Source organism: Cololabis saira, chromosome 15, assembly GCF_033807715.1.
Source record: "Cololabis saira isolate AMF1-May2022 chromosome 15, fColSai1.1, whole genome shotgun sequence".
NCBI classification, from domain to species: Eukaryota; Metazoa; Chordata; class Actinopteri; order Beloniformes; family Belonidae; genus Cololabis; species Cololabis saira.
This window is the reverse complement of record NC_084601.1, coordinates 33,409,872-33,698,229: the sequence shown is the minus strand read 5'-3', so window position 1 is coordinate 33,698,229 and position 288,358 is coordinate 33,409,872. Positions and strand designations below refer to the sequence as shown.

The window sequence follows — 288,358 nt, the reverse complement described above, 5'->3', positions numbered from 1 at the left end:
TTTAATTGTCTCGAGCCAGCTTTGACTCTTCAATTTGATTGGTTGACATTCAAAATGTCAAAAGTTGGAAATCTCTCATCTTTGTTGGAAGTAACACCATTTGACATGCTGACTCGACAAACAAAGAAGACTGTCGCGTTAATCCGACTCTGGGCTCATACGAACGGCTGGTTGCCTCGTTAATGCTGATGTTTACAGATGAGGAAGTGATAACGTCTTGCCATTGGATGGGCTGACAGTCATATTAGAATTAAATGTAATGCTTGATATCAACTCTACAGTACTGGAGTTGAGGGGGGATGAGGGGGGACGGCATCCCCCCTGAAATAAAAACGGTCAAAATCATCCCCCCTGTAAAACTGCCATCCCCCCTTTCCATCCCTTATGTCATTTCATCAATGAATGTGGTTTTACTGCTATTTCAACATTTAGAGTCATCACCAGAAAAATAACACCAGAAAAATAACTTATTTGACAATTTTCACCTGTTTCAAGTAAATTTTCACTTGAAATAAGTAGAAAAATCTGCCAGTGGGACAAGATTTATCTTCTTATTACAAGCAAAAAAATGTTTCTACTTATTTTAAGTGAAAATCTACTTGAAACAGGTGAAAATTGTTGTTTTTTCCAGTGATGAGTCTTGTTTAAGTGTAATGAGATTTTTTTTACTAAAATGAGACATTTTAACTAGAAATAAGACAAATATTCTTGTTAATATTTTGAGTTTTTGCAGTGATCCATTTTACTTATCCTGTGAAGGACAGAGTTCAGAAAACTGTCAGAAAACAGTTTTTTATTGTTGTGTTTTGATGTATTTGATGTAAGCCCAGTGGATATTTAAAGCTTACAGAAGGCTGCATTTAACTGCTGCTATGTCATTCCTGCAGTATTTCTGCAGGTGTTTTGGTCACTCACTGCTATTATTTGTAATATATATTATTATTTGTAATTATTAATTATCTGTCCCCATAAATCCACCATCCCCCCTGATTTTTTTTTACAACTTGAGTACTGCCTGGCGTGTAATTCAAGGCCCTCAGAGTTGACATGGATGTAAAATCAAACGATTGAGACCAAAATGTTTTTTTTTGAACCAGACTGTAAATATGTTTATTCCTGCTCTAAAGTTGGACATTTTAACACTCCATCACAGAGTCGGCGGAGATTATTGACCAGTGCCCTACAGTCTTACATTACTCACACTGGTTGGGGACCACTGACTGTAAAACGAACTGGACAAACCATCTGCAACACCACCCACCGTCTTCTCAAGAGTTGGTCAGAGCCCAATTTTCAAGGTTCTGAACAACATATTGGCAAGAAGGCTAAATGGAAAAGGAGATTGCAGTATGTTGGAACATGCCCAAATTACTTTTTGTTGAACTTATTTTAAATAATCTGTCTGGGAAACCAAACACTTTGGGTTCTGGGGGAAGTATGGTTACTCTTACACTTAAAAGGAACTGATGGAAGAGAACCACCAAGAATGGAGCCTAAAGGTTAATTTGACTCATCGCAGAACACATTACCCGGCCCAAACATGGAAAAGATTGACAGATTGATTGTTATCTAACATTGTTTTAGATGCATTCTTTTTTTTGTATAGATATCTTTATTGAGGGCAATAAAAAAGAAAAAAATAAGATTTACAATAACAATGTAATTATCAATATTTCCCTCCCCCCCTTTTTTTTAACTTTTCATAACATTAATTAACCCAAAATAAATAAATAATAATAATAAGAGAAAGAAAAAAATAAATAAGTAAATAAAAATAAATACAACAACTCACCCCTCTCCCCTTACCTCCCTCATATGGTCAATAGATTACATCATTCAAGATCATTTAACTTCTTTTCACATATGTCTATCAATACTGGAACAAATTAATAATAAATTAAATAATCAAGTCCTGCATAAATAAAATAAAAAATTAATATAGTTGATGATTCAGATCATTAGTCCAGTAAAGGCAAAAAATCCAAAAAAGGTCCCCAAATAAGGTCAAAGTCTATAGTTTTTTTTTCTAACAGAATACAGTATTTTTTCTGGAGTACTATATGATCCAAGTTCATTGATCCACTGTTTCGGTGCTGGGGGGGTTTCTGATTTCCAGTTTTTTAGAATAGTTCCAGTTTTAGATCCATTCTGACTGAATCTGTCAATACGGCCGGAGCTTAAATGACTGAAATGAGCAGCGCTGGGATCCACGGTCCCCTAGCTAAGGGTTTCCCAACCCTGGCCCTCGCGGCCTGTCCTGCATCTTGATGCTACCCTGCTTTAGCACACCTGATTTCAGTTAATGGTCCTATTAAGCTCGTCATCAAGGACAGTGTGCCTGCAGGGCCCAGGATTGGGAAATACTGGTCTAGTACAGAGCTCACTAACCCTGGTTTTTGAGAGCACCTACCCAGGATGTTTAATATGCTTCCCCGGCTTGAACACAATGGTCATCAAGGTCTGAACAACTCTGCTGATGACAGTCATTTGTATCAGGGTGTGTTGAAGCAGGGAAACATCCAAAACAGGCTGGATAGGTGCTCTTGATGAAGAATGGATGATGAAATCAAACATAGCACTAACTCTACAGTTTAAAAACACATACAAGAAAGCAATTCTTGACAAGTATAAAAAATGGGGACCTCTAAAGAAAGTAATTGACCTTACATATGTATTTCTTTGATTATTATTTTGTTCATTGTGGATGGATTATATACGATACAAATATAACTGCCGACATTCAAGGCTGTTCGTGGATCATTGTAGAGGTGACTGGGAGATTGGACTCTTGAATTTAGGATATTGTAGGAGACCGGTTCAATTATGATTATAATTACTGATATTGCTTATTGGTTGTTTGTGTTGTACTTATTTATTTTTTGTTATTTTGTCTTTTTCCTTTCTTTACTTTTCTTTTCTTCTCTTTCTTTTCTTTTAATTTTATTTAATTTTTATAGGTTATATATGATATGATATTGTGAGGAAGGGACAGGACTAAATAAGCGTTCTGCTTCCTCCTGTTCCCTCTCTTTTTGTGATCAAATTTTTATTTCTTTTTTTCCTTTTTCTGAAAAAACAACATGGTGCAAAAAAACACCAATACATAACAACAAAAAATGAATAGATAAATGTAATAACAAAAAAAACAAATACAAAACAAAAAAAGTAATGCCCATATTATTAAGTATAACAATGCAAAATTAACACATAAATTAAGAGCAAAAATAAATAAATAAATAAATAAATAAATAAATGAAAATAAAATCATAACCCCAGACATTACCCACCCTCCTGTTCCCTCTCGAACACATTGTTTTGCTGTGTGTTTTATTTTTGAATGAGACTGTTAAATTGTTTTGCTTTTTTTAAATATTTTGATGCTTTTAATTTGATTGGGTTTTGTTGTGTTCGAGACAAAGCCAATAAAATAAAAAAATTAAATTAAATTAAAAAAAAAAAAAAAAAAAAAGTAGTTTAGTTTATTTGGTCGATCAGTTTCCCTTGATAAATACATTGCATTTCATTTCCTTTTGTAGGAAAAAAATAATAAAAAAAGAAGTAAGGAATAAACCAACCAAAAGGTGTAGGCAGAAGCCTGAGCTTATTGTGCCTTCCCTTTTTAACTTTGTTTACTTCATAGTACTACTACTGTACTAATACAACAAGGACAAACAATCTACAACAACAACAAAAACAGCAAAGTAAACACACATGCAAAACAAGAAGAAGGACAAATGTAAATATGACAGAAAAATCTAGTAAAACAAACAAACAGAAGACAGATCTCAGAAAAACAACTAACAGAGAAAGTAAATAATCAATGCTTAGAGGAAACAGAAACAATCTCTAGAAGAGTGAGAACAAAAGGAACCAAAGACCAATCATTAAATTTTTTTGGGTATATATTATCATTACAACAACTATATTATATAACTAAATATATATATTATCATATATATATTATCATATATATATATATATATATATATATATATATATATAGTTTTGTATCACACTAATGTTCTGTATCTTTCGATTATATTGGATTTATACATTGTTTTAAATGTATTTATTGAACTACAGTTTTTTAATTCATTATTTAGGCTGTTCCATATTTTAACTCCTGCAACCGATATGCATCTTTCTTTAGTATTTATCCTAGTTTTGGTTGTGTTATATACAACCTCTCGAGGACAAGTGTTGGTGACCTCTGGTCTCGTAGGATCCTAGAAGGGTCATGGTGGCTGAGAGGATCCGGCTGCAATGGCCCGGGGGGGGGGTGGGGGGGGGCGGGAAATTTTTTGAGCATAATGCATTTAAATGCATCAATCTGGTGCACTTTGGAAAGCTAGAATAACAGTAATAGGGTGTCTGCTGCCTTAACTTACCTTGGAAACATATCCTCTCCGGAGCTTCTCTACCCGGCTAAACTTATTATCCCCTCCGTTTGTGTGAGCACAGAGCATGCACAGCCTTCACCGCTGATTGGCTGTTTCCCGTGCCTGTCTCTGTGTGTAACCAATCACATGGTGCTGTGGGCGGGACATTGCTGGACACAGTGCAGTCACTGCAGGCAGAGATGCGGCTGCATCAACCCCAAAATAACGCAGTTTTAAATTGTACAAACACAATATTGGTATCGTTGGAAAGGGAAAAATGTCCTCTTAATTTTGGGGGGGCTGAGATCAAATTATGGGGGGCTTCAGCGCGTTTTTTTATTTGTAGTGAGAACATAATCCACAGCAACCGACACAAATCCATTCATGTGTATGTGCTCCGCTGCAGCTGCCCTCATCGCCGCTTGTTGCTTTTCTGATTCGTTTTGAAGAATCATGCAACTCTTCCTTCTTTTTGAAAAAAGACAGTAAATTCAACGTCTTTTTGACATGTTTGCGTTGCTCGCTGCTGGCTCCCCAGATCCAGCAAATTTCCAAAGTTTTTTTGGTCAGGGGCGTGGTTTGCTGGCCCATCTTTTCATTGCATCAACAAATCTCAGACTCTTTCAAATGACGTTAAATCTTTATAAACAACATGAAATGCTTGGGATTTGTTCTGTAAATAAATTTATGCATATTATTATTTTTTATACATTAAAAAAAAACTTTTTTATATTATTATTGTTTTATATATATACGAGAGGTGCCGGATCTGCCCAAATAAGTCCCGGAACGCAGGGAGGCCAAAATCGAGAGGTGCCGGATCTTGTTCCGGCAGGATCTGGCACAAATTAACCCCTGCATATAACCTTTGAAATAAGAATGACTGTTTTTTCTTTTTTTTTTTTTAACAATATCTTTATTGTTTTTTCATTTACACACAGAATATTATAATAAAGGACATTTCACATCTATTTCTGACTTAACAGTTTTAAAAGTTTTCCTGTCGCCCTCCAGATTCTTTCCCCTTCCGAGGTTCACCACTACTCTGAATTTTAGGTATCCTGCCCTGCATTTCCCTCCCGTAGAAGCTCCCCTACAGTATGTCTCCTTTTTTAATAAATTGATCAAATGCTTTCCAGATTTCTTCCTACATCCCGAGTTTGTTTTTTAATGTATAAGTTATTTATTATGGGTTTAAGAATGACTATGTTGCTCAGAAGTAGCTGAAGTATTTGAGTTGATAGCTACCTGCTTAGCACTTCTTTACTGGTTCACAGGCAGCTGCGGTTGCAGCTGCCTGTTCGTGCGTTTAACAACAAAACAACCATATCATCTTTAAAATAAGATTGGTTTTGTTCTCTTTACTCATCACAGCACACATATCAAGGTCAGCAAAAACGGGGTGCTAATTGCAACAATTTGTGACTTTGTATGATTTCACAGGTATATGATGAGGCACATAAAAACTCAGCACCCATTCAGCTGTCAAGGATGTGAAATGTAGTTATAAAAACCAAAAAATAGATGTTTTTTTATAAGGCAAAATACTTTTTTTTTTCTGCTGTAAAAGTGGAGATTTCAACATGAGGGGGTTGACTGACTCACACAAAAGTAAGCTGACTGGACTGTGCAGAAGCGAGGCTTCCCGTGCACAGGAAAAGTATTATTTCTGTTATTTGTTCCTTTCCATCACAGAATGTTGACGCTCTTGATGGATTTAGTCAGGGGAAAAAAAAACAACTCACAATATCTAAATTAAAAAAGCAACCCAAACTTAAGACGGAATTTAGCCTTTCCACCCACCTGCAGTTCCTTCGTTACAGAGGCGGCAAAAAGGAGCATTGCGGAAGAACACGACCAAGAAATAAAAAGATTAAAAATACACAGAGTGAGGTGTCAACAGGATGACTGAAGGTGATGACAAGTAAATGGAAGAAGAAGAAGAGGGACGTGACTACGGCTGAAGAAAAAGGAAACACTGCAGAGGCATGTGTAAATAAAAGAAAGGTTTCCATCAGTATAATTAATATTGCATCATTGCAATATGAGGGAACTAGATAGAAAGTAATATATAGTATTATAATGTCAGGTAAATTGTTTCCACAAAAAGCCTAAATTCATCTGACTCCCTTTACGTTTGAGGACGGCTCAAACCTGTTAGGTTGATAACTAGAACGGATTCAAAGTAGAACTATAACTATGATATTAAAATAACGATTAAAGGGTTTATTTGAAAATGTCCCTTTAAGATAATTACTGCTGAAAGATATGTCACTTGGGGAAAGCTAGTAAAAAAAAAAAAAAGATGCACGGCAGAGAAAAAGAGAAGGCAAGTGTCAGTTTCTTCTCTTCTACCTGTAACAGCAGCGGGAGAGATGAAAACAAAGACGCGTTCGCTTCCTCAGACGTATACTGTGTCATTAAATGCAGCTTTTTATAAACTCAGAACTTAATACTGTTGTCAGAACAGAGGAGACGAGGGGCCGCTGCGTCTCAGAATAACCATCTTTCCTGCAAACAACAAACTAAGTGACAAAAGTGCACTGAGACTTAATTTTGCTTTTTTTTTAATATCAGAAGTCGGCCCCTCTGTTGTTCCCACAAGGCTCTTCAGCTCCTGCAACACTTCTCCTCAAGTTCCTCTGGATCTGTTTTTTTTTATTGTTCCTTATCTAAACATGATTAAATCAAGACAATACTAAATTAAAAGTGAAAAACAAGACAACAGGGTGAGAAGTTTGATACAAGTCTCTTTGTTTTGGTTTCTGTCCCACTGAGGACGTCTGCTCCAATATCAGACTTAATCTTTTTTTAAACATCAAGCAGTTAATGTAACAAAATCAACGCAGCTTTAACACCTACAGTACTTGCAGCAGGGAAGAAAGAACATGACAGGAGGCCTGCAGCACAAATACACCTGCTTCTTAATCAATCGTATATTTAATAGAATAGAATAGATGTCTTTTACAGTCGCTAAACAAGTTTAGTAAAATTGACATTGCAGCTCTCGTTTGCAAAGAAAAAAGAAAAGAGCAACAGCAACTATACAATAAAATACTTTCAAGTACAATGTAATACAATACAATACTTTAAAATACAATAAAATACTTAACAAGTTAAATCTTTCCTCCAATTTCCAGTCCTCCAGTTCATCGGACAGTCCAATTCTTAATGTAAATGTAGAAATTATGCATTTTACCGGTCATATTGGGTACAAATAGTATCATAAGCACTATTTAAAAATGAAAGTTAACATTAATTTGTACGATCCTATTTTGTTGTTCAAAATTATTATTGTGCTTTAACCATTTGATCAATGACCATTATTGGATGTTTCATCCATTCATTCATCCGATCCCGGTACCCACTTGTTCCGGTTCAGGATGGCAGGGACCTGCTGGAGCACGGGTCGGCCAGCCTGGACCCCAGTACTGGAGTTGAGGGGGGGATGAGGGGGGATGGCATCCCCCCTGAAATAAAAACAGTCAAAATCACCCCCCCCCCCTGAAATAAAAACGGTCAAAATCATCCCCCTCTGAAATAAAAACGGTCCAAATCATCCCCCCCTGTAAAACTGCCATCCCCCCTTTCCATCCCTTATGTCATTTCATCAATGAATGTTGTTTTACTGCTATTTCAACATTTAGAGTCATCACCAGAAAAATAACTTATTTGACAATTTTCACCTGTTTCAAGTAAATTTTCACTTGAAATAAGTAGAAAAATCTGCCAGTGGGACAAGATTTATCTTCCAAGCAGGCAAAAAAATCTTGTTCCACTGGCAGATTTTTGTACTTATTTCAAGTGAAAATCTACTTGAAACAGGTGAAAATTGTTGTTTTTTCCAGTGATGAGTCTTGTTTTAAGTGTAATAAGATTTTTTTTACTAAAATGAGATATTTTAACTAGAAATAAGACAAATATTCTTGTTCAGAAAAGTGTTTTTTATTGTTGTGTTTTGATGTATTTGATGTAAGCCCAGTGGATATTTAAAGCTTACAGAAGGCTGCATTTAACTGCTGCTATGTCATTCCTGCAGTATTTCTGCAGCTGTTTTGGTCACTGCTATTATTTGTAATATATTATATTATTTGTAATCAGCACAAATTATCTGTCCCCATATGATAAAATCCACCATCCCCCCTGATTTTTTTTTTACAACTCGAATCCTGCTCAGAACCATCTATGAACCCACAGATGAGAAGCTGAGTTAATTTAAAAAGTAATAATAAATAAAACACTGAATCCATGTATCCACCTCCGCGCTCTCACCTAAGATCACAATTAATTACAGTTCAAGCTGGTGAAATCGTTATCACTTTTTAGATTTTTGTGGCTCTAGTGGCCTTTATTTTGAAATTGGCTCAATAGGAAACTCGGGTAGAGAAGACGCAACATGCCGGGATTTGAACCCGCACCGTCTGCACGAGGGCGAAGGGCTCTGAATTGGTCCATGAACCAACCGAGCTGTCTGGGGCGCTGTTATTATTGTTTTCCAACACATGTGCTGAGTTTGTAAAGCAGCAGCGTGTCGTCTCACTGAGAAGATCCAGCTAAAATGATTCTCGTACCAGATGAAAGTTCTCCCAGCCTCCCAGGTAGGGTTGCCTTTCAGAAATAGAAATAAGGGACGCCCTGATTTCAGCAGCACAGGAGCCAAAAAAAAGCCCCAAAACTTCTAAACTGCATAGAAATGTGTTCATTTTATATGAAAAAACAAAATGCTTTGATTTAAAGTTTAAAGTGCTTTAATAGCATTGAACTTGCATGACTGTACAGCTAACCATACTAGCAACTGAAATATCCTCCTATGCTGTGTATGTCCACATCAGCCCAGATGTATAATATAGTTACAGGTGAAGAATATGGTGTAAAAGTTAATTTATTTCAATAATTCAACTAGAATATGGTGTAAAAGTTAATTTATTTCAATAATTCAACTAGAATATGGTGTAAAAGTTAACTTATTTCAATAATTCAACTAGAATATGGTGTAAAAGTTAACTTATTTCAATAATTCAACTAGAATATGGTGTAAAAGTTAATTTATTTCAATAATTCAACTAGAATATGGTGTAAAAGTTAACTTATTTCAATAATTCAACTAGAATATGGTATAAAAGTTAATTTATTTCAATAATTCAACTAGAATATGGTGTAAAAGTTAATTTATTTCAATAATTAAACTAGAATATGGTGTAAAAGTTAATTTATTTCAATAATTCAACTAGAATATGGTGTAAAAGTTAATTTATTTCAATAATTCAACTAGAAAATGATGTAAAAGTTAATTTATTTCAATAATTCAACTAGAATATGGTGTAAAGGTTAGTTTATTTCAATAATTCAACTAGAATATGGTGTAAAAGTTAACTTATTTCAATAATTCAACTAGAATATGGTGTAAAAGTTAACTTATTTCAATAATTCAACTAGAATATGGTGTAAAAGTTAACTTATTTCAATAATTCAACTAGAATATAGTGTAAAAGTTAATTTATTTCAATAATTCAACTTAAAAGGTGAAACTAATATATTACCTAGTCTTATTACATGCAAAGCAAGATATGTTAAACCTTTATTTGTTATAATTTTGATGATGGAATTGTTTATTGATTTCATAAAATATTCTCTTATTTATTTTTTATTTTGGGTTTTCATAAACTGTGAGCCATAATCAACAAAATCGTAACAAATAAAGACTTGAAATATCTCACTTTGAATGTAGTGGAGAAATAATATATTTGTTTCACCTTTAGTTACATTTACTACGAATGACGTTTTGCAATATATTCAAATTTTCCGACCTTCATCTGTATATTATGACATCAATAAATAAGAGCATAATATATGTCCGTATTGGTTCAATACAGAACGCAACTTTTAATTCCCAATTCCCGCCCCCCACCTGGAGGTGAAGCCCGAGTCCTCCCAGCTGTCTGGTACATAGAAAGATCTGGGCACAGACGCAGCAGGTCCTGTTGTCCCGCCACAAAGATTTTGCTGGCCTTAATGTTTCCTGTGTTTTATTTTGTTCATTATTGTTAAATTTAGTGTTGATGTGTGTGTGACAGACGTGTGTATGGGGCGTTCATGAAAATACGGGAAAAATCGCGTCCCGTATTCAATACGGGACGCAACATTTTTTTCTCAAATAAAGGACAATTCCGTATTTTATGGGACGGGTGGCAACTAGGGATGGGCGGTATGGACTAAAAAATGTATCACGATAATTTCTGGCATTTATCCCGATAACGATAAAAATGGCGATAAAAAAAATACCAATTCTACTCCACCTTAACTATAAATCTATCACTACATTCAGTCTTTGGAGCCTCCAAAACACTGCTGTAAAAGAATACTAAATGCTACTAAACTACACCAATTAAATTGAATTAATAAAAACCAATTAAATTAGTACACCTGTACTGCAAAACTGTAATGACTGAAATGAAACAAGTTTGAAATGTAAGAACAGATTCAACATTAATTCAGACTGTATGGCGTAAACAGTGGGATAACAGTGCAAACAGCAAAAGTACCATTGTCCTTCAAGTTTTCTTAGCTTATAAAATCACAAAGTAGAAAAAAATACAACCTGATAAATAAAGAAACATGACAAATAAATAAAAGTTCACTGAAAATAAAACCCTATCAGTGATGACCTCTTCTAATATAAATAAAATGTGCAGATTAACCTGTGGTTGGAACATCCCACAAATTATATACTATTGACATTTTTTTTTTTAATAGTCAAACGTTTTATCAAAATATAACAACCATTTCCTTCTGTTTTTGCAGACTCTGCACATAATAAATTATGTTTGATCCTCGTCTCTCTTTTTAAATCCAAACCAGTTCCAGATAATGGAGCTGGAGCCTCGTTTAACAACGAGCTCCTCGCTCTCAGATCCGCCTTCCGCCATGTTTGTTACACAAAAACGTCATCAACGGGAATTTATCCTTTTTACCGCGAGATGACAAAATTCTTACCGTGGGGAATTATTTTGACGGTATATCGTGAACGGTAAAATATCGCCCATCCCTAGTGGCAACCCTACTCCCAGGTCCAGCTGGAGGGAGGCCGGGGCCAAACCAGGACTTGCTGGAGAGATTATGTCTCTAAGTCGGCCTGGAAGCAGCTGATGATCCTCAGAAGAGGAGCTGCAGAAGGTCGCTGCTCACGGAGAAGGTCACGTTATAACTAACATCTGCATTAGCAACATGCTGTCAATCATTCGCTGAGATCTGCGGGGCTCGTGGGGGCGGCTAGTAGGGCAGCCGCCTCGCAGCTAGAAGGACCCGGGTTCAGCTCTCGCTGTGGGTGTTGAGCATGTTTACCTCCTCATGCCCTCAGCATAAAGCTGCTTTCGTCAACCAAAATTATGACTAAATATTGTCGTCAACGAACCTTTATCACCCGAGGAAAACGAGACGCAACGAAAATGCTGGTCATGTGAGAATAAAGATAATTAAATAAATAATGCAATATCGTAGATGAATAAAAATTAGACTAAAATGTAGATTGCAAAATAAAAACTGCTAAAATGTGTCTTCATTTATGTTGACCGAGACGAAATGTTCTAACAAAAATCGTTAAAGTCCATGTTTCCAGTAGTTTATCTGGTTTAGTTCTGCTGGTGACGTCACGTCCTCAATCCCAGTCGCTGCAGCGGGGAATCAGATCCAGAAGATGCAGCTGCAGAATTAGAGGCTGATGCCGTTAACGCAGAGCTCTAGGTTCACGTCAGTTAAAAACAAAGTTCCATAGAGAAACGCAGGGATCTTCTCTGGGGCTGGAGAAGAAAAAGAAGAAGATCCATCTTTGGATACACTTTCCTACATAGACGTGGAAAAGAAAACCCAATGTGTCGTCGAAAAAGAAAAAGACGGGGAGAAATGCAGAAAAATAGATACGTTGTAAACTCAAATTAGAGTCTTCTGTATCTGGAATGAATGTATTCTTGAGTCTATAAGTTAAAAATATTATAATAATAAGATAACATTGTTTGAATTGTAAAATGGGTTTGGCTAAATACAATCTTTGACTAAAATGGTCCTGGACAATTCTGACTAAAATAAGACTAAAATGCTCGAGAATTTTAGTCGACTTAAACTTGACACGACTAAAAGGAGAATGAACGTGACTAAAACTAATAAAAACTAAAATGATAGCTTGACCCAAAGTCTAGACTAAAACTCAAATTGAAACAGGCTGACAAAAACAACACTAGTAAGAACTGGTTGATGAAATCGGAAAAAATTATAATAAAAATATTTAAAAAGGAAATCTCTATAGTTTTAGAGTTATAGAAAGTAAAAGAAAAAACCAAGACTGTCAGTCTTGCTGGATAATTCTCGGTAATTACCGTCTTAACAATGTGATGTGGACACATTAGTCACTTAAATCTAATTGCTCACAATAAACGGGATGTGAGGCTCGCTGAGTGTCACATACAACATCTCTACAATCCATGTGAAAAATTAAAAAAACTAAGAAAAAACACTTGCTTTGCTTTAATCAATGAATATAACTCATTTAGCAGTTATTTCAAAACAATTTGTCAAAAGAAATCTGACAAGCACATGAGGTTCCTGCGCATTTTTGTACAGGTATGATTTATTTACCCACTTCTTTGATGAATTTTCTATCTACTTTTAAGTATTTTTTTTTAATCTTGTGGATTTATTTGTACATTGAAATTAATTAGATAAATATTTTTTTTTTTCTAGTTTTGAATTGTGTCATTGAGCTCTAAGTTTGATTTGCTCCCATGTTTCATCTGAACTGTACACACACTGGAGCTCTTTGTTATTCTGAGTCTTTGAGTATCAGGGACATTTTATTTTGGAGTGAACTGAACTGTTTGTAGCGTTTGATCACGTTTTCTCCATTATAAGTCCATCATCCCACATGCAAGTGAAACACGATGTCTCCTCCTTCGGTGCCGTAAGTGCTGGATTACATTAACATGTAGATCTTCATGCGGTGCATTCTTTTCTTATTTGGGAAACGTTTTCCTTATTCTTGTTAAACAAGACGCCAGAAGCATGTATTTTATTATGGGTTTAAAAAATGCTTAGCCTTTTATTAACCTCTTAATGCTTCAAGTCCTGCTGTGTTTTGAAAGGACCACAAAAAGCTGTCTGGACTCCCTCTGAGATGTAAAGGAAGCTGGAAAATGGAGGCTGGATCCATATTGGCCTCAGGTGATTTGCCCACTTAAATTGTCTTTGTGTCGTTGGGCATAGTGGTAGATTATATTTTAGATTTACATTTTAAACCATTCTGAGCATAGTGAGAGACTGTGATCGTATTTAATATGCAATGTAACGTCCGTGCATACGTGAATGGTCTGTGGAGTGTACTTGAGGAGTTTGCATGCTCATTACTAGTCAAAATGATCTCCTGTCTCCACCAGTTCTCACACACTTTTAAGTTTTGGGGTGGCGTCCCTTTGCAAGGATTAGGGCTGGGCGATATGGACCAAAAGTCATATCTCGATATTTTCTAGCTAAATGGCGATACTCGATATATATCTCGATATTTTTTCTGTGCCTTAATTTGGGTTTCCCCCAAAGCATTATAGCATAGCATCTCTGTTAGCTTCATTTTTTTCTGATCAAACCCTTAAAAAAACGGTCAGCTTTAATACAAAGCCTCGTGCCAAATGTCACACAGGTTCCTTTATTAACAAAGGTCTGCACAATATCAAAATGTATAAAACAAATGAAATAAAAATAAACTGCCTGCATATATAGAATAAAAATGCTTCTTGAATAAAATAAAACAAATATCCCTTTCCTGCATAACAATTACATTAAAATACACTGTACAATTAATACAATGTAGACAGTAACAGGCAGACTTTTCCACTGAGGTTGACAGTTGTGCAAATAACAAAACATTTGTGCAAATCTCAAATAAAACATTCAAGTCAATTTGTCACAAAATAAGCTATATCAAAATCATTAAAAAAAAAATGTAAAAAAAAAAAATATATATATTTTTTTTTAAATCGATATAAACGATATTGTCTCGTACCATATCGTGTTTGAAAATATATCGATATATATTAAAATCTCGATATATCGCCCAGCCCTAGCAAGGATTAAGTTAGAAGCCAGAGAATGCTTTCTTTCATTGAAGTATCCACACAATATTAGAGAAAGAGACGTCTGTGTGTGAGAGGTAATTTAACCATTAGCAAATTACCTCCTGGTAAATTATACACAGCCAACCAGAGCATCAAGTGTTGGAGTGAGTGAAGATCAGAGTGTATAAAAGCTCTGCAGCTTCTCCATATTTAATTACAATGGCAGCTGAAAGTCCTGCATTACACACAATGTCATAACCACCTTGTACACGTGCCTGGGGTGGACTTAATAATAAAGATACTTGTTGAAATGTAGCACGCGGGTCAAACAAGTTTGTCATACTCATAAACAGAGGTGGGTAGAGTAGCCAAAAATTGTACTCAAGTAAAAGTACTGTTACTTCAGAATAATATGACCCAAGTAGAAGTAAAAAGTAGTCATCCAAATAATTACTTGAGTAAAAGTAAAAAAGTACTTGGTGAAAAAACTACTCAAGTACTGAGTAACTGTTGAGTAACGTCTAATTTATTTTTTTATTTATTAACGCAACCATTCAAACAGACAAAAGTACAAAATAATCATCTTCAGGCAAATTAAATCAAATAAATTAATTAAAATTAATAAAAAATAAAAAATAGCTTAAATTAAAATAATCTTAAAGTAAATTAAAGTACTTTAATAAATAATAAAATAAATAAAATAACAGAATAAAAAAATAAATTAAGCACAAGTAGCACAAAATTTCAAGCCTTTGTTCTTTTCTTTCAATGTAGCCTAATGTAGCAGAGTAAGGGCCCGATTTACTAAGATCCTAAATAAAGAGTACTAAATTGCGTGTGCACTGAAAAAGTTTGCACGTGCTGTTGTTGTGTGTTTTGCGGGTGATCAACTAAGATTGCGTGCGCAATTGATAACAGGTGCAAACCTCAGTATTTAAATGAGGTGTTGCGCGTCTTACGGTTTGCGGCGCAAACTTTGCGCCATGGAGAGTCTGGATGGAAAGCAGGCGCAAAATGAAATTTGACGAGTTGGAGTTATAGAGATATTAGTGGAAGAGGCAAATTGTTGTGCCGTATTCAGCACCCCTGCCGTGAAAAGCACCCCCTCGTATATTCAATGATAAGTAGACCAAGAAAAAAAACAACACACTGACACTTCAATATATTTATATATACACACTCACACAAACACATACTTAGGAGTTTATATTATATATATTTACAAATATTATGGAAGACAACACAGTAAGCAGGCTATTAATTAATGACATCAATAACCAATTACCCGATTTTTTTTTTTTTTTTTTACCCGAATCCATGAGCGCATTTAAACATGAATCATTAACACAAAACTGGACGCTAAACAGAACATGACACGGAATGATAATATCATTTTTGTCAGACGAGGGGGTGCTTTTCACGGCAGGGGTGCTGAATACTGCACAACACCGGGGTATGACTGCAGAACAAGTATAGGCGCACAATAAGAAACACTTTTTTCTCCATGAAAACACGTGATTTATTTATTATCACAAATAAAAAAATGAATGTGCCTCCTGTGGCAACCTTTTGCTGAATAATACTCGATTTAACATTCAAATTAAATATTTCTCCTTTTGCATGTGGAGATTAGCACCTTCCTTTCGAACGTATTAAATACAGACACAATCACAATCCACGCAAAAACTTTCAGGCTTGGTAAATCTCATTGCGCGTGGTAAATGGACCAATTTGCATCTTTCCCTCCCAGTATTTAGCGATTTCTGGCGGGTACGCCCCATATTGATTATTCATCAGGGCAAAAGTACTAAATGGATTGCGTGTGCTATTTTGCGCATTTGAGAGACGCAGTTAGTAGATCAGCTGGCACTTTGGTTTGCGGGTGCTGTCAAGTTTGCACACGTTTTTACACACGCAAACCTTTAGTAAATCAGGCCCTAAGAGTACAGTTTCTTCTTCACAAATCTACTCAAGTAAAAGTAAAAAGTATAGTGATTCAAAACTACTCCTAAAAGTACAAAATTTCCCAAAACTTACTCAAGTAAATGTAACGGAGTAAATGTAACTCTTACTACCCACCTCTGCTCATAAAGTAGCTTCATTAGCTAACGGACTGAAAAAGCTACTTTGTGTTATGTTAGTTTTTAGGGACTTGAGTTCCACTGTTGTTCTTTTTCATGTTGTGTCCTTCTGTTGTGTCCTGATGTGTATAAGGAGGTTTCTGTGTATTCAGAACAACTGAACTTGAAATGAGTTCTTTGTTCATTTATTGAAGCAACAACAACAAACAGCAGACAGAATGTGACGTGGTCTTATATTACTGAAACACATGATTTTAATGAGGGGGCAATTTACATTTTCCAGTTAACCTAAATAGGTTAACGGAGAAAACCCAAATATTTGGCGATCACGGAGTCGGCTGCACATGTAGAGACATTGCTGCCTAGAAAGGAAGAAAAAAGATTTAAAGAGGAGAGGAAGAGTTGTTGTTCTGCAGGTTTTTGGTTATTCTTCACTCTTTTCTTCTCTATCGTTTTTCTTCTGCAGTTCAACCATCTCTTTCTCAAGTTGGATCCTCAAATCTTCCATTTTCATCTTCTGCGTTTGTGAACCCCAGCTGAAACTTTTTCTTGTCTTTTTGGATCTTTTTCTTGGCGTCTTGCATGATTACCTTGGACTGACCCATGATAGTTTTCTCCACTTTCAAGGCTCTCTTCTTATCTTCTAGTTGTTTCCTGTCTGCCTCCAAGTTCTCCTGCTGCCGCTGCAGTTTCCTCCTCTCTTTCAGGACTCTCTCCAGTGTATGTCCGGTTGTATCATGGATCCCTCCATTTCCATGGTTCCTCTAACCTCTTCCAGGTGCCTCTTGTCGTCCTCTAACTTTGTGAACTCCTGCTGCAGTTTCATCTTCTGCATCTCAAGTTCTTTGTGTTTTTCCTTTGATATTCCGGGTTTGTGTTTTTTCCTGGTTCAGGTTTTTCCAACCCTCTTCCAGTTGTTTCTGATTGTCCTGCAACATGTTGACCACCTGCTGCAGCTTCCTGCTCTCCGTCTGTAGTTCTTGACTGTTTTCTTCCATCCTCTTCTTGATTTTCTCCATCTCTGTTCTCTCCTCATCCAGGTTTCTCTGTTTTGATTCCAGGAGTTTTATTTCCTTCTCCAAATCCATCTTTCCCTCTCTAAGTATTTCCATTTCTTTCTGATGTTCTTTCTTTTTCTCCAACAGTTAATTTTTCTCCATCTTCATTTTCTCTTTCTGCTCCACCAAGTCAATCTTCTCCTTCTCACTTTCTCGTTTGACTTCTTCAATCTCTCTTTTCGTCTCTTCCAGGATCTTATTCATCTTATCTGCTAGTTGTTCCTTCTCTTTCTGGAGCTCTCTGTTCTTATCTTCAACTTTTCTCTGCTCGTCTTTCAACTCTCTCTCTTTCTGCTCCAACATTTCCTTTTCGTTGTGCAGCTTGGTCATCACTTCCTGCAGCGATTGCCACGTCAGCCCCCGTGACAGCTTCCCCTCCAACGCCCCCCTCTCCACGTCCATCTCTACCTGAACGCCGTCTTGTCCTTTTCCGAACTTCAGCAGCATGAGTTCGTCCCACAGTAGGTTCAGTTTGGGTATACTTGGTCTCTCTGAGGCCTTGCATTGGTCGGCCAACTGGAGCCTCCGAACTTCCTCCTGGAGCTCTGAAACTCGTCCTCGCAGACTGCCGTTGTGTTTGTTCAGTAAAGCATTCTGTCTTTTGCAGTTGTCCAGATCTTTTTTGAGTTGCTTGAAATCATCCAGGATGTCCGATTGATCGACAAAGCGAGTTCTCACAAGTCCCAGTCTCTGTGTTAGATTTCTGGAGGTCATTGTACCGATAAACGTTGAACTGTTAGATTACACTTCTGATTTGACTGAATTAGGCTTCTGAATCGCAGTTCGTAGCTTTCACCTGAGTTACTTGCATGAAACAAAGTATTCGTCTCAAGGATGCAGGATGGAATGAATATTGTCATATTCTCTAGTATTTATAGGGCAGGAGTCAATGACATCACAGTTCCAGAATGGTTACCATGGTAAACTGAGCAAATTCCAAACATCAAAGGACAACCCCCACCCCCAAGTTGGGACATCAGAATGTAACCCCGTCCACGAGTTGCAAGACAAGCCCCCGCAAATTCTTTTCAGTTATTGTTAAACTTAAAATAAAACTGTAATCTCTCATTAAATATTACTCTTAATTTTTTTTAGAAATCAATTGCAATGTATGATTTATGATTATTATGTATTTTTTAATTACAAAAATAAGTTTAATGATACACCTGTTCACCTGGGCTGGTATTAAGGCTGCAACTAATGATAGTTAATGACTCGTCGACTAACGATTAGTCGACGAACGATTAGTCGACTAACCGGATTATAGATATCCTAATTATTAAATGGCTCTTATTTGGTTCTCAATTTATACATTTTGCATGAGGTTGTGTAAATGATGTGCTAATTAAAAATTAAAGGTGGACACGTCATTTAAAAATACATCTTTTAATGAACTTTGCTGCCTGTTGCCGCATCGGCCGCCGCCATATTGTTTACCTGCCGCTGTACTCTATTGCACATGTGCAACTCAACAGAGATGGGAAGGTAGAATATGGCGCACTCTGTTGGTTTAAAAAAAAATCTTTTGTCGTCAACAGTCGACAATTTCTCAATTTTTGTCCACAACGTTGACTAATCATTGCAGTCCTAGCTGAAATTTTTGTAGTATGTAGGCCTACTCCTCGTGCTTGTGTGGGTTCCCTCCGGGTACTCCGGCTTCCTCCCACTGTCCAAAAACATGCATACTTGGTTAATTGATGTTTCAAAATTGTCAGTAGGTGTGAGTGTCTTGTCATGGTTGTCTGTCTGTATATGTGGCCCTGCGATAGATCGGTGATCTGTCCAGGGTGTAACCTCGGCCTCTCGCCTGTAATGAGCTGGGATAGGCGCCAGCAGACCCCCCTGACCCTGCAAAGGATAAAGGGGGTATAAAAAACGTATGGAAGGTAAAATCAAACTGACCTTTTTTTAAGCTTCGTTAGGGCTGATGTTATAGATTAAACCCCCAGGAGAAGGTTTGGAAAATTCTCCAGTGTTTATATATCTGATGTTACAGTCGAAAGAAAAATGTCCAGCCTAGTGAAGAGAAAGTAAAGTGAAGAGCAATTGCAGTCGAACGGTTCAAACATATTGTCAGGACATGCTCTATTATTTGAGGGTTAATTAATGTGCTTGAGAATGTGGTCTAGAATGGCGACATCCTTGGCTGCCTTTAGATAGTACCTCATGGTCATGTTGTGTTTTTCTTGTACATCAACAAATATACATGGAATTATTTCATTCTTTACAAACTTCATTTACTAAGATTATATTTGTAAAAGATACTGATATCCCTGAAATTATTAGGAATTTTTTTATGAGGAGGCAGAAAGGAAATGGGCAAAATGAGTACAGAAGTAAACGGAGCCAGCACAGTATATGTGAAAATATTCATAAGAGAGCTTCTCTGTAAATCTGGACTAAATCAAATATATTTTTGTTCAGAGCAAAGGCATATTTGTCAGTGTACAGATCTTTTCAATAGAAGACCATCTGACACTGGCGTTCTGCAGTCCTGCACTCCCATCCTTGTGAGTTTGGTGAACCGTTGGCGCATCATGCTTTAAGGACACCACTTTGTAATGCTCTGTGAACTTTCAGTCACTGGACGTTTTTCAAGAAGTTAAAGTTGAAATCTGGAATCTTCAACTTACTCGCAACTCACTCCAACCTGACCAACTGTCTTATTGAAATAAAATCATGGCTGCATTCAAATTTCCTCAAACTCAACTGTGACAAATCAGACATAATCATCATCGGCCCCAAATCCCTCAACAACCCCGCCCACACCTTCAGTCTCACCATCGACAACTCCATTCTGTCTCCCTCCACTCACATCCACAACCTCGCAGTCATCTTTGACAACAACCTCTCCTTCGAACACCAGGTCAACCACATCAGGAAATCTGCCTTCCACAACCTGAAAAACATTGCATGCCTCCGCCCATCACTCTCCTTCCCCGCCGCTGAAACCCTCATCCATGCCTTCATCTCATCCAGACTCGACTACTGCAACAGCATTCTCTACGGCTCATCCTCCAAGGTCCTCAATGAACTTCAACACATACAAAACTCTGCCGCTCACCTGCTCACTCACACCTGCTCCCGTGACCACATCACCCCAGTCCTCCAGAGACTCCACTGGCTCCCTGTCAACAAATCCATTTCAAAGTCCTCCTCCTCACCCACAAAGCCTTCTACAACCAGGAGCCCTGCTACCTTACCAACCTGCCACACTCCCTCCGATGCCAACCTCCTATCTCCACCACTCAGAACCAAGCACCGGACCTGGGGCACCGAACCTGGGGAACCGGACCTGGGGCGACAGAGCCTTCTCCATAGCTGCCCCCCCGCCCTCTGGAACTCTCTCCCCACTCACATCTGCAATTGCACAGACTTACCCACCTTCAAATCGTATCTCAAAACTCACCTCTTCAAAACAGCTTTTAATGTGTGATTTGTTTCTTATCCTTCATCTTATCTTTTATCTCTTATCTTTTTATCCTGTAGTTTTTAATTTGAATTTTCTCGATCGATGTTTTACCTTTTGTGTCTTTGAAACATCTTTGAGATCTTTTAAAAGCACTCTATAAATAAAATGTATTATTATTATTATTATTATTAGGGCCCGAGCACTGACAGTGCGAAGGCCCTATTGTATCTGTAGGAATTTTTTTTTTCCTAGCTTTTCTCGTTTTTATTTTTCCGACGAAAGGAGGGCCTTTTTGCCCCCCTAAACGTGCCCCAAAAGTCACCAAATTTTGCACCAAGCCAGACAAAAATTTGATAATTAATGGTTTGCATTAATGGGCGTGGCAAAATGACTCAACAGCGCCCCATAGAAAACTTCATGCCTCAAGCCCCACAATACGGTTTGACGTACCTGTACATGCAAATCTGTACACATCTGTATCATGTCGCAACTTAAAGAAAAGTCTCTTGGCGCCATCACCAAAACTGAACAGGAAGTCGGCCATTTTGGATTAATCATGTAATTTTGGCGCAATTTATGCAATTTTTTCGGCCGCTTCTTCGCCCGAACCATAACGTGGACCCAGGTGTGTTATACATCAAAATGTGCGTCTCGATCCTGCGACGATTCGCATTACTTTTCTCAGTCAAAAGCGTTACTGACGATAGATGCCAAAAAGTGCGCCCCCCTCCTTCATCTGGTTGGTCCATATTTGATATTTCCTACTTTCTGCCATAACTTTTGAATGTTTTGACATAGAGAGTCATGGGTGGTGTCATTTCTGATATGCTTATGATGATAAGTTGAGTTTTATGTGAACAGCAAAGGCACTTTTTATAGTAGGCTAATATTGACCTATCCACCGGTGGATATGATGGGCCCAATATACTGACCGATAAATAAATCTGCATCATCTCCTTGTTTACCTTCATGATTAACCGAACCACCAACTCGCTCCAGCTTTCTTCCTGCTGAGATCTGATAAATAACAGGAGTTGTGACAGTTTCCTTAAAATACCATTAAAGTATATTCCTGTTCCTATAGTCCACCTTGAAATAACTGTCCTATTAAAACTGAGACAAGTAGACAGGTTACAAGATGAAATAAATAAATTTGAGCTTTAGTCAATGTAAGAATCCAGGAAACGACACATTTTTAAAGTAAGAAAAAAAAAGCAAGCAAGAGAAAAACACCGGCGACAAACACGAAGAAAATAAGCAGAGGAGGGGGAAGGAGTGGACCATAAATAAACAAGGAGGACTCAGGTGAAAACAATCAGACCGGAGGGTGGCAAGAAACCTGAAACAGGAAACCGACAACATAGAGAATCACAGGGGAAGCATGTAGACGGAGACGCGAGGGGAAAAGGAGAACACTTGTTTATCTCTGGAAAAACAAAGGATGAGGCGAGGACTTGGTAGAGATCACCACAGCATCGCTGCAACATCAACTTTTCACGAGGTCAGACAAAAACCCAGGTTCCTTAGTGTCGGGACAGCGGATTTTTACAGTGAATGCTACTTTTGCACCACTGCTGGCTTTGCTAATGTTTATAGTTTAACCAGTTGAACCTAAAGTATATTAAAACCCCTTTACGGCATAAAAAAGTAACATAACTGTAATTTATTCATCACAGGGAGATGTCTATCTCCCTCAGAGGTTGCACAGGAATCTTTCGTTGTCCGTCATTTTGACTGACAGGGTCATGAAAATCTCGTCATATTCTGTTTTTACCCATCACTTTAATTAAAACAATTATAATAATGATCAGCAGATGTGTAGCCTACATGTAACTTATTCTCCAGTTCAGCTGCGGTGGCCTGAACGCAGAGTCTCACACCTTCCTCCTGGACCGCATGGACTTGAATCACCTTCCCCACTTGTGGACAATCAAAGCTCTTAAGTGGGATTTCTGCAGAGGCTGTTGTCATGAGGTTTTGGACCTTTGCTTGGGACAGACTCGTGGCTCTCCACCAAGTTGTCAGGGGTGGGAATTGGGGGGAAACACAGAGGCATGCAATGAAGCACCAGAACTGCAAGCTTTGATGACACAGTTAAGTTCAGCTTTTTTGGGTGTCTAAAATTGTTCTCATCTGCGGAGGAGATGGCGAGAGCGCTCCAGTCCACAGACGTGTCACCAGAGACAACCAAGTCACTATAAAGGCACGAGATCCACTGAGGCGTTTCACAAGATAGTCGACGGATTGACGAACTGGTTCAGGAGCCACACTCCCTCCGAGGATCATCCCTCCGATGTCAGGATGAGCGTTTTTGGCCGGGTTGTGCTTTTGCAAAGCCCTGGTTTGTCAGTTTTGTGTCCAGTTGTTCAAACATGGACCGTCCTTTATGGTTCTGGACACACCCCGGTTTATGGTGGCCTCCGCCCTGAAGCTGAGTAGCTTGTAGATCTCCTTGTCTCCCCAGTTACTCATCTTGTAAATATTGACCTTACCTGGGACGTCCTGCTGCTGCTGTTACTCTCATCAGTTGTTTCCTTATTTTATAAATTAATAATAATGATAAATAAATAAAAAACAGCAGTTGAGGCTGGGAAAAATCACATCCAGAACCCGGATGATGAGCACAGGCGCAACCCAGGGATGTGTGCTCTCTCCACCTATGACTGCACCTCGAAAGACTCATCTGTCAAAATCCTGAAGTTTGCAAACGACAACAACGGTCATCGGCCTCACCAGGGACGAAGATGAGTCTGCAAACAGGCAGAGCTGGGTCTCTGGTGTCGTCAGAACAATCTGAAGTTGCACACGCTCAAAGCTGTGGAGGTGACAGTCTGTTCCTGCACCTCCATCATCGTTTGGTTTGGATCGGCCACAAAACAGGACAGGACCAGACTGAAATGGACAGTCAGGGCTGCAGAGGGAATCGTTGGCGTTACCCTGCCCTATATCCAGGACTTAGACATATCTAGAGTCAGGAAAAGGTCAGGAAACATCTCTGCAGACCCGTCACACCCTCTGGGCTGCGTTACAGAACACTGTCCACCAAAAACATCCCTACAAAAACAGTTTCTCCCCCCGGGCCGGATCAGTCACCCAGTGTCAAGTTACCCCCCGACTCCAAATCCAATCACTCACTTTGCACTTTATATGTCTCATGATGTCGTATCATCCTCAGGCTGCTCAGTATCCTGCCTGTATTATAATATTACTATATAACTATAATATTTTGCACAGTACACATCGATGGTGGAAGTATTTTTGCAGAACAAATCTCACGAGTCGTCACCTCCAGTTTCTGTCTTAGAGGAAAAAGAGATTAAAAATAAAGTCAAACTGAAGAAAACGCAACACAACTCCTTGTGGAGTCCCCCACATTGTTGTTGTTATTATGCTATTCTTGTTATTAACATCCACTGATCAGCCAGGGATTCGTGGGGCCCGACCACTCCTGTGGACACACTTTGCTCTGTGGTTTAGCGTTCATTTACAGGAGTCACACCGTCCAAATCTCCACTCGGGATCAGAAATAGTTTCCTGCCTCCACTGAGCCTCATCAACCCAAATTTGATGCCACAAGAGAAGCAGAACATGTCAGAGGCAGCGCAAGGACGGCGTGTCCTCATTTGACAGTTGGAGTTGACAAAACGAGCCGTTATCCGGCTCCTTTCCTGACGCCAGCGCCCGGAGGCCCATGGGCACGTCGGCAGACCCAGAGCAACACTGAGATGTATTGAAATCTACAACTGCGACTTATCTGATAATATATTTAAAAAAAGAAGAGAAAAAAAACAAGTTTGAGCATTTTATTGTTACTTGTTTTTTAAAGTGACACATTGAGGAGAAAAGAAAGAAGCCTGGCAGCTCGTTGTGCTGCTGGATGACTGTTTGTTTCGACAAGATCATAAATTAACTGTTTTCTATCAAATGGTTATTTTTGAACATCAGGAGAAAAGCTTGTTTTGTTGAGGTCGGAGAGTAATTTTTTGTGATAACAAGTAAACAAAATAACAGAAAAAAAACACTACATTTGATTTAAAAAGTTAGTTTTTTTTTTCTTTTACAACCTTTTCTGTTATACTGTTGTCCGTAATTATGTTTACAGAGGCACACAATTTATTTTATTGTGCAAGCGAGTTGGAAGATGTGTGCAGTGTGTGGAGGCGTGCGTTATGCTGCTCTGGTTGTAATTGTGGTGAAATCGTTTCGGCTCATGGAGGAGTTTTACGCCCTGAAAGCAATCGTTTGCTTTGTTTTTCTTAAATCTCTTTTATTTCAAAGTTTGGTCTCACATGTAGCAGACACCAGTTTCAGCATTCGCAGTTTGGAAAATCGGGGAGGAACTGGTGTACAGTACGTATCTGTGTCTAGGTTGACAAAGGAAACCCTTCTTTTATAAGTAGATATATGCAATTTGACCTTTTGATGTACGGTTTTGTGATAGAGAAGGATGAAAGTCTCCGACACCAGCCTTCTAGACTGTCTAATCTGACGAATTTTATCTGGACCTGAGACTGATTCTGTCAGAAAGGATGCACTAACGGAAAGCCGAATTGTTGCCTTAATCCGACCGATATCGAAGTTTTAAAAGCCATGTACAGTATACACCTTAGTTGTAGTCAGACCGAACTGAAGCTCTTGAGATCGAGCTACTGTATTAGTGCCATATAATGCGTCCTAATCCGAATTATTTTGGCATTATACGGAACCCACGCTTAACCGAGCTACTGACTGCCCTGGGACTCCCCCTTCTGGAAGTGATGGCATCACGAAAGCCAGAATATTCAATTCAATTAAATTTTATTTATATAGTGTCTAATACAACAAAAGTTGTCTCTAGGCGCTTTCCAGAGACCCAGAACATGACTCCCGAGCAATTATTACATAAACAATGGCAGGTAAAAACTCCCCTAATGGGAGAAAAGCCTTAAGCCAAACAGTGGCAAGAAAAACTCCCCTTTAGGAGGGAGGAAACCTTGAGCAGGACCTGGCTCATAAGGGGGGACCCTCCTGCCGAAGGCCAGACTGGGGGGTCGGGGACGTCAGCAGCACACAGCAGACATCCACGCAGGCAGGTGGAAGCAGCAACAGGATGATCAGAGGGGGCGAACCGCAGGCCAGCACGCAGCTCCTGAAGCTCCGGCCTGCAAACATGCACAAAAGAGATGAAAGGGGGCCAACACAAGAACCTACAGGACCGATGGACAAAAATGATGGCTATGAGATACTTATAATAAATAAAAATGGAAAAGGAGAAGAGAGGAAGGGAAGAGGAGAAGAGAAGAGAAGAAGGGTGAGAGGCACCGCCCAGCGGATCATGTCGGTGCCCCCTGCAGCATAGGCCTATAGCAGCATATCTACCAGTAGGAGAAGAAGAAAACGAACAACAAAGAAGGAACCGAAAGAACGCCAACGCAAAAGTGTGTTTGGCGCCACCTAGCGTCGCAGAGTCGAATGCACCTCACTCAATAATCGATTGTCTTCTCACGCATGTATACTGGAATTCTCTGAACCTCCAGTTTAATCCTCTGCTAGATTGTTGCCAATAACTTGATTTAGATGTGCGTGGAACCGCACTGACTGAAGTACATTATACGTCATAGCAATTCAATAGCTTTAGTGCATCGTCCCTCTTGTGCCAGAAGATCGTTAACTTTGCCTCTACATTTTATTGAATGCTGAACATCTGGATGCAAAAATCCACAAATCAGTCAAGCACGCCGTTAAAAAAAAGCAACCTCGAAGTTTCATTAAGAGCTGCATATTGGAAATGTTTCCATCCATCCATTAACTCCGGGCGAAGAGGCCCCGGCATCCCTCTCCCAGTGATGCTACTCCGAGTCCCTCCCGAAATGATTGAACTTCTCACCCGCCCTCCGAGGGACAGATCTCCTTCTTTCAGTCGATACCCACAGTTCGTGACCACAGTTGAGTGTAGGGACATTGATTGGCTGGTAAACTGACAGTCCTGCCTCTATGTTCAGCTCTCTCTGAGTCCACATCACTACAGACGTTGCACCGATCGCGCTGTCCATCTCCTGCTTCACTCTTCCCTGACCTGTGAATTCCCATAGATACATAAACCTCCTATTAGAGGCGGTAGAGCCACAATCTCTGACGAGGAGGTGCAGATTTTCATTCATATTTAAATTAGTGTAAATAACATACATGATCTTTAATTTGTGTTTTAAAGATACTACGGTCCATCCATCCATTTATACACTTTCAATGCATGCTTCAGTCCCATTCAGGGTCACGGAGACCCTTATGAGCCGTCAGCAGGGCAAGTGTTTGTGAACATTTTAGATAATCCTAAACACATAATAAGCAGAGCCGGATTAATTTTTGGGTTTTTTCGGGTCGGATTGGGTGTCTATATGCGCAATTAGCAAAATACTGGATACCTTCCCCTGCCTCATCATCATCTCTTGCCTCGACGCGGGGCCCCACGGCTGCTTGAGACCCAGTCGGATCGGTGATTTTTGTAACAAATTTATCAAACGTGCCTTTCAGAGAGGCATTAAACTCTTTTTCTTCAAACTTTTTTCTTTTTTCATCCCCTGATGGAAATTTCCTTATTCTGTCGTTCTCTCGACATTGTGTGACAGTTTGTTCCAACTCCACCCGTCTGGATCAGACTAGCTTGTGTCTGCGCTTGGTCTGATCAGTTGTATTGAACAACAGACACGCGTCATCATTGCACATATATTTATTGATATGCACAGAATAGTACATATTTAGGTCTGTAATGGAACGTGACTGTTGATATTTATAAGGAAAAAAAGGAAAAAAAAAAGGAAAAAAAAAAAACGGCCCATAGTGCGAGGCCCCTTGGGGCGCCAGGCCCCGTGAGGTCGCACGGTTCGCACATCCCTTGCGGCGGCCCTGTGCGTATGTATGCGTATATATATATATATGTATGTATACTAAATATAGTAATAATGCACATATATATATGCTTTAGGTTTTTACCGGCCTGTTATCAACCATTAATATGTGTGCAGACAAAAAAAAAAAAAAAAATATATATATTTTTTTTTTTTTCTTTTTTTTTTTTGTCCCTCTGTCTGGGCCCCCCCCTGTCAATCGGGCCCTAGGCACATGCCTAGTTTGCCTTTGCGTTAATCCGGCTCTGATAATAAGGCATAACATTCATATGAGACAGCAAGTTCTGAATGAAAAAAATATAGTTTTAAAGATGGACACGGCAGTGAATCTTAAAAGCTTTAAGTTTGGGGGGCAGGTGGCCCACAGACGCCAGGACTGTGTTTGAAGACCAGGTTTTCAGCAGATGGGGAGGAGATATTCACTGAACAAGGACGGAAAACACAACTCGGTTATCAGTCGGATGTAAAACGCAGTAGTTAAGGAGAGAGATGTGTCAAATATGAGCTAAGTATTAATTTCTGCTCTTGTATATATTCATCATCTTAATTCTGAATGCAGGTTTAATAATCAATTGGATTAAATACGCTGGCCATTGTCCAAATGGTTTTAAATTATGCCAAAAAGAAAAAAAAGGATGGGGCTAAATCTTATATTTCTCATCAAAGAAACGTCTCCACTAAGCACGAAAAGCACTTTACCTCGTCTCAAGGTAACTGTACTTTTTCCTTTTGTCTCTATTATATGCTCTTGTCAGATGCTCTTAATAAAACATTCTGCATCGGCAACATTTTTTTTTTCTTTTTAGCCGGAAAGTATTTTAGAGAAACAGCTCGTTTGAAAGTGAGTGTTTTGAGAATTCTCTTTCCAAGGTTTTTTAGATCTGTGAACACGTGAATTCCTGAACAGGGCTGAATTCAGAAAACAGCCATTATGTAAAAACAAAAGGGGGAATTCTGTTCGTTGTGAACGCCTGTCTCCCGCAACCAAGCCGGCCCATTAAATGGCGGCTGGGAAGCATTTTGGGTTTCTGAGATCAATAAGTCACTTGCTGGCTCAGAAAGCATTTTGATCAATAGACAAATTAACGACAAAGTAAGACACAAAGACATGTAGTTTATGTCTGAGGAAATGTCTTTCCATGAAATGCACAAGAAAGATCCGGCACAGATGTGGTCCTGGACCGTAGATCAGTGTGTGAAAGGGTTTGCCAGTGATGAATCTGAAGGAATATAACTATGGATGCCTGAAGGAAACAAATACACCCCCACAATCATTGACGATGATAAGGGGTGAAGGGCATGGGGAGATAGCAGTAATTTAGCTACAAGAAATACACAACAGTTAATTTTTAGTGTATGGACTGTTTGTTTCTCATTCCATCAATGGGATTTAGGTTGTTTTTTTTTGTGATGATGATATTTTTCGTGACGTTACTGTAGCTTGCACAGACTACAAGTCAGTGTCCAGAATTTAAAAAAAGGTGCATCTTGAGTAGGGATGGGCGGTATGGACTAAAAAATGTATCACGATAATTTCTGGCATTTATCCCGATAACGATAAAAATGACTATTTAAAAAAAATACCAATTCAACTCCACCTTTTGTAACTATAAATCTATCACCACATTCAGTCTTTGGAGCCCCCAAAACACTGCTCTAAAAGATACTAAATACTACTAAACTACACCAATTAAATTGAATTAATAAAAACCAATTAAATGAGTTACACCTGTACTGCAAAACTGGAATGACTCAGATCCGCCATGTTTGTTACACAAAAACCTCATCAACGGGATTCTTTCTTTCTTTCTTTCTTTCTTTCTTTCTTTCTTTCTTTCTTTCTTTCTTTCTTTCTTTCTTTCTTTCTTTCTTTCTTTCTTTCTTTCTTTCTTTCTTTCTTTCTTTCTTTCTTTCTTTCTTTCTTTCTTTCTTTCTTTCTTTCTTTTTCTCATGTCTCTTTCTTTCTTTCTCTTTTTCTCTTTTTCTCATGTCTCTTTCTTTCTTTCTTTCTTTCTTTCTTTCTTTCTTTCTCATGTCTCTTTCTTTCTTTCTTTCTCATTTTTCCTTCTTTCTTTCTTTCTTTCTTTCTTTCTCTTTTTCTCATGTCTCTTTCTTTCTTTCTTTCTCTTTTTCTCATGTCTCTTTCTTTCTTTCTTTCTCTTTTTCTCATGTCTCTTTCTTTCTTTATTTCTTTCTTTCTTTCTTTCTCATGTCTCTTTCTTTCTTTCTTTCTTTCTTTCTTTCTTTCTTTCTTTCTTTCTTTCTCTTTTTCTCATGTCTCTTTCTTTCTTTCTTTCTTTCTTTCTTTCTTTCTCATTTTTCTTTCTTTCTTTCTTTCTTTCTTTCTTTCTTTCTTTCTTTCTCATGTCTCTTTCTTTCTTTCTCTTTTTCTCATGTCTCTTTCTTTCTTTCTTTCTTTCTTTCTTTCTCATGTCTCTTTCTTTCTTTCTTTCTTTCTCTTTTTCTCATGTCTCTTTCTTTCTTTCTTTCTTTCTTTCTCTTTTTCTCATGTCTCTTTCTTTCTTTCTTTCTTTCTTTCTCATTTTTCTTTCTTTCTTTCTTTCTTTCTTTCTTTCTTTCTCATGTCTCTTTCTTTCTTTCTCTTTTTCTCATGTCTCTTTCTTTCTTTCTTTCTCTTTTTCTCATGTCTATTTCTTTCTTTCTTTCTCATGTCTCTTTCTTTCTTTCTTTCTCATTTTTCTTTCTTTCTTTCTTTCTTTCTTTCTTTCTCTTTTTCTCATGTCTCTTTCTTTCTTTCTCTTTTTCTCATGTCTCTTTCTTTCTTTCTCTTTTTCTCATGTCTCTTTCTTTCTTTATTTCTTTCTTTCTTTCTTTCTCATGTCTCTTTCTTTCTTTCTTTCTTTCTCATGTCTCTTTCTTTCTTTCTTTCTTTCTTTCTTTCTTTCTTTCTTTCTTTCTCTTTTTCTCATGTCTCTTTCTTTCTTTCTTTCTTTCTTTCTCATGTCTCTTTCTTTCTTTCTCTTTTTCTCATGTCTCTTTCTTTCTTTCTTTCTTTCTTTCTTTCTTTCTTTCTCATGTCTCTTTCTTTCTTTCTCTTTTTCTCATGTCTCTTTCTTTCTTTCTCATTTTTCTTTCTTTCTTTCTTTCTTTCTTTCTTTCTTTTTCTCATGTCTCTTTCTTTCTTTCTTTTTCTCATGTCTCTTTCTTTCTTTCTCTTTTTCTCATGTCTCTTTCTTTCTTTCTTTCTTTCTTTCTCATTTTTCTTTCTTTCTTTCTTTCTTTCTTTCTTTCTTTCTTTCTTTCTCATGTCTCTTTCTTTCTTTCTTTCTTTCTTTCTCATGTCTCTTTCTTTCTTTCTTTCTTTCTCATGTCTCTTTCTTTCTTTCTTTCTTTCTCATGTCTCTTTCTTTCTTTCTTTCTTTCTTTCTCATGTCTCTTTCTTTCTTTCTTTCTTTCTTTCTTTCTTTCTTTCTTTCTCTTTTTCTCATGTCTCTTTCTTTCTTTCTTTCTTTCTTTCTCATGTCTCTTTCTTTCTTTCTCTTTTTCTCATGTCTCTTTCTTTCTTTCTTTCTCATGTCTCTTTCTTTCTTTCTCTTTTTCTCATGTCTCTTTCTTTCTTTCTCATTTTTCTTTCTTTCTTTTCTTTCTTTCTTTCTTTCTTTCTTTCTTTTCTCATGTCTCTTTCTTTCCTTTCTTTTTCATGTCTCTTTCTTTCTTTCTCTTTTTCTCATGTCTCTTTCTTTCTTTCTTTCTTTCTTTCTCATTTTTCTTTCTTTCTTTCTTCTTTCTTTCTTTTCTTTCTTTCTTCTTTCTTTCTTTCTTTCTTTTTCTCCTATTTCTCTTTCTTTCTTTCTTTCTTTCTTTCTCATGTCTCTTTCTTTCTTTCTTTCTTTCTTTCTCATGTCTCTTTCTTTCTTTCTTTCTTTCTCATGTCTCTTTCTTTCTTTCTTTCTTTCTCATGTCTCTTTCTTTCTTTCTTTCTTTCTTTCTTTCTTTCTTTCTTTCTTTCTCTTTTTCTCATGTCTCTTTCTTTCTTTCTTTCTTTCTTTCTCATGTCTCTTTCTTTCTTTCTCTTTTTCTCATGTCTCTTTCTTTCTTTCTTTCTTTCTTTCTTTCTTTCTTTCTCATGTCTCTTTCTTTCTTTCTCTTTTTCTCATGTCTCTTTCTTTCTTTCTCATTTTTCTTTCTTTCTTTCTTTCTTTCTTTCTTTCTTTTTCTCATGTCTCTTTCTTTCTTTCTTTTTCTCATGTCTCTTTCTTTCTTTTCTCTTTTTCTCATGTCTCTTTCTTTCTTTCTTTCTTCTTTCTCATTTTCTTTCTTTCTTTCTTTCTTTCTTTCTTTCTTTCTTTCTCATGTCTCTTTCTTTCTTCTCTTTTTCTCATGTCTCTTTCTTTCTTTCTTTCTTCTTTCTCATGTCTCTTTCTTTCTTTCTTTCTCTTTTTCTCATGTCTCTTTCTTTCTTCTTTCTTTCTTTCTCATGTCTCTTTCTTTCTTTCTTTCTTTCTTTCTTTCTTTCTCATGTCTCTTTCTTTCTTTCTTTCTCATTTTCTTTCTTTCTTTCTTTCTTTCTTTCTCTTTTTCTCATGTCTCTTTCTTTCTTTCTTTCTCATTTTTCTTTCTTTCTTCTTTCTTTCTTTCTTTCTTTCTCTTTTTCTCATGTCTCTTTCTTTCTTTATTTCCTTTCTTTCTTTCTTTTCTCATGTCTCTTTCTTTCTTTCTTCTTTCTTTCTTTCTTTCTTTCTTTCTTTCTTTCTTTCTTCTCATGTCTCTTTCTTTCTTTCTCTTTTTCTCATGTCTCTTTCTTTCTTTCTTTCTTTCTTTCTCATTTTTCTTTCTTTCTTTCTTCTTTCTTCTTTCTTTATTCTTTCTTTCTTTCTTCTTTCTTTCTCATGTCTCTTTCTTTCTTTCTCTTTTTCTCATGTCTCTTTCTTTCTTTCTTTCTTTCTTTCTTTCTCATGTCTCTTTCTTTCTTTCTTTCTTTCTCTTTTTCTCATGTCTCTTTTTCTCTTTTTCTCATGTCTCTTTCTTTCTTTCTTTCTCTTTTTCTCATGTCTCTTTCTTTCTTTATTTCTTTCTTTCTTTCTTTCTCATGTCTCTTTCTTTCTTTCTTTCTTTTTTTCTCATGTCTCTTTCTTTCTTTATTTCTTTCTTTCTTTCTTTCTCATGTCTCTTTCTTTCTTTCTTTCTTTCTTTCTTTCTTTCTTTCTTTCTTTCTCTTTTTCTCATGTCTCTTTCTTTCTTTCTTTCTCATGTCTCTTTCTTTCTTTCTCTTTTTCTCATGTTTCTTTCTTTCTTTCTTTCTTTCTTTCTTTCTTTCTTTCTTTCTCTTTTTCTCATGTCTCTTTCTTTCTTTCTTTCTTTCTTTCTCTTTTTCTCATGTCTCTTTCTTTCTTTCTTTCTTTCTTTCTTTCTTTCTCATGTCTCTTTCTTTCTTTCTTTCTTTCTCTTTTTCTCATGTCTCTTTCTTTCTTTCTTTCTTTCTTTCTCATTTTTCTTTCTTTCTTTCTTTCTTTCTTTCTTTCTCTTTTTCTCATGTCTCTTTCTTTCTTTATTTCTTTCTTTCTTTCTTTCTCATGTCTCTCTTTCTTTCTTTCTTTTTTTCTCATGTCTCTTTCTTTCTTTATTTCTTTCTTTCTTTCTTTCTCATGTCTCTTTCTTTCTTTATTTCTTTCTTTCTTTCTTTCTTTCTTTCTTTCTCTTTTTCTCATGTCTCTTTCTTTCTTTCTTTCTTTCTTTCTTTCTTTCTTTCTTTCTTTCTTTCTTTCTTTCTTTCTTTCTTTCTTTCTTTCTTTCTTTCTTTCTCTTTTTCTCATGTCTCTTTCTTTCTTTCTTTCTCATGTCTCTTTCTTTCTTTCTCTTTTTCTCATGTCTCTTTCTTTCTTTCTCATTTTTCTTTCTTTCTTTCTTTCTTTCTTTCTTTCTTTCTTTCTTTCTTTCTTTCTTTCTCATGTCTCTTTCTTTCTTTCTTTCTTTCTTTCTCTTTTTCTCATGTCTCTTTCTTTCTTTCTTTCTTTCTTTCTCATGTCTCTTTCTTTCTTTCTTTCTTTCTTTCTCATGTCTCTTTCTTTCTTTCTCATTTTTCTTTCTTTCTTTCTTTCTTTCTTTCTTTCTTTCTTTCTTTCTTTCTTTCTTTCTTTCTCTTTTTCTCATGTCTCTTTCTTTCTTTCTTTCTCTTTTTCTCATGTCTCTTTCTTTCTTTATTTCTTTCTTTCTTTCTTTCTCATGTCTCTTTCTTTCTTTCTTTCTTTTTTTCTCATGTCTCTTTCTTTCTTTATTTCTTTCTTTCTTTCTTTCTCATGTCTCTTTCTTTCTTTCTTTCTTTCTTTCTTTCTTTCTTTCTTTCTCTTTTTCTCATGTCTCTTTCTTTCTTTCTTTCTCATGTCTCTTTCTTTCTTTCTCTTTTTCTCATGTTTCTTTCTTTCTTTCTTTCTTTCTTTCTTTCTTTCTTTCTTTCTCTTTTTCTCATGTCTCTTTCTTTCTTTCTCTTTTTCTCATGTCTCTTTCTTTCTTTCTTTCTTTCTTTCTTTCTTTCTCATGTCTCTTTCTTTCTTTCTTTCTCTTTTTCTCATGTCTCTTTCTTTCTTTCTTTCTTTCTTTCTTTCTCATTTTTCTTTCTTTCTTTCTTTCTTTCTTTCTTTCTTTCTTTCTCTTTTTCTCATGTCTCTTTCTTTCTTTCTTTCTCTTTTTCTCATGTCTCTTTCTTTCTTTATTTCTTTCTTTCTTTCTTTCTCATGTCTCTTTCTTTCTTTCTTTCTTTTTTTCTCATGTCTCTTTCTTTCTTTCTTTCTTTCTTTCTTTCTTTCTCATGTCTCTTTCTTTCTTTATTTCTTTCTTTCTTTCTTTCTTTCTTTCTTTCTCTTTTTCTCATGTCTCTTTCTTTCTTTCTTTCTCATGTCTCTTTCTTTCTTTCTCTTTCTCTTTTTCTCATGTCTCTTTCTTTCTTTCTTTCTTTCTTTCTTTCTTTCTTTCTTTCTTTCTTTCTTTCTTTCTTTCTTTCTTTCTTTCTTTCTCTTTTTCTTTCTCTTTTTCTCATGTCTCTTTCTTTCTTTCTTTCTCATGTCTCTTTCTTTCTTTCTCTTTTTCTCATGTCTCTTTCTTTCTTTCTCATTTTTCTTTCTTTCTTTCTTTCTTTCTTTCTTTCTCATGTCTCTTTCTTTCTTTCTTTCTTTCTTTCTTTCTTTCTCTTTTTCTCATGTCTCTTTCTTTCTTTCTTTCTTTCTTTCTCATGTCTCTTTCTTTCTTTCTTTCTTTCTTTCTTTCTTTCTCATGTCTCTTTCTTTCTTTCTCATTTTTCTTTCTTTCTTTCTTTCTTTCTTTCTTTCTTTCTTTCTTTCTTTCTTTCTTTCAGGTTCATTTCCTTCCTTCCTTCCTTCCTTCCTTCCTTCCTTCCTTCCTTCCTTCCTTCCTTCCTTCCTTCCTTCCTTCCTTCCTTCCTTCCTTCCCGTACGTTGTGGGTGGATTTAACACAGAACCATAAATCAGCTTTACACAAAAACATCATCAACGGGAATTCATCATTTTTACCGCGAGATGACAAATTCTTACCGTGGGGAATTTTTTGACGGTTTATCGTGAACGGTACAATATCACCCATTCCTAATCTTGAGCCTCTCTCCCGGTTATAGAGTTATAGAGTCGGTATGATCCATAACGATCTTTTAAAGCCAGTTTAAAGGTTCTGTATGCCCCACAGTCAACACAACAGTTCAGCCTCTTCCTCTGACGCTCCCGTCGATCCTCTCAATAAGACATGAGTTCCCCCTGAAAACAGGATCTATGACTTTTTTTTTGGGGGTGTTATAAAATATTTACAGAATTCTGGTTTCGGCATGCAGTCTCATTTTTTAATAGCTGATATCCATAAACCCGGCGTATAGAATAATACTGAAAATATTCTCATCATCTGCCTCCTTATCCATGCACACAGTCACAAGTTTCAATATTCTTATTTTTATTCATATTCACAGACTGTAAAGTCTGTGTTCATGCTCGTCGTGAGTGATTGGTGTGTAAATCAGGAGACGTGTGGAGACAGAGGAGGGTCTGCACTGGTGGCTCACGGCAAACAAAAAGGCCCAGAATGGCCCGAAAGACTCGGTTTAAGCTGTTGGAACCAACTTAACTAAAAACAACAACCACCAAATACAAAAAGTCCTAACTTCATTTATAAATCATCAAAGGGAGAGGCAGAGTGATCCTTCTTTCTCTCAGGCTTTACATGTCCAGCGCTAATGTCCCCAGAAATATTAGGTCATAAAAATCACAGTCAGTGCATTTAAATCAGCATTTAAAAGAGTGAAGCTCAGACGACATTCAAGTGCACTTTATGATGTCGAATAGTTTGATTTAATCCAGCAGTAAATAAGAAATGATCTCTACCGGAGTCAGATGTGTCTTAACTTCTGGTTTTCAGAGCAGATGCCAGAGCTGAAGTCGGGAAAATAAGTGTTTTTGCAAAAGCCAGTCAGTCAAACTGTACACCAAAAAAGCCAAATTTTTACCACCTGGTATAAAAAAAAAATGGTTTTGACTTCCATAGCTACATTTTACATCCATGAAAAATGAATGGTGGTTGAATTTGTCATGTATTTCATGGTGTAAAGTGTTAACCCCTCACTGGGCTATTTCAGATAAGTGACTGTATGTCTACACTCGGCAGTGACGTATCCTGCTTCAACTTTCATCAAAACGGATATACTTTTCTGTGGTCATTTTTTCTCCTTTCACTGCAAAACCCCAAAATCTTAAAAAGAATATTTGTCTTATTTCTAGTTAAAATGTCTCATTTTTAGTCAAAATAATCTCATTACACTTAAAACAAGACTAATCACTGGAAAAAACAACAATTTTCACCTGTTTCAAGTAGATTTTCACTTAAAATAAGTAGAAAAATCTACCAGTGGAACAGGATTTTTTTGCTTGTAATGAGAAGTTAAATCTTGTCCCACTGGCAGATTTTTCTACTTATTTCAAGTGAAAATTTACTTGAAGCAGGTGAAAATTGTCAAATAACAAGTTATTTTTCTGGTAATGACTCTTGTTTTCTAATGAGATTTTTTGACTAAAAATGAGACATTTTAACTAAAAATAAGACAAATATTCCTGGTAAAATGTTGAGTTTTTGCAGTGAGGAAATACATCTTACATTTCTTTTTCACTGATTCTCATTCTGGTCATTTTGACTCTGTGATAATTTGTTTGCTTTTTTTTTTTTTTTTAAAGAAAGATTATTATTGTTTCTTTTCTTTAAAAAACTTGTTCTCTGGTGTCTCTTTCTTTCGTGTTCCTTTTTTGTTAATCTAGCATTTTCTTTGGTCAGTTTTTCTCCTTTGTTTTGATTTTGGTGCTTGTTTTTCCCCTTTTCTGCATATATATTAATGCTTGCTTAAATGTTGCTAGGAGGGGCAGAATCTCCACACTTCATTCATCCAGTTGATGTTGCAGGAATTATCAGCATCAAACTATAAATCACTGGGTAAACGTGAGGTATAGGAAACACACTGCAACTCCCAACCTTTAACGCGGCCATAATATTATTTCATTATTTATGTTCCAGTTCTCCGTAAAAATCCACTGATCAAAAGCATCAAGCTGGTTTTTCATAAACTTATTCCAGCTTGTGAATATCGTCCTGTAAAGTCCATTTACTTACCAACTTTGTCATTCAAGTAAAATCTAGACTTTACCGGCCGTATCAATATTTTCTCCAGTCCGTGTATAGTGTTGTTGGGCTAAATACACAAAATTACACAAAATAGGTGGGTGTGAAGAGGCTACATATTCACACGTCTGCAAAATCAGGGACTTGTTCTTTTGAGAGACAGCAGCTGCTCGCTGCCACTTTAGCTTCGTAGCGTTTTCAGTGATCCTGAACTGTGAATAAAGGCCTAACAGAGTGTAATCTCTCACATTTCAAAAATACAGTTGTTTGTCGTGTATTTTACTGTCACTCGCTTCTGCTACATCAGAAGTTGATCTGTATTCATAAGCAGAAATAACTTTTTTTTGCTTTAATTTAAAGAAACGGGTGTAAATTGTCATCTTATTCAACCAATTTCCGCCTTCTTTTTGAAGAAGAGTGGAAAAACATATCAACTTTGCATTTCCTTCATTAATCTCGGGATGAGATAAATCCTGGATATTGTTTCAAAGTACCTTTTTTTTTTTTTTTTTTTTTTTTTTTTTTCATCCAAAAAAACATAAATTAGAGCTTGTGTTGTTGGTTTAAGTCTGCCAGAAACTGAAAATATATACTAAACTAAAAGTGTACTGAAAACTTTATATACAGTATATGTATTTATATCTTTTGTTCTGTGCATCTATATCCTGTAAATGATGTTTAAATGTAAAGTTCTAGGCGTGTTTAAATGAAAGTGTGTGTTTGCTTGCCAGTGACTGGGAAGAAATGCAAACACCGCCTCCATAGATCAAACTGTGCACAGAGTTCTGTTCAATCAGACCGTTGGCAGGAACTTCCTGCTCAGTGAAACGATGCGTCCTGGTGGAGGGATTCATCACACAAGCATTTTCAGATAAACTAGTATTTGTGAAACGTTAGTCCGCTTGTATCTTTGGCTGCGGCCCTAAACTTCCCCTTTACAGTACGTGTTGCAGGTTGCCAGGGATGGAAGTTTATCCGTAGAAATCAGGGGCTCACGCACTTCCTCGTTAGTCAAACTCAGACTTTATAAACTCCTGTTTTATCAAATAAATACTATTTCCATCTTTTTGAAGCCGGTGTTAATTTGCAGTTAATTCATCGATCATTGGAAGGGGGGGAAGAGTGTAGTGTGTATTAACAAAATGCTAATGGGGAAAGACGTCAGCAGTAATCCTGAAGAGGCCAATTTCTTTAAATTGCCACTTTATTAACAAACCAAGTGTATCATTGAAAAAATGCAATTAGGATGAGCATAATATGAAAAGACTAGCTCCACGGACTGAGATATGTGAGAGGAGGAACCGGGTAGAAGAAGAACTAGAGGGGCGCAGATGTAAGTGAGACGGAATACATGAGTGGGAATGAAAGTGAAGTTTATTTTTAGTGCACGTGCAGCATATTATAGGAAACAAAGTCCAGAGTTTATAAAGCCATTGATATGAAAAAATAAGAAAAAAAAAAGTTTTGCAGTTCTGTTTTCTCTTAAAAAGCACAAAACTGGACTCTGGATCCATCTGATTCTGGACGCGTCTGATTCATGTGACCGTACATGATCACAGGGTCTCAACAAAATGCTAATAACAATAAAAATCAGAGAGAGAGTTTATTTGCAGTTTGTTGACTGACCACTGGGGGCTGGCTCGAGAAATAAACATATTTACAGCTTTAAACGAACAAAAAAACCTAGTTTTGGTCTACATAGCTAGATTTCACATCTGCGACAGCTATACAGGAGGTGAATATTTGTGAACCACAGCAGATAAAATTATATGAAGCACACAATTTAAGGGGCGTGGTCTTTTGAATGACGGCGGGAAAAGCCAAAGAGGACACAGCCGCGACAAACCCCCGGGGGACTGCAAGCTGCTGTCATTCAGTGTTGGCTCGTCGAGGGTCCCGCTGCCAATCAGGCTGCCTTAAGCCGGGCAGACACTGTGCGATTGTCGGCTCGTTTTGAACCGATTTTCCAGTCGTGCGACTATTTTTTGGATCGGGCCGGATTTCAACCCAATCGTTGGTCGTGCCTCGTGCAGTAAACGTGGGGTAACGACGAGAGATTAACACCTCACAACGAGAGATTAACACTTCACGACGAGCTCCTGATCACGAATCGTGAGCTCGCAAGAAAATCAAACTTGTTTGAAATCCTGGTCGCTCCTCGTGAAGGAATCGCAGTTGAAGCAGCTACGACCCGATTGGCCTCATCCTTTCGCAGAGAGCATGCGCAATAAAAAAAAGACCGAAAAAGTGCCAAAACTTACGTATACAGTAGATAGTATTGGTCTAACGTGCTATATGTAGCCGCTGCTTACCTCCAGTTCCCGTTGAAGGATTGAAAGACCGTACTGCCCACGTCTGCCCAGCCAATTCCTTGTCCAAACACGACATCGTCTTTTCTTTTTTGATTTATCGCCACACAGAATGGCACAAATTGCCAAGGCAGCGCGTTTGTTTTTACTAAGCATCTTCGGTGTCTCCCACTTCCGGGTTCCTCCTCTTCTTCTACTTCTTTTTGACGTTGCAGTTCCAGTAACTGAAGTCCGACGTGAGGATTATGATCGTATAGCAGGGGTCGGCAAGTAAGTTTGGCCTCGGGCCAAATTTTTTCGGAGCAACTGAATGGTGGGCCAGAACATTACATCAATCAGGCGAAACATGTTTTTTTTTCTACTAAACAAAGCTTTTTTCCCCTTATCTATAGGCTACTAGTATTATTATACTATTATATCTTGTACAAAAAAGTAATTTAAGAAGGTCATTAGTTTAAATAAAGTAACTTGAATTTGCTACAGACTGTTATTAGTGTGTTATTACTGCTTTAGCGCTACTCTGCGGCTGCGTTATGAAACCGCTTATAAGTAACTTGGTGATAATAATATTATTTTCTGTCAAGCTACTAACAAATGCAGTCCTTCTTTAAAATACACAGAACGACATTAAACACATGAAAAACCCATGATATGAACAGTAGCACAGTATTCAGTACGTGCACACGGAGCAGCAGCTCTGTGTGTCTCCTGAAGCGAGTGAGAGGATATGCAAATGAGGCGGATTTTTCCGACGTATTTTTAGACATATAATGGACGTTTTACCATTTAAGACCAACAGCAAAACTCAAGGTAAGTTATCAGTTGTATTTTTCACAGTTTAAACCACAACAAATCACTTGACACATACGTCTTACCATTTCAACAGCTTCAGGAGTTTTGTTGGGAGTCTGTGCCTACGTTACTCCTGAATGTTTGTGTGCACCTCTAATTAAGGCCCCCCTATGCTACAGGTGACAGGGAACTATACACAATTGTGTGCGTCCGGAATCATGAAGATTCTACTTTTATTTTATTTTATCTTTTCTAAATAAAGGCTTTGAATTCTCTATGAAATTGTCGTTTTTGTGATAGTAAATAATAATTAAAAAAAAAAATTTTAATCAGATTTTCAATGTCATCTGGCGGGCCAGATATTATTGGAGACGGGCCAATTTTGGCCCGCGGGCCGCCAGTTGCCGACTACTGTCGTATAGTGTGAGCAGACGGGTCGGGACGTACAGTGTGAGACCATAAATCGTGGCTGTGAACTTTTGAACTCAGCGATCTAGTCGTGCAGTGTGAGATGGGGCTGAATCAAACGATTTAAAATATCGCACAGTGTATGCCCAGCTTTAGGAAGAAGGGATTCATCAGAGGGCCTGTATCTCGTTCTTTGTATACAGTCTGTAGTCTAAACGTTCTCGTCGACCAGATTCACCTGAATGAACACGTTCACAAAACCTCAACCCCTGTCAGCGAAACACCAGTAAAAACATCAGAGATATACAAGGAGAAAAGGGACAGATGTGTTTTAAGAAAAAGTATTTTAAAGTACAGCATTTTAAAGGAATCCAGTGGGAAGTTGAAGACCCAGGGAGCAGAGGTGAGTGTGCAGAACAGGCAGGTGTGTGGAAAACAGACGAAGAAGAAAGCGCAGGCTGGTGGTGGACGCAGGCGAACGTTTGGAATAATCTGCGATAGAAGAGTAAGAGGGAGACAGTGGCACTGACCTAGAGACAGGATCATCACCTGGAGATGTTCAGATTTTCTTCAGGAGTGACAGGAATAGATGGATATGAAAATAAGAGCATGGATGATGGAGATGGAGCTGGAACGCGGGAGAGGAAGAGATTTCTGCTGAAAGAGGATGTGATGTTGGCTGGCGGGATAGAGCAAAAGGCCGAAGATGGGAAAGACTGCATGAAAGCATCAAAATGCATCAACCCAAACATTTTCTGGTTTTGTGTTGGAATTTTCTAACACTAACCAGTTTTCCCTTTTTTTTTTAAAAGCGTGTAGCTAAAAGCTTCAGGAAAATACATTTTAGTAAATCTAAAAGCTAAACTTTCCTGAACCGCAAATGTCCTGGTCTTCACTTAATAATCCTCAAGTAACATTTAATATCTGTATATATTTAAGTAGTTTTTTTCTTTAGATAAAATGATTCATTATCTTGTAAAAACCTTTTCTGAATAGTAATACACGGAGACGAAAAACCCAGACATATTCTCTTCAGAAGCCTCCAGACGAGGAGGTTTTGTTCGGTGACCTAGTACATTCGGTTTGACACGACCTCCAGCACACTGAAGCATCCTTCAGTAATCTGCACAAAGAAAACCGCTATTCATTCATTTGTGAAGATGGCAAATGATTGAATTTTAGGGACCAGCAAAGAAACATAAAAACTCTCAGGATATACTTTTAAAAATAATTACAAAACAATTACACTCTAATGGTTGAACCGTCCGGGAGCTCGGGGTCACAGGTTCAAGTTTTCCTTCAAATCCCTCATGAGCAGTTTTCAGAGCTTACGCTGAAAAGCTGCAGCAGACGAGTGTTGAGGCATAAACGCATGAGCTCAATGCATCACACAGCTGCACCGCGCCGTAGCGTCTTTGAATCCAAGACACTGCTCCTGCTTTGACAATCAGGAGCCAACATCTGAAGGAAGAACTTGAAAAAGCTCTGGCTCACAAAGACTCAATGGCTCAATCAGGAACGCAGACAGGTTTAGAGGTGGCGAGATCAAGTCACGTCTCCGCTTCTGAAAGGCTGTTTGAAGGAAAACGACAGGCTGAGACTGAACGACTGCCGGCACAGCGGCTGCTGGCGCGACCAGGATTCACGTCGGGTAGATGATGGGATGAAGGTTGTGGGTTTGAGTCCCAGTTGCTGTTCCCTCAAGCCAGGAGTTGTTCAGCTGGGGAACGAGAGGACGAGCAAAGCAGACCACAAATGAAGAAATTACTATACAGTAATACCGGAGACACAGAAATAAACTTGGGGAAATAATTAGGGGAAAATGCAAATCAATATATGAATAAGTCTAAAAATATTATGTGTGTGTGTGTGTATGTATGTATATATATATATATATATATATATATATATATATATATATATATATATATATATATACACATATACAGGACTGTCTCAGGAAATTAGAATATTGTGATTTTCTTTAATGCAATTACAAAAACAAAAATGTCATACATTCTGGATTCATTACAAATCAACTGAAACATTGCAAGCTTTTTATTATTTTAATATTGCTGATCATGGCTTACAGTTTAAGAAAACTCAAATATCCTATCTCAAACAATTAGAATATTCTGAGAATCTTAATCTTAAACTGTAAGCCATAATCAGCAATATTTCAGTTGATTTGTAATGAATCCAGAATGTATGACATGTTTTTTTAATTGCATCACAGAAAAAAAAGGACTTTATCACAATATTCTAGTTTTCTGAGACAGTCCTGTGTGTGTATATGTATGTATATATATATATATATATATATATATATATAAAGACCTGACCTGAACTGATTTGTCGGTCCATTGGTAATTTTTTTAATCAAATTTGATCGTAGCTGTACATTTGATAAAAAGATTAAAATATCAGCAGAGGCCCCCCACCAGGTAATTCCTGTAGGCCAATCTGAGTACGTCTTCTACTACAGGGACTTTTATTTTGCCCCATTGAAGGTTGATGGACAACACTTTTGCCAGACTTTTCCTGGAGACTGTAGGTGTGTTTCCACCAGCAGGAGTTAATCAGGGTAAATCTGCTGGACAGGAAACTTTATTACCCCTTTTTCCACCAAACCGGTTTCAGAGCTGGTTCTGGACCAGTGCTGGTGCCGGTTAACAACTCGTTCAACATAGGAATCAGCTGAGAACCAGTTTGATTTTTAATAGCGTGGGTGCTAAGGGGAGCCACGTCCTTATGTCGCTGCAAACGTCAATTACATCGCTGTGTTTGTATTGGTGCGAAAGTTGAAGCAACAACAACATAATTGCTCTAATATGGACTTGGTCCACGTAGCACCTCCATGGACCACATCTCTAAAAGACAGGTTGTCTCCTCCTCAACCACTGCTGCTCTGCTGTATCCAGATTAATACTTATTTGAAAATGGCACCGTTTTTCTATTGCCGTTGGTCTTAACAACTCCGCCCACCTCCGCTTACTTAAGCGGTTCTTTCCTCTAGACCAGCAAAGAGTTGGTGCTACCTTGGAGCCAGTTTTTCTGGCCCAGAGCCAGTTCTTTGTCAATGGAAACAGAAACACTGTTTCCAAACTCAGCACTGGCCAAGAACCAGCCCTGGAACCGGTTTGGTGGAAACGGGGTATAACAGGGCCCACCGTGTCCTCGGCCCCTTAAGCCGGCGTGTCTCCACTACACCGTAGCAACACCCAAGAACGTTTGACTGAAAAAATAGCACCACCGGTAATGTGCATTTTTAGCTGTTCGCAAACTGCCAGCAGGATAAAATGAGACAAAAAGAAGGATAAAGAGTAGAAGAAACACGTTATCAATGGATGCTACCGCAGTTGTAACCCCCCCCCCCCTGCCGGCCTCTTTATTGGTGCAATACGCCAGCAAGACCTGAACCAACTCGTTGGTCCGTCCATCGATTTTTCTCTCTAACTTCAAATGTTCTCGTAGCAAAATGTATCTGATCAAAATGCTTAAATGATTTATGCTCACTTGGGATTGCTGAACGTAATTTAGAAATCCCGATCAGCAGAGACCCCCCACCAGGAGGTTCCTGTTGGTCAACCTGAGCATCTCCTGCTACAGGGCCGTTTTTCACCCCGTAAAGGTTCCTGAAGGCCACTTTCACAGCACCGTTCCTGGTGATGGAAAATCCACCTGGATCTCCTGCTAGTGGAAACGCCTCTCAGAACATCTACCCAGAACCCCCCACTGATGACCTATACAGATTTCGGACGTTTTTAGCTCAACCTGTCCCCTCGTAGCTTTTACAACTCTGTCTCAGCTCAGTCACTCTCTTGGTTTCTCCTCCGTAATTGATTTCTCTGGAGTCTCTGAAGCCGCGGTCCCACAGGGGGCAGAACAAGCTGCCGTCCTGTTAGGCAGCGCTTCTCCGGGCCTGGTGCTCCGTCTTCAAGGCTCACTGCGAGCGTCTCAAAGCGAAGCGTTTCCCGCTCAGTTGGAGTCGTGATAATCACACAGTAGTCTGCCCGCTTAAAGGTCATCTCTCAAGGAATCCTTTCAGCTAGAATCGTACAAATGAAAAGAATGAAAAATGTTTACAACTTCTAAACTGAACCTCTCTCTTCCTCAAAAACCCTCTGACGTGTTCACCCACATCTACAGGTTGAGTTTATGCCGATGTGCCGATGGTGTCTGACTTTCTGTCAGCTCCATCTGTTGTGTATAAACTGATATATTGGCGGCGTTGAGCGCTAAGATACATTCAACGCATATTTTTAACAGCTCAGACGACCTGGACCAGGACCCATAGATGGATTGGCTGGTTTTTGCCAAAAGTAAGGGCGGGATAATGAAATTGAAAGCTGATATTGTGGTGCTTTAAAGTAAACAAACAAAATGCTGAAGACATAAACTAAATATCTGTAAAAAAAAAAAAAAATCATTTGATGCTGGGTTGATTTTTTCCTTGATCAGTATTTTTAGGGCCAGAGCACCTTCAGTGCGAAGGCCCTTTTGTATCTGTAGGAATTTTTTTTCTTTCTTTCTTTTTTCTTCTGACGAAAGGAGGGCCTTTTTGCCCCCCTAAACGTGCCCAAAAAGTCACCAAATTTTGCATGCAAGTCAGGCCTGGCGAAAAATTTGATGTTTAATGGTTTACATTAATGGGCGTGGCAAAATGGCTCAACAGCGCCCCCCGGAAAACTTTGTGACTCAAGCCCCACAATACGGTTTGACGTACATGCACGAAAATCGCTACACACCTGTATCAGTACACAACTTAAAGAAAAGTCTCTTGGCGACATGGCCGAAACCGAACAGGAAGTCAGCCATTTTGAATTAATCGTGTCACTTTGGCGCAATTTATGCCATTCCTTCGGCAGTTAATACGGCCCGAACCGTAACGTGCACCCAAGTGTGTTATACATCAAAATGTGCGTCTCCATCCTGCAACAACACGCATTACTTTTCTCTTTCAAAAGCGTTACCGTGGCGACGCTAGACGCCAAAAAGCGCGCCCACCCTTCATCTGGTTGGTTCAGACAGAAAAAACTTTGCGCCTCAAGCCCCAGAATACGGTGTGACGTACATGAACGAAAATCAGTACACACCTGTATCATGTTGCAACTTAAAGAAAAGTCTCTTGGCGCCATGGCCGAAACTGAACAGGAAGTCGGCCATTTTGAACATTCTGAATTAATCGCATAATTTTGGAGCAATATGACCCATTCCTTCGAGAATTAATACGGCCCGAACCATAATGTGCATCCAGGTTTGTTATACATCAAAATGTGCGTCTCTATCCTGCGACTACGCGCATTACTTTTCTCTTTCAAAAGTGTTACCGTGGCGACGCTAGACGCCAAAAAGTGCGCCCCCCTTCATCTGATTTGTCCATATTTGATAGTTCCCTAAAAGTCACCAAATTTTGCATGCAAGGCAGGCCTGGCGATAAATTTGATATGTCATGGTTGGCATTAATGGGCGTGGCAAAATGGCTCAACAGCGCCCCCCGGAAAACTTTGTGACTCAAGCCCCACAATACGGTTTGACGTACATGCACGAAAATCGCTACACACCTGTATCAGTACACAACTTAAAGAAAAGTCTCTTGGCGACATGGCCGAAACCGAACAGGAAGTCAGCCATTTTGAATTAATCGTGTCACTTTGGCGCAATTTATGCCATTCCTTCGGCAGTTAATACGGCCCGAACCGTAACGTGCACCCAAGTGTGTTATACATCAAAATGTGCGTCTCCATCCTGCAACAACACGCATTACTTTTCTCTTTCAAAAGCGTTACCGTGGCGACGCTAGACGCCAAAAAGCGCGCCCACCCTTCATCTGGTTGGTTCAGACAGAAAAAACTTTGCGCCTCAAGCCCCAGAATACGGTGTGACGTACATGAACGAAAATCAGTACACACCTGTATCATGTTGCAACTTAAAGAAAAGTCTCTTGGCGCCATGGCCGAAACTGAACAGGAAGTCGGCCATTTTGAACATTCTGAATTAATCGCATAATTTTGGAGCAATATGACCCATTCCTTCGAGAATTAATACGGCCCGAACCATAATGTGCATCCAGGTTTGTTATACATCAAAATGTGCGTCTCTATCCTGCGACTACGCGCATTACTTTTCTCTTTCAAAAGTGTTACCGTGGCGACGCTAGACGCCAAAAAGTGCGCCCCCCTTCATCTGATTTGTCCATATTTGATAGTTCCCTAAAAGTCACCAAATTTTGCATGCAAGGCAGGCCTGGCGATAAATTTGATATGTCATGGTTGGCATTAATGGGCGTGGCAAAATGGCTCAACAGCGCCCCCCGGAAAACTTTGTGCCTCAAGGCCCACAATACGGTTTGACGTACATGCACGAAAATCGGTACACACCTGTATCATGTTGCAACTTAAAGAAAAGTCTCTTGGCGTCATGGCCGAAACCGAACAGGAAGTCAGCCATTTTGAATTAATTGTGTAATTTTGGCGCAATTTATGCCATTCCTTCGGCAATTAATACTGCCCGAACCGTAACGTGCACCCAGGTGTGTTATACATCAAAATGTGCGTCTTCATCTTGCAACTACGCGCATTACTTTTCTCTTTCAAAAGTGTTACCATGGCGACGCTAGACGCCAAAAAGCGTGCCCCCCTTGATCTGATTGGTCCATATTTGATAGTTCTCCAAAAGTCACCAAATTTTGCATGCAAGCCAGGCCTGGTGATAAATTTGATATTTCATGGTTTGCATTAATGGGCGTGGCCTAACGGCTCATCAGTGCCCCCTAGAATACTTTTATCTGCCATAACTATTGAATGGTTTGACATAAAGAGTCGTGGGTGGTGTCATGGGACTTGGTATTGAGTCCTTGACCATAATTGGTGAAAATTAGCCCCGCCCCTTCTTCTGATTGGTTGTCCCTTTTTTCTGCTATAACTTTTGAATGGTTTGATATAGGAAGTCGTGGGTGGTGTCATTTCTGATATGCTTATGGGCGGCGGTGGCGGTGAGTGCGAGGGCCCGTTCATCGCTGCTTGCAGCTTTAATTTATTTTTTATTTTTTTATTACTTTTTTCTTGAATCAAATGCTCCCCTGTTAGTTAAAGCCAGATTTGAATCTGAAAACATAAGAAAGTCAGACATTGTTATCTCTTATATCTCTTATATCTGAATGTTGGTCTTCTTGCTGGTCGTTGATGCATTTGCACGATTCCTTCAGCAGATCACCTGACAACGCTCCTAGATGAGTCAGTGCTGTCTGAGCAGCCGTGATCAAGTCTCTGCTGCACATCGACTGCAGAAGCTAATGTTGGTGAAGGTGATTTTATAATTCACTATATTTTCTTTCATATTTCAGCTTCTACCAGTTTTGTGAGTTGCTATTAGGAATGGGCGATATTTTACCGTTCACGATAAACCGTCCAAAAAATTCCTCACGATAAGAATTTGTCATCTCGCGATAAAAAATGATAAATTCCCATTGATGACGTTTTTGTGTAAAGCTGATTTATGGTTCTGTGTTAAATCAACGCACAACGTACGGGAAGGAAGGAAGGAAGGAAGGAAGGAAGGAAGGAAGGAAGGAAGGAAGGAAGGAAGGAAGGAAGGAAGGAAGGAAGGAAGGAAGGAAGGAAGGAAGGAAGGAAGGAAGGAAGGAAGGAAGGAAGGAAGGAAGGAAGGAAGGAAGGAAGGAAGGAAGGAAGGAAGGAAGGAAGGAAGGAAGGAAGGAAGGAAGGAAGGAAGGAAGGAAGGAAGGAAGGAAGGAAGGAAGGAAGGAAGGAAGGAAGTTTATTTGTTTATTTTATTGAGATCCCCATTAGCTGCAGCAGAAACTGCAGCTATTCTTCCTGGGGTCTTAACAAGAAAATGCAATACAAAAGAAAACAACATAGAAAAAAAACTTAAAAAAATAAAAACACAGAAAGAGCAAGAAGAAAAAAAAAATATGTATACAAAATCAAGATATCTTAAGGATCAAGACAAGAACAGAAACCAAGTCAACTATATCCTCCCCACATATGCCTAATATATACCTCATATATACATTATATATACACACACACATATACCCATCATATAATACTCTATCCTATTCAACATTCCAAGTCAAATTCTATATTATATTCACAGACATATATATATATATATATATATATATATATATATATATATATATATATATATATATATATATATACACATACACATACATACACATCCACACATACATACCTACATATGTATACACACATACATACATACACACACTCATATATATCTATTCTATAATAATAGAATATAACATATATACTATATATATAATATAACACTACTATGCAATAATACCATTATATCTCATGTACTAAAAACAATCATATTACATACACAACTATTACACACCGAAACCATTACTTGGACAGATATTTTTTAAGTAGTATTCTGAATTGATTATTGTTAGCAAGTTTTACATGATTGGGTAAAGAATTCCATTCTTTCATTCCTCTATACAGAACTGTACGTTTGATGGCATTAGATCTAACCTTAGGTATTGTAAAATTTCCAACAGTTGCATGTCTAGTGTTGTGACAGTGAAGGAAGGAAGGAAACAAGGAAAGAAGGAAGGAAGAAAACAAGGGAAGGAGGAAGGAAGGGAGAAAACAAGGGAAGGAGGAAGGAGAGAGCAGGAGGAAGGAAGGAAGGAAGGAAGGAAGGAAGGAAGGAAGAAAGAAAGAAAGAAAGAAAGAAAGAAAGAAAGAAAGAAAGAAAGAAAGAAAGAAAGAAAGAAAGAAAGAAAGAAAGAAAGAAAGAAAGAAAGAAAGAAAGAAAGAAAGAAAGAAAGAAAGAAAGAAAGAAAGAAAGAAAGAAAGAAAGAAAGAAAGAAAGAAGGATAAATGCCCGTTGATGACGTTTTTGTCGTTTTTGGTATTTTTTTTAATCGTCATTTTTATCATTATCGGGATAAATGCCAGAAATTATCGTTATACATTTTTTAGTCCATACCGCCCATCCCTAGTTGCTATTAATCTTATCAGCTGTCATTTTCTGGTACAGGCTAGTGAGAGTATGTCTGCTTGAAATCACTATAAAACAATCCGTGAAGAATAGCACATGAATGAGCGTACAGGATAATAACAGCATCGCTTCTAATTTTAATGCCCTTCAAACACATCTGCATCTAAAAGGCTCGTCATAATCTGTGTTTACTGACTTTCTTTTAATGTGTCATCTCCGTTAGCCATATATGAATTAATCCACACTTTTTGTTTCACATCTGGGATCAAATTGATGCTGCTGATTTATGATTTTTGACGTGAGGCATATTTAAAGGTTCAAATAAGATAAACATCCAAATAAATGTTTTATTTTTAGAGAGATTCTGTGTCCTCTTAAGCTTTTTCTGTCGTCCTCCTCTGGTAAACAAGCGACGGGAGCTCGCTGAGTGTCTTGACAGATTTACAGTCCCGTAACGTGCACGTTCTCCAACTCTTCCTCCAACTTCTGGAGGCACCAAACTCAATTATGGGAAAGCTTCATAATCCAGTCAGTCCGCTCACACGTGAACTGAAGTAGTTTTCACTCAGAAGATTGTTTTTGTGAGTATTATTATGTTTGCAAAGAGGTCAGATTGAAATAGAGCACATCAGTCCATATACGTATGATATGAAGTGAACAAAAACACTCACTGGAAGTAACAGGCTAACCAGATGTGTTGCAATGCAACGATATTGTGATGCCACTTGCAAATTTTGGAAACTTTTTTACTGTTTTTTTTATTCTGTTGTATACCATAATTAATGTTTTTGTTCCAGAGGGGGAGTCAGTTTGAACCATCTCACTATTTGTTGCACAAAATATTTTCACTTTTAAACTTTTAAACACTGTTTTTATTAACGTTTTCCACATTTTCACATGTATAAAGTACATTCAGTACAATTCCAGGCAATGATATCAATTAAACACTCTCGTAGACAGAATGATCCAAAATATATTTAAGTATCAGGGTACCTACACCTTTAACAACAGAAATAAATGGTCCCCAAACCTTCTCAAACAAGTCCTGCCTCCCTTTCAGCATATATGTGATTTTTTCCAAAGGAAAGGCTGCCAACATCTGTCTAACCCAGAATGTAACACTCGGCCTGATGGTTTTCTTCCAAAATAGTGCAATTGATTTTTTTTCACTAAACTTTTAATATCTTAAGAGTATCTGCAAATACAATATTGATCACTTTAAAGACACTTTTCTTTTTTTATGAAGAGTCTGAAGTTGATAACGTTACTGTTAGATGACATTTCTTTTTCCAGCATTTGCAGTTCCTCGTTCCCACTAGGGGCTGGCTCCATCAGCGAGTCTACCTCCATATACAACTGTGTCAAAATGTCCAGCTTTACAGCAAAAATATACATATTTATAGCCTGGTACCAAAAAAGAGGATTGCTTTTTAATAGATCAGTTTCAGTGAACCTGGAAAGGTCCCACTCACACCTGTACATGTTAGATCCAACAGTCAAGGATGTGCGCTGATTATACACCGTATTGGCCCGAATATAAGACGACCCTGATTATAAGACGACCCCCTGTTTTTCAAGACTCAAGTTTGAAAAAAGACTTTTTGAACACCAAATTAAATTTTTATACAGAAAATAATGACAGTACATCTGAAACAAATGATTATAACAATATATTAGAGAGAAAAAGCATGTTATTTTGCCTCATTGAAATCATTATCTTGACGTTTGCATCATAACTTCTCCTCAGCTGCCGGTTTACCTGCCGATCTTCGACCCACTTTTCTCCAGATTGTCGCTACGTTTCTCCATTTTCTGTTATCTCTCCTCTTATTTTCTTCTCTTTTCTTTCTTACTGCTATTTTTTATTTTTCTTCTTCGCGACAGGGCTTTGGCCTGGGGCGTTTAGTTCAGCATTCGCTTTAAAGATATCTGGCGCCATCTAGCGGTGTAAATGGGTATAACGTCTAGACCCCGAATGTAAGACGATCCCCACTTTTTCAGTCTTATTTCTGCAAAAAAACCCCGTCTTATATTCGGGCCAATACGGTAACTGCTACTACTGTCATTTAGTAGTCGCTTTTATCCAAAGCGACTTACATCTGAGACACACATGGAGCAATTACTGTAGGGAACTGTTGGTTCATCTTGGTTGCCATTCTGGAGCTTGAACCTGGGTCCTCCAGACCCAAGCCCACCTCTGTAGCCACTAGACTACCCCCCCAACCTCTTATTTTTACATAACAAGGTTGTTATAAAGGTTAAAGGATCCACATGATGCTTGCTTGACTGTAACATATAATTAAATCAGTGATGATTGTTACAGTAGCCGTAGCAACATCTGCCATGAGGCCGTTCCCGGTGAGAACACCATCATATTTAGACCCTGACACGAGCCATTAACGACATTATGGAAGTTCATGCAGCCAAACATAGTGCATGTTGAGGAATATAAACACTGTGATGTAACCCATCAATAACATGTTGTGGTTAAAGTTAGTTGTGCAGCTGAAGGCAGTTTTATTTTGCCAGGATTTATTGTAAATGCCAGCTGAGCAGTGGCCTGATGAACTGGAAGTGGGTTGAGATCAGCTGTGACAGTAAGTGTTGAATAGATGGATCCAGTACTGGAGTTGAGGGGGGATGAGGGGGGATGAGGGGGGATGAGGGGGATGAGGGGGATGGCATCCCCCATCTGAAATAAAAACGGTCAAAATCATCCCCCCTGTAAAACTGCCATCCCGCCTTTCCATCCCTTATGTCATTTCATCAATGAATGTGGTTTTACTGCTATTTCAACATTTAGAGTCATCACCAGAAAAATAACATATTTGACAATTTTCAGTCAGTCAGATTTTTCTACTTATTTCAAGTGAAAATCTACTTGAAACAGGTGGGAATATTTGTTTTTTCCAGTGATGAGTCTTGTTTTAAGTGTAATGAGATTTTTTTTACTAAAATTAATAGGGGTGGGTTAAAAATATCGATATATCGATATTTTATCGATATGCATGTGTAGGAACGATTATCGATACATAAATCCAAGTATCGATTTAAAATTTTTTTTTTTTTTTTTTTTTTTTTTTAATCCCGATTTTTTTCCCCCATTTTATCAACCAGTGCTCCTACCTAAGTCAGTCCTGGGCATTGCTCCATATACCAACCCCGGGAGGCCCTGCACTGAGCTCAAGTCTCCTCCTTACTTGAGGAGTGAGCAGGCTGCTTCTTTTCACCAGTCAGGGTGGGGTTTCTCTGGCCGGACGTGGCGCGTGGAAGGATCATGTTATTCCATTATTGTAACCAGAATATCGATATCGTATCGAATCGTATCGTATCGGAAATCGTATCGTTTTGGGACCTAGTGTATCGGAATCGTATCGGGAGGTCAGTGATGATACCCAGCTCTAAAAATTAACCTTTATTTTACCAGGGAAATCCCTTGAGACTTAATCTCTTTTGCGAGGGGGAAAATTAGACATTTTAACTAGAAATAAGACAAATATTCTTGTTAAGATTTTGAATTTTTGCAGTGATCCATTTTACTTATCCTGTGAAGGACAGAATCATATTGATAAGTTCAGAAAAGTGTTTTTTATTGTTGTGTTTTGATGTATTAGATGTAAGCCCAGTGGATATTTAAAGCTTACAGAAGGCTGCATTTAACTGCTGCTATGTCAGTCCTGCAGTATTTCTGCAGGTGTTTTGGTCAGTGCTATTATTTGTAATATATTATATTATTTGTAATCAGCACAAATTTTCTGTCCCCATATGATAAAAATCCACATTCCCCGTGATTTTTTTTTTACAACTCGAGTACTGGATGGATCACTGTCAGCAGAGCGGCACATCTTTGGGGGGAACAGCGTCGCATCAGGAACAGCGGGGCCGTCCCGTCGATCAGGCTGATTCAGGAGTTTAACCATCAAAAATAAAAAGGCAGAAAGCAGAACCAGTTCTAGAAATGATTATTTGTGTAAGGTTACCTTGTTACATCACAGAAAACTTACTTGTGGAGGTATGGGGTAACACCTATAAAACAAATACAAACCCTATTTTCCTGTTACAGAAAAGAGCTTTAAGGATAATTAATAGATCTGACTATTATAAACCAACAAATAATCTCTTTATTCAATATAATACTCTAAAATTCCATGATATAGCCGAGCAGAAAACTGTTTTATTTGCCTTTAAAGCCCAGCAGAAACTACTTCCAAACTACATTCAGGACCTGTTCCAAATAAAAGAAACCCGCTATGACCTGAGAGGGAAACTCATGTTTGAGATGACGACAGCAAGAACTAATATTAAAAAGAGATGTACATCAATTAAGGCTAGAGAAATTTGGAATAGTTGTAATAACAACCTAAAAATTTGCAGTTCTATCTTCAAGTTTAAGGAAATGTTTAAAGAAAATACTGTAAATAAATATAAAACACTATAACTATAAAGTACATTATCAAAAACATTCTAGAATGTGAAACGTCAATTTTATATTTTGTCTTACTTATTTTTGTCTTCTTTATGCATTGTTTGTTTCCACGGAATAATGCTAATGTCATAAGATCATAAGATAAAAAGGGTCGGAACTATAAGCTACGGCTTCAGCTACACCTTTTCGGCAAAAGAAATGTTTATTTTACCTTTTCATCTTGTTTTGAAAAGAATGTGTGTACAAGCCGAAATAAAAAGAATCATTCATTCATTCATTCATTCAAAAAAGAACTAGTGGAAAAAAACAAATAGATGGAGCTGCATCTTCTAGCTTTTGGTCGCTGAGGGAATTGTGGATTGCAGCTGGCGGGGGAACAAACCCTGACGGAGCGAAGACTGCAGCTCCCCGACTGCAGCGAGCTGGTGCAACAAGCTGCGTGGCTCCGGCAGCAGCAACGCGGATCCAGCACATCAAAGCTCACTCTCACAAGTGAACAGCACTTAAATTAAGTTTTTGTAGATAAGGAGACGATTCAAAAGCTCTTCACCGTTATTAGCAGATGAAACTGGAACCTTTCAGGAAAGTACCTCCTCCAGAATGTGATCCATGAGTCACCTGGAGAGACGAGTTGACCTCAGCTGCTATAGATGTGACATGACCGAACTAATGAGCACAACAGCGAACGGATTCGCTTTCTGAGTCGGGCAATAAACAATTCAAATAGTTGACCTTGAACAGAAGTGTCAGACTCTTTTTTTTTTTTTTTTTTTTTTTTTTTTATATACTTGCAGACATAACAATGATAAAAAAAAAACTTCACATTATGCAAATTCACGTCGAATTATAACACATAAAGAGTACAACACAAATAAAAAACACAAACAAAAAGCACAACACATTACAACCAGCCAGGGGGGATGAAATTATAACAGAAAGCCAAAACATTTACATACATTTATGGTTTTGATAGCCTTTGAATTATTAGAAAACTTAATAGAGTCCAGATACTGTTTTAATTCACAATGAAAAGTAAAAAAAGAGGGTTTTTTGCGTAAAAATTTAGATTTGTGGATGTGGAATTTTGCGAGGATAATTAACAAATTAATAATAAACGTTTCCTTTGGCTTTGATCTAATTGTTACATGGTCAAAAACACCAAACAACACATCCTTCCAAAATAAATTAAAATCAATATCAATTCTTTCAGACACAAAATTACACATATCACTCCAAAAAGTTTGAACAATGGGGCACAGCCAGAATAAGTGAGTCATTGTTTCAGAATTTGCAGAGCAAAAAGTACAGTTTGAATCAATATTTTTTTTGAATCTTTTTATAATGTGATCATTTGTAGGATAGAATTTATGAATTAATTTAAAAGAAATGTCTTTAACTTTGTTAGTCACCAGGTATTGGTTGGGTGAGAGCCAGACCTTAGAAGTGTCAGACTCTGCTTCTTCATGGGTCACGTGAGCGTCATCGTTACCACCGAAGAGATGACCTCCTTTCCCCTCCAGCCAGCCGTGTTGTCACATTTTCCTGGAAGGTCTCGGTCTGAGATGCTGCGTCTTGATAAACTGACATTAAGAGCCAGTTTGTGCTCAGGACACATCTGTTTATGCATGTTCACCATACATATATCACATAAAGGATGTCCTGAAGGACCCTTGGAGGCTTGTTAATTATTCAGCCGCAGTAAAGATGCTTTTAACTCCCTTTTCTTTGCTGCATAACTTTAACTTCTTCCGCTCCCTATTTGGCATCGCAGCACAAACATAAAACTGTATTCTTTGGAAACTGTTGCGTCGAAAAGAAAACATACTTGTCTCTGTTACGCAGAAACTAACTCTACTTAAACTGTCTTCACTCTTCATACATGTTTCATTTCTGGGACATTTTTGTTCCAAATCCATCACTCAGCCACAAAACTGTTGTAAACGGCCTCATTTGAGCTCCTGACGTGTACAGACTAGACTCCAGGGCGTAGACGCCGTCACGGGTCCACCAACGCCTCTAAAACTATTATTATAAACTAGGGCTGTGCGATTCATCGATTTTAAATCTAAATCGGATTTATTAATCAAAATCGATGTTAAAAAAAGGAAATCGGAAAATCGATTTTTTTCTTTTTTGCAGCTGGCTGCATTACAGACAGAGCTCGTTTAGTCATCTTTGTTTTTTTTTTTGAAAATTGTAAATGTCACTTATCACAGTATCTTTCAGTTGCACTTCATTCCCAATAGGGAAATTTGTTTGCCATTTTTCTTTGAAAAAAAAAGATAAAATATTTGAAACAATTTATTCCATTGTCTTTTGTAGTTTTACCAAAAAAATCGAAATCGAAAATCGGGTTTTCAGAGAAAAAAATCTGGATTTTATTTTTGTCCAAAATCGCCCAGCCCTATTATAAACGTATTTAATTCAGGCAGAGCACGTTTGTTTGTGGAACACAATTCAACAACAAGGTAATTCCTTTTCAGAGACATTAAAACATCACATAGGAGAAATAAAAAGCACGATTAAAAATTAAAACAAAAACAAAGAAAGAACATTTTAATTCAATTCATTATTACTTTATCTCTCCTAGCAGGTAGCGTTTATGTTGCAGGTACTGTTACTACTCTGTCACAAGAGGGAAAAAAGGCTAAAATGGTTCGGAGCTGTAATGACGACGACTCTGTCTGCGTCCAGATTATTCAAGGACTTCCACATCCGCTGTAAACGTGTTTTACCTGGGATCTTTTTCTTCTTTTCTAAAGGCTTCATGTGCAAACTTTGAGTGAATATCAGCTGACGGAGTCAGAAGCACTTGCTGTTTCTGGCTTAGTGTTTGCACCGGCCTTGAGGCAAATCGGTGTGTTGTCTTCTGGCGATGGTCATTTTAAAAAAGGGAAATACGTCATTCTCATTTTTGTCTGCAGTACTTAAAAAAAAATGTCCAATTTTCTTTTGAAGGCCAAATTGGTAGCAAATGTTTTCCAGCTTAAAATTAAAAAGTATTAATGGAGATGTGTCCGTAGCCGGCTCAGTAGGCGGTTGTTGTCCATTTATGTCACTGAAACAGCCACAAACTAACCTTTAGGTGTAAGGAAAAGGTCCCGTTTTAACCCCACGTCCTGATTTTATTTATTTTTCCTAATCCTAAACAGACAGTTGATTACCAAAACCATCTAATATGAAGAAGAGCAACATGGATAAACATCTGTCCTGTGCAGAACTTCACCTCCAGTCTACAGATCAGACGTCTGACAAGTGACACGTGATTGACACTCAGAATTGATGGAGTCCAGGGGCCTCATTTAAAATGGACTGCGTAGGAGTCATACTAAAAGTGCACGTACGCTCAAAAGCCGAAAATGCCGGGCGCAAAAACAAATCCGGATCAATAAAACCATGTGCACGCAGATTTGCACGCAACGTTCCTTTATGAATCACAGTCCAGCTGGAAGGTTGCGCAGCTGAATATCCCGCCCTCTACACGCCCATAAATGCATATGGATGAGCCTACTGAGCATGCGCAGTGGCTTCCTCCAGCCTGTTAGGCGTCAGAGAGGGTGTCAGCCACCGTGAGACTGACTTTCACGGAGACAGAGATGTTGTAGATGATGTGGAGGACAGGAAAACCACATTATTTGGTGGTCACAGTAAAAGTTAGAATAAGTATATAAATAGTATGCAATAAAATAAAGCGAGTGAGTGGCAGCATGCCGTTGCTGCGCTAAACGCCGTGAGTTCCCCGGCGCAATAGGGGGACACACGTCCCCCCGTCTTTTCAAAATCATGTTTTTTTTCCCCTTACTTTTTACAGTTTAAAAACTAACGGTAGGCTCAGCCTTAAATTGCAAATTATCAAGACACTGTATGAAAGCGATACGAAAACGGCCCCGCAGCCCCCGCTTCACCCCCCGCCCCCCCTCCTCCCCCCCGTCTCCCCTCAGAGCTGCTCAGGGCGGGTTTATGGTTCTGCGTTACGCCAACGCAGAGCCTACGGCGTAGGTGCGCGTCGCCGCGTACCCTACGCCGTAGGCTCTGCGTCGTTTTAACGCGGGACCCTTATTTAGGCACCATACACCCGCACGTAAAGGTTTCACGCGCGCGTAAAACTCATATATATATGAGTTTTAAAGGGACTCATATATATATATGAAAAAAAATCTGAGTCCCTTTAGGGAAGAAATGAGGGGCTCCGTGGGGCTCCCTAAACGCAGCCCCTCATTTGTTCTGTCCTAAAGCGGGCGAAGAGGAGGCTGCAGCTCCAGCAGCACCAGAGTCCTGACTGACTGAGCTTCACACACAGAGGACACGATCAGCGCTATTTTATTTTATTTTATTATTTTATTATTTTAAGTCTGATATATGTTGTGATATGTGATGACATTATTAAGAGTATGACATGAATCTGGCTTCATTTCACCACCTCACAGCCTGCGTCGCCAGTTCCCCGTGTCTTAAGTAAATTCTTACGGGAGGGTCCGAGTTGCCGTAAAGATAAGCAGATTTTTCGGTTAGTTTTTTCTTTTTAGATCCGAGGATTTGCGTAGAAGGTGGCTTCCGCAACTTTCAGGCGCTTTTTCTGCGCAAGCAAGCTTTATAGATGAGGCCCCAGGTGTCCCATTTAACCCATTAAATGCTCTTTAATACGTTCTTTCCAACTAGGTGAATAACTGGTGTGAAACTGAGTGTCTAAGTTACAGTACCAAGAATAAGATTTGAGATGATTCGGATTTCAGTAGATTTAAAGCAGCACAACTTTCAGCTTTTGTTGAGTTTGGCGGCTCCTTTGGACAAAAGCGGTAGTGCTTTACCAGAAAGAACACTACATTTCCCATGAGCACCAGCGCGTACTGCTGGAAAACTCCTGTCCCCGTCACTGCATTTGTTTTGATAGTGAATGAACGGGACAGACTTTCAAAACTACTTTTCTGTTTTCAGCGGTCGTTTGCAGGATGGATAGTGAAGAGGTAATCTATCTATTTTTGGCTAAACAATATAATATGACGATGTTGAAAATCACTAAGTTCAATTTGGTTTTATTAGTGAAGTCACCCCCGCCCCCCGTCCTGTTTCAGCGAGAAAATGCGCCCTACAAACTCATACGCTAGTCCAACATACTTACTGACAAAATAAAAAAATATTTTATAACCTGTGAATAACTGAATGCCCATTCCTTATATTTTGCAGATCAGCCCTGCACAATTTTACAGTTCTCAGGAAAAATACTAGAACCCAAGACGAATCCCCTGTATGTGAAAACATTCTAATTTTGATTCTTATTGAACATAGAACTCTACATTTACATTTGTATCATAACAATTCTGTCTCACTTGTCGGACATCCTTCCTCGTCTTTCAGCTCACGCCAGCGAGTGAACGCCGGGCCAATGTTTATTCTTGTCCGGGCATTTCTTTTTTTTTTTTTTTGTCCGGGCATTTAGCTTGTTACTCTCCCGCTTTCTTTTTTCGCCTCCTCCGATAAAACTTTTATTTTATTGTTTTTTTTCGCTGCTTCGGCCATGATACCAGTTTCTCCTGAGCTCTGCGCTCCACGCCTCGCCCAGCTTTCGTCTCGACTACGAATCGGGAAGGAGGGGGAAGTGACGTATGCCGTAAAGCAGTCAAAGCCGTAAAAATGTGTAGTTTTTTAGTGTGGAAGGGTTCCTACCATGCTCCTCAAAGTTACATAGTGCCAGTGAAGGTGATACAGACCCCTCAGACCATGACAGAGGTTCATTAAACCTGTTTGAAGTTGATGTACCATCACAATGACTCTGGAAATATGAAATTAAGGTGGAAAAGTTACATAGTGCTGCTTTAATTAAACAGTTGCAAAAGGGTCAGAACAAACATGAGGCGTCTCGATGCAGAAAGACAATGAAACAGAGGAAGCATACTGATTTTAAGGCACAAAGGATGATTCATTGTTACAATTCGAGTAGACAAAATCATATTTTAAGGTCAGTGTTAATCTTTTTCAGCAGACTACCAGTCTGCACACTTAGTTGGGCCAAGGCTGTATTTTGCTGCTCTCAGCAGTTTTGGTTTAATCAAGTGGCCAAGGCTGAATTTTCCATCACACACCTAAGACGTTTATGTGATGACAACCAGCAGGGAGTACATGGAGATGGAGATAACCAGCGGCAACGTTATTAGAAAAGCCCCAACATTATTTGGAATATTAATTTATTAGCAAGCAGTTATTGATGGTTGGTATAACAAAGCCGTCCTTGTCCGGCTGCTCCTCTGTTCTACGTCGGCTCGTATTCATGCACGTGAGCCACTGTTGGCAGGTCCATTTGACTTTTCCGTCGCCGAAGACCGTTGCTTTGAGATGCAGAGCCACACGAGCTGCAAATGGACTATTTTTTTTCCTTTTTGTTCAGAGCAAAATTGAATCAATTGGGATTTGTTTTGATGTGAAGCAAGCGAGCCTTTTAGAGGAGGAGTCACGCGCCCAACCAAACATGCACCCCGTCTCACGGATTCTTTTGATGACTGCTGTAATATAGGAAAATCACCAATATTATCCTTTAATGTGCTTAAAATGTGTTGTATTGAAAGTTGCACTTTTCAACTCCAAGTGAAATTGCAAAACACTAACAAGATACTTATTTTTTGATTCAGCAACACACATTACCTGAGGATACAATAACCTCTGCGGCTCACTCGGAATAAATGTCCATAAATCTGCATAGAAAAAAAGATTTCCATCCTCCTGACTTTACTTGGGATTCAGTGCAGTTCAGAGTTATTCTGAATGTCAGAATCGAACGTGCTGCTATCCTAGATGTGCATGAGCACACTGCAAACAAGAACTTCTGCTGGTTAATTTGGCACACTTTTAATGGTGTGCAGCCATTCCAGTTTTTGCATAAAAGCAGGAATGACATAGCGAGGGTACATTACTATCTTGACTCAAGAGCAGGATTCTTTTTCACGCTCAAAAATTTGACATCACATGTAAAAAGTCCCGGCTTGCATGTAAAAACGCTCTGCTGCGCCTCAGAACTGTGTGTCTGCGCTCAGATTCTCCTTTGCATGCACGTCCTGCTCTCCACTTTGAGTTTTCCTCCTTGCACTCACACATTTTCTCTGCGCTTGAGAACATATGTTCTCCTATTGTAGCTTTTTGCTCATAAACGTCGTTGTTAAATGTTCCAGGTGACAGAGTGCTATGTGCACCACAAATGGGTCGTGATGGGCTTGTTTTACTTCACAGTCTCCTCTCCAGTCCAGCTTCAAGGGAGGTCAAAACATTGCACATAATATTGTTGTATGGCTGCTCAGTTCAGTTGTAAAGAAAGTTCAACCCAGGTCCAGTAGTGGGCAGTTGAATTCATTAGGATCCAGTTTAGTTAAATTCAGTTAATAATGCTGTTAGTGTTTATGACCTGAAAAAATAATAAAAAATATAACATTGCTTCAGAAAAAAATTTGAAAATACAGATTTCAGAATTTGAAAATTTACCTGGATTGATTGAGCAAATGAATCATATGGGTTAATAAAATTAACCCATATGGGACAGCCCTCTATTAAAGGCTGTCCGGTCTCTGTATGATCAGAGCAGGAGCAGGAGTCTGGTTCTCCTGGTTCTCTTGCCGGCAGTAGATCAGACTTGTTCCCGGTGCATGTTGGACTCCGGCAGGGCTGCCCTTTGTCACCGGTCCTGTTCATAATTTTTATGGACAGGATTTCTAGGCGCAGCCAGGGGCCGGAGGGGATCCGGTTTGGGAACCTCAGGATTTCATCTCTGCTTTTTGCGGATGACGTTGTCCTGTTGGCTTCATCGGACCGGGACCTTCAGCATGTGCTGGGGCGGTTTGAGCCCGAGTGCAACGCGGCAGGGATGAGAATCAGCACCTCCAAAACCGAGGCCATGGTTCTCCATCGGAAAAGGGTGGCATGCCTTCTCCGGGTGGGTGGAGAAGTCCTGCCTCAGGTGGAGGAGTTCAAGTATCTCGGGGTCTTGTTCACGAGTGAGGGAACAATGGAGCGTGAGACTGACAGACGGATCGGTGCAGCGTCCGCAGTTATGCGGTCGATGTACTGGACCGTCGTGGTGAAGAGGGAGCTGAGTCGAAAGGCGAAGCTCTCGATTTACCGGTCAATCTACGCACCTACCCTCACCTATGGTCATGAACTTTGGGTAGTTTACCTGCCATTGTTTATGTAATAATTGCTCGGGGGTTTATGTTTATGTTTATGTTTATGTTTATGTTTATGTTCTGGATCTCTTTGAAAGCGTCTAGAGACAACATCTGTTGTATTAGACGCTATATAAATAAAATGTAATTGAATTGAAAGGACAAGATCGTGGATACAACCAGCCGAGATGAGTTTCCTCCGCAGGGTGGCTGGACGCTCCCTTAGAGATAGGGTGAGGAGTTCGGTCACCCGGGAGGAGCTCGGAGTCGAGCCACTGCTCCTTCACATTGAGAGGAGTCAGCTGAGGTGGCTTGGGCATCTGTACCGGATCCTCCTGGACGCCTCCCTAGGGAGGTGTTCCAGGCATGTCCCACCTCCCTAGGGAGGAGTTTCAGGCATGTCCCTCCTCCCTAGGGAGGAGTTTCAGGCATGTCCCTCCTCCCTAGGGAGGTGTTCCAGGCATGTACCTCCTCCCTAGGGAGGTGTTCCAGGCATGTCCCTCCTCCCTAGGGAGGTGTCCCAGGCATGTCCCACCGGGAGGAGACCCCGGGGAAGACCCAGGACACGCTGGAGAGACTATTGGCCCTTTTCCACTAGTATCTACTCAGCTCGCTTCTACCCGCCACGCCCCCGTCTTGAGCTTCTCCACTACGGGCCGAGGCGAGTGGAGGCTGGCCAAGTAGGTACTTTTTCTGTACCTATTCTGTCGAGGTTCTGAGCGTGCTGAGTCGGCCCTGTATCTGACATCATCACCCTCCAGGCCATCGATTGGTCGGGGGGCGGGGCCGTCAGATGTTCAGGAATCAGGAAGCGGGGAGTCAGCACGAGAACGACTCGCGGCTTGCAACGATTTTATCATACAGCGCAAACGTCTGTTTGGTGATCCAACTCTGAGGTGCAGATGTTCATAAACCTGGTGGCTGAGGAGAGAATTAAAAAGGGATGTAGACGGGCAATAAGGAACGATCAGATCCAGCAGGCGCTCTGTTTTACTCTCAGCCGGTCGCGGCTCCAGCTGATTTCTCATCAGCGCCGACACATGTCACAGCAGCTTCACCCCAACCCGCCCACTTCTCACCTGGGTGTCGAAAAACAAACAAGGACAAAGCGGGTGGAGGCGGGACGAGGCATGACGAGGCGTCCCGAGTCGGGGCGCGCGGAGTAGGTACTAGTGGAAAAGTGCCATATGTCTCACGTCTCGGACTCCCCTCGTAAGAGCTGGAGGAAGTGTCTGGAGGAAGAGCTGGAGGAAGTGTCTGGGGTGATGGAAGTCTGGGCATCTCTGCTAAGACTGCTGCCCCCGCGACCCGGTTCCGGATAAGCGGCGGAAAATGGATGGATGGAAAATTAGGGGTGACAAATTAACGCATTAATCGCGATTATTTAATTATAGGCCTATTTAGCGCGTTATGTTTTTTAATCGCTTAATCTATTTTTTAATCCCCAATTTAACTTTTTCTGTCTTTATTTTGAAATCTATTTGTCCGGTGGGCGGTCCCACCGTGAAGTGGACAGTGATTGGCTGTCCCTGTGTGTGGGCGTGTCCAGCAGACGCCGGTACAGGTGAGTAGCGGAGAGAGGGGAAGATGGAGGAGCATGTGAAAGTTGTCGGTCCAGTAAAAGGGGAATTTACATTTCTAATACGCCCTGACCGCATTATTGATAACGGTAGAGGGATAGTTTTTCTTTGTGGAAAGGAATTTGCTTTGTTACCACCGCATGTTACCACACCAACGCTCTAGACTCGAGGGGAGCACGCCGCGCATGCGCACGTCTGCGAGAGAGAGGATGGTTGATGTTGTTGCCAGGTGGATGTAAATGTCTAGGACTGCATCTGCTCAAATCTGTTAAAAAATACATAAATAATTCTATAAAGACACTTTTTTTTGTTGTTATATATCAATCTTTTGATCTGCCACAGTAATGTAATGAACATTTCAAGTTGAGGACTTTTCTCAGCAATTTTTAGGTGAGATTAAAAAAGTGATGAATTAATTACAGATCTTAATTAATTTATCCTTCAATTTTTTTAATGGCTTGACAGCACTAAATCATATCCCTGTCTTTAATGGTTGGTCCTTTTGTAGGAGTCCTTTCCTCCATTCCTTTTTTAGCCGCTCCAGCGACCTGATGGTTGGTGCACTCGGCCCGTGGTGGGAGAGTTGCTGGTTCAACTCCCGGCTGCCGGGGTTTTCCTCACACGGCGGCATCAGGGACGGCGTCCAGCAGAAACCGCAGGATCAAATCAGAGGAAAACCCTCTTCACGGGAAGGATGCAGCCAAAACGTGAGTGATTATTTAATTCCTACATTTTTAAGTCAAATACAATCACGTGTTTTATCTGATTTCTCAAACTTGTGGGATTTAATCAACTCTTGATTAGATCTTGAATATATGATGTTATAATTTTTCCTCCATATGAACACTGTATTGAGTTATTAAACTCTACAGTCTTAACATCGATCTAACACAGGGGTCGGCAACCCAAAATGTTGAAAGAGCCATATTGGACCAAAAACACAAAAAACCAATATGTCTGGAGCCGCAAAAAATGAAAGCCTTATGAAGAAAAATGGTGAAAGGAGAAATGTCGAAAAAAAAGTCAAAATGTGGAGAAAAAAGTCAAAATTTAGAGAAAAAAGTCAAAATGTTGAGATTAATGTTGAAGTACAATCTCGAGAAAAAAGTTCAAATGTTGAGAAAAAAGTCGAAATGTCTTAAAAAGAATTAAAAAGGAAAGGAAAAAGGAAGAAGAAAAAAGGAAAGAAAGAAGAAAAAAGAAAAAAAAACAAGAAAAGAAAGAAAAAAAATTAAAAAGATAAAATAAAGACAAAGGAAAAAAAGGAAGAAAAAAAGAAGAAAAAAGGGAAAAAAAGGAAAAAAATAAGAAAAAAGCAAAAAAAAAACAAGAAAAGAAAGAAAAAAAGGAAAAAAAGAGAAAAGAAAGAAAAAGAAAGAGGAAAAAAAGGAAGAGAAAAAAAGAAGCAAAAAAGAAGAAAAAGGGGAAAAAAAGGAAAAAAAGGTGAAAAATTATTGAAAAAGCTCCAGGAGCCACTAGGGCGGCGCTAAAGAGCTGCATGCGGCTCTAGAGCCGCGGGTTGCCGACCCCTGATCTAACAGCACTCCCACCTTCTTTAAAATATATTTTTTCTCCTTTGTCTTGTTATAAATATTGTGATTATTATCACTGGTATTACAACCAGTCAGAAACCATAAACATCTTTAAATTAAGCCTGCTGATGTGTATATGTACAAACATAAATACTTACGCCCAACAGCTTGTGGAGGAAGTTGTAAAAAAGGAAGACAGTAATTTAATGAAGCCATCGTTGATAGCGGGTTAAAAACAGCAAGAACGAGGAATCAGGGTTAAGGTGAAGCACCGATACTTGGAGATCATTAGATAACTGAACTGAACTGAAAAGGTAATAAGACCTGAAGTGTTTAACATGTTTTAAAAGTAAAGTGTAGCTAATAAGTAGCTAATACTCTTGTTTAAAAAAAGAAGACTTGCGCCGAAACGCGTGGGTCTCTAATCCCATGTTTTTATACTTATTAGCCATGTTTCAATAAAGGCTTTTTATATTTTTCCACAAGAAGAGTGCCTTGGACTCCCTTTTTTTGACTAGATATTGTTTTTTTTCCCCAACACCAAAGAGCACCTTCAAGATTTTTTCTGAACAATTCCCTGAGCACTTCGGATTTTCTCTTCACTTGATGAATACTCTTGTTTATTTGTCTTTTCTTTTTTGATAAAGTTGTTTTATAGAAGTCTAAAACCTGAAAAATCTGTCCTGTGCGCAGTGCAGCAGAGCTTTTTGGACAGTTTTGAGGGAGAGCTGAATGTTAAAACAAACAAATCTGCACTCAGCTTGAAATAAATATGCTCTTAACGAGAGACGGCCACAACATCGACACACGTAGACACTGACGGGGAAAAATAAAACTCAAATGACCGAACATTCAGTCACATCTCCCGGTAAGAGTGCTGCTTAATTTTACAAACGAGTACGTCTCCCGCGTCGTCTCCACGGCTTCATTTCTCCAAATCGTTCCAGTCTGCGGAAGCTGCGGGTTAAATCTACCAATTTGTTCATTTTCACTCCAAATAAATAACAATCTCAGACAATCTGAAGGCCTGACAAGCACCGAGACATAAAAACACATTATTGCATTCTTGTCAAATTTGAGAGGAGTCACCTGAATCAAACTGATGACAAAAATGTGACATCCGGCGTGTGCGACGGGAGTCGGAGTGAGAATGACCCGGACCTGTTCTGTCAGAGCCATTTAAAACATCACGGCACGCCGGCGCAGGCTTCCAGGAATAGACGGACACATTTCTGTCAGCTCCGTTCCCGGGACAAATTGATGTGAAAGTACAGTAAACCAAGCTGAGATGCATCATCTGACCTCCTCCTGCAGCTCCCACTGCTCCTCCCCAGGTGAGCCGGGGGGGGGGGGGTGGAGGAGATATCCTGAGCGCGGCGAGGACACGCTGTAATTCCCTTTGACAACATCTTAAAGGGCTGACGCGTCTCGGCTTCTCGGCGGTTGAGTGTGGATGTGGGGGGAAACGGTAGGGGGGGGAGTTGATGTAACGAGGCTGAAATCACAGTTTTAACATCCCAATCTGTCAGAAAATCTGAAAACGAGACATCTGACAGGCTGCAGCGCAGCAGAAGGTGTCAGAAACGCCAAAAAAAGAAATCACACACGAGCTGCCGGCGCTCACACATACACATATTTATTCTGCCGCCTGCTGAACTTGCTGATTTTAGAGGTTTTGCTGGATTATTTGTCCTTTTACTGCAGCTGTGACTTCTCTATATTTGGGGATTTGGTTAAATGTCTTCTCCTCTGATCAAATACTCCTTTGAACACATGGTTTATGGTTTGTTTTATGTTTCTTAAAAGCACCTGAAGTCACTTCAGTCTGTCTCTGGTGGTGATCAATGGCAGAACTCGTGTCCTGTACAGTCATTAGAGTGCTGTTTCTGTCGTGTGCTTTCTGCTTTTTATTTTTGGGATTCAGAGCAACGCTTCTCGATGCTGTGATCTCACACTGAGGGACCGAAAAATAGAAATACGAGCCGAGAGGAATGTACGGCGGCACATCAGCCCGGCTGGAACAAAGTGGTGCTCGGTTTAAAGCTGTAACTGCAAACTTCATCAATCTGCCCGTCCATTAACCAACAAATTGTTGCAGCTTTAAGGTGCATTTTCTTTCTGCTAAATTGTTTTAGCATTCCGTGGCTCAGTTATTTGCTCCAAGCATAGTATAAAGTGTAAAATGAGCTGGACAAATCCTGCCTGACATCACCAGCAGCTTTTCTGAAGAGTGCGTTTTGAAGTCTGTTTTGTTCAGGAGGTGACTGTGATCTCGGCCAATCGTAGCATTTTCACTTTGAGCAGATTCTTTCCTGTGAAACGGGTCTGGTACTCCACCCGTTCAGACATTTCCATGGGGAACAGAATGTGGACTTGTAGTTTTCAACACCAGTCTTTGTCTCAAGACCACTTTTTTGTGGTCTTGTCTCAGTCTCGGGTCTCCTGGCCTCGCCAGGTCTTGGACTCAGATAATTGAGATGCCGTTGCAAACAGCAAAGGTGAAGAAATCTAGTGATCAGCAGTTCTTCCTCTTGTTAAAGTACAGTTTTGTAAACTATTTATATTTTGCATTTGATTTAATGTTTTGGTGCATCTGCATGTGTGTCTGTATTAGGGATGGGCGGTATGGACTAAAAGATTTATCACGATAATTTCTGGCATTTATCCCGATAACGATAAAAGAAATACCAATACAAAAAGGGGAATCTTTCTTTCTTTCTTTCTTTCTTTCTTTCTTTCTTTCTTTCTTTCTTTCTTTCTTTCTTGCTTTCTTGCTTTCTTGCTTTCTTTCTTGCTTTCTTGCTTGCTTGCTTTCTTGCTTTCTTTCTTGCTTTCTTGCTTTCTTGCTTTCTTGCTTTCTTTCTTTCTTTCTTGCTTTCTTGCTTTCTTGCTTTCTTTCTTGCTTTCTTTCTTTCTTTCTTTCTTGCTTTCTTTCTTTCTTTCTTTCTTTCTTGCTTTCTTGCTTTCTTTCTTTCTTTCTTTCTTTCTTGCTTTCTTGCTTTCTTTCTTGCTTTCTTTCTTTCTTTCTTTCTTGCTTTCTTTCTTGCTTTCTTGCTTTCTTTCTTTCTTTCTTGCTTTCTTTCTTTCTTTCTTGCTTTCTTGCTTTCTTTCTTTCTTTCTTGCTTTCTTGCTTTCTTTCTTTCTTTCTTGCTTTCTTGCTTTCTTGCTTTCTTGCTTTCTTGCTTTCTTTCTTGCTTTCTTGCTTTCTTGCTTTCTTGCTTTCTTTCTTTCTTTCTTTCTTGCTTTCTTGCTTTCTTGCTTTCTTGCTTTCTTTCTTTCTTTCTTGCTTTCTTGCTTTCTTGCTTTCTTTCTTGCTTTCTTTCTTTCTTTCTTTCTTTCTTTCTTGCTTTCTTGCTTTCTTTCTTTCTTTCTTTCTTTCTTGCTTTCTTGCTTTCTTTCTTGCTTTCTTTCTTTCTTTCTTTCTTTCTTGCTTTCTTTCTTGCTTTCTTGCTTTCTTGCTTTCTTTCTTTCTTTCTTGCTTTCTTTCTTGCTTTCTTGCTTTCTTGCTTGCTTTCTTTCTTTCTTTCTTGCTTTCTTTCTTGCTTTCTTTCTTTCTTTCTTGCTTTCTTTCTTGCTTTCTTTCTTTCTTTCTTTCTTTCTTTCTTTCTTTCTTTCTTTCTCATATCCTCAATTTATCGTTTTTACAGCGAGATGACAAATTCTTACAGACTGGGGAATTTTTTTGACGGTTTATCGTGAACGGTAAAATATCACCCATTCCTAGTCTGTATTTAATTACAGTATTGTGTTTATAATGGCCTTGTTTGAATAAATATATGGCATCATTGGCCTTTGAATAATATTTGCATATTGTTGTGATTCATTAAGCATTAGGTCTATTCCAGTGATGCTGATATACAGTGTAATTTGGCTACTATAATGTTAAATAATGTAATTTCAGGTCGATAATTGTGTGTATCTTTAATATTTAAAATTCACGTTCAATTCATCTACAAATTAAGTAGAATTTAAATCAGTAACATTTTACTATTCATTACTTTTCTGAGGTGGTGGTGGTGTTGGAGGCTGGTTATTTTGTTAGAGGACTTTGGGACTGGTTAGTAGTCGTGTCAATCCTTAATCAATCATCAAATAGTGTAGAAAGAGCAGTATTGCATCTACCACACATATTTGATCTCAGCTAATTGATGAAAACATTTACTCTCTGGTCTTGGTCTGGGTTTAGGCGGTCTTGACTACAAGTCTGACAGAAAACAATCACAGCTGGGTGGGAGTGGGCCTTATGCTGGGACTCAAAGGCCACTACTCCAAAACAAAGGGCAGGAAGCAGAATTGCTAATAATTTGGAGTTTCCACTCCACTGTGCACCTTTGCCTTTAGTGTGGTTGTTGCTCCGCCTTCCTCACACTCTTTCTCCTGATTGGCTGTTTGCCAGTCCAACGGTGTCCAGGGGAAGTTTCTTCTGTGTCCACTGTCTCTTCCCTGGGAACCAGGGAAAGATCCGGAGGAAAGAATTAGCAAGGCTGGCCAGGATAACTGTCTCCGTCCAACCCTGGATAGTCCAAAAACTGACGAATGTGCAGAATGAACGAGCCTAACAACTGGTTACTAGGGCTGTTCGATTTTGCCCAAAAATAAAATCTCGATTTTTTTTCTCTCAAAATCCGATTTTCGATTACGATTATTTTGTGAATTGACAAAAGGCAAAGAAATGATTTCAAATATGCTGTTTTTTTATTGAACATTTGCCCCATTGGGCTTTAAGTGCAAACTTTGCTCTTATTAAACCAAAAATGAATGAATAAAGTGCAAAACTCTGTAAAATAAGTTGAAAAAAAGTTTTAAAAAATATAATAAAATATAAAGTTTTATCTCTGAAAAAAAAAATCGGCAATTAAACTAAACTGGGTCTTTGCATGCTAAATAATAATGCAACCCATGAAGGAGGTAGAGGTGTGTAATGTCAGTCATTACATTTGCTATTCACATTTGCAAGTTTTTTGCAAGGAACACGAGCCGGTCTACCCGGTGGCATGTTCCAACGCCCCCTCCTACACTAAAGAGCCTCTCTGATGGGGCACTTGTCGCAGGTACTGAGAGGTATTTCCATCAATCATTAATATGGTATCAAACATAAATATGTGTGCAGACAAGGTAAAAAAAAAAAAAAAAAAAGTGAAAAATCGATTTTACGATTTTCAGGTTTTAACATCGTTCTAATTATATAATCGCGATTACGATTTAAAATCGATTAATCGAACAGCCCTACTGGTTACATCACATGTTCTGATTGAATCTATCGGTTCATCCTTACTTCAGATATCACTGCCAGAACACCACATGAACCCCCCACCCACCCCGACCAACCCAGAACCGGTCATAGTGAACTAAAGGCTTTATTATGTTTAAAATAAGAAAGATTATTTCTCTCTCAGGTCTTTATTCAAACACCACGCACCTAATATACATACATTTGTAGTTTTATATCATTTAACTTGAGGAAGTTCATAAAGAAATGCAGCTATGAAGACCAAAAACTTTCCTTTGTTGCTATTACGTCACTCTAAACATGTTTTATTGGCCATGGGTATGGGCTGGTTGGTGGCAGTGAAATCAGAACTAGGCCAAGGGTCGGCAACCCGCAGTGGCTTGGGAAAATAAATTACAAAAAAAAAAACAACTAAGTATTTAATTGAAGTGTCTTTAATTTTTGTTAGTTCTTTAATATTTTAGTTCTTTTTTTTTTTTTTTTTTTTTTTTTACACACATATTAATGATTGATACCATGAAGTTAGAAACCAAAGGTATATATATGTGCATTATTACTATATTTAATATATATACGCATACATATGCGTACACATACATAAATATACACATACAAACCCAGTGATTTTCTTTTTTTTTTTTTTTGGGGGGGGGGGGGGGGGGGGGGTGACGACATCCACTGCCAATCCAGGAAGCAGGAACACACGGAAACACACGTCAAGCACTGGAAATCTATTAAGGGGAAACAGGTTCCAGATTTCCAATATTTTAGTTCTAAATTGGAAGATTATTGTGATCTTGACATATTAGAATAAATATATTTTATTGTTTTTCGTCGCTCAAAATAAACGTCATACTCGCATAAGCCGGTATACCCGCCAAAACGCCATCCATTCGTCGCGACTTTCAACCCCAGCAAGGCCAGGTATGGAGAAATGTAAGAAAAGAAAAATATCGGAAGAAAATCGAACATTCAATGATGCCTGGGCAGATTCATTTGCATTTAATCTAACAATAAACGGTCAAATGTCGCAAGACATTTCAATAATACACACAGAGCCTTTGCTGAAAAATATCCAGAAGGAGAAGAGAAAAAAAAAGCTGTTTCGGAACTGATACGGAAGGCTGATCTGACGAAAAATCACTTCAAGCAGTGGGTGAAGTTGCAGCTCAATATTGATCCACAGATAAGGCACACCGGATTGTAAGGCGCATGGTCAGCTTTTGAAAAAATTGAAGGCTTTTAGGTGCGCCTTATAGTACGGAAAATACAGTACATATATATACATTATACATGTATATGCATATTTGTATATGTGTGTGGTGTGTTGTATGTATATATGCCCCCCAAATGCATATATACGTTGCCTCAGGTTTTGTAATCAGATTTATTGCATAATTTTATTGTTGTTTTAGTTCTGGTTGGTTTTCATTTAGCTTGAAGCTGTTTTGGTTTCAGGATTTAAAAGTGGAGTTGGTGACAGTGTTGCTCTCACAAGGCTCCTAGCTGAGTGTTGGGTCTGACCTCCCGGGATAAAACAGAGTCTGGGTTTAATACGACGGGCTGCTGTTGGTTTCCTGGTTCAGCTGACATTCAGCTGAAACGTCTTTTCATCAGGAATCAACATCAGGTTTTCTATCTTTTAACCAAACTGTTTGTTTCAAGATAAAATATAAACACCACGACGGGCACAGTTATTTCCATTCATGCACCTTAGTAGCACATTTTCTAAATTTCTTGCCAGTTAACTCTTTTAGGGCTGCAGCTATCGAATATTTTAGTAATCGAGTATTCTACTGAAAATTCCATCGATTAATCGAGTAATCGGATAAAACATATTTTTGTTTTGTTAAAGAGCAATTATAAATATACATAAGATGTTAGATGTTAATTGACATCACTAAGACTAAATTATATAATCCAGTAGGCTCATGTTTGTGCATTTAAAAACCCTGAATTTACACCAGTTGACCAAATTCACTGCCTTCTCTCAAAAAACTAAGGATCTTACCAAGAAATGTTCTTATTTCTAACCTAAAAATGCCATTACACCTGATAACACACATCACTTAAAATGTTAGGTGTTTCCCCATGTGTTTCAATTGAACTTTCATTTGTGTCAAGCAAATTTTAAGTTGTAGTTAAGTTTTAAGTTAGAGTTTTGGCAGTGTTCAAAATAAAATTATGAGACCTGCTGTATTGGAGCACATTAGGCACCAGTGCTGCTTGTTTTATCCATGAATGACTACAGAGATAAAATGAATTGAAAACTACCCAGTTTGCTTTATTACGTTTTTATTTTTCTGACATTTTCTGCCTTTTCTTTTAGTTAAAACTGTAGCGGGAACAGAGGTTTATATACCGGGTAAATGCTGATTTATGGTTCCGCGTTACAACAACGCAGTGCGCGTCGCTGTGTACCCTACGGCGTAGCCGTGGCAACGCCAGCCGGACCGGCGCTCTCCGCCCTCGCCGGAGAGCGGCGTAGACTCTGCGTCGATTTAACGCGGAACAATAATTTTGGCTTTAGAGGGGGGACATAGGAGAACGGACCAGAAGAAAATAGCGTGGATTAAAAATAAAAGTTAAGCACTGAACTACATGTGTCTCCCGTCTGGGCCATTGCAGACTGCCTGAGCATGGCATGTTACTAAAACCAAACATATCCACCGCCTCTTTCTCCCCCCTTTAACGGCGCAGCGTTAGCGTGTTGTGTCGCATTAAATGTGGTCCGGGCGTAATACGAGGCTTTGAGCTGGTGAAATTAAACGAAAAAAATAAATAGATAAATAAATAAATAAATAAATTAAACGATTCCTCGAGGCAGAGAAAATTCCTCGATCATTTTTTGTAATCGAATTACTCGAATTATTCGAGGAATCGTTTCAGCCCTAAACTCTTTAACTTAGCATTTGTAGCTTGACACTGACGTTTAACTGGACACAGCTTTGACTTCATAGCTGATGAATGAGTTTTGTCCAAGAGAGCTATTTTATTTTCTGTTATATGACTAAACAAGTTGATTGTCTGCATCTTTATTGTGACGCTCAACATGAGCAGGACAGACTGAGCTGCTCTGAGCTAAATCAGCTGATGTGTTGTCTGCACTACCGACCACTTTCCTGTCTTTCTTGTTGTTTTGCCTTTGATTTTTTTACCGCCAGCCCTCTTCATTTGATAGACCCACGACCCGCTCTCATCAGGTTTGTTGTAGTGGTAGCGAGAGGCAGAAGCGGGTCCTCCCTTTAGGGCAGGGGTCGGCAACCCAAAATGTTGAAAGAGCCATATTGGACCAAAAACACAAAAAAACAAATATGTCTGGAGCCGTAAAAAATGAAAGGTCTTGTATCAGCCTTAGAATGAAGACAAATGGTGAAAGGAGAAATGTCAAAAAAAGTCAAAATGTGGAGAAAAAAGTCAAAATTTAGAGAAAAAAGTCAAAATGTTGAGATTAATGTTGAAGTACAATCTCGAGAAAAGAGTTCAAATGTTGAGAAAAAAGTGGAAATGTTGAGAAAAAAGTGGAAATGTTGAGAAAAAAGTCGAAATGTCGAGATTAAAAAGGAAAGGAAAAAGGAAGAAAAAAAAGGGGAAAAAAGGAAAGAAAGAAGAAAAAAGAAAAAAAACAAAGAAAGAAAAAAAAGAAAAAAAGGAGAAAAAGAGAAAAGAAGGAGAAAGAAAGAGGAAAAAAAGGAAGAAAAAAAAGAAGCAAAAAAGGAAAAAAAGGTGAAACATTTTTGAAAAAGCTCCAGGAGCCACTAGGGCAGCGCTAAAGAGCTGCATGCGGCTCTAGAGCCGCGGGTTGCCGACCCCTGCTTTAGGGGGTTCTCCGCAGCCGACCACTGTCATTGCAAATTCTCTTTTTGAATCATAAATTGTTGGTCGGCCCTCAGACCCTCTGATGGCTCGCAGCCCCGAGCATTTGCCTGGTACGCCTGTTGGTAAATGGCACCTCTGATTATGCTAGCAGTGTCCAACCATTCATTTTATCATTCCTTCATACCCCCCCACCCGGCAATGGATCCCCCATTTCGTCACCGGAGCTGGTGTTTTGGTGGAGGGAAATGGGGCATAACCACATGTCGGGGCGGCAGTAGCTCAGGTGGTAGAGCGGGTCGTCCAACGATCGGAAGGTCGGCGGTTTGAATCCCGCTCTGTCCCAGTTTACTGTCGTAGTGTCCTTGGGCAAGACACCTTACCCACCTTGCCCCGTGTGAATGTGCTTGAATGTGTATGAATGTTGGTGGTGGTCGGAGGGGCCGTTTGGCGCAATATGGCAGCCACGCTTCCGTCAGTCTGCCCCAGGGCAGCTGTGGCTACAAAAACGTAGTTTACCACCACTGGTGAGAATGTGTATGAATGAATAATGATCTCTGTAAAGCGCTCTGGGTGCCTTGAAGGCAGAAGGGCGCTATATAAAACCAAGTCATTAAGTCATTAAGGAGGGGTTGATTATTTGAAAGTGTTTACTAGGAATGGGTGATATTGTACCGTTCACGATAAACCGTCCAAAAAATTCCTCACGATAAGAATTTGTCATCTCACGGTAAAAACGATAAATTCCCGTTGATGATGTTTTTGTGTAAAACTGATTTATGGTTCTGCGTTAAATCCACAACGTACGGGAAGGAAGGAAGGAAGGAAGGAAGGAAGGAAGGAAGGAAGGAAGGAAGGAAGGAAGGAAGGAAGGAAGGAAACAAGGAAAGGAGGAAGGAAGGGAGAAAAGAGGAAGGGAAGAGGGAAGGAGAGAGCAGGAGGAAAGAAGGTAGGAAGGAAGGAAGGAAATGAGCCAGAAAGAAAGAAAGAAGGATAAATTCCCGTTGATGACGATTTGTGTAACAAACATGGCGGATCGGAGAGCGAGATAGATTTATAGTTGAAAAGGTGGAGTTGAATTGGTATTTTTTAATCGTTATCGGGATAAATGCCGGAAATTACCGTGATACATTTTTTTGTCCATACCGCCCATCCCTAGTGTTGACTCAGCTCCTTCTCCACCAAGACGGTCCGGTACACCATCTGTCAATCTCACGCTCCATCTTTCCCTCACTCGTGAACAAGACTCCCAGATATTTGAACTCCTCCACTTGAGGCAGGACTTCTCCACCTATCCAGAGACCCTTTTTCCGGTTGAGAACCATGAACTCGGTGCTTGATTCTCATCCCTATCATCCACACCGTCACTTAAAGGGGACCTATTATGGCATCTAATACCTGAGCCATGTCTTTATCTTCCCATTCTCTAACCTCATTATCTATGCAGGATTCTGAGTGGGCGGGGCTATGATAATGAGGCTCTGTGCTGATTGGCTGCCTGAATGACGCGATACACCGCTACGAAAACATGGCGTTAGTTGTGGGCGTGGTTTCACGCATCGGAGGCCAACCTATGTAAATCGCAGTTCTATTGTGTTCATTATGTCTTCAGATAGATAGAGTTCTGACTTCGAAGAAAAGAAAAGAACATCAAAAGGAATGCGAGAAGGAGACGGAAAAAATTCTAAACAAGAGCAATAAAAGAGAAGGCATTACAAGAGACCCACAAGTCAGCCATAACAGACCACTGTAAAAGGCAAAACCATATCATGAACTGGGACAAAGCCAGAGTCATCCGCACTGAAAAAAAAAGACACCAGCGCTGGATTTTTGAGGCCATAGAAATAAGGAAACAAGGACAACAAACGATGAACAGGGATGAGGGAGCGTACATGCTCTCGCACACATGGACCAGCATCTTGGAGCGGTGGGAGGACAGGGGGGCGTGGCCTACCAGCGGGGGGCGTGGCCGACCTGTCAAACCTGGCAGGTTGGCCACGCCCTCATAGTAAAAACAGCTGATAAGGACATTGTCACTTCCCATCATGTAACACTCTGAGGAAGGCGGGAGAACTGCCGAAACTGTTAGATTGAAGGTAAGAAGTCAGAACTTTGTCTGGAAAAAAGAAACTTTAGGATATGTAAATCGCATTTTCGTTACGTAACGACAGGAGCAGAATCTTATTGGCTCATAGAAGCCACATCACACTGGACGATCATCCAGGCGGCTGTACAGACACTGCAGAATTTGGTTGCTTTCCTCCTTCTCTGAGTTGACAGGCTGAGGGGAGACCACTTTATATATGTTAAAGCAAGAGAAAACTTGTTTTTTTTGTAATAGGTCCCCTTTAAGTTTATTTTTGAGTCCAGTTGAAGGCTTAAAATAGCAATTTAGCCTGATTTAGCTCAGTTGTCCCAAGTATGCATCCATGAAACTGTAGCAGTTCAGGTTTGTACCGTATTGAAAGTGACTTTAGACGGTCTCGATTCAGTTACAGAGCGGCACAAAACGGGTTATTTGACAAAACTTTCAGCCGTCAGCAGATTAATGGAAAGCAGTGCACGTGCATAAATAGATTCTGTGGCTCTAATGTATGGAGCCAAATCAAGGCCAAAAGTTTTGCTAATTTGAAAATAAAATTTGAACCTGAAAATTCTTTTTTACAGTTTCAATTTTTTTTTTCAGTATCAGATCTTTTTTTCAGTTTCAGAACTTTTTATTTCAGTTTCAAATCTTTTTTTCAGTTTCAAATCTTTTTTTTTCAGTTTCACGTCTTTTTTTCAGTTTCACGTCTTTTTTTTTCAGCTTCAAATTTTTTCAGGTTCAGACTTTTGGCCCCGATCTGGCGTGGGGGGCGTGGCATCAACTGAGAGGGGCGTGGCATCATGAGTGACAGCAGAACAGAGAAGGCGGGGGACGTTCCTCAGTCATGTTGCCTTCAGGAAACGTAAGTTGCAGAAGTTATCAGTAGAAGTTTGATTCAACACTGTATATACACCATATTGACGTGATTGGCAGTGGAAAAAACTGATATTAGTGACACATTTCTGTTTAAAAAGCTGTTTTAGACCGTACTTGGTAGTATGTGGAAGTGGGAAATGTCAAACTTTAAAGTGTGGCGGTTGAACTGTACAGTCTGGCATAGTTTATTGCTTTTATACTGCGATTGGTGCCAAATACGGTCTAAAACAGCTTTTTAAACAGAAATGTGTCACTAATATCAGTTTTTTCCACTGCCAATCACGTCAATATGGTGTATATACAGTGTTGAATCAAACTTCTACTGATAACTTCTGCAACCTACGTTTCCTGAAGGCAACATGACTGAGGAACGTCCCCCGCCTTCTCTGTTCTGCTGTCACTCATGATGCCACGCCCCTCTCAGTTGATGCCACGCCCCCCACGCCAGATAGGGGCCAAAAGTCTGAACCTGAAAAAAAAATTTGAAGCTGAAAAAAAAAAGAAGTGAAACTGAAAAAAAAAGACGTGAAACTGAAAAAAAAAGATTTGAAACTGAAAAAAAGATTTGAAACTGAAATAAAAAGATTTGAAACTGAAAAAAAGATCTGATACTGAAAAAAATAAAATTGAAACTGTAAAAAAGAATTTTCAGGTTCAAATTTTATTTTCAAATTAGCAAAACTTTTGGCCTTGATTTGGCTGCATACTAATGTCCTTTATTGTAAATTGTGAGACGTGCAACAAGGACGGGGAGAGGAATACACACGGACCAGGATTCAAACCTGGGACGTGATGGAGGGCTGTAGCTCAGTCGGGGCAGCTGAGGATTTACACCGACTCCAGGATGTTTAGATCACATCTCTGGGGGAGTTAGGAGTCTTTACTCCTCTCGCATCCAAAGACTTGATAAAACCTCAAGTGCCTGAAACTTTCTGACACATTTGCTTTAAAGTATTACATCTAGGGAGGTTAATTGGGAGAAACATCTCGAGCACCGTACTCAAAATCTTCACCAGCGCGTTTCACTCGTCAACGCTTGAATAATTTGTCGATGCAGCAGCAAAATCTGACGTTTGCGTTTTTCTAAACATCAGACGAGCGCGTGTGTTTGAACCGGGCCCGTCTGCCGCCACGCCGGGGCCGCGCCGAAGCAGCCAGGAACGTTATATAACATTCGCCGCAGCATCACACATCTGCCGGAGGACTCTGGGGAGTTTGCATCCTGCTCCGGTGACCCGGCGGCGCGCCGGGAACGTAAAGGAAACACATTAGTCTAGTTAGATGAGACAGAGTCAAACAGCTGCGGCGTCTTTGATGCCGTAGAGGCGGGCGGTTCCCGCGCGGCGCCGCGCCGTGTTAATATAGGTTAATACGACACAGGAACATAAAGGTATACAGCCGAGAATAAACATGACAGCAAGAAAGCAGGGAGACGTCGACGCACTTGTCCAAACATGGCCCGACAAGACAAGTGGAGCTGACAGGAGCACGAGCACACGCTCGTATAGACACACACACACACACACACACACACACACTCACGTATATAAATAAATATATATGCATACGCATATGCAGAGCAGCGTTAAGAGAGAATCTGTGTTTGTGTAACCGTCTGTTCCTGCGACAACGCTTTCATTTCAGCTCTGACCCACATAGACCCACATGGCTGTGTGCGTGTATGTGTGCGTGTATGTGTGTGTGTGTGTGTGTGTGTGTGTGTGTGTGTGAGAGAGAGAGAGAAAAGAGAGAATGAAAGATTAAGTTTTCTGTTTTTGAGGTCTTAACAGTTTGAATAACCGTTTTATATTTTAGTCGTGAGGTTAGAAATAAGATTAGCCTGAGATCAAGGCGAGGAGTCACGCTCGCACGTATCAGATCCGTTAAGCGTGTGCATGTTTGTGTGTTTCGTAAATGCATGCGCACGACTTAAAGGTGGGCTACCAAACAAGTTTCCTATTGCAGTTTCTCCACAAGTTTTTAGCCTTGGTAGATTTTGGTTTGCTGCTGGTTTGCTGAGTCGAATCCCCGTTAACAGAGGAAAACACACACACACACACACACACACAGACACACAGACACACACGCTGAACATGCACGCCGGCCGTAAACACAGACAATCACAGTCTCTCACTCGCAGCAGATGGTAAGTGCAATTCTGTGCCGAGCCTGGTTCCTGAAAATTAGCACAGAGGTTTGAATACAGTCTTTGTGCCCCGAGACCTCAATAGCCTTGATGCAATTGTATAACGCAGCTCTTTTCACAGACGCGCAGCGCCAGAGACGGGATGTGGCACAGGAGGGAAAAAGTTTAGAATGAAGAGAGGGAGAACTACATGAGCAATGGGAACAAACAAAAAAGGGGAAAACAAGATCAGCACTGAGAGAAGAGAGGTGGATTGAGATGCTTCAGTTTAGAGAGAATGAGAGGTATAAAAGGAGGAAAGAGCTGCCTGAAGAGTAATGAAGAGATAGAATATACGTTAAAAAACGCATCACCAAACTGAAAACGAATCAAGTAACGAAGTACAAATACTTCGTTACCTTACTTAAGTAGAAATTTTGGTTATCTATACTTCACTGGAGTAATTATTTTTCAGACGACTTTTTACTTTTACTCCTTACATTTTCACGCAATTATCTGTACTTTTTACTCCTTACATTTTAAAAACAGCCTCGTTACTCTATTTCATTTCGGCCTTTAAATAAAAACTATCCAGTTAAATTGCTCCATCCGGATAGAGTGAATTTGGTTGTGGTTGTTTCAGATGTTCTTGTCCAGTTTTGTTCTTACATCCGTTCCCTCAGATTCCTGCAACTAAACTTGGATGTACATTCCAATAAAGGTTAGGATAAACGATAACATGCCTCTGAAGTTTGACTTTTTGCACCATTACAATACTTATAGGCAACTAGTCATCATATCTCCTGCTCTCTGAAACACATGTTAATGCTCAATAGTACACATATATGGTTCTTTAATATATTTGCATTATACTAAGATGCATTCATTTTCAATGACTTTTTTCCTTAATGGCTTTTTTCCCCCTTACATTACTTTTACTTTTATACTTTAAGTAGTTTTGTACGACGGAGTATTAGGGCCAAACTAAGACAAAATAAAATAGGAAATTACGAGAATAAAGTCATAATGGTGCGAGAATAAAGTCGTAATAGAATAAAGTCGTAATATTACGAGAAAAAAGTCGTAATATTCCGAGAAAAAAGTCGTAACATTACGAGAATAAAGTGGTAATTTATGAGAATAAAGTCGTAATATTACGAGAATAAAGGGTTTAATTTATGAGAACTTGTGAAGTTATATTTATATATTTATAATATATTTAATATTACGACTTTATTCTCGTAATATTACGACTTTATTCTTGTAATATTACGACTTTATTCTCGTAATATTACGACTTTATTCTCACAACATTATGACTTTATTCTGGTAATTTTACGACTTTATTCTCATATTATTATGACTTTATTTTCGTAATTTCCATTTTTTTTTTGTCTTAGTTTGGCCCTAATACTTTTACTTGAGTAAAAAACTTGAGTTGATACTTCAACTTCTACAGGAGTATTTTTAAACTCTAGTATCTATACTTCTACCTGAGTAATGAATGTGAATACTGAAGACACCTCTGCGAATCACCTAAACTGTTAGGATGAAGCAAAGTTCAAGAGTGACCTCCCATCACAGGTTGGGACTTTATTGTGGACACTGAATAAGCCCAAGAGAAAGAAATAAGAGAAAGAAAAGTAGATGAGGAGTTTATTTACTTCAGGCTCGCGGAGCAACAATCTGGGACTGTTGTTGGAGTTAAACACTGCTGACGTTAGACATCCATAATGTTTTACATGTTCATCTACTTAACTTCTTCTAACCATTCTAACATTTGCGATTTAACTGAAAACACAAAAGGGATTTGTTAGTTTTACAAATCTTGTTGTTAGTGTTGCCAGATGAAAAGTCACTAAATCAATAATCCTCAGAGGAACATGAAAACCAGCCTCATGATACAAAAGAACAGGACAAACTCTATGAATTAGGTTTAAGACCAGCCTCATGTAAAATCAAAAGTGTGCAAAAATATTTTTGTTTTGAACAAGGCTAAGTTTGTGTTAAATTATACAGTAATGAAAATCTTATATTGTTCATTAATTTTGCCTTATTTATCTTATTGTGTTGCAATCTGGGGCAACACATATCCAACCAATATAAATCCTTTATTTTTATTACAGAAAAGAGCACTTAGAGTTACACATTACAGAGAACACACCAACAGATTATTTTTTGAATCAAGATTACTGAAACTTGAGGATTTGGTTAAGTTACAAACACTCACAATCATGTACACAGCTAAATGTAAATTATTACCAGAAAACTTACAATACATATTTACTTTCAGTTTAAATAACGAAGATAGACGTAGAAAATTTAATTTTAATCATTTATTTGCCCGAACAACCTTAAAGCAGATGAGCACTTCAATTGTTGGAATTAAGTTATGGAATTCATTAAATTATGATTTAAAGTGCTGTATAAACATATTTCAGTTTAAATATAAATTTAAAGAGAAAAAAAATAGCAATGTATGTATGAAATAGTCTAAATATATAATATATGCGTATGGAGACAGACAATTTATTTTCTTGTTTTTCTTTTCTTCTGATATTAATTAAGTAATTGTGCAGCCCATCTGTTATTATTGTTCAGTTTTCTTTTGAGGGAGGGGCAGGTATAATAAGATTTTCTTCTTCCTGCTCCTTTCTGGTTCTGGAATATGTTTTTGATTGTGTTGTCATTTTACTTGCTTGCTTTTTTTCTTTGCATATTTCCATGACCAGAATAAATAAAAATGAAATGAAATGTGTCCAAACTCAAAACCACAGTAACTGATATTAGAAAGAAAACTGTATTTCATAGTCATGAAGAAGAAGTACAACCTCGTTCAATTCAAACATTTTACGTATTTAAAAAATAAAGTGCAATTAGACAACCGGAACACGAGGAAGCCGTGTGTAAAACACTGAACACACCCTGACGGCTTTCATGCCACTCAAATCCACTTGGTAAACCGATCACAATGACAAGGAGGAAAGACATCAGCAGTGATCTTAGAGGAGGAACTGTTGCACTTTGTAGACACGGAGTTGCTCATGAATTCCTCTGCACACCAAAGTGTTATGAGGTCAGATACGGAGCCGGCTGAAGCACGGCTGGAATCAAGTCATGCAAGGTGGCGATGATCCCCAAAACACAAACAAATCTCCAACAACAACTGACTAAAAGGAAATAAATCAAGAACATCATCTCATTAACGTGTAGGTGGGTACATAAATGAGTGTTTATGTCTCCGGTGGCCTGACCCAACTCTGTAATGGGGAGTCAGACTGAATTAGTCAACAATATCAGACCAAGCAACAACGTTCCAACTTCTGAACTGAAGCCGACAACGAACTTAGAAAAAAGTTGCAGTTCATCGGTTGATAAATCGGGGCCGGCTCCAAAATTACATTTGACATCCATGACAACTGTACTGGGGGTGACTTTTTATGTACCAGTTACTGAAGTTACTGCTTTATGTCATTTTACCTGATGTGGTACATTTGATTGACAGCCAACATAGCCAATGGACAGTAGCACTAGATTGACTTCAAAGTTGTGAATGCTGCCATGACTGGCTGAGAGTTGGTCTAGATCAGGGGTCGGCAACCTAAAATGTTTTAGAGCCATATTGGACCAAAAACACAAAAAACAAATATGTCTGGAGCCGCAAAAAATGAAAAGTCTCGTATGTATAAGCCTTAAAATGAAGGCAAATGGCGAAAGGCGAAATGTCAAGAAAAAAGTCAAAATGTTGAGTGAAAAAGTCAAAATTTCTTGAAAAAAGTCGAAATGTTGAGAAAAAAGTCGAAATGTCGAGAAAAAAGTCGAAATGTCGAGATTAAAAAGAAAAGGAAAAAGGAGGAAAAAAAGAAGAAAAAAAAGCAAAAAAAGAAAGAAAAAAGAGAAAAAAAGAAGAATTAAAGCTGCAAGCAGCGATGAACGGGCCCTCGCACGTGCAATTTGCACCTATTAAGATCAAGGACTCAAAACTAAGTCTGATGACACCACCCACGACTCTTTGTGTCAAACCATTCAAAAATTATGGCAGAAAATAGGAACTATCAAATATCGACCAATCAGAAGAGGGGGCGGGGCTAATTCACACCAATTATGGTCAAGGGATTCAAAACCATGTCCGATGACACCACCCACGAGTCTTTATGTCAAACCATTCAAAAGTTATAGCAGAAAATAGTGACAACCAATCAGAAGAAGGGGCGGGGCTAATTAAGGCCAACGAAGCTTAAGGACTCATTACAGAGTCCCATGACACCACCCACAACTCTCTATGTGAAACCATTCAAAAGTTATGGCAGAGAAAAGTATTCTAGGGGGCGCTGTTGAGCCATTTTGCCACGCCCATTAATGTAAACCATGAAATATCAAATTTTTCACCAGGCCTGGCTTGCATGCAAAATTTGGTGACTTTTGAGGAACTATCAAATATGGACCAATCAGATGAAGGGTGGGCGCGCTTTTTGGCGACTAGCGTCGCCACGGTAACACTTTTGAAAGAGAAAAGTAATGCGTGTTGTCGTAGGATGGAGACACACATTTTGATGTATAACACACCTGGGTGCACGTTACTTTTCGGGCCGTATTAACTGCCGAAGGAATGGCATAAATTGCGCGAAAATGACACGATTAATTCAAAATGGCCGACTTCCTGTTCGGTTTCGGCCATGGCGCCAAGAGACTTTTCTTTAAGTTGCGACATGATACAGGTGTGTACCGATTTTCCTGCATGTACGTCAAACCGTATTGTGGGGCTTGAGCCACAAAGTTTTCTAGGGGGCGCTGTTGAGCCATTTTGCCACGCCCATTAATACAAACCATGAAATATCAAATTTTTTGCCAGGCCTGACTTGCATGCAAAATTTGGTGACTTTTGGGGCACGTTTAGGGGGGCAAAAATGCCCTCCTTTCGTCAAAAGAAAGAATAAAGAAAAATTCCTACAGATACAATAGGGCCTTCGCACTGTAAGTGCTTGGGCCCTAAAAAAAGGAAAAAAAAGGTCAAACATTTTTGAAAAAGCTCCAGGGAGCCACTAGGGCGACTCTAGAGGGGCGGGTTGCCGATCCCTGGTCTAGAAGAAGAGGGCAAAGCTGAGCTAAGAGCAGACACCTCGTGTTAAGGTTTGGGTTATCAGTGGTCATTTCTGATTCAGTCATTTGAAGTACCGTTGCAAATGTTAGCCAGAAGCTCCTCAGCCATGGAGCGGCTGAAAGAACCAGGAGCCATGGTGGATCATTTCAGGACCCTTCAGACAGCCGTCTGCTGAGACGCACAGTAAATCTGGTACAGAATTGTATTATAAACTAAAGGGGGGCCCAAAAGAAAAGGTTTGGGACCCGCTGGGTTAGCATTTGAAGCATGGCACCGCACAAAAGCACTCTTCAGAAAACATGTGGATGGTCCAGTTCTTGTTATAGACTCTTCTTCTTATACACAGTACAAAACGCATCAAAAAGAACATTCTTAGTTCAAGTTATTCCATATAAAGGTGATTCAACAAGTGATGGGATCATGGGTTGTGATTGGCTTTTCTCCTGACTGTTCATATAATATATAATATAATAATACTTGGTTGTGATCCTTTGAGAAGTTTCTAATTTCAGGTCTGAAATTTAAGCTCCGTTCACAGGAACCGAGGGGCTCAGTCCAAATCCCGGAAAACGGCCCAAGGCACAGACAAAGAAGCATGTACTTCTAAATTTGGCCCTAATTTTGACATAAAAACAAAGACAGATTGAGAACGTACAGCTGTAGAAACAGATGGAAATATGAACCTGACGACTCTCAAACATATCAGCCCGTCAAACCTTTGGGTTTCAACTGTGAAATAACAGATTGTTGTCTCGCCTGGAAAACTGTCATATATAACACCGTAACATGTATAAATCATTATCACATTCAGTTTGAAACACAGTTGTCTCAATCTTCTTCTCTTTTCTTTGACAACTCGCCTGCGTTAAACATTTCACGTAAAGTTTTGAGAACTGTTGCAGTTTAGGTGATTTATGACTGAAAATGTTCGCAGTTTTTTGTGAGTAGAGACTGTCAATGTTTAATTCATCGTCCCCGCGGTATTCCTTCCCTCTTATAAGTGTTTCTCTTGAGAGGAGGAATGCTGCCGTCTTCTTTTGCCTCCAATTATAGGAGGTAAAATTAGAGCGGCCGTCTTTAAATTAGCAATTTTAGAACTTAGAAACTTAGAAAATTTATGAATTTAAAGAAAAACATTGATAACTATATAAAATGATATTTGTAAAGTGTCTAAAATAATAAATTATGTCTTGTTTGCTGATGATACAAACCTTTATTGTTCAGGGAAGAATTTGGAACAGCTGCTGAATGTGGTGGAAGGAGAACTGAAAAATGTGAAGGCATGGTTTGATATCTATAAGTTATCATTAAACCTAACTAAAACTATATATAAACTCATAATTTTTGGCACTAGAAAAAAAAAAGAATCATATAACAATTAAAATTAGTGGTATGGAAATAGAAAGAGTATATGAAAATAAGTTCCTGGGGGTAATAATCGATGATAAACTTAGCTGGAAATCACACATAAATAGTGTAAAATCAAGAATGTCTAAAACCCTAGCATTAGTAAATAAAACAAATTATTTTTTCTGTCAAAGAGCACAGTTTTTAATGTATAACACACTCATAGTTCCATACATGACTTATTGTGTGGAGATATGGGGTAACACCTATAAAACAAATACAAACCCTATTTTTCTATTACAGAAAAGAGCTTTACGGATAATTAATAAAACCGACTATTATGAACCAACAAATAATCTTTTTATTAAATATAATACCTTAAAATTCCATGATATAGTAGAGCAGAAAACTGTTTTATTTGCCTTTAAAGCCCAGCAGAAACTGCTTCCAAACTGCATTCAGGACCTGTTCCAAATAAAAGAAACCCGCTATGACCTAAGGGGGAAACTCATGTTTGAGATGACGACAGCAAGAACTAATATTAAAAAGAAATGTACATCAGTTAAGGCTAGAGAAATTTGGAATAGTTGTAATAACAACCTAAAAATGTGTCGCTCTATCGTCAAGTTTAAGAAATTGTTTAAAGAAAATATTGTAAATAAATATAAAACACTATAATTATAAAGTATACTATCAAAAACATTCTAGGATGTGAAATGTCAATTTTATATTTTGTCTTACTTATTTTTTTCTTCTTTATGTATTGTTTGTTTTCACTGAGTAAAAGCTAATGTCTCATATTTTTGCTGAACATAAGAAAAAAGGGTAGGCACTGTAAGCTACGGCTTCAGCCTACACCTTTTCAGCAAAAAAAATGTTGTTTTTTTTTCTTCCTTTTCATCTTGTTCTGCACAAGCCGAAATAAAGATTCATAACATATGTTTGGGACTGCAAACCTTTGCAGTCCCAAACAACCATCAACGACCGACGCCTAGCCAACAACCTGAACCAGTTCTACTGTCGCTTTGAAAGACAAAGGGACAGTCCTGATACCATCCCCCCAGACTACATTCACATTCCCCAGTCCCATTCCTCCAACAGCCCCCCCCCCCTCCCCAGCAGGGGCTGGAGCGTCTTCACCACTTCACACCCCAGAGGCCCCATCCTCCACCCCCCACACCACTGCGACGCCCCTCTCTATCCTGGAGAGGGACGTTAATAAAATATTCAAAAAACTGAACCCCCGCAAAGCAGCAGGACCGGACTCTGTCTCCCCATCCACCCTGAAGCACTGTGCCGATCAGCTGTCTCCGGTGTTCACGGACATCTTTAACACCTCACTGAAGACATGCCATGTGCCAGCCTGCTTCAAAACCTCCACCATCATACCTGTCCCCAAAAAACCAAGGACCACAGGACTTAACGACTACAGACCCGTCGCCCTGACATCTGTGGTCATGAAGTCTTTTGAGCGCCTTGTGCTGCCACACCTCAAAAACATCACCGACCCACTACTGGATCCCCTGCAGTTCGCCTACAGAGCCAACAGGTCTGTAGACGATGCTGTAAACATGGCCCTGCACTTCATCCTCCAGCACCTGGACTCCACAGGAACATACGCCAGGATCCTGTTCGTGGACTTCAGCTCTGCCTTTAATACGATCATCCCATCTCTGCTCCAGGACAAGCTCTCCCAGCTGAACGTGCCTGACTCCACCTGCAGGTGGATCACTGACTTCCTGTCTGACAGGAAGCAGTGGGTGAAGCTGGGGAAACATGTCTCTGACCCTCGGACCATCAGCACCGGATCCCCTCAAGGCTGCGTTCTCTCTCCTCTACTCTTCTCCCTGTACACCAACAGCTGCACCTCCAGTCATCAGTCCGTCAAGCTCCTGAAGTTTGCGGACGACACCACCCTCATTGGACTCATCTCTGATGGTGATGAGTCCGCCTACAGGTGGGAGGTGGACCAGCTGGTGACCTGGTGTGGTCATAACAACCTAGAGCTCAACGCTCTAAAGACAGTGGAGATGATAGTGGACTACAGGAGGAACGCAGCCCCACCTGCCCCCCTCACCCTGTGTGACTCCCCAGCAGACACTGTGGAGTCCTACCGCTTCCTGGGGACCATCATATCCCAGGACCTCAAGTGGGAGCTGAACATCACCTCCCTCACCAAAAAAGCCCAGCAGAGGATGTACTTCCTGCGGCAGCTGAAGAAATTCAACCTGCCAAAGACAATGATGGTGCAGTTTTACACGGCCATCATTGAGTCCATCCTCACCTCCTCCATCACCGTCTGGTACGCTGCTGCTACTGTGAAGGACAGGAGCAGGCTGCAGCGTATCATCCGCTCTGCAGAGAAGGTGATTGGCTGCAACCTCCCATCTCTCCAGGACCTGCACGCCTCCAGGACCCTGAAGCGTGCAGGAAAGATTGCAGCAGATCCCTCCCATCCCGGACACAAACTGTTCCAGACTCTTCCCTCTGGCAGGAGGCTGCGGTCCATCAGGACCAAAACCTCACGCCACAAGAACAGTTTTTTCCCGTCTGCAGCCTTCCTCATCAACAAGGCCCCGGTCCCCCCTCCCCCCCCCCCCCCGACTACCAAGGACTGCCCCCCCATCCCACTCTACGTTACATTAACGTAAAAACTCCAATCCCGTAACTTTTGCACAGACTCATATCCGGCACTTTACAAACCTCATTGTACATTTCTGTCTATACTTTTTACCTATCCTAAGTTCCTAAGTCACTTTTGTACAGACTCACCCGGCACTTTAAAACCTCATTTTGTACATTTCCGGTCTACATTTTATTTCACTGTTTATACTTTCTATTATTGTTTATACATGTTATTTTATTTTATCTCTTATATATTTGTTTTTTTATATTTGTATTGTGTTGCACCAATCCCCATAACAATTTCCTCGTGTGAAAACTTGGCAATAAACCCTTTTCTGATTCTGATTCTGATTCTGATTCTTTGTCATGAAGCATTTTGAGTGACGACACCATATGTGTTTGTATTTAATGTTAAGACTTGGAGAAAGTGACCTAAGTCAAAGTAAATTGGTATTTTAAGCCTCCGACAAAATAAAAGACGTTCCAGTTAGGTGACGGGGTCATTTATACTCTGTACGTGTTCAAAAAGAGACTTTTTGTGGAGCCATGTCCTTCTGCTCATCTTTACTACCAAATTTTGTGCAATCTGCCATCAATAGATGCTAAAAGAGCGCTCACGGCCTCAGCCTTTTATTTTGTGATGAATATTTGAACCCTGATCCAGGTCTGTGGAACCAAAGTTCACGAACTCTCCTCCTTCTGCATCGCAACACAACACATGGACCTTGAAACATGGAAGTGCCCGGCATGATAAAAGCTGATAAGTGAGCTTTATTACTTCCACTATTATCTCCTTCAGTGTTGGAAACTTATCACCAAGTAACTATCCAAGTCTTCCTGCAGATAAAACTCCTTTTTCATGCTTCCATATTAACATAATTCCCCTTTTGGCTTTTTTTTTTTGCATCAACAACCTTTGCAATTAAGTTATAATTTATCAGGCAAATATGATAAAAGACATAATTCAACATCGGTGAGATGTAATCCAAAAGCATTTGGTGAAATACTTAATGAATTTCAATGTTCATTCAATGATTTCTTTCTTGATTTCTTGATTTCTTGATTTCTTTCTTGATTTCTTGATTTCTTTCTTGATTTCTTTCTTGATTTCTTTCTTGATTTCTTTCTTGATTTCTTTCTTGATTTCTTTCTTTCTTGATTTCTTTCTTTCTTGATTTCTTTCTTTCTTTCTTGATTTCTTTCTTTCTTGATTTCTTGATTTCTTGATTTCTTTCTTGATTTCTTGATTTCTTTCTTGATTTCTTTCTTTCTTGATTTCTTTCTTGATTTCTTGATTTCTTGATTTCTTTCTTGATTTCTTGATTTCTTTCTTGATTTCTTTCTTTCTTGATTTCTTTCTTTCTTTCTTTCTTTCTTTCTTTCTTTCTTTCTTTCTTTCTTTCTTTCTTTCTTTCTTTCTTTCTTTCTTTCTTTCTTTCTTTCTTTCTTTCTTTCTTTCTTTCTTTCTTTCTTTCTTTCTTTCTTTCTTTCTTTCTTTCTTTCTTTCTTTCTTTCTTTCTTTCTTTCTTTCTTTCCACTTTTATCTCCTTCAGTGTTGGAAACTTATCACCAAGTAACTATCCAAGTCTTCCTGCAGATAAAACTCCTTTTTCATGCTTCCATATTAACATAATTCCCCTTTTGGCTTTTTTTTTGCATCAACAACCTTTGCAATGAAGTTATAATTTATCAGGCAAATATGATAAAAGACATAATTCAACATCGGTGAGATGTAATCCAAAAGCATTTGGTGAAATACTTAATGAAATTCAATGTTGAATGTTGTTTGAACAACTTTTCCTTCTGCAGACTCGTGTCAGCGTTTAATTTAAGAGCGATCACATTCCTGCGTGGCGCTGTTGTCTCCTCCTAAGTCTTCCTCCCGTCTTTTCCTGAACCTCATTATGTTTTCCAGGAAAATCAAAGACAGGCATTTAGGGAAATAACTTTGGGACCTAATTTTTGGACTATTCAGCCGTACCTCGTTACTATGATTTGCACGGTGCTTATGTGAAGCAAATGGACCGGAGCCGTCCCACTTTCTCAGGCCAGTTAGCTGGGATCAATGCTGCACAACTCTTTGTTTTCATAAATAAAATGATTTAACAGTTCTCACTATCAACTGATTATGTCTAACCAATATCAATAATCATTTGAATATTTTTAGCAGCTGACAAAAACATAATTCATGAATGATTTATAATATTGCAGTATTTCTTTGGAAATGTTTTTCTTTTGGCTTTAGCCTCTCTTGCACCGTCTCCGTGACGTTCTGCCTCCACTCTCTTCAGCTGTGCATTCACAACCATCCCACGAACGTGTAACGTTCCCTCCCCGGCGTGCTCTTTCACCAAGCATCGAAGCATTCAGCTCCTTTCTTTTACTTTGCAGTCCAAAGTCAGCGACGAGGCCCAAACGTCTCGCTCACTGGTCGCTTTGTTCAGCCTGAATAAAATACACGGTGCTGAATAAATAGTTAAGAGATAAAACTTTTACCTGGTCTTCGTGGCGGACATAGTGGGGAAACTGCATCAGCCGCAGAAAGAAGGCACTATGGCTACAGCGAGAAGTAGGCGATGGTCCATCTTTACCTGGTGGAGTTTCCTCTGGGTTGATAAGCAGCTCTGCCTCTCCGACAGGTGGAGTCATAAACCATCATTAGGGCCCAAGCATTTACAGTGCGAAGGCCCTATTGTATCTGTAGGAATTTTTTTTTATTCTTTCTTCTGACAAAAGGAAGGCCTTTTTGCCCCCCTAAACGTGCCCCAAAAGTCACCAAATTTTGCATGCAAGCCAGGCCTGGCGAAAATTTTTATATTTCATTGTTTGTATTAATGGGCGTGGCCTAACGGCTCAACAGCGCCCCCTAGAAAACTTTGTGCCTCAAGCCCCACAATACGGTTTGACGTACATGCACGAAAAATCGGTACACACCTGTATCATGTCGCAACTTAAAGAAAAGTCTCTTGTCGCCATGGCCGAAACCGAACAGGAAGTCGGCCATTTTGAATTAATTGTGTAATTTTGGTGCAATTTATGCCATTCCTTCAGCAGTTAATTCGGCCCGAACCGTAACGAGCACCCAGGTGTGTTATACATCAAAATGTGCGTCTCCATCCTGCGACAACGTGCATTACTTTTCTCAATCAAAAGCGTTACCGTGGCGACGCTAGACGCCAAAAAGTGCGCCTACCCTTCATCTGATTGGTTCAGACAGAAAAAACTTTGCGCCTCAAGCCCCATAATACGGTTTGACGTACATGCACGAAAATTGGTACACACCTGTATCATGTCGCAACTTAAAGAAAAGTCTCTTGGCGCCATGGCCGAAACCGAACAGGAAGTCGGCCATTTTGAACATTTTGAATTAATCGCCTAATTTTGGCGCAATTTATGCCTGCGACGACGCGCATTACTTTTCTCTTTCAAAAGCGTTACCGTGGCGACGCTAGACGCCAAAGAGCGCCCCCCCTTCTTCTGATTGTTCCATATTTGATAGCTCCCCAAAAGTCACCAAATTTTGCACGCAAGCCAGGCCTGGCGATAAATTTGATATTTCATGGTTTGCATTAATGGGCGTGGCAAAATGGCTCAACAGCGCCCCCTAGAATACTTTTCTCTGCTATAACTTTTGAATGGTTTGACATAAAGACTCGTGGGTGGTGTCATGGGACTCGGTATTGAGTCCTTGACCATAATTGGTGCAAATCAGCCCCACCCCTTCTTCTGATTGGTCGATATTTCATAGTTCCTATTTTCTGCTATAACTTTTGAATGGTTTGACATAGAAAGTCGTGGGTGGTGTCATTTCTGATATGCTTATGGGGGGCGGTGGCCATGAGTGCAAGGGCCCGTTCATCGCTGCTTGCAGCTTTCATTTTTTGTTTGTTTTTTTACCAGCATCTTTCACTTGCTAGTTAAGGGGCTGGACGTTCTGACGACGGGCCCTAAGCCTCCAGTCCCCGTCCTCACAGCCCAGTTGAGCCTCTGGTACGACTTCAAGATCTCTCTCTGTTTACACAGCAGACTGGAATAAAGGTGCTTCAGCAGCGCAACAACCCGACTGAGTTAACGCCAGACTGGGGGGGAAAGCTGGCACGGCAGTCAGGACTTTGTTTTGTCTGTTGTTTATTCTATTTTTAGTAACTGTCTGATTAGTTAGGCAAAAACAAGTAGTCGATATTCGGGCCACCGATGAACATAGATGCAAATAAAGACCACAATGTATGTACAATGTATTAGCCTGTATTTATCCAGGAAATGTATGGAGCCAAATCAAGGCCAAAAGTTTTGCTAATTTGAAAAAAAAAATTGAACCTGAAAATTTTTTTTTTTACAGTTTCAATTTTATTTTTTTCAGTTTCACTTCTTTTTTTTTCAGTTTCAAATTTTTTTTTCAGGTTCAGTACTTGGCACCAATCGCAGTATAAAAGCAATAAACTATGCCAGACTGTACAGTTCAACAGCCACACTTTAAAGTTTGACATTTCCCACTTCCACATACTACCAAGTACGGTCTAAAACAGCTTTTTAAACAGAAATGTGTCACTAATATCAGTTTTTTCCGCTGCCAATCACGTGAATATGGTGTATATACAGTGATGAATCAAACTTCTACTGATATCTTCTGCAACCTACGTTTCCTGAAGGCAACATGACTGGGGAACGTCCCCCGCCTTCTCTGTTCTGCTGTCACTCATGATGCCACGCCCCTCTAAGTTGATGCCACGCCCCCCACGCCAGATCCGGCCAAAAGTCTGAACCTGAAAAAAAAATTTGAAACTGAAAAAAAAAAGACGTGAAACTGGAAAAAAAAAGATGTGAAACTGAAAAAAAAAGATTTGAAACTGAAATAAAAAGATTTGAAACTGAAAAAAAGATCTGATACTGAAAAAAATAAAATTGAAACTGTAAAAAAAAAATTTCAGGTTCAAATTTTTTTTTCAAATTAGCAAAACTTTTGGCCTTGATTTGGCTCCATAGAAATGTCCCATTGAGATACATGATCTCTTCTTCCAGGGAGTCCTGGTCAAGACAGCACACATACGTAAGTTTCATAAGACAATAAAACATACATATACCATGAAGAAATAAAACACATAGAAGGACAATCTTAAATGAACATTGATTTAAAAACAGCTACATGTTTCCTGAAGGTCTGATTTTAAAATACTTATCCTCATCATTAGCAGCGCTATTAAGCTGTTTTCATCAAAACATTATAAACTAAATGGTACCTCTGACTAGGACTAAAATACAAGAATAAACTCAGTATAAATAAAATAAAACAAGATAAGATCAGTTCAAATCCATATAAGGAGATCGGATAATCCTGTATTAAACAAGATCTTTTCACTTCCAGATAACTCCTGGGTCTGGTCTGTCTTTCTTCTTCTTTTTTTCTAGTTTGTTCCCACCAGAAACATTCAAATACGTCATATTGGTCACATCGTTTCCAGCTTTGCTCCCTCTCCACCAGCGGAAACGTTGTGTTCACAGGGTCACTGGATGAAGCATCCAGTCAGGCGGTTCTAAAGAGTCCGTGTGTAGAGCCGGCTGGCTGCTCTCCGTCATTCACGGGGATAAAAGCGCTTCTATTTAAAGCTGCAGTGCTGGAGACGTAGTATATATATGTATATGTGTGTGTATTTGTGTGTGCGGTTTATTTTTCTCAGCAGAGGAACAAAGTGCGTCTGCATGGTGCACGTGTGCGTCTGTCTCTCCGTTTGCGTTGTGGTGAACACGGCGGCGTGCGAGTGTTTACGTTTCCTGCAGCGCTGACCCAAAAGGCCGACGGTGAATTTGAATTTGAACATTTATTTTGAACATGCATGTTTAATTAAACACTTATCCAGTCCTACCCCTGAATCTTACATACATTCTTACATATAACAAGAGTTTCAATAAACTTACTTATAAAACACACATAACCAAACACCCCTACTTTAATAACTATTCAATATAGTCAGTACTCGAGTTGTAAAAAAAAAATCAGGGGGGATGGTGGATTTTATCATATGGGGACAGATAATTTGTGCTGATTACAAATAATATAATATATTACAAATAATAGCACTGACCAAAACACCTGCAGAAATACTGCAGGAATGACATAGCAGCAGTTAAATGCAGCCTTCTGTAAGCTTTAAATATCCACTGGGCTTACATCAAATACATCAAAACACAACAATAAAAAACAGTTTTCTGAACTTATCAATATGATTCTGTCCTTCACAGGATAAGTAAAATGGATCACTGCAAAAACTCACAATCTTAACAACAATATTTGTCTTATTTCTAGTTAAAATGTCTCATTTTAGTAAAAAAATCTAATTTACATTTAAAACAAGACTCATCACTGGAAAAAACAACAATTTTCACCTGTTTCAAGTAGATTTTCACTTGAAATAAGTAGAAAAATCTGCCAGTGGAACAAGATTGTTTTGCTTATAATAAGAAGATAAATCTTGTCCCACTGGCAGATTTTCCTACTTATTTCAAGTGAAAATGTACTTGAAACAGGTGAAAATTGTCGAATAAGGGATGGCAGTTTTACAGGGGGGAGGATTTTGACTGTTTTTATTTCAGGGGGGATGCCATTCCCCCTCATCTCCAGTACTGAATATAGTAATATAATACTCAATTATATGTATATATAAATATAGTCAAAAACAAAACAAATCAAAGCAAACAAAAAGAAAACAAAATAAACGCCAGCATTTAGTTGTGATACTATGTATTCATGTAATAATAGAAGTAATTTATAGTATTACATTATCATTACTTTACAATAATACTACAATATAATAGAGAACAATAGACAGCAATGATATAACAATATTCTTAATTAACTATATAAGAGTAGATATGCTGGTTCATATATTTACCCCTAATTATATACATAAAAATAACTATAAATCTACATGGATCAGCATGGATGGATGGGTCTCAGAGCTGAGGACCAAAGTGGAGTGACGGAGAGGAACAGCCGCCTCTGACCCCATGACTCACACTCTGGGAGGCTCATTTATTTATTCAGTCCTCTCATTTATTTATATATCTTTTTAGGAAGGTCATATAGCCTCTGCGAGAGCGCACGTGCTGGCCGGGGGGGGCGTTTGCTCGCTCAGTGTGTACGTTTCCTCTGGCCGCTCGGCCCGGTGTCCAGGGAAGACCCGTCACGCAGGCCGGGTTTCCACAACATCACACTCTCAAATATTCACGCACACCGAGCCGCATTCCTGCGAGTTCAGAGGCCGTCGCACGTCCTCCGGACTCAGCCTTACCTTAAAAACATTGGAATTAAAAATTGAAGGATGAACATTATGGGGACTTGCTTTCTGCCTCCAGAAGAGAGAAATGCTCCCACATTGAGACGCGTAAACAGATGCATCCCCGCAGCATTAATATTAAAGCATTCACACATGTACACGGACTCACACTCACATATATAAATACGCATGTGCCTGCAGGGCTTTCTACTGTGTTACACGCTATAAATAGTTCATTTCTGCAGTCATGTACGGGTCAGGAGCAGACATTGTCATATTATATGTGTCTTCAGTCTTCAACTTTAGCTGAACTCTCTCTGCTCTGCAGCTACAGATTTTCTTCGTTTATGCACCACTCACCATTATTGAACGTTTATCGCAAGAGGATGCACTTTTATATGGGAAAATGAAAGAAACTGGGATTTAAAAACATTGAATTTCTGTTTTATGTAATGTAATGTACTTTATTTATATAGCAGTTTACAACAGCCAATTTGCTTTACAACAAGTAATAGACAAAAAGGAGGATAAATAAGAAGAATTAAAAACAATCAAGTACAACAAAATCTAATAAGATACATTTTCATCATCCTACTTCAGTTCATCAGTTTCATCACGCTACTGGGTGTTAAAAATAATCTGAAATAGGTGGCTTTTTAGATTTAGATTTAAAATGCTGAGGTCAGAAATAATGAAATAATGAATGAATGAATTAAGTTTATTCAGTCATTGCAACACAAAACAACACCAAAAAAACATTGTACACAGCATTAACTTTTCATACAAAACCAAAAAACTGTGTTGAACAATAACTGAAAAGGCATAGGCTGAAGCAAACTGCTTATAAAAGCCTATCCTATAGTACCAACTTTCTATTTTTGGCTACCGACCTCCAGAAAACCAAAAAGAAAATAGAAAAGCAAAGAAACAACAAAAGGCAAAGAAACAATAGAAAAGCAAAGAAACATTAACAGATGGTCAATTGCACTTATAAGATTCAAAAATAGCTTTACAAACCATTTTCTTAAATACAACAAAAGAATGACATGTTTTTAAATGTATGTTTGCATCATTCCAGAATTTAACTCCAATAATGGAGACACATCTCCTTTTCATACCTTTTTTAGCTATTTGTACTGTGAAATTACAGACACCTCTAAAGCCCCTTTCACACAGCCAGTTCGAGGCGGGAACGTTGCGCCTTTAAGCCGCCTCGCTGTTCTGTGTGAAAGTCACGGAGGCGGAATGGGGGGGCCAAGTGGCCCCACCAATAAGCCGGCAGCGGAGGTAGTCACAGAGCCGAAACGGGGTCTGTGTGAATGACACAGCCGGCATGCCGGCATGCCACTAGACGCTGACGCTGTCGTCACGCCTCTGATTGCGGAACGCCGGCATGCTGTGTGAATTTACAGACGGGAGCGGCGTTATGCCGGCGTTGTATGGTTCTGTGTGAACCAACAAAGGCGGCGTATTGGCAGGACTTCTTTACACCAATATTGCGGAATCTCTGTGTGAAAGGGGCTTAAGATTGTAACGAGTCTCCTGAATTGAAAAGAACCTCTGTATTGGGTCAGGGAGCATTTTTGATTTTGCTTTAAACATAATTTGCATGATTTTAAAATAAAACAAATCATAAAATTTAATAACATGAGAATTTAGAAAAAGTGGATCTGTGTGAGTAAATATAATAATGACATTATGTTGCAGAAATTGGTGGTTGAGCTGGAGCTCAGAACAAAAGTGAGTGTTGTTTTGTTTTTCTTTAAAGAAAATCTCTAAAAAATTATAAAAAAGAAAATAGAACCCCCCCCGACTCGAGAGCTTTATGTTAACAAAGCTGTAATAACACAATGTTGCCACTGTGTTTGCCGCTACTTCGTGACCCGAATCTGATTTTTCTTTCTCACCCATATGTGATTTCGTTCTTCTTTCTTTTATCTCCGAACAGTTCAAATGACACAGAATCTGGTCTTTTTTTTTTTTTTTTTACACCAGACCCCGGTCACTTTCATATCCTATGTATCTGATGTTTTTCAAAGCAACTTCAGTCTGAACCGTCAGTTTTCATCCGTCTTTGATGCCACTGTTATGTGATTAAAGTCACAGTTCTGCATTGGTGGGATTTCTATTTTTTTGGCTTCAGTTAAGCCGGTCACATCACGGTCCACTACCTGGCTCTGATCCCTCCTCCACGCCCGTCTCTGTACAGGTATTAAAGCCACGGCTCCACACGTTGTTAACATTTTGTCTCCTTTTTCCTCGGCTCTCCTCTGGTTATGATCAGTTCATGAATTAGTCCACTTCCACTGCAGCAAAACTTCAGAAGGAAATCATTCAGTCTCACGCTGACTGCATCCTTGTTTACCGCCGTACGCCTGACGTATGGCGTTTGACGTCACTTCGTCTTGCTGAGGATGCGGGTCGCTTCAAAGCAGAAGTTGTTCACACTGAAGTCTGATTTAAAACACCCGTATGAAAAACGGAGCTTTCAGACCTGCAGTGTGAACGGAGCCCATGTGGTTCTACATCAGATACCGATCCGATTTTGTAGAGCTGTTTCGCCTCTATATTTGTTTAAAGGGGACCTATTATGAAAAACAAGTTTTCTCTTGCTTTAAAGGAGCTTGAGGCTCCTTTTAAGAAATGAGACTCTCTAGCGCCACCCTTCACCACGACGGCCGTCGGGGGTACTGCAGCCAACAGTGAAGCCGGCACGGGAGAACGGGGAGAACGCGCATGCAGCGTCATGTGACGTCACATCCGCAGGGCAGCGCGGGAAATTCCGGTCACCATTGCAGCACATTTTGCAGCACACAGCCTGTTCAAGGCAACGGAGAGATACACTAGAGCAGGGGTCGGCAACCCGCGGCTCTAGAGCCGCATGCGGCTCTTTAGCGCCGCCCTAGTGGCTCCTGGAGCATTTTCAAAAATGTTTCACCTTTTTTTCCCCTTTTTCTTCTTTTTTGCTTCTTTTTTTCTTCCTTTTTTTCTCTTTCTTTCTCTTTTTCTCTTTTTTTCTCTTTTTTCCTTTTTTTCTTTTTCTTGTTTTTTTTGCTTTTTTCTTCTTTTTTTCCTTTTTTTCCCTTTTTTCTTCTTTTTTTCTTCCTTTTTTTCCCTCTTTCTTTGTCTTTATTTTCTCTTTTTTTTCCTTTTTTTCTTTCTTTTCTTGTTTTCTTTTTTCTTTTTTCTTCTTTCTTTCCTTTTTTCCACTTTTTTTTCTTCCTTTTTCCTTTCCTTTTTAATCTCGACATTTCGACTTTTTTCTCAACATTTTGACTTTTTTCTCGATATTTCCACTTTTTTCTCAACATTTGAACTTTTTTCTCGAGATTGTACTTCAACATTAATCTCAACATTTTGACTTTTTTCTCTAAATTTTGACTTTTTTCTCCACATTTTGACTTTTTTTCGACATTTCTCCTTTCACCATTTGTCTTCATTCTAAGGCTGATACAAGACCTTTCATTTTTTACGGCTCCAGACATATTCGTTTTTTGTGTTTTTGGTCCAATATGGCTCTTTCAACATTTTGGGTTCCCGACCCCTGCACTAGAGGGCTCATTCGTTTTGGTCTGGAACGCTTCATCTGATATTATTACTAGAAAACTTAAAACGTATACGAATATTTTTCATAAATCCTGCCTCAACCCTGCCTCAAGCTCCTTTAACATATGTAAACTGGTCTCCCCTCAGCCTGCCAACTCAGAGAAGGAGGAAAGCAACCAAATTCTGCAGTGTCTGTACAGCCGCCCAGATGATCGTCCAGTGAGATGTGGATCTACGAGCCGTTCAGATTCTGATCCCTGTTGTTACGTAACCAAAATGCAATTTACATAGGTTGGCCTCCGATACGTGAAAACACGCCCACAACTAACTCCGCCGGCCGGAGCTTGCGCCATTTTTTCATAGCGGTGTATCGCATCATTCAGGGAGCCAATCAGCACATGCCTCATTATCATAGCCCCGCCCACTCAGAATCCCGCATAGATAATGAGGTTAGAGAATGGGAAGATAAAGACTGAATTTCTAATTTATTTTTTAAAAACAATCAAAAGCTTGTTTTTAAGACATTCAAGGCCTGTTTAAAATAGGTATTAGATGATGATGTAGTTTATTTGGACGATCAGTTTCCATTGATAAATACATTGCATTTTCATTTCTTTTGTAGGAAAGAAATAATAAAAAAAAGAAGTAAGGAATAAACCGACCAAAAGGTGTAGGCAACAACAAAAAACACAGCAAAATAAACACGCATGCAAAACAAGAAGGAAGACAAATGTAAATATGACAGAAAAATCAAGTAAAAACAAACAGAAGACGGATCTCAGAAAAAAAACTACCGGTAACAGAGAAAGTAAATAATCAATGCTTAGAGGAAACAAAAACAATCTCTAGAAGAGTGAGTGAGATGCCATAATAGGTCCCTTTAAGACACATTTGCAGCTGTGGCTCATTTGGACCTCAGTCGATGTCTACAGGTTTCTCAGCTGAGCTTCACGTACGGATGTTGGCTAGGTGTTTACACGCCACTGCGGTGCAGAACATCATGAAATGACATATTAATTAATACAACTTTCCTCTAATCCCTTCCAATCATCATCATCATTAATAATACATTAATAATCTCTTTATTTGTCAGTATAGATGGAAACACACTGAAATGTGTCCTCTGCTTTTAACCCATCACTAGATAGGTTAGTAGTCTGTGGGTTGACATTATTCTAGTACCCGGGGAGTTAAGAGCCTTGCTCAGGGGCCCAAGGGTTGCCATCCTGGGGGTTGAACATGGGTCGTTCAGACCCAGGCCCACTTCATTTACCACTAGACCACCACCCTTCATCATCATCATTAGGGCTGGGAATCGATTCAAGTACCAATAATCGATTGGATTCCAATTCTTAAAGAGCATATTGCAGGTTAGAATTTTTTCAAAAATTATACCTGACCTTATGTGAAAATGACTATGTGAGAAGTTAATGTAGGATTTAATATGTTTTACAAGACATAAGGGCACCTATTCAGAGGAAAAAGTGGCTGATTTTAGCCAAGCTCCTACAAACGCTTTTTTTTTCGACCACCGCGTCATATGACGCAGCGGGAGGGAGACGTCTCCACAGCTGCCCCATCTGACTGCGCAGACCCCTTACACATGTAGCCGGGTATCTGCTAAACCCAAGATATTTTCCTACGTTTGGACCTGTCATCCACATGAAAACGCAAATAAATGAATGTTTAAAAAAAACTCCAGGCAAAGTGAAGATTTTTGAAAACTCTGTTTATGTAGATGCGTGTAGACCTGGTGTAGACAGAGACAACCGGAGTTTTGCGTATTCGAACGTCACATTATGCTCCAAAACAACAACAAATCTGCTCTGAGTCTGACGTCTAACGTGCGACCCAGAACTACAGATGATCCACCATCTGTCCTCCAAGCTATTTATTAAATAAATGGTCTCTGCTCTGGACAGCCGTTTACTGCGTTACACCGACGCGCAGCCTACGCCGTAGGTTACGCGGCGCACGCAGCGTTCTGTGCGTCGCCGCGTAACCTACGCCGTAGGGTCTGCGTTGGTGTAAAATGGAATTGGAAGTAATTGGAAGTAAAATACTCTCACAAAAACAACTCTGGAGGTCACTGTAGTATATATTTATGCGTATTTCAATGAAAATTCAGTTCCTACATTATTTTCCTACACATTGATTCACAGGAGTCTCCAACCTGCAATATGCTCTTTAAGATTCAGAATCGATTATCACGATTCGATTAAATCCAATCCGATATCGATTTGGGTTAGTGTTTTTAAATGTTTTTTGAGCTGTTACCTGAATTACATGATTGTAGTTATGCAACATATTAAAACTGGTATTAAACTTGACGCCATGTTCATTGTTTGATAGTTTCACACTACCTGCATGCGTGAATTAAATGAAACGACTACTAGGATTAACATTCACTGGGCGAAAATGGGATAATAAAAAAAAACGATCTTTAGACATACGAATCGATTTTTAGGAATTAATATGAGAATTGATTTAAAATTGGAAAATCGATTTTTTTATTTTATTTTTTCCAACACGGGCCTAATCATCATCATACCATTTATGATGTCAATCCCAAGATTCAACAAATCCACCTTGTGCTTTGGGAGATATACAACTGTAGAGGAGACATCCCCTGACTCCTGTGTAGATTTAGGAGAAACAGCAGTTTATTATTTAGCTTTTGTTTTCATCAGCGTGGTGTGAAGGCGTGTTTGCCTGTGCGAGCATAAATCCCCCCAAGTAAATCCCGTTCTGAACATACATGTGTTTGTGACTGAAATGAGAGCAACAGGACGTACAGGGGAGGATGTTACAGGCAGAGCGTCGATGTCATGGCTGTTGTTTTGCGTTGGTGCGTTTCAGATTAGCACATTACCAACATGTTGCATTGAGAGACTGAATCTTGTTAATTTGAATGTGCAGAAGACAAACGGCAGAATAGGCAGCTAGAATGGAGTTGCAGCTATGCACATCCCATTTATATGTACAACAATAACAAATAAAGAAACACTTAAATGAGCCAATAAAACATCAGTTATCTCTTGCTGCCATTACAGCAGTCGACACAAACAACTTGTCTGGATTTTAAGACAACCAGATAAATTCAGGAGGCCAGAATTACAGCAAGTTGCATCTCTGCTCAACTGTTTCACATTATTTCATGGAGTTCACATCACTGTAGGAGGTTTTGTGTTTCTAGCCACTGTGGTCATCTGGCTGGAAAGTACGTGCTGTTCACAACCCGTACGCCACTGAATCGTCACTCCTACACGGCCTGCAGTTCTAGTCAGTACTCGAGTTGTACAAAAAAAATCAGGGGGGTGGTGGATTTTATCATATGGGGACAGATAATTTGTGCTGATTACAAATAATATAATATATTATAAATAATAGCAGTGACCAAAACACCTGCAGAAATACTGCAGGAATGACATAGCAGCAGTTAAATGCAGCCTTCTGTAAGCTTTAAATATCCACTGGGCTTACATCAAATACATCAAAACACAACAATAAAAAACACTTTTCTGAACTTATCAATATGATTCTGTCCTTCACAGGATAAGTAAAATGGATCACTGCAAAAACTCAAAATCTTAACGAGAATATTTGTCTTATTTCTAGTTAAAATGTCTCATTTTAGTAAAAAAAAATCTCATTACACTTAAAACAAGACTCATCCCTGGAGAAAAACCAACAAATTTCACCTGTTTCAAGCAGATTTTCACTTGAAATAAGTAGAAAAATCTGCCAGTGGAACAAGATTTTTTTGCTTGTTTAAGAAGATAAATCTTGTCCCACTGGCAGATTTTTCTACTTATTTCAAGTGAAAATTTACTTGAAACAGGTGAAAATTGTCAAATAAGTTATTTTTCTGGTGATGACTCTAAATGTTGAAATAGCAGTAAAACCACATTCATTGATGAAATGACATAAGTGATGGAAAGGAGGGATGGCAGTTTTACAGGGGGGATGATTTTGACCATTTTTATTTCAGGGGGGATGCCATCCCCCCTCATCCCCCCTCAACTCCAGTACTGGTTCTAGTACTGGCCACTAGTCAATTGATCACAAGTGACTGGACGGGGAGGTCAACAAATGGTGGTTTTGAGGAGAGGCTGGCTGAGTAGGTGCTCTTATCCTCACCTGCATGATGTGATATTGCTCCTGCATAGTGACAAACATGCATGTCAGAACAGCTGGCGGCAAATCATTGCAGTTCTGAGTGCAGATATGGAGTCGTGCTCGCCGGTGATGGTGCTGATGGGTGTTTTGTCCACCGATCATCAAATGTCTGAGCTGATAACAGAGGTTCGTCACTCATCGCTCGACCGACACCGACTTTCCTCCTGATATTTCGGTAAATAATTCTCCTGACGACATGGGCATGCATGCTCCAAGCTTGTAACTACTGCTACAGCTCCATAGCTCGTCCAGCCAGCCGCTCTGCTGGGGTCTCAGACTCTCAGCCGGTGTTTCTCTTCATCTCACGCTCATCGAGACAAGGGTAACAGGCTCTCGACTCTCCTGATAAGTTTGGTTTAACGGCCAGACAAACCATCTCTGATGGAGCCGTTTCTGTTGCAGAGATCACAAGCAAAGCAGTGCAGTGATCTCCTCTGCATTATTCTGAAGTGTTCATCTGTGAGTCCTGAGCTGAATCCTGTTGAACATCTGTGAAAAGAGCTGACACATGCGGCCTGAGGACCAGAACTCCTGTCTACAGGTGCAGAAGTCTCATTGAGTTACAGAAAACGCTCGATTGCAGTGAAAAGGTCAATACTCTCATCACTTTTATCAATGGCAGATTCATTAGTTAGATTTTTTTTATTTTTTTTTAATCATTCTACTGAACCAGAATTCAAAACTAATGTCTGGTTTCCATTAAGCACCCTTCACTATATTATTATGTCAGTTTTAAGTTATTTCAGAGACCATTAATGGCTTTTCTTTCTTTAGACGGGTACCAACATACAGGACTGTCTCAGAAAATTAGAATATTGTGATAAAGTCCTTTATTTTCTGTAATGCAAAAATGTCATACATTCTGGATTCATTACAAATCAACTGAAATATTGCAAGCCTTTTATTATTTTAATATTGCTGATCATGGCTTACAGCTTAAGAAAACTCAAATATCCTATCTCAAAAAATTAGAATATTCTGGGAATCTTAATCTTAAACTGTAAACCATAATCAGCTATATTAAAATAATAAAAGGCTTGCAATATTTCAGTTGATTTGTAATGAATCCAGAATGTATGACATTTTTGTTTTTTTAATTGCATTACAGAAAATAAAGAACTTTATCACAATATTCTAATTTTCTGAGACAGTCCTGTATGTATCCAAGTGTGCATGATTCACTTTATGCTTCTGCTTCCATCTCACCTCTCGTCCCTGTATACAGGAAGGGTTGAGCTCTGAGACATCTGTGTTCAGAACTAAAAGAGTCTGCAAAAATACAAGTTTTGACCTCAGCTCCTTGGTCCAGACAGCTCGTCCAGCCGTCTCCAACTCTCCCCACCATCCCATCCATCTTTAAATCATGATCAAAAACCAGAATCTTACACTTTCCCCAAAACTTCACACTATTCTCAACATGACCTCAACATGCGGCTTAGACTGAAGACAGAAACTGCCGTCATGATAACATCCTCTTTCTGTCCACCTGGCTCCATCCTGCTCTCCCTCCTCTTCACCTCGTCTGTCCTTGTGTCTTCCTCTCCGTGCCGTCATCCCGGATGAAAACATAAAAAACAAAAACAAGCAGAATTTATAGTCTAATCAAGAACCTGCTATCATATCTGGCGATGTGACACCGGCAGTGAATCATTCAGGTCGCTGGATTTTAAGTGACATTAAGATCTGGAGCCTTTGAAGGTGAGATCTGGGCGTTTCGGTTCTTCCTGGTGTTTGTGGACCCATGAGCGGTTCTGGCTGCTGCAGAGAGCCGTGACCGGCAGAGGAAGGGTCTCTGACGCTGGTGTAGAGGAGCGACATCGCCGCCGGGGGGGCGTCTCGTCTTTTTGTGAGACATAAATGTCAGAGTAGTGATCTGGTGACGGCCGGGGCCCGACGTTTCCCAGGGCTGCTCTCTGTGCTGTTACGCAACCCGCAACATTTGATTTGTCCAGTTTTTAGGATAACGGGTCGTTTCATTATTGTGCGTTTCGTGGCTTTGAGTCTTTATACTCTCAACCTGATGGAGGGTCAAGGGAGACAATTAAGTAAAAGGTGTGAAAGGAACAATCTTAAAAAAACTAAAACAACAAGGAGTGTGAACTTTCACTTTTGCATTTGTCTGTTTGGACACAGTTATGGGATATTTTAAGGATCTGGGGACTCATTTATAAAAGAGTGTGTAGGATTCACACTAAAAGTGCACGTAAACCCAAAAGCCGAAAATGGCGGGCGCAAAAAAAAATCCGGATTTATAAAACCGTGTGCACGCACACTTGCGCGCAATGTTCGCTTTATAAATGACAGTCCAGCTGGAAGATTGTGCAGCTGAATCCGCCTCATATCCCGCCCTCTACACGCCCACTTCATACCATAAATGAGCAAAGCAAAGTAGTTCATGACTGAATTTGCATATGAATGAGCCTGCTGAGTATGCGCAGCGGCTTCCTGCAGCCTGTTTGGGCGTCAGGAAAAATGAGACGTGTCGAGCCACCGTGCCAATAAATTTCACTGAGCTCTGAGATCGAGATGTTGAGGATGAGGTGGAGGACAGGAAAACCACATTATTTGGTGGTCACAGTAAAAGTAGAAAAAGTATATAGATAGTATAAAATAAAGAGTGAGTGGCAGCACGTCGTTGCTGCGCTAAACGCTGTGAGTGCCCCGGCGCAATTTCCACTGGGGACACCCACTTTTCAATACATGTTTTTGTCCCCCCCACTTTTTACAGTTTAAAAGCTAACGGTAGGCTCATCCTGTAATTGCAAATCATCAAGACACTCGAAGTGCGAAGCGGCACGGCAGCCCCGCTCCCCCTCCTCCCCTGCCCTCTCCCCTCAGTGCTGCTCAAGGCTGATTTATGGTTCCGCGTTAAATCGACGCAGAGCATACGTCCTGACTGACGCTGTGCTTCAAACACAGAGGGACACGATCAGCGCTATTATATTATAAGTCTGATATGTGATGACATTATTAAGAGTATGACATGAATCTGGCTTCATTTCACCACCTCACCATCTGCGTCGCAAGTTCCCCGTGTCTTAAGACTGAGCCAAGGCTGTCATTGTGATTGACAGGTTCCATCGTTGAGCTCCTACCTTTTATATGTTCATGTGGTTAATGTGAGGTTGTTGCAGCTCCACTCTTGTGTAACTTATCTGGTGATGTGAGGACTGTCGTGTCCTTCATGTGGTCATGAACTTATTGATGTCACGTTGGACTTCACTGCATCGCCAACGGAGAAAACCTCAGAGAAGTGCGTACGCCAGACCTGACATGTGGGTGAAGGACCACAACTTTCCACGTTCAAGTCACTTTTTGAACCTCCGGCCGCGAGCGTAGAAAGTGGCGTAGGCACGTTTTTTGTGCACTGCACTCTTTGTACATGAGGCCCCTGGTGATTTGTGATGAATGGCTAATGTAAGAAAGGTTTCATAACGTATTTGAAGCAGCAGATGTGAAAACGTCTCCCTCACAGATCCCATGTGGTCACCCAGTTAGATCATGATGCAGCACATGTGCAGCACGTGTTGCCAAGCAGAGCCGTTATTCAACCGGGGGAATATTTACACATGTTGGAACAAGCGGTAACATACATGTGTTTTATACTCCAAATGTTCCTTAGTTGTTTTAAATGGGAGTTTTAGAGACTTAATCCCCCTGTTTTCCACATGCATGGGAACATTATGGGATTATTAATGTATCTTGGTGCTGGAACATCTTCTATTTTGATGGATTAAGCCTCAGGGTAAAATAGTGACACCAAACGCAGAGACTTCTTAGTCACTCAGACGTCACACGTTTGTTCAGGATCCGTACGGCTTCACGTGTAAACTGGTCATCTGGGGTTTTGGTTCTTTTCCAACATCTTTTTTGTGTTTGGTAGCTTTACTGCCGAGGTTTCAGTGGGATCGTGTTCTTCGTTTTCTGGGTTCAGACGATTCTTAATCGTCTTGCGTATTTTCTTTAATTAAGTTTCATTTTATCCATCTCTGTTCTTTCACGAGTTAACTGGTGGCGTAACATCCCGTCTGATTTTTGTTTGGTTTCTTGGTTCAAAGCCGTCCGTGATCAGTCGCAGCTGAAGTTCTGTTCCAGTTCAACGTCTGCATCTGGACATGGACGGCTGAACTCTGCAGATGTTTGTTTGTTGGTGTGTGCCGCCCATTTGACCAAACATGCAGTCAGGACTTGAGTCAAGTATCTCAGAATACATTTAGTATCTCTGAATCTAGTTTTGAGATGTTTTCATGGGAGAAAATTGTTCATCTGGCTTCAAATTTTTGGTTATTAAAACAAATCCATGGGGAAGTTTCTTCCAATGTTTTTGGAGTTTTATTTTCTTTTTTCCACCATTTAACTTTATTCATAAAATGGTTAAAATACAAAAGTATGAAACCCATTGAAAGCAGTTGTTACGGCCCCGGCCAAATAGGGAGTTATTTTTTCTTTTTCTTTAGGTTCCTCCTGATTGGTGCAGACTGACGGGGCAGAACCCTGTCCTTCACATCTGGAACCTCCCTAACCCTTGTATCTATTTGAACCCTTGTATTTATTCAGTCACCACTTGTAGTGAAGCGGTGGGGGTGAACAGCCTGTTGGTGATGGTGTGAGGTGTTTTTGGGTGCGCTTTTTGGCATCTATCGTCGCCACGGTAACGCTTTTGACTGAGAAAAGTAATGCGCATCGTCGCAGGATTATACATTTTGATGTATAACACACCTGGGTGCACGTTACGGTTCGAGCCATATTGACTGCCGAAGAAATGGCAGAAATTGCGCCAAAATTACACGATTAATTAAAAATGGCCGACTTCCTGTTGGGTTTCGGCCATGGCGCCAAGAGACTTTTCTTTAAGTTGCGACATGATACAGGTGTGTACCGATTTTCGTGCATGTACGTCAAACCGTATTGTGGGGCTTGAGGCACGAAGTTTTCTAGGGGGCGCTGTTGAGCCATTAGGCCACACTCATCAATGCAAACCATTAAATATTAAATTTTTCACCAGGCCTGGCTTGCGTGCAAAATTTGGTGACTTTTGGGGCACGTTTAGGGGGGCAAAAAGGCCCTCCTTTCGTCGGAAGAAAAATAAAAACAAGAAAACCGAGAAAAACAACAAGAACATCTACTACAGATACATTAGGGCCTTCGCTCGGGCCCTAACAAGACATACACTCACCGGCCACCTGGTACCGGGTTGGACCCCCTTTTGCCTTCAGAACTGCCTTAATCCTTCCTGGCATAGATTTAACAAGGTACAGGAGAGTTTGGTCCATATTGACATGACGGCATCACTCAGTTGCTGCAGATTCCGCACATCCCAAAGGTTCTGTTGGACTGAGATCTGGTGACTGTGGAGGCCATGTGAGTAGTGAACTCGTCATCATGTTCAAGAAACCAGTCTGAGATGGTTCTTTATGACCCGTTATCCTGCCGGATGTACAGGTGTACCTAATAAAGTGGCCGCTGAGTGTAGAAGAAGAGGAGCACTGTCTTTGGAGGAGAATCCTCCAGCAGTTCGACAGCCAGCAACAGCCATGCTTGTGTAGAGGCGTTGGTGCACGTGGGAGGAGGAAGTCACACGTTTTCTAATGCTTCCTTAAAGCTTGACAGTATGTCGTGGTTAAAAATCAACATCGGCTGTCATCAAGATGATGTTATTCCAGGAAACGGCTCGACAGCCAGGCCACATTCTGCACTTATTCCAACAGCGTGGCTCCGCTGGAGGAGTATCTGTGGGAAACGATCCTCTCTGCCATCCATAAAAAATATCTGGATATTTGGAAATGCAGAAATCTGTATTCTCAGCAGCAAAGATATCAGGGACGTTATGAAAAGATGACACAACACTTTTTAAAACTTACTCAGCGTGTCAAAGCCGGCTGTTCAGTTCATCAATGGCACCTTAATAAATGCTTAAGTTACGCTTGTTGCTTTTGAGAAACACATCTTCTTGGACAAAGGAGTTGTGCTATGGGTTGTTTTTTTTTACATCCATCACAGAAATAACAATTCATTTAAGTTGCACTGTGGTTGCAGAAGAAAGGACGACGGCGTAAATGCAGCCTGTCAGGGGTCGTCTGAGGACACGGCGGTCCGGCCAAGCAATCTGTCAGAGTGGAGGAATCCAAGACAGGCGGTCATTAGTTCATACCGGGAGGGATGGGCGGGGGGGCGCGGATCCGTTGGCCTGACACAGCAAATGTTCTCATGTTGGACGGCTTATCGCTATCAGAGGAGGGCGAGCACCACGGCAGCTGTTTCATCCGCTGGGGGGGCTGTATTTCACTGCAGCCGGACAGGAACTGTCGGCAGATACCAGAGTATTGATGGCCTTGTCTTTTTAAAGCTACCGCTGAGCACACGGGGGCAGTATTTCTCAGTGCTTCCTCTTCTTCTACACTCAGCGGCCACTTTATTAGCTACACCTGCACTTCCAACAGGATAACACGCCGGGTAGGGTTGCCACCCGTCCTGTAAAATACGGAATTGTCCTTTATTTGAGAAAAAAATGTTGCGTCCCGTATTGAACTAATACGGGACACGATTTGTACTGTATTTTCCTTAAATTTTACACCATATTCTAGTTGAATTATTGAAATAAGTTAACTTTTACACCATATTCTAGTTGAATTATTGAAATAAGTTAACTTTTACACCATATTCTAGTTGAATTATTGAAATAAATTAACTTTTACACCATATTCTAGTTAAATTATTGAAATAAATTAACTTTTACACGATATTCTAGTTGAATTATTGAAATAAGTTAACTTTTACACCATATTCTAGTTGAATTATTGAAATAAATTAACTTTTACACCATATTCTAGTTGAATTATTGAAATAAGTTAACTTTTACACCATATTCTAGTTGAATTATTGAAATAAATTAACTTTTACACCATATTCTAGTTGAATTATTGAAATAAATTAACTTTTACACCATATTCTAGTTGAATTATTGAAATAAATTAACTTTTACACCATATTCTAGTTGAATTATTGAAATAAATTAACTTTTACACCATATTCTAGTTGAATTATTGAAATAAATTAACTTTTACACCATATTCTAGTTGAATTATTGAAATAAATTAACTTTTACACCATATTCTAGTTGAATTATTGAAATAAATTAACTTTTACGCCATATTCTAGTTGAATTATTGAAATAAATTAACTTTTACACCATATTCTAGTTGAATTATTGAAATAAATTAACTTTTACACCATATTCTAGTTGAATTATTGAAATAAATTAACTTTTTACACCATATTCTTCACCTGTAGGCTATATTACATCTGGGCTGATATGGACATACATAGCATAGGAGGCTATTTCAGTTACTAGTATATGGTTGTCTGTCTGTACAGTCATGCAAGTTCAATGCTATTAAAGCACTTTAAACTTTAAATCAAAGCATTTAGTTTTTTCATATAAAATAAACACATTTTTATGCAGTTTAGAAGTTTTGGGGCTTTTTTTTTGGCTCCTGCGCTGCTGAAATCAGGGCGTCCCTTATTTCTATTTCTGAAAGGTGGCAACCCTAACGCCGGGTCATAAAGAATAATCTCAGACTGGTTTGAACATGTCAATGAGTTCACTACCCACATGGCCTCATGGATCTCAGTCCAACAGAATGTTTGGGATGTGGTGGGACGGGAGATTCTCATCATGGATGTGCAGAAGGGCTGGGTATTGTTAAGAACCTCACGATTCGATTCAATTTCGATTCTTTAGGATTTGATTCGATTTCGATTCGATATTGATTTAAATGTTTCGATATCGATTCAGTAAGACGTAGAAATACACAAATACCTGTTGGCAATTTTTCACTATTTTTATTTTCATGCCTATAACACGTGGCATGTTACTTCAAATAGAAATGAACTGAGCAATTAAACTTAGCAGCACCATAACGGCTCACTTGTGCATTTGTACTGTAGTACAAAAGTTAAAACACAAAACAAATTTGGGTTTTAGCCGTAGGTTGTTGCATCCGCATTAGGGGTGGGTATTGGGAAGGACCTCACGATACGATACGCATCACGATACTTGAGCCACGATACGATACACATTGCGATATCCCGATTATGCGATATCCCGATTATTATATTCTACATAGTTCACCGAAAAATGTAAAAATGCATTACACATCTTAAAATCCAAGTTGTATATATGTACATCAGATGATAGTGATGGATCTTAAAATCCGAGTTGCACGTTCATCAGATTATAGTGACAATTCATGGGACAAACTGAGTCAAAACAATGTTTTATTATAACTATACAAGCTAAAGTTACAACTTATTTGTATATGTTTTTCATATTATTTACATCATATAAAATTAACATTAAATTTAGTATGAGGTTGCTTTAATTATGTGGCAAATGATAATAAACACAAGAAAGATGGGTACTAAAACCAAGGACAGGCACAGTGATCAGTCAGTATAGATATAAATCCATAAATAAATAAACCTCTGTCCATTATTTTTCATTTTTTAAGAACAGGCAATTATGTTATATATAAAAATAAATTATAAAATGAAATAAAACGTGAAATAAAACCGGAGCTCAGTGCAGGGCCCTCCCAGGGTTGGTAGAGAGTGGCAATGCCCAGGACTGTCACTTAGGTAGGAGCACTGGGTGATAGAATGGGAAAAAAATTGGGGATAAAAAATATGAAAAAAAAAAAAATCGATATTCAAATTTTGAATATCGATATTGAATCAGCTGGAAAAGTATCGCGATATATTGCCATATCGATATTTTTGCCCACCCCTAATCCGCATGGTGTCGGCTTAAGTGGTTCCACAGGTTTGTTGTGTTGCTGTTGTATTGAATAAAGATCCTTCCTTCCTTCCTTCCTTCCTTCCTTCCTTCCTTCCTTCCTTCCTTCCTTCCTTCCTTCCTTCCTTCCTTCCTTCCTTCCTTCCTTCCTTCCTTCCTTCCTTCCTTCCTTCCTTCCTTCCTTCCTTCCTTCCTTCCTTCCTTCCGGCACAACTGACACACCACCCGACTTTTGTCCGTTTCTCGTGTTCCTTCTTTAAATGGGAATTCAAAATGAGTCCAAACGTCTGATCTGAAAGATTTTCCGCTTGCGATCGCCGCCATTTTATTGTTGTTTGGTGACGTGCAGCCACCGTCCACAAAACGCGAATCAGAAGAAAATGTTGCGCACAGCGCCCCCACTGGCCAGGAGGTGAATCCATTCAGAGGCTTTGCTTAATCGATATTGAATTAGGGCGGGGATAATTGAGATGCATTTTTCGATATTTTTACCACCCCTAATGTGCAGCCGACAAATCTGCAGCAACTGCATGATGCTGTCATGTCAATATACAAACTCTCCTGTACCTGGTTAAATCTACGGAGGATTGAGGCAGTTCTGAAGGCCAAAGGGGTCCAACCCGGTACCAGTTGGCCGGTGATTGTATATCCTTCTTGCTTTTTTCCTTCAAGACTTTAAACTATTATCTGTGGATAAAAAGACAAACTGCATTTAATGACGTTTTTTGAAATGATTCCCGAGTCCACAACACAACCCCGTCCTACTTTTTAAATGCAGCCTGAAGCCCTCAACATCTCCAAGGTGAAATCCTTGACTTCTTTGCACTTCCCCCCATTTTAAAATAGTGGAACTATATGCTTTTAGCACACTTTTATTTGCTAACAAGCAAATTCTTACTCATCTGTACTTCTCAGAGACGAATTATCATGACTAGTTATACTAGTTTTCTTCCTCTCTTTTGTTTCTTTAAAAGAAAATAACATTAGGAAGCGCCCCTCCTGTGGGACGACATGATATTACAGGAAGTGCCGGTGTCGTGCCAAAAAGGGATTGCCTGCCAGAATCTAATTTCTGGCCGCGGGAGTGCGCACAGCAGCCCGTTGAGCGATAGCGCTAAAACGTCAGATTTTCAGATTATGAAGCTCAAGAATGAGATAAAGTCATATTTAGGCAGAAACAACTTTTCATTAACTGTATTTGGCCTTCAATCAATTTTTGGCAGGTGAAAATGCCTATTTTGTGTTGTAATGGTCCTTTAAAAGAGTTAAAAGCAATCCTGTGAGCTCTAGTGTTTATATTATGAAGCTCAAGAATGAGATCAAATCATATTTAGGTAGAAACAACCTTTCATTAACTGTATTTGGCCTTCAATCAATTTTTGGCAGGTAAAAAGACCCATTTTCAGGGGAGAAATCAGATTCTGGCAGGCAATCACTTTTTGGCACGACACCGGACCGTCCCGCTCATCAGCGCCGCATTTCGGCTCAGTGCGCCCCCATGTGGCCAGGGGTGGTATTTTCTTTGGCTGATTGTAGGGTTGCAAAATTCCGGGAATTTTCAAAGTTGGAAACTTTCCATGGGAATTAACGGGAATATATGGGAATTAACGGGAATAAATAAGAAATTTACAGAATTGAAGGTTGGCCCTTAACAGGGAACTTAAATATAGTTGGGGGAAATATATTGTAGCATAGTCTTGCCTAAAACAACCAGATTTAATGCATGTACACTCCTCAATCACTTGCACACAGCACATTGCTTACTACAGGGCTATTGAGGCCACGCCCCCTACGTGCACTGTGCATTCCTCCATCACATGCACACAGCTTACTGCAGGGCTATTGAGGCCACGCCCCCTACACGTGATTTCTTGAAGCCTGGAGGCCACACATTTGAGCTCAAAGCACAAAACTATTGAAGCCACACATTTGAGCCCACGGACTATATAAAGTCAAGTAAGTTTTGATAATATTATGGGGTAAATATATTTGATCTATAATGGTATTAATGTTTAACTTGCAAATATTAAATTAAAAAAACATGTTGAATGGGACTTTTTTGGAGGGAGTGGGGCTCCTTTCATTTAACATTTTGAATGGGACGGTTTTTTTTTTGGGGGGGGGGGGGGGGGGGGTTGGGGTCATTTTACTTTTTGATTGGGTGGGGGAGTGGGGTGAGTTAGTATTTACTCAACATTCATGTTTTTGTTGTTCATTAAAATAATTGTTCATACAAGAATAAAAACTAAAGTTCTACTCAAATAAATCTGTTGAAATGTCATGTTTTTGTATTATCTTGCATGGATATCTGCTTATGACAAAATAAATATTTACATTTATGTTTGGATATGATACAGTTTGTTTAAATTACCCCCAATTTCCAGTTAATTCCCAATAATTCCCATAAATTCCCATAATTCCCATAATTCCCATGGAAAGTTTCCAATTTGGAATATTTCCAAAATTCCCCAGCTTAACTTCCCATGGAAAGTTTCCGGAAAGTTTCCAGAAATTTACCGGAAATTTTCCACCCCTTTGCAACCCTAGCTGATTGTCATTCATGCGGTCCTTTTGTAGTCGTATCACCCTCTCGAGCACTAAACCAGCCAGATCCAGCCGCGTTCACCCACACGTCCTTTCACCACCTTTTACATCATACACATTTTCACACACTGATGAACACATCAGGGGTAATTGGGTGTTCGCTATCTCGCCTAAGGAGACTCTGACATGCAGAGTGTGGAGATGCAGATCAAACCACAAATCCTCTGATTAATTGATGACCCACACTTCCACTTTGAGCCCGTCTATTGGCAAAAAAGTGCAGCTGTGTTTTTCCTCGGCGTGGAAACACCTCTGAACAAGGATAGGTTTATTATTTTGAAATGAGCCTTGCATACTGTAGGTTTAGATGACGCATCATGTCTTCCACACGTCTGCTGTGTTGCCGCTGTTTGAAAGAGGAAACAAGGCTTTTGAGGGGAAGGATGCTCCCTCTCCTTTTCAGCTCAGAACTCATTTATTTTACTTGATATGGCATGAAATGGCAACCCTATCTACATTTTATGCAAAATGCATAACCAGTTCAGTTCAACTTAATTCCACCTGAAGGTACATTTTCCTTTCAAAAAGGTGTCTAGCGAGTCCAGCAACAAGAAACCATCAGTACACATACAACACAAACCATAATCTCAACATAAAAGGCTAAAACATTATCTATTTGTTTGGGAGTTATAGCAGTACGTATAAAACTATGTTTAAAACGATTGGTTTTGCATTGTGGTGCTCTATATCTGCGTCCTGACTGACGTAGCTGGAAGCGGTCGTGTAGTGGATGAGAGGTGTCTTTTAAAATAGATCCAGACAGCCTTGTATCCGTCTGGAAAACAGCATGTCCAGATCCATCTGCTGCTCTCTCGTTCTCTTACTGGACCACTTCACTATCCGGCTCAGACAGTCCTTATTTCTAAGGGACAGATATCCAAATGAAGACCGTGCAAAAGGATGAATTTGATTCAATAAAAGCACGATTAAAAAAAGGGTCAACAGTGTTTTGTCCATGAAAAGACGACAGTTTTCTCAGGCAGAAAAGACGCTGGATACCCTTTTTCATAAACAGCCTCAGACGGTTACCATATTTTCCACAATATAAGGCGCACCTAAAAGCCTTTAATTTCCTCAAAAACCGCCAGTGCGCCTTATATAGGATCATTGCAGTAATTGTTGTTACTGTAGTTGGTGTCGCCAAAGTAAAGACGCTAAAAACGGCAGTAACCGCGGTTTCACAGAGGCAGGAATCGCCACAGACGTTCAAGACGACGGCAGCGACGCCGACTCGCATAATGGTGACTGTGACGAGACGGAGCCGGGACCGTTGCACGCCGCACTCGCCCTGTTCTGTTCCAACATGGAAGAAGATTTTGAGGGATTCAGGGACGGGGAATGAACTGGAAAAGTTTGACTTACAGTACTTGTTTGTTTTTTTTATTTCCTGTAGCGCAGCTCCATCAGGTAGATACGTAATTTAATCCCAGCCACTATAGTATTTTACCGTGTATTCCGTGAACTTTATAATGCCTTGTACCTTTGTGTGAAGTAAGTTTTAAAATTGGCCATTAATTGAAGGTGCCCCATATACAGGACTGTCTCAGAAAATTAGAATATTGTGATAAAGTTCTTTATTTTCTGTAATGCAATTAAAAAAACAAAAATGTCATACATTCTGGATTCATTACAAATCAACTGAAATATTGCAAGCCTTTTATTATTTTAATATTGCTGATTATGGTTTACAGTTTAAGATTAAGATTCCCAGAATATTCTAATTTTTTGAGATAGGATATTTGAGTTTTCTTAAGCTGTAAGCCATGATCAGCAATAATAAAATAATAAAAGGCTTGCAATATTTCAGTTGATTTGTAATGAATCCAGAATGTATGACATTTTTGTTTTTGTAATTGCATTACAGAAAATCACAATATTCAAATTTTCTGAGACAGTCCTGTAATACGATGCACCTTATGGTGCGGAAAATACGGTACTGTATAACTGTACTGATATGTTTGTACGTATCAACACATTCCACTATCCCACCTTTTTATACTTGTCAGTTCTTGTGCCTCTGAAGACAATCAGCATGTCTTAATCCCACATGTCCAATTCCCGTCACACGTGCATCATGTTTAGGAACAAAGTAATGGCACTAAACACTGAACAGAGGACAGAAGGCTGGACTCGTACGCAGTGGTGGACAGTAACGGAGTAAATTTACTTGAGTACTGTACTTAAGTACATATCCAGAGGATTTGTACTTTACTTGAGTATTAGATTTCTTTGGTACTTATTACTCTTACTTGAATACATTTCCAAGACAAATATTTTTACTTTTACTCGAGTAAATTTCTAGGAAGGCTGAAAAGTACTCGTTACTTTCAGGTCTGCTCTTTTTTCTTCTTCCCTAAAATCCTATTTTTAGACGGATATTGGGAGACAGGCACGGAGACAGACATGGGGAGACAGTTTGTTATGCTCTATATTGCTATATTGTACTGGTACATGTCCTTCCTGTAAAGTTAAGTGACTTCAACATTGAGTTATTGAAAGCAGAGATGTGGTTTTTTGTAAAGCGGTGGTCTTTAGGGGGATCCAGACTTAGTTGGATGGTGCAGGTTCATTTGGTTTCAGTTCATGATTGTTAATAAACTCTGCATCATCTGCTGTCCTCTTATGATCCCATTCATTTGATTTGTTTTTGGTGTTTCTGCAGGTTTTATATAACATTGTGGTTCTAAAAGCAGCACATCAGTGCAGCTGGTTTCAAAGAGTTAATTCTCAGAAACAAGAGTTAAAAGATCCTTAAATTAATTTAGAAAAAATAGCAATTTACTGAAGAAATTTACTCTTACTCTTACTTTTACTTAAAGTAAATTTAAAAGCATTTACTTTTGGATACTTAAGTACCTTTAAAAGCAAGTACTTTTCTACTCTTACTCGAGTAATATTTTGACTGAGCTACTTTTACTTGTAACGGAGTAAATTTTGACCAGTAGTATTTGTACTCTTACTCAAGTACTGGGGGCGAGTACTCTGTCCACCTCTGCTCGTACGGCGGCTCGACTTCAGGACTCGCTCACGCCCGGATTTGGACGACATAATCATGTCTGCTTATAATCCAAAGGCCTGAGGGCCAAAGGTCTCCAGTCTGTCGTCACTGGCTCTCCACCTCGACCCCGGCGTACAGAGATTCCTCTACATCCTCTGAAACATTAAGTGGTATTATTTATTGCAGGTAACATTTCTGCAGAGTTCCTTAACTAAATCAGGAATGTTCATATCTGGTCCTCAGTGGCCCAGTGGCCGTCCTGCATGTTTGAGATGTTTCCTGCGTCATGGCAGTTGATTCTGATGACTGGATCATCGTAGACTCACGATCAAGGTCACCTCGAGTCCGGTCACAACACATCTGTTTGCATTTATTTCTGTTTGTTAGTCTTTAATGCAGTTTTTCTTCTTTTTGGAGGGAGGGGGGGGGGGGCAATTACAGAGGTGACCTGACAGCAGGGAGCCATTTATTCTCATGTTGGAGCTTTTACCGCCCAGGAGGACGAGCAGAGCTGCTCTGACAGTCAACAGACAACTGGAAAGTTGTCGTGTGAGAAAAGCACGTCTGTCATGATTCTTGACCTTTTTTATTTCTTTTCTTTTTTTTTTTTCCCCCCTGAGTGCTCAGATATAACGAGAGGTGTGACGACTGTTAGCTGGTTGGCTGCCAGCGTGTTACCATGTTACCATGAATAATTACTCCTCTATTTATGAGAAACCTGTTGTTGGGGTATAAAAAATAAATCTGACAGCTTGAAATGAAAATGGAATACGTTTCCATATTAAAGGACAGCTGCCAGCTGCTGTCAGGGGCTGACGAGTAAAAGAGTATGGATCACTTATGCTGGCGTCAGAGGAGGGGAAGTTGAGAGGTTAAACCAGCACCGAGGACAAAGAAAGCTGCACAAATTCACACCTTTTTATTTCCCTTTTTGCTTTATTCCAGAGCTCGTATCAAAGTTGGTGAAAAGGAGCAACGTTTGCGGTTTTTCACCACCGTCTCTGACTAAACGGTGCAAGTAGAGAGAAGTGGGGCTGCAGATGACTCCCCATGCTTGACAGAGGTATGATTTCAGCTGACACCCATGCATGATCCTAACCTCACATCAGAAGAGTTATGGTCAGTACTGGAGTTGAGGGGGGGATGAGGGGGGATGGCATCCCCCCCTGAAATAAAAACGGTCCAAATCCCCCCCCCTGTAAAACTGCCATCCCCCCTTTCCATCCCTTATGTCATTTCATCAATGAATGTGGTTTTACTGCTATTTCAACTTTTTTTCACACTGCAATTTTCACCTGTTTCAAGTAAATTTTCACTTGAAATAAGTAGAAAAATCTGCCAGTGGGACAAGATTTATCTTCTCATTACAAGCAAAAAAATCTTGTCCCACTGGCAGATTTTTCTACTTATTTCAAGTGAAAATCTACTTGAAAAGGGGTAAAATTGTTGTTTTTTCCAGTGATGAGTCTTGTTTTAAGTGTAATGAGATTTTTTTTTACTAAAATGAGACATTTTAACTAGAAATAAGACAAATATTCTTGTTAAGATTTTGAGTTTTTGCAGTGATCCATTTTACTTATCCTGTGAAGGACAGAGTCATGTTGATAAGTTCAGAAAAGTGTTTTTTATTGTTGTGTTTTGATGTATTTGATGTAAGCCCAGTGGATATTTAAAGCTTACAGAAGGCTGCATTTAACTGCTGCTATGTCATTCCTGCAGTATTTCTGCAGGTGTTTTGGTCACTGCTATTATTTGTAATATATTATATTATTTGTAATCAGCACAAATTATCTGTGCCCATTTGATAAAATCCACCATCCCCCCTGATTTTTTTTTACAACTCGAGTACTGGTTATGGTATTATTATTATTATTTTGACTTTTTATCCCAACAAAACTCATGTGTTGGATCTCCCAAATCACCGCCCTTGCATTTCCTCTCCGATGGCTTTGGATGACTTTTGGGTTTGTGGTGAGAAAGTGATACTAGACTACTAGACATTAAAACTTACGTGAGAGCCAGGGCTTCCTTTCTCACCGCTCATTCTGCCGTTGTCTAGCTTATATGTTTTAGATTCCTGATATTATAAAGAAAAATCTCATATTCCTGAGTATTTGTTGTGAAGTGAGGACGTGCTCACTATGGGTGACATTTGTGATGGTTAAGATCCCGTTTAAATATGTCACAGTGGACAAAAACAGCAGCACTCATCAAAAAAAAAACAGAAAACAGAGAAGTCATCGGGGTAAAGATCCTTTCCTCGTGCAATTTCAGCTTCATATAACCAGCAAATCCGTTGCAACAGCAAAAGGATCCAACATTGTTGGCAAACATTTCTAAATGTGTGTTTGGATACCAAAGTTTAGATTCCTGATAAAATGTAACCGCTTTCAGCTCGATGATGGTGATTATGGAAGCTGCACCCCAGTTTCTGGAGCAGGAGTGAGAAATGTCCAGAGGTGTCAAAAGTATTCACATTCATTACTCAGGTAGAAGTATAGTAGAGTTTAAAAATACTCCTGTAGAAGTTGAAGTATCAACTCAAGTTTTTTACTCAAGTAAAAAAATAAAAGTACTGGTTTCAAAACTACTTAAAGTATAAAAGTAAAAGTAATGTAAGGGGGAAAAAGCCATTAAGGACAAAAGCCATTGAAAATGAATGCATCTTAGTATAATGCAAATATATTAAAGAACCATATATGTGTACTATTGAGCATTAACATGTGTTTCAGAGAGCAGGAGATATGATGACTATATAAGTATTGTAATTGTGCAAAAAGTCAAACTTCAGAGGCATGTTATCATTTATCCTAACCTTTATTGGAATGTACATCCAAGTTTAGTTGCAGGAATCTGAGGGAACGGATGTAAGAACAAAACTGGACAAGAACATCTGAAACAACCACAACCAAATTCACTCTATCCGGATGGAGCAATTTAACTGGATAGTTTTTATTAAAGGCCGAAATGAAATAGAGTAACGAGGCTGTTTTTAAAATGTAAGGAGTAAAAAGTACAGATAATTGCGTGAAAATGTAAGGAGTAAAAGTAAAAAGTCGTCTGAAAAATAATTACTGCAGTGAAGTATAGATAACCAAAATTTCTACTTAAGTAAGGTAAATAAGTATTTGTACTTTGTTACTTGACACCTCTGTTGGATACCAAAGTTTAGATTCCTGATAAAATTCAACCACTTTCAGCTCGATGACGGTGATTATGGAAGCTGCACCCCAGTTTCTGGAGCAGGCGTGAGAAATGTCTCGGTTTATGTTGAGTTTCCCTCATTTCAGGTTTCTGAATCCCAGACGTGCTGCAGAAGATCCTCTGACATCATTAGCCTGCCCTTATTAGCTGGTGTTAAGCCGGTCATGCTCCATGCCTCCTCCGGTTTTGGTAGTTTTCAAAACCCGGCGTATATGTGCTACACGTGGAATGCACCACTTAGGGTCATTTTCTGTCATTTCTCATGCAAGAGGAGCTTCTAAGGAGAGTTGTGTTCTTGCCTGACTGGCAGGTAGCTGCCGTCTGTTTCCTGGAGATTCCTTTCGTCTTTCCTTGTGTGTGTTCGTGTATCAGAACTCATTCACTTACTGATTCAAGTCATGTCCTACCTCAGACTTTAACGGGCTTTAACGGGCGCTGCCAGCCGGCCGTAATCTAAAAGTCGCCATATTATCCTGTTGTGTTTGTTTGTTCTCTGACTTAAGTTATGATAAATGATCATTTCAGACGTGACTGAAAACCAAAAAACAAGGTAAGTTGGACTGCTAAATGTTCCAGGTGCTGAGAGCGTTTTTTCCGTCACAGACGGGGAGAGTTGGGCCAAACCCGGTGAATAAGGAGCCTCTCCTTGTGATGCTCCGTCTTTGTCATCCAGAAGTATTTACAGGCTTTTGCTGCGTGCAAAGCTGCTGTAGATGTGCCAGAGGTAAAAAAATAAAGAGCTGAAAAAAAGACAATATTCCCACTTTTAAGGAAAAACAAACTCAGAACTTTCCACCTTTCAACCAAAACAAAACTCATGTATTGTGCACAAAATAGCTCCTTTTTAGGTTTTTCAGTCACTTTTTTGTGGGTTTCTGTATCCCTGTTTCTCCGGCCGCTATTTCCAAAGGTTTTTGACTCCATAACATTGAAGTTTTTGTTTTAAATATAGATTTAAAACCATAAGACTGAAGCAGCTGCTGGCTCTGTGCAGATATAGCCGTGCTACGACGCTCCTTTGGGAGAAAGCAGCGAGCGCCGTAATTCCTGCTCATGATCTCTCTGCTTCAGCAGCCGGTCAGGCCGTGCACGTGCTGCATGCTAGTGCACGTTTCCCCCCTTGTGAATAAGCCATTTTATTTGGGCTGAATTGTTTCCAGAAATGACTAAATGGGACGAGCGGGGTCCAATCTTCTATCAAACAATGCAAATCCATCACCGAAGTGGTTGTTTTTCTGTTTTCAAATTGAGTTTCAGGCGAAATCCAGACTGGAAAAGCAAAGAAAGGAGGGGCTCCACATACATAACGGACGACTAACGGATCCCACAGGCGTGCATGGATCATACGTATAGCTGTCACCTTCTCATTTACTTTTCACCCAAGTGTTTATCCTTGGGGACATTTCCTATGATAAAGTATTTGTTTTAAAAGCTGTGAACACCTCGCTGCATGAAGCCTGTCCAGCGTTTTCTGGATGATCAGCCTTTAAACTCTTAAATCTACGACTCAAATCAGCCCACTTGAATGATGTTTCATCATCTTGGGATACCTGAAGCGGCTAGAAAATAAATGCTTTAGTCAATAACTTGTCATAAGAGGAGCTGGAAATGTGGACATTTTTAAACGTAGACTAAAAACTCATCTCTTTGGTCTGGCTTTTATGTAGCATCACATTTTATAGTTTTAGTTTTATTCCGCTTAAACATTTTTAAAGGTATTTGTTTTACTTATTTATCTATCTCTTATAATGTTTTTATTATTTTTATTGTTGTGGACTGATTCAATTTTTTTTTAGCCTTAATCCTTGAACCTTTATCTTTTTATAAATTTTATATATTTTATATTGTATGTCAGGGTGCATTGGTCTCCCAGTTTTTATCTTTTTGGTCTCACAGTTTTTATTTGTTTATTATGCTTATTTTTCAATCAAAATGTCAAAGCACCTTGTATTTCATGTACCTGGACGAAAGGTGCTATATAAATAAAATTTGATTGATTGATTGATTGATAAATTAGTAAATGTTAGATGGTAGTCCAGAACCAGAAGGGTTTTCAGCTCGCCGTCTTCTAGCACGAGATTTCTGTCCAAAACCTCTTTGTTTTGTTTAATCCTGTTTGTAATGAGTCTCTTTGCTTTTACGCTACATTTTATTCACCATGTTTAGTCTCTCGTCTCTGTTTGCTCATGGAAACTTCATTTTGTCTTTCAATTTGACTTTATTTTTCTGAAATCAACATTGGTCTTTCTATTAAACGCGTTGTGCTCAGACTGTGCGGGTCTGCAGTGAGTCAGTGTAAATCCTCATTATTCATAAGGGAATTAATCTTTCAACAAAATTCCTATAATATCCGTGTACAGACAGTTTAAATCCAACTCCCTCGTTTTCATAATGAAAATGAGAGAATGCATGAATGAATGAGCAGATGACTAAGCTGCCAGATCCAGCGCTGCGGAGCTAAAGCTATGCGTTGGCGCCATAGTTGGCCCTGCATGCAGTTGTTGATGCAGACGGCCGGGCGTTTGGATATGTAGGGCGACGCAGCGAGCCGGCAGGAGCCGCGGGCACAGGCTGCAAATGTGCTGGATGGTCGGATGAGGAAGGGAGGGAGAGAGGAGGGAGGGAGGGAGGGTACGTGAAGGGTATAGGGAAAGCAGCAGCGAGGGGAGGGGAGGGAGTGTATAGGCAGACGAAGCGAGGGATGGGGTGAAGCGAGGAGAGATGTCCTCTGAATGACCCACACCAGCAGCAGACAGACTCAGCCACCCTCCTCCCACTCAGCTCCTCTCGTACTCTTTAACGTCCCGGACTTGCTCTCTCTGCGCTGTGCAATCAGCTGGAAAAAATATAGAAAGAGGGATTTAAAAAAGAAGAAAAACATGGCCAGGGCACAGGCAGAAAAAAAGAATCCTCTGAGGTTCAATAAAAACCCACAAACTCTTTTATGTTGATGCTGAATTCTGATTCAAGATGTTTCAGACTAAAGGACTTTAATTTGTTTTTTTGATTATTAAAAAAGCATCACCTTTCAAATGACGCGTGTAAACATTAGATGTGAAGATTCAGAGCTTTGGTAGTGTTTCCATTCGTCTTTTTTTCAACATTTTCAGCAGCTTACTGTATTTTGAAGCTGGGGTGGTCATTTCAAACCAGTCTGGGCGCAGCAGTGGTTCATGGGCAGAGGTGTCAAGTAACGAAGTACAAATACTTCGTTACCTTACTTAAGTAGAAATTTTGGTTATCTATACTTCACCGGAGTAATTATTTTTCAGACGACTTTTTACTTTTACTCCTTACATTTTCATACAATTATCTGTACTTTTTTACTCCTTACATTTTAAAAACAGCCTCGTCACTCTATTTTATTTTGGCCTTTAAACAAAAAACTATCCAGTTAAATTGCTCCATCCGGATAGAGTGAATTTGGTTGTGGTTGTTTCAGATGTTCTTGTCCAGTTTTGTTCTTACATCCGTTTCCCTCAGATTCCTGCAACTAAACTTGGATGTACATTCCAATAAAGGTTAGGATAAATGATAACATGCTCTGAAGTTTGACTTTTTGCACCATTACAATACTTATAGGCAACTAGTCATCATATCTCCTGCTCTCTGAAACACATGTTAATGCTCAATAGTACACATATATGGTTCTTTAATATATTTGCATTATACTAAGATGCATTCATTTTCAATGGGTTTTGTCCTTAATGGCTTTTTTCCCCCTTATATTACTTTTACTTTTATACTTTAAGTAGTTTTTGAAACACGTATTTTTTTTACTTTTGAGTAAAAAACTTGAGTTGATACTTCAACTTCTACAGGAGTATTTTTAAACTCTAGTATCTATACTTCTACCTGAGTAATGAATGTGAATACTTTTGACACCTCTGTTCATGGGGGTTTTACATCTCTAGATAAGACCTTGGTGTGCGCTGCTTTAGGATCGCTTCTACAAAAACTGGTCACTTTTCTCTTAAGCCTCTTCCACTTTTAGGGCTTTTCGACCGAAGCGGTTCCACTGGTAGTTTGGTGCTAAACGCCGGCTGCGAGGAAAGCACCAACTCGCTGAGGCCCAAACCTCGCTGGGCCGGACGTAAAAACCGCTACGTCACATTGGGGGTCTCGGTGATCGTAACCAACCAAAGCCCTAGAACCACTATATTAAAACAACCTCGGTGAGATTAGAACGTGTAAACCACACCAGGAAATCCTGGAACGCATGTTGATGTTGATGGTGGAAAGTTGCACAAAGTCAATTCCAGATTCCAAACAAGATTTTTAGGGCCGAGATCAAACTCTGCTCATCCCAAAGTTGGATTGCCATTAGTCGAAACCCAAGTTTGGTCTTTCCATTGAATGGTGTGCCGTCCTAGTTCTCTCTCCGTATGTCCATAACCCTCCGTATCCTCCTGCCAGACTTCTCAAAATAACACAGATGTTGGTCTTGACTTTGAAGAAGATGGACAAGAACTTCTCTAGTCTTTTACAAATTATTGCGATTTCAACGACCGCGGTTGAGAAAACGGAGGATGATGGCAGCGAATGAATGTTCAGAAGCAAAGCCCTTATGGAACACAGTAATGTATAATGAAGTCGTGTTATAGCACAAGTACATCGCATTAATGAGGCAAAAAATCAGCTGGAAAGTTTCATGTGACATTTGGCCTTTAGGTTTTGTGCTAATCTAGGGGTAAGGGGAAATGCAACTATTGTCGTTATTCTGAGGGATTTCCTGCTTCCACTTTGGTGACGTGATAAATCAAAACTACAATTTTTCCATTGACTACGTTTACGTGCAGTCAAAATTCGGGTTATTGCTAATATTCCGGTTACTGAAACATTCGAAATATTCTGTTTACATTTGTGAGCAAACAGGGTTACCCCTGTTTACAGGGTAATTAATAATTCGGGATATCCCGGTCAAACCAGCGATGCGCGGAGAATGTGATGATGCAATTACCGTCATTTCCGCTTCTTCTTCCTGTATCCAAATTCAAAACAAATGCTGCTTCGCGCAACTTTTCGTTCACTTTCTTGTAAATCTTGTTATCCCGGTACTTTCTACCGTCTACAAATGCCAAAATGTTCATATCCTTCATTACATTTATGAAGTGATTAGTCTCCTCCTGGTCTTGGTTTCTCCGTGTTTATAAGAACTTCCTGGACTCAAAATACCAGGATTCCTTGCTAAAAGAGCATGCACAGAAAAACAAATTCATGTTCCGTTTGATGGGGATATTCCATTTTGCGTTTACATGACCGAATATTCGGGTTTTAAAAGGAGTAACCCAGGGGTCATATTCGGGTTTTTAAAAACCGGAATATGAGCAAATTCGGGTTATTCAAAGGGGTTATTGGTGTTTACATGGCAGTGCAAATTCGGGTTATTGCCAATATTCGGGTTTTAAAAGGGTTATTGATGCATGTAAACGCAGTCATTGATGTGAACGAGAGAGACGGATTGGTCAGTCAGGGACCAACCAGAAGGCTGGCAAAAGGGTAAATTAAAGTATCTTTCAAACATCTTAGAACGTAATTCCATCACACAACAGAAATATTTGAACGTATAATATATGAATATTTGAACTTGACCTTAACCTTTTGATAAAAAGGCGTTATTTGGTGTATCAAGTCTCCACATATCTCCACTGGATGATTCCTCGCTGAAACGTCTGGGGATTTTAACTGCAGGTTTTAAATTTGGGATGGTACTCCGGCTGAAACCGATGGCCTTTGTTTCATGTTGAAATGTCAGTTTTAGTTTTATTTGAAGGAATATTTGCTTCCTTTTCGGGAGGCGTCGTTTAGCCGTTAACGTTTCTGTTTGTGCACCAAAGTAACTCTGGACTTTACTCAACTGTGCATCTCCTCAGGCACCATGGGAGGATGAATTTAGCTCACGGGGTTGTAGTGGACGCCACGGCAGAGGTGATAGAGACACTCAAAAAAGCAATGGTGGAAGAAAAGAAACGGGTGAGAAGTTTTCCCGGATGGCATCTGAAAAGCTGCTTAACCCATCTGTTCCCACTGAGCTGATAATAACAAAGGTTTCTCTGCGCTGCTTTAAAGATATATTGGAAGAAATGTGCACTCTCTTCCTCTCCTCCACTGCACAATATCTTAAGAAGTTTCTTAAGTTTTGAAAACTATGTAATCCTCGGCTGGAAACAATAATCATGTGGAGCTGTTACCATGCATTGTTGGGGTGTCGCACAGAAATCTGATTAAGACAAGATGCTGCAGTTATTTTAATGAGCATTTTACTGCATGTGTGTTAATGTTGCTCTACTGGTGATCAGATGATCTGAGCATGTGTGAGGCCGTCTTTACATTTTAATCCACTCACAGCTTCACAGATACATAAAAAAAGATTTTACTGCAGCACTCTTTTCTTTTTTTCTGGTTCTGGACCGATTTCACGGATTTAACGGGCCAACGGTGAGCCTACGGCAGCACTGCACCAGTAACGGCCGTTCATCAGTAGCTGATGGAACCACATGGGTGTAGTATGACATTAAAGCCCTCCAGGAGGTTACATTTATAAATACACCTGCCGGTGTCGACGTCTCTGGGTCATCTGTGATGGACCATCAGAAACAGACGCCAGCGGCTCCGGACCCAAATCAAAACGGACCATTCAGGCCGTTATTAGCAAACCTAACGGCTCGTTTCCACTGAGCGGTTTGGTACGGTCCAGAACGGTCCGGTCAACTCAGGCGAGCGTTTCCACTGAAGTCGGGCCGCCGTGGCCCATGCGGGGTGTAAACCAAATGCCTAGCGTGGCGTCATAGTAGTGCGACGACAACAAAAGCTTAGCTACCATACATCACCACCATTTTTGTCCGTATTGGTCTGTACCAGGGGTCGGCAACCCAAAATGTTGAAAGAGCCATATTGGACCAAAAACACAAAAAACAAATGTCTGGAGCCGCAAAAAATTAAAAGTCTTGTATAAGCCTAAGAATGAAGGCAGATGGTGAAAGTCAAAATGCAGAGAAAAAAGTCAAAATTTCGAGAAAAACGTCAAACTGTCGAGAAAAAAGTGGAAATGTTGAGAAAAAAGTGGAAATGTCGAGAAAAAAGTGGAAATGTTGAGAAAAAAGTGGAAATGTTGAGAAAAAAGTTGAAATGTCAAGAAAAAAGTGGAAATGTTGAGAAAAAAGTCTGAATTTCGAGAAAAAAGTCGAAATGTATAAATTAAAAAGGAAAAGAAAAAGGGAGAAAAAAAGGGAAAAAAAACAAGAAAAAAGCAAAAAAAAAAACAAAAAAAAAAACAAGAAAAAGAGGGAAAAAAGAAAAAATGAGAAAAAAAGGAAAAAGAAAAAAAAGAAGAAAAAAAGGTCAAACATTTTTGAAAAAGCTCCAGGAGCCACTAGGGCGGCGCTAAAGAGCCGCATGCGGCTCTAGAGCCGGGGGTTGCCGACCCCTGGTCTGTACAATCTACAGTACGCTACGTTGTTCCAGAGAAGACTGTGGGCGGGAAAGACTGTTTACAAACTCTGGCGCGGGTTTCGTGCTTGCTTTTGTCGTGGGTGGTCACGTTTTCTGCCCACCAATCAACGGATTGTATCACCCGTAGCTCCGCCCTTACCGTACCGTGCCATCTTTCTACGGCCCTACAAACAGCGGGGGCCTGAAAATGGTACAGTATGGTTCGGTTTGATGGGGCCATTTTATGATGGAAACTAGTGTTGTCCCGATCGATCGGGCCCGATCACGGCATTTTCAAAACATCGGTATCGGCCAAAAAAGTATCGGGACAAACCTAGTTATTAATGTTTTTAATATATATTAAATCGTTTTATATATAATTGCATTTAACGTCACTTCCGGCCGGCGGGCGGAAGTGACGAAGTAAGCAAAACTAACATGGTTTACATGTTTGAATTGTTATATCTGTTCATGTTCATTAAGCTGCTGCTTCATTTCATCCATTCAGAATGTTGCACTAAGGTTAAGCCAAAAAGTATTTTAATCTTCTTGTGTTTGTGAGTTTGACTGGATGTCATTCAACTACCTCTTTTGAAGTTAAATTTATTTATTTTAGTTATTGCACTATTATGCACTTTTTGTTTTAGTTTACAATTTCATGTTTTTACATTTTGTGGCACCAGGGCTGATAAGCTTTGTTGAAATATGTGTCCATGTTGTTCTCCAATGGACAATAAAAGAAACTTGGGATAATTTAGTTTTAGTCCTTTTTTTTTTTTTTTTAATTCATTGCCAAAATGTATCGGATCGGGAAAAATCGGGATCGGCAGATTCTCAAACTCAAGTGATCGGGATCGGATCGGGAGCTAAAAAATCCTGATCGGGACAACCCTAATGGAAACACACAAAATACCGTACTGGACCATACTGGACCGTACTGGACCGAACCACTCAATGTAAACGGGGCATAAAGGTCCGGGTCTGTGACGGTCTGAGCTCGTACACATTTCCACCTTTGTTATTAAGATTTTAGGGCAGTGATCTCCAATCCAAGCCCTCCAGGTTCCCTGCCAGGTGTACCTTAAGTGCTTCCCTGATCCCAATAAATGAATCACCATCAGTTTGTAAAGACGGTCTGCAAGAGTGTTATTGACCCATTGATTTGGATCAGACGTATCACTTTGTGCTGATGTCAGAACCCCTGAAGGTGATGGTGTCTGGTCTACCTCATACATTCAAGTGGAGAGGAAGTCTTTGCTATCTGTCAGGTCCGTCACATGGACGTTACAGACTGTTTTCTTCATCCCGCCCCCGCTGAGTTTCTGACCATTACTGCCCGCATCCGCAAAACTCAGAGAATTTATGCCACACAATGATAGAGATGCATTGATTTTGTGTCTTTTTCTGTCCAGCGAGAGAAATGTTGTCCTAGACAAATCTATCTGATTTAATGTTAACATGATAATTGTGGTGCTTGATGGGTAATTGACAGTTCATAGGAAACCTGACCGAAAGTTAGATGCAAATTCATCATCCATCACCGCACAAGCTATTTCGCCTTTCGCACATCAATTATGATTGAGGTTATAGCAACGAGAGTGGGCTGTGAGTGGCTCAAGTAACACTAATACACAACATAAAATAAACTAAGTTAACGAATGGAATGAATTAACTTAACAAATGAATCGCTTGGCCATTACATTGCTGTGGAGGAAGAGAATGTTTCTGACCGACTGAGGTCCCAATCCTGCGTCTCTTCCAAGATGCTCCACAGACACTAAACGAGTTTCTCCAAATATCTGACTGGCCTTGCTTTGTCTTTGTTTTGTAAAGACTTTGTTTGAGGTTCTTTTTCCACGTCATTGATTTCCATCTTGTCGCTAGACTACATCTCGATCCTGCAGTGGGGTTTTTTTTAGCCGCCTGCAGCAAAGTTCAAACCGCCCGCTCCCGCCAGATTTGCGTTGGGACCGGCGGGACCCGGCAGGACCCAATCCCAATGCAGCGCTCTAGTAGACGTGAAAAATGCCCTGATAAACCGTTCACCCGAGCTTACCTACTGGTCTGGGGGGAGGGTTCACCCCGAGCCTTAGCTGTTAAGTTTTTAATTAAAAAATACAGGAAATTTTCCTGCGCTGTCCCACCAGCCTAACGAGGTCCAGTATCTTACATTTTAAGTCAGATTTACGAGAATCTAAAAATATCTACCTTTCAACCACTTACAAACTACAATTATGTGCTCAGAATCTGACAGGCCGACTTTTGTTGACACTGAAACGCTGTGGACATTCCTGTATGTTATTCCGATAATAAAGCCTAAATGAAAACACAAAAGGGAATTAAAGCAAACTTATTTATTTTAAATATTTTCAGTTTATATACATATTGATTTTATTGTCTTCAAGTGAAATATTTTCATTTTATTTTAATTTGTCATTTTCACTCATGTGGCTCTCTGGCATTAATGACTGATGTTTCTGTGTCTCCAGCTGAAATAACTTTCACAAAGCGTAACTGAGCCCCGTCCTGCTCATCTTCAGGAAAGTAAATTCGGTTTCCGATTTTTAGAGATATTTAAACAAACACTGCGTTTACATGCACTCAATAACCCTTTTAAAACCCGAATATTGGCAATAACCCGAATTTGCACGGCCATGTAAACACCAATAACCCCTTTGAATAACCCGAATTTGCTCATATTCCAGTTTTTAAAAACCCGAATATGAACCCTGGGTTACTCCTTTTAAAACCCGAATATTCGGTCATGTAAACGCCAAATGGAATATCCCCATCAAACGGAACATGAATTTGTTTTCTGCACATGCTCTGTTCACAAGGAATCCTGGTCTTTTGAGTCCAGGAAGTTCTTATAAACACGGAGAAACACAAGACCAGGAGGAGACTAATCACTTCATAAATGTAATGAAGGATATGAACATTTCTGCATTTGTAGACGGTAGAAAGTACCGGGATAGAAGATTTACAAGAAGGTGAGCGAAAAGTTGCGCGAAGCAGCATTTGTTTTGAATTTGGATACAGGAAGAAGAAGCAGAAATGATGCTAATTGCATCATCACATTCTCCGCGCGTCGCTGGTTTGATCCAGATATCCCAAATGATTAATTACTATGTAAACAGGGATAACCCTGTTTGCTCACGCATGTAAACGGAATATTCTGAATGTTTCAGTAACCGGAATATTAGCAATAACCCGAATTTTGACTGCATGTAAACGTAGTCAAAGTCTTTGCTTTTTGGGCAGAAATGTCTTCTCTCTCGTTTTATTCATCCATCTCTGATTTGTTTTTCCGAGTTTGCTCCCGTAGTCGCCACTAACCTCGTGAGAACTGCCACCCGGCTACAGCAGGGGGCAGTTCTCGTGAGGCCAGTGACAATTCAGTTTGCCGTTTAAAAATTATTATATTATAAAACGGGAAATTTACGGGAAAATACTAATATGGGAGGACGGCGGGAAAGAGGAGTAAGATACGGTAGTTTCCCGGCCAAAGCGGGAGACTTGACAGGTCTGCACCGAGCTTACCTCCTGGTCTGGGGGGAGGAGGGTTGGCGAGACGTTGGCGCTCCATCACAAACACGTCCCCGAGCCGTCTCCGGTTACAGAAGGTGATTGTGGCGTGCAGAAATATCTCAACCCTTCAGGTAATCACCTCAGCTGTTAAAAGAGCCAGGAATGTGTCGCCAGCGCGAGCGAGGGACTCCTGCAGAGCGAGGAGGCGACGCCGTAAACTTTCAACACAGCACAAAGCACCATACTGCTATTCAGAGAGGAAAGTACTTTCTCATGACAGATTATTCTGGTTTCACTTCCTGCTCCCTGTGGTTTAAACATACAAATCAAAGCACAACTTGTTTCCTCTCTTGGTCAATTTTCAAGAATGAACTCGCGTTTTCCGCCTGGTTACATAACCTTTCCCCTTTTGGGTGACCGGGGCGGCCGGGCTGCTGGTCAATCATTTGGTGCGTGACCTTTACAGCTTCTTAGTTTCTTACGCTCACGTTGTGACACGGTGTCCCCGTTTGGTCTGGAGCGGCATCGCTACATACCGTGCCTTTAAGGCCACAGCTTTCACCCCATTCTGTTATTCTGAAGTTGTGGTTGAGGCAGAGGAAGGTGCACGTTCTGACCCGTTGCCAACAAAGAATGTGAAGAGAAATTAATAAGAAAACTGAGTGACATCGGCCCAGAACCTCGGAAATGTTTGCCGAACAAATGGAAGAAAATAACGTCTAAGCTGATGATTTCCTCCTCCTCAGCGATACGACGTCTTTAAACTCTAGAGAGACATGACAAAGCGGTGAAACCTTTATTCTCCCATTTTTTTTAAATAATTATCAACAAATAAAAAAGGACTAGACGGGTAAGCATGACGTACTCTGGGTTTCAGATCGAGCAATGAAATAAAACTCTAAGTAAATTTAACCCTGGTACTGTCTTTGGGTCAAAATTACCTAATTCTCCTGTTCCTTCTTTCCTCCTGCTCTCTCCTTCCTTCTTCCCTTCCTCTTTTCTCCCTTCCTTCCTTCCTTCCTTCCTTCCTTCCTTCCTTCTTTTCTCCCTCCCTTCCTTCCTTCCTTCCTTCTTTTTTCCCCTTCCTTCCTTCCTTCCTTCCTTCCTTCCTTCCTTCCTTCCTTCCTTCCTTCCTTCCTTCCTTCCTTCCTTCCTTCCTTCCTTCCTTCCTTCCTTCCTTCCTTCCTTCCTTCCTTCCTTCCTTCCTTCCTTCCTTCCTTCCTTCCTTCCCTCCCTTCCTTCCTTCCTTCCTTCTTTTTTCCCTTCCTTCCTTCTTTCCTCCTGCTCTCTCCTTCCTTCCTTCCTTCTTTTTTTCCTTCCTTCCTTCCTTCCTTCCTTCCTTCCTTCCTTCTTTTTTTCCTTCCTTCCTTCCTTCCTTCCTTCCTTCCTTCCTTCTTTTTTCCCTTCCTTCCTTCCTTCCTTCTTCCCTCCCTCCTTCCTTCCTTCCTTCCTTCTTTTTTTCCTTCCTTCCTTCCTTCCTTCCTTCCTTCCTTCCTTCCTTCCCTCCCTCCCCCAAAGACAGCACAAGGGTTAAGAATCAGTGTTTTTTCAGGTGAAATATAATTGAAATATTGACTTTACAAAACATGTAGACTTTCTCTCGGAGATGCAGAGAACTTGGACGAGAACGCTCAGATTTTTGCAGCGTTGCAGGAATCCGTCTGCGTAAACATGAGCAACGTGCAGTGATGCAGTAGTTCAGCACCGGAGAAGAAGAAACACATCTAATGTTTCTTAGTGTGAAACTAACATGTGTCCAGGTTTGAGCATCTTTGGAGTCATTCATGTGCAGAACCTTAACACGTTCTAAAAGAGGCATTTATTCTCAGTGTGTGTGTGTGTGTGTGTGTGTGTGTGTGTGTGTGTGTGTGTGTGTGTGTGTGTGTGTGTGTGTGTGTGTGTTAAACCCGAGACTTAGTCCTCATCAGCTGCCCTATAGATTGAATGGTGAGTACGAGTGGAAGTAGGTCAGTGGAGAAAGAGTTCTCCCAGTCCTCACACGGCCTCCGTTCAGCGCTCGCGTCAACTCTAATTTTCTCTTCCTCATCCCTCCATCTCCCTCCCCCTCCTCCTCCTCCTTCATCTTCCTCCCTGATCTGATTAGGAGGGGAGCAGGTCCCATCCCTGGTTCAGGCGGGTCTTGTGCAGGTTAACTCTTCAGTCACCATCTCTCTTTCTTTTCTTTCTTTCCCACTCTCGGATCATTTTTTTTATTCCTAATCCTAAACGATACCAACGCTTGCCTCCTGTACGGCTGTCGGACCGCTTGTGCTTTCCGAGAGGCCCCCTGCCAGACCATTTGTGGCATATAAACGGTGTTCCCGAGGGATTCCCGACGCCACAAAATGGGGCAGAGCTCGGTGTCGTGATGACGAACAGAAATCAGCTGTTTCCCACTAATTTGCCATTTATTTTGGGCAGAAAAGAAAGGACGGATGGATGTCGGTGAGGGGGGGACTGAGACGGGACACTTGGTAGTACTGGGTTTCAAGCCATCGGACTTCCAAGAAGGCTGGATGATTCCCAGATCTGTGAACAAATGGTGCATTACCTAACCCCAGCCAGATTTACATGACAGATTTACAGTAGCTGGGCGGGGAGCATGTGTGAGCTCACAGCGCCATCTGCTGGGGGGAGAGGGGCGAGCAGGGGGACGGCAGGAGCCTCACTTCACCCGCACATGTACCAATGTGCCAAAACAGCCCAACATGGCTCCCAGGAACGCTGTCAACCTGGTGCAGCCGCTCACCCCAAACTACGGCTCAGCAAAGACACGAGGGCAGAGCGAGGAGTGTTGAGCTGGAGGGGCATGACTTTCCCATGACTATACATGACCTCTAAAACATCAATGTATCAATGAAATATAGGAATAAAACTGTAAAAAGTCACCACAGTGGAGATGTAATGATTATGGTTTTATACAAAATCAACATTTGTTTAAACTAACACTGATATGCCAGCAATATGTTGTAGTATATGTAGTATAGTAATCTAATATTGCACATTCAGAGGTGTCAAAAGTATAGATACTAGAGTTTAAAAATACTCCTGTAGAAGTTGAAGTATCAACTCAAGTTTTTTACTCAAGTAAAAGTATAAAAGTACTGGTTTCAAAACTACTTAAAGTATAAAAGTAAAAGTAATGTAAGGGGGAAAAAAGCCATTGAAAATGAATGTATCTTAGTATAATGCAAATATATTAAAGAACCATATATGTGTACTATTGAGCATTAACATGTGTTTCAGAGAGCAGGAGATATGATGACTAGTTGCCTATAAGTATGGTAATGGTGCAAAAAGTCAAACTTCAGAGGCATGTTATCATTTATCCTAACCTTTATTGGAATGTACATCCAAGTTTAGTTGCAGGAATCTGAGGGAACGGATGTAAGAACAAAACTGGACAAGAACATCTGAAACAACCACAACCAAATTCACTCTATCCGGATGGAGCAATTTAACTGGATAGTTTTTTTTTTAAAGGCCGAAATGAAATAGAGTAACGAGGCTGTTTTTAAAATGTAAGGAGTAAAAAGTACAGATAATTGCGTGAAAATGTAAGGAGTAAAAGTAAAAAGTCATCTGAAAAATAATTACTCCAGTGAAGTATAGATAACCAAAATTTCTACTTAAGTAAGGTAACAAAGTATTTGTACTTCGTTACTGACACCTCTGTGCACATTCACAATAAAGAACAAATAACTGACGAAATTCACGAGTCATTCATGTTTCTGAGGTAAAAGGGTCTGAAAAATGAATAAGCACTTTTCGATACGAAATATTTATTGATCAATTTTAAATGTACTTTATAGGCTGTTATTACTAAATGTTATTATTAAGTGAGAAAAATAAATTCCATGACTTTTCCAAAACTTTTGGGGTGAACTCATGTTTCCAAAACTTGAAAACTTGAAAATTATATTTTCAAATTCCGTGACTTTTCCAGGTTTTTTCAAAACGTACGGACCCTGAGGGGACCGGAGCTCGCGGGCAAAGCAGCTTGTTAGAGGAGACTGGTTTCCGTGGTGCCGCTGATTCCTGCGGTCCTTAACCGGGCCTGCTGGGCCGGTGAAGGCACCGGATACCATCAGTGATTCAGGCGGTGGAAATAGAGCAGAGCTGGAATGAAGGAGCGAAGCAGCTGCTGTTTATGGGCAAAGAGCAGCTGAAGTGGACCGAGGACTAGTGTCGTGTTTCTGTTACAAACCACTATTTCTGATTCTTTTTTATTCATCTTTTATTTAAAAAAAAAAAAAAAGAAGCTAATTATAGAAATCTCTCTGGAATTATTGGAAATAAACTGAGCTTAAATATTTCTGTTAATTGTCACATAAAAGTGGTATTGGGAAATTAAAAGCAGCTGAAAATGATTGATATTCCCTTTTGTTGACCACTTTAAAATATTATTTTTCCCTCATACACTTTCTCTATTTTAAAGACACTTAAGATTGATAAAACTTAAATAAAAACAAGTTTTTTGTTCTTTTTAGTGTTGAACCTCTTTTGAAACGATAAAGAGTTGATTTGAACTCCTCTGAAAAGTGCGTTATTCTAGTTTCAGAACCGATCTCAGATGACACCGAGCAGACGTCCATCCCATTACACGGATTTGATTTCTTAAACCATTTTCAGACCGGTGCAGAAACACCGAGGTCTGTGTGATGCACCTGAAATGGGGCAGAACTTGTTCAAACCCGCTTTCTGAATTCCCCACCTGACGACTCACAGTTTGAACTCTTTCAGGCCGTTAAATTCAAATTTGAGTATTTTAAGTATTTTTGGTGCAGGAGTGCAACAAATGTTTCAGATGGTTTTTCACGAAAGTGTCCAGGTTTTAACCATAAAAAACAGGGAAAAAATAATTGGCAGAGTAAGGAAACACCAGTGCATCATATGCTGTCTGTTGTTAAAGAGCATCATTCCTACATCATCACTATCGTCATAGTCAGGTGTGGCACGGAGGGGTTGGCAGGCCTGGGAGAGTTAAAGACGAGTTTTCCAGTCAACGTGGCTTTCAGGAAGTGGAGTGGAGATTTACAGACATTTGGTGGTGAATTGTGGGAAGAAAAGACAAGAGTTGGGAGATAGTTGCAGCTGCAGGGAACGTAACCATCCTGATCCCTGAATGTCTTCAGTTCGCCAGCTGACCAGACAGTCACCAAATCCATAACTGCGTCAGGAATGTCGAGTTTTAGGAAGCACATCTGTTTCAGTGAGATCTATCGTCTTCCTGCTGACGTCAATCATGACGCTGCAGCTTTCGTGGTCGGATTCAGCTTCATCGAAGCCTCCGGGTCTTTACAACTCTGCAGCGGCAATAAAACCCTTCCCACAAGTTTCTCACCGACCGTAAAATGTCCTCTTAATCCCTCCTTGATTTATCTCTTAGTAGCATGCATATATAATATATATATATATATATATATATATATATATATATATATATATATATATATATATAAAATCGCTTTTTTATGTTCTTTCACCACTGTGACGGTTCTGACAGCTTTGCTTTCTTTGCCACTTGAACGTGATTTAAGCTGGAAAACAAATGCACTTGAATCTGCGTCTCTGGGGAAGCTCCGTTCCTGAGTTTTATTTATGACGCCGCCGGTCGGGACCACAGTCAGGCCACGTTTTTCCACAGCGATGTTCTCCGTGTTTCCTCCTGAACTATAACACGAGGTGAAGGACTCGGTACTTCCAGGGAGCTGAAGTCTTACCTGAACAGCCACTCAGAGCGAGAACTTTAGAGGGAATGTTAACACAAACCTTACAACGTCTGCAGCTCGAACTGAGCGCTGCATGAGCTAGACCAGGAGTCGGCAACCCGCGGCTCCAGAGCCGCATGCAGCTCTTTAGCGCCGCCCTAGTGGCTCCTGGAGCTTTTTCAAAAATGTTTGACCTTTTTTTTTTTTTTTTTTCTTCTCTTTTTTTCCTTTTTACTCTTTTTTTTCCTTTTTTTCTTCTATTATTTCTTCTTTTTTTCCTTTTTTTCTTTTTTCCTTTTTTTCTCTTTTTTTCTTCCTTTTTCCTTTCCTTTTTAAACTCGAAATTTCGACTTTTTTCTCGAAATCTTGACTTTTTTCTTGACATTTCAACTTTTTTCTCAACTTTTTCACTTTTTTCTTGAGATTGTACTTCAACATTAATCTCGACATTTCAACTTTTTTCTCGAGATTTCAACTTTTTTCTCGAGATTGTACTTTAACATTAATCTTCACATTTCGACTTTTTTCTCGAAGTGCATAATGAAAAAAAAAATCTTCCCCCAGTTATAACTAATATAGAAACATGCAACATGTGTTGCCTTCATTCTAAAGCTGATACAAGACTTTTCATTTTTTGCGGCTCCAGACATATCTGTTTAATGTGTTTTTGGTCCAATACGGCTCTTTCAACATTTTGGTTTGCCGACCCCTGAGCTAGACTTATAGCAGGATGCTTCTGACAGTGTTTTCCCAAATAGTGACCACATTGCTGTCCCCCCCAATCAAAGACTGACAAACGAGACCAAACAAAAAAAAAAATAGAATCAAATCCAACTTAATTTTCTCAATTTTTATTTTTGTTTGCAGATGGCAAAAAAAAAAAAAAAAGGATATCATGAAAGTCCAGGTATAATAAATAAATTAACTACTAAAACCGTTGGCTAATAAAGCAATTTAAAGAATGGCAGAAAGGCTTGACTTTGCAGAATTACAGAGCTCGTATGAGGATCCCGAGTCACAGACAAAATCATTACAAACCAAACCCAAAAGACTGATTTCAGTCGGCCGGGCCGGGCCGGCGCCGCCTGGCGAGTGTGCACACGCTGACCGTCGCATACGCTTCACAGAACACAGGAAGAGAGCCCAAAACAGAAAAGCAGAAGCTTATTTCTTTATTTTCTCCTGACATATGAAAGTTAAAAGCAGAGCCAAAAGCTTGTGGTTTCTTTTCCCTAAAATATTGGCTGTTATTCTCGTGGACAACCTGAAAGATATGAACTAGTTCACCCGTATTTTAGCAAATAAATGCAATAATAAGTGTGTTTTCTATGTTTATCTTATCTTTAAGTATCTCACTTACTTTAGTAGCAAGGAGGGGACCCCCTCCCCCCCCGAAAAACAAAAAAAACAAACGAAAACAATCTCCATCTATGTGTACTTGTATTATCATGCATACACTATTGACTCTAGTAAAAACGTTTGTAAATGTCACAATATTTCTGAGTTTGTAGCTTAACTGACTGAGGTAAAGTTGCTTGTTTCCTGAAGTAGAGCAGACATGTCTTTAGGTTGGTGATTATTTTTCTCTGGAACTGTAAACAAACTTTGTGAAATTGATGGAATAATTTACTTTCATTGCACTTTTTCTTTTTCTTTTAAAGTTACATAAAAATTTTAACAACCGATTTTGTTATTTTGGCATTTTAGAGTTTGTCTCCACTTTCTTTTCTTTCCTCTTCCTCCCGATAGATTCCCAACACTTTCGGCTAATTTATCAGACTCAACTTTTCCTGGTTTTCTAATCTTCTGAATTGTGTTTAACTTACAGTTTTCTGCAGTTGTTGGGGTGTTGGTTTCTGCAGGACCAGAGGGGATTACGCTGAGAAACCTTCCTTCCTGATTACTCTGCACGGCTGTGGGACTTTGGTGGAAGAGAGTCCCGCACTGACCAGGTCGTTCCTTTGAATTTTTACTTCAATGTTGTGAAAGATTGAAAAAGTGTCGGCCCCCAGACTGTTGTTCTAACCTCTGAGCGGATTAAAGGTTCTGTGATGCAGTGAGTTGCATTTGTCACACGTGAAGGTTGGGTAGGAGATGCTAGAGGAAACAAGACTTGATTTGGAATTAGCACAATTCCAGTTGTTCCAATTTTGATACCAACAATGGAAATAATTACTAATTAATAAGGATATCAGGAACTTTAGCATAGGAAGTTACACTGCTTTGCTGTGTTGAGTTGGCAGGTGGCACGTGATGGCGGTGATGGCACGTCAGCTGTTGGGCTGAGCTGTCTAACGTTAGCATTATGTTCGCATTAGGACGTTATTTGAGGCTGGAAAATCTCATCAGGAAGTTGCTCATTATGTATAGATGCGATTCCCAGACGTGGCACGACTGTTGTAACGCTAGCAAATGTTTTTAAAGCTGTATTGGGTTCATTATGTCTTCAGATAGATATCCTAAGGTTTATTTTTTCCAGACAAAGTTCCGAAGGTAAGAAGTCGGAACTTTGTCTGGAAAAAAGAAACCTTAGGATGTTTTAAAGCTATTTCCTAAAAAACGTGCGGGTCCGTTAAGCCAAAGGTAAAGAGGGAAAAATGGCAGCAGCAAACACGGAGTTTGCTTTTAAGAAATAAGGGAAACATTCCCTAACTTAATTGATAACCAGTCGCTGTTGGTTGTGAAGAATCTCTCCGATTTCACTGCTTGGATTTAGATTTGTGGTAGTTTTCAATCGCCGACGCTCTTCTCTCCCGACGGTCTGACTCTATTTAATGGAAGCTAGAAGAGGTGCAGACAATCAGCCCCAACCAACAGGTGTTTTTAGACCGGATACAGCTAATATTGCTGGATGAAGAACGAGTCGGGAGGAGTTATCCTCAAAACGCATGTAGAATGGCGTATAGTCCTACATGAGCAGCATTTATACAGCAGGATTTATACGCCCTCAGACAGGTGTAGTCCTCAAAACGAGGATGGATGAACACAAGGATGAGGGTTTTTGGCCGGGTTTTGCTGCCTTTCTTTTTGGCTTCTTCCGGTTTGTCATATTTGTGTCCACTTGTTCACACATGGACCATCGTCTTTTGTGGTTCTGGACACGCGCCGGTTTATGTCGTCTCGTCTCTGAGGCCGAGTAGCTCTTGCATCTCCTCGTCTCCACAGTTACTCATCTTGCAAATAGGGCTGGGCGATATATCGAGATTTTAATATATATCGATATATTTTCAAACACGATATGGTACGAGACAATATCGTTTATATCGATTTAAAAAAAAAAAAAAAAATGTTTTACATTTTTTTTTTAATGATTTTGATATAGCTTATTTTGTGACAAATTGACTTGAATGTTTTATTTGAGATTTGCACAAATGTTTTGTTATTTGCACAACTGTCAACCTCAGTGGAAAAGTCTGCCTGTTACTGTCTACATTGTATTCATTGCACAGTGTATTTTAATTTAACCGTTATGCAGGAAAGGGATATTTGTTTTATTTTATTCAAGAAGCATTTTTATTCTATATATGCAGGCAGTTTATTTTTATTTCATTTGTTTTATACATTTTGATATTGTGCAGACCTCTGTTAATAAAGGAACCTGTGTGACATTTAGCACGAGGCTTTGTATTAAAACTGATTGTTTTTTTAAGGGTTTGCCTCAGAAAAAAATGAAGCTAACAGAGATGCTATGCTATAATGCTTTGGGGGAAACCCCAATTAAGGCACAGAAAAAATATCGAGATATATATCGAGTATCGCCATTCAGCTAGAAAATATCGAGATATGACTTTTGGTCCATATCGCCCAGCCCTACTTGCAAATACAGATCCTACCAGTGACGTCCTGCTGCTGCTGTTACTCCCATCAGCTGTTTCCTTATTTTATAAAATAATAAGTAAATAAAAACTTCCCTGGAGGGTTGTAGCCAGATTAACACGGCCCGCCACCCTGCGTTAGTCCGGTTTACTAGTCCTGACCTGCGGTTAAGACGACTCGGAGGAGTTTTTCGCGGGGGGGCTACACATGCCAGCCCCGCTTTCACGTCGGTCGATGTAAAAGCGGTGCACGACGCGCTAGATCTGGGCGTTAAACACCGGGTATTCGCCAACGTAAAGGAGGCTACAAGATACATTTGACCTCCAATGTGCCAACATCCCTGAATACAAATGCCTTTATTATTCTACTTATTTGCACTTTAAGTTAACCCATGTGCATGTAATGTGAACATCTGTTCCCACATGATTGGAGAGCGTTGTAGAGTCCTCTCTTCACCGGCTGATGAATGTTTTGATCTGAGGGGATTTAATGAGCCGTTTGCCATCAGTGTGTGCGGAGAACTTTAGGAAATATAAGAAAAGTGCTTCAGAGAAAGATCTCCTACCCAACCTTGGTAGACCTGCAGTGTAAGTAGAGAAAGTGAAACCTTGGTCCTGAAGGGACGAGTGACGGGTCTGGGGTGAACCCGGCTGCTGTCTTGGGTGACCCTGATGAGACCAGTTTCCACCAGCGGGAGATCCAGGTAGAGTTTCCGGGGCCGGGACGTTTGTGCGTGTCTCCATCACCAGGAATGGTGAAAGTTGAGCCTCAGGAACCTTTACTTTTGGCTTTTCCTAGTGGGAGTTTTTCTCCCACTAGGGGAGATTTTACCTGACAGTGTTTGTTATGTTTATGTAATAAATGCTCGAAGTTCAGTTTCTAGGTCTCTGGAAAGATCCTAGAGACAACTTCTGTTGTAATAGACACTATATAAATGAAATTTAATTGAATTTAGGGGGTGAAAAACATCCCTGTAGCAGGAGAAGTGCTGGGGTTGGCCAACAGGAACCCCCTGGCGGGGGGGGGGCTCTGCTGATCAGGATTTCTAAATCACGTTCAGCACTCTCACGTGAAGATAAATCAAGTGGCTACTGGCAGAGACATTTTGCTACGAGTAGAGTTGATGAAGTTGGAGATTACATGAAAAACGATGGCTGGACCGACGAGTTGGTTCAGGTCGTGGTGCCACCTTAGACCAGTAGGCCTATAGACAGGGGTGCAGATCCGATGTCAGGATTGGGGAGGACACCAACGTGATTTTAATTTTTAATTTTTTGCCAATATGCAAATCATACCATGCCATAAATTGGTAAAGGCTCCCCAAAAAATACTGTACAGGGAATAATTTATTGTGCTTACCTTTCTTGTTTATTTGTCCTAAACAGCTCGACTCGAGCCCGTCAAAAATTTTAAAAATATTAATTCAGACTAAAAAAAAAAATGTATGGAGTAGCAATACTTTCAATCTGTACACCTCAAAACGGAACGTGGATGTATTATTTTTTTAGAAATATATTTTTAATAAATATTTTATATATTCAACCTTTAAGTCTGAAAATACTTTTGTTAAATTTTGAATAATTTAGGGTATTTTTATTGGTACCCCCAGGAATCTGCACCCATGCCCATAGAGGTCCGGCGGGGGGTTTCTTTTAATCTCAATCACCACGACTGCGATGTATGTTAAAAAAAAAAAAAAAAACAGACAAGTAGCCTCTGATGTTTATGTGTTTCTTCTCTTTATTCTTCTATTTTGTCCCATTTTATGCTGCTGGCAATTTGCAAACAGCTAAAAACGCACATTACCGCCACCTGGTGGTTGGTTGTGCTATTTTTTTTTCAGTCAAAGATTCTTGTGGGTCCGTGTACTTCGCGGCCATCCGTTTTTTGTTTATAAATGATAAAATAAAAATAGAGAAATAATCCAAAATAATCCGTTTCCCATCTTTTGTTTTGATAATAAAAAACGGAAAACGGAAAACGGATCGTTATCCGTTATCCGATTTCATTGATGTGTTTGAAAATCAAAATTGGGAACTAAAACAGCGAGTGGAAAACTCTTTTCTCTATTTCCTATTCGTTTCCAAGGATTGGACGAATGGGGGGATTGCACATGCGCAGTAATAAATGAAGAAAGTTGTTTCTGGTTCTTTTGTTGATCAGATTGAAAATTAACAGTTTTAGATTTTTTTTAATGTTGAAACAGAAAATAAATCAAATATGAAACCTGGGAGTGAAACATGAGTTTAATCTGTAATCTGTCTTCACTGCAGTGATGTTGTGACAGTCCGTTCAGCTGCAGCGTAAAAAAAAAGCATCGTCCAATCAATAACATAAACTGAACTCCAACATACTACCCCCGCCCTTTTGGAAACGAACAGGAAATAGAGAAAAGAGTTTTCCACTCGCTGTTTTAATTCCCAATTTCGAACACATAAATGAAATCGGATAACGGATAACGATGCGTTTTCCGTTTTTTATTATCAAAACAAAAGATGGGAAACTGATTATTTTGGATTATTTCTCTATTTTTATTTTGTTATTTCAAAACAAAAAACGGATGTCCGCGAAGTACACGGACCCTTGTGTGCCGCTACAGTGTAGTGGAGACACGGCGGCTGAAGGGGCCGAGGACACGGTCGGCCCCGTTAGAGGTTCCTGTTAGACAGATTTACCCTGAACTCCTGCTGGTGGAAACACACCTATAATCTCCCAAGACCCTGATCAGGATTATAGCAAATGAATAACTGAATATTAAATAACGTTGCATTTCCCTTGCTAACAAGTGTATTTTTAATTACCCGTGTAATTGTATATATACATATGAGCTTATTACGAGGAAAACGTCTTTAAAAATGAGCTGGAAAGTGTGAGACTATTGATGAAGCGGCTATGAGAGTGTGCTGATTCGGAGTGGTGTAGTCGAGACCCCCACCAGTCGCAAGATGCACTACAAAGACGCCTCCCTGTAAAATGGCTTAAAAGTCCAAAACAGCAGCACAAAAATGTAGAATCAAATGTACAATATAAGAAAGTCAGCACAGACGACAGCAGATAAATGATAAATGTATGGGCGAGGTCATCTAGAAGCACAAGCTTCTCTGTATAGCTCACTGAATTAAGAGTTTATTTTCAAGTTCGGTTGAAGTGAAGAAATATTTTGATCTTTTTATTTTGTGAATTCATGGTGTCTGTCTTCTTTTAGGATAATAAAAGTACATCACTACTTGTTTGCTTTATGGTCTTTTTCCCTTCATTGAATTGGTTCTGCTGGGTTCACGCCACATCTGTCGCTTTAATCCCACCCCTCAAAGTTTCACCTCACAGACAGAAATGATAGAATTGAAACTGAATGGACATAAACACCTGCAATCATGGAAATTATCACTATCTTGAAAAGCTTTGTTGACAGCGCCATAACAGTAGAATGGATTTGGTTTCCATTGCAATAAAGGTCATTAGGACTGTATCAAAGAACCTGGAAAAAATACAAAAAACCCTTCAAACTTTGACAGTGGAATTCATTCCAGCACTTTTTTTTTTACGTATTTAAAACACATATAAACAAAATGGCACTAAATTTTGTCATTTTCTTTTCACAAAAAAAAAAAAAAGAAAAAAATAGGTTTTAAAAACCTTTTCTTCCAGAATAACAAAATGTTTTCATTATTTGAGTTTAGGACATTCGTTAAAGAATCAAGGTTCTTCAATGATTCAGGATAAAAGGGAGGACACCCATGCATGATCTTACTGTTCTTAAAAAGTTTTAAATTGTTTTGATTTTATACATTTGTTTCTGTAAGAAAAATTACATAAAAAGGCCAAAGTAATAGCCCAGCCATCCTCACCCAGTCGTGTGGACAGGAGCGGAGTCCGGGGAGAGGCTGCGTCCTGCGTTCGGTTGGTCCCCACAGTTTCCTCTGCCAGAACAAACCAAATCCAGACACGCTGTCCTTGAAAACGCCGTCCTTCACCTCGGTGATTCTCAGCTGCATCACCACCCAAAGGGAAATTTAAAGGCACAAACTCATCGTTTAACGTCGCATGATTACTGTCTGAGCTCCCTGCGGCCGTCTTTGGGTTCCGATCCGGCAGCTGAGAAACACTGATACGGGTCCTGCTCCGCGCCGTCTCTGCCGCCGCGGGGGAATCTGCGTTAACTGGGGAAAATAGAAAAGAGTAAATGGAAGTTTTGCTATAAAGGGTTTTATTGGAATATCTTTATTTTTATTAGTTTTTATGTCTTGCAATTATTTTTATAGTCCACGTTTGTGTGTGTATACTACGACGGAGTATTAGGGCCAAACTAAGACAAAGAAAATTGGAAATTACGAGAATAAAGTCGTAAAATTACGAGAATAAAGTCGTAATCTTGCGAGAATAAAGTCGTAAAATTACGAGAATAAAGTCGTAACATTACGAGAATAAAGTCGTAACATTACGAGAATAAAGTCGTAATCTTGCGAGAATAAAGTCGTAATAGAATAAAGTCATAAAATTACGAGAATAAAGTCGTAAAATTACGAGAATAAAGTCGTAATATTACGAGAATAAAGTCGTAAAATTACGAGAATAAAGTCGTAAAATTACGAGAATAAAGTCGTAATGTTGCGAGAATAAAGTCGTAATATTATGAGAATATAATTTATGAGAATTCTAACAGGAAGAGCTTCTTCTCCCAGTGTTAAAATGAGGAATATTGAGCATCTTGTGAAGTTATATTTATATATTTATAATATATTACGACTTTATTCTCGTAATATTATGACTTTATTCTCGTAATTTTACAACTTTATTCTCGTAATATTATGACTTTATTCTCGTAATTTTACGACTTTATTCTCGTAATATTATGACTTTATTCTCGTAATATTATGACTTTATTCTCGTAATTTTACGACTTTATTCTCGTAATATTATTACTTTATTCTCGTAATTTTACGACTTTATTCTCATTACATTATGACTTTATTCTCGTAATTTCCTTTTTTTGTTTTTTTGTTTGGCCCTAATACTCCGTCGTAGTTTACAGGACTGTCTCAGAAAATTAGAATATTGTGATAAAGTTCTTTTTTTTTTTACAGTTTAAGATTAAGATTCCCAGAATATTCTAATTTTTTGAGATAGGATATTTGAGTTTTCTTAAGCTGTAAGCCATGATCAGCAATATTAAAATAATAAAAGGCTTGCAATATTTCAGTTGATTTGTAATGAATCCAGAATGTATGAAATTTTTGTTTTTGTAATTGCATTACAGAAAATCACAATATTCTAATTTTCTGAGACAGTCCTGTATATTATATACACACACACATTTTCTTTTTTAAATTGTAAAGCCCTTTGGTCAACCATTATTGATTAAAAGTGCTATATAAATAAAGATAGACTGATTAATTGATGGATGTATATAAACACCAGAGGCTAACATGGTTCAGACAATCAACAGTTTACCAGATCTTATTATTATATTCAATAAAACCCTGTTAAAAGTATTTGCAAATGCAAAACTGTGAATGAGAGGAGAGCAGCAAACTTCAGTTCCTCAAAACTGGAGCCTCGTGTGAAATGGTATTTTTGCTTCAATGGCTGTTTAATCATTCACGTAAAAGCCTCGACTAAACTTAATTAACCAATATAATTCCTTTAATGACCCATTTGTTCAGATTTTCACAAAGGCTTTTAGAAACTGCCGACCAGTCTGGCTCTGTGCTGAAGGTGGGCTCAGTACCGGGTCTGTATTCATGGTACCAGGGTTAAGTCCTACTCGTGGTACTCCACACTCAAAAACAAGTGATGTGCTCTTATTTCAAGTACATTTACAAGGCCAGGGATCCCTTTGTTTTGGACTTTCCACCGTGATGATGAGCCCTCTCTCCCCATGAACTATGTGCAGATATCACGCACTTCCTGCACTGCAGTTACAAATAAACATTTTTCTATTGTCTAAGACGTTTACGTGGCTTGATATCGCACATTGATGCTAGAATTGGCGTTATAAAACTTTTTTCTTTTGGATATATGTTTTTATTGGCAGATTTTTTCCACAATGCAGAGCAAAACAGATGAACATACCGTATTTTCGCGACCATAAGGCGCAGCTTTTTTTTTTTTTTTTTTTTTTATAAATGTGCCGGGCGCCTTAAGAAACGGTGCGCCGTGTCTATTACCTGAATTACGGTAATGTAAGGCCGGCCATGAGAACGGTAAAGGGAGAAGGGGGCGGGTGAAGCTGAATGAGACCATCCACTGAGCTGTTTAATGCGAAACAGAAGATGAAAACTTTTAAGGATTTGCTTGATGTGTAAAGTGAAATAAAATACAATCAAACTAAGTTTTGCTCCCGCTCTATTTAAATAAGCACACTTGTTCTGCAGCGCGCGTGTGTTTTGCATGTCGGAACCGGTGACTTTCCCCGGTTAAAGCAGCGGCTGGAGCAGCGCGGTGATGGGCGCTGCTGCAACCCGACTTCCTGGTTCCCCAAGCGGTCCAATCGACCTGGTTCCCGGCCGCTTTAAGAGCAGAGATTTCTGGGGTCTGTCTCAGGTCTGATCAGCTTCACCCTCCGAAATTTGCAGCCAAATCTGTCGGTTACAAACCTGGTACCGGACCCCGACATGCGCGGGTGTGTATTCGCGGCGCGACACACAGATTCTCATTTATGTAGCGCTTGACTGGCGCAGCTGATGGACAGAAACCTATGGTGATTTTTAAAAGAAAAACTTTGCATAAGACGTTTCCAGCCGGAGTCATTATAAGGACGAATGGAAAGGGGGGGCTGGATGAAGGGATGATGATGATCAGGTGGCTGAGACAGGTCTGGAAATTCGGACTGGAGCTCCTGTCGGATACAAACCCCGGTACCGGCTCCCCGACAGCGCGTGTGTGAGCGGGTCCAGCGCGGGGGAGCAGACGGGGAGCGGACCCGGGACCAGCGCGGAGCGGGACCCGGGACGCGGGACCCGGGACCAGCGCGGAGCGGGACCCGGGACGCGGGACCCGGGACGCGGGACCCGGGACCGCCGCGGTTGGGATCCGCAGCACAACGCAGCACAACGGGGTATGAAACGTTTATTTTGTTACCTTTATTTATTCAGGGGTCTGTCCCAGGTCGGAACAACTTCACCCTGCGAGATTTTCAGGCAAATCTGTCGGTTTGATCTCTGGTAGCCTAACCAAGATGCAGAGGATGCGCTCAGGAGCCGCCAGGCTCCCGCCGCGGGTTTGCCGGGCCAGGGCGCACCATCCCCGGGGCAGATCCGGCCGAAATGCCGCTGGTCTTTCCCCGGGAGCCCCTGCTCCCATACAGGTGGGTGGCTTCGGTCCCAGCCGGTCTGAACAGGTCACATTCCCGGTTAAAGCCGCTGTGACGCGCGCTGCTCCACCCCGCTGGGGAGAGACGGGCTCTGCGCGGTGGAGGATCCGCACAACGGGGTATGAAAAGTTTATTTACTGTTGTGCAGAAAGTGACTGACACCGAGGAAATTCGGACTGGCGCAGCTGAATTAGCGGAGCTCTTTAATGCAGAAACAGAGGTTTTGCTCCCGCTCTATTTTTTAAATAAGCGCTTGTGTGCTTGTGTGTGCGTTCTGCATGTGTGTGCGTTCTGCAGCGGGTGTGTGTGTTTTCCGGCCGGCGTGTTTTGCGGCACGCGTGTGTGCAGCTCTGCTCTGTAGACTGCGCCTTTTGGGTCGGTGCGCCATATGTATGTTTTAAATCTAAAAATGACACACAAAAATGAGGGTGCGCCTTTCCACACGGTGCGCCGAATGGTCGCGAAAATACGGTACCTTTTTTTTTTTTTTCCCTCCCCATCCCTCCCCCCACGGTTATCATTAATTTTCCTTTGGGAATAGCAAAAATAAATAAAAAATAAAAAATAAAACAAATAATAATAATAAAAAAAAAAAGTAAATAAATAAAAATAAAAAGATACTAATATAGTGACATAACAAAAAAGTAGTAGTAGTGCAATGAATGTAAACTTAAATAAGAAAATAAAATGAGAACAAAACCGAAATGGGTTATCTAGAGATTAATAATTATTTCTTAGATCAATAATTAGCAATTCCAGTAGTAGTCACAAGTTATACTAGTCGGAATGTTGTCGGAATGTTGTCATATATCAGCCCCAGAGTTATATACCAATGTAATTGGGCTGTTACTATTTTCAGGGATAGAAAAACGAAAAACAACAAAAAAAAACATAATTTTTAGTTTTTTTTTTAAGAATTGACATTTATAATTATGACTTCAGGTGAAATAAAACACCAAAAAAACACTAAGAAAAAGTAACTATTGTCTGAACGACAAAATATAGTTGATCTAACAGTTTGATGAAGCAGTGATATCATCTTGTTTCTGAAAAGGGCAAAGGAAAGACACTCACATGTCCACTCATGTCTGCTCTTCTGCCTGAGGCTGTGATTGGCTGATGCCTTCAGATTCCTCCTGGGTTGCATCACCCTCCTCCTCTCCAGGGAACCCCTCCCCTTCCTCCTGCTCCTCCTCTTCCTCCTCCTCCTCCTCCTCCTCTTCAGCCTTGACGAAGTCGTCATCCGATGCCTCCTGTCCTTGTTCTCTCACCTCCATCTCTCCTTCGCTGTCTGCACACTCCGTCTGTGGCACCGACTCCTCCTCCTCCACCTCCTCTTCCTCCTCCTCTTCCTCCCCGGCCTCCTCCACCTCGGCCTCCACCTCCGGCTCGGCCTCGGCCTCCTCGTCGCTGAAGGGCTCCTTGCCCTCCTGCGCCCTCCGGGCCGTCTCAGAGAACCAGTCTCTCACCTGCTCGTAGCTCATGCTGGACTTGGACACCAGGTCGTCCAGGTCTCTCTCGCTCAGAGCTTTGTGCTTGAGGTAGTAGTCTTTTAGAAACGTCTTACCAGACTTCACCTGCCGGGAGGAAACACAAAAGGCCAGGACATTATTACAAGTACTGTTATGTAAAATAATAGAATCTAATGTAATTCTAAAGAGTCATGTGGCTAATTGAACTCAGTGAATTAAAGTAAACTCCACATTAATAATAAGATAAACCATCTCCCAATTCTTGGTTGAAAGACCTGATGTCCTTTTTATATTTAGAGAAAATTAAATATGGTATTAGGGGTTGTTCTTATAAGTTTTCTTATATTTGGGAACCTATTCTTTCTTTTGTCAATTCTTTGGCATCCTTGGAAGATTAATTTAATATGATTTAATTTAATTATAGGGAAGTATGATATTGCTAACCTTGTCTATTTTTTTAGGGTTCCTCTTATGTCTGTTTATTTAAAATTTTTATTTATTTATCTTATTTCATTTTTTTTATTTATTTATTTTTTTTATTTATTTTTTTTTTAGTTTGTTGTTGTTGTTTTGTGTGTCCTGTATTTTATTTTATTACTTTATTTTTCCTATTATTATTGTCTTCAGTCAGAGTTTGATTGGTAATTGGTACTTACTTTGGGACCTGGAGGGAATACTGGAGAAGTAGGTTTTGTTAAAGGATAATCATGAAAAAATGTTTTAAATGTTTTTCAAAAAGTTAACATTTTTGTACATTTCTTAAATTGTCAAAATGATTAAAACCATCATGTGATCAATTTCTCTCCATTTTCAAAACTTTGCCAGGATTCTCTTTGTGGACTTCAGCTCTGCCTCCGACTCCCTACAGAAACACCTGTTGATTTAGAAGTAAAACCATCTCAGCAGCGCCCGCCATCTGATCCACCTCACCCACAACTCCCTCACAACCTGTGGTCCCACAAGGAAGTGTGTCGAGCCCTTTCCTGTACGCTCTCTACATCAATGGCTGCCTTAGCATCTCTCCCACCACATCCGAAATATTCAGACGATACAACTATTCTGGCTCTTTTCTGAGACAACAAATCCACTCTGGACCATCACAAGACGGTCACTCCTTTCACCAGACAATCATCTCCAAATCAATGCCAGTAAAACCTCCCTCACCCCAGAACCTCATCATAAACACCCAAATAGTTGAGACGGTGGACACTTTCAAATATCTGGGAATAACTGGACAATAAACTCACCTTTGCTCAGCAAACCATGGACATTCAGGAAAGAAGCCAACAAAGACCGTCAGCCATCTGCAAACTTAAAGCAGCATATACGTTGCACTGCACCTCCTGTTACTGCTCTACCGACGCATCATTCATCCCATCCTTCTGTACCGTTCAGCATGTTTCCTCAACATGCTATCTGTCACCAAGTGGGCCAAACTTACATCGCCCCCCCCACACCCGACCTCACAGAACTAAATAACACTGCAAAAACTCCAAATCTTAAGAATATTTGTCTTATTTCTAGTTAAAATGTCTCATTTTTAGTCAAAAAAACCTCATTACACTTAAAACAAGACTCGTCACTGGAAAAAACAACAATTTTCACCTGTTTCAAATAGATTTTCACTTAAAATAAGTAGAAAAATCTGCCAGATTTTTTTTTTTTTGCTTGCTAATGAGAAGATAAATCTTGTCCCACTGGCAGATTTTTCTACTTATTTCAAGTGCAAATTTACTTGAAACAGGTGAAAATTGTCAAATAAGTTATTTTTCTGGTAATGACTCTTGTTTTTTGAGGTTTTTTGACTAAAAATGAGACATTTTAACTAGAAATAAGACAAATATTCCTGGTAAGATTTTGAGTTTTTGCAGTGAAGTCCATCTCTCGCCTAGCCAACGCCATAGTACAAGACATCAGTCACCCACTGAAACAACACATCACCCCAAGGGCGCAGGTAGTCGTCCTGGTTGTTATGTATGTCATTTATTTATTGTTGGTGTAGATGAAATGTACTGCAAGTGAAGACAAATCTCCCTACAGGACAACTAAATCAAGCACATTCAGTCTAATCAGCAGCTACTTCATAAATGTGCTGTTTTTTAAATATCAAGCCTTTTCATCATCTAAGGCTTTTTCCAAAACACTTCAATCTTTTTCACTTTTGTTTATCAGCTTATGAAGAAACTTGACCTATAAAATAAAATCCCTTTAAAGCTATGAAGCGCTGTCTGCTGTTATGACTAAATACCTTGATAACGTGAGTGGTTTTATTATTTCGTACAGAGCAGCAAAGTTAAACATATGCACAGACCTTGATGAGGCTGACGCCCTCCTGCGGGGAGCGTTTGGAGGGGTACGGTCGGCGCGTCCTCCTCGACCAACCACGGAAACGCTTCCTGGATTTCTTCTGGGTCTTGGGCCCGCCGTTCAGAGCCTCGTCCACCTTAAAACCATCAGATACGGTCAGTGCCTGCACGGCAAGGAGCTTCAGACGACCACAAACATTACAGTGACTGCTGGGAAACGCAGTAAAGCGAAAGTAATAAGAGGAAGATCAGAAGATATTGAAGCTGTGGGATCATTTTAAATTAAAAATCAAGGTCCCGGTCCACATGGTGTAAGACTCTTGTTCCGAGTCCCGGTCCACAGCCATCTCTGTTTAAACGTGTTGGTCATGAATGTGAAGGTGCACAATTTAAAAGCTGTGTTTAAGAATATATTTTATTTAGTTCGATACTTGGAAAAAATAGTTTTTTTTTTTTTAATGTTTCAGGAAATGTTAAGTTTAAAATAATTGTATTTATCTTTATAGGAAAATGTAACAGTTTACTAGTTTGCAGAGGCTTTTAAACGTGACCGGAAAACTCACCTTTTAAAGAAAGCTTATAGGTAAATATATCTTTTATATGCTCTGTTTTTAAATGTATTTTCAAAAAATGTTCATGTTTTTTTCTGCTCTGTAGCTATTTGAGATTACTAAATATAAAGTGCGTTATACATAAAATGTATTATTATTATCATCTCATAATGTACATATATAAAATGGTATATATAATAATTATTATATTGTTTATGATAAGATGTGTGTGTGTGTGTGTATATATATATATATATATATATATATATATATATATATATATATATATATATATATATATATATATATATATATATATATATATATATACATATTTATTTATTATTTATAATTGCTCTGGTAATAACAGGTAAATTTTTTTGATAAAGTAAAGCTTGCCGTTTTATTTTTTCTTATTTTGATTTTCAAGCAAAATTGAAATAGAAACAAGGGGTAGGACCCAATACGTTTTTTACTTCCTCCTACTCCTTTTCGGGCATGAAGGTTTATTTCCCTTTGATTTTGTTTAATGACTGTTTATTTGTATTCTTTTTTGTTTTGGGAAATTGTTTTTTTGTATGCTCGAAATAAAGATTTCAATCAATCAATAATATGCAAATGTCAATTATTCTCATAAAAGAAACAAATTGGTTGTTTTTAATCAAGTAATCTTGTTTTCTATTGTATATTTAGGCTTTAAATCAAGCAAAAGTAAGTTTTATCCGATTAATCGATGGAATATTTGATAATGGTTGGATAGCTGCAGCCGTACTTTGCTGTACGTATGAAACAGAGAGCGCCAGTACCTTCCCGCTCTGGTAGAGGTAGAACCACTTCAGGTTGCTGTTTTTGCAGGCGTAGCGCGTGTCTCCGAACCAGTTGACGATGTAGCTCCTGGGCAGGCCGGTGTCCTCGGCCATCTGGTCGTACTCCTCCGACGTCGGCCACTGCGAGCGGACGAACGCCTTCTTCAAGATGTGCAGCTGCTCCGGCGTCTTCTTCAGAACCCTCCTGCCCTGCCGCTCCTGGGACGAGGACGGGGGCGTCCCCTTCTCCGAGCCGCCCTCCGTGTCGCTCTCCTTGGCCTGCGCCGCCGACGGCACTTTCCTCCTCTCCGTGAACCAGGCGTCCACCTCGCGCCGCGTCAGCTTGGTCTGCGCTCTCAGCCGGCTCAGCTCCTCGTCCGACGGCTGGTCCGACGTCTGGAAACTGGCCTCCAGGTTCAGCAGCTGCTCCGGCGTCTTCTCCTTGAACTTCTGCGGCGTGAAGTCGGGGAAGGCGTGGCGGAATTTGACGCGCCGGTTGCCGGCGGAGCCGGACGAGCCGGGGGTGTTGGCGGAGGTCGGGGACGAGTCGCTGGCGTCGTCGCTGGAGTCGATGATGATGGTGGTGTTGACGTCGGGGCCGACGCCTTCGCCGTGGTTGGCGGCGCCGCCCCGCCCTCGGCCCGATCCCGCCGCTCTGCCGGATAAGGTTTCACTCATTAGGAGGTTGTGATGATCCTTGGAGTTCCTCTGGTTGTAGCGCGTGTCGCTGAACCACTTCTTAATGGCCCGTTTGGATAACTTGGTGACCTGCATGAGCCGCGAGATCTCCGCCTCCGTGGCGAACTGCCGGCGGCCGTAGCTCGCCTTCAGCTCGGCCAGCTGCTCTTTGGACTTCTTGGGTTTGGACGCTCCGCCGTCCAGGCCGAGCGACGCGCCGGCCGAGGAGCCCGACATCTCGGTGTTGGACTCCGTCGCCGAGGGCTCGGCGGCTTTGGGCTGGTTGCCGGGGACGCCGGCCACCGTCAGGGTGATGGGAGACGCCACCGGGACGGTGCCGCCGTTACCCGTCACCTGGGTGAGGACGAGGCCCGGCTGCCCCACGATCTGACACGTCTGGAAGATGGACTGCAGGCCGTTGGTGGCGGCCGCCAGGTTGGCGGGGATGACGGTGATGGTCTGGGGGACCGTCTGCACGGTGCCGTTGAACTTCTTCCTCCGGGCCTCCTCCACCTGCACAGAGGAGCAACACGATAAACCATCACTTAGGGCTGGGCGATATATCGAGATTTTAATATATATCGATATATTTTCAAACGCGATATGGTACGAGACAATATCGTTTATATCGATTTAAAAAAAATAATTATTTTTTATTTATTTTTTTATTTTGATATAGCTTATTTTGTGACAAATTGACTTGAATGTTTTATTTGAGATTTGCACAAATGTTTTGTTATTTGCACAACTGTCAACCTCAGTGGAAAAGTCTGCCTGTTACTGTCTACATTGTATTAATTGCACAGTGTATTTTAATTTAATTGTTATGCAGGAAAGGGATATTTGTTTTATTTTATTCAAGAAGCATTTTTATTCTATATATGCAGGCAGTTTATTTTTATTTCATTTGTTTTATACATTTTGATATTGTGCAGACCTCTGTTAATAAAGGAACCTGTGTGACATTTGGCACGAGGCTTTGTATTAAAACTGACTGTTTTTTTAAGGGTTTGCCTCAGAAAAAAAATGAAGCTAACAGAGATGCTATGCTATAATGCTTTGGGGGAAACCCCATTTAAGGCACAGAAAAAATATCGATATATATCGAGTATCGCCATTTAGCTAGAAAATATCGAGATATGACTTTTGGTCCATATCGCCCAGCCCTACAATCACTCACCAGCTGGTTTTTAACATATTGATGTTTTATATTAGTAAAGATAGCTATAAATTAGGGTCGTCCCGATCAGGATTTTTTAACTCCTGATCTCCCGATCCCGATCACTTGAGTTTAAGTATCTGCCGATCCCCATTTTTCCTGATCCGATCACTTTTTTTGGCTCCCGATACATTTCCGATACTTTTTCCCCAATCAGATACATTTTGGCAATGAATTGAAAAAAAAAAAAGAAGACTAAAACTAAATTATCCCGTTTCTTTTATTGTCCATTGGAGAACACCATGGACATTTATTTCAACAAAGCTTATCAGCTCTGGTGTCACAAAATGTAAAAACATGAAATTGTAAACTAAAACAAAAAGTGCAGAATAGTGCAATAACAAAAATAAATAAATGTAACTTCAAAAGAGGTAGTTGAATGACATCCAGTCAAACTCACAAACACAAGAAAATTTTAATTTTTGGTTTAACCTTAGTGCAACATTCTGAATGAATAAATGAATAGCAGCAGCTTAATGAACAGATAGAACATTTCACAATTTAAACATGTAAACCATGTTAGTTTCGCTTACTTCGCTGGCCGGAAGTGACGTTAAATGCAATGATATATAAAACGATTTAATATATATTAAAAACATTAATAACTAAGTATGTCCCGATACTTTTTTGGCCGATACCGATGTTTTGAAAATGCCGATCGGGCCCGATCGATCGGGATAACACCACTATAAATAAAATATAAATGCATACTGGAAGAATATCTTGCTTTGTTTTGTTTGCATACATAAGACACATTTAAGATTATACAAACATTCTGGTTGTTGCTGGGTTTATTACTGTTGTGGAAATGTTTGTTATTGTGCATTTGCTTTTCATGGGCCATCAATATAAAGATAGTTGCAGTTTTGTTTTACAACATAATTCTGAAAATGTGTTTATTGGTGGACAAAATTAGCAAAAAGAAATTTAGATAAATAATAATACTCAAGCTACACTGTCTCTATCTCCTCTCTGAGAGGAGATACAGACTCATGAAAACGAGGACAAACAGACTCAAACACAGCTTTTATCCAACAGCAATAACCACCCTTAACAAAAACAGAAGCTAATGTGCAATAACAATAACAAAAAGGATTGTATGCTGATGAAGGTTCTTGTGGGGTCCGTGTGTTGATGTAGAAGGGTGAATGTGTCTATATATTTATTTTATTTGTTTATATTTTAAATTACATTTTACTGGAATATTTTTCAGTTATTCTATTTTTTATATATGATGCGTTGACTGGAGAGCACTTTTAATTTCGTTGTGCATAAGTTATACTGACAATAAAGAACTATCTATCTATCTATCTATCTATCTATCTACTCCCCCTGAACATCTTCTAAATGTATGTAACTTGTGTCTGAATGTCTGTGAGTCAGTTGTCTACTGTAAAGTCTTTTTTTCAGCTACTGGATGCCCTAAATTTCATCATCTATCTATTTAATCTATCTATTTAATAATATGTATTAATAATAATAAAATAAAATAATAATAATAATAACTTGGGAGCTGTATTGGGAAACATCTGGAAAAACATTAAATAAAAATCTGTTGTAATAAAGACATTTCTGTGTATCATTTTATTTTTTAATAACTCTGGTACATTGTGCTCACTTTCATATATTATGTCATGTTATTTAGAGATCCATTTAAAAAAAAAATCCAAACTGAAGGTAAATTTTACATAATATTCATATATATTTTTACGGCTGCTCCAGCCGAGCCGGGGAGACTGAGCTCCACATCGTTTGTTTGTCTGAGTGTGTAACTGCTGCTGAGACTGATGGTAACTGGGATTCTTGTCGTCTCGTTCCAGTAAAACAGGATCAGAATTAAGGGTTGGTGTAATAAGGTGACTTTCCTAAACGTGTTCGCTCTGACAACATGATGCAGCATGCTGGAAAGTTTCCTGAGAGCTATGAATATGCGATGAGTGACATCTGGAGAGGCCAACTGGGAGCATTTACAAGTGGGCTGCTTCAGTTCGGCGAAAAAGGTGACTTTAAATGTTTCATTATGCAAATTATCTGCTCAATACGTACTTGAAAACCTGTTACATAGTCATGTTTTTAGTCTCTAAATGTCTGAGTGTCTACTTAGTTTGACACCAAGTGAGACACAAGAAGGAGAAATATTCAAACACATCAGTATCTTCTTCCTTCTGTCCTTCACTTTAAGGGTCAGCGCTTTGGATCTTACACGGCTTACTTCCTACGTCGTCTCCTTCATTCAGAGATCTCTTCTTTGGGTGTCCTCTCTTTCCCTCTCCATCCTCCGGTGCGTTCACTAACCCGCCTCAGCCGAGCATTTCCTCCTTCATCCCCAGGACGTCCAACCCTGGCTGCTCCTCTAATGTGCCGTCTCCAGTCACATCCCTTATGTGAATGAAAACACTGACTGCTGCGGTAAACTGAGCTACCGCCGTAACGGGGTCACAAGGGCGATAAAAAGATGAGTGCATTGCTGCAGGTCTTCAGAAATTTACTTTATGAAGTGAAACGAGTCAGAACGAGTCTGCCAGGATCACGGCGCTCGTTCCAGACTGCCGGAGTTAATAAAATCCTAACAGCTTGTTTCAAACCGACAGTGAAACCAAAAGAGTTCACCTTCGTCGAGACGGACACAGCTCTTGTGAACAACTTTAGATTTTTTTTTTGCACCTTTCTAAAGTCATACATAAAAGTAGTGCTGGGCGGTATGACCAAAAATTTATATCACGGTATTTTTCAAAATTATATCGGTTTCACGGTATATCACGGTATTTTTTTTTTTTCATGCACAACTGGGTGTTAACCACATTTTCTAATGATTTGGAAAGGAATTGCTGCAGTAAATTGGCTTAGAATGGCCTATTTTACTGTCATGAGGAGGAAATATTGTAGAAAAACATTAATGTCCACACTAGTATAAATACAGGTTTGCATTCCCTCACAAAATGATGCCGTTTACAATGAGGTGGCTGCACTTATAATTCTAATGAAGTGAGAGAATCAGTCAGACAACACTTAAAGATTTAAAGTGTTGTCTGACTGATCTTTTACAAAATTACAAGGTAGAAAATATTTATTGAACATAAAAAACTGAACATTTTTTAATTTCCCAGCATTATGTTGTTTTGGTTCCTCCTCCTGGTGAATGTTAGGTAACATTCTTACGTGGTTACTTTTTGGTTGGCCAACGATTTATGTTTGTGTTGCGCAACTGTTACGGGAGCGGCCAGTCTATTTCCTTATATTACAACGTCGTTATTAATTGTTCGTTTTTTTTCCCCACTTATTCCACCGAACACCGAAAGTGTTTTTTTGCCATTTTCGGCCGAACAATTTTGGTTACTGAACAATCGGTGCATCACTACTGCCAAACAGTCCCCTCACAAACAGTGTCCAGCGGCGCTATGTTCCGCTGCGCGGCGCGGCCGAACGTAGCGCCGCGTGGCGTTCCCAACGTTGTGTACGCTACTGTACATACTCACCGGTATTACGGTATATGGAAAATTCATATCATAAGAAAAATAAACACTGGTATTCGGTATGAACCGGTATACCGACCAGCACTACATAAAAGTAAATGGAAATACTTTGGTTGTGGACTGTTTTTTTTTTTTTTTTTTTTTACATTTTAAAATGAGAAGATTAATGAATAAAGAAACTGATGGACACATAATCTATAATGAAAACATGCAGGCTGGACCAGGATACGCAAAAATAAAAACAGAAAAAAAAGAAATCAACAGCTTTCGGAGTCCTAAGAGCCTAATTTTTTACGAAATCCCCACTGGACGGCACTATTTCAGTCTTTTCCTTTGTTTGCTTCTGTACTGCAGGTAACAATGCTGAAGTGATGTCACGTCTGGCCAGTCACAGGTAACTCTGGAACCACACTGTGATAGCAAGACGTAGAATATTGTTGGGGTGGAAATCCCCAAAGCCTCCTTCTACTACCTTATGGCTCAAAGATATTATGGATTTCTTAAAATTGGAAAAAATAAAGTTTACAATTAGAGGTTCATTAGAAAGGTTCTTCTCGAGCTGGCAACCATTTATTACCTATTTTGAAAATTTGAGGGTACTTCCAAAGGACTGAGCTGATGTCTTTGTTTCTTGTTGTTTTTCATTTTTCTAACCCTAAAAATAGTAACAGCCCAATTACATTGGTATATAACTCTGGAGGTGATATATGACAACATTCCGACTCAAGTGTTTACTAGTATAACTTGTGACTACTACTGGAATTGCTAATTATTGATCTAAGAAATAATTATTAATCTCTAGATAACCCATTTCAGTTTCGTTCTCATTTTATTTTCTTATTTAAGTTTTTTATTTTTATTTTTATTCATTGCACTACTACTACTTTTATGTCACTATATTAGTATCTTTTTATTTTTATTTATTTACAATTTTTTTTAATTTTTATTATCATTATTTTTTTATTTTTTGCTATTCCCAAAGGAAACTTAATGATGATAACCATGGGGGGAGGGATGGGGAGAGGGAAAAAAAAGGTATGTTCATCTGTTTTTCTCTGTATTGTGGAAACAATCTGCCAATAAAAACATATATAAAAAAAAAAGAAGAACCACACTGTTCATCCTCCAGCTCGTACACATAAATCCTGGGCTTCAGACCGGCTTCATTGTTCCTTCTGGGTTTGCAGAAACTAACGCTTTTTCATATGAATTATTTTATATTCTATTTTGTTTTTATAAATCAGCGATGGTTCCTCTCATCCTTGACAAACCTCCACTCTGAGGTACAAATTGAAAAACAACAGTTCTGTATAAATTGTATGAAATACAATTTGCTTGTTGTTCCTGACAACAAAATAACTTTTTTGAATAGTTGCATGAATTATTCATTTCCAGCAGTCTGAAAGCACCTTGAAGGCCCTTAATGTGAAGTAAATTAAATGTCTTTTAAGACTTTGCAATGACAGTAGTACACTTTTTCTTTCTCTTTGAATTGACTTTTTGACTGCTCCATATCCTCCATCTTTACAAAAAAGTAATCAACATCAATGTCATCATTGAAGGTAAAGCTTTTAGCCCGTCACTTTAACTTTGTTTTCAGATACAAAAACCATTGTACGCTGCCATGTAAGGAAATAAAGTGTTGTTTGCGTGGGTGAGAGTTTGTTGCGTGTCACCGACCTCCTCTGGTGTCCAGCTGACGCCGTGTTTCAGCCTCTGAGCAGAAAACCACACTTTGATCTGCTCCTCGCTGAACTTCGTCTGGGACGACAAACCCATGATCTCAGACACAGACGGATACGGAAACCTGAAAGAAAAAAGAGAGGAAACCGTTTCATAATGTGGAACAAACAACAAAACAGATAATTCATTGGTGCAGTTGTCACTGAGCACCGTGACGTGTCTGGTGCTGCATAAACCCCCACATATTAGTGTTATATATCTTATAGTTAGCTAAATAATCAAACTTCCAAAATATAATACTGTCTTGATATCATTATTTTTGTGTAGTTTAGTTTATTGTTTTGCACAGTTTTAATTTGAAGCCTCCACCGAGGTTATTAAAATTTCATGTGTTATAAAGAACACAGGATTAACATACAAAAACAAAAAGTATAACTACACAAAAGTGATGGCAAACTAATAATGCAATATCTAAATAATAAAGAATAAAGACAGAAAAATAAGTGTGTGTGAGTGTGCATGGGGTATTGTTTTTACAACTTATTTCACTATATTGACTCCTGAGCAAATAAGACGGTACATGTCACTATGAGTGAAACACAAAAAAACAAACAAAAAGAACATGGATACATGTACAACATTACATTGGGAAAACAGTTACAAAACAGCAGTCAAGTTCCTTCAAACGTCTTTTGTAACATTTCAAAGAGGAAGAGCTCTTTGCCAAGTGGGAAAAATCATTCCACAATTTAGTCCCTAAATCTCACCGAAAATTAACCTCTGCAAGTGAGAAATTTAGGAGGATGAAGATCTGAGGATTGTCGAGTTGAATAAGAATGAACCTGTAAATTTAATTTAAAGTAAGTCTTGAACTGTCCAGGAATATTCCCTTCACTTGAATTTAGCTTATAAATAAAAACGCATATCTGAAAATATTGATATCATAAATAGTAAGAATCTGGAGTTTGTGAAATAAAGGAGTAGATGAAGCGTGTGACTCTGATCGAGTCGCAATCCTAACAAAACGTTTCTGTAGAACCAGAATTTTGTGAAGAGTTGTAGGAAAAGTATTTGCCCAAACTAGATAACAATATAAGAGGTAAGGATTAATTAAACTATAATAAAGTGTAAGGAGACAACTCGTCGTGACAAGATGACTAATACACCTTATAATGCCAATGGATTTATTGATTTTTTTGGTTACCCAGTCAATTTGTTCTCTCCAACTCAAACCCTCATCAACAATAATAACCAGGAATCTTGTAGTTGACACCTGAGGTATACTAACAGACTCAATATTAATTTTGCATGAATCCTTAGGGTATGATTTTTTGCCACTAAAAATTATGAAATTTGATTTCTTTATATTCAAGGATAGTTTATTTAATCTGAACCACATAGCATAGGCAGTTAAACCAGCATTGGCATCCTTAATCAGTGTATTCCTCCCTGCCTTCAATTTTTCACGTAAACTATGAATATCACTCATACCTAAAGTAAACTAGGAAATAAAATATGCTGATTAAAAAACTCAGGCTACCATCACGCCATTTCAATACTTAAAATTTAAATGACCGAAACTGATATTTTTGACTTATGAGTTGTAAATTCACACCAAAAGCTCGGTGGGTGTTTTAATTCCACTGAAGTCAAAGCTGCAGGTAACACAGCTGATAGTTTATCTGAGGGTTTACAGCATCAGACCCCTGAGGGTGTAATATTTAATGTGCATCACAACGTTCCACACGTTTATCGCTCGTGCTCATATTAAGGGGAAAGTTTCGCGCACAGAGATGACGTCATGCATGTCAGAGGTCTTGTTTACAAACTGATTTCCTTGTTGTTAGTGAGTTATTATGTGTTTAACTGAATAAAAACCTGGGGACTAAGATGTAGCAAGAGTGGGCAAAAGAAATGAACGAGTTTCGCGGCAATAATGTGTTATTTAGACGCTGCATCGTCTGTGTCCCGCTGTGCCCCCATTCGCTACTATTATAAGGATAAGCAGCTCGCAAAAAACTTCCTATATCTTCCGAAGGACTCCAAATGACACCAAACCTTTCTGGGTGAGTATACGACCATAAAAAATGCCAGAAATAAGGTCCAGGTTGTAAAAAATTAAACTTTCCCTTTACTTTAACTGCCCCTAATGATTTTTCAGCTGCTGCAAAAACAGCCGTGTTTGTTTCATAAAGCAAGTGACTCTTTTGCTGGCAGGACAACAGACTCCTGCAGAGAAGCAAAGCAGTGGTTTCTGCTCCGATGCTTGAGACTGACGGGGGAAAGATTTTAAACCTCCCTGATACTTTACACCCCATACGGACAAAAGTACGTGGCCACACCTGTCGAGTATTAGATTCTGGTTCCGATCAGACCTGTTCCCACAGGTGGACAAAAGCCCGGCCATTCTGTCTCCATTTGCAAACATTTGTGATACAATATGGGTAATTCTAAAGAGCGCAGTAATGCGAAGTGGAGTCCTCTGAAGCGACGCCGCCATCCCAGCGCACAAAGCCGGGACTGTAAAGACTCGGCTTGATGAGTTTCGTGTGAAAGAGCCTGATTGGGCGGCACAGAGCCGTGACCTCAACGCCCTCCCAGCACCTTTGGGATGAACTGGAATGGAGATTTGAGCGGCAGGTATTCCCGTCCGACATCAGTGCCTGACCTCATAAAAGCTCTACAGAGAGAACGGGCCCAGAATCCAGCGGAAACACTCCAACGTCTCGCGGAAAAAGCCCTTCAAAGAGAATGGAAGCTGTAATACGTTCAAAAGAGCGAGCAAGTGCACGTTGAAGAGAAAACAACTTCACTACAGTCCGTGTTGGTGTTATGGTCAGGCGTCCAACTCCTCTTGCCCACTGAGTGCATGTGGGTGCTAGGGATGGGCGGTATGGACTAAAAAATGTATCACGATAATTTCTGGCATTTATCCCGATAACGATAAAAATGACGATAAAAAAATACCAATTCAACTCCATCTTTGTAACTATAAATCTATCACCACATTCAGTCTTTGGAGCTCATAGTAAAGGCTACTAAACGTCATCAATGGGAATTTTTCTTTCTTTCTCTCTTTCTTTCTTTCAGGCTCACATCTTTCTCTCTTTCTTTCTTTCTTTCTTTCTTTCTTTCTTTCTCTTTCAGGCTCACATCTTTCTTTCTTTCTTTCTTTCTTTCTTTCTTTCTTTCTTTCTTTCTTTCTTTCTTTCTTTCAGGCTCACATCTTTCTTTCTTTCTTTCTTTCTTTCAGGTTCACATCTTTCTTTTTTTCTTTCTTTCTGGCTCACATCTTTCTTTCTCTTTCTTTCTTTCTGGCTCACATCTTTCTTTCTTTCTTTCTTTCTTTCTTTCTTTCTTTCTTTCTTTCTTTCTTTCTTTCTTTCTTTCTTTCTTTCTTTCTTTCTTTCTTTCTTTCTTTCAGGTTCATTTCTTTCCTTCTTTCTTTCTTTCTTTCTTTCAGGCTCACATCTTTCTTTCTTTCTTTCTTTCTTTCTTTCTTTCTGGTTCATTTCTTTCTTTCTTTCTTTCTTTCTTTCTTTCTGGTTCATTTCTTTCTTTCTTTCTTTCTTTCTGGTTCATTTCTTTCTTTCTTTCTGGTTCATTTCTTTCTTTCTTTCTTTCTTTCTTTCTTTCTGGTTCATTTCTTTCTTTCTTTCTTTCTTTCTTTCTTTCTTTCTTTCTTTCTTTCTTTCTTTCTTTCTTTCTGGTTCATTTCTTTCTTTCTTTCTTTCTTTCTTTCTTTCTTTCTTTCTGGTTCATTTCTTTCTTTCTTTCTTTCTTTCTGGTTCATTTCTTTCTTTCTTTCTGGTTCATTTCTTTCTGGTTCATTTCTTTCTTTCTTTCTTTCTTTCTTTCTGGCTCACATCTTTCTTTCTTTCTTTCTTTCTTTCAGGCTCACATCTTTCTTTTTTTCTTTCTTTCAGGCTCACATCTTTCTTTCTTTCTTTCTTTCTTTCTTTCTTTCTTTCTTTCTTTCAGGCTCACATCTTTCTTTCTTTCTTTCTTTCAGGCTCACATCTTTCTTTCTTTCTTTCTTTCTTTCTTTCTTTCTTTCTTTCTTTCTTTCTTTCTTTCTTTCAGGCTCACATCTTTCTTTCTTTCTTTCTTTCAGGCTCACATCTTTCTTTCTTTCTTTCTTTCAGGCTCACATCTTTCTTTCTTTCTTTCTTTCTTTCTTTCTTTCTTTCTTTCTTTCTTTCTTTCTTTCTTTCTTTCTTTCTTTCTTTCTTTCTTTCTTTCTTTCTTTCTTTCTTTCTTTCTTTCAGGCTCACTTACTCACTCACTCACTCACACGTACGTTGTGTAAGTGCAGGAGCTCTGATTGGACGATATGTGGTGCAGTGAGTAACTCACACTGAACAAGAGCCAGTTTCAAGTCCAGGAACCTGCTGTGTATTGGAGGAACTGAGGAGTTACAGTTTTGTTTCTTGTGAAACTATGAGGAATATACACCCCTGTAAGACATGAACCAGCTAACTTTTTAAGTTGCCTGACTAAATCACCGGCCCTCTGGGTCTTTCATATTATCCTGAATTGTTTACGTCATGGCTGCCGTGTTGTATAACCCAGACACTAAGGGGTCGTGAGCCAGAGCTTTTCGTAGAGTCAGGAAGAGCAGCAGACATAAAACCTACACCAAATCAATATGATTCAATTTCTCAAATTGGCTCCTCAACTCTGCAATAACTGAAAAGCTTTTTTTCCCCCAATATTGAACTTTTTCAAATAAAAGTAACCTGAGCTGCACAAGAAATGCAGACTAACACATTTTATGACCAAAAAATAAATAAAATATTTGCCTTCAAACACTTTCTGATCATCAAGAGTAATTACATTTACATCTTCTGTAGAAGCCAGTGGGCTTCCAACTGAGAAATAGAATTACCTTTTGCTGGTTGTGTTCATTGGTAACATAAAAAATATATAGATAAGGGAACTAAAAACGTACAAAACTGCAGTTGATCAAAGGCAATTTGATCAGATTTATGATAATGGATTGTATTAAATCTTTAAAATGTGTTGTTCAAAACCAAAAACGGATTCTGAGATCAGATTAGATCACGTAATCCAATCTTTCATCTGGATAAAACGCTCAGTTTGGGTTGTTCAAAACTTTTTAGGAGGATCGGGATAACATTGATCCAATAAAGTAGGATTATTCTGATCCCAGCAGTGGGTGGATCCAGGAACCAAAGTGTGAAATGCAGTTTACTTTAGAACACTCATTATCCTGTTTGGTATTCTTGAAAATTTGGATTTAGATCAGACGATCCTACTATGCGTTGAACAACTGGGATAAAACGTGATCCTGGATAACAAAAAAGGGATTTCAAACTAGATAGTAGGGATGGGCGGTATGGACTAAAAAATGTATCACGATAATTTCTGGCATTTATCGCCAAAACGTTAAAAATGACGATAAAAAAAAATACCAATTCAACTCCACCTTTGTAACTATAAATCTATCACCACATTCAGTCTCTGGAGCCAAATCACTGCTCTAAAAGATACTAAATACTACTAAACTACACCAATTAAATTGAATTAATAAAAACCAATTAAATTAGTTACACCTGTACTGAAAAATGTCTCTTTCTTTCTTTCAGGCTCATCCCTTTCTTTCTTTCTTTCTTTCTTTCTTTCTTTCTTTCTTTCTTTCTTTCTTTCTTTCTTTCTTTCTTTCTTTCTTTCAGGCTCATCGCTTTCTTTCTTTCTTTCTTTCTTTCAGGCTCATATCTTTCTTTCTTTCCTTCTTTCTTTCTTTCTTTCAGGCTCATATCTTTCTTTCTTTCTTTCTTTCTTTCTTTCCTTCTTTCTTTCAGGCTCATATCTTTCTTTCTTTCTTTCCTTCTTTCTTTCAGGCTCATATCTTTCTTTCTTTCTTTCTGTCTTTCTTTCCTTCTTTCTTTCAGGCTCATATCTTTCTTTCTTTCTTTCTGTCTTTCTTTCCTTCTTTCTTTCAGGCTCATCGCTTTCTTTCTTTCTTTCTTTCTTTCTTTCTTTCTTTCTTTCTTTCTTTCTTTCTTTCTTTCTTTCTTTCTTTCTTTCTTTCTTTCTTTCTTTCTTTCTTTCTTTCTTTCTTTCTTTCTTTCTTTCTTTCTTTCTTTCTTTCTTTCTGGCTCATTTCCTTCCTTCCTTCCTTCCTTCCTTCCTTCCTTCCTTCCTTCCTTCCTTCCTTCCTTCCTTCCTTCCTTCCTTCCTTCCTTCCTTCCTTCCTTCCTTCCTTCCTTCCTTCCTTCCTTCCTTCCTTCCTTCCTTCCTTCCTTCCTTCCTTCCTTCCTTCCTTCCTTCCTTATTTCAGGCTCATTTCTTTCTTTCTTTCTTTCTTTCAGGCTCATTTTTTGACGGTATATAGTGAACGGTAAAATATCACCCATTCCTACTAGATAGTTTCTATCCGGATTACACCTTTGGAAGAACGGGGCGGTGAGGACCACAGTAATCCTGGAGAAGGAGCTCCTGCCTGACAGTTACCTGTTGTAGGCGCTGACCAGCAGGACGTTGTTGTCCATGGCCGTGTTGTAGGTGGGGATGCTGCTGATGGGGATGAGCAGCTGCGTCTGCGTGTTGCTCTGCTGGCTCTGCAGGGCGGACAGGACCTGGGCCAGCGTCCCCGGCGGCAGCACCGCGCCCCCCCCGGCGGAGCCGCCCTTGACCTGCAGCATGCCGGGGCTGTTCACCACGATGCCCTGCGGGAGGCCCTGGATGTGCAGCGGCGCCGAGACGGGGATGAGGCGCGGGGCGGCCGCAGGAGCGCTCAGCGGGACGGGCGACAGAGTCGGCGGCTCTTTGTTTTCGTCGTCGTAATCGTTGTCGTAATCGTCCTCATCCTCACCGCCACAGTCGTCGTCCTCGTCATCGTCACTTTCCACTTTGATGACGTCGTCTACGGCTATTCTATGTGCGGCGGAGAACTTCTTAGGGTCGGGTCTGCTCCTGATCCTCATGATGGGGGTCTTGCTGAGCGCGATGGCTTTGCGGGACGACTCCTCCACCTCGCCGTCCTCCACTTTGACGAAGCTGCCGTCGAACGTGAGGTCGTTGACTGTCTGCTGAAAGATGGTCTCGTTGTTTCGTTTCACCATCAGCCGGGTGAAGTTGTCCTCGCCTGGGTGCAGCCGAGCGTTGTGGGCCAGAAGTGTGTCATAGCTGGAGGCAGAGAATACAAAACAATAAAATATAACATCATATTTGGACGTTTCTGATAACACTAGGGGTGTAACAATATATCGTGCCACGAAATTTCGCGATACAAAAACGTCACGAAACGTGTCCTGGAGGTGACAAACTGTATCACGATATTGGGTTATTAATATTAATCTATTGTGTTGACTAGTAACGCACATCCAACCACGCGTGCCGACCGTGCCTCGACCCGCGGACCAAAATCTTACTCCGCTCAGAAGAAAGTAGTACTGTTTTGCGGTCCCGTTTTGAGCTCTGAACTTTTACTTATGTAAGGCTGGTGTAGAGTTGAGCCTTACCTTATTAAATTAAACCTTTTTGGGGTCGTGAGTAGGATAAACATGGAAACAACTTCTGCTGAGTTCGAGTGTACTTTAATGTCCCTCAACAGTGTAGGATTTTAAAACATCAACACAGCACCTAGTGCCGTACTGTGGCGTATCACTCCGCCCAATCTAAAACAGACTAATCACTACAGATAAACTGACTAGTGTCATTATAGTCCCTGATTTACATCAGAATATAAAGAATATATTTATAAAATAATGAACCCTGAATTACCAAAATAACCTTCTTAACAAAAATAAATCTCCTCTTACACTTATAAGGTGAGCATGAATCAATCTTTTTATGATGTAAAATTGTATGTGTTTATTTACTTTTATTTATTTAATTTTAGTTGTTAAATTTCTGGAAAAGAAAAAAGTCAAATCATACATGAGAGAAACTATTCAGTTTGTGGCAAAACATTTGTACTTGTATGAAACTGAAGATGCATAATGCAAACCTGACATTTACTTTTAGTTCAGTTTGTGTAAAATGGTTGTCCTGGCTTTCTCTTTAAAACTTAAACAGTTATAAAGCATTACAAACTGTAACAATAGGGCAAACGCACAGTATTGTTTTGTATTTTGTGTCTTTCAAATAAAAGACAATTTTTTCCAGTCACATGTTCCTCATGCAAGGTTGTTAAAAAAATACTGCTATAATATCGTATCGTTATCGTGACCTCAATATCGTGTATCGTACCGTATCGTGAGATTAGTGTATCGTTGCACCCCTAGATCACACTGATGGGAAAATACATTTACGAGTTATTACAAGAAACAAGAGAGTCCAGCAGGTATCTGAGGTTCGGAGGTTTCCAAGCCTGACCCTGGATTCACACTGAAAGCGCCACAGAGGCGTCCGGCTGCCATTCCTTTTCTATGACATTGCGCTGCGAGAGACGTCGTAGGCCACGGAGGCGTTGGAGGCATCTGGAGCGTCAATTTGAAGTTGAAAAATCTCAACTTTATGCAAATGAGCAGCGGTGACGCAGCGTCCAATCACAGACCGGGGTTCCCGAAGCGAGAAGCCTCAATGCAGATTGTTCTTTCCTGTTCACACAAACGTACACTCATTCACATGCGTACAGGAGCAGAGCTGTGCACTAACAAACTTATTTTATCAGGAATTAATATATTTTATCCAACAAACTGGCATTTTTGCTGATTTGACTGCCGTTTTTACCAGAACTGCTCATGTGAAACACGTAACTGGTTTAGGGGCTGGATGGTCCGAACGATTTTATTTGCTACATTGATCCAACGAAAAATAATTAAAACCCGTGCTTATTAATCAAAAAACACAGTTTAAACATTATGACCAAATCCGCTACGACCCGGTGTGTCAGTGTTCACCGCAGACAGACTGCAGCTTCACCCGGACCAACAGCTCTGATGGTTGCTGTTGATCCAGGACCAACCTGGTTAAGGAGCATCAAACTCACTCTTATCTATGCGGAAATAACGCTAAAATATAAAGAAGGCTTCCCAAAGTCTGATCCATGGTGAAATAGGAAACTGAAGATGTGCACGCTATATATAGATATACAGGACTGTCTCAGAAAATTAGAATATTGTGATAAAGTTCTTTATTTTCTGTAATGCAATTAAAAAAACAAAAATGATTACGTGCTTATTCATCAGAGCGAGCCAAGGGCACTATATCCAGATTATATAAGGGCTTCATGATTAAAAAAAACCTACTCCACAGACTACATTAAAGATAACTGGGAGAAGGAAGGTAATTTTGAAATTCCCAAGGAAGAGTGGTATAGTTGTTGTGAGTTTCAGTGGAAATGCACCAACTCGCACACATGGAGAGAATTTGCATGGAAATGTTTAATCAGATTTTTTGTAACCCCTAAACAGAAAGCTCACTTTGCAGGAGGGGATTCACAATGTTGGAGAATGTGTGGGAGCAGCCGGGATGCAAACCATTGGCATATATTTTGGGAATGTCCAGTAATTGTAAGTTTTTGGTTAGAGATGCACAAAATATTAGAAAACATGTTTCATATGAAAATACCATATCATTTCAAAACTTTTATTCTGGGAGAAACTAATTTTCTCACAGGGCATCTCAACAAATATCTATTTGGTGCTCTGATTTCTGCTGGCAAGAAAACCATCACACGTCACTGGCTGCATCCTGACCCCCCCACAATGGAGGAATGGACTAATATTGTCAATGAAATATATAAAATGGAAAGGATTACTTTCTCACTTCGGCTACAAATGGATAAATTTACAAGGTCATGGTCAAAATGGGTCTCCTATATACAAAAGTCACAATTATCTAGAAACTGAATTACTTGTCTCCACTCACTTACTTTCTCGGTCATTTCTCTGTTGGTTTGATGGACTGCCAGGTTTCATGTGTTTTATACGTACATAATTTTATGTGTGTGTATACCCAAACCCTTATAATATCGTAGTTTGCTCTCCCTGCAACTGAATTAAGTCGCTGTTACAAGCCCATACATCCCGTTTTGATTCATCATTGTTCCCTTTTTTTTTTTTATTTCTCTGTGTTTGTCTTTCGTTAGTTCTGTTTGTTCGTTTTACCTTAAAAATATAAATATACGCAGGTTTTGTTTCTTTCAACATTACACAACTATAGGGCAACAGCTATGTTTTGACATGCTGATGTTTTTCTTTCTCCCTGACAATAATTGTAAACCAATTGTACATCAGCTGTGTAATGTAAGATGTGAGAATAATAATAATAAAGAAAATAAAAAAAAATAAAAAAAAATGTCATACATTCTGGATTCATTACAAATCAACTGAAATATTGCAAGCCTTTTATTATTTTAATATTGCTGATTATGGCTTACAGTTTAAGATTAAGATTCCCAGAATATTCTAATTTTTTGAGATAGGATATTTGAATTTTTTAAGCTGTAAACCATGATCAGCAATATTAAAATAATAAAAGGCTTGCAATATTTCAGTGGATTTGTAATGAATCCAGAATGTATGACACTTTTGTTTTTGTAATTGGGTCAATGACGAATAAGGATTTTCAACAGGTCAATTTTAAAATAATAAAAAAAGAATATCTATTGCAGTAGTTCAAACATTAAGAATGTTGTGTACACACACATTCATATAAAAATTTTAAATTAAGTGATTTCAGAGTTTTTTGTCAAGATGAATTGGCACTAGCCTTAAAAAGTCATGTGGTGCAACCATGATTCATATTAAAATAAATTAATTTCCTTAACATCTTGACATCTTTTTTTTTACTGTTTTCAGTATTATACAAAAATGGTTGTTTTTTTTTAATGTTCGCGCCACATGATATTTCATAAAATGGACATCAGTCAAACTTTGTTTGTATATTATGATGGAAATATGAATACAAATGTGTTGCAATCTTATACACTACAAGACACTTAAGAAATCATGCCAGATAGGGCAGAAGATTGATTTAAAAACATTTAGAGTGATTTCAAAAAAAGTTTTCAAAACAAGAGTCATGGTCGGACGGTCGCACCACATGACATTTTGACGCTTAAAACAACAACAAAATCCCAAATAACTAGTATTTTTTGTAAAATTTAAGTGAGTCCATATGTGGGACAGGTAGTTTATATATCTGGTATTTTTTTTATCCATTTAAACCTTTTTTGAATTGAAAAAAAATCTGTTTTTCAGAAATATAGGCGTCACGTCATTGACCCAATTGCATTACAGAAAATCACAATATTCTAATTTTCTGAGACAGTCCTGTATGTAGATATATATAGGTTATTTGCACTTTGTTCCCTCCAGCTCTGCAGCGCAGCGTGAAAGCTCCGCCCACTGCAGGCGTCGAACCACAGGAGATTTGTGACGCTTTCAGTGTGAATCCAGTAGGGATGGCGGTATGGACTAAAAAATGTATCACGATAATTTCTGGCATTTATCCCGATAACGATAAAAATGACGATAAAAAAAATACTTTTTCTTTCTTTCTTTCTTTCAGGCTCATATCTTTCTTTCTTTCTTTCTTTCTTTTAGGCTCATTTCTTTCTTTCTTTCTTTCTTTCTTTCTTTCTTTCTTTCTTTCTTTCTTTCTTTCTTTCTTTCTTTCTTTCTTTCAGGCTCATTTCTTTCTTTCTTTCTTTCTTTCTTTCTTTCAGGCTCATTTCTTTCTTTCTTTCTTTCTTTCTTTCTTTTAGGCTAATTTCTTTCTTTCTTTCTTCTTTCTTTCCTTCTTTCAGGCTCATTTCTTTCTTTCTTTCTTTCTTTCTTTCTTTCAGGCTCATTTCTTTCTTTCTTTCTTTCTTTCTTTCTTTCTTTCTTTCTTTCTTTCTTTCTTTCAGGCTCATTTCTTTCTTTCTTTCTTTTTTTCTTTCAGGCTCATTTCTTTCTTTCTTTCTTTCTTTCTTTCTTTCTTTTTTTCTTTCAGGCTCATTTCTTTCTTTCTTTCTTTCTTTCAGGCTCATTTCTTTCTTTCTTTCTTTCTTTCTTTCTTTCAGGCTCATTTCTTTCTTTCTTTCTTTTTTCTTTCAGGCTCATTCTTTCTTTCTTTCTTTCTTTCTTTCTTTCTTTCAGGCTCATTTCTTTCTTTCTTTCTTTCTTTCTTTCTTTCTTTCAGCTCATTTCTTTCTTCTTTCTGGCTCATTTCTTTCTTTCTTTCTTTCAGGCTCATTTCTTTCTTTCTTTCTTTCTTTCTTTCTGGCTCATTTCTTTCTTTCTTCTTTCTTTCTTTCTTCTTTCTTTCAGGCTCATTTCTTTCTTTCTTTCTTTCTTTCTTTCTTTCTTTCAGGCTCATTTCTTTCTTTCTTTCTTTCTTTCTTTCTTCTTTCTTCAGGCTCATTTCTTTCTTTCTTCTTTCTGGCTCATTTCTTTCTTTCTTTCTTTCTTTCTTTCTTTCTTTCTTTCAGGCTCATTTCTTTCTTTCAGGCTCATTTCTTTCTTTCTTTCTTTCTTTCTGGCTCATTTCTTTCTTTCTTTCTTTCTTTCTTTCTTCAGGCTCATTTCTTTCTTCTTTCTTCTTTCTTCTTTCAGGCTCATTTCTTTCTTTCTTTCTTTCTTTCTTTCTTTCTTTCAGGCTCATTTCTTTCTTTCTTTCTTTCTTTCTTTCTGGCTCATTTCTTTCTTTCTTTCTTTCAGGCTCATTTCTTTCTTTCTTCCTTTCTTTCTTTCAGGCTCATCACTTTCTTTCTTACTTTCTTTCTTTCTTTCTTTCAGGCTCATTTCTTTCTTCTTTCTTTCTTTCTTCTTTCTTTCTTTCTTTCTTTCTTTCTTTCAGGCTCATTCTTTCTTTCTTTCTTTCTTTCTTTCAGGCTCATTTCTTTCTTTCTTTCTTTCTTTCTTTCTTTCTTTCTTTCTTTCTTTAGGCTAATTTCTTTCTTTCTTTCTTTCTTTCTTTCTTTCCTTCTTTCAGGCTCATTTCTTTCTTTCTTTCTTTCTTCAGGCTCATTTCTTTCTTCTTTCTTTTTTTCTTTCAGGCTCATTTCTTTCTTTCTTTCTTTCTTTCTTTCTTTCAGGCTCATTTCTTTCTTTCTTTCTTCTTCTTTCTTTCTTTCTTTCTTTCTTTCTTTCTTTCTTTCAGGCTCATTTCTTTCTTTCTTTCTTTTTTTCTTTCAGGCTCATTTCTTTCTTTCTTTCTTCTTTCTTTCTTTCTTTCTTCTTTCAGGCTCATTTCTTTCTTTCTTTCTTTCTTTCTTTCTTCAGGCTCATTTCTTTCTTTCTTTCTTTCTTTCTTTCTTTCTGGCTCATTTCTTTCTTTCTTTCTTTCAGGCTCATTTCTTTCTTTCTTTCTTTCTTTCTTTCTTTCTGGCTCATTTCTTCTTTCTTTCTTCTTTCTTTCTTTCTTTCTTTCTTTCTTTCTTTCTTTCAGGCTCATTTCTTCTTTCTTTCTTTCTTTCTTTTTTCAGCTCATTTCTTTCTTTCTTTCTTCTTTCTTTTTTCTTTCTTTCAGGCTCATTTCTTTCTTTCTTTCTTTCTGGCTCATTTCTTTCTTCTTCTTCTTTCTTTCTTTCAGGCTCATTTCTTTCTTTCAGGCTCATTTCTTTCTTTCTTCTTTCTTTCTGGCTCATTTCTTTCTTTCTTTCTTTCTTTCTTTCTTTCTTTCCTTTCTTTCTTTCTTTCTTTCTTTCAGGCTCATTTCTTTCTTTCTTTCTTTCTTTCTTTCTTTCAGGCTCATTCTTTCTTTCTTTCTTTCTTTCTTTCTTTCAGGCTCATTTCTTTCTTTCTTTCTTTCTTTCTTTCTGGCTCATTTCTTTCTTTCTTTCTTTCAGGCTCATTTCTTTCTTTCTTTCTTTCTTTCTTTCTTTCTTTCTTTTCTTTCTTTCTTTCTTCCTTTCTTTCTTTCAGGCTCATCACTTTCTTTCTTACTTTCTTTCTTTCTTTCTTTCAGGCTCATTTCTTTCTTTCTTTCTTTCTTTCAGGCTCATTTCTTTCTTTCTTTCTTTCTTTCTTTCTTTCTTTCAGGCTCATTTCTTTCTTTCTTTCTTTCTTTCTTTCTTTCTTTCTAGGCTCATTTCTTTCTTTCTTTCTTCTTCTTCTTTCTTTCTTTCAGGCTCATTTCTTTCTTTCTTTCTTTCTTTCTTTCTTTCTTTCTTTCTTTCTTTCTTTCAGGCTCATTTCTTTCTTTCTTTCTTCTTCTTTCTTTCAGGCTCATTTCTTTCTTTCTTTCTTTCTTTCTTTCTGGCTCATTTCTTTCTTTCTTTCTTCTTTCAGGCTCATTCTTTCTTCTTTCTTCTTTCTTCTTTCTTTCTTTCTTTCTTTCAGGCTCATTTCTTTCTTTCTTTCTTTCTTTCTTTCTTTCTTTCAGGCTCATTTCTTTCTTTCTTTCTTTCTTTCTTTCTTTCTGGCTCATTTCTTTCTTTCTTTCTTTCTTTCTTTCTTTCTTTCTTTCAGGCTCATTTCTTTCTTTCTTTCTTTCTTTCTGGCTCATTTCTTTCTTTCTTTCTTTCTTTCTTTCTTTCTTTCTTTCAGGCTCATTTCTTTCTTTCTTTCTTTCTTTCTTTCTGGCTCATTTCCTCAATTCATCATTTTTATCGCGAGTTGACAAATTCTTACCGTGGGGAATATTTTTGACGGTTTATCGTGAACGGTAAAATATCGCCCATTCCTAGAATCCAGCATGAGAAATATACAGCAATGATATCATGTAAAGTGAGAGATCTACCTTTTGGTGTGGTAGTCGCACTCCATGCAGACGTAGGACGTGTTGGTGACGACGTCAGGATGTTCGGTGTCGACGTGCATGGTGAACAGATTTAGCTCTGACGTCTGGAAGTTGCAGTATTTGCACTCGTAACCTCCCTCCGTCATGTTGGAGTCCGAATAGTGGTCAGACACGTCCTGCCTGACGTCGGCGTCCTCGCCCGGCTCCTCGGCCAGAGCAGAGGCCTCAGAGGAAGCCATCGCCACTCCGTTTCTGTCCTCGGGTTCGGCCGTATCCATGACGTCCTCCATCTCCTCGTCTGAGTCTACGGCTTCGCAAGGAGGAACCATGCAGGGGATGGTGGACTTCCTCCTGCTCGCCATGCTGACTTCCACAGAGCGTAGTAAAGTATTGCAGTTAGTTCAAGCTGTGATGTTGTGGTTCCATAAGAAAGGTTGCTGTTTGTTGTTCAAATCCTTCATCTGTTATCCTAAAATCCTGCAAGGGGAAAGAAGTCGCAACCTGTAAGTGCATCAATGTCTTGTTCTAGAGTTTCTTTACATGACCGATTGTAAATATTGGTAATACTGGTAATACATTCTTCTCTACAATTTGAATGAGAATAATTTTAGAGGGCAGAGTGGCACAGTAAAAGCACTGGTTCAATATCCTCTCACAGTCTAAGGCAATGCACTCTTATCTCTTGTAATTTGGGGATTTATTTACATAAGCAATCACTCTTAAGCAAACACAGACACACTAATAATGGAGTTCCACCAGTTCTGTGCTAGGGTTTATTACTTTTATGATACATGTTTTGCACAGGCCAGTAATTTCCAACCACTGTACACTTGCGTCTGCTGGGAAATTATCCAATTTCGGTCTCAAAAAGTTACTTTGCATACTGAAAGTAAATTTGCCACTGTTGAAAGCCTGTGCCTAAAAAGTTGCGACCAGTAGAGTAATTAAACAGTTTCCTGTGTCAGTGGGTGGTGGTAAATAGCACCCTGATGACTCTGATCATATAAAATAATATTAAATTATGCAAGATGTGGAGGTGAAAACATATGTATTTCTGATTGTAGAAGTGCTGGTGGGATTTTTATTACCATTATTGTTTTTTATTCTTAAAAATGTGCTGTGCATCAAAAAAGGTTGAAAAACACTTCCTTAAGCAATATTACAGTGCTGTGCTGATGACATTCAGGTATATTTCATTGTATATATTTGTCTTTTTCCATTTCATACTCTTAATAAATACTTTGTAAATCCTCCTCATGACTTGGCTTTAAATAGCATTGCATAATTAGTTGCTTTTAACTACCTGTGCTCCATGAAAAGATGGTATTTATATGTGCCTCAATGCTGCATGCTTCTTCTAGCATATCTTTTTTAAACTTAATATTGAAATAACTTTTCAATATCATGACAACTTTTAGGTTTTTCAATTTTATTCCTTTATTTCTAAAAACTTTATCTTATTTATTTATTTATACAAAATGACATGTACTTTGAAAATTTTAATTAATAAATAACACATTTGGTTCCCATTACTTTGTCTAGTTGTGCCCCAAATAAAAAAAAAGATATTGTTATTGTTATTATCTTCATTATTATTTCCCATTCCCATCAGTGATTACCTTTTAATGCCTGTCATCATTTAATCTAAATATCTGAAAATGTTATTAGGAAAATATTTCAGTTCTGTAGCTCCTCATTAATACCAGACCCTGCAGTGTCTCCACATTTGACTTGAAATAACTTTCAAGGCAGATAATTGAAAACCTTTAGGTTTTTCCATGTTATGCCTTTACTTCTAAAAACTTTATCTTAATTTTTATTTATTTTTTTACAGAATGACATGTATTTTGAAGATTTTACCAATTAAATGAATAGATAAGACACTATTTTGTCTAGTTGTGCCCCTCAAAGAAAATTGATATTGTTATTGTTATTTTGATATTTATTATTTTTTCATTCCCACCAGTGATTACCTGTCATGATTTAATCTTAATATCTGAAAATGCCAATAAGTTTAGGACTAAAAGATTATTGAAAATCTTGAAGTTACAGTATTTTTAATCCTCCCATCACCTCTCTGTGGTTCTGCAGCTCCTCATTACCACCAGACCCTGCAGAGTTTCCACATTTGACTTGAAATAACTTTCAAAGGCAGACAATGACAACTTTTAGGTTTTCCAATTTTATGCCTTTACTTCTAAAAACTTTATCTTAATTTTTTTTTACAGAATGACATGTACTTTGAAATTTTTAATTAATAAATAACACATTTGGTTCTCATTACTTTGTCTAGTTGTGCCCCACATAAAAAAATAGATATTGTTATTATCTTCATTATTATTTCCCATTCCCACCAGTGATTACCCTTTTAACGCCTGTCATGATTTAATCTAAATATCTGAAAATGTCATTAGGAAAATATTTCAGTTCTGTAGCTCCTCATTAATACCAGACCCTGCAGAGTTTCCACATCTGACTTGAAATAACTTTCAAGGCAGACAATGACAACTTTTTAGGTTTTCCAATGTTATGCCTTTACTTCTAGAAACTTTATCTTATTCTTTTTTTTTTACAGAATGACATGTACTTTGAAAATTTTAAAAATTGAATGAATAATTAACACATTCGGTTCCCATTACTTTGTTTAGTTGTTCCCCTCAAAGAAAATTGATATTGTTATGATATTTATTATTTTTTCATTCCCACCAGTGATTACCTTTTTAACGCCTGTCATGATTTAATCTAAATATCTGAAAATATCATTAAGTTTAGGACTAAAAGATTAAGGAAAATCTTTAAGTTATTGTACTTTAATCATCCCACCACTTCTCACTGGTTCTGCAGTTCCTTAACTGGGAAGCAAGTCGTAATAGATTAGTACCCTGCAGTGTTTCCACATTTGACTTGAAATAACTTTAGAAGGCAGACAATTGAAAATGTATAGGTTTTTCAATTTTATGCTTTCTGCATTTACTTTTAAAAAGTTTATCTTAATTTACAAAATGTCATGTACTAACAGTTGTAGCAACTAGCAACTTTTAAGATTTAAAAATGTAAATGAATAAATAACAAATTTGGTCCCCATTATTTTGTGTAGTTAAAAAAATAGATATTGTTATTGTTATTATCATCGTCATTATTTTTTCATTCCCACCAGTGATTACCTTTTTAACACCTGTCACGATTTAATCTAAATATCTGAAAATGTCATTAAGTTTAGGACTGAAAGATTATTGAAAATATGATAGTTATTGTACTTTTATTCCTCCCACCACCTCTGGTTCTGCAGCTCCTCATTACTACCAGACTCTGCAGTGTCTCCACATTTTGACAACTCCAGCTTTTACTGGAAACCTGAATGTGTTCCTTTTTCCCTGGGTCTCGGGTCTTGGAGGGCTGGAGCAGAACCCCTGCTGGATCCGCCCGGCAGGACCGGGGTAAAGGGGGTAAACAGGGAGTAAAGGGGGTAAACGGGGCAGCAGAGCCGTGTTTTCTGCAGCTTGTTGCAGCAACAACATCCTCAGCTAACTGAGCTATGGAGGATGTTATTGTTGCTGCAACAAGCTTTAAACCCCCGGGGAGAGTTTACCTGCTGGCCGGTCCTTCAGCTGCACGGCGGGGCAGACGGCGGCCAGGTGGGGGGGTTAGTCGGGGGTCTGGTCGGGGACTGTAGCATCTCCTGGCCGCTCTGTTGATACGTAGTCTTCCGCCTTTCGCCCGCTTCCACCGAGGAGCCCATCTGAGAGCCACACAAACCCACCAACCCGCCACCACCGGAGGTTAAGGATGCCCCTCCGCCCCGGTTTCCACTCGCATTGTTTGCTCCGCGGCTCCGTTTACGGAAATTGAAGTTTTATTTAAAAGACATCGATAGTTCGGCGAAGGCAACGATGGCCATTTTTTTTTTTTTTTTCTGTGTACCACCGACGGCTGAGAAGCGCATCCGGTTGGGACATTTCACAATAAGAGCCGATGCGAACATATTTACGTCGAAATGTTGAGAAAAAAGTCGAAATGTCGGGAAAAAAGTCAAAATGTGGAGTAAAAAGTCGAAATGTTGAGAAAAAAGTTGAAATGTTGAGAAAAAAGTCGACATTTTGAGAAAAAAGTCAAAATGTCGGGAAAAAAGTCAAAATGTAGAGAAAAAAGTCGAAATGTTGAGAAAAAAAGTCGAAATATCGAGAATATTGTTGAAGTATAATTTCGAGAAAAAAGTCGAAATGTCGAAAAAAAAGATATTTTGAGAAAAAAGTCGAAATGTCGAGAAAAAAGTATAAAAGTCGAGATTAATGTTGAAGTACAATTTTGAGAAAAAAGGCGAAATGTCGATAAAAAAGTCGAAATGTAGAGAAAAAAGTCGAAATGTTGAGAAAAAAGTCGAAATGTCGAGAAAAAAGTCGAAAGGTTGAGATTAATGTCGAAGCACAATTTCGAGAAAAAAGTCGAAATTTTGAGAAAAAAGTCGAAATGTTGAGATTAATGTTGAAGCAGAATTTCGAGAAAAAAGGAAAAAAGGAGCCCATCTGAGAGCCACACAAACCCTCCAACCCGCCACCACCGGAGGTTAAGGATGCCCCTCGGCCCCGGTTTCCACTCGCATTGTTTGCTCCGCGGCTCTGTTTACGAAAATTGAAGTTTTATTTAAAAGACATCGATAGTTCGGCGAAGGCAACGATGGCCATTTTTTTTTTTTCTGTGTACGGGCTGAGAAGCGCATCCGGTTGGGACATTTCACAATAAGAGCCGATGCGAAGGGTCAAATGATGAGGTGATTACTGTATACAAACATATTTACGGAAGAGTATCAGGGCCAGGCAGGAGAAAAATAATACTTTAGATGAGGAAGATTTTTTTTCATTATGCACTTTTTTTCATTATGAAAAAAATGGAAATGTCGAGAAAAAAGTCGAGAAGCCGAGATTAATGTTGAAGTAGAATTTCAAGAAAAAAGTAAAAATGTTGAGAAAAAAGTTGAAATGTTGAGAAAAAAGTTGAAATGTTGAGGAAAAAAGTAAAAAAGTCGAGAGAAAAAAGTAGAAATGTCGAGAAAAAAGTCGAAATATCGAGAAAAAAGTCGAAAAGTCGAGATTAATGTTGAAGTACAATTTCGAGAAAAAAGTCGAAATGTCGAGAAAAAAGTCGAAATGTCAAGAATATTGTTGAAGTATAATTTCGAGAAAAAAGTCGAAATGTTGAGAAAAAAGTCGAAATGTTGAGAACAAAGTCGAGAAGTCGAGATTAATGTTGAAGTAGAATTTTGAGAAAAAAGTCGAAATTTTGAGAAAAAAGTCGAAATTTTGAGAAAAAAGTCGAAATTTTGAGAAAAAAGTCGAAATGTCGAGAAAAAAGTTGAAATGTCGAGAAAAAAAAGAGAAGTCAAGATTAATGTTGAAGTAGAATTTCGAGAAAAAAGTCAAAATGTTGAGAAAAAAGTTGAAATGTTGAGAAAAAAGTCGAAAAGTCGAGATTAATGTTGAAGTACAATTTCGAGAAAAAAGTCAAAATGTTGAGGAAAAAAGTCGAAATGTTGAGAGAAAAAAGTTGAAATGTTGAGAAAAAAGTCGAAATGTTGAGAGAAAAAAGTTGAAATGTTGAGAAAAAAGTCGAAAAGTCGAGATTAATGTTGAAGTACAATTTCGAGAAAAAAGTCAAAATGTTGAAAAAAAAAGTCGAAATGTCAAGAAAAAAGTGGGTGGATGGATGGATGGATGGACGGACGGACGGACGGACGGACGGATGGATGGATTCCCACAAGCCACCGATGCATGCGGACAACATAAAAACTCGCAGCTTTTATTTTGAAGACCTCCCTGTTAGGCGGAAGCACAAGTGGCCTCGCTGATTTCCATTTGTCACACTTATTTATCGAGTCCCCACAACACGAGCGTCGGGTTATGAGGTTCATGCAGCGCGTGACGTCAGGAGCGTCGAGAGCGTGCAGCGTGAGCGGAGTCGGACTAAAGTAGGACAAATTGGCCAACTAGGGTGGTGGCACAGATGTCATGCGTCATATTGTTTTTGTTATTTGGGCTGCTCTAGTATTCCTCCTTGGTGTTTATACTTAATATGAAGCCAGTTGTGTTTTAAACCGATATCAATTGTTATTATTATTACACTCAATAAAGGGATGATAATTCAAATAAATTACAAACATAACAAATATAATCTCTGTATTTTAATGTACTTACCAGGCATTTTTTTATGCTCATCATTAAAAAAATACAGAATATAAAGCATAAATATCCATCAAAGCAAGTAAAGATCATACACACCGTGAATGTCATATCACTCATCACTGTACACAAAACATCCTCAAAACAATTCAACAAAGTACAACCTAATATTTGGCTCAAATTCCAGAGAAAAATGAGTTTTACATTGTTTTTTTTTGGCAAAGTTTTCAAATCTAACTTAAATTATAGGAAGGACAAAAACTGAAAAGAATGCATGGCACACTTCGGTGGGCTGCAGCACAAAAAAACACTGTTGATAGGTTTAATCAACCCTCTGTAACACCTTCATTGAAGCTCACGTCACAATAAAATAAATGAACATAACCTGGCCAGCCATCCTGGTTCTTTTTCTCTTCAAAACAAAGACTTAGTCACATTCCTCTGGGTTTCACTTTTTGAGTCAAAGGAAACATAGAAGAAACCTCTGAAGAAAGCCTCTGGACCCCATTTGAAAAACATACGACTCGTCAGAGAAAGCAAGCTGTGGTGTAGACCAGGGGTCGGCAACCCAAAATGTTGAAAGAGCCATATTGGACCAAAAACACAAAAAACAAATATGTCTGGAGCCACAAAAAATGAAAAGTCTTGTAATGTTGAGAAAAAAGTTGACATGTTGAGAAAAAAGTCAAAATGTCGAGATTAATGTTGAAGTACAATCTCGAGAAAAAAGTCCAAATCTCGAGAAAAAAGTCCAAATGTCGAGAAAAAAGTCGAAATGGCGAAATTAACGTTGAAGTACAATCTTGAGAAAAAAGTCGAGATAAAAGTCGATATGTCGAGAAAAAAGTCAAAATGTCGAGGAAAAAGTCGAAATGTCTAGAAAAAAGTCAAAATTTCGAGAAAAAGTCGAAATGTCGAGATTAATGTTGAAGTACAATCTCCAAAAAAAGTTGAAATGTTGAGAAAAAAGTCGAAATGTTGAGAAAAAAGTTGAAATGTCGAGATTAAAAAGGAAAGGAAAAAGGAAGGAAAAAAAGAAGAAAAAAGAGAAAAAAAGGAAAAAAAAGAGAAAAAGAAAAAAGAAGAAAAAAAGAAAAAAAAAGGTCAAATTTTTTTGTAAAAGCTCCAGGAGCCACTAGGGCGGCGCTAAAGAGCCGCATGTGGCTCTAGAGCCGCGGGTTGCCGACTCCTTGTGTAGACAGAGAGATAACAAGAGGAACATCAACAAAAACATAGCCTGTTGCGATTGGTTCGGTACGTTCTGTACCAGTGGAAATGTTCTGTGAATGGGAGGGATAACAGAGCCTTCTTTCCAGAGGGAAATTTCATGAAGTGAATAGGAATGTCTGGCTAGGCTATATTCAACATTAAATGTTCAAATAAATATCTTTTTTTAATAAATTATCACACAAATAAATACACTCAAATAAAATAAATCTAAAATAATCTGACAGGATAAATACTGAGGTATTTTGGATGTTTCTATGCTTCAAGAATGCACCATAATGTAAAATAAAAACAATTAAAATGATAAACATTTAGATGAACAAAAGTTTGACATGTAAAAGTAACTTAGGAGAAGTTGTCGATTTCTGTCTTCATTTCCTAGAAAACACAAAAAGACAAAAAAAGAAATTAACATAGAAAGCAGACACCGAGCAAGTTGATATTTGCAACTTCTTTTCTTGTTCTCCCTGAATTTTTCTAACTTTTTTAATATTTCATGAGTACATGTGGAATTACAAGTCTCCAAGTTCACCTATTGTAGATAAACTGGTGACAGGACACACTTTTGTTTTGTGGCTCATGGCATTTATTATTTTTAGCAGGGCAACCAACAACATCACTTTTTTGCATTTAAGTAGTCAGACAAAGACTGAAATTTAAACAATTTTATGAACACCTATGAAATCTGGTGTCACTTCACCTTAATGAGCTCCGTCTTGTTGTAGTTGCTTCTGTGTCTGTAGATGCATTGAGCCAGCAGAGCGTAAAGCTTCTCCAGTTGGTCCACTTCAGCGTCCTCTGTTTTAGCCACAGCTTTGCTCAACAGATTCTTCAAGAAAAAAGACCGAGAGAGAGAATCAGACAGTGTGCATACCTCTGCATGTAATCTGTAGATCCTACAGCCTCTGGCTATTCAAGCTCCAAGTCATTTCTAGTTCAAATTTTTGATGTTTTAAAGGTTAATCATGTGGCACTTGTTTAAAATGTGCAGCATATTAAAGGGTGCAATGCATGAAATTAAAAATAAATGTTAAGAGGAGAAAAAAGCTGCAGTGAGTTGTTCACCACCTGCCAGTGGGCAGCGTTTCAATAGACGGTACCGTAAAAAAACAGCTGTTGACTGAAGGTTTCCACACAGCCGTTTAAATTCAGCCCACTGCCATCAGCGCTCTTTATTTTTCCACCTGATCCCAACTTTCATATGAAAGATAAGCTGCTAAAACTACTAGTGGAACCTTGGGATTAGCCTGAAGTCATGCATGTGAAACATGTAACACGTTTAAGTGAGATCCTTCCTGCTCACAGCAATAATTTCCTTTTGCGGATTAATGAACTATCTTTGAACAGAATTCAGATAATAACAACCTTCAGTTGTTTGCGATCAACTATCAGCGGAGGCTTTTCCTCATCCGAGACCTCTGGACGTCCGTCTCCGCTGAACCGCTGCATCTGCTTCAACGCGGCTGCGCTGGGTTTCGTCTTGTGCCGCTCTGAGAAAGACAGGAATGATTCTAGGCATGCTTAAATCCTCCACATACATCTGTACATATAACAATTGCTCATGTTCTGGGTCTTTGGAAAACACCTAGAGACAACTTCTGTTGTAATAGACGCTATCTTTATGATATATATATATATATATATATATATATATATATATATACATACATTACATTTTAGATTTAGTTTTTGTTTTTTTTAGTTTATTGTTTTGCACAGTTTTTAAGAATATACATTAAATATCAAATAGAAATACTACACAGGACTGTCTCAGAAAATTTGAATATTGTGATAGAGTTCTTTATTTTCTGTAATGCAATTAAAATAACAAATATGTCATACATTCTGGATTCATGACAAATAAACTGAAATATTGCAAGCCTTTTATTATTTTAATATTGCTGATTATGGCTTACATTTTAAGATTAAGATTCCCAGAATATTCTAATTTTTTGAGATAGGATATTTGAGTTTTCTTAAGCTGTAAACCATGATCAGCAATATTAAAACAATAAAAGGCTTGCAATATTTCAGTTGATTTGTAATGAATCCAGAATGTATGACATTTTTGTTTTTTTTAATTGCATTACAGAAAATCACAATATTCTAATTTTCTAAGACAGTCCTGTATATATACATATATATATATATATATGTATATATATATATATATATATATATATACACACACACACACACACACACATATATGATGACTGTTTCAGCCAGTTTAGATTCAATTTGCCTTCTGCAGCATAATCTATCATCACAAGGTTTTAGAGTAGCGGTGCAAAATGTCTCTTGACAGCCCATAATAACATTCAAAATATATGACATTGCATTTTTTTTTGCATTTTTTTTCTTATTCATTTCTAATACTCTCAAGGAAAATTTGAGTTGCATTGAATTATTTATCTTGTCAAAGTGAACAAGAAGCGGGTGTCACGCTGGCTCGGAGGCTGCTTGTGATCTCGTGTGAAACTAAAACAATGTCGTGCAGCAAAGAAAACTGTGCTCCTGAAGTATGTAAGTGCACACGTCTGTGATGATCTACGGCAGAGCTTCTGTCTGCAGCTCGGCTCCGTGACAGCTTGGCTCCAGGCCCAGAGCTCCGGCTCCAACTACCAAGCGCCGGCCTGTTCAAACGTGTTCAGCAGCAGCAGGAGCAGCAGCAGCACTATTCATTTCACTACCTGTTTGACACACTTTTCATCTGCAGCTGCTTTGAAACTCAGTCAGAGGAAACCAGTTAGTAGGACACGATTGCCACACTGGCACTTTTCCACTAGTACCTACTCAGCTCCACTCGGTTTGGAGCTTTCCCACTAGGGGTATAACGTGCCGAGTAGATACTTTTTCTGTAACTACTCTGCAGAGGTTCTAAGCGGCTGAGTCGGCTGTATCTGACATCATCACACTACAGACCACTGATTGGTCGGGGGGTTGGAGTCAGACGTCTGAGTCGGGCTGTGACATCATCACACTACAGACCACTGATTGGTCGGGGGGTTGGAGTCAGACGTCTGAGTCAGGATGTGACATCAGAGAAAGAGCGACTCTGACGGCTTCTTGTTAATTTTATTCAACAAGCAATGGCAGCGCAAAAGTCTGTTTGGTGATCCAACTCTGAGGCGCAGATGTTCATAAACCTGGTGGGTGAGGAGAGAATTAAAAAGGGATCTAGACGGCGATAAGGAACGACCAGATCTACCAGGAGCTCTGTCACCTCATAGCTGCTCACGGCTCCAGCTGACTTTTCAGCAGCGCCAAGACAAACAAGCCGCTTGAAGCTTCTCTCAATCTAATTTTTTAACTTGATATTGAACACAAGCCACAGACCCAGCAGCACATCTATCATCTCCTCCAGGTTCTACATCTTTAGTGTTGTTGTCTTCTTCGTTTAGATCAATGATTCCCAACCTGTGGGCCGCGGCCCCCTGGTGGCCGCGAAGGTATTGCAACTGGGCCACCAAATAATTTCCAAAAAAGTATGATTTTTGTGGGGGAGGGAATATAATTATATAAAAATATACAGAATAATGTTTTAAATGTTAAAACTCAGTTATGTTTAAAATGATATTAAAAATATTTAAATATTATTTTCATTATTTTGTTTTGTTTTCCTTCAAGTATTAGACATGTGACAATTAAATGAGCGATAGGAACTTTTGTTGTTATCGGTCGGACCACTGCATTGCACTTGACTTATTTACGTTTGATGCTGATACCTGAAACTGGAGTATAAAGATGGATAGCTGGCTAGCAACAATTCAACAAATTACAACCTAATATTTGGCTCAAATTCCAGAGAAAAATGAGTTTTACATAGTTTTTTTTTTTTGGCAAAGTTTTCAAATCTAACTTAAATTATAGGAAGACAAAAACTGAAAAGAATGAATGGCACACTTCGGTGGGCTGCAGCACAAAAAACACTGTTGATAGGTTTAATCAACCCTCTGTAACACAATAAGACAATTAAATGAGCGATAGGAACTTTTGTTGTTATCGGTCGGACCACTTTGCAGCGGGACTGCATTGCACTTGACTTATTTACGTTTGATCCTGATACCTGAAACTGGAGTATAAAGATGGAGAGCTGGCTAGCAACAGGGAGAATTAGAAAGTTCAGAGGTGGGCCGCGAACATTTTTGAGACATAAAAGTGGTCCCTGAGTTGGGAAAGGTTGGGAACAACTGGTTTAGATCACACATTCAAATACGTCACAGCAGCTTCACTTCTGATCTGGGTATTAAAAATAAACGAGGGCAAGGCGAGTGGAGTCGGGCTGAGTAGGTACTAGTGTAAAAGTGCCATTAGAGGCCCAGCTCCTGCTACAAGTATTCATCAGGCATACAGACCTAGTTTGACTAAACCACCCCTGTTCAACACGGGCTCCGGGGCTCGGCGTTTCTTGGAGGCCGGGGTTTGGTCCCTGAGGTTCGGCCTGCGTTTGGGGACGACGTCAGTCAGCTGGACGACGGGTCGCTTGGAGTGGTAGCCGTTCATGAAAACCCCGGGGCGATGATGGAAGCCGTTGACGGCGGCCGGCGGGGGGCTCTGCTCCCCGTCGCTGCTCTCCGACATGCTGGAGGAGCTCGTCCCTCCAGAACCATTAACCATCCGGGTCTTGGCTGAGGAGGAGGAGGAGGAGGAGGACGGGGAGGCCGGAGCAGGGCACTCCTTCTTCTTCTTGGGTTTCTTTAGGACACCCGTGCTCCACTTGGTCTTTCGGGATTGTTTCTTTTTCTTAGGTGCTGAGAAGAGAGGTCAGAGGTATAAAGACACAGGGTCATTAAACAGGTCAGTCAGTGCACGTGAATCACTCCTACTTTCTATTTGAGCTCATCTACTCTCGAGCTGTGAAACTAGATGTAATCTCCTGCCCCCCCCCCCCCCCGATAAACCTTTCTACTTTCAGTGCACTGCAAAAACTCAAAATCTTAACAAGAATATAGTCTTATTTCTATTATTTTTAGTTAAAATGTCTCATTTTTAGTAAAAGAAAATCTCATTACACTTAAAACAAGACTCATCACTGGAATAAACAACAATTTTCACCTGTTTCAAGTAGATTTTCACTTAAAATAAGTAGAAAAAACTGCCAGTGCTTGTAATGAGAAGATAAATCTTGTCCCGCTGGCAGATTTTTCTACTTGTTTTAAGTGAAAATTTACTTGAAACAGGTGAAAAGTGTCAAATAACAAGTTATTTTTCTGGTGATGACTCTTGTTTTAAGTGTAAAGAGATTTTTTTTACTAAAAATTAGACATTTTAACTAGAAATAAGGCAAATATTCCTGGTAGGATTTTGAGTTTTTGCAGTGTGACCACTGCTAATGCTGCCTCTTCCTCTTCCTCTTCCTCTTCCTTTTCCTCTTCCAACCTTCTGATGCCTCCATGTTTCATAAATCCTCTGCAGCTTCCTATCAAGTATGTATTTAAATGAAACTGAAATCGGTATTGGAACATGACGGGAAGTCTTTTGTGCTGCTTTAAAACCCGCTGAGGATGTTTCAGACATCACCTGTGTGCAGTTACATCTCAGTAGTGAAAGTGGGATGTTTCTTTGTTAACACCAAATGCTTCACTTTTAAAACAGCGTTCCTTCTCAAGAAGACCTGCAGGAGCGGCGTGATAAACTTACACTGACCTCTGGAGAAAGAGCTGTAGATCCCATCGTGGTTGTTCACGTCCCCATATGATAACCCTGCAACCATAATGATAAAGATAACAAGCTTTAGTCTGAGGCTCAGACGTTCTGATAGATCAGATATATCTGGAGAGTTTTAGAGGCACTTTTACTCTAAGTTTCAGATCAATATTCTGCAACATGTGGCTGAGACGTCACCTAGCACCAGCGTACAGTTAAAATCTCCAGCCTTAGACACGATAACTTGATGTAAACAGGAAGAAATCGTACTTCTCTTGACGCGGGAGTCTCTGATCTCCTGGCAGGCTCTCTCCAAGTCTCCATCCAGCTCATCTCTGATGACGGCCTGCAGCGTGCTCTTCAGGGCGCTGGCGGACTGACGAATGTTGCGGTCTGACACACGTGAACACATCGTTACACACATACTAAAATATATTGTTTAATAACTAAGGCCCTGAGTGATGCTCTCCGGAAACAGATGAAACCATCGCACTTCTCTTTCTACCTGGTCAATATGTGAAGATGCCATCAGGTGAGCACCTGTTGGCCTATCTCTCTGGTTTACCTTTAATGTTCTCGCGTTTTACCCGTCTTAGCCTCATCGCTCATCAGAGACAGAGATGAGGAAGCTCAACAACTCCACAACACCGAAGACAAGAAACCATGATGAACTAGAAACAACGGTTTATGGCAGGTGTCGGCAACCCGCGGCTCCAGAGCCGCATGCGGCTCTTTAGCGCTGCCCTAGTGGCTCCTGGAGCTTTTTCAAAAATGTTTGACCTCTTTTTTTCCTTTTTTTTCTTTTTTCTTCTTTTTTTCTTTTTTCCTTTTTTTCTTGACATTTCGCCTTTTTTTCGAGAGTGTGCTTCAACATTAATCTCGACATTTCGACTTCTTTCTCGAAATTTCAACTTTTTTCTCAACATTTAGACTTTTTTCTCAACATTTCGATTTTTTCTTTTTTTTCTTCCTTTTTCTTTTCCTTTTTAATCTCGACATTTCAACTTTTTTCTAGACATTTCCACTTTTTTCTAGACATTTCGACTTTTTTCTCAACATTTCGATTTTTTCTTTTTTTTCTTCCTTTTTCTTTTCCTTTTTAATCTCGACATTTCAACTTTTTCTAGACAGACCTTTTTTTTCCTTTTTTTCTTCTTTTTTTCCTTTTTTTCTTCTCTTTTCTTTTTCTCTCTTTTTTCCTTTTTTCTCTTTTTTTCTTCTTTTTTTTCCTTTTTTTCTTTTTTCTTCTTTTTTTTCTTTTTTTCTTCCTTTTTCCTTTCCTTTTTAATCTCGACATTTTCGACTTTTTCTCGACATTTCGACTTTTTTCTCGACATTTTGACTTTTATCTTGACTTTTTTCTCCAGATTGTACTTCAACATTAATCTCGACATTTCGACTTTTTTCTCAACATTTCAACTTTTTTACTCAAAATTTCAAATTTTTTCTCAACATTTCAACTTTTTTCTCAACATTTCAACTTTTTTCTCGACATTTTGACTTTTTTCTCAACATTTCAACTTTTGTCTCAACATTACAATACTTTTCATTTTTTGTGGCTCTAGACTATTTGTTTTTTGTGTTTTTGGTCCAATATGGCTCTTTCAACATTTTGGGTTGCCGACCCCTGATTTATGGTATCAGACGACCACAGTCCACCCACCTGAGGAGTTTCAGATACACGGCCTCCAGGAGAAGAACTAGAGTCTCTAAACCTCACAGATCGGGACTCGGGGGTCTCGGCAGGTTGTCAGTATCTCACCTTTTGCGTCGTTGTCCGGGTTGTACTCCAGCGCGTTCAGCCAGATGAGCTCTGCGTCTGACATGAACTCTCTGGCCGTGTCGTATCTCTGCTCTTGGATGTTGGCCAGGAGCCGTGAGAGGTCCATGGGCTTGTCGATCACCCCGAGATAGTCCGGGACCTCCAACAGACGAAAGCAGAGAAGATGTTGGACCCTTGGAGGTGGTTTCCTGTTTATGTGTTCACACACTTCCAAGAAACATCCGTAAACCTTAAAGAACCGGCCTTTTAGAGCCTCGCTATCCTCCTACACTGCAAAAACTCAAAATCTTAACCAGAATATTCGTCTTATTTCTAGTTAAAATGTCTAATTTTTAGTCAAAAAAATCTTATTACACTTAAAACAAGACTCATCACTGGAAAAAACTATAATTTTCACCTGTTTCATGTAGATTTTCACTTAAAATAAGTAGAAAAATCTGCCAGTGGAACAAGAGTTTTTTGCTTGTAATGATAAGATAAATCTTGTCCCACTGGCAGATTTTTCTACTTATTTCAAGTGAAAATTTTCTTGAAACAGGTGAAAATTGTCAAATAAGTTATTTTTCTGGTAATGACTCTTGTTTTAAGTGTAATGAGATTTTTGACTAAAAATGAGACATTTTAACTAGAAATAAGACAAATATTCCTGGTAAGATTTTGAGTTTTTGCAGTGTAAGAGGCTGCAGCTTTAGCTCTGTTTTTAATGTCTACTATCTCATTTTAGTATCATAGTATTACATATATATATATATATATATATATATATATATATATATATATATATATATATATATCAGGTTGCGCTTTGCAGCCACTTTAAGATTATTTGATGAAACCATTTCCGCACAGTGGCACGCTCTTCTGCTGAAATACGGGCAGCTTCAGGTCTGGAGAGGAAACCCGCTCACCTCGTCGGTGTCGACAGGTTTGGAGAAGACCTTGAAGCGTCGGTCCAGCATCAGGCGCTCGGTGACATTGCGGAGGAGGAGGCGGAGCTCCCTGAGCATGTCCTCCTCCTGCCGCTTCAGGCGGAGGCGGTTACGATGCAGCAGCCGCTGGGGGGAGGGCAGCGGCGCCACCGGAAGGATCTCCATGGCCTGAGTCACTGAGGGACGGAGGAGGATGTAGAAATGACCTCAGCTAACATGTTTCACATCAGCCCATTTGTTTTTGTGACCCTTCACCCGTTTTTGAGTGCAGTAAAGAAAGAATGAAAACATTTGGATAAGTCTGAGTCACATACGAGCTTTGTTCTTGGAGGGCGGAGCCTCAGCGGCCTGGTTCACGATGAGATCCCGAAAGAAGTCTGTTCTCTCTTGCCGGGTGGGAATGCTGATGGTGAAAACCTCCCCGTACTCCTCCCGAAACAGCAACTGGATCTGTGCGTATGTCAAAACAAACATCAGAATGATTAGTTACTTGTATCTATTCACTCAAAAACGTGAAAGGAAGAAAAAAGATGGAGAAAAGCAAGAAAGGAGGTGTAACCTCTGGGTCCATCTGCTTGTAGGGGACGTCGCAGGTGGCCAGCAGGAGGATGGGGGAGAAGGAGGGGATGCTGCCCAGCAGGCTGAGGAAGGACGCCCTCAGCTCCGACCGGGCCGTCTCCCACCACTGCTGGATGTGTGGGATGTAGAGGATGCTGGGAGACGTCCGTTTGGCCTCACAGAACACCTGATCAGGGGAAAGTCAGGCTCCTATAAGATAAGCTGATCTCTAATTTAGTCATCTATCATCTAGAGCAGGGGTCGGCAACCCGCGGCTCTAGAGCCGCATGCGGCTCTTTAGCGCCGCCCTAGTGGCTCCTGGAGCTTTTTAGAAAATGTTTGACCTTTTTTTTTCTCCTTTTTTTCTTCTTTTTTTCTTCTTTTTTTTTCCTTTTTTTCTTCCTTTTTCTTTTCCTTTTTAACATATCAACTTTTTTCTCGACATTTCGACTTTTTTCTCAAAATTTCGACTTTTTTCTCGATATATGGACTTTTTTCTCGACATTTCGACTTTTTTTTCAACATTTAGACTTTTTTCTCGAAATTGTGCTTCATCATTAATCTCGACTTTTCGACCTTTCTCTCGATATTTCGACTTTTTTCTTGACATTTAGACTTTTTTCTCTAAATTATACTTCAACAATATTCTCGACATGGCGACTTTTTTCTCTGCATTTCGACTTTTTTCTCAAAATTTCAACTTTTTTCTCGATATTTCGACTTTTTTCTCGACATTTCGACTTTTTTCTCGACATTGTACTTCAACATTAATCTCGATTTTTCTACTTTTTTCTCGATATTTCGACTTTTTTCTCGACATTTGGACTTTTTTTTTTACATTTGGACTTTTTTCTCGACATTTGGACTTTTTTCTCGAGAGTGTACTTCAACATTAATCTCGACATTTCGACTTTTTTCTCAACATTTTGATTTTTTTCTCGACATTTTGACTTTTTTCTCAACATTTCGATTTTTTTCTCAACATTTCGACTTTTTTCACAACATTTTGACTTTTTTCTTGAAATTTCAACTTTTTTCTCGAAGTGCATAATGAAAAAAAAAAATCTTCCCCCAGTTATAACTAATATAGATACATGCAGCATGTGTTGCCTTCATTCTAAGGCTGATACAAGACTTTTCATTTTTTGCGGCTCCAGACATATTTGTTTTTTGTGTTTTTGGTCCAATACGGCTCTTTCAACATTTTGGGTTGCCGACCCCTGCTCTAGAGAATCTTCCCACTGACTGCAGCACTGATGTTGATGGTAAGTGTGTTTAAATTCGTCTCCAGGGTGTCACATTAACACCCCTGGAAACAAAAGCCTTCAAGCAGGTTGATTAAAAACCTTCATAAGAGGAAAACTAGATAAATCCTCTATTCAAAGAAGCAATCTTCCACTAAAGGACTATAGGTGTCGCTGTCGCATGATTTAGAAATCTGAGCCAGATAAACAGAAAGAAAAACGGGATGGAGCCTTGGAGGCCTGTAAGAGGTGGCACATGTGGGAGGGGTTTCTGAGGGCTCACCTGTGCGCAGGTTTCCTCCGGAGAGCTGCTGCTGGCTCCAAACAGCACGGCAGAGTCCAGGCTGTGCATGGTGAAACGCTCCAGAGCGTGCAGGACCGCCGGGGCCAAGTGGGACGTCTGACCGGAGCCGGGGCGGCCGGCCAGCAGCATCCGCGGGCGGTAGGATGTCGGCTGCTTCACCGCACTCCTGCAGGACGCAGAGCAGGAGAAGGGGAGAAGGAGCTTAAGTCATACAACACCGGATGACTGTTGGAGTCTCGGGAAAGGACCCCGGCGAAGATGTCACCAGGAACTTGTCTTCATACTCAGAGATAAAGGTTTATATTAGTCTGACGGAGGTGTTGAAGAGACTCACCTGGCAAAGTGCAGGAAGTTTCTACTCTGGGAGGTGGAGGGCGCAGAAATGCTTGAAGTGTTAGCGTTCTCTTCTCCTCCACACATCAGACCGTCATCAAGGATGCCGGACGTCAGATCTGACACACAGGGAGGAGATATTAGTAAATAAAATACCAGAGGTGTCAAGTAACACAGTACAAATACTTCGTTACCTTACTTAAGTACAAATGTTGGTTATCTATACTTCACTGGAGTAATTATTTTTCAGACGACTTTTTACTTTTACTTCTTACATTTTCACGCAATTATCTGTACTTTTTACTCCTTACATTTTAAAAACCGCCTCGTTACTCTATTTCATTTTGGCCTTTAATAAAAACTATCCAGTTAAATTGCTCCATCCGGATAGAGTGAATTTGGTTGTGGTTGTTTCAGATGTTCTTGTCCAGTTTTGTTCTTACATCCGTTCCCTCAGATTCCTGCAACTAAACTTGGATGTACATTCCAATAAAGGTTAGGATAAATGCACACGCACATTGCAATCATTTTTGTAAATTTGATGGTGTATTTGTATGTATTCAGCTATTTATTTACATTTCTTTTTTTTTTTTTTCTCTTCATGTGCTTCTTTTGTAAAGTTTGATTACCTTGTTTACTTATTTGTATTTATCTCTGGTGAGAATCCTTCATAAGCCCACCTTGGGTTTCTTTTTTCTCACCTGCACTGCAGTAATTATTGTATTGTCACTATTTTTTTGTATTCCTTTAATATGTGCGAATAAATAAAACTAAAACTAAAACTAAAACTGAAGTTTGACTTTTTGCACCATTACAATACTTATAGGCAACTAGTCATCATATCTCCTGCTCTCTGAAACACATGTTAATGCTCAATAGTACACATATATGGTTCTTTAATACATTTGCATTATACTAAGATACATTCATTTTCAATGGCTTTTGTCCTTAAAGGCTTTTCCCCCTTACATTACTTTTATACTTTAAGTAGTTTTGAAACCAGTACTTTTATACTTTTACTTGAGTAAAAAAACTTTACTTCAACTTCTACAGGAGTATTTTTAAACCCTAGTATCTATACTTCTACCTGAGTAATGAATGTGAATACTTTTGACACCTCTGTAAAATACCGTCCTGCCTCACCTGGCTCCCTCTTCCTCTTCATTCCCTGCTCGGCGTGCGGGAACATCCTCTGCAGGGCGTCCAGGATGTGGGTGAGGGCGGCGCCGAGCAGCGGGTGGACTATGGGCGACAGCGGCTTGGCGGGGGAGGCGACGGAGCGGTGCGAGGCCGGCGACATCTTCCCCATGGCGGCCACGAAGTCGCAGCTGCTGACGGAGATGGAGGACACGTCCAGCCGCAGCTTCTCCGGGGTCCCGTAGATCTGCGGGTAGCGCCGGCGCAGGGCGCACAGCGCCGCCTCGGTGCACACCGCCCGGATGTCGGCGCCGCAGTAGCCTGACAGCGGGAAGAAACGGGTTTAATACCCTGGGGCCGGATTCACAAAACAGTCTTAAGAAAAAAAATCTTCTTAAGTGTCATTTTTTTCTTAAGAAGAAAAAAAGAGAAGACGTCATATTCTCCAAAAAAGTATATTCTCAACTTTCTTCTTAAGAAAAAACTTAAGAATAAATGGTATTCTTGAAATAAAAGTTCTCAAATTTGTTCTTGACTTTTTTCTTAACTTTAAGACAACCTTGACCTGTCTTAAAATTTCTTCTGTGAAAAGGTAAGACTCTTATATCACCTTTTTCAACACATTTTAGACAAGTTTAGACTAGTAGGTCGTAGTTTGAGGATATACTTTGTAATTAATTACACAAAGAGCCTGTTAACTGTATTTTTTTTTTCGCACATTAATCTCATCACCATAACCTTGAAAAGTTCCTGCATCTCTTTTTCTCCTTCTCCATGTTTAGTGAGTGACTGACGGTTAAGACCAAACTACCTGTATATATAATATATATATACATATATGTATATATGTTGTTTGTTGGCACGTGCAATGCAATGACATATTTTAAGAAGTTCTTAAGTAGGAAAAATAAGAAATTCGTAAGAAATGACGGTTCTTAAGAAAATATTGAGAATTGCACTTAAGAACTTTCTTTATGAACTTCTTAATTTTAGATCTTAAGACATTTCTTAAGATCGTTCTTAAGAACATATTGATGAATCTGGCCCCAGAACACTGGAAACTGGAGAGGAAGAGCTGATGAGGCTTTTCTTACCGACACATTTCTCGGCCAGTTCGTCCAGAAAAATCCTCCGAAGGAGGAGGTTTCCACTGCCGGGTGTGGATCTTTAGGATCTCTTTACGAGACTAAAACAGAAGAACATAGGAGAATGAGTCACTAAATTTAGTTTGACAAATCAAGAACACGTACAAGGATGTAAGAAGGAAAGATCAACATGTATTATTGATTGGATTGAGGATAAAAATGATCAACTCTGCTTACACATCTATTAGAAATCTTTATTTTGAATCGTTATTTTGAATCGTTTTGAATCGTTATTTGGAATCGTGAGAAAAGTGCCACCTCCCCCTGTCTTATGTACTTATTGATGCAGTCTGTTGCTGCTTTTTTGGATTAATTGTATTTTAACTTATAACATGTGTGTTTGTATCTTTTGTAAGGTGACCTTGGGTGACCTGAAAGGCGCCTCTAAATAAAATGAATGATTATTATTATTATTATTATTATTATTATTATTATTACTAAGTACTCGAGTTGTAAAAGAAAACCAGGGGGGATGGTGGATTTTATCATATGGGGACAGATAATTTGTGCTGAATACAAATAATAATATATATTACAAATAATAGCAGTGACCAAAACACCTGCAGAAATACTGCAGGAATGACATAGCAGCAGTTAAATGCAGCCTTCTGTAAGCTTTAAATATCCACTGGGCTTACATCAAATACATCAAAACACAACAATAAAAAACACTTTTCTGAACTGCTGTGCCAATCTCCAGTCCTCAGCACACGTACCAAACAAGAATCAAACCACTCATATTAGGGAAATGTCGCCGACATGTGCGCGCCAGTATGAGTGTTGCTTGCAGGGGGCCGCAGATTTGGAACAGGATTGATGATGGCCTCAAGGTGTTGCGTTATATCTCCAAGTTTAAAAGACAACTAAAAAATAATCTTTTTACTAACCTATATATAATTTAAAATGCTTCTTCATGGACTGCTGGGACGTATGTGTGTGACTGTATGTGTATGTAATGTTAAGTATGTATGTTAAGTGTTTTTTTTGTGTACTTGTATGCATTTATCAATCACCATCTCTTTACGGATGGTAACTGCTCTGTACCCTCACCCTTATATGAACTATGGGCCCCCACCTATAAGCTTTCCTAGCTTCTTGTATTATTATAATTATTATTCTGGTATTGTGAATAAACTCAAACTCAAACTCAAACTCAAACTCATCAATATGATTCTGTCCTTCACAGGATAAGTAACATGATCACTGCAAAAACTCAAAATCTTAACAAGAATATTTGGTCTTATTTCTAGTTAAAATGTCTCATTTTTAGTCCAAAAAAATCTCATTACACTTAAAACAAGACTCATCACTGGAAAAAATAACAATTTTCACCTGTTTCAAGTAGATTTTCACTTAAAATAAGTAGAAAAATCTGCCAGTGGAACAAGATTTTTTTGCTTGTAATGAGAAGATAAATCTTGTCCCACTGGCAGATTTTCCTACTTATTTCAAGTGAAAATTTACTTGAAACAGGTGAAAATGGTCAAAATAAGTTATTTTTCTGGTGATGACTCTAAATGTTGAAATAGCAGTAAAAGCACATTCATTGATGAAATGACATAAGGGATGGAAAGGGGGGATGGCAGTTTTACAGGGGGGATGATTTGGACCGTTTTTATTTCAGGGGGATGTCATCCCCCTCATCCCCCCTCATCCCCCCTCAACTCCAGTACTGAGTATTACCTCTCTGTCGGCAGGCTGAAGAGGAACTCCCGGTCGAAGCGGCCTGGACGCCGCAGCGCTGGATCGATGGAGTCCAGCCGGTTCGTTGCTCCAATCACCACCACCTCGCCGCGGCTGTTCATGCCGTCCATGAGAGCCAGGAGCGTCGACACGATGGAGCTGCACGGATGAAACGCCAGTTAGCCGGCTAGACTCAGTGTGCCGTAGAAGAGAGGATGAACAGAAAAATATCAACAAGTCTCGTCATCCTTAAATACTTGTCTCTCGGCAATAATTTGATGATGCTGAAGAGCCAGATGAAAAATCAGTGCCAAGTTACAGTAGTGGTCAGAAACCTCCAGAGAGCCGCTTTGCTCAGTCACCAAAGTTAATTAACTCTTTTAACCCTTGTACTGTCTTTGGGTCAAAATGACCCAATTCTCCTTTCCTTCTTTACTCCTTTCCTTCTTTCTTTCCTCCCTTCCTTCCTTCCCTTCTTTTCTCCCCTTGTACATACTTTCCTTGTTTTCTCCCTTCCTTCCTTGTTTCTCCCTTCCTTCCTTGTTTTCTCCCTTCCTTCCTTCCTTCCTTCCTTCCTTCCTTCCTTCCTTCCTTGTTTTCTCCCCATGTACATTCTTTCCTTGTTTTCTCCTTTCCTGCATTCATTCTTTTTTCCCTTCCTTCCTTGTTTTCTCCTTCCTTCCTTCCTTCCTTCCTTCCTTCCTTCCTTCCTTCCTTCCTTCCTTCCTTCCTTCCTTCCTTCCTTCCTTCCTTCCTTCCTTCCTTCCTTCCTTCCTTCCTCCTTCTTCCCTTCTTTTCTCCCTCGTACATTCTTTCCTTGTTTCTCCTTTCCTCCCTTCATTCTTTTCACCCTTCCTTCCTTCTTTTTCCCTTCCTTCATTCTTTCCTTCCTTCTTTTCTTCCTTCCTTCTTTTCTCCCTCCATTCGTTCTTTCCTCCCTTCCTTCCTTCCTTCCTTCTTTTTCCCTTCCTTCCTTCCTTCCTTCCTTCCTTCCTTCCTTCTTTTCTCCCTTCCTTCCTTCTTTTCTTCCTCCTTCTTTTCTCCCTCCATTCGTTCTTTCCTCCCTTCCTTCCTTCCTTCCTTCTTTTCTCCCTTCCTTCCTTCTTTTCTCCCTTCCTCGCTTCTTTTTCCCTTCCTTCCTTCTTTCCTTCCTTCTTTCTTCCTTCCTTCTTTCTTCCTTCCTTCCTTCTTTCCTCCTTTCCTTTCTTCCTTCTTTTTTCCCTTCCTTCCTTGTTTTCTCCCTTCCTTCCTTCCTTCCTTCCTTCCTTCCTTCCTTCCTTCCTTCCTTCCTTCCTTCCTTCCTTCCTTCCTTCCTTCCTTCTTTTCTCCCCTCGTACATTCTTTCCTTGTTTTCTCTTTCTCCCTTCATTCTTTTTTCCCTTCCTTCCTTCCTTCCTTCCTTCCTTCCTTCCTTCTTTTTTCCTTCCTTCCTTCCTTCCTTCCTTCCTTCCTTCCTTCCTTCCTTCCTTCCTTCCTTCCTTCCTTCTTTTCTCCTTCCTTCCTTCTTTCCTTCCTTCTTTTCTCCCTTCCTTCCTTCTTTTCTCCCTTCCTTCCTTCCTTCCTTCTTTCCTTCCTTCTTTTCTTCCTTCCTTCTTTTTCCCTTCATTCCTTCATTCTTTCCTTCCTTCCTTCTTTTCTCCCTTCCTTCCTTCTTTCCTTCCTTCTTTTCTTCCTTCCTTCTTTTTCCCTTCATTCCTTCATTCTTTCCTTCCTTCCTTCCTTCCTTCCTTCCTTCCTTCCTTCCTTCCTTCCTTCCTTCCTTCCTTCCTTCCTTCTTTTCTCCCCTCATACATTCTTTCCTTGTTTTCTCCTTTTCCTGCCTTCATTCTTTTTTCCTTCCTTCCTTGTTTTCTCTCTTCCTTCCTTCCTTCCTTCCTTCCTTCCTTCCTTCCTTCCTTCCTTCTTTCCTTCCTTCTTTTCTTCCTTCCTTCTTTTCTTCCTTCCTTCTTTTTCCCTTCTTTCCTTCCTTCCTTCCTTCCTTCCTTCCTTCCTTCCTTCCTTCCTTCTTTTCTCCCCTCATACATTCTTTCTTGTTTTCTCCTTTCCTGCCTTCATTCTTTTTTCCCTTCCTTCCTTGTTTTCTCTCTTCCTTCCTTCCTTCCTTCCTTCCTTCCTTCCCTTCCTTCCTTCCTTCCTTCCTTCCTTCCTTCCTTCCTTCCTTCTTTTTCCCTTCCTTCCTTCCTTCTTTTCTCCCTTCCTTCCTTCTTTCCTTCCTTCCTTCTTTTCTCCCTTCCTTCCATCTTTCCTTCCTTCCTTAATTCTTTCCTTCCTTCCTTCTTTTCTCCCATCATTCCTTCTTTTCTCCCTCCCCCCTCCCTTGACCCAAAGACAGCACAAGGGTTAAAATGCAGATAACATGGCGAGGTGTATGTAAGAAATGCTGCTAAATGTGACAAAGAGCAGAAACCTGTGCGTGTGATCCTGCCGGCTGGATCGGACGGGAGCCAAACCATCGATTTCATCAAAGAAGATGATGGACGGACGTTTCAGATAGGCCTGATGAGCAGACGAGAACATAATCAAACGTTACAGCAGCTGTATTTCTGACTACGCTTTATTCTTGGAGGATAGAAGTACGTTGCTGATGTAACACTTTATTTTGTTGCCTAAGGAAATCCAGCTGTTCCTGCTCTAGAAGATGATAAATATGTTCTTGGTGTTTTCTTAGATTTAACTAAAGCTTTCGATACTGTAAATCATGAAATTCTTGTCTCCAAACTTAAAAGATATGGCCTACAGGATGTTGCTCTCAAGTGGTTTTCTAACTATCTACAAGACAGAGAACAATATGCATGTATCAATGGTTGCTATTCCGCAAAGTTAAAAATATCAGTTGGGGTTCCACAGGGCTCGATACTTGGTCCTTTATTGTTTTTGATTTATATTAATGATTTAACCATGAACTGTAATACATTTCTTCCTATTTTATTTGCAGATGATACTAATCTCGTTGCCTCACACAGGGATTTACTGTAAATACCCTTGTCAATCATGTCAACAATGAATTATTGGATGTCTTCAAATGGTTTCAGCTGAACAAGCTTACTCTTAATATTAAAAAATGCAACTTCATGATTTTTAATAACAAAAACAAAACATTTCCCAAAGAAAAACCTAGAATTATAATCAATGGCTCTGAAATTTGCCAGGTTACTCATACCAAATTCTTGGGTGTCATTATAGATGATCATTTAAATTGGAAACAACATATTGATACTGTATGCATGAAATCTATTGAGATGCTTGGTATTTTGAGAAAAGTTTGTCCTTTTGTTCTTCCTTCCTCTCATTTAACTCTATTATAGCTTAATCTTCCCTCATCTTAATTACTGCAACATTGTTTGGGCTTCGACACATTCAACATATATTAATAAATTATTGATCATTCAAAAAAAGGTTTCTCAGAATGATATCACACGCAAACAGATATGAGCCATCTGCTCCCCTTTTCATTAAATATTCATTATTATCCATCAATAAAATTAACATTTTTCAAACATGTTCAAATTTAAAAATTATATACAAGATATTTCTTCTTCTTTTCATAATTTCTTTTGTGTTAATTCTGATATTCATTCTTATGCCACAAGGCACAAATATGATTTTAATTTACCGTTTTGTAGAACATGGTAACATCAATCTTTCCCCACTTGTGGAATTCACTCAATAAATCTCTTAAATCATCACCATCCTTGCCAATATTCAAAAAACATTTAAATAACTTTCTTATTGTTTCATCTTTGTAGTGTTCATTATTTGATCTGAGTTACATTTTCTTTTGTGTTTTTTGTTTTTTTTACTCCCCCTTGTGTAGCTTTTGTTTTTTATTCATATATGGAAACGATTCTATATAAGCCACCAGGCTTCTTCCTTTCCTTGCATATTATTTCAATGTTTTTTAATTTTTTGTTCAATTTGTCTTATATTGCTAAATAAATAAACTAAACTAAACTAAACTAACTTATGTTGCGTCAGGACCCGGTGTGGCCCTGGCCAGCAGGGGGCAGCACTGAGGGACCCGCCGACCCTTGAACTTGCCTGTTCGAACAGCAGCCGGAGCTGCCGCTCCGACTCGCCCACCCACTTGCTGAGGCAGTCGGCTCCTTTCCTCATGAAGAAGGAAACCGTCCTGTTGCCGTGGCTGCACTCGTTGGCCAACGCCCGGGCCACCAGGGTCTTCCCGGTTCCAGGGGGCCCGTAGAACAGACATCCTCTGCAAGAGCATACGGGCAGAATCAGTTTTCATGAATCTAAACAGGAATGCTTCCTTAACCACGTACCACGTTTGTACTTTTAGCTTTGACAGATGGGTTCATCAACCATTCATTTTGCGATTAAAGAATACATATACACTGCAAAAACTCAAAATCTTACCAGGAATATTTGTCTTATTTCTAGTTAAAATGTCTCATTTTTAGTCAAAAAAATCTCATTACACTTAAAACAAGAGTCATTACCAGAAAAATAACTTTTTATTTGACAATTTTCACCTGTTTCAAGTACATTTTCACCTAAAATAAGTAGAAAAATCTGCCAGTGGGACAAGATTTATGTTCTCATTACAAGCAAAACATTCTTGTTCCACTGGCAATTTGATTTGATTTGATTTATTTTATTTTTGTACATGTAAAAAAAAAAAAATAAATAACACTTCATGAGAAGTTCAAGAAAACAACAACAAAACAAAACAAAGAATTTCATCCTTTAAAACTTGCTAACTTGATTTACATGTTCCAAAAAAGGAGTAGGAAGAAGTGTAAACTTATTTAGTCCTAAACCCATTCACTGATCATTTAACCTGTATTTATAAATATTCACACAGTGTACTCACACTGCTAAGTAACAGTATTATTATTATTATTATTACTATTATATACTGTAATTATACTCACACACATCCTTATACATGCATACATACATACACATAGTTGCATATTTCTATATATTTGTACACATACGCCCATATAGATATTTGTATAAATATAAATTGTTGTTTTTTCCAGTGATGAGTCTTGTTGTAATAATAAGTAATGAGATTTTTTTTTTACTAAAAAAGAGACATTTTAACTAGAAATAACACAAATATTCTTGTTAAGATTTAGAGTTTTTGCATTGTAAACCCTGAACACACATATTTGTGTTCTCTGTGTCACCTGGGAGGCTGAATCTTGAAGTTGTCAAAGACCTCTGGGTAGATAAGGGGGAAGACAACCATCTCCTTCAGGGCTGAAATGTGACCCGATAAACCTCCGATGCTGTGAAAACCCACCTAGGAACGGAGGGACGGAGGGAAAGAGGGAAGTGACGTGAGGAGCAGAGCTGGCAGGAGGCCGACAGGCGGCTCCTCCCAGTTTTAATCACTGACTTAAAAATATGATGTAACTTACAGACTGATCGATGGCCATGGGATCAATATCTGCCAGACGTGACCTTCCATTCGCCACGTTTCTGCGAGTGTCAGGAGGCTCCTCTGCACGCAGGCTGAGAGGCCGACAGCTGTGAATGCAGAGTCAAAAACCGGAAGTCAAAAAGTAGGAAAACTGGCAAAATTCATAAATGAGTAGAAAAACATTGAAACACAAAGGGTTCAAAATGTTGGTACGTGTACTGTAGGTATTGGCTGTTTTCCATGTCATGTCTGTACAACGAGTCGTTTCATTCTCCTTTAAATGTGAGAAGATGTAGACCAGGGGTGTCAAATGTGCGGCCCGAGAGAGGTTTCCAACGCAAAAAAACGAAATGTTAATTTACTAAAAAGGAAGGCATAAATATTTGCCATGAATCGCAGCATATCCGATAATATACCATATTTTCTGGACTATAAGCCGCACCTGTATATAAGCCGCATCCACTCTATTAAAAAAAAAAGATATGCAAGCCGCAGATATTTATGTTGTTAGATTAGATATTTACTACATGTACAGAAGGATTTTGAACTGTAAATGATGTACATGTTTGTACCTAAATAGATCTTTCCTAACAGTGTCTTTTAACACGGCAGCAACTTTGCTGATTAAAACGGGACAGAACCAAGAGAAAATAACCGCTATTTATTTATCTATTTATCTGTTTGAAATCTGCTTCTACCTACTTCTATCTGCTAAAGAAGAAGTAGCGTATTCTTCTTTGCATTTATTTTGTCTTAGTTTTGATTCTAATTCTGGTTAGAGCGCCCCGAGTGGTGGAAGAAAAATCCACAGAATAGCCGCACCTTTGTATAAGCCGCACGGTTCAAAACCTATGAAAAAAGTAGCGGCTTATAGTCCAGAAAATACGGTATTTCTTCTACAAATCCATCGTTATTCCACAAAGAGAGCAGTTTTCGAATTTTTTTTTGTTTTCTAGAATGCATTTGCCGATTTTATTTCTTTGTCACTTCTTTTATCACTGCTAAAAAAGAGAGAGAAGATATTTATTCTGAGAATTTCAGTTTTGAATACGAGGATAGTGACAAAGTAAAACAGTTAAAAGAGAAGTGCTGACTTTTTCGGCACACTGGCATAAATATCCGCGCCAATTTTTAAAAATAAATACACTTAATTGTACTGGAAAAATCTCTAAATCACAAAGAAACACTCTCGGATGTAATAAGAAAGATTTAGCTTTTAATTAGATTTCCTATAAAAAAGCGAAATATAAAAAAAACATACTTTTTTCTGTTTATCTTTGTAAAATGATATTAAAAGTAAAGACATTTCAAGAAAAGATCCTGAAGAAATATATTTTACATAATTAGAGTAAACAAAGTGCATATTTCCTTTAAAATTAACTAAACTGATATTGGATTAGATCAGCGGTTCCCAAACTTTTTTAGCCGCGCACCCCCTTCTATGTCTCAACCCGGTTGACGCACCCCCGATCCCCCACCCAAAAATGTTATGCTTTTTTTTTTGTTTTTTGGTATAGTCTTACTAACATGTTGTATTTTAAATCTAGCCTATTAGTATGTAATCATGATGTTCAAAATAATTCAAAATAAAAAATCTTATTTTTGCATGTAATCCGTAAAACGTCAGGCGATGTGTCGCGGCAGCTGGACTGTTAAACCTAAATTATGGTTCCGCGTTAAATCAACGGCGTAGCCTACGGCGTAGGGTACGCGGCGACGCACAATGTGAGGTGTGCGTCGCCGCGTACCCTACGCTGTAGGCTCTGCGTCGGTGTAACGCGGAACCATAAATCAGCCTTCAGACAACTCATCAAACGGAGGGTGGATGGCGGACATGAGTTCCCGTCCATTATTGAAGTCTTAGACTCCTGCGACAAAGATGTTTTATCCAAGATTAACTGTTTGCATCGTATTCTGATAGCATTGCCTGTTACAAGTTGCTCCGTGGAGCCTTTTTTTAGTCGTCAACAGGACCAGAGCCGTCAGAGCGAAGAGAGAGAGACTGAGGAGCCTCTCGTTGCTCATGTTTGAAAAAGATTTGAAATGTGCATTTTCTGTATTTAACAGCGTTTGTGTGTAATGTATATGATTAATAACAGCAGCACGTCATTATAGGCGCCCCTCTGCTCCTTCACCCGCCCCCCCTCTCTCCTCCCCGACACACACACACTAGTATGAGCTGCAGCTCCAATGCGCGCCCCCTCGAGCACGCGCTGGAGCGCGAGTGTTTTGGATTGATGGTAACTTTATGGAGAGGTAGAAAAAAAGAAGAGAGGAAGAGAGAGAAAGAATCGAGGGAGTGATTGACTGCTCCTTGCAGAAAGAAACTTGCCACCGAGGCGACTATTTGGCTTAAGGTTGGCCTGATGGTTTTATAATAAAACCATCAGGCCGTTTTCTGCATTTTCTGCAAAACGAATAATGCAAACTACAGATCACGTTATTGGCATCCCAGAATAGAGCTTTGCCACCGAGGTGGCAAAGCGCATGTGGAGTGCGCTCTGAATTTGGGCACATCACCTCTACCAGCTTTATAGGTCTGGGTAACTCGCAAATATCCAGTGTAACAGTCTTTGTGAGGAAAGATCTATTCTTTGTCTTTGCCACCTCCAAAACCAGTTGTTGCGTCTTTCTCATGGAAGGTGCGCTCCTAAACTCGAATCGCGCAAACCCGAAGCGCGCACATGATGAGATGAGGTCTCTCCTCCTCCTCAATTTGCACAAATTGATGAAACCAAAACAAACTAAGCAAATGTAATTCATTTGGTAGATATAGTCCAGTTACTACAGAATAATTACAGAAAAAATTGTGGGCATTATTACATTGGCGGGCGTTACAGACGTGCATTTTGAATAGCCTGCATTTATTTATTCATTAAAATTACAGTTTTTGATTTAAAATTTTACAAAGGAAATGTTTATTTACACATCTTTATATGTGTGAAAAAAAAAAATTATCAGACCGCCATTACATTTTTCATCTCGCGCACCCCCTAGAGGCAGCTTGCGCACCCCACTTTGGGAATCCCTGGATTAGATAATAGTAAAAAAAAAGAATTAGAAAAAAAAAATTTCACACGGTTTTTGTTATTTTGAGCGTGTAAAAAAATTGGAGAAAAAAAATTGGTCAAATCCGGCCCGCCAAGCAAAATGAGTTTGACACCCCTGATGTAGACGAACTACTGCAGTCTTCACTTCACCTTAGTGTGACTTTTCCTGATCTTAATCTTTTACAGCTCGTGAACCTAAATCAGAGGTTTGAGTGCGGTCGGGTCTAGACAACTCGCGTCAGAGTCCTCTCTCAGATGTGTTTACTGACCTGCTGGACGCCTTGTCGTCTTCATCAGAGTCAGAGTCAGAGTCAGAGTCATCAGACAAATCCGGCCTTTGAGAGGATCTGGAGGAACAATAGAAACGTTCCTGATGAGCGTCAGACAGAGGGAAAGAAGACACCCATACACGCAGCACTTTCAATTAAGCAAACGATACTTTGCTAAGAACTGTTGATAAATTAAGATTTTTTTTTCCATTCAGCTCCAGTGAACTTATAACAAATGTATAAAATCGACACTGGCACATGAGGACATAACCTTGCTTTGCTTTTTTCAGTTTAAACCAACAATATTCCTCCTTTTTACGGAAGAGTATTAGGGCCAGGCAAGAGAAAAAAAAATTGAGAGTGGAAGATTTTTTTTACTGTGCACTTCGAGAAAAAAGTCGAAATTTCATGAATAAAGTCGAAATTTCGCCTTTTTTCTCAACATTTCAACTTTATTCACGAAATTTTGACTTTTTTCTCAAAATTGTACTTCAACATTAATCTCGACTTTTTTCTCGACATTTCGACTTTTTTCTCAAAATCTCGACTTTTTTCTCAACATTTTGACTTTTTTCTCAACATTTCGACTTTTTTCTCGACATTTTGACTTTTTTCTCAAAATGGTACTTCAACATTAATCTCGACTTTTCTCTCAACATTTCGACTTTTTTCTCAACATTTCGACTTTATTCACGAAATTTTGACTTTTTTCTTGACATTTCGACTTTTTTCTCGACATTTTGACTTTTTTCTCAAAATTGTATTTCAACATTAATCTCGACTTTTTTCTCAACATTTCGACTTTTTTCTCGAAATTCTACTTCAACATTAATCTCGACTTTTCGACTTTTTTCTCGACATTTCGACTTTTTTCTCGAAGTGCATAATGAAAAAAAAATCTTCCTCCTCTAAAATATTATTTTTATTTTTCTCCTGCCTGGCCCTAATAATCTTCCGTACTCCTTTCATTCAACATTTACGCTGAAAAAACCCTGAAAAACTAAAAAATGGAGCAATCTCTCTGGCTGAACTGATGCTGATTCAACACGCTGAAGGAAAACACCTAAGCTGAGTCTCCAGAGTCCAGACTGACCTGAAGGCATCTCTGCCGGTCCCGTTTGGACCCGGGGCGCTGATCCGGAAGGTTCCTCTCAGCAACTCTGCGCAACGGTGGAAAATAAATGATTAAAGCTGTAAATGTGAACGTTTTTAAGTTGTTTTTTTTTTTACTTTAAGCATATTGAGTAAAGCTTTTCTCTTAACACTGGCTTCTGAGCTGAAATACAACTGCAGTACTACATGTACTGACCACTGCGGGGCCGCTGGTACGGGGACGAGGCTCGGCTCTGTTTGGCACCAAACTTCTGGGGGCTGCTGCCTTTATCTGGGGTGTCTTTCTTGGCGCCGGCTCCGTTCTTGACCTTCTGCCAGAATATTACAAACTTTAATTGACTTTCTTAAACATGTAGAAGTGAGTGTTATTTATTTATTTTTTATTTATTTATTTGCACATAAAAAAAATACACAACCGCCAAAAATAGTATGTAGAAAAAAAGGAAACAACAAAAGAAAGAAATACAATGTAACAGAAAAAATGTGCAGGAGGAACCAAAAAAACCCATGAGGGCTTGTCGAGTGGTCCTCCTATAATAAAAACAACAATATTTACAGAGATATGTAAAACATAGGACAACTAAGGAGAATAAGCTAAATTACTAGAAAAACAGGAATCTGATGAGGATGTGCAGAGAAGTTCTGGAAAAAGTTGTTAAACTTTGCTAAGCTGGGTTAGCAAAAAAGTTGTGATTTGTTTTTTGAAATTATTTGTGCTCGAGCATTCTCTAATATTGAGTGGTAAGGTGTTCCAATAAAGAGGAACCTCTGAACCTAACTGAAAATTGAGAAAAAGTCGTCCTGAAAAAGGTGGGATGGAGATTGTTTGCAGACCTAGTATTAAAGTGATGAATTTGGGAATTGAATTGAAATAAAGAATGAAAACAGGTTGGAAGTAGCTTGTGGATGGATTGATAGACAAAAAGACAAATCTGAAAAACATTTACAGCATAAATTGGGAGAATACTTAGGGATTGGAACAATGGGGTGGATCTAGTAAATCTATTGGAAAATGTAATCATTTTGATAAAACGTTTTTGCAGGATTAAGATACAGTTGAGGTTGCTCATGAAGCTACTAGTCCAAATGACATTGCAATATGAAATATAAGGATAAATCATAGTATAATATAATAATATAATATAATATAATTAATAATTTATAATTATTATAATATGAATATTATATTATATTATATTATAATATAATTATATTATTAATAATATTATAATAATATAATATAATATAATATAATACAGATTTTCTTGGTAATAGATGCCGTATACGTCTGATTACTCCAATATTTTTTGCAATCTTGTTGGAGATGAGTGTAATATGATTTTTTCAAGTGAGATTTTCGTCAATCATAACACCTAGAAATTTGGTTACCGTAACTCTTTCCAAAATGTTATTGGAAATATGAACATTTGGAAGGGTGTTAGTAGCTTGTTGGTGTTACAAATTAAAATGCAAGAAGTAACCAAGAAAAACAAAACTGGAGTCAGCTCTGATTATCTGTAAAGTTAAAGGTAAGGTGCAGGGTAGACCAAGATCTCTACCGAGACCAAGACCAAGACCAAGTCATGACTAGTTCAGCTCAAGACCGAGACCAAAACGAAACCTAGTTATTTCCTGATCCTGTGTGATTGTAGAACATCATCCTGGTTCAGCTAGTTTCCATATGAGGTTGTATTCAACTGCAGCAAGGATTGACACAACTACTAACTAGTCCCAAAGTCCTCTAGCAGAATAACCAGCCTCCAACACCCCCCTCCACCTCAGAAAACTCATGAATAGTAAATGTTACTGATTGAAATTGGACTTAATTCGGAGATGAAACATGCATTTTAAATATTAAAGATACACACAATTATCGTTTACAAAACTGTACAAGAGGAAGAACTGGTGATCACCAGATTCTGTCACCTTGGTGTGCAAGAGCAACTCAAATACCCGAGACCGGGACAAGACCAAGACCAAAGACTGTCGAGGCCGTGACAAGAGACCGAGACCACAAAAAAGTGGTCTTGAGACCGGTCTTGAGGCCAAGACTGGTCTCCAGACCTATAAGTCTAGTGCAGGAGGTATTGAGACATACGGTATTTGGGCAATAACAGAGACTTGATGATTCTCAGGTGAGAAGAAGTGCAGCATTTTATCAAGTGAGACATGAGAGCCCAGACTCAAGCTGCTCTGAACAAGTTCAACCATTAATAGTAATTATATGGGCTCAAATTAATGCCATAAGTATTTTGTATCTGTAAATAAACTTTGTACTTGTAGAAATATTTTGTGCGCAACGTCAGTAGGTGATGCTGATTGGCTCTCCAGAAACGCTTTGAAACCCGTGCCAAAGATCGCTTATTGGCTCTTAGTTTTGGCACGTCAAAACACTGCCATAACTCGTAGTTGTAAAAAAGGTTTGTAGCTTTTGAAAAAAAGTTTGTAGCTTTGTATCTACAAATACAAATATTTTTTGCAAGTACAAATATTTTTTGCACACGCACAAAATATTTCTACAAGTAAAAATATTTTTTTCACATGCACAAAATATTTCTACAAGTACAAATATTTTTTGCAAGTACAAAGTTTATTTACAGATACAAAATACTTATGGCATTAATTTGAGCCCATATAATTAGCTGATGCTGATATTTCTCTGATGATGCTCGTTTTCACAAAGAGATGGTGGCAAAGACTTCTGGTGTTAATTTGAATGTTTTAAATATTGGTCTCTGCTAAAGACAAAAAAACAGGGATTTTTCACAGTTACTTCATCAAATCAGTCTGTCTGTCTGTCTGTCTGTCTGTCTGTCTGTATGATCAACCTCCTGTTAATAAAACCACTTCACAATCCTGCAGTTCTGCAGCACGTCAACTTCTGAACTTCATGAGACATAAACACACGAGAAAAACAAGTCGTGGTCCTCGTTCTGAATCTGCACGCTCCAATATGGTGGCAGCTGATAGAAGCGTGTAACCCCCCCCCCCAGACGCTGAGCTGGGAGCAGCACCTCCCAGGGAGCTGATAAAACAGGCTAAGCTAAGCCCACCCTGAAAGTTCAGCGTGTCAACACAGATTCTAAATATACGTGCTCAAAACCATGTTCACTGCGATATTTCTGCCTAAAACAGAGCTGCGCCCAAAAGGAGATAATAAGAGATAAGTGACACTTATAAAAAATATACTAAATAAGGCTGCATGGGAGGAGACAGAAACTATTTATCTTCTTTAGTAAAATGAAAAAAAGTGTTGCTGCTTTTTGAGATATATATGTATACAGGGTCTCATTCTTAGTTAGTCCCAATAACAAGCTTTAAGTAAATACATAAAGAAACAGGAATGTGTCTCTTTTTTCTTCTTGTATTATAGAAGATTAACTTCTCAGGAGTTTCGGACCTACTTTGTCAAATGTTCATCTCATAATTTGCCAAAAGCTTTGGGACAGGCGAGTGCAACGTGGCCAGAATGTGGCTCTGCAACGTACGTGAGGTCTTCCCCGACTTTTATTAAAACGGATGGACATTCAAGCTATGTTTCTCTAAAACCTGTCAGAGGTGTCAAAAGTATTCACATTCATTACTCAGGTAGAAGTATAGATACTAGAGTTTAAAAATACTCCTGTAGAAGTTGAAGTATCATCTCAAGTTTTTTACTTGAGTAAAAGTATAAAAGTACTGGTTACAAAACTACTTAAAGTATAAAAGTAAAAGTAATGTAAGGGGGAAAAAGCCATTAAGGACAAAAGCCATTGAAAATGAATGCATCTTAGTATAATGCAAATATATTAAAGAACCATATATGTGTACTATTGAGCATTAACATGTGTTTCAGAGAGCAGGAGATATGATGACTAGTTGCCTATAAGTATTGTAATGGTGCAATAAGTGAAACTTCAGAGGCATGTTATCATTTATCCTAACCTTTATTGGAATGTACATCCAAGTTTAGTTGCAGGAATCTGAGGGAACGGATGTAAGAACAAAACTGGACGAGAACATCTGAAACAACCACAACCAAATTCACTCTATCCGGATGGAGCAATTTAACTGGATAGTTTTTTTTTTAAAGGCCGAAATGAAATAGAGTAACAAGGCTGTTTTTAAAATGTAAAGAGTAAAAAGTACAGATAATTGTGTGAAAATGTAAGGAGTAAAAGTAAAAAGTCGTCTGAAAAATAATTACTCCAGTGAAGTATAGATAACCAGAATTTCTACTTAAGTAAGGTAACGAAGTATTTGTACTTTGTTACTTGACACCTCTGAAACCTGAGTATATAATGTTCTGTGTTGTTGATGTCTTGATGGATGCATGCGTTAATACACTCCCATACCATCACACGTGCCACCTTTTAAGTAACGCATTAACGATAACCCAGCTAGTGGATCCCGTTGGTCTTTCGTCTGGATGCAGCGTCCAAGATGTCTAAACAAAATGTAACTTTTTTATCCTACAGATGACAGTTTTCTGCTTCACCTTCTCATCTTAAATGAGCTAAAGCACAAAAGTCACAGCATCTATGAGGACAGTTATTCATTTAATATAATTAACCCGGCACACATCAGTTTTATTAAGGTGGAATTATTTAATAAAAGAACAGAAACCCAAAGATTTACTTGGAGGAGCACATGGCAACACTCAGAAAAACAAAGGAGAGAACTCCATGAGAGCGTTGGGCCTCCACCCGTGTGAGTGTAAATGCATGAATCATCTACTCCAACTACAAATGTGAACAACTATAAAAATCACCTTACTGCAATAAACATCTGTGTTACTCACTGCTGCTTTGTTGACGCGAGGACACACCTTCTTCTTCTTCTTCTTGACGTTGGCCGAACTCTTCAACACCAATCTGCTTGCTCTGCACAAGAAACAATGTCAAAGTAATAACTCTTGTATATTTTACAAAACAATGACAGAAAATTGTTCTTTAAATGATTTAGAAAAACCTGAGAGGGCGTTTACACCGGCTGTGTTTACATAAGAGAACATGTGATGGAGCTAGCAGCAGCTGAAATCAAATGTGGCTTCACTGCAGACGTCAACATGTCTGACCCAGATAAGCTACAGAGACGTTGTCCAACATTCACTTTAGCCCTTTAAAGATCTACACAATATAACATTAGTGGAAATTCAACACCGTGCTCAAATATTACATATATATCCATAAAAGCAGCCAGGATTGAACCCTGAAACTATTTATTGGGCACAAAATGATGCCTGTTTATGAACATTGTTCAGGTTTAGCTTCAAAAAAGACTAAAACAGAAGGTTCTGTAACACATTTCAATAACTTTACCATCTAAAACATTTAAAAATGGTGAGAAAGGCACCCCCTGATTTTCTTTTAAAAACGAAAGTTGGAAAAAAATAAAAATACCACAAAATTGTGCTTGAAGGTGAACAAATAAAACAAAAACAATGATTTTCTTAAAATCAGCTTTTAAGGAGTCCTCCAACTTGAATATCAGAGCTGTGCACAACTCTAAAATATAATATAATATAATTTCTAATCCAACAGCAACATCATGTTACGGTTATTATTTTATTTTATTTTATTTTATTTTATTTTATCTTATTTTATTTTATTTTATTCGACAGCTGTCTTACTTGGTGCCGGTTCCTTTCAGCCGGTTGGGGGTCTGGGATCTGGTGGTCTCTTTGGTTTTCCTGGTGCTTTTCGTCACCTTACGCTTCTTGCCACCTGAGACGTTCACATTTTTCCATACACATTTAAAAAAAACTTTTAACTTTTAGCTTCAGTAAATAACTCCCATAACTTTGTATCTCACATCTTACAGATATTCTTGGGTTGTAATGTTTACTGTAACTGCTGCTGTCCTTACCTGAAGGGCTCTGAAGCTTGGAAGATTTCCTATCAACACAAGAGAAATGAATCTGAATGAGAACACAGGAAGCAGCGGCCACAGAGGGATTTCTTTTATTAACTGAGTTAAGCAATTCAGTCTTAACTAAAAAAATACATTTAAAAATACTTTATTAATCCGCTTAGGAAAATGAATATAGTATATTATATTTTTCAAATCTGTACAGTAAATCCTCCTTATTTATGCCTACCTTATAAACAGCCACAACTTATTTAAGTTACCTTGTACCAGTTTGATGCACTCTGACCTCCAAGTTGGGAACCTCTGAACTGAATTTAAACTGAGACTACTGTAGATAAGAACGATACTGATGCCTCATTATTATTGAGTAACAATAGTATCATTTATTAGAAAGATTAGCTTAATTTGTTTTTTTTTATTACACTTTAAGCATTGACTATTCCTTTAAATGTTTTCATATCAGATTTCAAACAAAGGTATAAAGGTTTGTTGGTAGCTACCGGTACATGTACTGTACTTTGGCATCTTTTTTGTACTATTTGTAATTCATTTTCTAAATCAAAAAAATAATTATGGTCTGACACTGTTAGGGCTAAGGGGCAAAAGCACATCAACTCTTGTTATTCTGTCATTTTCTTAACATGTTTCTTTAATTTTGGCTCTTGGGACTTGTTTACTATCCACTCTCAAGCTACCAACATAGTTGCAGAAGTTATTCAAGTAGACGGGTTATTAACAGGATTATCAACATAACATTTAGACTGTGACCTGATAATTTTCTTTGGTCGTTTTGCATCTTTATGCTTTTGTTTCTTTCGAACGGTGCGACCCTTTTTTGCATCCTTAGCACGACATGCCTGCAAAAAAAATGAAAATTACATTGTAAAAAACATTAGTCTTCTGTAAATGACAAGCAGTATAGCATCGTACTCACACATTGATATTATTTCATGACAACACAACAGCTGCAGGATCTTTATAAATACTTCAAAACTAGTCATTTAAATCTAATAATTGTTTTCTGAAATATATTGCAAAATATTTCAAAAATTAAAAAAGTGCAATTAAATAATAATTTTTAGTTAGTTTAAGCTGCCACAGTTACAAAGTCTCAGCCAAAAACTACAGTTTTTGACGGTACGACTGTAAAACTGTTCAAGCCAAGAGAGGGCAAACATGACCTCAGGGGAACAGCAATGTTTGACACAACAGCAGTAAACAAATACAAAGGGCAGATGTTTATCCGTTTTAGGAGTAAAACTGTGGAACTCATTAGACAACGACCTTAAACTAGCAAACTCAATAAAAGCATACAAGATATTATTCAAAGAAAAGGTAATGGACACATATATAGAAGCACAATAAGCAAACAAAGAAGAATGTACACATGCATGAGATGAAATGACAAACTAAATTGTTTTTGTCAGTTTCTTTAGCATCTTTTCACTTTCTGTTTTCAGAGCTATCATTATTATCATTATCATTATTATTATTATTACTATTACTATTATTACAGTTATTACATCGATTATTATTATTATTATTATTATTACTAATATTACAGTTACTAACATTATAATAATAATAATAATAATAATAATAATAATAATAATAACACTTATTATTATTATTATTATTATTATTATTATTATTATTATTATTATTATTTTGTGCAACCTCATGATACTTAATTAGTTATTTTTGTATATTCTATTGTGTTAAAAGTTGGGCAAGATAAGCTTTATGCTTCAAGCCCAGACCTTTTAGGTCAAAAAATTACTATAAGTACTGTAAAAATGAATAAATAACTAAAAACTCGTTGTTTTGAGGGATTATAATGGTAGTTTTCTAGCCAACAGTGTTCCCAGTGATGGTCGGACTCTCATCGGACAGCCCCCCTTCCTCCAGCCCGTTTACCTTGCTCTTCCTCCGGGTTCCCTTCGCAGCCTGCGGCCGGGTCTTGGAGCTCTTGGCCGGCGGCCGCTTCCGCTGAGCCGGCCTGGCTCTCCGGTCCTTCACCGCTTTACCCCGCTGTGTCGCCATGGTAACCACGCACACACAATACAACACGCATTAAAGGTATTTAACAAATGCGAAAAAGTAGCACGGACATTTAAACCTTCCACGTGTTCATGTTTGTTTTTGTGAAACGAACTGCCGTCTTGCTGGGGTTGTTTTGCAGAGCAAAAAATAAAACTCAAACACACCCAAAGCACAAATTGATAAGATGACGGAGATCAGGCGTTTCAACTGCTGTAGATTTAAAAATAGCTTTGGCGCCCCCCAGTGGCGTCATGGCGCATTGCACACCATCCGGGTCCCTATCGAGGCCGCATTGACCATAGACATAAAATAACATTTGAACCATTTTTCTGACAACAAAATAACATTTGAACCATTTTCAGACAATAAAATAACATTTGAACAATTTTTCAGACGATAAAATAACATTTGAACCATTTTTCTGACAACAAAATAACATTTGAACCATTTTCAGACAACAAAATAACATTTGAACAATTTTTCAGACGATAAAATAACATTTTAACCATTTTTCAGACAATAAAATAACATTTGAACCATTTTTCAGGCAACAAAATAACATTTTAACCATTTTTCAGACAATAAAAGCTGTTACTGCTGCTCTGTAGACACGTCACCGTCTTCTCCAGCCCGCAAACAGGACCAGTATGTTAGTTTATTGTCTGAAAAATGGTTCAAATATGTTATTTTGTTACTTGAAAAATGTAAAATATGTTTTGTTGATGAGAAAATATGTTTCTCTATTTTTATTATTTTTGTGAGGGGGGATATATATATTGTTTTTCTGCACTACCTTGTTCTCTATAGCTGATATAACATGAATGACTCCTATGTGGGATCAATAAAGTTCTTATTTTTGAAAATTAAATATATTATATTTGGTGCCTAACTGTTTCCCAAGTATATTAGTGCGTGTGCGAATGAATAAATGAGACGTAACACGTAAATTTCTTTGTAGAAAGGCGCTTTATAAGTCAATTTACTTGTATCAGTTTACAGGGCAGTCTTACCACATCCAATATGGCGGCGACGTTGACGTATCGCAGCAGTGGGCAAAACCACTCGATGCGGCGAAACGTCGCCGCCATCTTGGAGCGGGCACAACTCAGCCAACCTACACAGCAGCTGCTGCGAATGAGAGATGCCTCCTTTTTAAAAATGTCTCTGTGTGGGCTCTCCCACATCTCCAGTGTCTTTCCATTGGGAAGGTTTCCCAAGAATAAGACGGACAGGACAGTGTGTGACAGTATGTGTATATATGTCTGAATATGTCACAGATGTATTTATTTATTTATTTTTTCCCCCTTGTCTGCACACATATTAATGATTGATACCATGATGATAGAAACCAAAGGTATATATATGTGCATTATTACTATATTTAATATATATACATATATATATATACGCATACATATGCATACAAATACATAAATATACACATACAAACAGTGATTTTTATTTATTTATTTTTTTTTTGGGGGGGGGGGCGGGTGACGACATCCACTGCCAATCCAGGAAGCAAGAACACACGGAGACACACGTCAAGCACTGGAAATCTGCAACAAAAACCACAAACGAAACACGAAACCGGCACGGAGCCGACCAAAACACGAACAGCAATCGACCTAAATCTTGAGATCTGATCGCAGTCTGAGCTAAGCTACCGCTACCTAACCACAAAAACTACAGAGCAAGCATGCAGGTGAACAAGCCAGTGTGTATGTCTATGTGTGTGTATGCGTGTATGTATATGATCATGCGTGTGTGTGTGTGTGTGTGTGTGTGTGTGTGTGTGTGTGTGTGTGTACGTGTGAGTGTACATGTCTTTGTGGCTATGTGTGTGTGTGTGTGTATGTATATGATTGTGTGTGTGTGTGTGTGTGTGTGTGTGTGTGTGTGTGTGTGTGTGTGTGTGTGTGTGTGTGTGTGTGTGTGTAATAAACCAAACAAAGCTCCACCTGAAGTGTATCTATAGTGGGGGAGGGGGGGGAGCAACCCCGCCACCCCGCGAGACCAGAGGCCGACAAGGAAGAACCCGGAACCCAGGCCACCGGCAACCCCACAGAGGGGAGGAGTAGGAGGGAGGCAACCCACCGCCTGCGAGGCCCCCCCCCCCCCACGGCGCGGAAAGAAGCAGTCAGGGATCCCGCGGCGGCGGACCGCGACCCAGGCAATCCCCGGCCACCCGGTCCGGGCCGGACACGTGTCCAGGAGGCCCTCACCCTTCAGGCCAACGACCCCCACCCGGCAGTTTTTTTTAAATGAAAAAATAAAAATGTAGACTAATCCATGTTTTCCCTCCACTTGTTTTTATTATCTGAGTATTAACTGTAAACCTAGACCCCCACCCTATTCCCAACTCTCGAACTGTTAATTGCACTACTAATAGCTTTTTATTTATGTATGCTGTATGTCTGCGCTAATACTGTATATTGTCCCTGGCACCTGTACCTTTGTATATTAGCTAATCAATCAATAACAGTAATACAAATAATTGGATTTGGGGACTTTTTCCATTTTTTATTCCTTTTTTCAAAATGACCCTCATTAGTTTAACTGTATAAGAGTATATAATAAATCTACAGGGTTAAATAGTCTAATTTGGTCCAAGTCTAATAGTCTAATATTGGGACAGGGCCCAAAACATCCTCCCAAGTTATACTTCAGCAATCATTGTTTTTGTTCACTTGATTACTATTGTTAAACACTGCGAACATATTCTATATTTGTAATAATTAGGTTTCCATGCCACACTGTGATCATAGGCATTGGTGTCATGGTGTTACCAATTTACGGTTACCAACCGTATAAAATCTTTCCTCTTTACAAAAAAGTCAGTCAGCTTGAGCATAAATACAATCTGAAAGAAAGCAGCAGGACCAAGTCCACCTGGTGAAAATGTTTTTATTCAGAAAGAAAACCAATCACATTTGTATGGTACATTTACTTTTACTTCATTATTCTTACAATCAATTATTTTACTTACAAGCAGTATTAACAAGTGTACTAAAAAAATACCACAGTGATAAAATGTAACTAGCCTCTTAAAGACAGAGAGAATATCAGCATCACGCACCTTTTAGCTTCAGGATTTAAAAGCAGATAACTTCAGGTTCACAATGACAGGAGTTCCTGTTATTTTTAGACAGAAGCTGCAGATATTTAATACATCTCTCAAATGTCTCACATCCAATATACAAATTTGTTTAATTCAAGAAAGCAAAAAGTTTCGACAATTTACAAAGACTCAAAAAAGTGACATGACTTTTAAGGTTCTTTGTGAAAAAGTGCAACAGACTAATGTGACTTGAAAAATAAAAACCCAAAATAAAAGAATTAAAACCAAGAAAACAGCTTTTCACAAAGAACACTATTTATATGATAGATAATAACTTCTTAAAACTCCATTACATTTTAACTCCCTGGTCAGATTATGACAATAAACTTTTAGAGTTTTTATCATTAATTATCTTTTTTATTTTTCTCCTTGTCTGCATGTATATTAATGGTTTATACCAAGTTTGGTAAAACCTAAAGGAGATATAATCATCATAATTCTATGCACTCAATGGGATAATTATAATTTCATCACTGAATTTATACAGAAGCACATACGATACTTCTTTTTTTAATCCCTGCTTTTTATTACTATAAATTATGGGTAGGTTTTACATGAATTAAGAGCATTAAGAGCATGATGTAAAGCATAAGTCGTAGTTAAAAAAAAAATAGATTGATAATTCAGCTTTTACCAGTGTTTTAGAGAAATTTGGATATGTTGGCATATGCTGGCTACACACACAGTTGTGTCTTCACAGACAACCACGCTTTGATACAGCGTCTTCTGGAAGAGCAGCTTAGCAACTGCTTTATTACTACTAATAATGTCATTTAGCAGTGTTCCCTTCCCACCCAACACAACAATCACCTTTATACAAGAAAGCTACGTCTTAAAAGACACCGTCATCAGAGCCGGATTAAATAAATGGACTACACTAGGCAGACTGTGATTTTTGGAACCCCCTCCATCGCTGTTATTTATGAAATCTTAAACTTACCAAAGTTACTAATAAAACTTAATTCACATTTTACATAGCATAGTCATAGTCAAGTTGGTTCTTTGTATTCCAAAATAAGTCATGTGTTGTATATTAAACAGTCTATCAGACTATTTTTAGATTTTTATTATTTATACGTTATTACACCGCTCTATTAAATGCTATTAAATTATCTTTATCTTATCGATTGTGAGCATTTTGCAGAAAATCTTAATTAAATGTGTTGATTAAATTGAATAGTTAAATAAGAAGTCAAATCTACAAATACCAATAAAATTTGCAGTAAGACAAAGTGTGCTGTAGTATGTATGTCTGTATGTATGTATGTATGTATGTGTATGCGTATGCAGAGCCGTTTGGGAGATTTGCGAGGCCCTGTGTGAAATGGCCAGGGGGGCCCTCGTGAAATTTTTGGGTTTTTCGGGTCGGATCGGGTGTCTATATGCGCAATTTTAACTCTCCAATTAGCAAAATACTGGATACCTTCCCCTGCCTCATCATCATCTGGGCTTGCCTCGACGCGGGGCCCCGCGGCTGCTTGAGACCCAGTCGGATCGGTGATTTTTGTAACAAATTTATCAAACGAGCCTTTCAGAGAGGCATTAAACTCTTCCATTTTCCTTCGTTTTTTTCTTTTTTCATCCCCTGATGGAAATTTCCTGAATCTGTCTCGTTCTCTCGACATCGTGTGACAGTTTGTTCCAACTCCACCGTCTGGATCAGAGCACCTTGTGTCTGCGCTTGGTCTGATCAGTTGTATTGAACAACAGACACGCGCATCATTGCACATATATGTATTGATATGCACAGACTAGTACATATTTAGGTCTGTAATGGAATTTGACTGTTGATATTTATAAGGGAAAAAAGGAAAAAAAAAAAAGAAAAAAAAAAAAAAATTGGGGGAAAAAAAAAACGGCCCATAGCGCCAGGCCCCTTGGGGCGCGAGGCCCCGTACGGTCGCACGGTTCGCACATCCCTTGCGGCGGCCCTGTGCGTATGTATGCGTATATATATATATGTATGTATACTAAATATAGTAATAATGCACACATATATATACCCAGGCAAAAAAGTAATATACTTTAATGTACTAAAAATGTACTTAATTTTCTGAAAGTACATTTCCAGCACATTTGGACTTAATGTGTTAAAATAAAGTAAACCAAAAATATATTATAAATGTATTAATTACAAATGTATTATTCCCTCAGTAGTACTTAAGTTTACTTAGATAAAGTACACTACTTTGTACTAATACTTAAATTCATATTAAGTATATTCATATAAAATATACTAACATTGAAATATATATAAGTGTTTTATTAGTATATTAATTTATTATGTACTTTGAATGCTTTAAATATAAGTTTAATTTTAGTATATTTGCATCTACTTTTATTAAGTGCACTTTTAGCAACCTTTTTATAAGTTTACTTTTATAACATTTTTTTCATATCATTGTTAGCATAGTAGTGTTAAAGTGCAATTAAAATAAGTGTATTAATAATTAAAAACTACTTCAGTGGTAAATTAGTGTATTCTTCATAAGTATACTATAAACCAGAACAAATTCATCAGTATTTAGCCATTTCTTTTAATAATTTTAATTTCTTTAGCTGACCCTTTCTCTTCAACCTTTTAAAATATTGTATTTTACTAGCAAAATGCAACATTGCTGTTATGTAATAATACCTTTTCTAATTGAAAAAATATCCTTACATTTCTATTTAAATTTTAAAATGTTAGCAATTAGTGATACAAAGTACATTTCAGGTTCAGGTTACTTTATTGATACCCAAGGGTAAACTGGTTTTGCAGTCGAGAGTTAAAACAAGCAGCAGAAAACAGACAATCAGTTCAGGAACAAGACATTTAAGAAGAACACATACACATAAAACAAGAGACAGCTTCGGCTCGACAAAAAGTGCTGCAGTTCATGAAATAAATATAAGAGATAAAAGACATGAGGCTAAAAAAGAATTAAAACACCAAGAGCAAAATTTCCTCCAAGTTAGGAATGGATAAGAGCAATATAAAAACATTGTAAAATACATCGTGCTCCGAAAAGTGACTTGTGCAACTTTTGTGCAAACTACAGCTTGTTCACCAGTGTTACTGCAGCTGGAACAAAGCTGTTTTTATAACGTTTAGTTTTTTGGATTACTTCAACACCACCGTTGTTTTTATGCAATACTTAAAAATCCATCCATCTATTCTTCAAATTTAATGGTGAATTATGAATAAACATGAACAGCAACAACATAGAGCACCTTTCAATTGACCATATGCTTTTATATAATGCAGTAGTCACCAGTATTTCTAATTAAAAAAACAGTACAACCTTGTGTATTTCTTATCATCACATGGAAAGTACATATTCCAAAACTTGGATTGTTTCACTTACATTTTACAGCAATCAAAAAACACATAACATAACTGAAAAATTAAGTCTTTGATTTTGCATGAAAACAGTTTGTTAAAGTTCAACATTTTGAGGCCAGGTACAGTGCCTTGAAAAAGTATTCACCCCTATGATTTTGTTTGTATTTTGTTATACCACAACTGTTGGACTATTACTATTACCATTTTTGTTTTAAGGCACACCAAGAATACACACTGATATGTAATCCCTATTTCTTACAATTTGGCAGTGAAGATTTGCATGTGGTGCATTTTCCACATTTTTCAAATTGACCCTGAAGTACTCGCGGCTGCGCTGCCGCTGATTGGTTTCCCCCGAATGCAACCTGCTTGAATGAAGCTGAAGGAAACCTCGTCATAGTCGACTTACAATGGCGCAATTCAAGTTCGGGATGTTTTATTTTAGGGACAACACAATTCACGTCGAAAGTACTGACATTGTGACACCTCAGTACGGACAGCAGCTTGTTCAGGTATTAAAACGGCCGGACCTGTCGAGTGAAGACGGATGGATACAAGTGTGCTGGGGGACCAGGAAAGCACCTAAAGACAAGGTGGCCGCAAAACCGCTCCTACTCGGAGGTTTGTACTGCTCGTGCATGGTGTGAAGTATTTTATGAATGAATATTATTTCTACAATGACTAAACAAGTTAATAGGCAAAGTTGTCATTCACATGCTGCATTAGCTAATAACTAGCTAGCTAGCTGTTGGCGACAGCTAATGCGTCAATTAGTGTGAACATTTGTGAGCATGCTGTGTGGAGCATGTTTAGCAAAAGTTTTGTGTGGTGCTAACCATAAATCGACAATTGCCACAATGTAAAGAAAAGAACAAGAACAAAATTGTTTGTACAAATTTGTTCTGCTAGCACTTGCCAGCCAGCAAGTGTTAGTGATTATTTGATAAAGAATTTGCCAGTGGCTCATGCTAATGATTGTTAATGTTAACCTTGTATGTAATTTCAATTTTTTTGTAACTGTGTTTATAAAAAGACTTAAAGTGACTTGTTGTGTATAATATTAGATTGACCGTGGTGCATTTCACGAGACATACAAAATATCTAAAATATTGAGCAAAAGAGGGAAAAAACCTGGTTTTGACAGTTTGTCTGATGTATGGTTGTGGTTACAGACAACTACAAGGAGTTGATGGAAAGAAAAGAAGCCTTCCTCAAGGACGAAGACATCTGGCACATGGCAGTTGCAAGGAGAAGGAGCTCACCTTGTACCACAACATATGACGGAAGCAAAGCAAAGGTTATTTTTGTTGCTTGTGTTGGTAGTTTATTTAGAAAATATACTTAGATTAAAACACCTGTAGGTTCAAAATGCTACTCCATTTCTTATACTTACCAGTCTTGATTCACTGAAATCCCTATTTGTAGGTTGGTTATGCTTTTAATATTGTCTCGTCATCTTGTTTATGAAAAATGATATGAAGTGAATGTCACCCACTGAATTATTTTTGTCTGAAACTATAGAACCTTGAGTGATGAAATAATCTGTTTGAATATCCCAAAATCCACTACAGTAGCTAGTAAAACATTGTGTTTCTCCTGCTGGCTGCAAAGATGAAAGGGAAGAAGAGTGTCATGTCATACACATAAAATCCTTAATGAATTTATGACACTGTAATACTATGATGTTTTATATTTGAAATGTTTTTCTAAAAAATCTGTGGTATAGTTCATATGTTGTTGTCATATAATACATTCTTTCTCTTCGGTACAGAAAAAAAGAATTACTGCAACTTCCAGTCTCACTTCAGATGAAGATGACCCATCACAAGTTCTTCAAACAAATGTAAGTATTTACAGGAATAAGGGAATATTGTGGGAGGATAAGACACATTTTTCATTATAAGTTTAACTCTATTTTTCCTTATTATCATTTGTTTTTCTGCCTCCACCCTTGCCTTGGCCATAGTCAGAAGCAACATGTTTCAGGTTTTCCTCGTGTATGTAAGCCCCCTTCTTGCTAATGTGATAACTTTGGAAAAGCATGATTTGTAATACCATTTTATTTGTCCTTTTCTATTTTACAGATACAGTTATTGCTGAATTTCCAGGAACAACTGTGTCTAATGTGAGAGCAGTGATTCGGAGAAAATGTAACAATGAGAATTTTGTGACCAAAAAGAAACAGTAAGCAGTAACATCAGTAACTGATTGTAATAGTTTTTGTTTGTTTATTTTTTGGTGGACATACATTTTGAGTTTACACAAACTGTGTCAATGTTTCAAAAGTCAGTTTAATGTTCATTTCTGTCATTACTAGCTTCTCTGCGGTGCACAGCTAGCACATCTATTGTTTCTTCTGAAGATCAAGCTGTTCAGGTCTCTGTAAAATTTGTTGATAAACTTTTTTCTTTTTTTTTGTGAACTTAATATTACTAAAAATAATTATCTGGGGTCAAATGATCCAAATTTGAAAAAAAAATGTTGATGAAGAGAAACTGTTTGAAAATGTTGTTTAGATGTACTGTACCAACACTAAACTTTACATCTTTAAGTTGTACTTAAATGTACTTGATTTATGCACATTTTTCCTGCAATGCTGTGCATGTTAAAAATAAACTTTTTTTCTACTCCAAGTATGTTCTAATTATTTTTTATGTTTACTTAAAAGTCATTCCAAATTCAAATTAATTATGAAAAAATTTTACTTTCTGTGTACTATTGAAGTGTATTTTAATGAAGTACATCTAGTATACTTCCTGCGCACATAATTAGTGTACTCGCAGTGTACTATTTTCGATGTGCTAACAATGTACTTAGTATACTAATGATATATCATTAGTGCTACTTAAGACATACTAAAGTACAACTTAGTGTACTTATCTGTACTATTTTGAGACACCGTTAAGATGAAATATAATATACTTAAGTACAACTTTTTAATTTTTATTACATTTTTGTAAATATATTTAAAATGCAATGGCAACACATTATGATTAAATTAGAAATACATTTCCAGTATATTCTAAATGTATTAATAGTAATCTGAAAAGTGGATTAAAGTATACTTTAAATCGAATTAAAGAACATTTTAAATAAGTACAGTATTAGTAGAGAAAATTGTACTTAAGTATGTGTAAGTTGATCTTAATCGTGTCTCAAAATAGTACAGTCAAGTACACTAAGTTGTATTTAAGCATGTCTTAAGTAGCACTAATGATATATCATTAGTATACTAAGTACGTTTTTAGTACTCGAAAATAACACACTTTGAGTACAATAATTATGTGCTTATGAAGTATACTAAGTGTGCTTAAATTTATTATGCTAAAGTATACTTTTTTTTCGCCTGGGTATGCCTTAGGTTTTTACCGGCATGTATCAACCATTAATATGTGTGCAGACAAAAAAAAAAAAAAAAAATGTTTTTGTCCCTCTGTCTGGGCCCCCCCCTGTCAATCGGACCCTAGGCACATGCCTAGTTTGCCTTTGCGTTAATCCGGCTCTGACCGTCATACGATCATCTTGTCATAAGTGCATGCAGCTACTCAGTGCTGAATCATGCAAAGAGCTGGACGAATCTTCTAACTAATTCTGATGAGCAGAGAAGTTTACTAGATGCAGAAGTGCTCCTCAAAGAGCTGAGTCTTTAGCTTGGTTATTTACCCAAAGTACTCAACTTGCAGTAAAGTGGCCTAAGAAACTGGCGCCTGCAGGGGCATTTTTAAAGTTGACCTCATCCCCTTGTTTTTGGCAATCTTTTTTTTTCTGGGGCTTCTTTACATTTTCAAATATTCACGCCAGATTAGTCTTTGTTTCACAATAACTTGACCAGTAAAGTGTTTCCGTTTTGTTAAAAACAGTCACCCTTTAATAACATAAACTCTGACTATGGAATTGGATATATCTGATCACAACACGACACGATCTGACAGGTGACAAATCCTGTCATTTACGCAGAGAGCTACGTGGTTAAATTACCATGATAACACTGAATTTTACTTTCATCCAGTCTAAGAATTTCTACAAAACCACGTTAACTACTATTCAGTTGAAATTTGGTTTTTGTGTCCTTTAATTTGGACACCATGAATTGGTGCTGGTTCAAGAGGCTTCAGATTTTTGGCTGCAGGTAAGATTATACGGGCCCAGAGACTCTTTCCTTTTCTTCACTTGACTTTGAAGACGAGCTTGCGTTGCTGCTGGCATCAGCTGCAGAAATAAAGATGTATTATTTCATGTTTAAATAAAAGAAAAGAAAAAGCACAGAGATCTTCAAACTGACTTTGCTAAAAATGATAAACAGAATGCTCTGCATGGACAGTTCCCGACTTATCAAAAAAACTTTAATACTTACTACCGAAAGCTGAGTCAATGTTGGTGGAGACTATGGAAGAGAAATCCAGTTTTACATTCAGGTTCAAGTCAAGTATATAACGATGCAGCCAATCACCGTTAGAACTACTAGAACAGTAAAACATATTTCAACTGCAAATAAGAGAATTGGGATGTTATTTAGAAAAAAAAGAGGCAATAATTCTTGCATTTCCTGCTTTTCATTGGCTTGTATTTAACTAAAGAACCTGATATAGCCCATGTTTTTGCTTGCTGACCTCATTTAATTTTTTCCAATTCAGTATCAATATGTATAATACACTCCTTCAAATGTAGGAGAAGGAGCAGTCTTGGCATGATAAAGTGTTTTTCTTGAAGCAAGACTGCAACATATATTCATCTCTTTATAATGTGTAATTACGTGATTAAATGCTCGTGACCGTCAGATGGCACTGCACCAGGAACCAGAATCCATCTAGAAGTCTGGAGAATCCTCCTGATCTCACGTATATTAGCTACCTACAGGACCGTCTCAGAAAATTTGAATATTGTGATAAAGTTCTTTATTTTCTGTAATGCAATTAAAAAAACAAAAATGTCATACATTCTGGATTCTTTACAAATCAGCTGAAATATTGCAAGCCTTTTATTATTTTAATATTGCTGATTATGGCAGAAAGAGAGAAGTTGTACTCACCAGAGCTGGAGATACTGGGAACAGAAGGAGAACGCTTACCTGTTGAAACCAAGATGATTAAAAGTTACTCTATGAAAGTGAAAGATTCTGAATGTTTTATTATAGTCTCATCTTTCTAAAAACACTACACTATTACAACTAAAAGATGAGGCATTACAATGATCATGTAAAAATAAATAAATAAAAAAATCCTGTAGGTTTCATTGAGAATGTAAATGTTGCAACTAATGACAGTAAATTTAGAAAAAGATCAGACGAACGGCTGTTTGAAAGACAACGTCTTTCTTAAATGACTATGGCAGCGTGACTCAAGTTTACAAAGTTTCATCTGGGCAAATATGAGTTCAATCAACAACATTTAAAGAAGATCCAAATGCATGTGGATTGATAAATGAAGTGAACCTGAAAGATGAATCTTTATGATAAGTGATTTCATGAATTTAAGTGCAGTTTGGTTAAATCGGTGGTGATGTTATGAACACAAAGACTTGTTTTACCATTCACAACACAAATATGACATTTATCCTTTCAGAAAAAACCTCAAGGCTGAAAGTAACAAAAACTATTGAAGTGATGAAAATGATTATCAATATTAACGTGTTGCAATATGTACTGTTATTCTTATGATCGTATATTTAAGCCCTCGAGATTACTTGTTTCATTTGTCCTAGTAAATTTGAATTTAAAACAGGTACAACTCCTTATAACAAAAAAGATTGAACAAAAAGTCAACTGCATTTGTCCAAAAAAACGTTTTAAATGCATTGTTTTCTTCAGAATTAGTCCTTTTTTTTGCCTTTCCTGACAGGATCATATGTTTGGTTGAACACTGACGGGCCGCTAAACTCAAATATTTGGCATATTAATGCTTATGTGAAGTACAACGCACTGGTTCAAAACACAAGGAGGTAAAACGATGAAATGACATTTTAATGTTTTTGTTTTGAACCAGCCATGAATAGGATTCAAGGTAAAAAAACAACCAAAAAAACCCATTACACCTGAGATCGTTATGGTTTAATGAGGCATTCATGAACATGTTGTTACCTGTCCCCACAGCCTGCTCATGCCTCTCTATAATGCAAGTTTTAAGAGGAGGGGTTTGTATTAGAAGCAGGAAATGACAACAAATCTGTGAGTAACGATTCTGATCCAAACATTGAACTTTGGTCGACCTCAACTTCAGTGAATAAATGATTGAAATCATTTTACTGGCAGTTCTAAAACAGCAGGTGACCTTTGAGTGCCTCATAAAATGATATATCTTTGTAACATAAACGACAACGCATCAGCAGTTGATTTTAATCTTTCTCATTCTTAATAATGAGCTGTGGAATTTTGGTAAAAATACTCTACTTTGAATACTGAAAATGCAAATTTGAAAATAAATTTAGGGACCTGTTGATGAGAACTAATCCTTTACAGTATTTCTACTCACCGATAATCCCATTTTTATACAAGAGACACAAGAGCACAATCCCCCCGATTGCGATCAACACAAGTACACCAGCCACAGCACCACCGGTAACGACACCGTTTCGAGCTTCAGCAGGAGGCTTGTAATCTAAAACACAGAAAACATTTGAAATGTTTAATGTTCCGTTCACTTTCAATACGATATCTATGCACCGTTATGGCATTAAAAAAATATATATATATAAATAAATTTGTTGTGAGCACAAGGATAGTCACATCTACAAACTAGGAAAAAATGGCCTTTCTTGGTTAAATATTGCAAAAAATGCTCCCTACAACATGAAAGAATTGAGTTGCATGAAATATCCAATGGATGTCGTAGGGCTGTCTTGGTTGACACGCCTCTGTGACATTGCATGGAGGAAGGGGACGGTACCGCTGGAGTGGCAAACCGGGGTGGTGGTCCCTCTGTTTAAAAAGGGGGACCGGAGAGTGTGTTCCAACTATAGGGGGATCACACTTCTCAGCCTCCCGGGGAAAGTCTACGCCAGGGTACTGGATATGTTGTGGTATGGTTTTCTAGGACCCAAGTGCAGGAGAGAGAGGGAGGCCAGAGGCAGGAGTTCTCAAAAAACAAAAGGGTTTTAATCCAAAAAAGGCAAAACATAAGGCGCTGCAGAGCAGGATAAACAAAAACCAGGAACAGGGAAAAACAACGAGGAGACATGGAGGAAGAACCAGTACGGACCGACAGGGAACCAAGGAATGACAAGACAAGATATACTGAAGGGATAACGAGACATGACGAGACACAGGTGCAGACACAATCAGGGCGGATGGGACACAGGCGGGGCAAGACAGAAACTGAAAGTTACAAACTGGGGGGAAGTGTCAAACCCTGACAGTACCCCCCCCCTCAAGGGACAGATCCCAGATGTCCCCAGAGTCCTAACCCAGGGTGGGCGGAGGGGGCCTGAAGGAGGGCCCAGGCCACACACGGCCAAAGCTCCGGGGGCCGCCCTCGGGACCGAGCAGACCAGCGAGAGAGCTCGGGGGGGCGTCCCCGAGGCCTAGGCCTGGGTCTTGGCGGGGGGGCGTGACGGGGATTCCTGGCGGGGCTCTGAGACTGGACGGTACTCGGGAACCTGACGGGACTCGGGAACCTGACGGGGCTCGGGAACCTGACGGGGCTCGGGAACCTGACGGGGCTCGGGAACCTGACGGGGCTCGGGAACCTGACGGGGCCCGGGAACCTGACGGGGCTCGGGAACCTGACGGGGCTCGGGAACCTGACGGGGCTCGGGAACCTGACGGGGCTCTGGAACCTGACGGGGCTGCGGGACCGCCTCAGGAACAGAGGGCTGCGGGACCGCCTCAGGAACAGAGGGCTGCGGGACCGCCTCAGGAACAGAGGGCTGCGGGACCGCCTCAGGAACAGAGGACTGCGGGACCGCCTCAGGATCCGGAGTCGGGGCTGACAGGAGGCGGGGAGCCGGAGTCGGGGCTGACAGGAGGCGGGGAGCCGGAGTCGGGACTGACAGGAGGCGGGGAGCCGGAACAGGAGCAGACAGGATGCGGGGAGCCGGAACAGGAGCAGACAGGATGCGGGGAACCGGAACAGGAGCAGACAGGATGCGGGGAGCCGGAACAGGAGCAGACAGGATGCGGGGAACCGGAACAAGAGCAGACAGGATGCGGGGAGCCGGAACAGGAGCAGACAGGATGCGGGGAGCCGGCGTCGGGGGGCAGAGGATCCCCGGAGCTGCCCGAGTGGGGACCCGGGTCCGTGGCGCTGGCTGCGGGGGTACCCGGGTCCGAGGTGCCGGCTGCGGGGGTACCCGGGTCCGAGGTGCCGGCTGCGGGGGTACCCGGGTCCGGGGCGCTGGCCCCCCCTCAAGGGACAGATCCCAGATGTCCCCACAGTCCACATCCAGGGCGGGCTGGGGGGGAACACGGGTCCTCGGAGCTGGCTGAGGGGGGGCACGGGTCCTCAGAGCTGGCTGAGGGGGGGCACGGGTCCTCGGAGCTGGCTGAGGGGGGGCACGGGTCCTCAGAGCTGGCTGAGGGGGGACACGGGTCCTCGGAGCTGGCTGAGGGGGGACACGGGTCCTCGGAGCTGGCTGGGGGGGGTCCGGAACCATCACCGGAGGAGGAACTCCAGCAGGAGCTGAGGCGTCCAGAACCACCGCTGGAGCCAGAACAGGGGGCGATGCGTCCAGGACCACCGCCAGAGCAGGAACAGGGAGCGATGCGTCCAGGACCACCGCCGGAGCAGGAACAGGGAGCGATGCGTCCAGGACCACCGCTGGAGCAGGAACAGGGAGCGATGCGTCCAGGACCACCGCTGGAGCAGGAACAGGGAGCGATGCGTCCAGGACCACCGCCGGAGCAGGAACAGGGGGCGATGCGTCCAGGACCACCGCTGGAGCAGGAACAGGAACAGGGGGCGATGCGTCCAGGACCACCGCTGGAGCAGGAACAGGGGGCGATGCGTCCAGGACCACCGCTGGAGCAGGAACAGGCTGGGGCTGGGGCTGGCGCTGGCGCCGTCGCTTCCCCTGGGGCTGAGAACCCCCGGGCCCGCCTCGAGCCAGGCGTGTTCCCCAGAAGGGGGGAACAGGCTGGAATGCGTCCAGGACCACCTCGGGAACAGGAAGAGGTGCGTCCAGGGCCCCCACCGGAACAGGCTGGGGCTGGCGCTGACGCCGTCGCTTCCCCTGGGGCTGAGGACCCCCGGGCCCGCCTCGAGCCTGGCAGGTTCCCAGAAAGGGGTCGCCATTTTTCTCTGCCTCTCGGCGGAAGAACTCAAAAAGAGTAATATACTCTCCCGCTGGGTCCATGTTGGTCGGTCCGTTCTGTTGTGGTATGGTTTTCTAGGACCCAAGTGCAGGAGAGAGAGGGAGGCCAGAGGCAGGAGTTCTCAAAAAACAAAAGGGTTTTAATCCAAAAAAGGCAAAACATAAGGCGCTGCAGAGCAGGATAAACAAAAACCAGGAACAGGGAAAAACAACGAGGAGACATGGAGGAAGAACCAGTACGGACCGACAGGGAACCAAGGAATGACAAGACAAGATATACTGAAGGGATAACGAGACATGACGAGACACAGGTGCAGACACAATCAGGGCGGATGGGACACAGGCGGGGCAAGACAGAAACTGAAAGTTACAAACTGGGGGGAAGTGTCAAACCCTGACAGGATAGGAGAATACGGCCGATAGTTGAACCTCGGATTGCGGTTTTCGTCCCGGCCGTGGAACACTGGACCAGCTCTATACCCTCCGCAGGGTGCTCGAGGGTTCATGGGAATTTGCCCAACCAGTCCATATGTGTTTTGTGGATCTGGAGAAGGCATTTGACCGTGTCCCTCATGTCATTCTGTGGGGGGTGCTAAGTGAGTATGGAGTCCGGGGCCCTCTATTAAGGGCTGTCCGGTCTCTGTATGATTGGAGCAGTAGTTTAGTTTGCATTGCCGGCAGTAAGTCAGACTTGTTTCCGGTGCATGTTGGACTCCGGCAGGGCTGCCCTTTGTCACCGGTCCTGTTCATAATTTTTATGGACAGGATTTCTAGGCGCAGCCATCCGGTGTGGGAAACACAGGATTTCATCTCTGCTTTTTGCAGATGATGTTGTCCTGTTGGCTTCATCGGACCGGGACCTTCAGCATGTGCTGGGGCGGTTTGCGGCCGAGTGCGACGCGGCAGGGATGAGAATCAGCAACTCCAAGACCGAGGCCATGGTTGTCCACCGGGAAAGGGTGGCGTGCCTTCTCCTGGTGGGTGGAGAAGTCCTGCCTCAGGTGGAGGAGTTCAAGTATCTCGGGATCTTGTTCACGAGTGAGGGAACGATGGAGCGGGAGATTGACAGACGGATCGGTGCAGCGTCCGCAGTTATGCGGTCGCTGTACCGGACCGTTGTGGTGAAGAGGGAGCTGAGTCGAAAGGCGAAGCTCTCAATTTACCGGTCAATCTACGCCCCTACCCTCACCTATGGTCATGAACTTTAGGTAGTGACCGAAAGGACAAGATCACGGATACAAGCAGCTGAGATGAGTTTCCTCCGCAGGGTGGCTGGACGCTCCCTTAGAGATAGGGTGAGGAGTTCGGTCACCCGGGAGGAGCTCGGAGTCGAGCCGCTGCTCCTTCACATTGAGAGGAGTCAGCTGAGGTGGCTTGGGCATCTGTACCGGATCCTCCTGGACGCCTCCCTAGGGAGGTGTTCCAGGCATGTCCCTCCTCCCTAGGGAGGTGTTCCAGGCATGTCCATCCTCCCTAGGGAGGTGTTCCAGGCATGTCCGGGTGGAGACCCCGGGGGAGACCCAGGACACGCTGGAGAGACTATGTCTCTCGGCTGGCCTGGGAGCGTCTCGGACTCCCCTCGGAGGAGCTGGAGGAAGTTTCTGGGGTGAAGGAAGTCTGGGCATCCCTGCTGAGGCTGCTGCCCCCGCGACCCGGGAACGGATAAGTGGCGGACGATGGATGGTTGGATGGAAATATCCAATTATTAATGTTTATTTGAATCTCTGTAATGAGTCAAGAGTCATTTTCAGAATGCTCCACACAACCAACGAAACATTTGGTGTGAAAACCTTTGCCAGAAAGGTCGAAAGAAGAAATTCAATAATATGTATATCCATAGTAACAATAAATGGAAATGACAACACTAATGATTAAATATTATTGCTGTATTTAAACACTGCTCCTGCAACTCGTAAAAATGACTTTTAATGTCTAGATTGTGATTGAACTTGCAATGCAAGTATCTGCTGGACAAACACAAACTGATGAACAAATATCAAACACACAAAAAAAAAAAAAAAATTCTTACCCCATTTCTTCGGAACATTCACACGAGAGGCCTCGTGTATGACTTCACAGATGTATTCGGAATGGTCGGACTTCAAAATCTCGACATAGTCTCTCCTCTGAAAGGTCTCGTCCCCGTTTGGTCGAACTCCAGAGCTGACCAGCCCGTCGCGTGCAGTGAGGGACCGGCCGTTCCTTCTGATCCGCAGGATAATGTCCTCTGGGTAGAAGCCGGTGGCCAGGCATTTCAAAATCACACTCGTCTCAGATTTGGCCTTGAGTGCAAACACGTACACCTCAGGTTTCTCTGCAAGGAGAAACCGTACAAACTCATGAGACAAGTACAACGAAAATGTGAAACAGGTTTGGTGCAAATGTTCATTTCCATCGGTGGTGTGTTAACAATGATTTGTTGTACTCATCTAACCAGAGTTACAAAGCTGGAATGCCGCCCAGGGTAAGACTGTTGCTAGGGCGTTGTCATGCATGAAAAAACATCCCAATAATGCACGTGAGTATCTCTTCTGGACACGAACATCCATTTTTTTTCCCTGACTTCATTATTTCTCGGCAAATCAAACATGCCTGCTCAGTAATCCACATCCAAAAATCTCTTAATGCCGAGCAGAAATCATTACGGAAAGTATTTAATGTTATACATACTGGCATTAAGCAGCTGCAACTGCCCGTAGTCTATGAACGCGCCCATCCAGTCCAAGCACTCCTTCTCCAGGTAGCCCTTGGTGTATTCTTTCAGGGCTGGGACATCGTCCCACTTCCTCTTGGTGGACAATGCTGCATCAGTCTTGGCAACCCAGATTTGGTCGTTATTATCAAACGACAGGAAGTCATCTCCATCATAATGGTACATGTGCACGCCATCGACAAACTTGAGATCATCACCCTGTTTTTCAGCCTCACAGCCATGCATCCACTGGAGGATGTGTAAATCTGATGGACAAGAGTCAAGCATTATAATTAAAACTTAGGTTGATTTGGACTTTTTATTGACTTAAATAGTAATATTTAGAGGTAAGGAAATTTACTAGTGTTGTCCTGATCGATCGGCCACCCGATCAATCGGGCCCGATCACGTCATTTTCAAAAGATCGGGATCGGCCAAAAAACGATCGGGACATACTGTTATTATTATTATTATTATTATTATTATTATTATTATAACTGTTATTATGGCTGGCCGGCTCGTCTCCGACTCCGCGACCTGGGAGCGCTGGAAGCGCGGAGTCGCCGCAGCCCCGCTCTGGCTGCAGCTGCGGCTCACAGCGGCTCCAGGCCAGTTTGTCTTATTTGTTTGCTTGTTGCTCTGTGCATATGTTTTAACATATATTAATTATTAAATCGTTTTATAATTGTATTTAACAATACAGACAGTTGATGTGTGTTTATTATAAGATTTTGGGCGGCGCCGGCGGCTGGAAGAGACGCTGGTGCTGGAGGGGAAGAAGCGTGGCTAACAGAGAGCTAACAACAGCTAGACTACGCTCAGATAAACAATCTGAAAGTTTTAAGCTGTCGGAGAAAAGTGACTGTAGTCTTTTGTAAATGATTATCCGCCACTCGTAAATCATCTTTTGGTCCACTTTATTGACTCGGTAACAACACAGGGATGACGGCCTGCTATTTTGCGGGACCGGTGTTACGGTCTAAAGCAGGGATGTCAGGGATACGGCCCGCGGGCCGAATCTGGCCCGCAAGCAGGCTTCATCCGGCCTCGGGTGGAAAGGGAAAAATAATAATGTAAAAAAAAAATAATAATAATTAAAAAAAACAAAAAAATAAAAATTATAAATTAAAAAAAAAATTATAAATCTCCTGAAAACAGGCCAGCTGGACTAACCATCTCAACAGACTATTCTGGACAATGGATTGCCTTTCATAACTACCAATAGAAAATGTAGCTTATTATTGTGTTGATCTGCCGAGAGGTGCGTCTGCGAGCGGGTGCACGTGCATGTGTATGCGCGTGTCCGAGCGAGGCACCGCAGCTCAGAGCAACAGGTGAGCGCAATTTGGACTAATAACAGCTCGAGCCAGAGACAAAGAGATGACACGAGTTGTTCATGGCGTGCTGACAGAAAGGCAAGATTATACAGGAATCACTAGGAATCACGGGAGAAAACGAGTGAAAACCCGGTAGCCTCTTTGGTCTTTTTTCCTCTTTCCCACGCGTTTTCTCCAGTGATTCCTAGTGATTCCTGTATAATCTTGCCTTTCTGTCAGCACTCGTTTCATCTCATTGCAGGCCCGGTTCTACGAGGGTGCATAAGCATGCATTGCACCCTCGGTTTATGTGTTTGCATGCTCAGTTGAAAAGACGAAAAGAAAACTGACAAGTGCGCGCGCAAGCCTGATTTATAGTTCCGCGTTAAATCGACAGCATAGGGTACGCGGCGACGCGCACCGTACGTTCGCGTCCCCGCGAATCCTACGCCGTAGCACTGCGTTGGTGCAACGCAGAACCATAAATCAGCCAGTGTACGTCACTCATCTGCAAGACGCTGCTCTCTGCTGCTCCGTTAACACAAAGTAACGATGGATATTCTGAAGTGGTTCAAGCACAACCACGCAAGCAAGTTTATATTTATGGTTATATTTATTTTTATTTATTTTTCTATGTTTTATTTTCTGTTGCTAGATTGTCTGATGAGTGAGATAGCCCAGACTAAATGTAGCATTTTCTTTGTTCTGCAGCAATATTGCTGCAAAAATGCACTTGAAAGACACTTTTAATATTATTGTTTGACAGGTATCATTCCACTTGAAATGACTGTCATGTTTAGTGATGGTTTTGAGCTGTATAGATAAAATTAGTTTGAATTTCTATGTTTTGTTTTCAGGGTAAGAAACATCTGTTGCTAGATTGTCTGATGGGTGAGGTAGCCCAGACTAAATGTAGCATTTTCTTTGTTCTGCAGCAATATTGCTGCAATAAAGCATTTGAAATACACTTGAAATATTCTTGTTTTGCTATTATCATTCCGCTTGAAATTATGGGAAAATGCATAATTTAGTGTTGAATAACGTGCCAGGCATGTGCACCCCCTCTGATCTGAGATGCACCGTAGACATCATTTTCTAGAACTGGTGTTCTGCCAATTTCTGCTGCTTTGTCAAAAAATGCTACCTAATGGTTTTCCACCTTTGTAGAGCTACAATTTTACTGTGTTTTACTCCCTAGCCCACTTCCTTTTCCCCCAAGTGGTCCTTGTCTTTTGCCAGGCCGTTATTGTAAATAAGATCTTGTTCTTAATGACCTGCCTGGTTAAATAAAGGTGAAGGACTGAATGAATATCAAATAAAGCGATAGAATTGTTTTTTTCTCTTTATCGTATAATGTTCACAAAGTGTAAAGCAATTCATGTCATGGTTAGTGTATTTTGAAGGATCAAATACTCAACATCCCATATTATCCATTTTACATCATGCAAGAAATGATGCAAACTTTGAAAATCGACTGTGCACATGCGCGGAACCACAAAGTAGCATTTCTCGGCAGGGAGCAAGGATTGGCAGAACACCGGTCCTGTCTCATTGTCTCTGGGTCGAGCTGTTATTAGTCCAATTGCGCTCACCTGTTGCGCTGAGCTGCGGCGCTGAGCTCGGACACGTGCATACACATGCACGTGCACCGGCTCGGAGACACCTCTGGGCAGATCAACACAACACTTATAATTAATGAGTGACTCAGATTCAAACACCATCTATAATTGTTTAGAGTTGTTTGATGGGAAAAAAGTTTTCTTTAGGAGACTATTTTTGTTAACTGTAAGTGACTCATTTAAATTTTAAAAAGTGTGGTATGAATAATAAAAAAAATGTTTTCTTTGGTAGATTATTATTTTTTTGTTAACTCTGAGTGACTCAGACTCATTGTAATTATTGTTAAGAGTAGAGTAGGATGATTAGGAAAAAAAAAATTATTTGGTAGGCTATTTTTTTCTCTACTACATTTGTAATTTTACATTGTGTTACCTGTGTTTTCATGTACCAACATGCAATTATGTTGGTTTGAATTATATTGATATTTAATTGATGTAAAAAAAAATATCGGGCCCCCTTAAGGTCTCATTTGAAGGAATACGGCCCTCTACCTAATATGAGTCTGACATCCCTGGTCTAAAGGGTCCGACTCTGAACAACCACACTTGGTTCCTACGCTCTGCGTAACATCATTACAACACAGTGACAGAAAACTATAACAGCCGTGATGAAAAGCTGCTGCTATTCATTTCATGCTGTTGAGAATTCTGGTTAAGCCAAAATGTATTTTAATTTTCTTATTGATTGTGAGTTTGACTGAATGTCATTCAACTTTTGAACCTAGTAGGTAAACTACCTCCTTTTGAAGTGAAATTGATTTATTTTTGTTATAAATCAATTACTATTCTGTATTTTTTTTGTTTTAGTTTACAATTTCATGTTTCTACATTTTGTGGCACTAGAGCTGATAAGCTTTGTTTTCATCCAATGATGCAGTCAGTGAAAAAAAATAAAAAAATGTCCATGTTGGAGAGAATGGACAATACATTATTTTTACTTAATTTACTTTACTTTTTTTTAACTTTAATTTTTTACTTAATTCATTGCCAAAATGTATCTGATCGGGAAAAAGTATCGGAAATGTATCGGGAGCCAAAAAAAGTGATCGGATCGGGAAAAATCGGGATCGGCAGATACTCAAACTCAAGTGATCGGGATCGGATCGGGAGCTAAAAAATCCTGATCGGGACAACCCTTAAATTTACAGCTTGCAGACCATTGTTATAGATTACTGCTCTTTCATACTTTTTAGATCTTACCTGTGTCATTCTGTCTCATTCGCTCCATCAGGATTTCGATGTTGACCTGGAACCAAAGCTGCTTGCTCTTCCGGGACACTGTGCCTTTGTCCCAATATTCTTTTTCCAGTCTCTCTTTCATCCAGGACGTTCTGGGAACTTTCTTTTGCTGTGTGCTGTCAAAGTAGTCAATGATCTTATTGTCAAGCATGCCCATGGCAGTGAACTTATGGATGCCAGGGGATACTGCGGGTTTGGAGAAGGCTGTGTAGATGTAAGACAGCTTGTGCCGATCTGAAAATTGTATGGGAGAAGAAAAAAAAATAAAAAATTCAATGTAAAACAATCTGAGGAATCGGAAGATTTAACTCATATAATGGACCTGTCATTCATTTTATTATGATTATAAGAATTTCAGAGAGCTTAAACTATCACACCCAATCTGAAATATATTCTCTCTCTTTTAGCCACCTTTCTTCTGGCAACATGAACACAAGTCAGAAACCATGATGTCATTAGTTGGCATGATTAAAAACAAACAAAAAAAAACGGATTTTTACTTGCAAAAGTTTTGCCTCAGACAGATAAATCAAAAATAAAAAAGGTTCCTGCCATTTATTCTTTTCCTCACTCGGGCTTATACAACACTTATCTTAAAACATTTCTGATATCCTTCAAAGAAACAGATCCCTTTCAGGTTTAAAACAAAACCTGCTAAAAGTTTCCTGTAAAGGCAAAGAACCAACGTTTAAAAAGGTGTATTGTGACTATGTGAGGTCAATATAGAGAAAGTAAAATATATGAACTTTGTGAAACTCTGAATTCAACATTTAGACTTGTGAATGAGGCTGTAAGTGTGAACCGGTGTACACTATGATTCACTGATTTTTCAGAAAGAATCACAGTCGGTGCATCCGAAATCCCGTACTAAAAAGTAAAAAGTATATACTAAAAAGTATACTTAAATTTGGCACACTTTTGAGTAAATATGAGTAGTGTGCATTAATTCGGACGTACTATTAAGACCCACACGTCACTTCCTGCCGTTGGGAGGAAGGGACGTATCACAGCAGCAGTAGCAGCGCACCGCTCCGCTATTTCCCGTTTATTCTGGCCGAAACAAGATGACATTATATAATATTATTATACACGAGTATTATAATATTAATGTTATGTAATAATATTATTATACTTAATATTATACTTATTACATATACGTATCACTTAGCAACCAAATGCCGCTGCATTGCATTGTGGGAAGTTTCTGCTCGGCTAGTGTGTCCATCAATCCACACTAAAAAAATTCCCCGGAATGAGTATGGATAGAGCTACTATTGAGTACGTTCTAATGTTTCGGACGCACTTAAAAATCTTGCACACTCATTTTGCATACTCATTAGGGTGGAAGTATGCAATTTCGGACGCAACCAATGTCTTTTGTTGTAGCTCCACATCAGCGGTCCAGCATCGTGACATGAGACCGATAAAAGACTATCTGAGATCATTTCATGACAGAACCATAAATCCTCCGACCTTTGCCCATCCATGTCAGAGCACACTGGTTTCATACAAACTAAAACCGGTGCAGATGAAAAACTGCCCAAGTTGTGAGGATGGCAGGTGTGAAAACACACCTGTGTGGACGGCGCTTAAAAGGAACAACAAGGCAACAATACTTCAGTTGTGCTTAACATGTTCTTGTTGAGAACATTTCTGAACAAAAATAGTCTGGAATAGAAGACTGATGTATTTCTGGGAAATGAACAATAATTAAATTAGCTGATATATCTTAATATTTTGTTTTCTTTTTCAATCTTAACCATTGATATGTGCAACTATCTGTCTTCAGCAGGAAGAAAACATGGGAGTTTTAATTAACAGGAAGACTTTGTTCATGACAGGCCTCACCACAGAGGTATTTCTGCAATGTTGTTCATCTAGATGTAGAATATGAAACCAGGACGCTTTTCTGATTAGTATATATATATATATATATATATATATATATATATACACACACACACACACACACACAGGTATGTATATAGCAGGTTTTGTTTTAAATCCGAAAGGGATCTGTTTCTTTGAAAGATAGACTTTTTTTTTTGTGTAAATAAGATAAGTGTTGTATAAGCCCGAGTGAGGAAAAGAATAAATGGCAGGAACCTTTTTTATTTTTGATTTATCTGTCTGAGGCAAAACTTTTGCAAGTAAAAATCCGTTTTTTTTTTGTTTGTTTTTAATCATGCCAAGTAATGACATCATGGTTTCTGACTTGTGTTCATGTTGCCAGAAGAAAGGTGGCTAAAAGACAAGTGTCATTGTCTGATTTAAAAGCTCTTACAAATGCAGTTGTTTTGTCTGTAACTTTTAAAGCTGCCATTTTTGGCCAGATCTCCCTTGAAAAAGAGATTCTCGATCTCAATGGGACTAACCTGGTAAAATAAAATAAAATACAAAATATTATATACCGGTATATCAACATGTCGTAATAATGTGACTTACCGCCGCTGACTGCCAGAGCTGTCCCCAAAAGGACCAAAATGGCAAACGCGAGCATTTTTTGTTTTGTTTGGTTAGAGTTTTTCCAAAAATCCAGTTATATCCGAGTTTTTGAGAGGTGTTTTTGACGCGAGGCGTCACCGAATGTCTGATCCGTTCACTGATATGCCACTTCCTTGCCCTTCAGACGCGTTCGAGGAAAAATCCTGTAGGACAGGTATGTCAAAGTCAAATACCACAGAGGGCCAAAAAAACAAATTTGCTACAAGGCGAGGGCCGGACTGGTTCAATGTTTATTAAAACATTCAAACATTTTGTTATGGCTCTGTCAGTACCTTCAATGGAAAACATTTTCAACAGGTAAACAGAAAAAAGTAAATGTCCTTTAAAAACAAAATATGTTTCTTAATATCAAGATAAATGCACAAATGAAATTGCATGCATTATAAACTGAAAAATAAACTATATCATTATTGTGCTGCTCTGTGATCCTACCAATCACTGCTTTCAAATAGTAAAATGAGAAAATAATAAAAAAAAAATAATCAAATCGGTTGTATTCTCATGGCTCTTATCTGCAATTTTGCCTGAGTCCAATCAATTGAAAAATAAATATAAATAAATAAAATACAATAAAATAAATAATAAAAATCTGGCACACAGACAAAACAATACTTGTAGAAACAAATGTAAAAATTTAACTGAATTGAAAACTTTTTTACTGTTCTGTGATGCTCACTTGTCTGAGGCTGAGCCTGATACTTGGTGGTGTCTCATCTTTTGTACCAGTTCATTAATGTTCGGGCTCTGAGCTGAGGAAATCCTCAGAATTGAGTGAAGATGGTTATCAGTAAGACGGCTCCAGTGTGATGTTTTGTTTAGCTTCATCAAAGAGAACAGTTGTTCACACAGGTACGTGCTGCCAAACATAGAGAGCGTCCGAGCAGCTTGGATGCGCAGCTGAGGCATTGTGTCGGGGATGAAACGTGCAAACTCAGCAGCACCCACTCTCATATTTTTCCTTCAGTGTGTCATTGCACTGAAGCTCAACCAACTCCATTTGTAGATTTGGTGATGCGCTTTCTGAGCAGTTCAAACCTGCTTTTTTGGGCTTCAAAGTAGAGATGCACCGATCGATCGGCCCCCGATCGGTATCGGGCCGATAATGGCCCTATCGGCTTTGATCGGAGATCGGAAAAATAATAGTTCAGAGCGGCCGATCTGATGACGTTTACAACAACAAACCTCCGCCCGCGCGGGTGTTCCTACATCTCAGACCGAGCGGTCCTGAGGGAGCGTGACCGGCCGCGCCGGTGCAGGAGTTTTACAATGTTTGAAAAGGACAACAAATTTACAGTTTGCAAAATGTGTCCAAAGGAGATGCCACGAGGAGGAATGTTACAAAAGAATTTCAACACAACAAAGCTTATTAGACATTTGAAAGTTCTTCACACGGAGCATATTGAGTTTTCAAAGTTGGCTGCAGCAGAAAAAAAGGGAGACAGAAAAAAAGGAGTGCGCAGCAACGGCACTAATTACTCAGCTGTAACACCTGTAACAGAGACTTATAAACGACAGGAAGAAAAATAAAGAACTACATCGTAAGGTAATGAATTCATAAGCCTTGATCATCAGCCGCTTTCTAAACACGTTTAAACACGGTTTAAACATTTTTGCAGCTCGGATCCGCGGTGCGCGCTGCCGCTGTACACGCTGTCGCGTCATGAATATTTTACTGATTAAATCCTGTCGGAGTTTTACCAGAATATATACAGTCCAAACCCTCACGCAGGACGACAGTCGTGTCAGTCGCTTCAGGAGTGACATGTGGAGCTCTAGTGTGAAGAGTTTTGCTTCACTGAAGAGTTTCTTTACACGCGACGGATGCTACCGCGAAAGCTTTCACAAAGCTTAATAATTCATAATTAATTTTTATTTTAAGATTGAATTCCTCTTTCCACAAGAAAACTAAGGTTTATAGTTTGTAACTTGTATCAACTTTTAGAGAGTGACATGTCTGCTGTTGTCTGTATTGGTCACATGTTGTACATAATTAGTACCACAGGAAACCTGAAGCTGGTAAACTACACTTACTGACGAATTTATGGATTTCACGCTGTGATCGGTGATCGGCAAAATCGGGATCGGCCGATACTGGTTTTCGAGATCGGTGATCGGCCCTGAAAATCCTGATCGGTGCATCTCTACTTCAAAGTCAGCAAATCGGCGTTGGAAGTCGACAGCAAGTATGTTGAGTTTATCAGTGTGGCAGGGTGAAGGAGCAGCCACTCAGCCGATTGGGCACACCTGTGCCCAATCAACCTCTCCACCCTGCCTGGCTACATAAGGCTGCACACCAGCAAGAGATCTGCTGGGAGAAGGTTCTGCTGGTGCACGTGTGGCAGTGTGATTGAATAAAGGAGTTCCTGCACTAAACCCTATGTCCTCTGTCCTGTCGGTCGGCCCCAGTGGCAACGAGCTTTCTACAATCAGGAAACTGTGCACTCGAGAACACAGCAGTAGAGAGCTTCTCTTTCATGGTCTGGCAGCTGGGAAAGTGGCTCAAGTTTTCTTTCCGCATCTGCGTCTCCCTCAGACTCAGCTTGGTTTTAAACGCCTTCACTGTACGGTACATATCAGAGATGACACGCCCCCGTTCCTGCAGCTGCAGATTCATCACATTCAGATGGCTCGTGATGTCGCACAGAAACGCCATTTCACGCAGGAACGTTTCATCTCGGAGCTCCGTTGTGTCTTTCCCCTCGCTTTCCATGAACAGACAGATCTCCTCCAGCAGCTCGAAACAGCTTTGCAGCACCTTTCCCTGGCTTAGCCATCGCACCTATATGTGATACGGCAAGTCACCATACTCTGTATCTAACTCGCCCAGTAATGCCTTGAACTGGCGATGATTTAAACCTTTGGCTCTGATGAAGTTGACTGCTCGCGTTATGGTGCTCATTACATGTTCCATTTTCAAGGCTTTGCACCACAACAACTCCTGGTGTATGATACAGTGATAAGCTGTCAGCTCATCTGTGACGTTTTCCTTCTGCATCCTCTCACGCATCCTTGCCACTAATCCACGCCTGTGCCCACACATTGCGGGTGCTCGGTCTGTTGTCAATCTTACGAGTTTTTCCCAAGGCAGCCCCATCTCATTTACACATCTGGATACCTCTTCATACAGATCTTGTCCTGTAGTTGTGCCATGCATAGGACGTAATGCCAAAAACTCTTCTGTTGTGCTCAGGCTGGAGTCTACTCCACGAACGAAAATTGACAGCTGGGCAATGAAATCTTTTCCCTTTCCCACAAGCTGTTCTTTTAGATTGCTGGAAAGCTGGTCTACACATTCAGCAACAGTGTTTCTGCTCAGGCTCAGGTTTGAAAATAGTTGCCTTTTGTCTGGACACACTGCGTCACAAACTTTAAGCATACAGTTTTTGATAAACTCTCCTCCTGTAAAAGGCCGGGATTTTGCGACCTCTTCTGCCACAATAAAACTAGCCTTGACAGCAGCTTCGCTTTGTGATTTGGCATTTGTGAACAGAGCCTGCTTGGACTTAAGACATCGTTCTAATTCTTCCACCTTCTGTAGCCTTTGTTCCGTGTCCATGTTCTTGTCTTTGTGTGTTTCTGAGATGTTTGATAGTGCCTTCTTAGCAGTGTTGTGCAAGTTCATACTTCTGATGAACTAGTTCAAAGTTCAGTTCACATAGTTTAAAAATGAGCAGTTCACGTTCATACTTCACCATTTTCACTTTGAACTAGTTCAAATTCAGTTCATTTCAATATTTTTAGGTGAGAAGTACGAATGAAACGCCCCCCACCGTATACCAGTGGTCTTCAGCCCTGGTCCTCAGGACCCCTGTCCTGCATGTTTTAGATATTTCCCCTCAGAACCCTGATATAAATGACTGTCATTAACAGACTTGTGCAGACCTGGATGACAAGCTGATGACGGCCATTAATTAGAATCAGGTGTGATGATGCAAGGAAACATGTAAAACATGCAGGACAGGGTTGGAGACCCCTGCTGAATACAATCATGTATTGTCCTAGTGGCGTTTCACCTTTATTCAGAGGCTGTAAATCTCCAACATTGTAGTGCATTATCAATTTGTCTACCTGTTACTGGGAAATCAGACCTCTTGGTCTTTCTGGGAACTTTTTTGATTGTTAAGGACTCGCAGATATTTCCTCACACTGGACGGATGCTTTAACTCCACATGACGTTTCAGATGTGAAGTTGACGAGGCAGACGTTCAGACTTGTTTTCTCAGCGCAGGTGAACATAATTTGCACAGAAAGGTTAGATTTTTACCGTCAGACTCTTTGGGAGACGATGTGTAAAATTCCCGCAGATAATGATAAGCGGATCATCATCTGACGGCTCACTGACGCTGCGACTGCAACGTCTCTCTTCACTGGTCAAGGCTGATTTATGGATCCGCGTTAAATCGACGGCGGAGACTACGGCGTAAGGCACGCGGCGACGCGAACCATACGGTCCGCACGCCGCATACGTTGGTGTAACGCGGAACCATAAATCAGCTACATTCGTAAAGACTGCACCGGGCTCGGGGGGGTGACGACATCCACTGCCAATCCAGGAAGCAGGAACACACGGAAACACACGTCAAGCACTGGAAATCTGCAACAAAAAAAACACAAACAAAGCACGAAACCGGCACGGAGCCAACCAAAACAATAACAGCAATCGACCGAAATCTTGAGATCTGATTGCAGTCTGAGCTAAGCTATCGCTACTGCTACCTAAACCCAAAAACTAGAGAGCCAGCATGCAGGTGAACAAGCCAGTGTGTGTGTGTGTATATGCGTGTGACTAAGTGACTATGTGTGTGTGTGTGTGTGTGTAATAAACCAAACAAAGTTGCCTCATTGTGTGAAGTATTGTGGTGAATGTTGGTGATTCCGAGGTAGGCGTTTCAGTGTACCAGTGAGCTGGGATTATTTCATCATCGGACAGCTCTTCTGAGTCTGTATGATGGTCAACAGGATCCGGATTTGAGCGAGTGCTTGGTCTGATGGTTTGCTTCACTGAGGGGGTTCTTGTCGATGCAGGTAAGTACCCACAAGGAAGAAGAAGGTCTCTGTGTAATGTTCGTAGAGGACGAGCTTTATCTTCAGGTCTGACTGTGTACACGGGAAGATGACCGGCTCTCTTTACAACAATATATGGATCTGATTCCCATTTGTCTGCAATCTTGTGTTTTCCTCTCAAGCAGACATTTCTGACCAAGACTCTGTCTCCTACCGACAAGTCAGAAGCAGTTACATGTCGGTCGAATCTGATTTTGTTGCGGTGCATGACCTTTTCTGCATTCTCCATTACCAATTTATAGCTCTCCTCGAGATGAGATTTGAGATCCTGGACATATTGAGAATGTGAGGTATGTTGGGTATCATTTGCAGGTAGTCCAAAAGCTAAATCAACGGGCAATCGTGGTTGACGACCAAACATGAGTTCATAAGGGGAGAATCCAGTGACGTCATTCTTTGTGCAGTTGTATGCATGTACAAGTGGTTTTACAAAGTCCTTCCAATGAGTTTTATCCTGATCTCTGAGCGTCCCAAGCATGTTCAATAGTGTGCGATTAAAACGTTCAACTGGATTCCCTCGGGGATGATAAGGAGTTGTCCTGACTTTGTGGATGCCAGCCATTTCACATAATTCTTTTATTGTACGAGATTCAAAGTCCGGTCCTTGGTCACTGTGCAGTTTTTCAGGAATTCCATAATGAACAAGGAAATAGTCCCATAGGCATTTTGCGACAGTTCTGGCCCTTTGGTTAGGTGTGGGAACAGCCACTGCATACTTTGTGAAATGATCAGTCATCACAAGAATGTCTTTGATCCGACTTTGATCTGGTTCCAATGACAAGAAATCCATGCAGACAAGTTCAAGGGGTCTTGTGGTTCTTAGGTTTACAAGGGGTGCAGCTTTTTCTGGCAATGATTTCCTTTTCACACATCTTTCACATGTCTTTATCTTGCTGTATACATCATTATACATTCTTGGCCAATAAAATCTGGCTCTGGCCAAGTCAAGCGTTCTTTCAATCCCCATATGGTCATGTAGACTTGTAGCCGGAATTCCTGGGGTAGAACGAGTTGGTAAGTACACTGAGGTCCTGTTTGCCTCCTCCTCACAAGAATGTTGTTCCGGAGCTCCAACTGATTTATTTCTCGTAGGAGAAGGGGCAACTCGGGAAGTTCATCCCTCAATGCAGGTGGTGGCGTCTCCCCCATTTCCAACTGATGTATGACATGTTTGATAGTTTGGTCTGCACGCTGCTTTTCAGCCATTTCAGTGTCTGTAAACTGAGGTATGACAGAGGATCCAAACTGCTGATCATACACAAAACTATCAGGCAGTGCATCACTGGAAGTTGAAAGTGACTGAACAAGGGCAAGATTACTGTGATGCGGACCATCTTTGGTTGAACTGTAAATGAGCTGTCTGTCACAAATGGCTTGGACAGTGTGTTTGTCAATGGAAACCATAGAAGGATCAGCAAGATGTTGATGAGCAAATCTCCATATTCTTTCTCTCTCTCTTTCTGGGACTTAAGATCATCTGAGAGATCACCATGTGGTCTGCGAGAAAGTCCATCAGCGTCTGCACTTTGTTTACCAGCACGATACAGGATCACAAACGAAAAGGTGGATAAAGCTGCAAGCCACCTGTAACTGGTGGCATCAAGTTTGGCTGATGTCAAGAGGTAAGTAAGGGGGTTACTGTCAGTTACAACTGTGAAATGGCTGCCATAAAGATAGTCGTTCAACTTTTCTGTTACTGCCCATTTAAGGGCAAGGAATTCAAGTTTATGGGCTGGATACCGGGCTTCACTGCGGGACAGCCCTCTACTGGCATAAGCAACAACTCTGTTTTTTCCATCTTGCTCTTGGTAGAGCACAGCTCCCAGACCAGTGGAACTGGCGTCTGTATGAAGGATGTATGGCTTTTGGGGATTTGCAAAAGCTAGAACTGGGGCAGAAGTTAGTTTCTCAATGATGGTGTCAAAAGCTTGCTGGCAATTTGGTGTCCAGCGACCACCGAAAGGTTCTTTGGGGTTCAGATATTTTTCAGATTTTAACGTTGGTTTCAAGTGTTTCTGTGAAGGTGGATAACCAGATGTGAGGTCATAAAGGGGCTTGACAATGGCAGAGTACCCCTTCACAAACCGTCTGTAGTACCCAGCAAAGCCAAGAAATGATCTTAACTCTTTCAGAGTTTTGGGAATTGGCCAGCTTTTGAGAGTAGAGACTTTCTCCGGATCTGTTTCAACACCATTGCGGGAAACCACATGGCCCAGGTAGCGGACAGATGTTTGGAAGAACAGACACTTGTCCAAGGAGAGTTTTAGACCAAACTCCTTCAGTCGCTCAAGCACTTTTAACAACCTTGCTTCATGTTCTTCTAACGTAGGTGCAAATATAATCAAGTCATCAATGAAGACAAGGACTTCTTTCAAGTTCATTTCTCCCATACATTTTTCCATGAGACGCTGGAAAGTGCTTGGCGCATTGGTGACTCCTTGAGGCATGCGATTGAATTCCCAGAATCCTAAGGGACAAACAAAGGCCGTTTTTGGTTTGTCTGCTTCTTCCATTTCTATCTGATAATAACCAGATTTCAGGTCGAGTACTGAGAACCATTTAGATCCTGACAGAGCTGTAAATGTGTCCTCAAGCTTTGGCAAAGCATAGGCATCTTTGATGGTTTGCAAGTTCAACTTCCGATAGTCAATGCAAAGATGTATGCTGCCGTTCTTTTTCTTGACCACCACAATGGGTGACGAAAAGGAAGATGAAGACTCACGGATTACACCGCTTTCGAGAAGATCTTGATGTTTGCGAACAGCGTCGATGTCTTGAGGATGAATGGGTCTTGGTCTGTGCTTGAACGGCGTTTCATCTGAAAGTCTGATTTGATGAGTGACCTTATCAGTTCTGCCAAAGTCAAGATCATGTTGTGCAAAAACTTCTGGCATACCAAGAGTTTCTTGGTTATGCGTTCTTTCCATTCCGGTGAGAGTGGGGAATCACCAAAGTTAAAGGTCATCTGTGATTTTGAAACTGCAGGCTTGGCAAGAGCGGGGTGAGAAACACTTTGTTCTTTTGACAAAATGGACTGGATCGCACTCATCTCTGCAATGACTGATCAAGCAGGGATGACGACATCATGATCAGATTCATTTGTTATGACAACTGGCATTTGGGATAGCTGACGACTAGGAAGATCAACAAGACATGATTTAACAGTCAAGCCACCCGGCAAAGAGAAAGAAGAGGGATGTTCAATCAGGACAGATTTCTCAGACTGCAGAGAGCGAGTGGCAGCAGTTCCCTCCAAAACAACAGTTTTTCCTGCTAGAATGGTTTGTGGCCTCAGCCCATGCATCCGGATGAGACAATGATAGCCGTCATCGGTCTGCTTGTGTCTGAGTTCAAGTATTTTCAGGACTGCTCTGTATCCCAACAGAAGATTATGATTCACTAACAATTTATCTTCCAAGTATTTCTCATAAACGACATCAAGTGTGTTGGTGCCAATGAGCACAAGGGAATGAGAGGATCTGACATCAGGCACCACCAGAGCAAGAGTAGGCACGCTAACTGGTGTACCAAAGAGTTCAGATGGAAAGGTGATGTCAAGCTCAATGTATGGCACACTTTGTCCATTGGCCCCCTCAACTTCAAGAATGTCCATTAACGGCTTTATTTCTTGATCTGACAGATGGCTGCAGTAAAAAGAGTGGGGGACTGTAGTCACCTGCGAACCTGTGTCCAGTAAGCAGTTGAATCGGTTGTCTTTTATGTTTACTTGTGCTAGGCTTTTGGTGCCAATAAGTCCTTTTGGTAACCGGTGGAATGTGATGGAAGACACTGGTTGATGGGACATTGATTAGCTGCAGCCCCCGCCTGTCCCTCCGCAAGAGCTGCATCTAGTTTGACTGGTGAGTTGAGTTTTTCCTATCCCACATTTGTTGCTTTTGTTGTAACTGTGTTCTTTTGGTCATAACCAGGTTTGGGTTGGGTGCATTACTGCATGCTGTGGCAATGTGTCCATCCTCGCCACACTTAAAACAGTACCACGGCTTTGGTTTTCCAGAGTTAGCTTTGGATGCAGTGGCCTTGAAGGGATGTTGCTTCGCAGTAGGTTGAGCCTTCCGCGAGATAAGAGTAGTGAGCTGGTTCTGCAACTTGTTCATCTGTTTCCTGAGATCCTCAATTGCATCAAAGTCAGTCTGTGACTTTGCACCACAAGCACAAGCAGTTTGGGTACTTAGCTGAATCCGTTGCTTGGATGAGCTGATGTGTTTTTTCATGCGGGTGTCCTTTGATAACTGTCTGTCCTCTTCGGTGCGCAAGAGGAGCAAAAGCTCTGAAAAGGATGGAGGGTTATCCTTCTTCTGTTCTAGTTGTAGATTTGTTATTATACTGTTATCCCAGCACCCACGGCAGAATTGTTTAATGAGATGTTTATCTGTTTCGCTTGTCAAAATACCTCCCCTTTTTACTACAGAGTTCAAGCAGAGTTGTAGTCGCTGGAGGTAAGCAGAAGACCGTTCACCAGGGTCTTGGAGTGTGTTCAAGAATTGAGCAAAAAGCTCCTGCCCCATCCTGCACAGAGTCAAGAACCTTCAGATACGCACTGGGCAAAGTATCAGTGCCTAGGCCTTTAACCACATCAGCTGCAGGAGAAAACAAGCTTTCAATGATCCGTCTGGTAACATACAAAGCAGACAGACTTGGATCAGCAAGTAATAACTCAATGTGTGAACGCCAGGTTTCATAATCTGCTTCGTTGTTAGGCTTGGGGAATTTGCCCGAGAAGGCACAGAGTTTGAGTGCAGCCAAAGAATTAGCGTTAGCGTCATCCTTTCTCACAATATGTTCGACAACAACTCTTTGGATTGCAGGTGGAGTTAAGTCTTCTCCAGTTAAGGGAACGGACCTCCTCGATGTGCCAGGAGTTGTTGATGGCCGGGGGCCCTGCCGATCAGATGCAGAAGCTGTTGGTTCCAGTATTTGTACTGATGGCTCCTCTTCAGAGTCGCTTTCATTTCCCAGTTGTTCTCCAATTTGGTCCATCATATCCTTCAGCACTTCTTCAAAGTTTTTCCCACTGCACTTTGCAAGTTGTTTTAACTCATTTAAATAGTGTGTGGTGTAGCTGGTGCCAACTGTTTCTGTGTATTCTGCAGCTAGGGATTTCACAATAAATGTAACTTCAGGCATCCCTTCTGAAGTGTATTCATAGGGTAATAGTGGCTGTAAAGCGACTATAGCGGTATCTTGTGAAAACTCAACGATCAGGTTTTTATAGTATTTGCTTCTTGAATCATTCACAGGGGCTATTTTCTTAATGGACCCATACCTTTTCAAACAATCAAAAATTTCTTCATCTGTGTCTGTGTGGGTAACACCACTGATTATAACGGAACATGATATATTGACCTCTAATTCCTGGATGAAATCCATATTAACTTAAAACCACAAGTTTAAACAGTCAAAATGATTCTTCCACAACTTATTCAAACCCAAAATTAAATGGTTTTCATTTAATTGGACTCCTGGCTAGCTCACCAAGATTGTAACGAGGGTTCAATGAGGAGTCCAATTTTTATGAAAACCACAGACACAACTTAAGTTGGAAAATAATGATTTGTATTTGAAATTCACAAAATAAAACAAAACCAAAGTAAACACACAAATCTCAATGCCTGAGATTGGAACGTTCTCTTCCTTAGAGTTCGTTTTCTTTTCAAGTCCTTTTGTCCAGGGAATCAAGGAACAAGAGTAATCTTCATCCTGTTCAAAAAAAAAGGTTGATCCTACCACCAGTTGTGGAGGTTTCACTGAGTCCAAGGTAGTTCGTAGAGATCGTAGGGGGATTCTTTGTCCAAATCCTAAAGGTTTAAACTAAAAAAAACCTGACCTGAAACAGGTCAGAAAAGAGCAATCAATATCTCTTAAATCAAAATTCATTAGTTGTACAACATTTCTAATCTTAAATTATCAAAAAAAATGGTCTCAACATTTACCCCAAATGTCATAGGGAAAACCACTATATTTACTGTTACAATGGCTTTAAATAAAGCCAAAAGTTAACCAAAACAAAAGTGCCACAAAACACAATTCACAAACAAAAGAACAAACCTTTAGTCGTTCAGGGCTAGAACATAAAGCCAAATCAAATTACAACTCAAAATCAAATAATGAAATCTTTTCAATGAGCTTTCATATGCTAATGCTAACTGCTAACCGTTTATGCTAGCAGGTCGTTAGCGAGTCGTTAGCACCTTTAAAAGCTTGAGTTCAGCTCAACAAGACATTGTATGACTTAGAGTCAAAAAATAAAAGAAGTAGCTCACCGCTGATAGCTGCATATTTAGCATTTTAAAGTGCCTTCAAAGTGCTATTAAGGTCGCCGTCTGCCCACGTTGCACCAGCCCAGTGTTGATCACCAAGTGGATGCAGGAAGAGGAAGTGACCCCAGGCTGACCCGGATATATACACGCACACACACTGATTGGCAAATGCTTTCACCTGCTTACTGCTCACCAGGCCAACCTTGGGTTACACACTACTACTAGTACTTTATTAATGTATGCTGTATGTCTGCGCTAATACTGTATATTGTCCCTGGCACTTGTACCTTTGTATATTTGCTAATCAATCAATAACAGTAATAAAAATAATTGGATTTGGGGACTTTTTTCCCTTTTTATTCCTTTTTTTTTCAAAATTACCCTCATTAGTTTAACAGTATAGCCTATAAGTACAGTATATCATAAATCTATAGGGTTAAATAAAAGTCTAATTTCGTCTCCAAAACATCCTCCCAAGTTATACTTCAGCAATCATTGTTTTTGTTCACTTGATTACTATTGTTAAACACTGCAAACATATTGTATATTTGTAATAATTAGGTTTCCATGCCACACTGAGATCATAGGCATTGGTGTCATGGTGTTACCAATTAAAATTTTCACTCAGATGATAAAACCGTATAAAATCTTTCCTCTTTACAAAAAAGTTCCCTGCTAACCACAGCTGTTCCCTAACAGCAATAAAATGTGTAAAGAGATGAATTTCAGTCGGTTTGATCATAAATACAATCTGAAAGAAAGCAGCAGGACCAAGTCCACCTTGTGCAAATGTTTTTATTCAGAAAGAAAACAAATCACATTTGTATGGTACATTTACTTTTACTTCATTATTCTTACAATCAATTATTTTACTTACAAGCAGTATTAACAAGTGTACTAAAAAAATACCACAGTGACAAAATGTAATTAGCCTCTTAAAGACAGAGAGAATATCAGCATCACGCACCTTTTAGCTTCAGGATTTAAAAGCAGATAACTTAAGGTTCACAATGACAGGAGTTCCTGTTATTTTTAGACAGAAGCTGCAGATATTTAATACGTCTCTCAACTGTCTCACATCCAATATACAAATTTGTTTAATTCAACAAAGCAAAAAGTTTCGACAATTTACAAAGACTCAAAAAAGTGACATGACTTTTAAGGTTCTTTGTGAAAAAGTGCAATAGACTAATGTGACTTGAAAAATAAAAACCCAAAAATAAAAGAGAATTAAAACCAAGAAAACAACTTTTCACAAAGAACGCTATTTATATGATAGATAATAACTTCTTTAAACTCCATTACATTTTAACTCCCTGGTCAGATTATGACAATAAACTTTGAGAGTTTTTAGCATTAATTATCTTTTTTATTTTTATTCTTGTCTGCATATATATTCATGGTTTATACCAAGTTTGGTAAAACCTAAAGGAGATATAATCATCGTAATTCTATGCACTCAATGGGATAATTATAATTTAATCACTGAATTTATACAGAAGCACATACGATACTTCTTTTTTTAATCCCTACTTTTTATTACTATACATTATGGGTAGGTTTTACATGAATTAAGAGCATTAAGAGCATGATGTAAAGCACAAGTCGTAGTTAAAAAAAAATAGATTGATAATTCAGCTTTTACCAGTGTTTTAGAGAAATTCAGATATGTTGGCATATGCTGGCTACACACACAGTTGTGTCTTCACAGACAACCACGCTTTGATACAGCGGCTTCTGGAAGAGCAGCTTAGCAACTGCTTTATTACTACTAATAATGTAATTTAGCAGTGTTCCCTTCCCACCCAACACAACAATCACCTTTATACAAGAAAGCTACGTCTTAAAAGACACCATCATACGATCATCTTGTCATAAGTGCATGCAGCTACTCAGGGCTGAATCATGCAAAGAGCTGGACGAATCTTCTAACTAATTCTGATGAGCAGAGAAGTTTACTAGATGCAGAAGTGCTGCTCAAAGAGCTGAGTCTTTAGCTTGGTTATTTACCCAAAGTACTCAACTTGCAGTAAAGTGGCCTAAGAAACTGGCAGGGGCATTTTTAAAGTTTACCTCATCCCCTTATTTTTTGGCAATCTTTTTTTTTCTGGGACTTCTTTACATTTTCAAATAGTCATGCCAGATTAGTCTTTGTTTCACAATAACTTGACCAGTAAAGTGTTTGCGTTTTGTTAAAAACAGTCACCCTTTAATAACATAAACTCTGAATATGGAATTGGAAATATCTGATCACAACACGACACGATCTGACAGGTGACAAATCCTGTAATTTACGCATAGAGCTACGTGGTTAAATTACCATGGTAACACTGAATTTTGCTTTCATCCAGTCTAAGAATTTCTACAAAACCACGTTAACTACTATTCAGTTGAAAATTGTTTTTTTGTGTTTGGAGGCTTCAGATTTTTGGCTGCAGGTAAGATTACACGGGCCCAGAGGCTCTTTCCTGGTTGACGTCCCCTTCTTCACTTGACCTTAAAGACGCGTTTGAGTTGCTGCTGGCATCAGCTGCAGAAGTAAAGATGTATTATTTCATGTTTAAATAAAAGAAAAGAAAAAGCACAGAGATCTTCAAACTGACTTTGCTAAAAATGCTAAACAGAATGCTTGGCATGGACAGTTCCCGACTTATCAAAGCAACTTTAATACTTACTACTGATAGCTGAGTCACTGCCGGTGGAGCCTGTGGAAGAGAAATTCAGTTTTACATTCAGGTTCAAGTCAAGTACTGTAACGATGCAGCCAATCACCGTTAGAACTACTAGAACAGTAAAACATATTTCAACTGCAAATAAGAGAATTGGGATTTTATTTAGAAAAAAAAAGAAGCAATAATTCTCGCATTTCCTGCTTTTCATTGGCTTGTATTTAACTAAAGAACCTGATATAGCATAGGCGCCGAATTATGTTTTTGCTGGTGGGTGCTGGATGTCATGTAGTGTCGTTTCGCACGAGATTCAGCAATTCAGCAACGTAGATTCAACAGCGGTAACGGACATGAACGCCGCACGCACACACACAGACACACACAAATAATAATCAAATTCTAAACAAATTCGGGTGTTCATCTGAGAAAAAGGAGGCTATATTTCTATAGTTCATAACCAAGATCATTCTTTCTTCCATCTTGATCGTTTCTAATCTACAACAGTAGAATTGAATTTTTTTTAATTTCACCGTGCCGCCCTGTGACGACATCTTGGCGGTGTCCAATAGGAGAGAAGGTGGAGGGAGGAAAAAAAGTTGCAGCTTGTAGATCAGAGACGATCAACATGGAAGAAAGAATGATCTTGGCTGTGAGTCTGTGTGAGGAGCTGTGGGATGTGAGACTGCAGGCCTATCGGGACATCAATAAAAAAGGACAAAAGTGGAGAGAAATCTCACAGAATTTGGACACACCAGGTGTGTTTAAAAGTGGTAGAAATGTGATATTCTTTTCCTCTTTTAACAATAAAATGTCAATTTAAAATATAATATAGCATTTCCATGCCTCATCTGGGGATCAATTGAATCATTGATGAATATATGGTTATGAAAAGACCACGTGTCAATACTTTTGCAAACTGAAGCACTACAGGTCCGCTAAAATGACTGACATGAGCTAAAAAACAACAACATAGTTCAGAAAGGTTTTTAAATAAAATATGATTCAGCCGGAAGTAGACCTGTCCATCATGGAGCTCCCAAACGAGCCTGTATTCCCCCAAATCCTGTCTTCTCATGAGGATTTCATGGACCCATCCCCTCCTTGCTGCTGCTGCTCGTCTTCTCCTCCTCCTCAGAAGAAGAACTAAAGCCAGGGCTTTTCTTTGAATCAGGGACACATGCATTTTGCAAACCGAGCTGTAGCTACTGTACGTCCAAATGAGTGGGAAAACGGCGCCAGACCGGAAAAACTTTTTTTCGGTCGCCAAGCAACTTGCAACAAATGTGTACACAGGTGTATGCGCGCAGGCTCTGCGCCGAGTCTGCGCCCATCCGAGCGCAAACTGAGTTCTAGGTGAAAGCCGCTTTGCGCCGTCGACCTCGGCGTCAGACCCTGCGCTCTTGCGCACACTTGAATGGGAAAGCCGGCGGCGGCTGTGCGCCCTCTATTTGAAAACCGCTTTAGCCAATCAGTGATTGTTGACATGGGGGCTCGCCTACTCTGCTCTCCCCGTGGGTGCTCGGTCATCTCCGTGGGTTCCGGCGCCTATGTGATATAGCCCATATTTTTGCTTGCTAACCTCATTTAATTTTTTCTAATTCAGTATCAATATGTATAATACACACCTTCAAATGTAGGAGAAGGAGCAGTCTTGGCATGATAAAGTGTTTTTCTTGAAGCAAGACTGCAACATTTATCTCTTTATAATGTGTAATTACGTGATTAAATGCTCGTGACCGTCAGATGGCACTGCACCAGTGTTGTGCCCGCCCATATGCCCATCTGAACTCTGAATTTATAAATGATTATGTATTCATGATTGGGTGAACATTTTCAGAACAGTAAAGGCCGAAAGCTATAGTCAGTTTTATGAACCCTGCTGCCAACTTCTGGTCATCTCGGCTCGGCCCGAGATAGCAAGTTTATGACCCCAAGAGGGGGGGTCAAAACAGATCAAAGCAAGCAAGGAAAGTTTCTGCCAGGGAAACAGACTCCCTGGGGATTTACGACCCCCGCTGCATGGCAGATCAAAGCAGGACAGCAAAACCCAGTAAACCAGGCCTCGGTTTGCTGCCCCCTCGGGTGCTGCCCCTTTGAACAGAAGAAAACTCTGAAAACCCTGGTCAACCCCCCCAAGCCTGAAACCGGCTTGAATGTGCCTCCTAAAATGGCAGCTGCGCCATGAACTACAATCCCAGCATGCCTTGTGGGATGGGGCGGCGCCTACAAGCGGCGCGCATCCAATCACAAACGAGGCACCGATGACGTCACCGCAGCGCGCGTAGGATCAAAACCCCTGCCGCTGCTCCTTTTTTTCTCTTCTCAACTTCATCTCATCGGCGCTGGATCTTCGGCTCCAGGCCAAAGGATCCCATCTCCCTTCTCTCCCCCCGGCTGGGGGGAGGCGGAAGGCCCGCAACGGACCGGGCCTGCGGAGCTCCCGCCCCCATCAGCTCTCGGTCTCAACTTTTCATCCAGAGTCCTGCTTCACGTATCCCCGGTCCCTGGGAGCTGGAAAGGGGGGGGAAGCCGCTCCGAAGCTCGGCCCTAGCCCAGGGTGAGACCCGTTCCTCTATTCTAACCTCTCTCTCTGCTCTTAAACTTCACCTGAAAGGACCTGTGGACAGCCTGCCCCGCGCAGAACCGAGACGCATCCCGCCGCCCGTCCCGGGGCCACGCGCTCAGGCCGACGGGCACCAGCACTCAGAAGAAGTAGACTGGCCCCGCGCGCCCCCGAGACGACGTGATAGCCTCCGGACCGGGGCTGGAGCGCCGGCTGCTTCAGCTGTACCCCCGTTCTCTCGTGATTCCAGAGTCAGGAGGAGGAGCGGGAGAGGCGGGAGGACTCTCTGGGATCGGACTCCGACCAAAGACCCGGCAGGAACCCCTGATCGGCACCCGGAGACCCGAGGAGGCGTGAGGTTTTGAGACCTGGGTGTATGAGTTTAACTGGGAGTGTTACAGAGCTAAATCTGCGTTCAGAGCTGAGATTACATCATCATTGTTATCATTATCATGTTTGATTATTTGGTAGTCGTTGTTTTCTGCCGTAGGCACGTTTTAAATGCTGCGTTCGCCATCCGGTCCGATTGCACGTGGCCCAGAGGGCGCGTCCATGCTTAAATACCACCCTTCTTTAACACTGCAATATTTTAAACCGTACATGTTCGTGATATCATTTTTATTATTGGTTGATTTCTTTTTTTTTCATTCCATGCATTTAACGTTTATGTTTCATTTTATTGATTGTTGTTTTTCTTGTTAGTTAATGGTTTTATAATAATGTCGTGTGCCATCAGATTTATTCGGGTATTTATTTACATCCCTTTTGATACCCGTATGTAAATAAATTCTGATTGATTCTTAATGAGTGGTTGTGTTATTTCATGCAAGATTTGGTCACAAGTTGATTTGTTTAAGCAGAGCCTAGTGTTCGGATATCACGCCTTCACTGTTATTCTGTAAGATTTGCCGTTCTGCAGGATAATTCAAATCATAATGAGACTGATTTTCTGCTGTTTAGTTATCCAAAGCCCCTGCTTAAGGAACAGGGTGGTGCCCCTACGAGAATTATCATTTTTGATAATACAATTTGATAAATAGTCAACTTTATTAATTATTAATAATTATTAATAAAATTATTAATAAGCCTTCGATAACTGGACAGCCAAGCTACCGAGTTGCACAACACCAGGAACCAGAATCCATCTAGAAGTCTGGAGAGTCCTCCTGATCTCACGTATATTAGCTACCCATTTTATGATTATTATACAAGGCGCGCGGTTTCCAGATGTTGCACAAATGTTAATGAACATAACATAAACAACCTTATTAAGCTTTTAAGTAACTGTCAGGTGAAAGAGGACGAGGATTTTATGAACCCAAAAAGGGAAAACTGTATAGTCTGCTTCTTTGAAAAAAGAGAAATGAATACAAATAAAAGCCAGGCCAGGTTGAGCGGCCCCTCTTAATAATTAGCATCTTAACTGAACATCTGGAGCAGCGGTAAAGTCTGCTGGGTCAGAAATAAATCTCAGAAATAAATCTCTCGCAAAGAAAACCATTCTAGTAAATTGGAAACAAAAATCCAGTTTATGTATCAACCATTTTAGGAATCTTTTATCAGATCATATTAGTAGTGAGATAATGTCTGCCTCCACTGAACAACATTCGGCTGAATTGCACTCTCTGTGGTCCCCGATTATTGGCTTCGTTACCTAGTGGGGGCGGGGGGGGTGGTGATCTCGTAGCCCTTGGGGTTGGGGGTCGGCCTGGGGGGTCTGGGGCGCGGGCCTCCGGTGGCCCCTGGGGGGCGGTGGGGGGGGCCGCGGGGCCCTGTCCCTGGCCGGTGAGGGCCTTGGGGGCCTATGGGGGGGGTTGCCTCATGGCGATGGGGGGGGTGGCTGGGGGGGCTCGGGCGGGGGGCGGTGGCTTGGGCGTCTCCGGGTCTCCCGGGGGGGGCTGGGGCGTGGGCGTGGGGGTCCCACTCGGAGGGCCCGGCCCTGCCTGGGTGGGGGGTGGCTGTCTGCGCTGGGGGGACATTGCTGCCTTGGTCCTCCGTCGCTGGGCGGGGGCCAAGTGCCCCTGCGGATGTGGGGACTCCGTGACCCTTGGGGTGTCCGCCGGGGTGGCCTCGGGGGGGGGGGGTGGGGCCGGGTCCGGGGATCGGGCCTCCCCTGACCGGGGGGTGCACGGGCGGGCGCGGCGGGGGGGTGGCACCATTCCCAGGTGTCTATGTCTTATGTTGTCAGTATGAATGGGAGGATGTTGGACCGTTTCCCCCTCCGTCTGGGGGCTCCAGCGGCGCCGGGGGCGCCCTTGGAGGTACGGTGGGGCCCTGGCCCGGCTTGGAGGGCCGGCCCCCGTCAACTGGATGGCCGGTGGGGGGGCGCGGGTGTCTTATCAGGGCCGGCTTTGCTGGTCCTGCCTCCTGGCTTCGGCCTCCGCTCCCCCTCCTTCCCCCCCTACACGATTCATACGCACATAGGCGAAGGGCGGGGGGTCCGGGTCATGGGGGGCACTGTCCCGCGTGGCCCGGCACTCCCCGCCTCACGGTTTTAACAGCAAAATAGACACTGCACATTCAACACTTAATACATTTGACAAGGACACGTAGTTCGGGAGGGGGGGGGGGGGTCGGTGTCCAATCGATACTTGGCCCTCCCTGTTTTTATGGCATTAATCACATGCACTCAACACCAGGGGCGGGAGGGGGTCCCACATCACCCGCGTTCCCTCACCGGCCTGGGATAGGTGGGTCGGGATACCCGGGCCTGGCGGGGCTCGCCGTGCAGCCTGGGGCGCCTTCTGGCGGTGCTGGACCCCCCCGGGGAGGGGGAAACAGTGCGTGATTGTGTGTCTGTGTTGGTGAGAATGCGGTATGGAAGGGTCCTGCCATGGAGGATTTGAGCCTCCATTGGCGGGGGGGGGGGGGCCTCGCAGGCGGTGGGTTGCCTGCCTCCCGCTTCTCCCCTCTGTGGGGTTGCCGGTGGCCTGGGTTCCGGGCTCTTCCGTGTCGGCCTCTGGTCTCGCGGGTGGCGGGGTTGCTCCCCCCCCTCCCCCACTATAGATACACTTCAGGTGGAGCTTTGTTTGGTTTATTACACACACACACACACACACACACACACACACACACACACACACATACACACACACACGATTGCTGTTATTGTTTTGGTTGGCTCCGTGCCGGTTTCGTGCTTTGTTTGTGGTTTTTTGTTGCAGATTTCCAGTGTTTGACGTGTGTTTCCGTGTGTCCCCGTGTGTCCCCGTGTGTCCCTGCTTAATAATTCACATATATATACTTTTGGTTTCTACCGTCATGGTATCAATCATTAATATGTGTGCAGACAAGGGAGAAAAAAAAAAAAAAAAAAAATAAATAAATAAATAAATAAATAAATCTCTCAAACTGCTGAGTCGGATGCAGGAAACTGTGAATGTTCAGGCACTAGCTTAACGGCAGACGTTTGGACCTCCAGTCTGCTCTCCACGTCCGCCTTAAGGCTGGCACATTATTACATGGAGACGCTGTCCCTGTCAAACCTTCCACCTTAAGTATTCCATGGATCATTTACGTTGCATCAGTATCAGGAAGTGGGATAAAAACGTCTCTAATCTTCCCAGAGAAGACTCACCATCCTTGCGTTTCAAGAGGGGAGTTGTCGACCCATTTTCACTTGGGGGTTTGGCATCAATGTCTACACACACACAAAGAGAGAAAGAGAAATGATTACAACCCTTCTGCTACTTCTTGTTCATTTCTTAACACCTATATGATTTAAAAATGTGAAATACTAACCAATTTTGAGAGGCTTCTTGCTGTCGTCACTGTCAACTGTGTGCAAACAGAGAAACATTAAAACAATTGATAAAAGCTGTCTCATTGTGTTCATTTGTTTGTTTTCATAAGGTTTATTTAATTTTTTGGGTAACATTTGGGCCCACAGACGAACGCTTTCAACTAAAAGTGTGTGCTGGTGAGTCTGTGATGTTCTGCCGGAGGTTTGTTTTAACACTAAAGCTTAGTGTGATACTTGCGATCACATGGTAGCACAACACAAATACAAACAATACAGACAAAAAAACTGAATCAGTAGAATGATCAACAACCCTTCAGAAAGAGAGAAGTTGTACTCACGGGAGCTAGAGATACTGGGAACAGAAGGAGAACGCTGACCTGTTGAAACCAAGATGATTAAAAGTTACTCTATGAAAGTGAAGGATTCTGAATGTTTTACTATAGTCTCATCGTTCTAAAAACATTACACTATTACAACTAAAAGGTGAGGCATTACAATGATCATGTAAAAATAAATAAATAAAAAAATCCTGTAGGTTTCACTGAGAACGTAAATGTTGCAACTAATGACAGTAAATTTAGAAAAAGATGAGACGAACGGCTGTTTGAAAGACAACGTCTTTCTTAAATGACAATGGCAGCGTGACTCAAGTTTACAAAGTTTCATCTGGACAAATATGAGTTCAATCAACAACATTTAAAGAAGATCAAAATGCATGTGGATTGATAAATGAAGCCGTTAAAGAAGTGAACTTGAAAGATGAATCTTTATGATAAGTGATTTCATGAATTTAAGTGCAGTTTGGTTAAATCTGTGGTGATGTTATGAACACAAAGACTTGTTTTACCATTCACAACACAAATATGACATTTATCCTTTCAGATAAAAACCTCAAGGCTGAAAGTAAAAAAAACGATTGAAGTGATGAAAATGATGATTAATATTAACATGTTGCAATATGTACTGTTATTCTTATGATCGTATATTTAAGCCCTCATAGCCCTCGAGATTACTTGTTTCATTTGTCCTAGTAAATTTGAATTTAAAACAGGTACAACTCCTTATAACAAAAAAGATTGAACAAAAAGTCAACTGCATTTGACCAAAAAAATGTTTTAAATGCATTGTTTTCTTCAGAATTAGTCCTTTTTTTTTGCCTTTCCTGACAGGATCATAAGTTTGGTTGAACACTGACGGGCCGCTAAACTCAAATATTTCGGCATATTAATGCTTATGTGAAGTACAACGCACTGGTTCAAAACACAAGGAAGTAAAACGATGAAATGACATTTCAATGTTTTTGTTTTGAACCAGCCATGAATGGGATTCAAGGTAAAAAAAACAACAAAAAACAAACATTACACCTGAGATCGTTATGGTTTAATGAGGCATTCATGAACATGTTACCTGTCCCCACAGCCTGCTCATGCTTCTCTATAACGCAAGTTTTAAGAGGAGGGGTTTGTATTAGAAGCAGGAAATGACAACAAATCTGCAGCAAACTCATATAGAATCTGTGAGTAACGATTCTGATCCAAACATTGAACTTGTCTTTGATCGACCTCGACTTCAGTGAATAAATGATTGAAATCATTTTACTGGCAGTTCTATAACACCAGGTGACCTTTGAGCGCCTCATAAAATTATATATCTTTGTAACATAAACGACAACGCCTCAGCAGTTGATTTTCATCTTTCTCATTCTTAATAATGAGCCGTGGAATTTTGGTAAAAATACTCTACTTTGAATGCTGAAAACGCAAATTTGAAAATACATTTAGGGACCTGTTGATGAGAACTAATCCTTTACAGTATTTCTACTCACCGATAATCCCTTTTTTATACAAGAGACACAAGAGCACAATCCCCCCGATTGCGATCAACACAAGACCACCAGCCACAACTCCACCGATAATGACACCACTTCCATCTTCAGCAGGAGGCTTGTGATCTAAAACACAGAAAACATTTGAAATGTTTAATGTTCCGTTCACTTTCCATACGATATGAAATGTGCCGTTATGGCATTAAAAAAGCACAGGGATAGTCACATCTACAAACTAGGAAAAAATTGTCTTTCTGGGTTAAATATTGCAAAAAATTCTCCCTACAACATGAAAGAATTGAGTTGCATGAAATATCCAATTATTAATGTTTATTTGAATCTCTTTAATGAGTCAAGAGTCATTTTCAGAATGCTCTACACAACCAACAAAACATTTGGTGTGAAAACCTTTGCCAGAAAGGTCAAAAGAAGAAATTCAATAATATGTATATCCAGGGCCGCCGCAAGGGGTGTGCGAACCGTGCGACCGCACGGGGCCTCGCGCTATGGGCCGTTTTTTTTGTTTTTTTTTTCAAAAAAAAAAATTTTCAAATTTTTTTTTTTTTTTTTTTCCTTTTTTTTCGTTTTTTCCCTTATAAATATCAACAGACACGTTCCATTACAGACCTAAATGTGTACTAGTCTGTGCATATCAATAAATATATGTGCAATGATGCGCGTGTCTGTTGTTCAATACAACTGATCAGACCAAGCGCAGACACAAGCTGCTCTGATCCAGACGGTGGAGTTGGAACAAACTGTCACACAATGTCGAGAGAACGAGACAGATTCAGAAAATTTCCATCAGGGGATGAAAAAAGAAAAAAACTAAAGAAAATGGCAGAGTTTAATGCCTCTCTGAAAGGCTCGTTTGATAAATTTGTTACAAAAATCACCGATCCGGCCGGGTCTCAAGCAGCCGTGGGGCCCCGCGTCGAGGCAAGAGATGATGATGAGGCAGGGGAAGGTATCCAGTATTTTGCTAATTGGAGAGTTAAAATTGCGCATATAGACACCGGATCTGACCCGAAAAACCCAAAAATTTTGCGCGGGGCCCCCCCCCCCGCCATTTCGCACAGGGCCTCGCAAATCTCCCAGGCGGCTCTGTGTATATCCATAGTAACAATAAATGGAAATGACAACACTAATGATTAAATATTATTGCTGTATTCAAACACCGCTCCTGCAACTCGTAAAAATGACTTTTAATGTCTAGATTGTGATTGAACTTGCAATGCAAGTATCTGCTGGACAAACACAAACAAAAAAAAAAATGTCTTACCCCATTTCTTCACAAGATTCCAACGAGAGGCCTCGTGAATGACTTCACAGGTGTAATCGGACTGGTCGGACATCAAAATCTCGACATAGTCTCTCCTCTGAAAGGTCTCGTCCCCGTTTGGTCGAACTCCAGAGCTGACCAGCCCGTCGCGTTCAGTGAGGGACCGGCCGTTCCTTCTGATCTGCAGGATAATGTCCTCTGGGTAAAAGCCGGTGGCCAGGCATGTCAAAATTATACTCGCCTCAGATTTGGCCTTGAGTGCAAACACGTGCACCTTAGGTGCCTCTGCAACGAGAAACCGCACAAACTCATGAGACAAGTACAACGAAAATGTGAAACAGGTTTGGTGCAAATGCTCATTTCCATCGGTGGTGTGTAACAATTATTTGTTGTACTCATTTAACTAGTTACAAAGCTGGAATGCCGCCCAGGGTAAGACTGTTGCTAAGGCGTTGTCATGCATGAAAAAACATCCCAATAATGCACATGAGTAGCTCTTCTGGACACGAACATACATTTTTTTTCCCTGACTTCATTATTTCTCGGCAAATCAAACATGCCTGCTCAGTAATCCACATCCAAAAATCTCTGAATGCCGAGCAGAAATCATTACGGAAGTAGGCCTGTGTTGAAAAAAATCGATTTTCCGATTCTAAATCGATTCTCATATTAATTCCTAAAAATCGATTCTTATGTCTAAAGATCGATTTTTTTTTTTTCTTTTCATCATTACATTTTCGCCAGGTGAACTTTAACCCCAGTAGTCGGACACACAGTTTGTCATGACACTTCTGAAAAATGCCAGGTGCTTCATGGCAATATGTGCTTGGTGAGAGAATAAATTAGACAAGATAAAATGATTTGTTTACTGCATGAACTGTTGCAATTTCTTTCTTTTTTTTGCACTTTAAATGGATATTGAAAGGCCTGTTTGAGTTACTTATTTCTTAGTTATTTCACAATAATTATTGTAAAATTATTATTTTACTAGTTGTTTTACAGTCATATAATTCAGGCAACAGCTAAATAAACATTTTAAATAACACTAAGCCAAATCAATATCGAATCGAATCAAATCGTGATAATCGATTCTGAATCTTAAGAATCGGAATCGAATCGATTCTTGACATTTGAATCGATACCCAGCCCTATACGGAAGGTATTTAATGTTATACATACTGGCTTCAAATAGCTGCGCCTGCCCGTACTCTATGAACCTGCCCATCCAGTCCAAGCACTCCTTCTCCAGGTAGCCCTTGGTGTATTCTTTCAGGACTGGGACATCGTCCCACTTCCTCTTGGTGGACAATGCTGCATCAGTCTTGGCAACCCAGATTTGGTTTTTATTATCAAACGACAGGAAGTCATCTCCATCATAATTGTACATGTCCACGCCATCGACAAACTTGAGACCACCTTCACCCCGTTCAGCCTCACAGCCATGCATCCACTGGAGGATGTGCAAATCTGATGGACAAGAGTCAAACATTATAATTAAAACTTAGGTTGATTTGGACTTTTTATTGACTTAAATAGTAATATTTAGAGGTAAGGAAATTTACAGATTGCAGACCATTGTTATAGATTACTGCTCTTTCATACTTTTTAGATCTTACCTGTCTCATTCTGTCTCATTCGCTCCACCAGGATTTCAATGTTGACCTGGAACCAAAGCTGCTTGCTCTTCCGGGACACTGTGCCTTTGTCCCAATATTCTTTTTCCAGTCTCTCTTTCATCCAGGGCGTTCTGGGAACTTTCATTTGCTGTGTGCTGTCAAAGTAGTCAATGATCTTATTGTCAAGCATGCCCATGGCAGTGAACTTATGGATGCCAGGGGATACTGCGGGTTTGGATAAGGCTGTGTAGATGTAGGACAGCTTGTGCCGCTCTGAAAATTGTAAGGGAGAAGAAAAAAAACACAAATTTCAATGTAAAACAATGTGAGGAATCGGAAGATTTAACTCATATAATGGACCTGTCATTCATTTTATTATAATTATAAGAATTTCAGAGAGCTTAAGCTATCACACCCAATCTGCTCAGGAGGCTGAGGGCCTTTGGTGTGCAGGAGAAACTCCTGAAAACATTTTACGATACTGTGGTGGCATCAGCCATTTTTTACGGAGTGGTCTGCTGGGGCAGCAACATCACAGCTGCAGACAGAAGGAGGCTGGACAAAACAATCAAGAGGGCCGGCTCTGTCGTGGGCTGCTCTCTGGACACAGTGCAGGTGGTGGGAGAGAGGAGGATGATGGCTAAGCTTCATCCATGATGGAGAAGGACTCCCACCCCATGAAGGACCTTCAGAGCGCTGGAGAGCTCCTTCAGCGACAGGCTCCTTCACCCTAGGTGTCTGAAGGAGCGCTACAGAAGGTCCTTCCTCCCTGCAGCTGTGAGACTACACAACCAGCACTGCTCACAGTAGACCACATACAACCTGACAATAAATGTACATAAGGGAAATAATGTGCAATATCCTTCACTCACTGCAACGTGCAATTATGTAAATATCCATCTGTAAATATCCGTCTGTTATCTTTTTCATATACTAGTATTTCTTATTATTTATCTTTCTTCTTCTTATTATTATTATTGTATACCAGTTACTGTTTATAGTGTTTATAGTGTGTTATTATTATTACTGTGTTATTACTTTTTCTATTGTTGCCTCTTGTTTTTGCACTGTCCCCTTTGCTGCTGTAAACTGCAAATTTCCCCTCTGTGGGACTATTAAAGGATTATCTTATCTTATCTTATCTGAAATATATTCTCTCTCTTTTAGCCACCTTTCTTCTGGCAACATGAACACAAGTCAGAAACCATGATGTCATTACTTGACATGATTAAAAACAAACAAAAAAAAAAAGAAGATTTTTACTTGCAAAAGTTTTGCCTCAGGCAGATAAATAAAAAATAAAAAAGGTTCCTGCCATTTATTATTTTCCTCACTCGGGCTTATACAACACTTATCTTATTTACAAAAAAAAAAAAAATTCTGATATCCTTCAAAGAAGAAACAAAACCTGCTAAAAGTTGCCTGTAAAGGCAAAGAAACAACATTTAAAAAAGTGTATTGTGACTATGTGAGGTCAATATAGAGAAAGTAAAATATATGAACTTTGTGAAACATTTAGACTTGTGAATGAGGCTGTAAGTGTGAACCGGTGTACAATATGATTCACAGATTTTTCAGAAAGAATCACAGTGTCTTTTGTTTTAGCTCCACATCAGCGGTCCAGCATCGTGACATGAGACCAATAAAAGACTATCTGAGATCATCTCATGACAGAACCATAAATCCTCCGACCTTTGCCCATCCATGTCGGAGCACACTGGTTTCATACAAACTAAAACAGGTTCAGATGAAAAACTGCCCAAGTTGTGAGGATGGCAGGTGTGAAAACACACCTGTGTGGACGGCGCTTAAGAGGAACAACAAGGCAGCAATACTTCAGTTGTGCTTAACTTGTTCTTGTTGAGAACATTTCTGAACAAAAATAGTCTGGAATAGAAGACTGATGTATTTCTGGGAAATGAACAATAATTAAATTAGCTGATGTATCTTAATATTTTATTTTATTTTTCAATCTTAACCATTACTATGTGCAATTATCTGTCTTCAGCAGGAAGAAAACATTTTTATTAACAGTTTTTATTAACAGGAAGACTTTGTTCATGACAGGCCTCACCACAGAGGTATTTCTGCAATGTTGTTCATCTAGATGTAGAATAGAATATGAAACCAGGAGAGAGAGAATATATATATATATGTATATATATATATATATATATATATATATATATATATATATATATATATATATATATATATATGAAGCTAAACACATTAGTGTCATTGTCTTATTTTAAAGCTCTTACAAATGCATTTCTAAGTATTGTAACTTATTTACTGGCAATGTTTTGTGATGTATTTTGCATTGTCCTTCTATTTCTGTTGTTGTTTTGTCTGTAACTTTTAAAGCTGCCATTTTTGGCCAGATCTCCCTGGAAAAAGAGATTCTCGATCTCAATGGGACTAACCTGGTACAAAAAAAAAAAAAAATATATATATATATATATATAATAGTACTGGAGTTGAGGGGGTATGAGGGGGGGACCCCCCCCCTGAAATAAAAACAGTCAAAATCATCCCCCCTGTAAAACTTTACTAAAATTAGACATTTTAGAAATAAGAAATAAGGGTTAATAATAATGAGAAATAAGACAAATATTCTTGTTAAGATTTTGAGTTTTTGCAGTGATCCATTTTACTTATCCTGTGAAGGACAGAGTCATATTGATAAGTTCAGAAAACTGTTTTTTATTGTTGTGTTTTGATGTATTTGATGTAAGCCCAGTGGATATTTAAAGCTTACAGAAGGCTGCATTTAACTGCTGCTATGTCATTCCTGCAGTATTTCTGCAGGTGTTTTGGTCAGTGCTATTATTTGTAATATATTATATTATTTGTAATCAGCACAAATTATCTGTCCCCATATGATAAAATCCACCATCCCCCCTGAATTCTTTTTTACAACTCGAGTACTGTGTGTGTATATATATATATATATATATATATATATATATTTATATATATATATATATATATATGTATACATGGAGAGAGAGAGAGAGAGAGAGAGAGAGAGAGAGAGAGAGAGAGAGAGAGAGAGAGAGAGAGAGAGAGAGAGAGAGAGAGAGAGAGAGAGAGAGAGAGAGAGAGAGAGAGAGAGAGAGAGAAATACAGTTTCTGCTTTTTTTAAGTTCACAAAGGGAGTTTGTTTCATCATTTAGGCAACAATGAACTTGTTCACATTACAAAACACGAAAAACTGTCTGGGAAATATTTGAAAGAAACATTGTTTTTTTCCGACGCCATTTCAATTTTTTTACTTTCACTTTGAGACTTACTGAATTCAACATGTCGTAATAATGTGACTTACCGCCGCTGACTGCCAGAGCTGTCCCCAAAAGGACCAAAATGGCAAACGCGAGCATTTTTTGTTTTGTTGTGTTAGATTTTCTAGAAAAATCCAGTTATATCCGAGTTTTTCAGAGGTGTTTTGACGCGAGGCGTCTCCGACTGTCTGACCCGTTCACTGATATGCCACTTCCTGGCCCTTCAGACGCAATCGAGGATCCTTGGACATTAGACTTCCTCTTTTGTTTATTAGGCCACTGCGCCTTCATGTCGTTCACGCCTCCCTTTTCTCAACAAATTAGACACTGTGGCGGACACAATTATGGACCTTGCACCCAAACACGTGTTGCTAAACAACCAATAAATACTTGTGACCACGCCCCCTTCCCTCTAGTCCTGATGGGTGCGAGGTCCATAATTGTGTCCGCCACACAGCCCCCCCCAGAACACCCAGAAGGTTGTCCTTGGAAGGGCCCATCAGTCCCTCACTGGTGGCTTAATCAGCCGACCATAACGGCTGCGCCGTCCTTCCTGTACCACAACAGGAGCATCACTGTGAACAGGACGCTGCGGGGAAAACAACAGTCTTAGGTGGTAAATTAGAAAGTCCTGCCTTGGAAGCAATGGCAGGAGGTTTCAGAGGAGGACGTCCACGACGGGGGACCTGGGCCGGAACCACAACTTCATCCGCTACAATGTGTGCGGGTTTAAGCCTATCTAGTGCAACGTGCTCTTTGCGGCCACCTAGGTCTAGCAAAAAGACTTTAGGGCCCCTCTCGAGGACTCTAAAGGGACCATCGTATGGAGGCTGTAGAGGAGAACGTTGAGCATCATGCCGCACGAAGACAAGGGTGAGAGAAGGGTGAATTTGCGGAACCGAACTTTCAGGCAAAAATTCTCCTGGCACACGAAGCGGCTGCCCGAACACGAGCTCTGCGGGCGACGCATTCAAATCTTCTTTCGAGGCCGTGCGCAAACCGAGCATGACCCACGATAAGCGGTCCACCCAGTTACCATCCGACAGCGCAGCACGCAGTGCTGCTTTGAGGGACCTGTGAAAACGTTCACAAACGCCATTAGCTTGTGGGTGGTATGCAGTAGTACGGTGTACCTGCACTCCCAAAGCTTCTGCCAACGACGACGAAAGTTCTGAAATGAACTGGGGGCCTCTGTCAGACGTGATGTCAGACGGGACACCGAAACGTGAGACCCAGGCACCCAGAAAAGCGCCACATCTTTTGACCCTGTAGAGGACAGGGGCACTGCCTCGGGCCACCTGGTGGTACGGTCCACCATGGTGAGGAGGTGCGTGTAACCCTGCGATGGAGGAAGAGGCCCCACCAGGTCGATGTGGACATGGCTTGAATCGGGAACGGTTCCAGGGGCGCCTTTGTGTGCTGGTGGACTTTAGCCCGCTGGCATGCTACACATGCAGCTGCCCACGCTTTAACCTCCCTGCGGAGGCCGGGCCAGACGAACTTGGCCCCAACTAGTTTCACTGATGCCAGGGTGTGAGAGGGAGTGTACTGAATCAAAAACCCGCCGGCGCCAGGAAACTGGGACCACCGGACGGGGCCGACCAGTGGAGATGTCGCAGAGAAGGGCTGGACCTCCGACCTCTACCGCCAAGTTCTCTAGTCTGAGACCGGTACCAGCAGACTTAAGAGTCACAATGTCCTGGTCATCGGCCTGGTCAGCAGCCAGAGCAGAAAAATCCACTCCCAGGTTTACAGGGCACACAAACGCGCGTGACAGGCAATCGGCCACCAGGTTTGTTTTACCCGCGACATGCCGAATGTCCGTGGTAAACTCTGAGATGGACGCTAGATGGCGCTGCTGGCGAGTGGACCACGGCTCTGTCACCTTAGACATTGCAAATATCGACGGCTTATGGTCTACATATGCCGTAAATGAACGGCCTTCTAAGAAAAATCGAAAATGACGGGTGGCGAGGTACAGCGCCAACAACTCACGGTCAAAGACACTATACTTTCGCTCACTTTTACGTAGTTTGCGGCTGAAAAATGCAAGAGGTTGCCAAACTCCTGCCACCCGTTGCTCTACGACTCCCCCTACTGCTATGTCCGAAGCGTCGGTTGTCAAAGAAATGGGCGCCGAAGGTGATGGGTGAGCTAAAAGTACTGCATTGGCCAGGGCAGACTTAGCACCCTCAAAGGCACTGATGCGGTCAGGTGTCCAGTCCACTGGGTCACAGCCTTTCTTTTTTTGCAAGGCTCCATAAAGCGGCTGCAGGAAGTGGGCGGCACGAGGGAGGAAACAGTTATAAAAATTAATCATACCCAAAAACTCCTGCAGCGCCTTAACCGAGGCCGGGCGGGGAAACTCTGCCACCGCTTGTACCTTAGACGGCAGTGGAACTGCACCCTGAGCTGAAATCCGGTGCCCTAAAAAATCAATAACCGGCAGGCCGAACTGGCACTTAGCCGGGTTGACAATAAGGCCGTGTTCATCTAACCTCTGGAAGACTAGTTTGAGGTGTGCCAAATGCTTTTCTGTTGAGGAACTGGTCACCAAAATGTCATCAAGGTAAATGAACACGAACGTGAGGTCTCGCAACACAGAGTCCATCAACCTCTGAAAGATCTGCGCTGCCCCCTTCAGGCCAAAGGGCATGCGCAGAAATTCAAAAAGCCCAAACGCAGTGTTGCCAACTTAGCGACTTTTCAGACCCCTATAGCGACTTTTTTTTCAAAAAAGCGACTAGCGACAAATCTAGCGACTTTTTCTGGTGTTATTGGAGACTTATCTGGTGTTTTGGAGACAATGTTCCAGCGCAAACCCTGCGGCAGGTGGCCTCTCGTCCGCCGCTGAGCTCCGCAGTAGCACATAAATGAATGGGTAAAGCCTGATTTATGGTTCCGCGTTAAGGCTGAAATATGCTTCTGCGTCACACCAACGCAGAGCACACGCCACAGCCGTGACGCCGTGCTGAACCCTTCAGACTTCGCCGTCTCTCCATTTGGTCGTGGTGCAATACCCCCCGCGGCCACTAGTTAGCGATCTTTTTCTGAATGGTTTATCCGACTTTTTCCAGTCACAGTAAATCAAAGAAATAAGGACAACTATTGTGCAAAAAACAAAAACAAAAAAAATCACATATAAACGAAGAAAAGAGCCCTGGAAGTTCACTACTGCTTCAAACCGGAAACCGGAAATGCTTCGCTTTCAAACGAACCAATCACAGCCCTCTCTGTCTGCGTGTGGTCTGCGTCTCCTCGACGCGTAGTTACAATTTTTGGGAGGTGCACGTCAGAGACGGCGTAGGTGACGGTGTGTCCTCTGCGTCGATCCAAACCACACACCGTAGGCACGGCGCCATTTTGACGCAGAAGCATAATTCAGCCTTTAAATCGACGCAGAGACAGCGTGTGTGTGTGTGGAGGCCGAGGAACCTGTAAAAAACAATGAACCTGAATTAGGGCCAAACTAGTTATAATTTTCTTTGCTAATGACAGTTTTTTTATTTTGTCTCTTTTTGGTCCATTTAGATTGTTAATGTTGTCAAGTTAAAACCGTCTATACAAAAAAATGTTAAACATGTTATTGTTGTTGCAAATTATGTTCATGGTTTACTGTGACTTGATGTAGGCTCCTACAGGTAAGCAGTGGTGGACAGTAACGGAGTAAATTTACTTGAGTACTGTACTTAAGTACATATCCAGAGGATTTGTACTTTACTTGAGTATTAGATTTCTTTGGTACTTATTACTCTTACTTGAATACATTTCCAAGACAAATATTTTTACTTTTACTCGAGTAAATTTCTAGGAAGGCTGAAAAGTACTCGTTACTTTCAGGTCTGCTCTTTTTTCTTCTTCCCTAAAATCCTATTGGACACAAGCTGTTTTTGTCAAAGGAGGAGACCTATCACAGTGCACGCTCTCCACTGGGATGTACGTAAAGCGGAAATACGTTAAGCCTCCTCAAAACGATACCGCCAAAGTAGCCTGCGTTTGTCAAGACAACAATGGCTACGCCTGCGTCAGGAGAAGAAAGACAATCCGCGGAGTCGTCTGAGTCTGATAATGAGCCGGACTCGGAGCAGGGACTTTCACAAAATCCTTGGCCGTATCTTAACTCAATGTTTGAGTTCGACCGAGTAAAAAACGAGGGCACAGACAAACCACAGACATTTATTTTCAAATGTTTATTGTGTCTACTGAAGCAGAACTACCTCTCTGCTTTCAACAACTCAAAATCGAATTCTCAGAAACAAGAGTTAAAAGATCCTTAAATTAATTTAGAAAAAATATAGTAATTTACTGATGTGGAAAATAAGACATTTACTCTTACTCTTACTTTTACTTAAAGTAAATTTAAAAGCATTTACTTTTGGATACTTAAGTACCTTCAAAGGCAAGTACTTTTCTACTCTTACTCAAGTAATATTTTGACTGAGCTACTTTTACTTGTAACGGAGTAAATTTTGACCAGTAGTATTTGTACTCTTACTCAAGTACTGGGGTCAAGTACTCTGTCCACCTCTGCAGGTAAGTGGAGTATTAAGTTATAAACGAAAACTAAACAACCCCCCCTAAAAAAAAACAAATAACAAAAAACTATGACAAAAAAAAAAAACGTAAAAAAAAAAAAAAAAACCTAAGTAACTCTGCCAGAGTGTGTTTTGGGTCACTTTGACGGTCCCAAGCCCGGATAAAGGAGGAGGGTTGGTTGTAGAGCTAGCAATTTCACCCTACATAAAAATCTTTTGATTAAATTTGCTGTTATAACATTTAACAATACAGGACAAAACTGATGTGTGTAATGTGGATCTAGACAAAGCATTGAAATCATTAAATGTTGTTAATGTTGAAATTATTTTTGTACATTTGTAGTTCTAAACATATTTAGGGTGTTTTTTACTCACTTTTGTCTCTCCCACGACGTTATTCCTCTCTCCTACAGCGTCAATTACAGTTATATGCAAATGGTCAATTATGCAAATTAGGCGATGACGTCATTTAGCGACTTCTACCGACTTTTGGGACAGCTACTTTCCTTACTGAGGAGTTGGCAACACTGGCCAAACGGGGTAATTACAGCGGTCTTACCTGCTGCTGAAAAACTAGCGTGTGCTAGCGGTCCAGATCCCCCAGTCTCACACGGGAAAATCATAAATGTCACTGCATCGATCAATCTGCGGTTTGCAACGTCCACCAGCAAACCGTTAGCACACAGAAAATCAGCACCGATAATAGGAACAGCAACACTGGCGATGACAAAGTCACTCTCAAACCGGCGTCCGTTGAAACAAACAGTCACTGACCGGGTCCCGAAAGTGGTGATGGAGGAGCCGTTGGCCGCGCTTAACGGCGGTCCGTTACCTCCGGTCGACCGGTGTTCTGCCATTTTTTGCTGCTTTGCCAAAAAATGCTACCTAATGGTTTTCTACCTTTGTAGAGCTACAATTTTACTGTGTTTTACTCCCTAAACCACGTCCTTTTCCCCCAAGTGGTCCTTGTCGCTTGCCAAGCCGTCATTGTAAATAAGAATGTGTTATTAATGACCTCCTGCCTGGTTAAATAAAGGTGAATAGCCGAATGAATATCAAATACAGCGATAGAATTGTTTTTTTTTTCTCTCTTTATCGTATAATTTTCACAGAGTGTAATGCAATTCATGTCATGGGTAATGTATTTTGAAGGATCAAATACTCAACATCCCATATTATCCTTTTTACATCGTGCAAGAAATGATTGGCGTCGCAATCAAACTTTGAAAGTCGACTGTGCGCATGCGCAGAACCACAAAGTAACATTTTCTGGCAGGGAGCAAGGATTGGCAGAACACCGGTCCGTGGTCCATGGGTTAAATGCAGAGACTTGCAAATTTCCCCTCTGTGGGACTATTCCTCGAACATGTTCAAAAAAGGGGTCACCAATGTGGCAGGATGAGGCTCGACTCCAGAGGTTGATAAAACAGGACTTTATTCCAAAACAGCGGAATACAACTGACAACTCAACTGACATTTGACAACTAACAGAAACGAACACGCGTTGCTAAGCAACCAATAAACACTTGTGACCACGCCCCCTTCCCTCTAGTCCTGATGGGTGCGAGGTCCGTAATTGTGTCCGGCACAATATATTATATTTGGTGCCTAACTGTTTCCCAAGTATATTAGTGCGTGTGTGAATGAATAAATGAGACGTAAAATTTCTTTGTAGAAAGGCGCTTTATGAAAATAAGTCAATTTACTTGTATCAGTTTACAGCGCAGTCTTGCCACATCCAACATGGCGGCGATGTTGACGTATCGCAGCAGTGGGCAAAACCACTCGATGCGGCGTCTACGTATATGTCTATTTGGACAGGACAGTGTGTGACACTATGTGTATTTATGTGTGAATATATCAATGTCACAGATGTATTTAAACATTTCAAATATCTATGTACATATGCATTGTTAAAGTGATTACATAAATATAATAATGAGATAGTATTTCTTCTTTTTTTCAGTTATTTAAAAGCGACCGGTTCTGTCTCTCTATGCATGTGTTTGAACACAGACAAAATATTAAGTTTATCTGCACGTAAACTAAGAAAATATCCGTTTTAAAAGATGACAAATGACGACAATCTTTTAATTTCTAAAGCAACTTTTATGAAACGGGGGAACAAAAATGCCAATTTAACAATTTCCGATAGACTTTAAAGCACGGAATCATTCCATCTTCAATATATAATTAATTCATTTTTAAAAAAGCTGTTTTTTTTAGATGAAAAAACTAAAATGTAGACTAATCCATGTTTTCCCTCCGCTTGTTTTTATAATCTGGGTATTAACTGTAAACCTAGACCCCCACCCTATTCCCAACTCTCGAACTGTTAATTGCACTGTACTACTAGTACTTTATCTATGTATGCTGTATGTCTGCGCTAATACTGTATATTGTCCCTGGCACCTGTACCTTTGTATATTCGCTAATCAATCAATAACAGTAATACAAATAATTGGATTTGGGGACTTTTTTCCCTTTTTATTCCTTTTTTTCCAAAATTACCCTAATAGGTATAGCCTAATACTAATATAGTATTAATATAGCCTATAAGTATATCATAAATCTATAGGGTTAAATAAAAGTCTAATTTCGTCTCCAAAACATCCTCCCAAGTTATACTTCAGCAATCATTGTTTTTGTTCACTTGATTACTATTGTTAAACACTGCAAACATATTGTATATTTGTAATAATTAGGTTTCCATGCCACACTGAGATCATAGGCATTGGTGTCATGGTGTTACCAATTAAAATTTTCACTCAGATGATAAAACCGTATAAAATCATTCCTCTTTACAAAAAAAGTCAGTCAGTTTGAGCATAAATACAATCTGAAAGAAAGCAGCAGGACCAAGTCCACCTGGTGAAAATGTTTTTATTCAGAAAGAAAACAAATCACATTTGTATGGTACATTTACTTTTACTTCATTATTCTTACAATCAATTATTTTACTTACAAGCAGTATTAACAAGTGTACTTAAAAAGAGACCACAGTGATAAAATGTAACTAGCCTCTTAAAGACAGAGAGAATATCAGCATCACGCACCTTTTAGCTTCAGGATTTAAAAGCAGATAACTTTAGGTTCACAATGACAGGAGTTCCTGTTATTTACTACATCTCTCAACTGTCTCACATCCAATATACAAATTTGTTTAATTCAACAAAGCAGAAATTTTCAACAATGTACAAAGACTCAAAAAAGTTACATGACTTTTAAGGTTCTTTGTGAAAAAGTGCAATAGACTAATGTGACTTGAAAAATAAAAACCCAAAAATAAAAGAGAATTAAAACCAAGAAAACAACTTTTCACAAAGAACGGTATTTATATGATAGATAATAACTTCTTTAAACTCCATTACATTTTAACTCCCTGGTCAGATTATGACAATAAACTTTGAGAGTTTTTAGCATTAATTATCTTTTTTATTTTTCTCCTTGTCTGCATATATATTAATTAGAGACCGATACTGCCCTCATATACTCATACTCGTAAAAATCCTCCGACACCACGCACCGATACTTGTAGTTACTGGTTAGCGCCACTAGGGGGAGACGTTGGGCCTGGCAGCCTGGCTGAGCTGCTGCTCTGTGGCTGTAGCTGCTGTTCCATGTTTCAGTAAATTCTATCTTCCTTAATTATACAAACTGGACAAACCTTACTCACAGGGAACTTTATTAAACACTCCACGTAACTCACAGTACGACATAAACAATCCCATTGTTACATTCCGGTTAGCCGCGCCGACAGCCTTCAGTCTGTCTTGCTTCTGTCGTCGTCCCTTATTTTGAAATATGTCCACCCTGCTGACATGCTGCTTTCATTAATTGTCACTATCTTGCCTGAAACGGCACTCTCTATAACCGGACTGTAAGAATGGGATTGTTTATGTTCTTCTTCTTCTTCTTCTTCTCTGTTTTATTGGCGGATCGCAATCAACTTTAAGGTGCATAAGTACCTACTGTACAAGAGTGTGTAACATCATTTCATTTAGCCTGTTTTTTAAATTCTATTTGATTGTTTATGTTGTTTCCAGAGGTGGGTAGCGTAGCCAAAAATTGTACTCAAGTAAAAGTGCTGTTACTTCAGAATAAGATGACTCAAGTAGAAGTAAAAAGTAGTCATCCAAATAATTACTTGAGTAAAAGTAAAAAAGTACTTGGTGAAAAAACTACTCAAGTACTGAGTAACTGTTGAGTAACGTCTGAAGTACAAAACATCTTCAGGCACATTAAATCAATAAAATAAATAAAAAATAAAGAATAGCCAAATTAAAAATGTAACAAAAGTAAGAAAAGTAACAGCTCAATGTAACCTAGCTGGCCGAGTTTTGTTTAAAATTGAATTTCTGTTGCAAATAAAACCTGTCTTCCAATTCATTGCATTTTTCATTGCATTTTTAGCCTAGTTATTTTTGTGGTAGAAGTATCGGATCGGTACTCGGTATCGGCGAGTACACAAATTAAAATACTCGTATTCGTACTCGGTGTGAAAAAAAAAATGGTATCGGGACATCCCTAATATTAATGTTTTATACCAAGTTTGGTAAAACCTAAAGGAGATAATTCAGCTTATACCAGTGTTTTAGAGAAATTTGGATATGTTGGCATATGCTGGCTACACACACAGTTGTGTCTTCACAGACAACCACGCTTTGATACAGCGTCTTCTGGAAGAGCAGCTTAGCAACTGCTTTATTACTACTAATAATGTAATTTAGCAGTGTTCCCTTCCCACCCAACACAACAATCACCTTTATACAAGAAAGCTACGTCTTAAGAGACACCGTCATACGATCATCTTGTCATAAGTGCATGCAGCTACTCAGGGCTGAATCATGCAAAGAGCTGGACGAATCTTCTAACTAATTCTGATGAGCAGAGAAGTTTACTAGATGCAGAAGTGCTCCTCAAAGAGCTGAGTCTTTAGCTTGGTTATTTACCCAAAGTACTCAACTTGCAGTAAAGTGGCCTAAGAAACTGGCGCCTGCAGGGGCATTTTTAAAGTTGACCTCATTCCCTTGTTTTTGGCAATCTTTTTTTTTTTTTTCTCTGGGACTTCTTTACATTTTCAAATATTCATGCCAGATTAGTCTGTGTTTCACAATAACTTGACCAGTAAAGGGTTTGCGTTTTTTTTAAAACAGCCACCCTTTAATAACATAAACTCTGAATATGGAATTGGAAATATCTGATCACAACACGACACGATCTGACAGGTGACAAATCCTGTAATTTACGCAGAGAGCTACGTGGTTAAATTACCATGGTAACACTGAATTTTGCTTTCATCCAGTCTAAGAATTTCTACAAAACCACGTTAACTACTATTCAGTTGAAATTTGGTTCTTGTGTTCTTTAATTTGGATACCATGAATTGTTGCTGCTTCAAGAGGCTTCAGATTTTTGGCTGCAGGTAAGATTATACGGGCCCAGAGACTCTTTCCTTTTCTTCACTTGACTTTGAAGACGAGCTTGAGTTGCTGCTGGCATCAGCTGCAGAAATAAAGATGTATTATTTCATGTTTAAATAAAAGAAAAGAAAAAGCACAGAGATCTTCAAACTGACTTTGCTAAAAATGATAAACAGAATGCTCTGCATGGACAGTTCCCGACTTATCAAAGCAACTTTAATACTTACAACCGATGGCTGAGTCACTGTTGGTGGAGCCTATGGAAGAGAAATCCAGTTTTACATTCAGGTTCAAGTCACATATATAACGATGCAGCCAATCACCGTTAGAACTACTAGAACAGTAAAACATATTTCAACTGCAAATAAGAGAATTGGGATGTTATTTAGAAAAAAAAGAGGCAATAATGATCACATTTCCTGCTTTTCATTGGGTTGTATTTAACATCTAGAAGTCTGGAGAATCCTCCTGATCTCACATATATTAGCTACCTATTTTATGATTATTATACAAGGCGCGCAGTTTCCAGATGTTGCACAAATGTTAATGAACGTAACATAAACAACCTTATTAAGCTTTTAAGTAACTGTCAGGTGAAAGAGCACGAGGATTTTATGAACCCAAAAAGGGAAAACTGTATAGTCTGCCTCTTTGAAACAAGAGAAATTAATACAAATAAAAGCCAGGCCAGGTTGAGCGGCCCCTCTTAATAATTAGCATCTTAACTGAACATCTGGAGCAGCGGTACAGTCTGCTGGGTCAGAAATAAATCTCTCAAACTGCTGAGTTGAATGCAGGAAACTGTGAATGTTCAGGCACCAGCTTAACGGCAGACGTTTGGACCTCCAGTCTGATCTCCACGTCCGCCTTAAGGCTGGCACATTATTACATGGAGACGCTGTCCCTGTCAAACCTTCCACCTCAAAGTATTCCATGGATCATTTACTGTACGTTGCATCAGTATCAGGAAGTGGGATAAAAACATCTCTAATCTTCCCAGAGAAGACTCACCATCCTTGGGTTTCAAGAGGGGAGTTGTCGACCCATTTTCACTTGGGGGTTTGGCATCAATGTCTACACACACACAAAGAGAGAAAGAGAAAGTATTACAACCCTTCTGCTACTTCTTGTTCATTTCTTAACACTGATATGATTTAAGAATGGGAAGTACTAACCACTTTTGGTTAGAGGCACCATCACGCTGTCTTTACTGTCAACTGTGTGTAAACAGAGAAACATTAAAACAATTGATAAAAGCTGTCTCATTGTGTTCATTTGTTTGTTTTCATAAGGTTTATTTAATTTCTTGGGTAACATTTGGGCCCACAGACGAACGCTTTCAACTAAAAGTGTGTGCTGGTGAGTCTGTGATGTTCTGCCGGGGGTTTGTTTTAACACTAAAGCTTAGTGTGATACTTGTGATCACATGGTAACACAACACAAATACAAACAATAAAGACAAAAAAACTGAATCAGTAGAATGATCAACAACCCTTCAGAAAGAGAGAAGTTGTACTCACGGGAGCTGGAGATACTGGGAACAGAAGGAGAACGCTTACCTGTTGAAACCAAGATGATTAAAAGTTACTCTATGAAAGTGAAAGATTCTGATGTTTTACTATAGTCTCATTGTTCTAAAAACATTACACTATTACAACTAAAAGGTGAGGCATTACAATGATCATGTAAAAATAAATAAATAAAAAAATCCTGTAAGTTTTACTGAGAACGTAAATGTTGCAACTAATGACAGTAAATATAGAAAAAGATCAGACTAATGGCTGTTACCATTCACAACACAAATATGACATTTATCCTTTCAGAAAAAAACCTCAAGGCTGAAAGTAACAAAAACTATTGAAGTGATGAAAATGATGATTAACGTGTTGCAATATGCAATATGTACCGTTATTCTTATGATCGTAAACTCAAATATTTAGGCATATTAATGCTTATGTGAAGTACAACGCACTGGTTCAAAACACAAGGAAGTAAAACGATGAAATGACATTTTAATGTTTTTGTTTTGAACCAGCCATGAATGGGAATCAAGGTAAAAAAACAACAAAAAACAAACATTGCACCTGAGATTGTTATGGTTTAATGAGGCATTCATGAACATGTTGTTACCTGTCCCCACAGCCTGCTCATTCTTCTCTATAATGCAAGTTTTAAGAGGAGGGGTTTGTATTAGAAGCAGGAAATTACAAGAAATCTGCAGGAAACTCATATAGAAACTAGGGCTGGGCGATATATCGAGATTTTAATATATATCGATATATTTTCAAACGCGATATGGTACGAGACAATATCGTTTATATCGATTATTAAAAAAAATATATATATGATTTTGATATAGCTTATTTTGTGACAAATTGACTTGAATGTTTTATTTGAGATTTGCACAAATGTTTTGTTATTTGCACAACTGTCAACCTCAGTGGAAAAGTCTGCCTGTTACTGTCTACATTGTATTAATTGCACAGTGTATTTTAATTTAATTGTTATGCAGGAAAGGGATATTTGTTATATTTTATTCAAGAAGCATTTTTAGTCTATATATGCAGGCAGTTTATTTTTATTTCATTTGTTTTATACATTTTGATATTGTGCAGACCTCTGTTAATAAAGGAACCTGTGTGACAAATTTGGCACGAGGCTTTGTATTAAAACTGACTGTTTTTTTAAGGGTTTGCCTCAGAAAAAAATGTTGCTAACAGAGATGCTATGCTATAATGCTTTGGGGGAAACCCCAATTATGGCACAGAAAAAATATCGATATATATCGAGTATCGCCATTCAGCTAGAAAATATCGAGATATGACTTTTGGTCCATATCGCCCAGCCCTAATAGAAACTGCGAGTAACGATTCTGATCCAAACATTGAACTTTGATCGACCTCGACTTCAGTGAATAAATGATTGAAATCATTTTACTGGCAGTTCTATCACACCAGGTGACCTTTGAGCTCCTCATATAATTATATATCTTTGTAACATAAACGACAACGCCTCAGCAGTTGATTTTCATCTTTCTCATTCTTAATAATGAGCTGTGGAATTTTGGTAAAAATACTCTACTTTGAATGCTGAAAACGCAAACTTGAAAATAAATTTAGGTACCTGTTGACGAGAACTTATCCTTTACAGTATTTCTACTCACCGATAATCCCTCTTTTATACAGGACACACAAGAGCACAATCCCCCCGATTATGGTCAACACTCCAACACCAGCCACAACACCACCGATAATGGGACCGTTTCCAGCTTCAGCAGGAGGCTTGTGATCTAAAACACAGAAAACATTTGCAATGTTTAATGTTCCGTTCAGTTTCAATACGATATCTATGTGCCGTTATGGCATTAAAAAAAAAAATCTGATTATAAATTTGTTGTGAGCACAAGGATAGTCACATCTACAAACTAGGAAAAATGGCCTTTCTGGGTTAAATATTGCAAAAAATGCTCCCTACAACATGAAAGAATTGAGTTGCATGAAATATCCAATTATTAATGTTTATTTGAATCTCTTTAATGAGCGAATCTTCAAGAGTCATTTTCAGAGTGCTCTACACCAGCCTTTTTCAACCTTTTTTCAGTCAACACACCTTTCAAAAGTGAATAAAATCTCACGACACCCCAGAGTAAAATATAATTAAAAACCAAACTGCATCGCTCTGACTGTAAATGCATATGTCCCTTTTATTTTGTATCAATAACTTGAACACGATAACTCTGCTGGGACTATTTTGCGAGATTTCGCAAAAGCCGGCATTTCCGAGGCGCCGCACGGCACGGAAAGTCAATCTGACAGCGAGGAATTCGGACTGGCACAGCTGATTTAGCGGAGCTCTTTAATGCAGAAACAGAGGATGAGGACTTCGATGGGTTTGATTAGAGGTATTGTGACATCATTTTTAAAATGCTTTTAACACTATTAAAAGTCTTGGCCAACATCCCTCAAATGTGTCTAAGAGGGTGTAACAAGAAAAACTTCACTCTAGTACTCCATTCCTGGCTTTTTATGACAGTGTTTTTTTGCGCTGTGAAAAACGCTTCCTTTTTCCCCTTTCCTGTCAATCATTGCGCCGCTCCTCCTCCCAACCTCCTCCAACCCAACTGCTACACACTTCTGCCGGCGTCTCCACACACACGCGCGCACACCGACCACAAACACCCACACACACAGCCCAGATAGGGCGACTACAGCCCGGGGAAGAAGTCCGTGCGCACACCGAACCGGACTTCTAACAGCGGCGTCGGAGAGTTAAGCCGGGAGCGACAGGCGAAGCATGCACGGAAAAGCAGCACGGCGAAGTAGTCCACCGCAAACAATCATAAAAATAAAGGCATGCAAGCAGCAGTCTCCCCTTATCTTAAGTCCAGTCAGTGACCGCGGGTCTTCTTAGCAGTTTTCCTCCGGTGTTGAGAACAGAAGAGGCTCTAAACTGCTCCGTGTTAAGCCTGATTTATGGTCCGCGTTAAATCGCCGTAGGGTTCAGCGTACGATGCGCGTCGCTGCGTAACCCTACGCCGTAGGCTCTACGTCGGTGTAACGCGGAACCATAAATCAGCCTTTATGGTGTGCTGGAGAGGAGAGGAGGCAGGGAGCTGGGTGGAGGGGGCGGTGATTTAGCGGATCTATACGTAACGACCCGCCACCAAACCAGATGCGCTGTTTTTGCATAGTTATGCGGAAAATCCCAGAAAGCACACAATACACTGAATGTTAAAAGTTCGTTGTTTTTTGGGTGTAATTGATGTCAAGACACCCAACAAAACACAAAAAATCAAGAAAAATTTGTTTTTCATGTCACAATCCCTTTAATGTAAAAACTGAAATAAAGTACAATCAAACAAAGTTTTGCTCCCGCTCTATTTTTAAATACGCACACTTGTGTGCTTGTGTGTGTGTTCTGCGGTGCGCGCGTGTGTGTGTAGGCGGCGCCTTTACGTTCGGTGCGCCGTGTGTGTGTTTTAAATACAGAAATGACACACAAAACTGAGGGTACGCCTTTCCACACGGCGCGCTGAGTGGTCGCGAAAATACGGTATTTATATATGACATGTCAGAATAGGTAATTTTTTGACGACACGTCTGCAGTTGTGAGGTTAATCAACTCTTTTGAATTAAGATTGTCATTATGAAAAAATAAAACTATCAGAATAGGTTTAATTAGGTAAGCTCAGAGAAGTTGACTGCTGCGTTTTTCACAAGTTTACAATTGTTAACAGAAGTTACAGACAGGCCATTCCCTGATGGTATTTAGGTATTTATGGCTTTGTTAACAGCTGAGCAGTGTCTTTAGACACATCTGTGCAAAGCCTCACAGAGTTCTTGTTTGTGCAGAAGGAGCTCATTTATTGACCCTTCATGTTGTTTCAAGACGTTAAGCTGACTTAAAGGTTAGCTAGGTTTAGTTGGACCATCTGATAACACGAGACCCCCATGAAGTTTGGCCTGGTGACGTCTGGTTTGTAAATAACCCAGTGTCTTTAAAAACCATCTGTTCAAACCTCCAACAAGAGGTCCTGTTTTAGTTGACCTCTTGACTCTTTGTGTTTTAAGGATGTCTGTTTGTTTCTTCATACTAAGCCTCGTTAATGAAAAGTCAGGTGTGTGACCATCTGTTTTTGTCCATTGTCCATCCACTGTCTACCATTGGTTGTCTTAACATAGCCAACGCCTGTCAGTTTTTCAATAAATACCTCCTGCTAAGAAGGACCCAGCAAGCATTCCGTCGAGAGCCACAGAGAGAGAGCCGTGTTGCTCGACAGGGCTCCGACTTTGCTTCACTTCTGCGCAGAAGGCCTTAAAAATCATTTCTAACAGTTTCCGGTGTCTTTTTCTAAGTTATTAATATTGTGATGACTTTTTAACCTAACACAGTCAGACGACACCCCAGGGTGCCGCGACACCCCGGTTGAGAAAGGCTGCTCTACACAAGCAACAAAACTTTTGGTGTGAAAACCTTAGCCAGAAAGGTCAAAAGAAGAAATTCAATAATATGTATATCCATAGTAACAATAAATGGAAATGACAACACTAATGATTAAATATTATTGCTGTATTCAAACACCGCTCCTGCAACTCGTAAAAATGACTTTTAATGTCTAGATTGTGATTGAACTTGCAATGCAAGTATCGGCTGGACAAACACACACTGATGAACAAATATCAAACGCAAACAAAAAAAAACATTCCTTACCCCATTTCTTCCAAACATTCACACGAGAGGCATTGTGAATGACTTCACAGATGTATTCGGACTGGTCGGACTTCAAAATCTCGACATAGTCTCTCCTCTGAAAAGTGTCGTCCCCGTTTGGTCGAACTCCAGAGCTGACCAGCCCGTCGCGTTTAGTGAGGGACCGGCCGTTCCTTCTGATCTCCAGGATAATGTCCTCTGGGTAGAAGCCGGTGGCCAGGCATGTCAAAATTATACTCGCCTCAGATTTGGCCTTGAGTGCAAACACGTGCACCTTAGGTTTCTCTGCAACGAGAAACCGTACAAACTCATGAGACAGGTACAACAAAAATGTGAAACAGGTTTGGTGCAAATGCTCATTTCCATCAGTGGTGTGTTAACAATGATTTGTACTCATCTAACCAGAGTTACAAAGCTGGAATGCCGCCCAGGGTAAGACTGTTACTAGGGCGTTGTCATGCATGGAAACACGTCCCAATAATGCACTTGAGTAGCTCTTCTGGACACGAACATCCATTTTTTTTCCCTGACTTCATTACCGTATAGGCCCGAATATAAGACGACCCTAATTATAAGACGACCCCCTCTTTTTCAAGACTTAAGTTTGAAAAAAGACTTTTTGAACACCAAATTCAATTTTTATATAGAAAATAATTGCAGTACATCTGAAACAAATGATTAAAACAATATATTCAAGGGAAAAAGCATGTTATTTTGCCTCATTCAAATCATCATCTTGAAGTTTGCATCATAACTTCTCCTCAGCTGCTGGTTAACCTGGCCGATCTTCAACCAGATTTTCTCCAGATTGTCGCTACGTTTCTCCATTTTCTGTTATCTCTTCTCTTATTTTCTTCTTTTTTCCGTTATTTTTTTTTTTTCTTCTTCGTGTCATGGGTTCGCTTTGGCCTGGGGAGTTAAGTTCAGCATGCGCTTTAAAGATATCAGGCGCCATCTAGCGGTGTGAATGGGTATAACGTCTAGACCCCGAATGTAAGACGACCCCCACTTTTTAAGTCTTATTTCAATGCAAAAAACACTGTCTTATATTCGGGCCAATACGGTATTTATTGGCAAATCAAACATGCCAGCTCAGTAATCCACATCCAAAAATCTCTTGATGCCGAGCAGAAATCATTACGGAAAGTATTTATTGTTACATACTCGCATCAAGCAGCTGTGCCTGCCCGTAGTCTATGAACCTGCCCATCCAGTCCAAGCACTCCTTCTCCAAGTAGCCCTTGGTGTATTCTTTCAGGACTGGGACATCGTCCCACTTCCTCTTGGTGGACACTGCTGCATCAGTCTTGGCAACCCAGATTTGGTTTTTATCATCAAACGACAGGAAGTCATCTCCATCATAATTGTACATGTCCACGCCATCGACAAACTTGAGAGGGCCATCAGGCTGGACTTCAGCCTCACAGCCATGCATCCACTGGAGGATGTGTAAATCTGATGGACAACAGTCAAGCATTATAATTAAAACTTAGGTTGATTTGGACTTTTTATTGACTTAAATAGTAATATTTAGAGGTAAGGAAATTTACAGATTGCAGACCATTGTTATAGATTACTGCTCTTTCATACTTTTTAGATCTTACCTGTGTCATTCTGTCTCATTCGCTCCATCAGGATTTCGATGTTGACCTGGAACCAAAGCTGCTTGCTCTTCCGGGACACTGTGCCTTTGTCCCAATATTCTTTTTCCAGTCTCTCTTTCATCCAGTGCTGTCTGGGAACTTTCTTTTGCTCTGTGCTGTCAAAGTAGTCAATGATCTTATTGTCAAGCATCCCCATGGCAGTGAACTTATGGATGCCAGGGGATACTGCGGGTTTGGATAAGGCTGTGTAGATGTAGGACAGCTTGTGCCGCTCTGAAAATTGTATGGGAGAAGAAAAAAAACACAAATTTCAATGTAAAACAATCTGAGGAATCGGAAGATTTAACTCATATAATGGACCTGTCATTAATTTTATTATAATTATAAGAATTTCAGAGAGCTTAAAGGTGACCTATTATGGCATTTAATGTATATTTTAAACAGGCCTTGAATGTCTTAAAAACAATCTGAAGCTTGTTTTTTCTACATAAATCATAAATCCAGCCTGTGGGCCCTGTCACTAGTTTTACCGCTTCTAACCTCTTTTTCTGCGCCTCATTTTTAGGGAAGGGGGGGGTATGATAATGAGGCTCTGTGCTGATTGGCTCCCTGAATGACGTGTAGCAGGGGAGGAGCATAAACCTGCTCCGCCAGAGCAGCCCGAGCCTGTAAATTATCACAACACTGAATTTTCACAAATGGAAACTTTATTGTTAAAAAAATAAAATATGAGTTGTATATAAATAACATTTATGCACTATTTAAGCCGGATCTACCCGGCGGATGCTGAACGCTGGCCCCGGAGCCACGCCGGGCGCCCGGGAGCAGCGCTGCTAGAGCAGCGCGCATCACCGCGGCTTTAACAGGGGAATCTGACCGGTTCCGACCGGCCGGGACCGCAGGAACCGGCCTGGACTGGTAGCAGGGACTCCCGGGGACCGACCAGCGGAATTTCAGCCGGATCTGCCCGGCGGATGCTGCGCGGCGGGCGCCGCAACTCCACGGCGGGCGCACAGATCGGCTCCGGAGCGCATCCGCGGCGCATCGCCCGTTACCGGTGATCAAACCGACAGATTTGGCTGAAAATCTCGGAGGGTGAAGCTGGTCCAGCCTGGGACGGACCCCCGAGGACCCAGCTCCCAAACCACCCGGGAACCTGGATGATTCAACCC

General features: G+C 39.7%; 4 protein-coding genes and 1 pseudogene across 7 annotated transcripts in view; all 5 read right to left on the bottom strand.

Moving 5' to 3' along the window:
- Positions 1 to 139,041: 139,041 nt before the first annotated feature.
- On the bottom strand, positions 139,042 to 180,063 carry LOC133460706 (zinc fingers and homeoboxes protein 1-like). 2 transcript variants are annotated; one of them, XR_009784148.1, is made up of 9 exons: positions 179,742 to 180,063; positions 176,153 to 176,629; positions 167,990 to 168,664; positions 161,510 to 161,636; positions 154,460 to 155,650; positions 153,108 to 153,239; positions 150,399 to 150,901; positions 145,861 to 146,172; positions 139,042 to 145,490 (listed from the first exon to the last, which is right to left on the bottom strand). XR_009784148.1 is itself a non-coding variant. In XM_061741439.1 (8 exons), the coding sequence occupies exons 2-7, from the start codon at positions 176,512 to 176,514 to the stop codon at positions 150,407 to 150,409; spliced, it is 2,982 nt and encodes a 993-aa protein (XP_061597423.1). In that variant the 5' UTR covers positions 176,515 to 176,629; positions 179,742 to 180,063; the 3' UTR covers positions 139,042 to 146,172; positions 150,399 to 150,406. The 2 variants fall into 2 exon arrangements, 1 of the variants encoding a protein (XP_061597423.1); XM_061741439.1 differs by having other exon boundaries at positions 139,042 to 146,172.
- A 2,260-nt stretch (positions 180,064 to 182,323) lies between these two features.
- Positions 182,324 to 216,159, bottom strand: LOC133460705 (ATPase family AAA domain-containing protein 2-like; annotated as a pseudogene).
- Positions 216,160 to 226,443: 10,284 nt separating this feature from the next.
- LOC133460703 (H-2 class I histocompatibility antigen, Q10 alpha chain-like) lies at positions 226,444 to 252,515 on the bottom strand. Of its 3 annotated transcripts, XM_061741436.1 has the most exons (10): positions 252,437 to 252,515; positions 251,901 to 252,000; positions 241,032 to 241,234; positions 238,548 to 238,820; positions 234,391 to 234,678; positions 233,750 to 234,034; positions 228,945 to 229,070; positions 227,507 to 227,545; positions 226,832 to 226,861; positions 226,444 to 226,686 (listed from the first exon to the last, which is right to left on the bottom strand). In XM_061741436.1, exons 3-10 carry the CDS (start codon positions 241,084 to 241,086, stop codon positions 226,613 to 226,615), a joined length of 1,170 nt encoding a protein of 389 aa, XP_061597420.1. In that variant the 5' UTR covers positions 241,087 to 241,234; positions 251,901 to 252,000; positions 252,437 to 252,515; the 3' UTR covers positions 226,444 to 226,612. The 3 variants fall into 3 exon arrangements, with proteins under 3 accessions (XP_061597420.1, XP_061597421.1, XP_061597422.1); XM_061741437.1 differs by lacking the exon at positions 251,901 to 252,000 and having other exon boundaries at positions 252,437 to 252,507; XM_061741438.1 differs by lacking the exons at positions 251,901 to 252,000; positions 252,437 to 252,515 and having other exon boundaries at positions 241,032 to 241,253.
- Positions 252,516 to 253,212: 697 nt separating this feature from the next.
- LOC133460701 (H-2 class I histocompatibility antigen, Q10 alpha chain-like) lies at positions 253,213 to 269,646 on the bottom strand. Its single transcript, XM_061741434.1, has 10 exons — positions 269,459 to 269,646; positions 266,131 to 266,403; positions 265,694 to 265,981; positions 264,515 to 264,799; positions 263,233 to 263,358; positions 261,746 to 261,784; positions 261,407 to 261,442; positions 261,243 to 261,305; positions 255,109 to 255,138; positions 253,213 to 254,963 (listed from the first exon to the last, which is right to left on the bottom strand). Exons 1-10 carry the CDS (start codon positions 269,511 to 269,513, stop codon positions 254,878 to 254,880), a joined length of 1,281 nt encoding a protein of 426 aa, XP_061597418.1. The 5' UTR covers positions 269,514 to 269,646; the 3' UTR covers positions 253,213 to 254,877.
- A 7,170-nt stretch (positions 269,647 to 276,816) lies between these two features.
- LOC133460702 (H-2 class I histocompatibility antigen, L-D alpha chain-like) overlaps positions 276,817 to 288,358 on the bottom strand; it is a 14,254-nt gene continuing 2,712 nt past the window's right edge. Inside the window, exons 2-10 of the mRNA XM_061741435.1 lie at positions 287,187 to 287,459; positions 286,747 to 287,037; positions 285,583 to 285,867; positions 282,536 to 282,661; positions 280,893 to 280,931; positions 280,548 to 280,589; positions 280,384 to 280,446; positions 279,600 to 279,629; positions 276,817 to 279,454 (exon numbers count right to left, since the gene is read on the bottom strand). Of these exons, the coding sequence (XP_061597419.1) occupies positions 279,381 to 279,454; positions 279,600 to 279,629; positions 280,384 to 280,446; positions 280,548 to 280,589; positions 280,893 to 280,931; positions 282,536 to 282,661; positions 285,583 to 285,867; positions 286,747 to 287,037; positions 287,187 to 287,459 (1,223 nt within the window). The 3' untranslated portion in view covers positions 276,817 to 279,380. The remainder of the gene's footprint in view (positions 279,455 to 279,599; positions 279,630 to 280,383; positions 280,447 to 280,547; positions 280,590 to 280,892; positions 280,932 to 282,535; positions 282,662 to 285,582; positions 285,868 to 286,746; positions 287,038 to 287,186; positions 287,460 to 288,358) is intronic.

What these genes read in the sequence shown, in the direction of transcription:
- LOC133460701 (XM_061741434.1), bottom strand. Translation starts at nt 269,513, where the DNA reads ATGCTCGCGTTTGCCATTTTGGTCCTTTTGGGGACAGCTCTGGCAGTC. An exon ending in TCCCAGTATCTCTAGCTCCC is followed by an intron (nt 261,443 to 261,745) that starts GTGAGTACAACT and finishes GTTTGCACACAG; the next exon opens with TTGACAGTGACGACAGCAAG. An exon ending in CAGTGACTCAGCTATCAGTA is followed by an intron (nt 254,964 to 255,108) that starts GTAAGTATTAAA and finishes TTACTTCTGCAG; the next exon opens with CTGATGCCAGCAGCAACTCA.
- LOC133460703 (XM_061741436.1), bottom strand. Translation starts at nt 241,086, where the DNA reads ATGCTCGCGTTTGCCATTTTGGTCCTTTTGGGGACAGCTCTGGCAGTC. An exon ending in AGCTCTGGCAGTCAGCGGCG is followed by an intron (nt 238,821 to 241,031) that starts GTAAGTCACATT and finishes TACAATTTTCAG; the next exon opens with ATCGGCACAAGCTGTCTTAC. An exon ending in GTTGCAGCTGCTTAATGCCA is followed by an intron (nt 234,035 to 234,390) that starts GTATGTATAACA and finishes TTCTCCTTGCAG; the next exon opens with AGAAACCTGAGGTGTACGTG.
- LOC133460706 (XM_061741439.1), bottom strand. Translation starts at nt 176,514, where the DNA reads ATGGCGAGCAGGAGGAAGTCCACCATCCCCTGCATGGTTCCTCCTTGC. An exon ending in TGCGACTACCACACCAAAAG is followed by an intron (nt 168,665 to 176,152) that starts GTAGATCTCTCA and finishes CTCTGCCTCCAG; the next exon opens with CTATGACACACTTCTGGCCC. An exon ending in TCAGCTGGACACCAGAGGAG is followed by an intron (nt 155,651 to 161,509) that starts GTCGGTGACACG and finishes TCCTCTGTGCAG; the next exon opens with GTGGAGGAGGCCCGGAGGAA.